Source organism: Cervus canadensis, chromosome 31, assembly GCF_019320065.1.
Source record: "Cervus canadensis isolate Bull #8, Minnesota chromosome 31, ASM1932006v1, whole genome shotgun sequence".
NCBI lineage: Eukaryota > Metazoa > Chordata > Mammalia > Artiodactyla > Cervidae > Cervus > Cervus canadensis.
This window is the reverse complement of record NC_057416.1, coordinates 31,543,493-31,831,850: the sequence shown is the minus strand read 5'-3', so window position 1 is coordinate 31,831,850 and position 288,358 is coordinate 31,543,493. Positions and strand designations below refer to the sequence as shown.

Here is a 288,358-nt window from a genome sequence, read left to right as displayed (position 1 = left end):
CCACACCCCCACACTGCCTACAGTTGTGTTTCTTTAGTGGCCAAGATGTATCAAGTGCTTTGTGAGAGGTACCATTTTGAGGGATTTTAGGGTCAAGTAATGAAAGTCTTATTGGATACAAACACACACATGTAAAAACACAAGCTGTTATATATCCATTATATCTACATTAAATATATATATATTATATACATATATTATTTATTTGTATGTATTATAGAGAGATAACAGACATATAACAGCATATTCATAAAAAAAAAACAGTAAATGTTTCCAGTGTACAACATGATTCGATATTTGTGTATACCGCAAATGATCACTGTCTAGGCAACACTCACCATGCTACATAGTTAGAATTTGTTTTCTTGTGATAAGATGATAACTTTTAAGATCAACTCTTTTAGCAACTTTCAAATACAGTACCCTTAACCATAGTCACCATGCTATACACTCCACCCCCAGGACTTATTTATTTTATACCTGGAGGTTTGTACCACTCAACTCCCTCCACCCATTTTGGTCACCCCCAACCCTCCACCTCTGATAACCACCAATCTATTATTTGTGCTTTTTAAAAAATCTTTTGGCTGAGCCATATGGCATGTGGGACCTTAGTTTCCCAACCAGGATCAAACTGATGCCCCCTGCATTGGTGGTGCAGAGTCTTAACCACTGGACCACAGGGAAGTCCCTGTCTTTGTGTTTTGAGATGCGCTATTTCATCCAATCTTCACCACCATTCAAGGAGGCAATAAGACTTTCCCCACTGGGGAAACCTGGGCTCAAAGAGGTTCTGTGACTGGTCCATGGCACCGAAGTAAGTAAACAGCAGTCAGGATTTGAACCCAGGTCTGATTCCAGAGTCTACACTCTTAATTACTCCACCACCAGGTGCCTCTCCTAAGGGACCCAAATCTCTCATTTCCAAAGCCTTTCTCCATCCACATAGCAACCACATCCGCTTCACCAAATCCCTGCTCTCAGGAGGGGGCCAGATGAGAAAGAGGAGAAAGGGAAGGAGAGCGTGGACCACTTGAAGGTGCTTCAAACTGAGGGTGAGGTTTGTAAGAGGGATCTGACTTCTGCAAGGAAGAAGGCTAGAAGTAGCTGGTGCTTAGCCACAAGCCTCCAAGTGGCCGAAATGATTTCCAGGGTGAAAAGACTGCCTGGTGTATCCAGTCTCTGGGGGAACATACAGGAGCAGGAGATCCACCTCCTTCCCCATAAAAGAACACTAAAAGCAAAACTATAGAGTCAGATGCTGAAGTGTGTGTTACATGCCGAGAGTTAAATGATTCCAAGAAAGGACTAACCGCAGGCGGACATCCCTGGCGGTCCAGCGGTTAAGACTGCGCTTCCACTGCAGGGCATAATGGATTCCATAATGGATTCCATCCAGGAACTAAGAACCCACATGCCGAGCGGCATGGCCAAAATTTTTTTTTTTTTTTTAATGGAAGAAAGAAAAGATAGGACTGATCACAGGCGGGGCTGGCTTCAGGAATCAGCACCTCGAAGGAAATGGCAGACGCATGGCCAGTGACAGGGGCATGTGGGCAAAAGAGAAGCAAGAGATTAAAGACCCCCAGGGGAGGGGACAGCTATGGTGGCGGGGGGGGGCAGTCAGACAGACTTAGGGCCTGATCCTGACTCCACTGGGAAATGGTATTATGGGAATATGGTAAATGGGAATATGTTTAAAACTTCATGAGCCTTTGCACTCCAGCTGTACAATGGAAATCAGAAGCCCGTCTCTATCAAGCCTATCACCATAAAGATCAGTTATAAGTTATAGGTGGCATCTGGTGCAAAAAGAAGGTCACACAGTGCTCACCTGAAATGCATGTCATTAGCTATTGCAGTCCCTTTCTGAGTATCTGAGAAGAGATGGCACTTCCTTCTGGCTACAGTGGTTTAACCTTTCAAACCATTCATGCACGTACATACATCATGTAATCAACTGCTGGGGAGAAAAAGGCAAAACCAGGAGGAAATCCCCACCCTTTCTGCATCCATTTCTCAGGCTGCATGAAGCCTTTCGTGCTTAGCTGCTTCAGTCGTGTCCAACTCTTTGCAACCCCATGGATTGTAGCCCACCAGGCTCCTCTGTCCATGGGATTCTCCAGGCAAGTATACTGGAGTGGGTTGCCATTTCCTTCTCCTACGAAGCCTTTAAATTAAATTTAATTCAACAAACATTAACTGACTACCCAGATGCTCAGAACCCCCCTGACTGGGCTGGGGAGCAGTCTAGTCTCACAGGCCTGGAACCTGCAGTGTCTGGGAGCTTCCTTCCCTGGGTATCTGCCTGTCTCTCAGTTCAGTCTGACTTCTGGTCAGCGGCTCATGTGAAGTGTGAAGCTCTCTTAGGACCGAATCTTATCTGGGTTCTCTAAGCCACCCCAGCCCACCCGTTGACCCGCACAGGCCTCCAGGGTCGGGAACAGGTCCCATCTCTCCTCCACCCATGGTCTCCTCCAGAGCCACGCTTCTGGAACTTCCATCTGTAACTGCTCTCACAAATGATAATCTATCGGTGGGAACTTTCCTTATCTTCTAAACTCTGCAACTGTGTGCAAGGCTCACGACAGTCCCCACTTCCTTGGGCCACAGAGCACCTCGCTTTCATGCAAGACCCTCCCACGCCTTCACATGAGAACAGTCAGCCTGACGTCATCAGTTCCCCTGGTGACACTGGCTCTGCACGCACAGTCCGGGGAGGGACATACGGCAAACTGCCCCTGCAGACTGCAGACGGAGGGCCGAGTGAGGACCGCCAGGTGCCCAGATGCCCCTGGGTCTCTAAAGCTTGGCTCCAAGGGCATCGGTATGGGTGTCGGATATGGGAGAGCCGTTGAATGGGCCCCAGGTCCCAAATTCATCCTGCCCTCCATGGCCCTGGAAAGGTAACCATTTCCTGGTGGAAAGAGGAACATCTTAAAAAACACTTCTTCTTCCTGCCCGACAGCATTGCCGTGAATCAGGCCTGTGTTATGAAGACATCAGGGGACCTCCCTGGTGTTTCAGTGGTAAAGAATCCACCTGCCAAGGCAGGAGACGACCCCCGATCTGGAAAGATCCCACATGCCGCAGAGCAACTAAGCCCGTGCACCCTAACGATTGAGCCTGTGCTCTGGAGCCCAGGAACCAGAACTACTGAGCCCACGAGCCTAATTACTGAAGCCTGCATGTGCTAGAGCCTGTGCTCCACAAGAACAAAAGCCTCCAGGATGAAAAGCCTATGTGTGCACCACAACTACAGCGTAGCCCATGCTGGCCACAACTAGAGAAAAGCCCACACAGCAATAAAGACCCAGCATGGCCAAAAATAAACATTTTTTTTTTAAAAGAAGGTATCAGGAACTTTGTCAAATGGAAGAGAAGAGAAAACGCAAAACAAGCTGAGGTCAGAGGCATTGGCACCAACAGGGCTCTGAGCAGATGTGCTGAAAAGTGAGTGACTAAGGATAAAGTTACACCACCCCCCCACCCCTGCTCTCTGAGGGTCAGTCCTCCTGGGCAATGAGCATCCGACACCTGAGAAGGACCTCTCTCTCCTCTGGTCCATATTCTTTCTTTTCCTCCATGAGGACAGTGTTACATAGGCTCATCTGAGGAGTGACAGTAAAGGGCTGGGAAGCAGGCAGGTTGGTCCAGCACACCATCTTGCCACTGTGACCACTTGGATGGAGACAGGCAGCCACAGATGTGAGGGAGACAAGGGCCTCCTGCTCTTAAAGGAAGGCTCTGGAACAGAGCCTCAGACAGGAAGTAATGGGACAGCGAAGATGGCACACTGGGTTCTGACCAGAGAAGGAGCAGAGACAATTACCCAGACTTGACCAGACACTCGTGGGTCTTGAGAACATCCTTGAGGAATATGGTACGAAGTGGTTCTCGGTCCTAGGGGAGGAAACGGGGAGACAGAGTGAATGAGGCTGTCTGCCCAAGGCCACTACTGGGACCAGCCAGCCATTATCATCAGACATGACTGGCTGAAACCCGGTCGCAAACAAGACAAGGTCTCGAAAAAAATTGAGAGGAGAAAAACAAAAAAATCTAAGAAGATGCTCTGCGGTTCTCAGCACACACAGGGGGGGAGTCCGTTAAGGACACTTTAATATCATGGTGAAGCTGCCCACACCAGTTGGACAGAGCTAAGATGCCGCACACTCCCAGCACACAGATGAGTCTGTGCCCACATCTCTGCTCACACGCATGCGCGCGTGCACACACACACACACACACACGTCTCTTGAGGGCCCCAGAGCCACGACAAACCTGCTCACACTTGAAGTAGCAGATGGTAAAGTCATCCAGCGCAAAGAAGCGCCGCTTCCAGCTCTTGCGCTGTAAAAGGGTAGAGAGCAGAATGTTAGAAGAGGTCCCCAGGGGTGCATTCTGGTCCTAAGCTCCTGGGGACCCCGCCCCGCAAAGGCCAGGGTCCCATCTTGGAGGACCGCGGTGAGGAGCCCAGGATTTCTTCCTCTGTGGAAACACCTGGGAGCACCTCCGCCTGCAGGGCGCAAGCTTCCTTTGCGCCCCTCCCAGAATCAACCGGTGTGGGCGTGGCTAGCTCCACCCTCCTCCCAGCAATCTGCCCTCCCCTCGGGATCGCCCACACCCACTGGCTCCGGGGGTCCCCAGAAACCCCTTCAGCTCCCCTCGCGGACACTCACCACGTTCCCCTGCTTCACACAGTAGCCGCTCTTGATGAGGGGCGGCCCGGTGGGACCCCGGCAGCCGGTCGTGGGGATGTAACTCTGAGACCTCCGAAGGATGGCGTGGGAGCCCGGCTCACCCACTTCCTGCCCATCCCCACCATTCTACATGGAAAGGGGGCGGCAGGGTTAGCGCATCCCTGCTCCTGACACGGCCCCACCTGCCTTCCCCACCCTCCCTGGCCCGTCCCCTCTTCCTCTTGGCCCACGAGGGCAGTCAAATGAGAAATAAACCAGAAAGTAAACTTTCGCCTTGGGCAGGCACTCTTAAGGGTGCTTTCACAAAGCAAGGCTGGGGAGGGCCAGGAGACCCAGGAGAAAGGGAAGGGCTGCGAAAGCAAGCCAGACAAGGCAGAGGCTCAGTGAGCTTGTTCCCAGCCACCCTCGGCCCCGCTTCCCCGCTTGCTTCACAAGCGCCAGTCCCGGTGGGTGATGCAGAGCCGTCCTGGCCGCAAAGCTTCCGATGCAGCGGCCTCAGTCTCTGCACTGTCTGTATTCTCCATCACCCCACGTGCACGGGCTCTCCCACCCCCGCCCTTTCCTCGGTCCTGCCCTCCTGTGATGTCACGGACACACCATGGACACCCCCGCACCCCTTGCCCCAGCCTGGCAGCCCCAGGCCCCAGCACCTGGTTGATGGGCGTGTGTACCACCACCCCTCCAATGATCTCTGTCTTGTAGGCCACCTGTGGCTTCTTCTCTAAGGCCAGAGGAGTTGCTAGGCTCTTGAGAACTTCGGTCGTCAGGGGCAGGTTCCCAGCTTTGGGTACCTGGGAAGAAGGACAGCGTGGTTAACCAGGAACAGAAAGCCCTGAAAAAGCAGGGAGGTGACCAAGGAGCGGCGGAGAGGAAGAAGAAAGTTAATGTGCCGAGTTATAGTAAGATACCCCTCCCCCCCATGTCCTTCCATCCATCCAAACCAGGATAGGAGGAATTCAGCAAACCACGCCCACCACACACACACACAGAGGCACACACTCAGCAAATGCGCTGAGCACCGACTCTGAGTGAGCCAGCCCCTGCCTGGCTAGAGACCAAAGATACACCAGCAAACACACACACGTGTCCTGCCCTCCCTCCACGCCCACGCTGATCAGGCAGACTGATCACAAACATACAGCAAGACTGACAATCAGAAAATTACAAATCGTGGCGAGTGCCTTGAAGACAATAAAACAGGAGCTGAGAATGACATCAGGCCATCTACTCCAGTGGACTGGTTGGCATTATGGGCGTGGTTGGTGTAAGTCTCCAGGGGAAAGAGATGCTGAAACAGTGACCTGGAGGATGAAAAGGAGCCGGGAACATAAAGATGGGAGAAAGGATGCTCGGCAGTAGGTAAGACGCCTGTGGCATATGGTACAGGCCTTGGGGGGCATGTCCCAGGGCTTGGGGTGTAACCCCTGACCTGTCACTAAATGAGTGACACAGTCATAGAGTTGTCATGGTCATCAAACTGGTAAGAGAATATAAATTCAAACACTTAAATACGAATAAAAATACAAAAATATTTTAATTAAGATATTCTAAGTAAACTTTTTAAAAATTAATTAATTTATATTTTTTTAGCCGTGCTGAGTCTTGCACAGGCTTTCTCTAGCTGCAGTGAGCCAGGCCTATGCTTCCTTATGGTGCTTGGGCTTCTTACTGCGGTGGCTTCTCTTGTTGCAAAGCTTGGGATCTAGGTGAGTGAGCTTCAGTATTTGCAACATGCGGGTTCAATAGCTGTAGCGCTTGGGCTCAGTAGTTGTGACGCACTGGCTTAGCTGCCCTGTGGCATGTGGGATCTTCCAGGACCAGGGATCAAACCTGTATCTCCTGCATTGGCAGGTGGACTCTTAACCACTGGACCACAGGGGAGTCCCTCTAAATAACTTTTGATTAATGTAATTTACTAGCACTTACAAAATATCACCTTTCTGCAAAATGATTTATCTTTGATCCTCTCCAGCTGATCAAAGAATCACAGAATTTTTAGGGCATGTTTGAGACCACAGGTTGCAAACTGGTGGTCCAAAGGCAGACTTGCCCCAACTATGTCTCGTCTGTCCTATCCAGTATGTTTTTCAACCTGCAATTGAAATCTGAAATATTTCACACAAAACAATCCTGTTTTCCAGCAAAGCAGCAGTTCAATCTTTGGATGGGGAACAGATTCTTCTGTTTGTCCCAGTCCTGACCATCCTCCCAACCCAAGGTCATCTATCCTCATTCATGTTGCCGCTTTTCTTCCACCTTGTCCATTTCTCATTTATACTGGAAAATCTTTCATCATCAGAGAGGCCCAGAGCAGTCCAATCATTTGCCCAAAGCCATGATTAATATTAACACCTAAGCAGAGACCAAGTCCCTGAACTCTGCTGGTTCAGTCCCCACCACATCACAAAGCCTGTCCTTCATGAGGACCCAAGACCCCATGTGAGTCTGCCAGGAAAGTAACTGCAGACCCCAAAAGAAAACCTAACATCCTATTTCACTTCTTCTACAGCCTTGGAAGCTAGAAAGACCTAAGAATCCAGATCTTTCAAGAGCTCACAGCTCAAGGATATATTGTCCAACATGGGAAATATAGCCAATATTTTGTAATCATTTAAATGGAAAGTAACCTTTAAAAACTGTAAAAGAAAAAAAAAGTTTAAAAAAGAAAAACAAAACACTATTGCAAGACTTCCCTAGTGCTCCAGTGGCTAAGATTCCACACTCCCAATGCAGGGGGCCTGGGTTCAATCCCTGGTCAGAAAACTAGATCCCACATGCTGCAACTAAGATCTCAGTCAGTTCAGTCAGTACGATTCTTTGCAATACCATGGACGGCAGCACGCCAGGCCTCCCTGTCCATCACCAACTCCCAGAGTTTACTAAAATTCATGTCCATTGAGTCGGTGATGCCATCCAACCATCTCATCCTCTGCAGTCCCCTTCTTCTCCTGCCTTTGATCTTTCCCAGCACCAGGGTCTTCTCCAATGAATCAGTTCTTCACATCAGGTGGCCAAAGTATTGGAGTTTCAGCTTCAGCATCAGTCCTTCCAATGAATATTCAGGACTGATTTCCTTTAGGATGGACTGGTTGGATCTCTTTGCTATCCAAGGGACCCTCAAGAGTCTTCTCCAACACCACAGTTCAAAAGCATCAATTCTTCAGCACTCAGCTTTCTTTATAGTCCAACTCTCACATCCATACATGACCTAGAGCAGCCTAATTAACTTTAAAAAGCTACTGTAAGCCAGGAAGTGGGGTGGGGGAAGTTCACAGCTCAGGGCCATAGGAGAACTAACTCTGCCTGCCAAGGATGGGAATGAAGGACCACACCCCTATGCATCTAATTTAAAGGAGTAAGACCATTGTGATCAACACTGGAGCCCCAGAAAGAAGACAGGACCCTTCTTCCTGGCCTGTGCACTCAGCTTAGATAGTCAAGGGCGACCTCTGCCCACCACCTCTGCAGATGAGGTCAGAAATCCCGCCTCTCCTTTCCTTCTGAGAGACAACAGTTGTTTTGGGTCTCTGCTCAGTGCCAGGCGACGGAAGTACTCCTCTCTTCCTGCATTACTACTCATCTCAGGCCTCTTTACTAGGTAGGCATCCATTTCTCTATTTCATAGATGAGGTAAAGAAAAGCTCGTTAAAATGAAGTCATGGCCACTGCTAAACACCACTACCTACCACCTTCTGGGACCACCCTTGCCAGTTCCTCTGCGTTTTGCTCTGGTGAGTGGAATCCTTCTGGGATGTGGGTTAGTGCTGGGGTGTCCAGTGATATGTCCATTGTTGAACAGCACACCTGCCCCCTAGTGATCCAAATGAATTCCTGAAACCCAGCAAAGGAGGAGGGGAGTAGCCTTTCCGAGTTCACGACAGCCGGAAAAGGACCCCTGGCGGCTTGGGTGTCGTGTTGCCTCTCGACCCATCAGCCCACCCAGAGAACAGCTGGTCATCACTGCTCACGCCCCTGCATTATCGGCTCCCTCTGACCAACCGCCTGGCTCTCCAAAGCTGCTTACACTTCCTGAGACGGTGAATCAGACTGCGGAGGACAAACTCACCAATAACCATGCGCCAGGTCTTAAAAACAAGGGCATCCTCTTGGCTTGTCCATCTCCCAAGATCCCAGTGAAACAGGGCCCCTTCCCACCACCCTGTCCCCTCCCCGGTGAAGGGTCCCCTGATGCAGGAGATCCATGGGGTTCCATTTGCATCATGAAATGAAATTTGCAAGGACTCTCTTCCCACAAACAGGGCAAGACTATGAGGAATAGTCCAACTGTGGTAGGGGAAGGTGTGCTATAATTTCACTGTCCAATTTTTAATCCTTTCGAAAAAATGTAGTGAGTTGAATGATGTCTCCCCAAGATGTCCACGCATAACCTTAGACATGACTTTATTTGGAAATAGGGTCCTTGCTGCTGCTGCTGCTGCTAAGTCGCTTCAGTCGTGTCCGACTCTGTGCGACCCCATAGACGGCAGCCCACCAGGCTCCCCCGTCCCTGGGATTCTCCAGGCAAGATCACTGGAGTGGGTTGCCATTTCCTTCTCCACTGCATGAAAGTGAAGTCACTCAGTCATGTCTGACTCTTAGCGACCCCATGAACTGCAGCCTACCAGGCTCCTCTGTCCATGGGATTTTCCAGGCAAAAGTACTGGAGTGGGTTGCCACTGCCTTCTCCTAGGGTCCTTGCAGAGGTAATTAAATGAAGATGAAGCCATGCTGGTTTAGACTACAAGGAAATCCAACCAGTCCATCCTAAAGGAGATCAGTCCTGAGTGTTCATTGGAAGGACGGGTGTTGAGGCTGAAACTCCAATACTTTCGGCCACCTGATGTGAAGAACTAACTCATTTGAAAAGCCCCTGATGCTGGGAAAGATTGAAGGCAGGAGGAGAAGGGGACGACAGAGGATGAGATGGTTGGATGGCATCACCAACTCAATGGACATGAGTTTGAGTAAACTCTGGGAGTTGGTGATGGACAGGGAGGCCTGGCATGCTGCAGTTCATGGGGTCGCAAAGAGTCAGACACGACTAAACAACTGAACTGAACTGATGCTGGTTTAGGGTGGGCCCTAAGTGCAGTGACTCACATCTTCCTAAGAGGAGGGGGTCACACAGACACATAGGCCATACTATGACAGAGGCAGAAGTGGAGGGAGGCAGTGACAAGCCAGGGAAGACTCTGAGGGCTAGAACGAGCAAGGAAGTATTCTCCCCTTGAGCCTTCAATGGGTACATGGAGGGCCTTGCCGACACCCTGATGTCAGACTTCTCAGGACTGTGGGAGAATACATTTCTGTTACTCTAAACCATCCACCATTTGCAACAGCCCTTAGGAAACTAACACAGGAATACTACTCCGAGCAAACCCAATTCTTTATTTTTTAAAAAATGTTTATTGGGGTACATAGTTGCTTTAAGTGTTGTATTTGTTTCTGCTGTAGGGCACAGTGAGTCAGCTGTCTGTACACAGATAATCTGCTCTCTATTGGATTCCCTTCCCGTTGAGGTCACCGCAGGGCACTGAACAGAACTCCCTGTGCTACACAGGAGGTTCTCATTAGTTACCTGTTTAATACATGGTGGTGTACATACGTCAACCCCAATCTCCCAATTCACCCCACCCCCTTCCCCCTCGGCGTCTGCAGTTTTGGCTGAATACCATATGTTGACCATTATCTTCAATCACAAGGACTCAGTGACCTAGCACTCAATGACCAGTGATCTGTGGTTACTGGCTCCTGAACCTGGGTGGGTCACTCTGATCCCCAGGCACTTCCACTGCGTCATTTATAAACCAGATGATCATTCCTGCCCTCCCTACTTGAGGTTTTCATGAGGCTAGCAAGAAGCCATGAATGTAAAAGTGGTATGTCAACTAACTTTTACATCTGCTGCTTGCTTTTCATATTTTTATAAACCCTTCCAGGTCTCGGAAGTCAGAAGGTTGAATGACGGGCTTGAATACCAGCTCTGTCATTTAGCAAACTCCAGACTTAGGGCAAGACTCTTATTTCTGTTTCCCTCATCATAAAAATGGCAGTAAAAGCACCTGCCTCACAGGAGTGATGTGAACGGTGAGCAATGTGGCCGGTGAGAAAGCCCGGCTGGATACACGGTCTGTATCTTTCATCTCTGCATCCCCTGCCCCCAAGATGCTTCACTTTGCATACAAGGTGTGCTGAGAGAAATTTGCCTGTAATGAGGAAGTCGGGTACCCCTCCTCTTCCTTCTGTCCCACAGGATCTTTGGCAGGAGGAGTGAAGAGAGGTATAAATGGAGCAGAGGAAAGTCAGGGGGACCCTAGAGGTTATGGAGTCCCTGCGGAGGCTGGGACATCTCAGCAGGCCAGAAAAGAGGACATGGAACTAGCTGCTGGGAGCAACTCTACGCTCAAGGCATAAAAGCAGGACAAAGAGGCCCCTGCGGCCTCACAGTCTCTGTAGACCAGTTCACCAGGCAGGTCCAAGAGAGGACACCCTGGGGTCTTCCCTGGTGGTCCAGTGCTTAAGACTTCACCTTCCAATGCAGGGGGTTCGACTGGATCTTAGCTTGGGAAGCTAAGATCCCACATGCCTTGCAGCCAAACAACCAAAACATAAAACAGGAGCAATACTGTAACAAATTCAAAAAAGACTTTTAAAAATCGTCCACGTCAAAAAAAAAAAAATTTTTTTTTTAAAAAAAGAGATAATGCTCAATGAGAAGAAAGTATTAGACACTGAAAGAAACTCCCCACAGTGTGGAGGACGCAGAAGGGTGAAGACTCCAACAGGAACGAAGAAAACCTTTATAAAGCCAGCATTCTGCAGACACACACCCAAGTGTGTGTCTTAGCAGCTACCCCCCTTCCCAGACCCCCACCATTTCCCTCTCTTTTCACTACCTTACCAAGGTTTATCAGAATAACCAGCCAACAAGCAAAACCACATCGATGACCGAATTGTCCTCTGCTCAGAGGCAGCATCACAAGTGCTGGATAAGTGTACAGGTTTCTTCTTCTGTGAAATTATTCACGGGAACCCTGACGTATTGGGGAGAGTAATCTGCCCCAGCACATACTGGGTTTTACTGGAAGTCACCAGAATGCTGGCACTTCTGAAGATATGATACAGAAAATCAGCTTTTCAGCAAAGTGTGGCTTACATGCCAGAAGTCGGTCTATATTATTGGTTAAAGGTCTAGTTTTTTCCCTTAAACAGTTTTCCCCTCTCCTTATTCCTACCCATCTCCCTTTCTTTTTCTGTACTTCTAAGGAGGAAGAAAGGAGTTCTTCGTTAGCCAAGTCAAGGAAAGCAGGAGTCCTCATAGAACAACCAGCAAGCTGGTGCTTATAAATGTTAGGCTTTCCCAGGACAGGTCAGTGGACAGCCTGGACTGGTCTCCAGGTGGCCTCTTAAAGTCAGAAGAGTCTCCCCCCAAGCCAGGAAAAAGTTCCGACTTCCCCCCTCATGTGAGTTTCCTCTGCTCCGTTTCTCAGAGTCAGCACTCCATTTTCCAATCCCACCACATTCTGAATCAGCATCCCAGAATGACCCAAACCACGACCGCCTGGGAGCCCTCCCAGGAAGCACAGCGGGGACACTCCATAAACTTCCCCTCGAACCTGATTCAGACTCAGACTCAGTTCAACTTGCGGCTAGTCGGCCAAGGTGTGAGAAGAGGTGGGGCAACCGGTCTGGAACGGGTCCTGGGAAAGTCCCCGTCGCCACTGGGCCACTCCCCACCCGAAATGGGCCGACTGCAGAAAGACTCTCACCAGAAAGGAGAAGGATCATACGTACTGTGATTTTGCTGGCTTGGTTCAAGGCCTCCACCCAGTCCTTCAGATCTTTCTGGTCGTTGGCTTGAAGAAAATACCTCTGTGAGAGGGCGTTGATGACTGCAAAAGGTACAGGATGAAGAGAGAAGAATCCAGGTCAGAACACACACACCAAAACTAAGGTGTTTGATGTCGCAGGGTACAGGAGTCCCGCCAAGGAGACCAAGATGTTCCCCATGGTACAAAGTCACCTGGGAATATCTGGGAAGCAGAGCGCTCTCAATCTTAAGAAAAATGTGGATTATTATTCCATTGGCCACAAGACAACACTAGTGGCCTTCATGTGCTGCTGTGCAGAAAGGCGGCTCATTCACCATACACCAGACACACGCCTGGACAGCTTTTCAGAGGCGCCAAACGCTGGACGGTCATGATGATACACATGTAAGTTTGGTCCCATGCTCCTGGTTTCCACTAGCAGAACTGACCCGGGTTAGGGGTCTTGTCTGTGGTTGAGACATGGAACTAAGGTTGCCTGGGTTCAAGTCTGTGACCTTGTGAGACCCCATTTTCAACCTGGCCCTTCCTCAACACTCCATGAGGTCAACAATTTACTTCTGGGTTTTTTTTTTTCCTTTTTTCCTTTTTTAGATCTGCTGACCACAAAATCTGAGAGTCAGATTTTTGAGCTTGGCAATGATATTTGAAGGAAGTGGGAGAAAGAGTGCAAAAGAATTTTGAACCAACCTGAAGTGGGAAAAGAGGACAGCTTAAAGGACCACTTTACTCTCCTGGCAAAAATAAGCTAGAACTGGAGGAGGTGAGCATCGTGGGGTAGACAAAGAACCCCTTAGTTCATTCACTCATTCCTTCAGCAAATATTTACTGAACAATCACTTTGTGCCAGGAAGCACATGCTACGTGCTGGGGGTACAGCAATGACAAAGCCGGGGAGCATCCATGCCTTCGTGGAGCTTACACCCCAGACATAAAACAGAAGCTATTTGTTAGCATCTGCTCATAGCACTTAGTACAGCACCGAGAAGGCAGTAGAAGCCAGTTAAATACTGATGCTTCAGTGACCTGCATCCACTGAGCGGCTCTGCTTCCTGGGTCACCCCCAGCCATCATTCATTGGCAGGAAGACTTTCAGAAGAATATTCCCTAGTTCCCTCAAGTCTCTATACCATTCCTCTGCTCTGACTTAAAGTTTCCTTAAGACTTCCGGTAGATACCTGCCCTGCGGAGCCAGGAGAACTGAGACATCACGGGCGCCTGTGCCTCTGTCTTAGGTTATTAACAATCTTCGCAGGGAGACCAGGGAAAGGAAGTCATGTGAGACCCAGGGATATGGCTGGGACAGCGGTCACTCACACACACCGGGTACAAGCCACATGTGATCGATCACAGGACCGTCTCCACGCAAAAGAGGAAGCTGCTATAGGAGTATTCAGAAAACCCACCCTCTGCTCAGGACTCACCGAAGCAAAACGGAGTTTTGGGTTTCTGCTTTGGGGTGGCAATGCTCACCTAAATCAGATGAAAAAAGAAAAGAAACGTGAGTGTGTTTCCAACAGTGTTGTAAAGTTGTGTTGTTTTTTTCTTCAAAACTTTTTACATTAGGAGACTTGATACAAAACGAGGAGTATACAAAACAGATGAGAACATTTTGAAACTAATGATCGAGTGGAAACCTTGCACTCATCATCCAGATTAAGAAATCACCCACTATCGATCCTATTTCTTAGAAGCCCTCTGCGCCCCTCCCTGGTAGATAGAATCCCGGCCCCACCCCTCAGACATAACCGCTATCTTGATGTCTGTGTTGAATCTGCAAAAAACGCTCACAAGCCACTGAGTCCTGAGAAAATTCTCCTTGGACCACAAATATATGTACCTTTCACATTAGCGAGACCCTACTCCTCTCCCAAGCACCAACCTCCTCCCCTAAACCGTTCTGTGAATTAGAGGTGGAATTATCACAAATACACAGATTTCAAACAGGGTGCACAGAAAGGTGAGTCACTCACTGCACTGAGACACACAGATCAATTTCCCTTACCTTTCCCTGACTGCTTCACCATGAAAATAAGCACTTCCCACCTGCCCAGAGAGCAGCTGACGGGATCAGGGCACATCCCATATTGAAGGCAAGGGCCTAAGAAAGCAGGCTTTTTCTACCTCCTGCCGTGTCATCCTGCCTTTTCAAGCCTGCTCCCCAATGTACGTTCTGATTCTGTGCCTGCTGTGAGCCCGTCTCGTTTGAGTTCAAATACACTGAGCAAGGAAAAGAAAGCATATTCCATCATATGGAATTAGATGATTGCCCTTGATGAAGGCTGAACCTCCCTGGAGCAGGCCTCCACCACTGGACCTGGGATTTCTAAGGGGGCAGCCCCTTCCCCCAGGACCAAGGTTGGGAAACACTATTCACACGTGGCTATCATCCACTCATGCACACCATTCCCGCATTTCTGGTGAGGGGCATTGTCCAACTTGCTCTCGCCCAGGGGCTCCTGGAGTGGTTCTAGCTTTAACAGGAGGCTCATTAGAAGCCAAGAGCTAAAGGAAACATTGGGGTCAAAATTAAGGCTTCAGGACTTCCCTGGTGATCCAGTAGCTAAGACCCTGCACTCCTAACGCAGGGGACCCACATTCCATCCCTGGTCAGGGAACTAGATCCCAAATGCCACAGCTAAGAGTTCCTATGTGTGCCCAGTCGTGTCCGACTCTTTCTGACCCCTTGGATTGTAGCCCGCCAGGCTCCTCTGTCCATGAGATTTCCCAGACAAGAATACTGGAGTGGGTTGCCATTTCCTCTTCCAGGGGATCTTCCCAACCCAGGGATCGATCCCATGACTCCTGCGTCCCCTGCATGGGCAGGTGGATTCTTGACTACTGAGCCACCTGGAAAAAATCCTGCCCTGCCTCAACTAAAGGACCTGAGTGCAGGCAAATAAAATAAAATAAAAACAAGAGGGAAAGATCCACCATTAAAAAAAATGAAGGTCTTGTCATGGCTCACAGTGGCTCAGGATCTGATCATGACGGACACACCAAGCTGACACACCAGGGTGACTGGATTCTCCCTCTGGGCTCTAAGTTCTTTCTACAGACCTGGCCCAGATTTCTCAACAAGCCAAATTAATACTGCCCAGAACACTCCGGATGGGAACCGAGGCAGCAGCCTGTAAAAGATCAAAGGAAGGACAGGCGGTACAGCCTGGGCTTTGGTGCCAGAGGGCCAGGGCCCCCGTCCCAGGTGTCCCAGCTGTCTCACCATTTCCTGGTCCATCAAACAGTAATAATAAATCATGCTCTCACAGGGCCACGGTGAGGATTAAATGTGACAGTGCAAGTGAAGCACTTAACCTGCCTTATCATGCAGATGCTGCTCAACCAAGGAGGGGCTGTTTACACCCACTCCACGTACCAATACAAGCCATGCTATGCTGGGCACAAGGGGCTTCCCCAGTAGCTCAGATGGTAAAGAGTCCGCCTGCAATGCAAGAGACCCGGGTATGATCCCTAGGTCGGGAAGATCCCCTGGAGAAGGAAATGGCAACCCACTCTAGTACTCTTGCCTGGAGAATTCCATGGACGGAGGAGCCTGGTGGGCTACAGTCCATGGGATCACAGAGAGTCGGACACAACTGTGTGACTAACTTTCACTTTTCATGCTTGGCATGACAGATAAAATGCTAAGGGCCTTGTGAGCTTCTCCGGGGTCCCAAAACATGTATGAGACCTGGTTTCCAACACACAAAATGAATATGGCACACTCAACAGTAATAACTATTCAACTGAATGTCTATATGACGTTACAACAACCTCATCAACAAGTATTTAACTAAATGCCTACAAGATGTTGCATTAAGCCAACTTCATTCACAAAAACTTCATTCCAATTAAACATTCACAAAAACTTAATGCCAACTTCATTGGCATTAAGCCAACTTCATTCACAAAAACTTCATTCAAATTAAACATTCACAAAAACTGCACAACATTCAAAAATAATTAGCAGCTTTGATTTTCTTGGTTCACGAGAATCACTGGATGTGCAAGACGATAGCTGGGAAATTAGAGCCAATCATAAATTGAGTTACTCACAGTCAAATCATTTCAAAAAGGAAAATGATGAAAAATGATGAAAATCCTTTCAAATCTTTCACAGCCAGACAATTACAGTCAATGAGGGAAGTGGGGCCATTCTGATATGTTTACCACGATGTGAGGTGTACGCTAGAGGGCCTAAGAAAGTCTTTAAATAATCCCCCAGACGATAAATATTTAAACAAACATGAGCCCGCATATCTGCCTTCAAAGTGGATGAAAAGCCCATGGCCTCTTTAGCATCTGTGCGCTGGAGCCCTGCGAACAAGCCCAGGCCCCTACGCCATCTTGTACTGCTGGGATTCAGACCCCAGAATTCAACCTGAGCCACACTGGGTGCCTTCCTCCTGTTTGCATCTGACGTTCTGATCTGTTGGTGACTCATGGGCTTCCTCCCTCAGCACCCACGTTCCTGCAGGTCCTCAAGCTCACAGCTCCTGTGCGCCCCACCCTTGGTTCCTGTATGACTCTGACCATCACAGAACTACCTCGGCCATCCAGGCCTTCCGGACACTTCCACCCTGGCTGGGTGACACACGGTCCACTCTGACCACAACTCATTACCAGCCTATCCGAGGGAAAACATGCTTATGACCAGAAGTCAAAGCTTTCAAAGATATCGCCTGGCTTTCCATTTGCTTCTCCATGTTTATCCAGTGTTCAGTTGGGAGTACGTGTGATTACACGCCTGCACACCTGTAATCTGCCTTGTGGTGATCACAGAAGGCTTACCCGGCCAAGCAGCTCTTGCTGAATTAACAGGACGCCAGTTCTAGGTCAACCCTAATGGGTGGTTTAGCAAAGGTAAGACCCTCAACATCTCTGATCAGCCCCCAGATTGGCAAAGCCAGAGGGGAAACAACTACACCCCTTCTTACAGTCCTGGAATGATGAAGAAAATAAAGGGACTTCCCTGGTGGTCCAGTGGTTAAGACTCCAGGCTTCCAATACAGGGGGCATGGGTTTGATCCCTGGTTGGGGAACTAAGATCCCACATGCCTTGGTGTGGCCAAAAAAAAAAAAAACAAAGCAAGTCCCATCTATTGGCTGCTATGCCCTCAAAAAGATAGGCCAAGGTGGGAGCAAAGGGGAGCGTCTCACTCACTCCGGAGGAGTGTAGCTCTGGCCTTCCCCCAGATCCCAGTGATGGGGGGCAGGACCCCCACCTCCTGGGAGGGATAGCACCACTGCCCCCACCACACCTCCTGCTGGTGACCAGGCCAGCCCCTGCAGCTCCTTCACACGTGGTGAAGGCGCAGAGAGGCTCTTGAAGAAGCGGCGTGGTGGATGGGCTGACTCTGGCCACAAGTAAGTCGCTGCACAGCAGTCGTTGACCGGTGGGTCCTGGGTGAGGAGGCGGGGGGGCGGGTGAGGCAGGGACCAGGTACAGGTCACCCGCAGAGCGATGCAGGCGAGGCCGCTCCCCCACCCCCCGGCCCGACAGACTCTCAGGAACTCGCTCTTATCAGATCGCACAGAGACCACAGGAGCAGCAAAGCCGTGGGGCACCGGGGCACTGCGAGCCCGCCCCACCCTGGCTCCCCGGGGCCGGAAGTGGAGCTGGGGCCCCTCCGGCGGCGGCGGCAGCAGCAGCCCAAGGCCTTGGAGCCTCGGTGCCGCCCAGGGAGACCCTGCCTCACGAGGCCGCACCAGGAGCCGCAGAAGAGCCAGTCACCCACCCAGAGTCATGGCAGGCTCGAAGCCGGAGCCTCTGAACCAGCTTCCAGGGGTCAATGAGCCCTGGAGGCACAGGCGAAATCAGGGTGTGTGCACGCACACGTGATTTACCTGGGACAGGAATCCACACTTCTCATCAGACTTTTCTTAAGGATCCATGACCGCACCCCCCACCCGCCCATGCCCGCCAAAAACCAGGAGTGAGCCCTGTTCCAAGAAGGTCTTTGTTGCAGTTAACAGCGAGCCAGGCCACAAGCTGGAAGTGTAAGTGAGCAGGACCCTATGGGGCCTTCCGCAGACAAAGCCTTCCCCCATATCCTCTGCTTGAGCTCCTCTCTGAGGTACCCAGATAATAGTATCTGATGCAAATTTCCTGAGTTGTTTTGCAGATGTGAACCCCACCCCCCAACAACCAGCAGCAAACGGAGGAAGGACTAGATGACCTTGAGTACGTGGTCCCACGTCTCCTGAAGCCCGAGGGCAGCTAACGTGAACTCCCGGGATACTGCCCAGCTGCCTCACCATCAGCCCATCAGAGAAATGTGCACCCTGAGACCCTCAACCCCCTCATCTGCCCTTAAAAACGCTTTGCTGAAACTCTTCGGGGAGCTTGAGACTTCTGAGGGCTGTGAGCCACCTCATCTCCTTGCATGGCCTGGCAGTAAACCTTTCTCTGCTCCTGACTCTGATGTTTCAGTTTGGTTGGCCTCATGGGTCAGGCCAGGACTCCCGTTAACAGAGGTGGGGCTGGCTGCGGGGAAGAGAAGAACCCACAAACAAAGCGGGGAGGTGGGTGGAGTCAAAGGCCAGCATCCATCTTTTTCTAGTTGGCCTGAGAACTGGCCCTGCTGCTGCGACAACATCAATTTCAGAACCTTCCTCTGTGTTAGCCTCTCAGAAGATGGATGTTCCCAACACCAGCCCACAAGGACGAGCACCCTTAGCGGAGGCCACACGCACCACGGCCGGGCTACTGCTGCTGGCCCAACACATTCCTTGGAGGGGACACCTAGGGGTTAACAAGAAATAACCTGGAATGCTGAATTTGATACCAGCACAGGCTAAATGTTTTTTTTCTGGGAAAACCCCTGCTTTCTGGCACTGGGTCAGGCAGCAAGCAGTTCAAGGCTCTCCTCTCCGTGAAACCTGACCCACTGGCAGCTGTGGGTTTTGCAAAACCCATCCCCGCCTGCCTCTCCCCTCCACGGAGGGTAAAAAGGCAGGTCCCTCCTGCTAAAGGAAGCAGCCCTCCGAAGCCAAGAATTCGAGAAACCCTTGTCCGAGCTGCATTTATATATCACGATTCTGCAGGAGATTTTAGTCCCTCTTCCCCCATCAGGAAGGAGGAAAAAAAAACCCTCTCAAACAGGAGATGGTTTGGAGTTTCATTAATCTTAAGGTTCTCTGCTCCTCGCTCTCTGAATTCTCTCTCTTCCAACCTCCTAATGAAATGACCTAATGAGCTCACAGCAAGACAGGACTCCGGCCTCTGGCCACCGGGAGGCAGCCACATTCTGACCACAAAGCATGCAAATTGCCTGCTTTCCTAGGCCCTTCCCCTCTCCCGGTCCTTCCCTCCTCGCTCTAAGGCGCCCAAACACTGCCCTGCACCCAGTCACCTCTGCTGGACTCCCACCTGCAACCCCTGCAGCTGCCTTCCCCTCTGGCCCAGCTGAAATGGGAGGGCTTCCCAAGGACCCCCAAAGCTTGTTATGAGAGGAGCCAGGAGCCACTCAGATCAGAGCCCCATCCCCCGAGGAGGGGAGAATGTGGACAAGGAAGCTGAGGTCCCCAAGAGGCCTGAGTGAGGGCCTTCCAGAACCTCGGTGCTGGCTGGGGGCCACCTGGCTCTCCTCGCTGGACGAACAGTTCCTCTTTCTAGCAAGGCTCTAAATCCCCCAGCCTTCTTATTTTTATCACTGCTGCATCACAGGTCAGCACCAGTGCCTGCTCCAGGGAGGGGCAGCTACACAAAGCTGAATTCAGCAGCTCCGTGTGGACACCATCCACGTGGAGCCCCCCAGCCCCCACCCAGGTCTCAGCCCAGAAGAGAGGTTGCTCTCGCCTCTTCTGTGCAGACTGGACCAGGAATGGACTGTCAGCTGGCCTGCCAGACCCTCCAGCTCTCTGACTGCTGAGTGGATTCCTGGCACATCTGGGTACCTCCTTGGGGCCCTCCCAGGCTCCCCTCCACAGTGATCCGGTCCAGCCCATGGATAAACTTTCAGGGCCACCCCAACGCTTTCTGAGCCATTCCAGTCGAACCATACGCTTTGGGAGAATCCTTTACAGTCACTGGGTTTTTTTTGCTATTGTGTTTGTGTTCCTTTCGGTCCCAATTACAAAAAAAAAGATCATGTCCCAGTCTTTGCCCACCCACCTCCCATCCCTCCTTTGCAAGAGCTGGCAGCATCACTGACTAATGGGTCCCAGGAGTGAGAGGCTGCAAGATCACCCTCCAAGAAACTGCTGACCACAGGCCACCTGGCCCCAGTCAGTTATAGGCTTCCATGGGCATACAGGGAGCACATCACAGCCCAGCAAGACCCCCAGGAGCTGATGGCCGAGGTGTATGCTTCCTCTAGTTTAGATACTAAACCTACTTACAGATCATGAATTCCCAAAGCTCCAGGCCAACATTACCTTCGAGATGTAGGTCAGCTGCAGAGATCCGACAGCTCCTGCCCCAATTGCCAGGTTCTGAAAGACATAAGTTTTGCGTTTGAAGAAGGATGCTATGCGAGGCAGTGGATACAGGACTAAGGAAGGCTGAGAGTCTGGTTCTGTCGATGCCACTTTCTGGCTTTGCAATCTTGACTAGTCACTTCTTTTTTTTTTAACTTTTGATTTTATTTTGGAGTACAGCTGATGAACAATGTTGTATTAGTTTCAGGTGTACAACAAAGTGATTCAATTATACATGTGTGCGTGCTGTCACTTCAGTCGTGTCCAACTCCTTGGAACCCCAAGGGCTGTAGCCTGCCAGGCTCCTCTGTCCATGGGATTCTCTAGACAGGAACACTGGAGTGGGTTGCCATTTCCTACTCCAGGGAATCTTCTCGACCCAGAGATCAAACATCTCTTACCGTCTCCTGCATTGGTAGGTGGGTTCTTTACCACTAGGATCACCTGGGAAGCCCTAAGCCCTTCAATTGTACGTACACATGTGTCTATTATTTTTTAAATTCTTTCAAATTCTTTTCCCAGTGAAGCTGTTACAGAATATTGAGCAGAATTTCCTGTGCTATACAGTAGGTCCTTGTTGGTTATCCATTTTAAATACAGCAGTGTGTACATGTCCATCCCAAACTCCCTAACTATTCCTCTCCCACCATCTCTCCATAAGTTTGTTCTCTAGTCACTTACCTTCTTCACCTCACCACAGTATAATTCCTGCCACAGTCTGTGGACTTAACGTTTCCCTGAGCCTCATTTATTTTAGAGAGGTATTCTAGTACAGTGGTTAAAAGTGGGGGCTCCACCACTTTGTGAATAAGTTCCTTCATCTCTAAGCCTCAGTTTTCCCTTCTGTAAAAACAGGGATCATAATAGTACCTACCTCACCAGACAGTTCTAAGGATGAGTTAATAGACTTACGACCACTTGCGGGAACTACCCTGGTGGCTAAGACTCCATGCTCCCAATGCAAGGGTCGTTCCAGCCCTGGTCAGGGAACCGATCCCACATGCCACAACTAAAGAAGAAAAAGAGCCTGGGTGCCACAACTAAAGATCTCTCATGCCACAACTAAGACCTGGCACAGCCAAATAAATAAAATAAGTAAATATTAAAAAAATAAACCACTTGGAATTGTCCCTGTTTAGAGTTATATATGCTGGGAGTGGTTGAGGGCAGGAGGAGAAGGGGATGACAGAAGATGAGATGGCTGGATGGCATCACCGACTCGATGGACATGAGTTTCAGTAAACTCCGGGAGTTCATGATGGACAGGGAAGCCTGGCGTGCTGCAATTCATGCAGTCACAGAGTCAGACACGACTGAGCGACTGAACTAAACTGAGAGTTATATAGTCATCTATATGACTCTGAACAAGTGTTACCTAGTTTATATGTATATATATAATATATGTATATGTAATAAAACATATATTGTCCTGACTGCTCTGATATCCCTGTTGGCTTTATCTTATTTGATGACACTTCAAATTCTTTTCTTAATAAATATGGTACAGAGTCACACAATCTAGGAGGAAATAAAGGAAAGAAAAACTTAGTTCTTCAGTCTATTTCAAAGGGCAGTTACGAGTACTAAATGGAATGATATCTGTACAGTATAAAAAAAAATAAATGCATTATTAAAACATCAAGAAACTCACAGGCACCTTGTCTGGCAATGTTCTACCCTGACACAGTCTCTTGGCTCTCTAACTTCTCCACTGTCAGAAATGAAGGGATGAAAACACAGGGGTGCTAGATGCCCATCAGCAGACAAATGGATAAGAAAGCTGTGGTACATATACACAATGGAATATTACTCAGTCATTAAAAAGAATACATTTGAATCAGTTCTAATGAGATGGATAAAACTGGAGCCCATTATACAGAGTGAAGTAAGCCAGAAAGATAAACACCAACCAATCCAGTATACTAACGCATATATATGGAATTTAGAAAGATGGTAATGATAGCCCTATATGCAAGACAGAAAAAGAGACACAGAGGTATAGAACAGAATTTTGGACTCTATGGGAGAAGGCGAGGGTGGGATGATCTGAGAGAACAGCATCAAAACATGTATATTATCAAGGGTGAAACAGATCACCAGTCCATGTTGGATGCATGAGACAAGTGCTTGGGGCTGGTGCACTGGGAAGACCCAGAGGGATGGGATGGGGAGGGAGGTAGGAGGGGGGTTCAGGATGGGGAACACATGTAAATCCATGGCTGATTCATGTCAGTGTATGGCAAAAACCACTACAATACTGTGAAGTAATTAGCCTCCAACTAATAAAAATAATTGGGAGAAAAAAAAAAGAAAACACGGGGGTGGTAGCGTACCAAAGAAATGGCCATCATTAGAAATCACAGCTGTGGAGTTTCTCATATATAACTTGGCAAATCCACTCCCTGCTGACCTCTTAAACTATTGCTGTAAGCCTCAAAACAATAACCCGGGAGCCCCTATTTTGAAGACCTGGGGTCATCTCAAAGCAATAAACAGAGGCAAATCTAGGATAATGGTTGCAGATCACTGTTCAGTCGCTCAGTCATGTCCGACTCTTTGCAACCCCATGGACAGCAGCACGCCAGGCTTCCCGGTCCTTCACTATCTAGTAAATTTCCTAAAGGGTCAACAGTGGGATGACTTGTCATTCCAGGAGACTGCCCTTAAGAAATACCTTAGATAGCAGGAAAGAGTCCTTCCAGGTCCAACAACCTAAATTCACAGGCATCACTTGAAGTAAGGCAGTGTGTGAAGCTTCCTATACATAAGAAAATGGATAGAGATAAAACTGCGATAAAAGGATTCTCAGAACCCCAGAAATTTAGCGAAAGCGATCCAGAAAGGACATCTCCTCTCTTTTGCAAATGAGGCCATAAATATAAAAGCTGCCCTTGAGTATCTGAATCAGCATTTTGAATATGGACGACTGGATTTACACATTTTTTTAACGACATAATGACTGCACTGGTTTGTTTTTTCAAAGAAAACTCTCTATTGGATAACAACAGATAGTCCTAGTAGCCTTAAGTGTTAGTTGCTCAGTCGTGTCTGACTCTTTGCAACACCATGGACTGTAGCCTCTCCAGATTCCTCTGTCCATGGGATTCTCCGGGCAAGAATACTAGAGTGGATAGCCGTGCCCTCCTCCAGGGGATCTTCCCCACCCAGGGACTGAACCCAGATCTCCCACACTGTAGGCAGATTCTTTACCGTCTGAGCCACCAGGGAAATCTATACCCCCTAAATCCGATTCCAAACACAGCACTCCAAGAGGCCAGTGAGCAGCGGACAGTGCCTCCGAGGAGGCCGTGAACCACCCGAGGCAGACAGCTCTGCAGAGAGAGGCTGCCCACAGCTGGCTGCATTGGCACAATCCCGGGGACACACCGCCACCGGCCACCGTGGCCAGCGGGCGCCTGGCCCACCCCCAGCCCCCGCTGTGCACTTGAGGGAAGTGAGTCGTGTGTTGAGGGGATCTGCCCGAGGCCACACACCCGGCTCGGGTTCTCCTGACTTCCACCCCGAAGCCCTAGAAGCAGCACACTGCCATGTCTAACTTAAGCGGCTGGAAATCTAGCTGAGACATCACTGTCCTAGGCCTGCAGGCAAGTTCCCCTACCTAGAAGACGGGGCTCATCAGCCCTGTTTCCTGGGCTGGTTGTGAGAGTTACATAAGGGTAAACAGCGGAGCCCGGCCCAGGGCAGCTTCCATCCCCGACCAGTGGCGCTAATTACGAGACGCAGACGCCAAGTCTCGGAGCCGTTCTTGCCCAACTCAGTCTCCTCACCCCAGACCACAGCCAGAGGCCTCCAGAGCCCTAGCTGGAATTACGAGCGATCAAGTGGGATTTGAGGAGACACTCAAGACACAAACCCACACGTCCTGCCAGATATGAACCCATCCCACTGCAACGACTTCATCTCCCTTCCGCTCTCCGGAGGGAGGGCGGTCCACCCTCAGCCCTGGCTGCCCTCAGCTCTCTGGCTTTGGAGAGGACACAGTCGTTCTCCCAGCACAGCGAGCCCAGGGTGGAGGTGTCCCCAGCCCCTCACCACGGTCCTCCCTCTGCCTGCCTGCTCCTAGGATCACAGGCACCTCCCTGCACCACTGGAGGCCAGGAAAATCTGACGCGTGTCTGAAAATGCAGTTCCCCCCGCCCCGCCCCCAACTGTGCTCCTCACCCAGGGGGAAGTGAGTGACGGGGGGGAAAACAGGATCACCGAGGCTTGATCCAGACTGATGGCGCGGTGTCTGCTCCGATCGCTGGACCTCAGAGATGAATGGTGACAGCTCACTGCCAGAGTGGCAGCTCCAGGCCGGACACTTCCAGGTCCAGGAGGACTGTGCCAGCTGCCTGAGCTGAGAAGCCAGATGTCAGGGCAGGAACGCTGGGAGCCTGCACCTGGGGAGGGCCGGGTGTCAGAGCCCACCTAGGGACACACCGTCTCCTCCAGGGGACGGACGGGAGGCCCCACCTTCACAAAGCCACATCTCAGCGCATCCCAGCATCCTCTGACAGCAGCCTGCCTGCCCCCTCCCTGAACTGCCTCCCTGAAATGCACATCAGCCTCTCCTAGGGCGCTTGTTTTAAAAGACCCACCCGAAAAACACTGAATCAGAATCAACTGGAAGGCAGTCAGAACATGCTGGAGTTGTTTGCCACATGGCTTGTTAGATTTTGGTTCCCCAACCAGGAACTGAACCCCGGGCCCTCAGCAGTGACAGCCCACTAGACCACCAAGGGAATTCCCAGAACATGCACATTTTTTAAATGTGCCCGAGTGATCCCTCAATGGGCCCAAGTTTGAGAACAACTGGTTTACAGGACAAAATCTAGCCCTGGATTTTTTTTTTTTTTTTGGCCATGCCTGGTGGCTTGAGGGATCTTAGTTCCTCAATCAGAGATCGAACCCTTGCCCCTGGCAGTGGACGCCCTGAATTAACCACTGGACCACCAGGGAATCCCCCAGCCCTGAGTTTTATACTGGAGGGTATTTTACTATGCCTTTAAGTCTCTTCTCGCTAGATTTTAAGCACATTGAGGACACGAATAGAATCTTTCTCTACCCAGGAGACTCTTCGATTTTTAAATTAAAACACAATTTGCATGGCAGATAGGTTCCCAAACCAGCCCTTAAGTTGGGAAGATCCCCTGGAGGAGGAACTGGCAACCCACTCCCATATTCCTGTCTGGGGAATCCCACGGACAAAGGAGCCTGGCAGGCTACAGTCCATGGGGTCGCAAAGAGTCAGACACGACCGAGCACCTGAGCATGCACGCGCATACACTCATGTGACACTCGACGACCAGGACAGCTCCTCTCCACTGGGAAACACTGTGTCCTTGGGAAGACACGTTCAAGTTCGAACTTGGGCGTCACTTGAGTCTGCAGTTCCCCTGGCCTGGGGCCGGAGGGGGGCAGTTCCTGTGGATAGGAACTGGGTGCAGGGGGAGACAGCCCCAAGTAAAAGGGGGTCAAGGACCGGGAAGGAGCTGAGGAAGGAACTAGGGAGCGGACCGGGGGCCTCTGAGCAAACAGGAGTGAAGACAGAGGCTGATGGGGAGGCTGCCTGTGTAGATCAGCTTCCTGCTAGATTTGTCCACAAGTAATGCCCACGCTTGTGGCTCAGCTGGCAAAGAATCCGCCTGCCGTGCGGGAGACCTGGGTTCGATCCCTGGGTTGGGAAGATCTCCTGGAGAAGGGTAAGGCTACCCACTTCGGTATTCAGGCCTAGAGAATCCCATGGACTGTGTAGTCCAGGGGGTCACAAAGAGTCGGACATGACTGAGCAGCTTTCTCTTCAATGCCTGCGCTTCCTCCCAGGGTTTTAACATAAAGGGTAGGGGCGCCCGCAGCGACAGGTTTCTAAGCTCGCGGGAGATTCCACCGCACGGCCAGGTCTGAGGCCCCCCACCCCTCCCCACCCCCACTGCAGACGCCACCCAGCCTGCTGACTCTGCGCTGGAGCCCAGGCAGCTGGGGAGAGAGGCCACACCCAGCTGCGGCCCAGAGAGTCAGCCGGTGGCTGCAGCAGCACCAACAGGGAAGAGGAAGAAGCCGGCCGCAGGCAGAGTGGGGGGCGGGGGGATCCCAGGGCCCCGCTGGGTGTCTGGGAGTCAGGAGCAGCCTGTACATTTCTGGGGCTTCTGAATTTTCTGGAACAATGTAGGGCACAGGGCACATTCCTGTTGAAGCTGGATGGTTTTATGAAGACGCCGCCAACCCTTGGTCTCTGCTCAAGGGTTCTCCTGCCACCAAGGTCCCAAAGGGAGTGCCCACTTCCGAGAGTGGGAAGCGGGGGGCTAAGCACCAAGGAAAGAGTGGAGATGCCCACAGAGATGGGGTATATCTCCCCGGGGAGCCTTTATTTCTAGAAGCAACGTTGTTTCTTCTCAAAAGAGAAAAATGTCCCCATCCTCTAGTGAGAGTAACGGGAACACAGAAATGACCAGAAGACCCATCTCCAGATTCCAAAATTCAGGGAACGTCAGCGCTAGAAGTTTCTGCAGCTGCCTGGTCATTCACCAGGAGCCCTCCAAGCCTCACCTTGGGGAAACAACTTCCCCAAGAAGTCAAGTGAAGACAGACAGACAGAGCCCCTTACTCCTTACTCGGTCAAGTACAGCCCGAGAAAGGAAGGTGAAACTGACAAATGTTTCAAGTCTGTTATGCACCAGGCTTGCTGCGCAAGGTCACTTCACTTCACCCTGACAACCCCATTTCACAGATGAGGAAACTCAGGATGGAGCAGGTGAAGCAAGTTGCTAACCAGGTCACACAAGTACTGCGTAGTCTCATGAGGATTTGAACCCAACCCTGCCTGGTTCTCAAATCCCATGCACCATCCTTTATACCAGGTCACCTCCCATGAGACAGTTCTTCACATTGACCAGGACCTGCTCAGCATCTGCAAGTTGATTATCACCGAAAGGTAAACACAAGAGCAGGACCAGCAGGGTTACACCAAGAGGCCCTAAACAGTTGCCCAAACTGGGCAGGGCAGGAACTAGTCAGACTGGCTCTTGGATGCCAAACTCCAAAAGACCAGGATCCAGAGAGTGAGCAGGGGGAAAGAGAGATGCTGGCCCTTCTCGCCTTCTCTTCCGTGCTTCCCGGGTGCCTGGCAGACAGGACCAGCTGGCCCAAGGTTAACTAGTGGGAGGAGGAAGGGGTGGACATGGAATTCCAGAGCCGGGGCATGAGCCACCGAGGCCGCCCACGGACTGAAACCACAACTTGAACCACCAGCAGCCAAGGCCAGACACAGCCACTCGAAAAAGCAAGACTTGCTAAGTAAGCAGGGCGGTGTGATAGGAATGGAGGGAGGGGAGACCCTGATGTCTTCTGTCCACATCCCAGCCTTGGCCTGGCATGAGAATGACCCAAAGGCAAGTAAGCGAGATACTCCCAAGTATCTTTACTTGCTTTACCGGATGTTCTGAGACAAACACATGTCTTTCCCTCGCTCGGGAGTTCCAGCTGCTGGTACCAATTTGACTTAGATACTCAGTTGTGTCCGACTCTTTGCAACCCCATGGACTGTAGTCCACCAGGCTCCTCTGTCCATGGGATTCTCCAGGCAAGAATACTGGAGTGGGTCGCCATGCCCTCCTCCAGGGGATCTTCCCAACCCAGGGATCGAACCTGCATCTCCTGCATTGAAGGCGGATTCTTTACCGTCTGAGTCACCAGGGAAGCCCAAACGAGAATGCTGTGAGGAAAGGTGAAAAGCCCATGGCTACTCTCTCCATTCTCCAGGTCAAATATGCATTCAATCTTTCCCTTCAAGAAAAGTCAATCCTGGGACTTCCCCGGTAGTCCAGTGGCTAAGATTGTGAGCTCCCAATGCAGGGAGCTGGGGTTCGATCCCTGGTCAGGGAGCTAGATCCCACATGCCATAGCTAAGACCTGGTGCAACCAAATAAGCATTTTTTTAAAAGTCAATCCTATAGGGAGGGGACATATGCACACCTATGACTGATTCATGTTGATATATGACAGAAACCAACACAATATTGTAAAGCAACTATCCTCCATTTAAAAATAAGTAAATTTAAATTTTAAAAAATAGTAAAAATAAAATAAAAAGTCAATCATGTGTCGTAAATGGCTGCACTGGGGTAAGGCTTGCATGCTCTTATCCGGCTGTCTCTTTCCAGTGGACACACGCCAGCCCCAGTTCAGCCAGGATGGACGTCATGAAGTGTCAGTCTCTTGGCCACCACAACCCCCAGCTCCTCACTTCCCTCTTCCAAGGCTGGTGATAGTGACCTCAGACTTGGTCGAAGGCCTGGGCTCTATTTAATCCCCTGGACACGTTCAAGCTCCAAGACGCCAACTGATGGCCACGGACATGGTGCCAAAACCTTCAACTCAACAAGCCGTCTCATTGTCCCTTTCCTCAACTCAGCCTCCAGCCCATTTGCCTCAAGCTCCATCATCACATCCCCTCCCCCATCTAAACAGTTCTCTTCCCAACTTCCTCACATCCATCAGCCACTCGACATTCTCCCCCAGTCAACCGGGCAACACACCGCTGACTGTTCTACTTCACCCTTGGGTCAGTCACCAAGCCTGCTACCTACTTCCTTCAGACAGCCTTCAGATCTGACCCCTCCTCTCTGTTCCCCCCACACCACCCACTGCAGACACCGCGGGAAGGTCTAGGACAAATTCCTCACTGTTATCTTCAATTCCAGGCCTTCTCACTTCCCTGTCCATCCTGACGTCACTGGAAGAACAAACTTGAACAAGTAGCATCTCTAAAATAGTGCTTGAGAGTTTGTCAGAGCACTCTCCTATTCATTTATCTTCACAGCAACAATGTCAGAGCTAGAGGTAACACAGGCTCAGAAAAGGGGATTTTTTTCCTAACACACAGCTTAATGAGTTCATCAAGTTGTCCTGTGCTCCACTGATATAACTAACACGATGGATTCTGAAGCAGAATCTGATACACAGGACTTCTCGCAAATGCGAAATCACCTGCTTTGTGTTAGAGGCACTTTTTAAAATAGTAAAAAATATATTTGTTTGTATATAAACATACTATACAAAACAACTATAAAAAACAACTATATAAAAAGATGTATACAACAGATACACTAAACAAACGCTGAAGGTTCCAATCTAAAGCAAAACCTGACAACAATATAACCAAAAACAAATTTTAAGAAAACTAAGAACAGTCATCACCACGGTTCTACATTAGTAAAACCTCTGTTAAGCTTCATAGCGTCTGTCTCTTCAGTTGCTTGGACTTTAATAATCAGTAATACAAACTACTTTGCTAGCGTGTGAGATGAGTGCAATTGTGCAGTAGTTTGAACATTCTTTGGAACCAGAGATCAAACTGCCAACATCCATTGGATCATCAAAAATGCAAGAGAGTTCCAGGAAAACATCAACTTCTGCTTTATTGGCCACGCCAAAGCCTTTGACTGTGTGGATCACAACAAACTGTGGAAAATTCTTAAAGAGATGGGAATACCAGACCACCTGACCTGCCTCCTGAGAAATCTGTATTCAGGTCAAGAAACAACAGTTAGAACTGGACATGGAACAACAGACTGGTTCTAAATAGGGAAAGGAATATATTGGCTGTATGTTGCCACCCTGCTTATTTAACTTATATGCAGAGTATATCATGCAAAATGCTGGGCTAGACGAAGCACAAGCTGGAATCAAGATTGCTGGGAGAAATATCAATAACCTCAGATACATAGATGACACCACCCTTATGGCTGAAAGCAAAGAAGAACTAAAGAGCCTCTTGATGAAAGTGAAAGAAGAGAGTGAAAAAGTTGACTTAAAACTCCACATTCAGAAAACTAAGATCATGGCGTCCGGTCCCATCACTTCATGGCAAATAAATGCCATGGAAACCATGGAAACAGTGACAGACGTTATTTTGGGGGGCTCCAAAATCACTGCAAATGGTGACTGCAGCCATGAAATTAAAAGACGTTGCTCCTTGGAAGAAAAGCTATGACCAACCTAGACAGCATATTAAAAAGCAGAGACATTACTTTGCCAACAAAGGTCCATCTAGTCAAACCTGTGGTTTTTCCAGTAGTCATGTATGGACACTAAAGTTGGATTATAAAGAAAGCTGAGCACTGAAGAATTGATGCTTTTCCACTGTGGTGTTGGAGAAGACTTTTGAGAGTCCCTTGGACAGCAAGGAGATCCAACCAGTCCATCCTAAAGGAAATCAGTCCTGAATATTCATTGGAAGGACTGATGCTGAAGCTGAAACTCCAATACTTTGCCCACCTGACGCAAAGAGCTGACTCATTTGAAAAGACCCTGATGCTGAGAAAGATTGAAGGCAGGAGGAGAAGGGGATGACAGAGGATGAGATGGTTGGATGGCATCACTGACTTGATGGGCATGAGTTTTAGCAAGCTTTGGGAACTGGTGATGGACAGGGAAGCCTGGCGTGCCGCAGTCCATGGGGTTACAAAGAGTCGAACACAACTGAGCGAATGAACTGAATTGAATGCAAACGACTAACATGATTGTCCCAAAGTACTTCTTAGTTTTTACTTCTTTTTAATTTAAACAAAGCACATCTTGTTATAAAAACAAGAAGTTTTCTAAATGACTAACATTACCAAAGAAAGCATATAGAGCACTTACAGTATTTTATGCTAACTCTCAAAAAGTCCCTACACTATTTTAATTCTTAAAACATCAACTTAATAATTTACCCTAAGCAGAATTTGCATTTTGGTGGGGGGAAAAAAAAAAGCGAGATCTGTTGCTTGAAATCTTCTTTGGGGAATTTTTTTTCCCAAAGGAATTCAGAATTCTTACTCTAACCCAGAATGGACAAAAGCATGCCAGAAATTCCACTTAACCCTTGAAATCATGTGTTTACATGGATAGTTAATATACCGATTACATAAAATCCATGCATTAAAAACACTCTGTCCCCCAAATTTCTGCGGATGTGAAAGATACACCACGAAAGTTATATGCTGAGAATATTTCTGGACAGATAACACACAAGAACGTGGAAACACTGGACGCCTCTGGTTAGGGAGACACGTGACTAGGGGCCAGGGGTGGGAGGCAAAAACTGGTCACTAAATCAGGTCTCCCAGATTTTGAATTATATACCACGTGTGTGTACTGGCCATTTTTAAAAGCAAGTTATCGTACACTGGGAAGACCCAGAGGAATCGAGTGGAGAGGGAGGTGGGAGGGGGGATCGGGATGGGGAATGAGTGTAAATCTATGGCTGATTCATGTCAATGTATGACAAAACCCACTGAAATGTTGTGAAGTAATTAGCCTCCAACTAATAAAAAAATTTAAAAAAAAATAAATAAAAGCAAGTTATCTTCCTGGTTCTTGGCATTTTCACAGGTTCAGCATATCATGCAAAAGTCTTTGGCCAAGCCACGTAAAATCCCTGGAGGGACCCTAGTTCCCCTACCAGGGATCAAACCTGGGCCCACGGCAGGGAAAGCACTGAGTCCTAACCACTGGACAGCCAGGGAATTTCCCCAAAACCTTTTAAACATTGTTAGGAACTTGTCTGAAATCAGCAATGGCTGACTTCTGAAATCAGGAGAATGGCTGTTCTCATCTACCTTTCCTGGACTTGAACTGCAACGTTCCCCAGCCTCCGGCCACCCCCGCCTGCTTCAGACTGGCCCCCTCAATCCAAACTGGCATTAGCCAATCTGTCCTGTTACTGCTCGTCCTGAATCCAGTGGGTTTTGTACACTGACAGACTCCCACGGTTTGCGTCAAGTCTGAAGTCAAGGGGAGAGTCTGTTAGCAACCAAGGACCTCTGCGCAATGTTAAACACATCGCAACCTTAAACCTGTTGCTCCATCTCACCTTCATTTCAAAAATCTGAACATAAGGCGAGTACGTACTTGAACTCTCGGTAAAGAAATTAAATGTTAATAAAATAGTATACTCCCCCCAAATCTTTTGAATATTGTTGGATTTCAGGGAAATTTTGCTCAAGGAGGATTCCAATACAGAAAGCACAAGTTTTTAAACGTGGCAATTTTTGCCGAGCCTTTAAGGCAAAATTATTGTCCATGCCATAGCATATGTTAATATCATTTTCTACCACTCTTCTGTATTCTTTCTACTAAAATGCTGCCAAATATCCATCTTTATGTCAATACAGCTAAAGCTCTCCGTCCCTTTCAAAGGAAAGAACTGCTTTCAGCTTCAAAAAAAAAAGCAAAAGGCTTTTATCAGGGTCCAAGAGTTACCAGGAGAGATGTCATCTTTTTGGATACTATGGTGATGATTTCACATCATGGCCTTTGGAAAATAAGAGCATCTGCCTATTTTTTGGCAAAAGAGAGAAAACACAATCTATGGAGTAAATCTGACAAGAACAACTGTCGAAGTGCAATAATACTGTTTTCATGCTTCGATTTATCCTTTGTTTGGGGCCATATGATTTAGTCTCACAATTACTTATCCAGATGGGCATCACAAGAGTAAAATGTAAGTGTTGTCATGCAACTGAAACAGAGTTGGTTATTCAGTTGGTAAAAGAATAGAGCAGCCCAGTGAAGGAATTTCTCCTTTTCTGTCATGATAAGGACCAACGTTAAAGTAAAACACACCTGCCATGACATCACTGTAATGTTTGACAGGAAATCCAGCCAATGCCTGTCCCTATTCAGGCATTATCTGTGTCCTTGATGTTGTCAGCAGATTGATTTTTAAATGCATGAACCAAGTCAGAGGCCATAATCAATAACATTGAAACTTTCCATTTATAGGGTCCTTTAGAGCTAATGGGTTTCATCCTCTACCTGTTTGGTGCCACCTCTGTCTGGCGTCAAAAGCAACTTCATTGCATACTTCAGCACAGAGATTCTAGACTCTTTATCAGGCACTCAAGGCTGTACCTGGCCTGGCACACACACCCGCCGAACACACACCCACGACCAACCCTCCCCAGCAGACGCGGCGATGGCCTCCTATCTCTGTTTTCCATCTGAGGGCTGTCCTCAGCTACTGAATCCATTCCACCCACCTGCGCAGGACCGGAACCCTGACGGTCCACCCTGGGGCGTGTGGAAGCCAGCCCCCTTGGGACAACTTCAAGTGCCCCAGAGCAAAAGGCTAAGCCCATCGTTTGCCAACTTCTGCCGGAGCGCTGACCCGCGTCTGCTCCCTCCCCTTCCCTGTCCTGTAGCCAGCTCTGTTAATAAAGAGCTTGCCACGAATCCTAGCTTCAGTGAGTCCTGGTCTTCTGGGGAACTCAGAATCCTGAACGCCCTTGAAGCAGGCAAGCTGGCCTTTCCTTCTGGGTGCCACCCCTGCGCTATAGCGGCGCTGTTTCCTTGTCCCCCCTTCAGCTCTGCTCCGGACAGGCTGCATAACAATCAGAGAGATTGTTGCTGTTCAGTCGCTAAATCGTGTCTGACTCTTTGAGACCCCGTGGACTGCAGCACTCCTGGCTACTGTTAAGTGAAAACACTTCAACCTGCAAAGTGCACAACAAATGTGAATCACCTGTAGCAATAACAGCTCTAACCTCACTCATCCTTGCTGACCTGGATCTAAGCCGCCCCTCCATGAAGGGGGGCCCAGCAGTTTTCTCCCTGCCTCAGTTTTATCTAACCCTCTATCTCCTTACCTACAGAGCAAGCCGCACAAAAGGCCCAGACTCTGTCTTAGGCGCTGTTGCAGCGTCAGCATCCAGGCTGGTGCCTGGCATATGGGGCATATTTAGCAAACATGTGATAAATAATGATGCTGAATTTTGAAGATACCGCTCTAATCCCAGTCCCTTAGAAAATGGAAGGGTTAAGAATCACCCAAAGGGCCCACAGTGACTCGCCTAACATACAAAACACCTCAGGGCCAGAGTCAGAACCTGATCCTTGATCTCTCATCTCCAGGCCGGGGAACATTCCATCCGAGACTCCACCTCCTGGCCCTCCATCTTCCCTGGACCAGCAGCACAGAGGAAAACTGCAACTCCTTCTCTTGCATCCAAACTAGTGACATCTGGGCTGTTCACTTTAATGATGTGTGTGTGTGTGTGTGTGTGTGTGTGTGTGTTAGTAACTCAGTCGTGTCTGACTCTTTGCGACTCCATGGACTATATATATAGCTCGCCAGGCTCCTCTGTCCATGGAATTCTCCAGCTAAGAATACTAGAGTGGGTTGCCATTCCCTTCTCCAGGGGATCTTCCTAACCCAGGGATGGAACCCAGGTCTCCTTCACTGCAGGCAGATTGTCCGAGCCTCCAGGGAAGTCCAGTGACATGCTACCTTGTTGTAAAGATGGATTGACATTTTTACCGCTGTAGTTTTCTGTGTGCTGTTTTCATTTTGCCAACTAAATTTGAAGTTTTCTGGTGGCAAAGACCTCTCTGAATTCCCCTCCCCGTCATCTCCTCCACATCAGCATAGGGTTGAGCACATGTATCAGGAGGAAAGAGGCAGACAAAGGTGAAGAATACAGGGCCCAGTGGTGGTTCTTGGTGGTCCAGTGGTTAAAACTCTGAGCTCCCAACGCGATGCCACAACTCAGAGCCTGCATGCCGCAACTGAAAGATCTCATGCAGCCAAATTAATATTGTTTAAAAAAGGTGAAGAGGGTAGACATAGGAGTGAGACAGACCTGGCTCTGTGCTTACCACCTGCATGGCCTTGAACAAAGCTGCTGACCATCTCTGTACCTTGAAGAGGAAATGCTGGATTTCCCAGGTCTCAGGATTACTGAGAGGACCTTAACAAGATAACATGCAAAGCATTTTGCACAGTGGCTGGTATCCCAGACCCACTCACTGGATATAACTGCAGCTAGTGATACTGGTAGTAGTGGTAGTAAAAACAGGCTCCCAAACAGCGACTTCCAAGGGGTTTAAACAGGCATAGGTCAGAGACTTGGGTTCAGAAAAAAACCCAGCTTATTAAATCCCAAAACTATTAGAGTAGGTGTCTCCTTTTCCCTATAAACTTAAGGCGTTCAGCGATGACACACAGTCCCCAGTGTCCTTCTCCATAGGGAAAGACCGACCTTACCCAGGTTTGCTCTTGGGGATCACCTTCCACCCCTCTCTTTCTGACCCCCTGCTTTCTGCTTCACCTCACTCTGCAGAGCCTTCGCTTGGTACAGGCTCTTGTCCCCAGTTCCAGGAGAGCAGTGTTGGACACTATCCATTTCACAAAGGCATCTCTTTAACAGCCTCTTTCATTCATTCATTCATTCAGTGAGCTCACATATATCAAATACTGGACACCAGGGATCAAAAGTCAGACAAGCACATGCCCTCGAGGACCTCCCAGCCCTGAGAGTGCCCCAGCTTCTCTTTCTTAATCAGAGACTCACCTTTGCAAGCTCTCCTTCCTCCCAAGCAACACTAAGGCAACTGCCTCATTCTCAGCCATAACAGCAGGGGAGCTGGTGTCAGACAGCCAGGGTTAGGATCCTGGCTCAACCACTTTCTTATGACATAACCACGGGCAAACTTCCTCCGCTCTCTGCCTCACCCACCCCACCTTTAGAATGAGGACAGTGATGCCTGCCAACTAGACCTGTCAGAATGAGATGAAAACCTAATGAGCCTGTAGGGAAGAAGAATCTTAAAAAAGAGTGGATACATGTATATATATATAAAACTGACTCGCTTTGCTATACACCTGAAACTAACACAACATTATAAATCAACTATACGCCAATAAAAGTTAAATACAAAATAAAAGTATAAGTCTGAGAGTGAGGCAAAGACAATAAAAACATTTTTCTAAATGTTACTGTTGGAAAAGGTCCTACAGTACTTGTATCCAAAACTCCTACAGACTATTATGCAATAAAATCATGTATTTATGTGTTAGTTGCTCAGTTGTGTCTGACCCTTTGCAACTCCATGGACTACATGTAGCCCACCAGGCTCCTCTGTCCATGGAATTTCCCAGGCAAGAATACTAGAGTGGGTAGCCATTCCCTTCTCCAGGGCATCTTCTCAACCCAGGGATCGAATCCAGGTCTCCTGTATTGCAGGTGGATTCTTTACGTCTGAGCCACCAGGGAAGCCCAAAATCATGCATATACTAAAAAAAAAAAAACAAAAACCCAAAGAACTCTTTAGAATGGTGCCTGGCACATAGTAATAAATGCTCACTCTACCATTTTACAGCTTACAAAAAGATCTAGCTTTTAGAGGGAACAGCTGTCTGGCCATTAACACAATGAAGGGCTAAAGCTAACAACTGAAGTACGATGTTCTGAACTATTGCTATGTCACAGCAAGTCTCTCCTTTTTTAGGCGTCTGCCAGCCAGCTGAAACCTCTGCTTCCAGGGAAAATGTAAAGAATCTTGAGCAGGGACCACAAGCTCTATCTGTAATCCAGGCTCGAAGAAGGCTCTAGCACAGTGCAGGGGGTCAGAGAGGCTCAGGAGGCTGGCCTGGGCAGGGTGGGAAGAGCCTCAGAGGTGGACCCCAGAGACCCCGGCAAGGAGGCCTGAGGCACAGCATCCCAGGGAACTGCAGGTTCTGGAACCACAGACAGCCGATCAGAGGGCAGCACAGAGCCAGGGAACTCCTGAGCACTGGCAACAGTCCAGATCTGAGACAGTGACCTGGTGGTCCTGGGGGATCCATCCACTCTCAGGGGAAGAGAGCTCGGCAGGATTCCCCCAGCACCTGAATTTTTTTTTTCCTTATTTGTTTTTAATTGGAGGATAATTGCTTTACAATGGTGTGTTGGTTTCCACTAAACAACAACATGAATCAGCTATAAGTATACATATAGCCCCTCCCTCTTGAGCCTCCCTCCCACCCCGCCCAAGCACATGAATTTGGGTTGAGAACAGTCCTAGTAGAAAGCAAGAGCTAACCCCCTGAGCTAATAAGACAGGTGAGCAGGAGAAGATACACAAAGAGAGAAAAGGGGAAGGGTAAGACCCAGAGACCCCCAGCCCAGGGCTCAGCCCTGGCTTCTCAGAAGCCAAATCTACTGGCAACCAATATTTGATTCCAATCCCTCTCATGGTGGGGAGGCAGCACCTTAAATGCTACTTCCTTTCCCAGCGGACGAGTTGCCCCAGTCGTGGGCACCCGTGCAGAGCAATGCCAGGAAAATGATGCAGCAGAGCCCACAGGCAAACCCAAGACCAACATGTCCTAGGAGGCCAGCATTCCCAGTCCGTCCAGAATGGAAGAGACTGTGTGTGGGTTTCACTTCGCACGCTCAGCACTTTAAATGAACGACGCCCACAGAAGGGCTACCAGGGATGTGGGTGAACCACGGGGCTTCTATTTAGGGTTAAGTCTCCCTGAAAGGGGGTTCCCAGGTGCCTTATCGGTTAAGAATCTGCCTGCCAAGGCCAGAAGACACAGGTTTGATGCCTGGGTCAGGAAGATCCTCTGGAGGAGGAAATGGCAACCCACTGCAGTATTCTTGCCTGGGAAGCCCCATGGACAGAGGAGCCTGGCAGGTTAGAGTCCATGGGGCTGCAAAAGAGTCGGACACAGCTGAGTGAGCAACAACAATAACTTTCCCGGAGAAGGCAGCTGGTGGCAGTGACCGGAGTAGGTTGTCCGTACCTAGAGCGTTTTCTCCCAGCCATCAGATCCACAAGACACATGCCAAAGGCCTCTAGCGGGTGAGCCCCCAGATTTTTTGTACTTTCACATCTTACGGCACAGAGCCCTCCCCTAACACTCAGCCTCTCCTCTTCCCAAGTCTCTGAACGAGAGCCAGCTCTCAGCCACACGCCCACCCCCGACTCCCACGTGGCCGTGACCCACGACCAGGTCCGGAGGCCATGCCAGGCTCTGGGGCCCCATCCCATCCAGGGCAGCAGGAAGGAAAGAGCCAAGAGCACTCACAGGGCCAGAAAAAAAAGACCTGAGATCCCCAGTCAGGAGCAGGGCAACTTTTTCCCAGACTAGTGATGACTCGAGGGATTTCAGGCACAGCGCTAAAGAGCCTCAGGCGCCGTCTCGGTGCCTGACCCCACGGAACCCTGAGCCAGGCACCCAGTTCCGCTGCCTGCTTGCCAAAGGCAGTGCCAGTGTGAGCCTCCGTTTCCCATCTGTGGCAAACTGGGTGGCCCCCAAAGTCACCTCCCACCCAGGATCCAAACAGGTCCAACCTTTGTCCAGTTCAGGGAACTAGGTCACACTCTCTGCCGGGGCGGGGCCCCAGACTGGAAGAGCAGGAGTGGCCACGAGACTCACTCCTGCCGAGAGGGAACAGGAAGCACTGTCCAGAGTCGGCCTCCAGCCCTGCCAGCCTCTGCTGGACTTCTGCAAGGGTTAAACTCCTGCATCCTTTCTCTTTTTTAACTGTAATTTAACTTAATTTAATAAAATTGTTTTTAATCTTTTGGCTGTACTGCACAGCATGCTAGATCTTAGTTCCCTGACCCGGGATCGAACCTGCACACCCCCTGGCATTGGTAGTTCGGAGTTTTAACCACTGGACCACAACTCAATGCTCTGTGGTGACCTAAATGGGAAGGAAATCCAAGAAAGAGGGGACATGTGCGTGTGTGGCTGATTCACTTTGCAGTACAAGAGAAGCCGAGAAAACACTGTAAAGCAGCTACGCTCTAACAGAAATTAACTTTTAAAAAAGAGCACATACACTCTCCGAAGCTCAACCTTCTCATCTGTAAAACAGGTGACAACAACACCTACTTCACTGTTGTGACAGACTCAGTTCACACTGGCTCACCGGAGTCAACTGTTACATTTCTGGAAATCTGCAAGCCAGCTGCAATGACAGCCATCATTAAAAACTAAACTATATAGAGTTATAAGTAAATAAAATACATTGAAATTTTTTAAAGTTACCAATGGTGAGAAAAGACACCAGATCCCCAAGGGGTAGGAGAGATGAGCTTCCTTTTCTACAATGTGGGGTGGCTTCTTGTACATGTATGTGCGTGTTGTGTGTGTGGATATTGTGTGTATGTGTGCTGTCTGTGTTGTGGGTGTTGTATGTGTATGTTGTGTGTGTTGCATGTGTATGTTGCATGTGTTGTGTGTGTTGTGTTATATGTGTATGTTGTGTGTGTTTATGTGTGTGGTGTGTGTATTACATGTGTATGTTGTGTGTTGTGTGTATTGAGTGTGTTGTATGTGTGTTTGTGTTGTGTGTTGTTTATTGTGTGTGTTGTGTTTGTATGTTGTGTGTGTTGTGTGTTGTGTGTGTTGTGTGTATTGTGTGTGTTGTGTTTCTGTGTTGTATGTGTTGTGTGTATGGTGTGTGTATTGTGTTGTGTGTTGTGTTATATGTGTTGTATGTGTGTTGTGTGTATTGTGTGTTATGTGTGTTGTGTGTGTGTTGTGTGTTGTGTGTATTGTGTGTGTTATGTGTATGTGTTGTGTGTGTTGTGTGTTATGTGTATGGTGTGTGTTATATGTGTATGTTGTGTGTTGTGTGTTATGTTGTGTGTGTTGTGTTATGTTGTGTGTTATGTTGTATGTGTATTGTGTGTGTTATATGTGTATGTTGTGTGTATTGTGTGCTGTGTGTTGTGTGTGTTGTGTTTGTGTGTTGTATGTGTTGTGTGTGTATTGTGTGTGTTGTGGTGTGTGTGTGTTGTGTGTTATATGTGTGGTGTGTGTGTTGTGTGTTACATGTGTGTTGTGTGTGTTGTGTGTATGTTGTGTGTGTTGTGGTGTGTGTGTTATATGTGTTGTTGTGTGTGTGTGTGTGTGTGTGTGTGTTGTGGGATCTTTCCCCTCCCTTCCGACCAGTAGGTTGTACTGCCCGAGAGAGAGGACCCCCTGTAAGTGAGACCGGGCAGCTGCCTGTGCCCTCCCAGCCACCGCTCACCTGGGGGTTGTCCATGTACCAGAGCAGGTAGTTGGCCTGCGTGTCCAGAATAAAGTACCTCCGCAGAAACTTGCCGCTGTTCTCATTCTCCTCGATGTCCAGAAACCCACAGATTCGGTTCTGCCGATCCACATAAGGCATTCCTGGGCTCTGCTCACATCACCCTGCGTGGCGGGAGGGAGGGAGGGAGGGAGAGGCCGTGAGAAGGAGGGCGAAGCGGTGCCTCGCTCTGGCTGACTCACCTCTGCCAGCAGGGAGGCCAGCACCCCCTCCCACAGGCATCCTTCCCCAGGGCCCCGGACATCCCACCCCAACCAGACCCCGGAAATGTCCATCAACTCCGTTCCACAGATGGTCACCAAAATCCACTAACGTGTATTCAACTAACTTCCCTGAGGCTCCACTATGTGCCAGGCAGGGTGCGAAGCATCTTCACACTCCCGGAGAATGTAAGCCCAGACTCTGGGTCAGGGGCCTGGGTTCTATTCCCAGTTCTGGCCCCTTCCTGACTGTGTGGCCACAAACTGTTTTAACCTTTCCAGGCCTCACTTTCTGCCTCTGTAAAACAGGGATAATAATGGTACCTACACCTCCTAAGATTTTGGTGAGAATTAAATGCTTGGCCAAAGAATTGATGCTTTTGGACTGTGGTGTTGGAGAAGACTCTTGAGAGTCCCTTGGACTGCAAGGAGATCCAACCAGCCCATCCTAAAGGAAATCAGTCCTGAATATTCATTGGAAGGACTGATGCTGAAGCTGAAACTCCAATACTTTGCCCACCTGACACAAAGAGCTGACTCATTTGAAAAGACCCTGATGCTGAGAAAGATTGAAGGCAGGAGGAGAAGGGGATGACAGAGGATGAGATGGTTGGATGGCATCACCGACTTGATGGGCATGAGTTTTAGCAAGCTTCGGGAATTGGTGATGGACAGGGAAGCCTGGCATGCCACAGCCCGTGGGGTCGCAAAGAGTCGGACACAACTAAGTGACTGAACTGAACTGAAATGCTTGGCAGACATGAAGCATCGATAAACACTAGGCATTATTATCACTTTTCAGAAAAGCCTTGTAAAGTAGGTCATAACCCAATTTTATATGTAAAGAAAATATCACAGAAAGGACTCAATCCTCAGTCTCTTCAGTCCAACTCTTTCCAACCCTGTGAACTGTAGCCCGCCAGGCTGCTCTGTCCGTGGGATTCTCCAAGCAAGAAAACTGGAGTGGGTTGCCATGCCCTTCTCCAGGGGATCTTCCCAACCCAGGGATCAAACCCATGTCTCCGGCATCTCCTGCAATGCAGATGGATTCTTTACCGCGGCGCCACCAGCGAAGTCCAGAAAGGACTTAAGCTCCAGTACAAATACTTGGATAAACTCTGCTGGGAATTCAGGTGCAAAGAGCAGCCCCCAGAGCCCTCAGCCCCAGCCTCAATTCCTTCACTTCACTATTTCCCAGAAGCCACTTGCCATCAGAAGGGTGAGGGAGCAGAAGACACCCATCTGCAGAGACCGCCCCTGATTGCAGAACAGGCTCCAGCGATTTGAGACAAGCCGCATCCTGGGCCTCCCCAATCCTGGCTTCCTCCTGTCTGATTAGCTGAAGTAAAAGCCCCATTCTCTTCCCCAAGAGGATAAGAGCCCTCCAACAGGCAGGCACATCCCACCTGGGTGCACAACACACTGCAGAGGTGGGATTTGAAGCCCAGGGATTAGAAAACCCCACGAGACAGTCAGACTCTCGGGGACAGACACCACCCACCCCGGGTCCCGCCTGAATAGACCCAGAGAACAGACGTGGACACAGTAGGGGAAGGAGAGGGTGGGATGAATTGAGAAAATGGCATTGGCTCCAACAAAGCGAAATTCACCGCGACCCAAGCCCGCCATGGCCCCGAGCCTCTGACGAAGCTCGGCGGAGAGGCAGCTGGCTTCGGGCCGTGCCCTGCTGACCCTGGGTCAGCCTGTGAGCCGAGATGCCACACCCACAGGCCTCCGGGCCAAGAGGAAAGTCTCACAGGCAAAGACACGCATTCCCACAAGGTGAGGCGGATTCTAAGGATGTTGACGATAGCGTGATGGACTCTCTAAGGGGCCTTGTGGAGCTGAGAGGCTGCTCCAAGGAAAAAAATACTCCGCTCACACACCAAGATGCCAGGGGAGAGCGAATCCCGGATTCTAGGTAAGGTCAGGCAGAAATTGGGACGTGGGGCAGGCGATTCAGGCAGGAGGCAGACAGGTCAGGGATCTGGTGGTAACTCATTAAGTAATGATGGGGGGCAAAAAATGTAGTGGGCAGGGAAACGGGACAGAGATGAAACAGCACAGCTAGAAAAAGAGAGTAAAAGAAGAGGTAAAAAAGGGAGAGAAAAGTGGAAAAAGGAGGTCTTCCAAGATGGCACAGGAGCAGAGGGACACCAAGCGTGGGGGCGGGGGAGATACCCCCCTTCCCCGCACACAGTGCATCATGTGGTCTGAGGTCCCTGTGGGCAGCTTCCCAAACTAAGCCTCCACCCCAGCTTTAGTCTCACAACCGGCCCAGCAGTGAGTTCAGGAAAGAGAGATGAGATGGGCTTTTTAAGCCAAGGGTTAGGAACGAACGCCACGGGAGCGATTTCAAGTCTTGCAGACACCAGGTCAAAGACAAGGGGGAGAGAGGTCAGAGGCTGGTTGGGGAGGAAGTGGATGGATCCTTGAGAAAGGATGGAGCTTCCCCCAGGGAATCAGGGGAACTCAGGAGTCCCAGGCAGAAAGGCTAGGTCAGCCCTGCAGTGAGGGTACACCCATCCCCCAGGAAAGCTCAGCAAACTCCCATGATGCCAGCCCGGCCACAGCGACAGACGTTCCGGGGGCTCCTGGGCTGTCCCAGTCCTGGGACATCTCTAAGAGGAAGGGTATAAACTGCAGCGGATAACACAGTCGACCATTTCTGGGTGCAGCCATTAAGCTGGTAATACTGGCATCTGTCTTCACGCTTCCTTTCCAATATCCCCTCTTTAGCTAAGGGGATTAATCAGTGTCTTTTACCCAAGTCAGAGGCCAGAGAAGGCACTCTTTCCACCATCAACATTTGTGAACAGGGGGCTGCCCATTTGCATGGATCCAAGGGTGGGCTTTCCCGGTGGCTCAGTTGGCAAAGAATCTGCCCGCAATGCAGAAGACCCAGGTTCTATCCTTAGGTCGTGAAGATTCTCTGAAGAAGGGCATGGCAACCCACTCCAGTATTCTTGCCTGGAAAATCCCCATGGATAGAGGAGCCTGGCAGGCTACAGTCCATGGGGTCACAGAGTCCAGCATCACTGAGCGACTAACTTTCACTTTTTTCAAGGGAGGAAGAGGACTCACAGGGACCAAAAGGCAAGTTAATAAAAGGAAGAATTTTGGTTACATATCTCCTGAGTGTGGTTCTAGCCTGGTGCGGGGGGGTTGGGGGGAAGCTGCTCAGATGTCCTGAGAAGCAGCTGAGTCACACAGCTCATCATCCTGTGGGAGGTGGGAGGGGTGGGAGCACGCAGAATGAGCGGCAGGAGAACCAAGCATCACACAGAAATGTGGTTAGATCGACCCACGCAGAAGCGACACGCAAACCTGAGGTCCTGAGCCTGGTCCTCTGACAGCGCATCTTCGTCCCAGCAGCTGCTAAGATTTGGTACAGGGTGCCGGCCGCCCCCGGCTCCAAATCCCCTCTCCCTACCTCTTCAGCCTGCCTCCATCATCAACCAAGACTCCGGGGGCTGCTCCCCTTTTTCCCACAGAGGCCCCTCAAAGACAATTCACTCTGCCCCCAGCCCCCCACACCCCAACCATCTGGCCTGGAGGGGAGAAAGAGCCCCCAGCCCATAAAGGGGGCAGGACTTGATGAAACATGCACATACTGTCACCCCTTCGAAACATCCTTTCCAGCTCTCATGATACTCCTCAGGGGTAACAGTCTAGCCTGTCCTGTAAACTCTTTGTTTTAACCAAGTTCCCTTAAGTAAAAATACAGGGTAAACCGTGACCCTGGGGGCTGAGTCCCAGTAATTGCCCCTGGTCCCATCTCTTGGGACAACATGGCAAGTGTTCTTGTTGTAGGGTCAGACCACCAGAGAGCATTCTCTCAGGCCAGCCCCTCCACCTTCAATACCAAGACCACCTAGCAAGGAGTTCAACACACAGAGGACAAACTTTGCAAGAAGGGACCTCGGTCCACCCCATTCAGTACCCTCTCTTTCCAAAGCATGCCAACCTCCCTAGCGTTTTTTCATTTTTAGTGCAAAACTCACAATATAACAATGCTGGCATTAAAAAAAAAAAAATCACTCCAGCCAATCATTTACAGTTTTGCATGCTTTTTCATGCCCCTGTCCACATAATCAACCTTCTTAAAACTTTCAATTATATCATAAACATGTTCCATGTTCCTGCCCAGTCTTTATAATCAGTGTTTTTAATGGTTGCATAACATCACTGGACTGGACTTACTATAATTTACTTAAACCATGTCTCCATGATTAGACAGTTAGATGATATCCAATTTTTCTAATGCTAAAATTCATGTTTTTATACTTTGTTTCTTCTTTTGCATACGGATACCACATAAATTCCAAGTCATAATAAGACTAGATCATAGGTTATGATCTTTTATAACTCTTGAGACCCATTACAAAATTGCTTTCTAAAATTATTTCATCTGTTTACACTGCAGCCAGCAACATATTGTTACATTGCTATAATCCTACATACACTGAATGTTCTTATTATTTTCAACTGTGGCTAGTTTAAATATATAATGACGCCCAGGGAGGCAGCACATTTTCTCATGTTAGCTTCCTGCTTCATCTTCCTTCCTAGACTTTGCTTAATGCAAATCAAAATTATGTGTGCACACAATCAATTTCTCTTCCTCTATCTCCCTTCCACATAGACACACACACACACGTCAAACAAAACCAAAACATGGCTTCACATAATCCAAGTAAGAAAATAGTGGTTCATAATGAAAAGTAAAAGAGGCAAGTTTTACATGATCTAGATGTCTTGTAAGTTCCCAAGTATATGCTGTAGATGAAAATATGTTAAATATTTAATTCATGATAAAAGTGTAACTTTTAGAAAGAAAGGGACTTTGCATGGAGTTTGCCTACTGATCAGCAGCAGAAAATGAGTTAAATGCCAACCTGGCCAAACCCGAGATTTCTGGCCAACACCTGCCCACTGATGAGATAAAGATCAGGAGAAGCAGTCAACAGCTGCCCACCTTCCAATGAGATGAGGGCATCAGGCGATACCCCTGTCCCAAATATCACTTCACTGCTCCTTCCAGGACATTGGGCTCCTTCACAGGAGGAGATTCAAGCCAATAAAATCGTCCCCTAGGAATTGAGGCAACTGACATCTTTATCAGGCTCATTAATACATAACAGATAACCTGGGACTTCTCTGGTGGCCCAGACTCCGCACTCCCAATGCAGGAGTCCTGGGTTTGATCCCTGATCAGGAAACCAGAGGACAGGTGCTACAACTAACACCTGGCACGGCCAAATAAATATATATACTTTTTAATTAAAAAATACTTACACATATAATAGATCTATATATATTATATCACTGGGACCAAGACCCCAAGAAAGTAAACCATGTCCCAGCAGAAGACTGATGCACCAGCGGGGAAGAAAAGTAAGACGGCTGCAGCCTGAAACACATGACATCTACTTGAAGACACTGCCTAGAATTTTTACACGCCCGGGACAGGAGTGGCAACCTTTCTGGAAAGTAACTTGGCAACACGGAACAAGACAGCTAAAAATGTGCAGTTTATACCCTCTGACCCCAATAATTCCACTTCCAGCATTCCATCCAAGTAAATAAACAAAGATGCAAATACAGATTAAAATAAAAAGATAGCAACTGCAACTGAATTTATAATGACAAAAAGTTGGAAATACCCTGAGCATTCCAATGATTAAGGAATAAGAAGTGACAGGATATTCACATAAAGGATATGCTGCACATAAGGAAATGCTGCACAATCTTTTAAAAAACTATGTTTTCACATAATTTTAAATAAATTAGGAAAAACTCACCATAAGTTTTAAGATACAATAACACAATTTAGAATATGAACCCAAGGCCTCTAAATATTGTTTTTATATTTCTGCATTTGGATAGAAAAAGACTGACATCCAGACACTAAAATATGAGCAGCTATTATTCATAGGTCATGGGCAAACTTTATCTACATCTGTATATTTTTCATATTTTCCAAATTTTTCTACAGGAAATGCATGTTACTTTATTTAGCAGGGAGGAAAGCTATTTAACTCCACACACACCCCCATCCCCAGGGTAGAAGTTTTGAAGCTGAGAAAAAATTTCTCAATTCTCCAGAGTCCATAAAGTAGCAAAACCGTGCTTAAATTATAGCTCTCTTGGGACTTCTTGGTGTTTCAAAGTCTTAAATCTAATAAAGCCCGATTCCACCCATCACTACTACTCAAAACCTTGGTACCTACCCAGAGGGCTTTGGCGCCCTCCAACCTAGTTGGGGTTCTCACTTCCTATTGCAACCTCCTTGAAGAGAGGCTCTTTCTTTCCCTTCTGGGTTTGGTTCTTTGCTCTCTGGTCTTCATAAAAGGAGCCCCTGTCCCGGGGGTCAGCTGAAGATTCACAGCCAAGCGGGTGCCTCGCTCCTGCTGCAGCTTCACCCTCTGCGACGCAGCCCGCCAAGTGCCCTGGGGAAGGGAAGCAGGGACCCCCAACAAAGACCCCACCACCACCACCACCCCCCCACCCCCGGCAGTGGAATTTTCCTTCTTGAAATCTGGGAGACGGGACTGACGCGTTTAAATTAAACGTCAAGACGAATGAAAAGATGGATAAACAGTTTTTTAAAGAAAAGCTAAAGAGCTATTAATTCATAAAAGCTCTGGCTGACTGTATTGGATGTCTTATTTTTAAGATCACGAATGTGGGTTTGAAGATACAGAAAAAAAAAAATAGAGGGAAATAAGGGAAACTCATCTGCCTGATTGTTCTGATACTTCAAACGACAGAAGTGATAACAGATAAAGCCTTAAATGGTACTGGTTCCAGGATGAAATAATCCACTATAATCTCCTACAGTTCAGAACTGAAAAAAAAAAAAAATACATTTATCCATTTGTACACTTGGAGATTCTTCTTTCACGCGATTTGGTGTTAGCAGGACAGGGAATTCCAAGGATTCTGCTTCAGAAAAAAAGTCAGGAAGGTGTTTCTTGACATGGAGGGGTAGGGCACGCAGTGAATATATGTGCCATCTTGTCACCCTCCAGGGTGGAAGCTGGGGACAGCAGCATCGGTGGTGAACGAGAGGGACACCGCAGGAAATTGCTAAACTTCTACAGGAGAAAGTGAATCGGGAAATGACATCAGAGGTCTCAGCAAGGGCTGTAATGAGCAGACAGGAACTGGGGTGTGGAGTTAGAAAACGCTGGGCCAGGCGATCAGAGAGGTCGCCTGTGCTTCAATCCTCCAGCCTATGTCAGGGTGCATTGTGGAGGGCCCAGCAATGCTCAGGGGCTCAGTAAAAACACAACGGCAATAAGAACAACAATACAGGCATCGTCTATTTGGCAACCCAGCCCTGAGACTCGGCCAAAGATTCCAACTTTGAAAGTGTGGGAACATCTATTTCCTATGGTTATAATATCACTGCATTCTGAAACTGTCATAAGAGCACATTCCAAATAGTCTGAGGCTGGAGAATAATGTGCAAGAGAAGGGAATGTCCTGAGAACACGTTCCCAGCGGAAGAGCAGGCTGAGGAATGCAGACATCCACAGGAATGGGGAGGGGAGGAAAAGGTACCCAGTCCCCAGCGGGCCCAAGAACCCTGAATGGAGGCAAGAAACACCAGAGGAAAGTTTTCAGGGGGCAAAAATTGCTGGGGAAAACGCAGGAATGACTGAATACTGATACTGAAAATGACAAATATTTTACATACTCACGATCTCTCTGAACAACAGCCTCATCGCTGTTCAGAGAAAATGTGGTTGCTGGATGGAGCTGGCAGGAAGCAAAGGTCTGCCTTTGACTCAAGGTTCCTGACCCCAGGGAATTCACAGCACTGGAAGCAGCCATGGTGTGTGTGTGGGGGGGGGGGGGGGGGGGCAATAAATAACCTATAAAAACTGAGATCTCCCACTTTCAGAATGTGAAAGTCCCCAGTTAGAAGATTCAACAGTTCAGTTTCTCTGTAGGGATTCCTAATGGGAGCAGCAAAGAGAGCATCCTTATTTCTCCTAAGCACTAGCCTTTTGCAAGGTGCTGGGAGAGTATAAACAGTCTAAGCCTGCTAGTCTAAATGCCCTGGGCTCTGTCCCTGGAAGCAGGGAAGGAGGAGGGGCTGGGTGTGGCCCAGAGGATGTGCGGAGGACAGCGATCAGTCGGTTAGAGTGCATCTGATGAAACTCTGGCAAGAAGAGGGCGTGCTGACTTCACCTACGTGCTGGGGTAAAGGGAAAGACCATGGGTTTCAGAGCCAGACAGACTCGACTAAACTTTCCGGAGCCTATTTCCTCATGTGCAAAATGGAGAGAACTGCTGTGCCTACTTCAAAGGCTGCCGTGTGGATTAAACGAAATGTGTGAAAAGTGCTTAACAGGAGGTCTGGTAAAGACGAAGCACTGGGTAAATGTGTGTTGGGGGGGAGGTGGGGGTGGGTAGGGCTGGGGTGCCTAACAAGTAGTATATGACTTCCATCACTCGTTTAAACAGGACGGACAGCTGCCAGACTGTCTCCACCCCTCCAATATCAGTAAGCAAATCCCACTGGGAAAGCAGTGACACTGGAATCTCTCACAAGGATTCAAATGAGCTGTCGTAACTCACCCATCTCCTCAGAGAACCATCATATTTCTCACCTTAAATTTCTCAAAGAAGTTATTGAAAAAAGTGCAAGAGATCCATGGGATCCATATGGGCCAGGCCACCCAGCAGGTTCACAGAACCAGGCCTGCAATCAGGTGCCAGGAAAGGGACTCTGGAGCCACCTCCTGCTCAGCCCAGGGCGGGGATCAGAGATGCTCTCTGCAAGTGGACGGCCAAACGGGGTCCGCACTGATGGGAGAGCGAGCCCTCACCTTTGCCCTTTAACCATCGTGTGTCTCAAGGAGAAGGGGACCTCACTTCCCACCCTCTTTATCTCAGCTGGCCAGCCTCTAAGGGCACAAAGGTCCAGACCTGAAAGCCTCCTGCTGCCCTGGGCAGTGTTGGAAGCTCCAGTCCCAGCAGGCATGGATCTTTCCCCCAGGGGAGAGAACCTAATTCAGTCTTTAATCTTCTGCAAGTCAATTCAATCAGTGGGGGTCAAGGGTAAAGAAAAGGCTTCCAGGAGAGAGAGAAGTTATAAAGCCCAAAAGGGTGGATGGTTTTACCAGCAGGGACCAGGGGAGGGGAGAGCAGAGCAACCCAAGTAATCAGAGTCTTCCAATTACTGTTCAACCACACCAACCACCAGCCTACATAGACCCATCCCTCCTATCCCATCGCCCCGCCCTGGCCAATTCCCTGGCTCAGTGATGGGCTTGTATCAGACAGAGCTAGCAGTCTTCTCTTGCTGTCACATGACAATATTTGCTCTGCTCTCTTCCTTTCCAAAGCCTAACGGACTGGACCACTGGAGTCCTCTCCAGCTCACCAAGATGCACGGAAAACTGAAAGTAAGGCAGCCCCAAGTGCTCACTCAGGCTGATGCTGAAGCTCCAACACTGTGGTCACCTGATGCAAAGAGCCGACTCATTGGTAAAGACCCTGATGCCGGAAAAGACTAAAGGCAGGAGGTGGAGGGGATGACAGAGGATGAGATGGTTGGATGACATCACTGATGCAATGAACATGAGTTTGAGAAAACTCTGGGAGACAGTGAAGGACAGGGAAGCCTGGTGTGCTGCAGTCCATGGGGTTGCAAAGAGTCAGACACGACTGAGCAACAACAGCTGCTCGTGGTGGAGGAGGGAAGAAGCAGGGAAAAGCATCGCTCCAGCACCCAGACCATCTTTTCCAAACTCCAGGACTATGTCAGCCAGAATAAGCAGTGCCACAGTTTCAGGGAAGCCGAAGAGATATTTACTGCACTGGGGCCACAGTAACATCCAATTTGAGGGGCATCACCCACCGGTCCACCTGTCCCACGAAGAAGATGGGAGATTCAGAAAGCGCCAGCTGAATGCACATCCGAAAACCATGGCCCTGCTGATCTGGGCTCCTTAGTGACCCAGCACTTACAGCAAATACCAGGCAAGCCAGCAGGCAGGCTGCTCAGAGGGGCTTGGGTGATATTGCTGAGGCTTCGCCCTTCTCGTTTTTTGCAGAATCTCTCCATAAGCAGGTACCAACCAAAAGCAGCATATCTCCAGTATTTATTTTAACCTCGGGGGGAAATACTGAGCTGAGAACAGTTCAGCACACTATGATGACATGACGGGATTTGCAGGCCCCACTTCCTTATACAGAAGAGAGAAGCAAGCACCAATGGCAAAAGAAAAGAAGGGTTGCAGACTCTCCACCAAAGGGCAGGTGGTTTTTCAATCCACACCCAGGTGATCACCCACCCACCTGTGAAGTGTGCGAGTCACATCAGTAGGAGTGCCACACACACTTGTCAAAAGCGGGGCTGAGAACTTTTCCTGGTGGTCCAGAGGTTAAGAATCCACCTGTCAATGCAAGGGACACGGGTTCAATCCCTGGGCCGGAAAGATCCCACAGGCTGTGGGCCAACCGCGCGCCACAACTACTGAGCCTGTGCGCTAGATGCTCCGCAAGAAGGGAAGTCACCGCAATGAGAAGCCCATGCACCACACCCAGCAATGAAGACCCAGTGCAGCCAAAAATAAATAAAATATTTTAAAAATAAATAAAGTATCAGCTATATGCTGTCCATATGAGACTTAATTGAAAAAAAAAAAAAACAGCAGGGCTTACAAAGAGGGCAAAGGGCACTTAGGTCCAAAGGCAACATCCGAGATAAATCCTTACAAACCCGCCTGAACCAGTCCGAGGCACTTTCACACTGCGCTCTCCTCTAACATTTGGATCGGGCAAACAATTCCTGTGCTTGCAGTCAGTCACTCATTCATTCAACAAACATTTACTTAGCACCTAGCAGATGTCATACACCAGGCTGGCACAGAGTCTAGACTACAAGCTACGGCCAAAGTCACTTGCATTCAAGTGGCACACAACACATAATGCTAATATCTGAAAAAGGATGAAGATTTTTTTTAAAAGCCTCTGGCTTCTTGGGTTTCCCTGGTAGCTCAGTAATAAAGATTCTGCCTGCCAATACAGGAGACATGGGTTCGATCCCAGGTCGGGGAAGATCCCACATGCCACGGAGCAAGTAAGACCCTGTACCACAACCGCTGAGCCTCTGCTCTAGAGCCTGGTAACTGCAACTACTGAAGCCCCTGCACCCTAGAGCCAGGACTCCCCAACAAGAGGGGCCACCGAAATGGGAAGCCCACTAGAAGAGTAGTCCCTCCCCCCCAACCTCCCCCATTGCAACCAGAGGCAAGCCCTGGAAGCCAGGAAGACCCAGCACAGCCAAACATTAATTCCAAAAGTTAATTAATTAGAAAAAATTTTTAAAAAGCCTCTGGCTTCTCAAAGCATGCTGGATCTCTATTTTCACAATCGGCACTCTGTTCTAAGTACCAGTGGACGTCCTCTGGCCTCTTCAGGTGGTAAGCCCCCTGAAGACAGAGGCTATCTTTTGTTCAGCACTGTCTTTGGTGCCTTAATTACCAAAAAAATACCCATTGAATGTAACTGAAATAGAAAACACTTCTACTCTTCCCAGATCTTTGGCCTTACTATTTCGGAAGATTCTGCCCCCCAAGACAGAGAAATGATGAAGCTTCAGAAAGGAGGAAAGGCGGGGCCGGGCGGGGGGGTGGTGGGGGTGGGGGGGAGGTGACTTACTTAGATATATTGAACACAACCGGAGTACAACGCTGAAACTTCAGCCCAAGCGCACCCAGCCCTCGGCGGCCCGCGGCGCCCCTCCCCCTCCCCCTTCCTCCTGGAGCCACAGCTGGCGTCCCGGTAGAAGGCCCCGTCCCCTCCCCCTGCTCCGCTGTTTGCTCTCCTCCGAAAATCCCCATTTGGAGTCCTAAAGAAAGACAGGGGGGTGGGAGGGGTACGAGAGGAGTTAGAAGGGGAAGATGCGCCGAGTAGGAAGGAAACCTCCCCGCGAGGGGCTGGGGGCAGGGCTGGCCTGGGGAGGGGATGTGACCGCCTCAAGCGAGCTGGCCCGGCCGCGCCTCCTCTCTGGACGTGTCTGCACACTTTTCGTTCCTACACTGCCTCTCTTCTCCCTTTCCTTTTTTTTTTTTTTTTTAATTCGATGCATTAACAGTCTTTAGAACTGGAGCAGAAGAGGGAAGCGTGTAAGGTGGAGGGGAAGAAGTTGATGAGACAGCCAGCCAGATCCCCTTGCGTGCTTTCCCCAATCTGGCACCCCACCTGCATTTTAGGGCAGTTTCCTTCAAGTCACCCCAGTGCCCGCAGTTCCAGAGGCCCGAGGGGGCTCGAACTGGGACCACTGGGCAGAGGGGGATCTCCCTGGGGAGCGTTCTAGGCCTGCCACGGAATAAGGCTAACAGGGGAAGAGAAAGATGCGTCTCCGAGGCCCCATCCGTGCCCCGGGGGACTTGCCTGGACGCCGTCCGCTCGCCTCCCCTACCCGCAGCCCCGGCAGTCGTTGCAGGGCGGCCACCCCAGCGCCAGAACCCGCCGAGAAGTTTCGCCGCTGCAAACGTGAGAAATCGCAGCTCGGCAGAACACCCGCCCCCACCCAGTCGGCGGCCCCACCCCCGCAGCCCGACCCCTGGCGGCGGCGACCTTGACCACCCCGGACGCTCCAGAGGGCCGAAGCGGGGGGGGGGGGGGGCTGCCCTGCGGGCTCCCCGGGGGCCATCGGAGGCGGCCAGCGGCGGTGGCGACCCGCCCAGGGGTCCCGGGTCTGCAGGCGGGCAGCCCCCCACCCGCCGCCCGGCCTCCCTGCCGGCCCCGGCGGCGCCCGCCCCGGCCCGCGCTGGCGCCCCACTTACCCCGCCGCGCAGGGCCGGGGCTCGGGCAGGGTGCGCGCGTTACATCCGGCTGGAAGCGCCTCTCCCGCCCGCCGGGCCGTCGCTCTCGGGGGGACGGAGGGGACGAGGGGTGGTCTCTGTCGCCGCCAAACTCTCGGGGGCCTCTGGCTCCTCCTGCTCTTCTCCCCCCGAGCCCTCACCCACTCCTTCTCTCTCGTCTCTCGGCTCTTTTTTCCGGGTTAATTACGTTTCGCATTAAAGCAAAACCCAGCCCCGGATGTGAGTACAAAGCTCCGCCGAGCCCGCCGGCGGAGGAGAGGGGTGCCGGGGCGGCCGGGGGGCGCGGCCGGGGGCGCGGACCTCGCGGGGGCGGGGAGCCCGGGGGCGGCCCCCAAGGCTGGGTGCGGGGAGCACCTCCCCACCCCGCCCTCGGCGGCGGGGGGCGGCCGCGCAGGTGGGACGCGGGCTGGGAAGCCCTCCTGGCGGAGGGAGGCCCTGCCTCGCACTCCGGGCCCTGGCAGCAGGTGTCCGAGTGGGAAGGGGGCCCGGGGATGAGAGCATCCTTGGGGGAGGGAGGTGAGCCGGCGCGCGGGCTCACTCGACTCCATTTCTTCTTCCCCAACCCCTTCCTCCAGAGACTTCAGCCGGTCCTCCCTCGGACCCCGAGTCTTTAGCCATCTGGGACCGCGGGGCTGAGGTTTAGGGTTAGGGTCGAAGCAAGTTAGCTCTCCCGGGTTGTCACGAATGAGCCCCAGGGCCCGCTGGGGTCGCAGGTTCTAAGGGTGCATAGGGAATTTTTTCCGAGCGTGGCGCCTAGACGCCCTCCCAGCCCTCGGAGCTGGAGTTTGCTCTGGAGGGGGTCGGGAGCGGGGGAATGGGAAACCCGCAAGCAGGTGTGAAGTCCTATTGCCGAGAGGGACCGAAGAGAACCTAAGGGCGCCGGCGCAGCCTCTGCCTCATCTCGTTCGATCCACGCGGCCACCCTATGGGTATCAATCCCCTCCACGATGAGGAAACCGAGAGTCAGAGACGTTAAGTAACTTGCCCCGGGTCCCACGGCTACCAATGGCAGGTCTGTCAGGTTCTGACGCCAGCCTCGCACCAAGAAGACAGATAATTGAAATGTACGCGTGGTCAGACGCCTAACATTCGAAACCCAGAAATGCGGTGGATTCACCTCGGGATGGAGGACCTGGAGCTGCGATTTCTGGGGATTCGGATGCAGTTGCAGTTGATGAGGTCAGAGTCCTAATTGCAAGGCTTTGACTGAGGGGAGGGCCTAAGAAGACGTCGAGGCTCAAAGGCTGGCTGGGCGGGATTGCAGGAAAGGCTGGTCCCTGACCCAGAGATGCAGGGGAAAGACAGACTGTTAAAAAGTCTCCGGGACCTGGGGCAGCAAAGCTTGGAGAAAGGGGGGCCCCAGCCAGATGAACCAGGAGGCAGACAGGACCAGGCAGAGTACACGCCCCGAAAACACCGGTGATGAAACCACACAAGTTTCCTCTTCCATTTTGATTGCCAAAGCAAAAATGAGCCTCCTCGCTCTCTCAGGTGTGAAAAAAGACTGTTTGCTTTAGACCATTTGCTCTGAATGAGGAAGGAAAGAGGGACACAAGAGAAAGAGCATTTCCTTTGAAATAAATACATCAACATAATTTTTTTTCTGCTCATGAAGATTTTTGCTACTCACATACATTTCAGGCAGAGGGTTTACTCCACAACCAGATGGCTTGGGTTTGAATCCCAGCTCTGGAGCTTATTAGCTTTGATCTCAGAGCAAAGTGACAACCTTTCCTGGTCTTATTTTCTACATCTGGATGCTTGCAAAGAATAAATGAATTAACATTTGTAGAATGTTTGGATTACTGAGGAACGTAAGGTAGGTGCTATGAAAATATTTTTTTAATCTAAAAATTAGATTATGATTTTCAGCGTGAAAAGGAACAAAATTCCTTCCAACTCCCAGCAAATCCGACTGGAACGGACAGTTTCCAGTGGGAGCAATGAGGGAAAAGTCTCAGGTTCCATGTTATGGTTCATATTAAAACCCATAACACTCTAGTCCCCCAGGGAGCTTGCCTGAGTCACTCATTCACAGAGCCGCAAATATTTCCTGAGCACTACTGTATTGGATGCCTGGGAGGCAAAGTTCACTGAGAGGATGCAAGTGTCACTCAGAGGCTGAGGCAGCCTTGTATCCTTCCTGGAAGGGCCATGAAAATGGCACACGGTGAGAAAGTACCACCGCAGGTGCTGGTTCATTTGCGAGGGGGTCCTTGGAAGGAGGTGGATTTTGAAATAGGCCTGAGAAGACCGGTGCCGTTCGACTCGTGTTGGACTGGGAGAAGGGTCACTGGTACACTTCCAATGATGCGTATCCTTCACTGGGAAGCCCCGTTTACTGCCAGACTTGTCCCTGGCCAGGACCTGGCCCCAGTTAGACTACAGTTTCTTCTCTGACTTCTGTATTTCCGGTGCTTCCTCAGAAGACCCCCATCCCCTTCTGCCATAGAGGTGAAGACGGTCAATTGACTCTGAGCCCCGCTGTGGTCCATTGACCATCTCTTCTCTGACACATTTTGAAAATATTTCCATTGACTGATTTTATGCTTTTTTTTTTTTTTAAGTGCAATAAACAGCCCAGACATCTGAAAATGTGACTGCCTGTGGGGAAAGGAATGTCAAAAAGGGCCTTTCACAGCAGCTATTTCACTCCCCTGTTGTGTCAGCGCAAATGAGGTTCAACAATTTGCTCAAGGTTTTGCAGCTGGTTAGTGGCAGAGATGTTTCTGGAACCCAGGGTGGAGAATCTTAGTATTGATACAGGAAACTTCCCATGACAATGGAGACTCCTGGTCCAGAACCTAAGAGTTTATCTTTTTTTTTTTTTTTTTTATTTTGTTAAACCTAAGAGTTTAAATGGAGTCTTATGCTCCAGCCATTTATGCACTTTCTATTCATTTTCAGTGTTCACGGCTGGGTTACCAGGTGCCCCAACAACCTTCAGTCCTGAGCCAGGCCACCCTCCAGGGAAGTGCATTGTTCTCTGTCCTTAAAGACACGTTATATAAGGTACCAGGCTGCAGCTGGGGCCAGTGAGTTCTGTTGGGGAAGGTGTGGGACTGAAGAGGCCAAGGTCAGTGGTTGATCCTGGTTCAGACTGGTTCATTTTGCACAAAGATAAATTGCTCCAAGGCCATTGCACTTCTAACGCTAGCTGTTCATTTTGTAGAGTTGCTGTTGCTTTCAGTAGCCAAGTACCATCCATTTCTTGAAAGATTACTCAAACTACTATTGTTCTATTCAGTCCTGTTCATTTAGCAAACAATTATCTGAACCTATTAACCATTGTTTCCTCCCATATATCATGTGCTCAGTCACGTCTGACTCCTTGCGACCCTTTAGGCTTGTAGCTCCCCAGGGTGCGCTGTCCATGGGATTTCCCAGGCAAGAATACTGGAGTAGGTTGCCATTTCCTCCTCCAGGGGATCTTCCCGACCCAGGGATCAAATCCAGTGTCTCCTGCACCTCCTGCATTGCAGGCAGGGTCTTTACCCAATGAACCATCAGGGAAGCCTCCCATGTATTTTGCACTTACTTATTTTCCAGGTACTTACTAAATGCTAATTGCTTTACACGTATTGTCTTATTTAAGTCTTACAACACAAGGAGTTAGGTACAACTATTTCCCCATTTTATAGATGACATGACTAAAACATAGGGACCAAGCCCAGTCACAAACCTGTCCAGTCGGATGCCAGAGCCAGCCCTCTTAACCACTGAGTTTGTGAAGGATACATACAGGAAGACATAAAACAAGACATTTTCCCTACACATATTTGATAATTATCATCATTTAGAATATCCATTCCATTTCAGCAAGCAATTTCATGTCCAGAAGATTTGTCCTACAGAAAGTCATCTGTAGATATAGATAACATATATGGAATGTATGTTTATGTGTATATATGGAGTATGTGCTCAGTCGAGGCCGACTCTTTGCGACCCCGTGGACTGTAGCCCACCAGGCTTCTCTGTCCGTGGGATTTTCCAGGCAAGAACACTGGAGTGAGTTGCCATTTCCTTCTCCAGGGGATCTTCCCGACCCAGGGATTGAACCCAAGTCTCCTGTGTCTCCTGCATTGCAGGCAGATTCTTCACCACTGTGCCACCTGGGAAGCCAAGGAGAGATGTAGATCTCCCTCCCTTGGGTTGTCCACCAACTCCCGTCACAGTGTCGTCCACAGATGGAGAGGGGGCCGGCTGGCAGAGTCAGAACAGAGCAGGCAGCTCCAGGGTCCACAGGAAATTCAGTTTTACCTACCACAGCAAGGGTGACCCAAGGCTCCGCTGGGGTAATGAGAATGGATCAAGTGGGACCCTTCGCCAGGCAGGCACTCAGGCCTCATCAGTTCGGTGTGTGAGCTCTCTCATCCAGCTTATTCACAATGAACTGGGGCTGTACAGGGTTGCCTCTCCGGCGTCCCCCAGTAGGACGCTGAGGACATTCTTGCTTCCAGTGCCCTCCTTTATGACAAAAAGCACATTGGTTCAGGCCCAGGCAGCTTCTTGATGGTCTGTCCAGCTTTCTCAGTCTTTCAAGGTCCCCTCGAAGTGGTGGGTGAATCAGAACAGCCAAGAGTATATATGTCGAATAATACATTCGCTGCAGCATTGCTCATAATAGTGAAATTTGGAAATCACTGTCATATTCCTCAACGAGGGACTGAACAGGTAAATACTGTTACAGCCACATAATTTTATACTAGGTTGTTGTTCAGTCGCTAAGTCATGTCTGACTCTTTGTGACCCCATAAACTGCAGCACGCCAGGCTTCTCTGTCGTTCACTATCTCCTGGAGTTAGCTCAAACTCATGCTCACTGAGTCAGTGAAACCATCCAACCATCTCATCCTCTGTTGCCCCCATCTTCCACTGCCCTCAGTCTTCCCCAGCATCAGGGTCTTTTCCTATGAGTTGGCTCTTTGCATCAGGTGGCCAAAGTATTGGAGCTTCAGCTTCCGCACCAGTCCTTCCAATGAATATTCAGGGTTGATTTCCTTTAGTATCAACTAAGTGGCTATTAAAAAAAATGAGATACCTCTCTGTATGAAAAATATTAATTAAGTGGGAGGGAGGTACAAAGTTGCCTATATAGTAGAATCCCATTTGTGTAAATAAAAATTGTATGTTTATTACGTGAAAAAAAAGTTGAAAAGACTACATTGCAAACTATTAACCACAGTTCTCTTTGGGCAGAAGAGGTGGGGTTCTAAAGATGGATCTCACTTTTTAAGAGATGTATTTCTGTAATTTTTATTTTTTCCAATAAATCTGTATACATTTGGTTACCAAAAAAAGAGCACTAATGATTTAAAATTTTAATGAAAAGTGTTAAAGAGCTCTGAGACAGCACACTGCAGCCCTCAAGGATCCCATCATTTAGTTGGGAGGGAATATAGCATACAGAAAGAAATATCATAAAAGCCAGAAGCTCATATTAATACATGCAGAGGAGAGAAAATTATGTGGGAAAAGAAAAAACAGCCAACCAGGGTTGAGAGGTGCAGGAGAAAATGTAGGAAGGAGACCACATTTTGGAGGGACCTTGCAGATATAGATAGTGTAACATATAGAAGGTGGAGACAGGTGTTAGAATAGGTGGATTCAGATAAAGTGACTGGTCCATTTCGGCTGGAGTACAGGGGGGCCAGGAAGGATGAAGGAAGGATTTTCATGGGGAGCAAAACAGGAAAGAAATGTTGCCGGAGGGTGTTTATTGTTAAGCAAATGAGTTGTACGTATTACTTTAGGCTTTAAGAGCCACTGGAGGGATTTCTCTGGCGGGCCAGTGGTTAAGATTTTGCTTTCCAATGCAGGGGGTGTGTGTTCCATGCCTGGTCAGGGAGCTAAGATCTGACATGCCTCTAGGTCAAAAAAACATAAAACAGAAGCAACACTGTAACAAATTCAATACAGACTTTAAAAAATGGTCCACACACACACACAAAAAAGAGCTATTAGAGGTTTTTGAGCAAGGTGGTCACACAATTAGACATGAATAAGCAGCAATTTCATAGTTCGTGGCTTCATGGTAACTGGTCTCTGACACCAAGCTATCACCAAGGATGTGACTTCTGACTCTCTCCCAAATGAGCTGTGTAGTCATGCACCAGATACCCTACTTTTCTGTGTTTCTATAAAATAGAGAAGGTGGTGATAACCCATAAACTATCTCATATGACTGTTGTTGAGATTCAGTGAGTTAATGTTCTTAGGGCACATGGTAACTGCTGAGAATGTCTGTTAAATTTTAACAGTTTCATACCTTTGGATTAAAATCTTTGCATTTCATTTTGAAACTTTTACTAAAAAGAGCTCATATTACACGACAAATTATTACCTGTTCTTTCTTCACACTTTCACAGGACTATAGATTATCAATTCTGCTTTACACAGATGAAAGAATTTAGGTTTTTAAGGAGAGAGATACACTCTCGGAATCACAGAGCCAGACATGAATTCTGAGTCTTGTTTCAGTGGTCCCCGCCCAATCCCCAGCGTTATTACTTAGCTCCAATCCTCACCTTTGAGGACAGAAAAAGATAGAAGAACACGGGTAATTTCTGTTTATAGGATAAAGGAAAGAGTGGTAAGGGACGGTAATAAAGTAAAATCAAAAGAGAGAAAACTTCCATGAAACGCCTGGAAGTGAGTATGAAAATCAGATTTTATATACACAAGTATATACATACTGATATGTGTACATTATATGGTGAATTACGCTGCCTCTCAAAATAAAACATGTATGTCGAAGACCTAACTCACAATCTGACTGCGTTTAGAGATAGAGCCTTTGAAGAAGTAGTTAAGGTTAAATGAGATCATAAGGGTGAGGTCCTAATCCAACAGAACTGATAGCCATATAAGAAGAGGACGCGATCTCGCCCTGTCTCCAGGGCACACAGAAAGGCCGCGTGAACACACAAGGGGGCAGCCATCTGCAATCCTAGAAGAGCGCTCTCGCCAGAGCCCAACCTAGCTGGCAACCCCCTCCCGGACTCCAGCCTCCAGAACGCTCAGAAAAGAAATTTCTGTTGTTTAAGCCACCCACTCTATAGTACTTTTTATACACATATGTATAGAGAGAGACATTACATACGGCTCATGCCAGAATTACTTCCCAGTGACAAAGTTTGGAAAACATTGCCATACTGTTAAATCTGACGCTAATATAAACTTCAAAACGAAGCGCCCATCCAGTCCCCAGAAATAACAGTCTCCTGGCCAAATGCACCATTCCTATTGATTCACGCGATGGCATTGTTTTTCCGTCAGTTTGAATAAGGGCCGTGCATGGCTGGGATTCCTGCATTCCCTGTGATTACAGGGAAAGAACTGGGTCTGTGGAATCAGAGAGAGAGAATGAATGGACAGACATTAATACTTTAGGTTTGGATCCATGACCATGCTTTGGTACTATAGTTAACATATTTTTGCTTAGACTAGGTTCATAATTCATTTCCTCAGCACCAAGCTTACATGAGGGCTACAATTAGAAAATACTGGGCTGAAGGTAGTCAAAGTTGGTAGCTGGATTAAACTCTGTTGGGTTTATTCCAAGAGATGCCTGTGGTGGTCAGTGAACCGGATTGGCCATTACCTCAGTGATTCTCAACACAAGCTGGTGATTACAAAACAAAGAAAATCAAACAGGATATTTGGACAGATGGATTTATGTCCCTCCATTATTTTGTTATTAGGAAATACATGTACACAGTACAAAGTTCAAAAGGTACAAAAGAGGAAGAATGAACAAATATTTTATTTTTAAAGTCTTTTCTATTTCTGAACTTTCCAAGTATTCTTCCATAAGCGTGTATTATTTTATGATTATGGGGGGAAATGTTACTTTTATAGGCAAATAGCTTTTAATTTAAAAATATCACGGACATGTTATAGTTGTTTTGTGACTGAAAAAAAAAAATAGAACTAACTGTATCTTCAACTTAAAAATACTTGTGAGTCCATGGATATATTTTTCAAGAAATTTTAGCCAATTTTGTACCCATTCACATTAAAACTCCTGCCACTGGAAAAGATGCATGAGACCTGGCTGTCAGTTTGAACCTTGAGACCTGTGAAGTTCAGTGTGAGTCACCGGAGACAGGTAATTTACTAAGGAATCTTCTTTCATATTTCATCATAATTTGTACAATGACTCCACATGTCTGTCAAACTTTGTTAAAATGAAGTGTACCACTAGGCTGGAAAATTAAACCCAGTTCAGCTTCATTCCTTCATTTAGTAATTAAACAATAACAAGCTAAATTTATCCTTACACCTAATACATAATGATGGTTTGGATGTTCTAATTGGATAAGTGGCCAAATGCTCCCTCCAGCATCTGATGTCAGAAGATGTCACAGTGCTGGCTGGCTGCCAGACATATCAGGAACATGGTCTTGACCTGGAGGTCACTTTCTGGCAACTTCAGTCTCTGGAAGAGGACTCTGAACCGGAAGATAAGACAGAAAGAGCCTCTGAGTAGCCAAGCCCCTGTGTCTTCACGGAGATGCTTTTTTTAGGCTTGCTTATTGATTCTGGCTGAAGATCTAATTTCAAAAGGTCCAGTTATGTGGTTTCCCAGTCCTCAGTGGATTAGAAACAAAAAAAAAAAAAAAATAGAAAAGCTTTTGGAGATGGAGGGGGTGGGGGGAGGGGAAAATGACTTTATTCAGTTCATTCCTCTCTCTGTAAATGGATTAGTTGACAACAACAAAGGAGAGAAAGAAAATAAGCATTCCGAGAGGTTATATGTGCCCAAGACAATCTTCATCACTTTCAATGATGACTTTGGGGTAGGAAAAGGTGGTTAAACTGTGATAGGCGCCTTGATTTTAGGTGAGAAGTTTCATACAGTTTTGCTAGCAAGAGTGGTGAACTCAAGGAGATAGTAGAGGAGACAGAAATCATTCAAGCTCTTGTATATTTTTAAAATATTTTATCATGTGCATTATGTTTCTTTTGCTTAGTAATATATTTTTTCAAATTATTTAATGCCCCTACAAAAGACTTTAAAAGTTCCTGAAAAGAAAATTGTACAAATTAAAATATGGAAGACCTGGAACCATAAAACTCTAGAAGAAAACATCATGGGTAAGCTCCTTGACATTGGTCTTGGCAATTATTCTTGTTGGATTTGACACCAAAAGCAACAAAAGGCAACAGAAGCAAAAACAAGCAAACGGCGCTACACCAAACTAAAAATCTTCTGCCCAGGAAGAAAGCAAAGAAAACCATCAACATGATGAAAAGAACCCCTAGGGAATGGGAGAAAATGTTACAAACCATTTATCTGATAAGGGGTTAATATCCAAAATATATAAAGAATTCATGTAACTCAACAACAAGGAAAAAAACCAACAATCTGATTTTTTAAATACGCAGAAGAGCTGAACAGACATTTTTCCAAAGAAGATATACAAATAGCTGACAGGTACATGAAGGGATGCTAGGCATCATTCACCAGTAGGGAAGTGCAAGTCACAACCACTATGAGTATCACTTCACATGAAGAAGGATGGCTTTTATCAAAAAGACAGCGAAGGACAAGTCAGCAAGGATGTGGAGAAAAGGGAACCCTTGGGCCCTGTCGGAATGCAAAGTGGTGTAGCCACTATGGAAAACAGTTGGGAGGTTCCTCAAAAAATTAAAAATAGAACTACCATATGATCCAGCAGTTCCACTTCTGTGTATATATCAGAAAGAAACAAAATCACTATCCCAAAAAAGATACCTGCCCTCCCACGTTCACTGCAGCATTATTCACCATAGCCAAGACATCAACCGAGGTGCCCACTGAAAGATGAACAGATAAGGAAAACGTGACATATATTTAATGAGATACTGTTCAGCCATAAAGAAGAAGGAAATTCTGCCATTTGCAACAACATGGGTGGGCCTGGAAGGCATTATGCTAAGTGAAGTAAGACCGAGGAAAAACAAATTCTGTATGATCTCCCTTATATGTGGAGTCTAAAAACACCTGAACTTACAGAAGCAGAACAGATCGGTGGTCGCCAGAGGCGAGTGGTGGGAGCTAGGGGTGGGGGTCGGTGTGGGGGCAGAGAAGGTGGTCAAAAGGTGCAAACTGTCAGTTATAAGATAAGTTCTGGGGATGCATTGTACAGCATGGTAACTATAGCTAACTGTACTACATTGTATATTTGAAATAAAAGAGCAGATCTCAATGTGCACATCACAGAAAGAACTATCATTTACTTTTCTGTTCTGATGTGAAGAACAGTGCTTCTCAAGTTTCAAACTATCACAACATTGTTAAATGACTATGCTGTTGTTCAGTCTCTAAGTCATGTCCGACTCTTTGCAATCCCATGGACTGTGACTCCTCTGTCCTCCACTATTCCCCAGAGTTTGCTCAAACTCGTGTCCATTGAGTTGGTGATGACATCCAACCATCTCATCCTCTGTCGTCCCCTTCTCCTCCTGCCTTCAATCTTTCCCAGCGTCAGGGTCTTTTCCAGTGAGTCAGCTCTTCGCATCAGGTGGCCAAAGTACTGGGGCTTTAGCTTCAGCAACAGCTCTTGCAGTGAATATTCAGGGTAGATTTGCTTTAGGATTGACTGGTTTGATCTTGCAGTCCAAGGGACTCAGGAGTCTTCTCTAGCACCACAATTCGAAAGCATCAATTCTTTGTTGCCCAGCCTTCTTTATGGTCCAACTCTCACATCTGTACATGACTACTGAAGAAACCATAGCTTTGACTAGATGGACCTTTGTCAGCAAAGTGGTGTCTCTGCTTTTTAATACACTGTCTAGGTTTGTCATAGCTTTTCTTCCAAGGAGCAAGCGTCTTTTAATTTCATGGCTGCAGTCACCATCCACGGTGATTTTGGAGCCCAAGAAGTAACTTCTTCAACGTTTTCCTTTTTATTTGCCATGAAATGATGGAACCAGATGTCATGATCTTAGTTTTTTAGCATTGAGTTTCAAGCCAACTTTTTCACTCTCCTCTTCACCCTTATCAGGAGGCTCTTTAGTTCCTCTTTTCTCCCCAACTTCAACTGCTACAGTCCCTGTGACCGAGCTTCCGCCATGTGGATTTCCTCTGCCATATGGGCATATGGTTGCTTCCATTCTTTTTTTTTTTTTTTTTTCCGCTTTCCTTAAAAAGAAAGTCCGCCAGAACCTCGGCTGCTATTCAAGAAAGCCACTCTCCTATGAGGGGTTCACATCAGGGTCTGTTAGATGATTTCAATTAGTTACTGTCCAGGACTGCGGTGGCTCCCCTATACTCAGGAGGTGACAAGCAGGCATTAGAGTAGAAGTCTGTTAGAATGCAGCTTTGTAATTACATGTCACAACACCATGAGTCAAACCATGGTCAATGAAAAGTAACTGCATGTTCTTGAAATAGGTCCGTGGTGAGCTCCAGGGGCTGGTTTATTTTTGTTTTCTCCAATTTAAGCCCTTGTATCATGACCCTGCAATTACCACCCAGTCCAGAGTAGAAGGGCAGCATGATGGGGTACCAAGAACTTGGGAACCAGGAATCCTCTGAAATCTTAGTAAAATGATGCTGACATGTTTTATTGTTCAAAGTTATAAAGGGTCTAGAAATGTAAGTATTATGAGCAGAAATGGCAGGGAGACAATGATATAAAACAGTGATCTTCAAACTTCTTCACCAACACCCCCGAAAAACTGCTGGAGGACTTCCCTCGTGGGCCAGTGGTTACGAATCCACCTGCCATTGCAGGAGACACAGGTTCGATCTCTGGTCCAGGAGGATGCCACATGTCAAGGGGCAGCTGGGCCAGGACTCCGCAACTACTGACCCCATGTGCCCCGAGCCTGCGCTCCACAACAACAGAAGCCACTGCAGTGAGAAGCCTTCACACCGCAACCGGAGAGTAGCCCCTTTTCGCTGCAACTAGAGAAAAATCCGCTTACAGCAAAAAAGACCCAGCACAGCCAAAAATAAAATAAATAAGTTAACATTAATTTTTTAAAGGCTGGAAAACTATGTATCTCTGCACTCGTTTTTAAGTTGACATCTGTAACTTTTAATCACAAGTTTGAGTGATTGCAAAACATGTGTTCTGCCAATTGTTAACATGGGATATTTTTAAATAAAACTGTCACATCACTCTTTTTAAATGCATCCAATAGAAATCATGTATCATAGTAACTTGACACTGCCATTCCTTTTTAGAAATGAACAAGTAGTTCTTCAACAGTCAGGCATGTTAAATTTTTCCCTTTCCTCAAACTCTATTTTCATTCCACTTCTAGAGAAGTTTATTCAAATGTCATATATTTTTGATATCTTTTATTACTTGAACATCTCTTACGGATTACCCCATCCCATTTTCTGAAACAAAAATGCCTCTGTAAATTGGTTTTACAATTTAGAAATTAAAAACTATCCTGTGACCTTCAGGCTCCAAGTGTTGTGACATTTTTTTGGAGACTAACTCATCATTGCCATAATTTGTAACAAGATAAATATACATTGTGAAATAGTGATCTATTTCATTGATCACTATACATGAAGCAATAAAATGTTATTGGAAATTATTCTCTTAATGAGATGGATGAGGATGGATGATGGATGAGGATTTTAAAATATATTTTTATATATTTACATATATATGTAATTAGTTCAAATATCCATCAATTAATATTATTTAGCCCAAGAATGAGCAGGTATAGCACCAATACGATTCCTATTTCTTATTTTCATGGACTGAGGAACCTTATTGACCTGAATAAATAGATGGGGCTGTATGAAGTTTTGTTACAGCAGGGTTTAGGGTTGATCAGAAGAAGGGCTTCAGAGCAGGGTCTGATATGACTGAGTGAACACAAACCCTGTGCAAAGATTTCTAGCCCGTTCATCTTTGCTAGGGAACTTAGAATCTGTTTTTCATGTTCATCACAGCACTGTTCACAATAGCCAAGACATGGAAGCAACCTAAATGTCCATCAACAGAGGAGGGATAAAGAAGATGTAGTACATCATACAATGGAATTGTACTGTATGTGTGTACTCAGCCATTGAAAGTAATGAAATAATGCCATATGCGACAATATGGATGACAATAGAGATTGTCATAGAGGGTGAAACAAGTCAGAGAAGGAGAAATATTGTATGACATCCTTTATATGTGGAATCTAAAAAGACCTGATAAAAACCAGAAACAGACTCACAGGCTTAAGAGAACGAACTTATGCGAATGGTGGGGGAAAGGAGAGTTAGGGAGCTTAGAATCGACATGGGCACATTGCTATATTTAAAATGGATAACCAACAAGGACCTACTGTGTAGCACAGAGAACTCTGCTCGATGTTATGTGGCAGCCTAGATGGGAGGGGAGTTTGCAGGGGAATGGATACATGTATGTGTATGGCTGAGTCCCTCTGCTGTCCCCCTGAAACTATCACAACGCTGTTAATAGGCTATACTCTAATATAAAATTAAAAGTTTATATAAAAAAATAAAACAAAAAGAAATCTACTTTTCAGCAGAGCTGAATTTGGCAGTGTTGCTCAATTTTTGGAACTCCTTCGAACTGTAGGTCAGCCATCACTTCAAAAATTACTCTGTGGGGGAGGTTGGGGGGAGCATATGGGAACATTCTGTACTGTCTGCTCAGTTCTCTTGCAAACCTGAAACTGCTCTCAAAAATAAAGTCTTCTTTTTTTAAAATTACTATAATAATCTATCAGTGGTCAGCTCAGTTAGGTTTTTTCCTTCCAAGTTTTACAGAAGATCATACATTGGAAGCCACCTGCCTTGCAAAGTGACTTGCACCTCAGTTACAAAAGGCTTTTGCTTTCTCAACACAAACACAGATGTTTATTTATTTTGACCAAGGAGAGCAGCATGCGGGATCTTAGTTTCCCAACCAGGGGTGGAACCCATGTCCCTGGAGTGGAAATGGGAGGTCTTACCCACTAGATCACCAGTGAATCCCTCGCCTTATTTTTATTTTAATTTTTTTTCAAAAGTAATTCATTTGTTTATTGGTTATCTATTTTAAATACAGCAATGCAAACAGAGATATTTCTATCCACCCCCTGTCTCCGCCCTGGAGGTTTTTACAACAAAGGGCAATGCCTTTGTTTCCTTTTTTAGAATAGAGAGAAGGCTGGTGTGAAAGGGCAGGTGGGAGCGGGCAGATGGGCAGGCGGACATGAGACCCAGCTGTCTGTCTGTCCGTCTCCGGGAGATGGAGAAACTGATTCTCCTAAGACTGAGAGACCTATAGGGGCCCATCCTTTAAACATCACCCAGGGGAGGTGACTTAAGTGTGTTGTTGCTCAGGCGTGTCTGACTCTTTGTGACCCCATGGACTGTCAACCACCAGGCTTCTCCATCCATGGGATTTTCCAGGCAAGAATACTGGAGTGGGTGGCCATTTCCTTCTCCAGGGGATCTTCCCTATCCAGGGATCGAACCCTGGTCTCCCACATTGCAGGCAGACTCTTTACCGTCTGAACCACATAGGTGACTTAAGAACTACCTCAAATACACAGAATTATAACATCAAGACTTTAGTAACGTATTCTGTTTGTCTGAAATTCAAATTGAACTGCATGCCTAGTACCTACGGTCTACCTGGCAACCCTTCCTCATCATAGTCATTCATTTTTCAGAGATGAGAGAAACTGAGACCTGGAAAGAACAAAGTACCAAGGATCTTTTATTGCTCCTTCCACCGAATTGCCAAATATAGTTGTTGTTTTCTCGCCTCTCATCACAGGGCTCATGTTTATCTGTCCCTCCTACAGTGTTCCCATCCTCCTTATCCAGAGCGACAACAATAACAAAACAAGATATGATATGCATGAAAGGACGGAAACTGTCAGGGGAAATTGAGACCAGGAATTGTCTTAAGAGAAACAGAGACAGCATGTGGGTACAGTGTGGGCAAAACATCTCTACCCCGTCACCTCAAAAACAGTGGCTAAAAAAAGGAGAGGGCTTATAAAAAGCCTCTGCTTTCAGGGCAGACACCAAAGTTACATGAAATTTGTAAATATTCCCCATCACAGGCTAACCCGTGGATACATAACAGAAAACATCATTCAAGTCCAGCCTCGAATCAGATCACCTTTGCCACACATCATCCTGAGCTGCTTCTTAGGAAAGACACCGATCAAGCCTTTCATTTTTTTCTTTCCCCTTCTGTTCTGTTTACTATCACTGCCCTCTCTCACTCCCCTCCCATCTCCCAAGCACCAAAAATAATTTGAATTTCAAACCTTTTTTTGGCCTTCCTGTGGGTGTGGGAGGACCTCCCTTGAGAATTGGTCTGAATCTAGGTGGTGGCATCCAGAATTTAGCAAAATCTCTGTCTATACCCCACTCCCGCCTCCTGTTCTCAAGACTCGGGGCATTCGGGTGCCTCCATCCCCCCAGACCTTCTCTATCTCATCATTAGTGAGAAGAACCCCTCAGGAGTCCCCGGCCTCCACTTACCTGTCCTGGTTTGGGAAGAACAAGCCTCTTTGCACAAGAAAGCCAGCTTCTCATCAACTGTAGGAGGCCACCTCCACGTGGCCAAGAACAAGGAGATAGCGATAAGGAGGAAGGCCAGACCTGAGCCCCTCGGCTCAGGAGACCCAAGCAATTTCCTGTTTCAGAGACAGTTTTAAAAATGGAAAAACTGATTAAATTCATAGAGGAGGGGGTGTGTGTGTTTCCCTCTCCCCCAGTCACCCCCGTGACCCCTTGATCTTTCTCTGGGGGACAGCTGATCTGCTTTTCTAAAGAATCTCTCTAGGGATTCCCTGGTGGCTGAGTAGTTCAGACTCTGGCTTCCACTGCAGGGAGCACAGGTTCGATCCCTGAATGGGGAACTAAGATTCCACACACTGTGCGGCGTGGTCAAAAAAATAAAAATAAAAAAAATCTCTCTAGATCTAGCCCCAGTCCCTCCCTGGCCCTCTGTCCTCATAGCGGTTCCTTAGCCAGTGTCTTAAAAACCCTGGTACATTTTTGTTACAAGAATAGGGAAAGGAGGGAAAAAATGAGAAAGAGAAGAAGGAATGAGGTTTTTTTTTTGCGGTTTGGGACGATTTTCGGTCAATGTTTTCACGACTTGTTTCTTCTCCCCTGTTTCTTTCCAAGCCAAAGACAGCGCTCAAAAATACTGCTAGTTACCTGCGGGATGTTCTTTTCTTTCTCTGGTCCAACCTGAGATGCTCTTCCTAGATTTGGAGTTGGGAGGGAGGAGATGACAGGGGTGATGTGCAGCAATGAAGAGCCAGTTTCAGGCACCAACCAGAGCCCCTGCTTTCGATTCTGCAGAAAGCAGAGACTCAGTGGACTCTGAGACTGTGGACGCTGAGCCCAGGATGGTGGGCACTCGGGTGCCTGGCCAAGGAGGAGGGAGGGCTCACCTCTCCCCTAGAGAGAGATGAGAGAGAAGGAGGAAGCGGGGAGATTGAGGAAGGAGGAGAGAAAGAAAAGGGAAAAAAATAAGGAAGAAAGAAAGGAGGAAGAGACAGATGGAGGGCAAACTTGAATATTCCTCTATTTTGACATCTTCCTTATATTAAAATGGGTATAATAATGCCCCCCCCGCAGTGTTACTGTAAGGAATAAATAAAATGAAAGTATAGTAGTACAGTGCCTGACATACAGTAGATGTTTAATTAATTTCGTTGAGCATAAAGGACATTTACACTGATGTTGTATTTTCTTAGCTGTTTGTCTTCCCTCCCTGGACTCTCAATGTCTTACTCATTTCCTCTATCTATGACAGGCTTCTCAGGTGGCTCAGAGGTGAAGAATCTGCCTGCCAATGCAGGTGATGCAGGTTCCCTGGGTTGGGAAGATCCCCTGGAGTAGGAAATGGCAACCCACTCCAGTATTCTTGCCTGGAGAATTCCATGGGCGGAGGAGCCTGGTGGGTTATAGTCCATGGGGTCGAAAAGAGTCAGACACGACTGAGTGAGCAAGCACACACTCAATCTACCTATGACAGTGCCTGGAATATAGTAGACAATATATATCTTTAAATTAATTCATCAACTAATTAATACCCAGCCCCATCCTCACCTGGCCCTGTTTGCCCGGCGGTCAAGAATATACTCTTCGCCCTCTCTCCCTCTGCTCCCTGGACCACCATTCTGGAACTTAAACCCTGAACAAAGGTTGTCAGACCTGTAGTGGATGAAATGCCAGTACTCCACTTCCTAAAAATACCAGAGAGTTTTCTCAGCAAGCACAGGAAGGCAAGAGGTTCAGAAGCGCAGACTGTGGGTTGTCGGTATTTCTAAATCCACTGCAGAACCATGATGTGTTCAAATTAAAGCCAGAGTCCAAGGTACTGTTTATATTCAAAGTATTATATTTTAAAGAGCAGAGGACATCAGCCTTCCCAACACATCCAAAGAGGAAGGAACAGCATTCTAAGAGAGAGAGAGAGAGGAAGGAATGAGGAAGAAAGAAAAAGGATGGAAGGAAGGGAGGGAAAGATAGAAAGCTGGAACAGTGGATTCTCAAACAGGCACATAGAAATCCCAGTTAAGCATGGTCTACTGGACACGTAATTTTATCTCTGCTGTCTCTTAAGTCTCCACTAAAATGTTAGCAAAGGAGGAAAGGAACATACATCCTCAAGAACAAAGAATGTGAAAACAGCAATAACCAACAAAAAATGTTAAACCTTTTAAAAAACACGACAGCTGTGGTCAGTGGAAACTAACCTACTATATCAGAAAAACCTAGACCTGTGAAGATTGGAAGCATCAAGAAACCAGCCACTCAGCATCTCCAAGCCCCAGACAGGCTCAAGAATTCAAGGAGCAGGAGCCTCTGAACTGGGTGGTGGAGAAGGTGTGGTTAGGGTGGGGCTGGAAACAGGAAGATGGGTTGAAAGCTTGCGTGAGGAGGAAGAAGATTGAACAAGGAAGCCTTGGGGCTTAGGATCTAGGCTCCACCAAGGACAGAAATGAGACAGCGGAATGACAGCGTGTGAGGAGAAAGAAGATTGAACAAGGAAGCCTCAGGGCTTAGGATCTAGGCTCCACCAAGGACAGAAATGAGACAGTGGAAAGACAGTCAGGGGTGGAGTCATTGAAAGCCCATGTACTGAACAGAGTGCCACCATTTGCTCTGGCCTCCATCTATATTTGGCTGGAAAACATGCTGAAGAAAGCTTAAATTTCCACACTGTCCAACCCTAACCCCTAGCAGGAATGTGGAGGAGTAATCTCACTGGGAAACAGTCCAGCTCAAGAGAAAAAATGCTACAAAATCAAGTATTTGTCTCCCTGTGCAATGGCTTTGACACAGCCCACCTGTCTTCAAACCCACAGTTATGCTCAACAGTTTCAAGCAGATTTTAGTGCCTCACTGGTGACTGTGAACCACCATCAAGGACCATAGAGGAGGGAACTCCCTGGTGATCCAGTGGCTAAGGCTCTGCCACCCTAACCCAGGCGGCCAGGTTCAATCCCTGGTCAGGGAACTGGATCCCACAGCTAGGGGTTTGCATGCCACAGTTAAAAGATCCTGCAAGCTTCAGCTGAATAAATAAGTGAGGACCACCAAATAGGGAACTCCCTGGCGGTCCAGTGGTAAGGACTCCAGGCTCTCACTACCAAGGGTTTGATCCCTGATCAGGAAACTAAAATCCCAGAAGTCACACAGTGCCGCAAAAGAAAAAAAAAAATTAAATATTTGAGGGAATCCTCCAATGTAAAATGTAGACTAAAACAAATGGAGGGAAAAAGGGAGCATTTTGAAGAAACAAAGGCAATGCAGGGAGAGAAAAAATACTATTAATATAACATTGAGGTTAAAAAAAAACTTACTGTGTTCATTTTTAAAATGATAGTAATTTTTTAAAAATATCAGGATGCCCTTTAACGAGAGAGAGAGTGTATGGAAAACAACAAAGACGTCATGGAGGTTACAAATGTGATAGAAAAAAAAAAATTCTTCCAGAGGGTTGAAAGGTAAAGTTGAGGGAATAAAAGCGAAATAAAAAGATAAAAAGTTGGAAAGTAAGAAAGATGAAAAAAAAACTGATATGAATTCAGGAGGCTCAATATCTGCTAAACGAGAGTTATGAAAAGAGAAAACAGAGAAACTAAATGAAGATAGAGTCCCAGAACTGAAGTATGTCAATTTGAGGGATGGGGTGGGGAGGGAGAGTGGGAGGGGTCCCAGAGGAAAGTGGACACACATGTGCCTATGGCTGATTCATGTGGATGTATGGCAAAAACCATCACAGTACTGTAAAGTAATTATCCTCCAACTAAAATAAATAATTTTTAAAAAATGGCCAATGAGTGCCCAGCACAAAGAGTGAAAGCAGACCCACACCAAGACACCTTTCACGTCACTGTGAGCCTTCAGAACTTCAGGGATAAAGAGAAGACCCTAAAACTTCCAGAAAGAAGTATATCACACTCAGAGAAGTCAAGAAGTCAGGATGGCTTCAGACTTCTGAACAGCAGGACAAAGGGATCAAGGCCTTCCGAAGGCACTGAAAGGAGAAAATGATTTATAACCTAGACTTCTATACCCAACCAAAGTGTAAAGCAATCATGAAAACAGAATAAAGATATTTTTCAGGCATTCGTTGTCTCAAAAATTCACTTGCCATTCCCCTGTTCTCAAAAAGCTACTGGAAGATGTACTCCTCCCTACCAAAGGAAGAGACAAATCAAGATCCTTGAAAAATAGGCCAAAGACAGGAGAGAGGTGGAAAGAATTCCCAGAATGAAGATGAAGGAAAGTTTCCAAATCATAGCTGTGAGGCAAACCTAGGGAAAAAGCAGCCCATATCTGCTTTCTGGAGGACAGAGAAAGCCAAGATTGCTGAATCTCGGAGACATTCAAAGGAAAAAATAAGAGACTGACACGTTTGACTGTATTAGGAAGAATAGTTCTTGTTAGTTACAGAATTATGTTCTTATTTATAATATTAAGAGTTTTTTTAATATTAAGAATTTTATAATGCTTAAGTTATAATTTTATAATTTATAGTTAGAAGATAAATTAAAGACACATAGAAAACCAAGTAAACAATAGTAACAACAACAAAGTGGCAATTATTAATTCCAGGAAAAACAAAAAGTTACATGGGAAAGAAAAGAGTAATCACCATGTGCTATGTGGCACTTCTCTGAACGATGTTTGCATTGTCAATGTAAACATTACATTATTACATTACTGACGTAAACACAGAATATTGATTTGATAAAAATTGTTACATAACTGGGAGAGAGAGTAATAAGGAAGCTAGAATCTCATATTCTGGAGTAAGATATCCATAGAAGGAAAAGTCAAGAACTAGCAGCATAATCATGACATATACTAGGAAAGCAAACGGCATCGGATATAGCTGAGTTGAAAGTGACTGCCTTTCAGGTAAGGATGACAGCTGAGGCAAGGGGCTATTTTTGGTGATGAGCCTTGTAACGCTATTTCATGTTTTAAAAACCGAGTGCCTCTGTTGCTTCCATATGATCGCTTGAAAGTTGACAAACCAGGCAGTCTGAGTTCTGGTCCTCTTCTTCCCGCCCCGGATACAGGATTTGAGTTTCTCGTAAGTCAGGTGAGCTGATGATGTCAGAAGGTGGGTGTTAACCACAGCCCTGGAGAGCAGTCTCCCCAAACACTCTTCTCATCCTCTGAGATCCCGGGACATGGAATCTACCCCTTTCCCGTAATAATTAGGTTTATTCCACCTCTAGAGTACACCGGAGAGGTCTGGGGGCATCTTTATGGAGGTTGGAGGAAGTTTTTATTCCATTTTCTTTTACATGAGATAAAGACAAGAGGCAGAGCTAGGGCAGTATTGGGAACCTGGTCTCCACGTGTGTTTGATGACATCACATCCCGATCTCCTCAACCCAATCAAATATTTTTGCCCTCTCTCCCCAAACTGGTTGAAAACTTTCTCATGGTTAGGGACCATCACTAATGTGTGTTTTGTTTGTTTGGTTGAGGGTTTTGGTTTGGGGTGTTTTTTTGTTTTTTCCCATTCCCCACCGATCACGACAGTGGCTTGATTACTATTTGCCCGTCCTGCCTTGGTGAGAATCCTGCAGTGCACGTGTCCATAAAGCGGGACAGGTTTATTTTAAAAGAGAATAAGAAAAACATGATGGCGGTGGGGGATTTTAGTCACAGGACCGGAGGAACTGCTTGAGTGGTTCTCTGAACCACCTTCTGTTTCTATTTTTGGCTGGTCATTTTGTCCAGTTCGCGGCACCATCACTGTGCTAGGTACCAGAAAGCACCAAGACCTCAGCTGTCCTGCGCCCCTGCTGTCCTGAGCGACCTTGAGAAATTCAGATATACTAGTTTAGCTTCATTTTTCTCCCCGGGAAGATAAATCATTGGATCGGCTGATTGCTACAGGCCCGTCTCCTGCTAAGACTGCACAAGTCTTGACTATTTACGAGGAAGCAGACACATGGCCAGGGCTGCTGGGGCCTGTGCCCCCCCCACCCACCATGGTGGGGGGGAAGGATGGGGCTGTTCAATATGGAAGGAAGAGGGGAAAAATAGTCATACCAGGTGGCAGAGGGCTGAGCCAGGCAACAGATGTGAAAAGGGAAGTAAAATAAAGCGTGAGTCAACTGCAGGTGGAATAATTCATGAGGAAAAGAGCACCCCCACCCACATCGCTTCAGGTGACTTTGGCAAGAGTGGCCTGTGCCAAGCTGGGTCATCCCAGAAAACAGTAACAATATGGTTTCCATCGGCATCATTGATTCAGAAGAGGACCGCTGCTAACTATGTGGGACCAAAAGCCAGTGAGCGTTTAGGGTGAGGGCTGGGAAGGCTAGCGGTGGGAAGGGAGGAAGAGGTGGAAAGCAGCTTATAATTACCAGTCAGGCGGAACTGGCCCCAGTGTCTACTTGCCCAGTGTACTTGCCCACACGTCTCAGCTTTGAGGAAGCCCCCCTCCCCTCCCCACACCTCGGATTGCCTGAAAAATGCCTTTCTCCAGCCCCAACTTCTCTGATTCCTAGCAAGGAGTCTCCATGTTCTTCCTCAGGTACCAATGGATCCCTGCTTTAATTTGAACCCGTCCCCTATCCCACCTTGGTTGTTGTTCAGTCGCTCAGTCGTGTGTGACTCTTTGTGACTCCACGGACTGGACTGCAGCATGCCAGGCTCCTCTGTCCCTCACCATCTCCTGGATTTTGCTCAGACTCGTGTCCCACCTACGTGGCTCAGTTGATTGGTCCATGGATGAGCCTGTGACCCATGTCTGGCCCATTCGCCAACTTATTGGGATGTTTCAAATCAGAGCTGAATTCGCTTTTTTTCTCCAGCTATGACAGCAACAGAGATGATTTCTCATACACGTGTTACACTCAGCCACAGCTGAGACCAGAACTAGTCCAGATGGCCACAGGTCCAGGGCAAAGGCCAGAAGGGGCCATTTTGATACGAGCAAGGTGGGTCTCTCAGAGGTGGTCGAGGCCATCGGAATGGCCCCAGATGTTCCAGATTCACTGAGACAAGTTCTAGACAGTAGGCATGCAGTCCAGAAATTGGTACCATCGTCCCTAGAAACAAGGCTTCCCTTGTTTCTGCTCCCGTGGCTGCCATAGGTCTACAAGTTCACTTGGACTTCTGCCTTTTCTGTCTTCTTTTGCACTTCAGCCTGTGTATTTGCTTCTTTCTCCACTTGGCTCTCATAGCGTGGAGGTTTCTCAGAAGATGGTGCTAAGGCCAAGAGAGTCTAGTGTTAGTCACCGGGTTGTGTCTGACTCTTTGCGACCCCGTGGACTGTAGCCTGCCAGGCTCCTCTGTCCATGGAATTCTCCAGGGAAGAATACTGGAGTGGGTAGCCACTCCCTTCTCCAGGGGATCTTCCACACTCAGGGATTGAACCTGGGTCTCCCACATTTCAGGCAGATTCTTTACCATCTGAGCCAAAGGCTAGAGCTGAATTTAAAAATCCAGGTCCTCTTGTGCGTGTCAAATTTGGGTGTGAGATTGATTACCAATGGCTGGTAAAGAAAGTTGCTCTGAGAAAAATGAAGTCCCCAAGTTAGAAAAAACCAAAATATTAAGAGTTGTAGGGGCTACTGAACAGCTGGGCCCCTCAATCCTTAGGAAGTAAAAACCCCATGTGAAATTCTAAGAAGGTACTCATCAAATCCGTCCTTTTCCTTAAGCTATATTGGGTTGTTTCTGCTACTTGTCACCAAAAGTCTCATGTAATGCTCAAAATCTAATCGGCTTCTTTTAAAATCCAGATTTTCCCATTTACTGGATAACTGAAAATTTTAATCTCAAGTTGAGTTCCTAGAACTGGCAGGAATCCATGAGTTGAAAAACAATTGCTACTGATTTTGGAGCCAATCAAATACATTTTGCTTAAAAATAAATTGATGTTTAAGACTTCTGGAACATTCGATTTAGACTATTGAGCAGGGAATCTCTCAGCAGCGAGGCAGCCAGGCAGGCAAACGTGTGGAACGTGAAACAGAGGGATTCTCTTGCCGTTAGACATACAGAGTCACGTTTTTCAAGGTCATTATTCAAAATGAATTTCACTCACAGTGCTCTTGATCTGGCCACTTCTTTGGCTAAGCTGACCAGATTACCTTTATGGGACATGCATGCTCTTTTTTCCCTCCTGGGTCCACGATCAGCACTCGTTAACTGACCGCAGTGTTCCCGTGGCCTAAGTCAAAGTCTCTGAGTCTCAATACAGCTTTCCAAGCAGCTGAAACCAGAGCCGGTCCATGAATGAAACCTACTTGCCCCTCCTGAACTAGGCAGCTTCTAATACTATCTTGCATTAAGCTCCTCGATGGGATTCATTCATGAACTTATTGATGTGTTAAGAAAACATGTATGATGTCTGGAGTGCCTTCTTTGGGGCAGGCCCTGTTCTGGGTGCTAAGGAAAACAGTCCCTAGCTCATGGAGTTCATGGAGCAAGGAAACCTACAAGTAAGTGACAGAAGTGTTCGAAGGACAGAGGAAGCGAAATAGGAGGAGCAGAGGGCAATGGGGATCCGAGGTGGTGAGGGAAGGTGGAGCGCAGGCCCGCCAGAGGTGACGGAGGGAGCCACGAAAGCATGGGGGTGCTGCAGGCGAACGGAACGCAGGTCGGAGGCCCTTGCGGCCCCGAGATCCGCTTGTTCAAGCAACAGCGGCGGGCCCTTATTTCTGGAGCGAGTGTACAAGGGGGACTGTAGGAGATGCAGGTGTGGGGGCCACATATCCTGGGGACCTGGTAGCTTCGCCTCTAACACAGTGAGCCGGCCAAGCCTGGGACAACCCAGTGACTGAACAGTTTGGGTCAAAAGACAGTTTTCGGTTTTCTTTTTGTGACTGAATTTAAAGGTATCCTTGGGTCTCATGGTGATGTCACCATTCACACGGGTCACCTCTCCCACCTGTGCCCCCAGCCGCCCATTGCCCTCCCTACAGTTATCGTTGACAGATACGCATGTGTCTTTCCAGAGATGTTTTGTGCATCGGTAAGAACATCCTAATACATTTTTAGCCTCCTGTTTTACACACATGTTAACATATTATATGCAGTGTTCTCTACTTGATAAGGACTTTTAGAAAGGGGCATTCAGTGTTCATCAGGAATTTATGGCAGAACAAAGCATCTCGATCCAACCTGCTCAGAAATGTCAGTAATTGGAAATACTGTACTACCGAGTTTAAAATACGGCCTTAGTCCATGCTTTGTTCAAAAGCTTTGTGAAATCTAAATTCAACCGGCAGTTGATATTTATTAATATAAACCTGTGAGGCTACTTCTTCATGGTTGATGACATTCTTATTTAAGAGTGGTGGCAAGGGCAAAAAATTGAGGAAACTGGGGTTCATATTCTTCTGGTTAGTCACTAACTTTTTGTGTGACCTTCGGCAAGCTGAAAGAAGAGAGGGAGGAAGGTAGGCAAGAAGGAAGGAAAGAAAGATCAATGTGGGCTTAGTCTTTCCTGAAAGTGGAAGACTATGTGTGTGTGTGTGTGTGTGTGTGTGTGTGTGTGCGCGCGCACACGCATGTGCACACACAAACCATAATGAACAAATGTGTCTTTATGACATTTACTTCCTAGAGGAGGAAAAAGAAAACAAACAACAAAAATAATTAAAATATACATAATAAATAATGGGGGATTCCCTCATAGCTCAGTCGCTAAAGAACCTGCCTGCAATACAGGAGACCTGGGTTCAGTTCCTGGGTGGGGAAGATCCCCTAGAGGAGGGCATGGCAACCCACTCCAGTATTCTTGCCTGGGAAATCCCATGGACAGAGGAGCCTGGCGGGCTACAGTTCATGGGGTCACAAGAGTTGGACACGAGTTAGCGACTAAACCACCACCACACTAAACAACAACAAATGCTAAGAAGGAAAAATGAAACATGGAAGAAAGACTTGGAAATAAAGAGGAAGTGAAGTTTGTATGTACACCCAAATGTGTCGTTGAGAAGATGACACTGGAATGAAAGTGTGAAGCCAGTGAGGCAGCAGCCAGGGGAAATCCAGGGAGGAGAGGCAGAGGGCTCAGGGCAAAGGCCTGAAAGCCACGTGGTGAAGATGGGGAAGGTAGGAGGCAGAAACTCAGACGGGCCAGCCCCCTCGGTGCTGCCTTGAAGCCACTGCACAAATTATAAACGGCTTCCACGCTGCCCTGTAAGTCCCAGAACAAACCCCTGTCAAATCACTGGAGGTGAGTTTCTATTAGACACAACTGAACAGAATCCTTCATTGATTCATCCACTTTTTATAAAAATATTTTTTAAAGTAAACTGTGACAGTACTGATTGTCACATTCTTTTGGGAAAGCAATTTTCAAAAGCCTTAAAGTTTTTTGGTTTTTTTTTTTACTTTTTTTACCTAGGGATCTGTGCTCTAGGAATCAGTCCAGAGGAAATAATCTGAAATGCAGGTGAGAAAAAGTTATACCCAATGTGCTCTAAGCTGCATTGTGTCCCTGGACCCCCATCCCACAAACCCCCACACTGAAGTCCTAATACCCTCAGAAGGTGGCTACGTTTGGACATGAGCTCTTTAAAGATCTAGGTTAAAATGAGGCCCTTAGCGTGGGCCTTAATCCAATCTGACCGACGTCCTTGTAAGAAAAGGAGATTAGGACACACACGCAGACAGGGAAAACTCCGGGAGGGCACAGCAAGGAGGGGATCATTTGTAAGGCGAGCAGAGAGCCCTCGGGAGAGACCAGTCCTGCCCACACCTGAATCTCAGAACTCCAGCCTCCAGCACTGTGAGAAAATAAATTTCTGAGACTTCCCTGGTCGTCTAGTGGCTAAGATTCTGCCCTCCCATTGCATGGGGCCCAGGTTTGATCCTCAGTCAGGGAACTAGATCCCATATATCACGGTTGAAGATTCTCACATCACAACTGAAAAAGATCCTTCCTGCCACAGCTAAAGACCCAGCACAGCCAAATAAATAAGTCAATATTTTAAAAAATTCCTGTTCGTTAAGCCAGTTTATGGTACTAGGCTATGGCCACTTGAGCTAACTAGCAAACAAGTTTTAAAACCATTATATATTTGAAATAGAGAAAAATGAGAAATCTACCAGCTCATATCTGCTTATCATGGGCTGGAGCCTGAATGACGATGAACTGAAGGACAGTCAGAAAGCAGCTCAGCCAAGGGCTCCCCACGGTTTCGAAGTGCTTGCCAGAGTACTGAGAAATGCATCCCCCCTCAGCAGCTGCATCTCAGGAGGGGAGGAAAACCCGACCCTGGAGGAGCTCGGAGGCGGCCAGGCGGCTGAGTCCTGGGGAACAGACAATGGGACAAAGGACCTGTGCTGTTCGTGGGCGCTGCTAACCAGGGTCAGGAGAACCGTGGTCCATGGATAACTTTTCTATGAGCTCTCACTGAAAAAAACGTCTTGATGGGAAAATATGCTAAAGGCATGATATGCTCTAAAGGCAAATATGCTCCTCGTGGGGAAGACCAGCGGTCGTAAATCCTCCCGCTCCCCAAACAGCTGCAGCTGCAGCGATTCACCCAGAGGCTTTGCCAAGAACACATCACTGTCTGCACAGACGCACACGGAGCCGGGCTGAGCAGAGGGCGGCTGGCCGGAGCTCAGATGAGAGGTAACCATTACCGACTCCCGAAGAAAGACTTGAAAACTTTAAATCAAACTACAAATTATGATGGCTCATTCCTTCCATAAAGCCTCAGTGTGGTGACTTCACTTGGAATCAAGCAGCAAGCCATGTGTTGCTCCTCGTGAAGTTTAAGTCCATGTAGCTCCTCATTTAATGGTACAAAAGTTCAGTTGACTCTGTTTTAGCTTTCTGTACATTTATTTCTTGACTCACCCATCTGTGTGATGTATGACACAGTGTTTTCAGAGCAGGGGCCCGTGCAGTTCATTGCACATGATTAACACTCTCTAAATATCTGCTGCTTGCCTAATATATTTAGACCGCAGCAAGACATTTCATGTTGATTCAATATCACCTAATAGAGTCCACATTCAACTAGCTCCAAGGGCACACAAAATTCTTCATGAGAGCAGTCCCCAACCTTTTTTGGCACGGACCAATTTTTCCATGGACCGGAAGGGAAAGGGATAGTTTCAGGGTGATTCAAGTGCATTACATGTATGGCGCACTGTATTTCTATTATTACATCAACCATTAGATCCCAGAGGTTGAGAATCCCTGTTTTAGAGCTATTGTTGGCTAGCTTTTAATCTCTGAACCTCTTAAGACATTTTCTTGTATTCCCAGTTGCTTGGTCACAGTCTCTCTGTGACCTGTACTTTCCTGCAGAAGTAGAACCTGTGTCCTTAAAGGCAAAGGAGAAATTGAATTCCCTGGCTCTTCTCTGTGGACCAGAACTTGCATAGTGCATCAGATCTGTTGTGCACCCAACGCAACATCCCGTCTCCAACATAGATTCCAAGGGAGGCGTGGGAAGGGCAGGCTGTGTTCCAGACCTTTCCTCTGAGCATCAGCTGTAAACACAAATTCACTCTGGAACTTGGTTTTCAAAGGAAAACAAAGCTATGAATAGCATTTGATATTCATAATGTGTGACCATGTCCCGGTTAGCTAATTTGTTTTTTGATTAGCTGCTCACATCACGCGAAGTAATTCGGGCCTTTGCCTTCTGACCACGGAAGCTTGGTGGTGGTCTGTCTTTAGGTAAGTCACCCCAAGTCACTTTCATTTCAAAGTGACCAAACAACTCAGTCATTGAAGACAGACCTGCCAGGTCCAAAAATTATGTGCCCCAAATCTAGCCTTTGTTAGCGGACATGTCCCCACTCCCCTTCCATATTTAACATTTTTTGAGCGTGCGTGTGCCAGATGATTCATCCAAGCTGCTCGGGAAGCTGTCTCCACTGGTGACGGTGCAGCTGATCCACCCTCTGCCCTCCCCTCGCCCGGTGAAAATGCAGAATATCAGTTCCACGGCACTGTCTCCAGCGCCCTGTTGCTTCCTTTATTTAGGTACCGTGCTCTCAGGCAACTTGCTCCCACATGGAGCTTTTCATCCCTCGATTACGTTTCTCCACCATTTCTATCTGCCTGTACCTCCCAGAGTGTGAACCCTGAAGAGGGCAAGGACCCCAGGATCCCGAGGGTGCCCAGAACCCACAGAGCAGACCCTCCGGCAGTGACCACCTTGCTCCGCGGCCCTTGCTGATCCAAGGAGACTGCGTGGTAAGCTCTTTCCCCGCGGTATCAGCCCAGGAACCCGGCTGTTTCTTCCTGCTTTGAGATTCTCTCCTGGCAAAGGTGCCAAAAATTCACTTCCTTTGAACTTTTCAGCAATTCTGATGCTATTACCAGAGATTCTGAAATTTCCAACGGCACCAGCTCTCGAGTTTCTTTTTCCAACTCCAGGGGACAGAACCGTGTTCTGAGGTTCAGGCTAACCCCCCTAAAAAAATGAGTACATGGATTTTCACATTCTGGAGGAAAGCCAGGCTTCTCTCTCTCTCTCTCTTTTTTTTTTTTTTTGCTGTTTTTATAGTTGATTTCCAAGCTGGCTCCAGTAGGCGTCCAGCTCTCCCTCCCGCCTTGGTCTTTCCCCTCCTGGCTCCTGTTCAATGACTAACGCTCTCCAGAAGTATTTATGGACCCAGCTATCTACCATGACCTTGTGATCATACTAATCCCTGGCGTGAGGCTGCTGCAATGGGCCAGTCACAAGGGCGAGGCGACGGGAGAGGGGTGGACAGCGCCTCATCCTGGAGCAGCCCATTTATTTACAGAACTGGGCTTTTCCTCTCCTTCCTAGAGTTGGCTGTTAGGGCAGCGGATTGCCTTATCCTCAATACCCACTCTGGGAGATAGACAACAGCACTGGGGAGAACCAGAGATCCAAGGGCAAAGGCCAGAGTTCTCAGGGTCAGGGCACCAAAGGACTGCTCTTGCCACCTCTGTGGGACAGACTCAAGGAGGCCTGAGCTCCCAGGGCTGGCTGAACACCGAGCATTATTACAGCGTGCACACTCACAGCCCCAAAGGAGCGGCCAGTGCTCCTGCCTGGGGCCCTGGGGCTCAAGGGCTTCGGAGAGTGTGAGTCAAGCTCCTGGGAAACTCTGGTAGCATCTGGGGTCTGCTTGACCTGACAATTCCTTTGGGGTCTGGAAAAGTCTATGAGAAAACTGCTATTAGAAGAGAGAAGAAAGATGGAAGGAGGCCTGACTTTGCAGGTGGTGGAAAATGGAATTTTCAGTATCTGGATTAAGAAAAAAAGAGAGGGAAAACAAACAAACAAACAACAATCCAGGCAGGACTTCGGGGAAGGAGTGAGAACAGAGGCCACGTGACCAAGATTGGAGGAGGACTCAAGTCGACAAGGCTTGTCGTAGTCTCATCACAGTTTAGCAAGGGATTATCCAATGCCTCCGGTGACCGAGACAGATTCCTGTGTTCAAGTGCCGCGCCATCTCCACAGTAAATCACCTGAGGGCAGCAACCTTAGGGCACAGTGTGAATCCCGTGAGGTCTCATATGTGGATTACAAGTGACCATCATTGGCTTTAAAAAAGGTTTTTCACAGGTGATGATGTTGTTGATGGTGATGGCTGGATAGTCTGGAAGGCAGGAACCCTGTGCATTTTTACTTATTTTTTTTTTAATTTTATTTTTTACTTATTTATTTTTGTCCTTTGGCCTCACCACACAACATGCAGGATCCTAGTTCCCTGACCCGGGATCAAACCCATGCTCCCCTCCCCCCCACCACATTGGCAGTTCAGAGTCTTAACCACTGGACCACCAGCAAAGTCTTCCTTCTTTTTAAATCTTTATCCTCCCTCTGCCCAGTGAGTACTGTGCACATAGTCGGCTTTCAAAATCATTTACTAGATTCATATTAAATAAATGATGATTATTATAGTTCCATGTCTGCCACATGGACTTTTGTCCTGCTTAGCAGACGCTTTTCTCTCTCTCTCTCTCTCTTAAACAGCAACAACCGAAAGAGACTCTTCTGAGGCTGGTGTTCAGTTTTCCCTTGGAGTCCCTCTCCTGTGTGAGACCACAGGGCGGTGGTCCTCAAACTTTAGCCTTGTGTTGGAGCCCCCGGGGAGGGGGCGGTGCTTGTGTTTTTGATGAGTAGGTATGGGGTGAGGCTCAAAAACGTGCTTTTCTAGGGTTCTCATAGTGACTGCTGCTGGTCTGGGGACCACACTTTGAGAACCACTGTCATAAGGGTGTGTTAGGAATGTCTCAGATTCTCTTCCCTGAAACTTGAGGACTGAAGAAAAATCCTAGGAAATTGTCCACAGCTGCATGTGGGGAGAGACCTCTGCAGAATGTTTCGCCGGGAATCACTGCCCATCTCTGCACAAGGGTCAGTTTCTTGAGGACTTAGAACGTGCCAAAGTGGGACAAAGGTGGCCGAGAACCCACGTGGGGATCCCAGTCTGCTTTGACTGCAGGCTCACCTCGCCAAGAGGGGCTTCCCCGGCGGTAAAGCGTCTGCCTACAATGCAGGAAACCGGGGTTCGATCCCTGGGTTGGGAAGATCTCCTGGAGAAGGAAAGGGCAACCCACTCCAGTATTCTTGCCTGGAAAATCCCATGGACGGAGGAACCGGGTAGACCACAGTCCATGGGGTTGCAAACAGTCGGACACGACTGAGCGACTTCACTTTCACTTTCACCTCTCCACGAATCAATTCTCCTCACTCCAGCCAATGTGATTGTCCAAATCAGAAATCCGGTTGCCTCTGTCTCCTGCTTAAAAACCTCCAATGGCTTGCAAATAAGATCACCTGCAACATTTGTTTAGATTCCACATATATGTGTTAATGTATGATACTTGTTTTTCTCTTTCTGACTTCACTCTGTGTGTCTCTAGGTCCGTCTAGCAGAAATAGTGACACAGACGTAAAGAACAAACATGAATACCATGGAGGAAAGGGGTGTGTGTGTGTGAATGAATTGAGAGATTGGAATCGACATATATACATTACTAGGTATAAAATAGGTAACTAATGAGAACCTACTGTATAGCACAGGGAACTTGGCTCAATGCTCTGCGGTGACCTAGTGAAATCTGCCCAGTCGTGTCCGACTCTTTGTGACCCCACGGACGCTAGAGTCCATGGAATTCTCCAGGCGAGAATACTGGAGTGGGTAGCCTTTCCCTTTTCCAGGGGATCTTCCCAACCCAGGGATTGAACCCAGGTCTCCCGCATGGCAGATGGACTCTTTACCAACTCAGCCGCAAGGAAAGCCCTAAATGGGAAGGAAATCCAGAAAAGAGATATGTGTGTACTCATGGCTGATTTCCTTTGATGTGCAGTAGAAACTAACACAGCACTACAAAGCAACTACACTCCAGTAAAAATCAATGAAAAAAAAAGTGAAAGAAAAACAAAAAAACCTCCGATGGCTCCCCACTTCCTCCAGCGTAAAGCCCAGACTGCAGCTTGGAGGGCCAACTCCTCACAATTTGACCCTTGTCTGTGCCTTCAACTTGGATGTGCCTGATTGCCATGGTCCCCAGAAATGATCTCTTTCACCCCATTCCTCTGCACAAGCTGGGTTCAGAGTGAACTTTCTTTTATTATTATTTTTTTTAAATTGAAGTACAGTTGATTTACAATGTGGTATTAATTACTGCTGTATAGCAAACTAATTCAGTGATACATCCATCCTGTTTTTTCCATTATGGCGTAACACAGAATATTGAATATAGTTCCCTGTGCTTCACCATACGACCTTGTTGCTTATCCATTCCCTATTTAAGAGCTTATGTCTGCTAGCCCCATCCTTCCCCAGAGTGAACTTTCTGGTCCCTCTCCCCAGCATCCTACCTGCTGGGCTGTCCCCTGCTAGCCTTCCCAGCAAAGCTAGCCTCCTGTGTAGCCCCCTCCCCTGGGCATGGGTCCTTTGTTACAAGATGTCCTTAATACTTTACTCTCTGACTCACCCCGCCTGGCTATGGAGGGACCAGGACTGGATTATTTTGTGGTGTTTTTTTTTTTTGATGTGGGTCATTTTTAAAGTCTTTACTGTAAGTGCTATGATATTGCTTCTCTTTTAGGTGTCAGTTTTTTGGCCATGAAGCATGTGGGATCTTATCTCGCTGACCAGGGATCGAACAGACGCCCCCTGCCCTGGAAGGTGAAGTCTTAACCACTGGGCTACCAAGTAAGTCCCCAGGAGTGGCCTTTGAGTCCCTAACACTTAGCACACCACCTGAATCACAAAAGCCCCTTGGTGAAGATTTGTTGAGTGAATGGAAGTTGCTGCGGCCTCAGGGTAGAAGATCACACACAGACTTCAGTAATTACCTTGGAGACTTTTTGATACAAAACAGGGGAGGGGAAAAACTCCAACAAAACAAGGAGCAAGTCAGGGAGGGAAGTGCATTTGCAGGTAAAGATGAGCGGAGACCCAGAGAGAGGGAGATAGGAGGACTTATCAGTGTTCCCTTTAAGTCCCTGCAGTAAAATTAATTCCTCCAGCCATTGTGGCTCAGGCAACAAAGCATTGCCTGCAATGCAGGAGACCTGGGTTCGATCCCTGGGTCGGGAAGATCCCCTGGAGAAGAGAATGGCTACGGCCTCCAGTATTCTTGCCTGGAGAATTCCATGGACAAAGTAGCCTGGTGGGCTACAGTCCATGGGGTCACACAGATTCAGACACGACTGAGCAACTTTCACTTGCTTACCTAAAGCACAGCGACAAGCCAGGTGGGGGTTTAGAAGCAAACAAATGAAGCTTTAGGCCCTGGCCTTAGAAGGGGAGGAAGTCAGAGGTTTTGCAGAAGGGGAAGTCGGAGCCTCCTGAAATTACTGCACCGGTAAGAAGGCCTCCCCAGGCCCTTAGATCACACCTTTCAGCTGTCAGGCTCCCCTTCTCTCAGGCTGGGTGACAGCATCTTCCTGATCCCTTTTTGATGTGATGACCTTAGACTGTGACAAGTTGCTTCCAGGTCTGGATTCTGTGCAGTGTCTGGGGACATCAGGTGTTTCTTTCTGCACTTAGTACATGAAGCAACTTCATTCTGGGAGCTACTTTTATGTTTGCAACCCATGGGGTCACAAAGAGTCGGACACGACTGTGTGATTGAACTGAACTTTGTATTTCTAAGGCTGACTTCTAGGCGTAGGATGAAGCTTATAAAATAGAACTAGCCTAGGGACTCCTTTGTGGTCCCTGGTTAAGAATCTGCCTTCCAAAGCACGGGTTCTCTGTGGTGTGCCCTGTTGCTTCAACTGTATCTGATTCTTTGTGACCCCGTAGACTGTAGCCCGCCAGGCTCCTCTGTCCACGGGAGTCTCCAGGCAAGAATACTGGAGTGGGTTGCCATGCCCTCCTCCAGGGGATCTTCCCAATCCAGGGATCCAACCCACATCTCTTATGTCTCCTGCATTGGCAGGTGGGTTCTTTACCACTAACGCCACCTGGGAAGCCCCCAAAGCAGGGGACACAAGTTCAATTCCTGGTCTGGGAACTCAGGTCTCATGCACAACTAAGCCTGCAGGCCACAACTAGAGAAACCCTTGAGCTGCAGTGAAAACCCAGTGCAGCCAAATAATAATAATAATAATAAAAGAAAAATGAACAAGACCAGGAGGCCTGGTTCCCCTCTCTCCTCTGGTGCTCAGCTAGCTGCCTGCATCGGGGCAGCTGTAGTTTGAACTTCCATCCCAGCTCAGGCCGCACCTATGAAGAGTGCCCACTCTGCTTTCCGTAAGGCTCTTTCACACTGACCCCACGGCTGTTCTCCATTCCTAAGACTGTGCCTTTGCAAACTTGGATCTACTTGGCGAGTTCTCTCTCTGATATCACTCTCCGTGAACTCCAATGGCCAGGAAAGTATGATAAACAAAAGAAGCCCCGGGGGAAGTTTCTCAAGCTCCAAACGTTTGATCTCAAAATCTGGCTGAATTTATTGGCTGAAACTACCATCAACAGGATGTCTCCGGTTGACCTCTCTGCCTTCTGCACCAGCCATTCTGTTCTGAACATGGAGCTTTTCAGGCCTCCTCTCCGCATCTGCAGAGATACCTCCCAGGAGACAGGAGCCTCTGTTCTTCCTGGAACCAATGTAAACCCAGAGGATCCTTAAAAAAAAAAACATTTAATAGTTGGAGAGGCTCCCCCCTCCTTTTAACTTCTGAGCTCATTCCCTCTGGGAACAAGTGACATTTCGATTCTGGTGTGTAAGTTGTTTCTTCTTTAGATTAGTTTTTGTGTAAACATTCCGCGGCAAATTATTTTCACATTTGGAGCTTCTTTCAAGCGGCCAGTCAGACTGATTCCTCTTCTGTTCCCTTTGCTACCCGCAGTTCAACTCTCTCTCACGCGCCCACTTCCCCATTTCTCAAACTCAAACTAATTCTACTGTTGGTGAAAATATTTCCCCCACTTTCTGGAATTTCCATGTCTCAGGGTTATCTCCCCTGGGCCCACAGCCAAAGCTGCACCCACTAGGAGCAGTGAAGCCAGCCCAAGTCAGGAAGGAGAGGGAGGATTGTTGTTCACGCAGATACAGTCTGCAGAGGCCAGAGCTGCCCTCAGAAGGGGCCTTGGGACCCACGGGACAGGCTTAGCGTGAGAGGGAGGACAAGCCCCAGGACCACACAAACGGGGAGCAGCTTTCTAATTTTGAGACTGACCGGAGGCTGGCAGTCACAACCAGAAAAGCAGGCAAATCACATCCTCTTCTTCAGCCACCAACACCATTGCTCTTCGTACAGGCCCACAAGGGCAATGTCTCCTTCAGTCTTGTTTTCCAACATCACCTTTGAAAGTTGGGCCTAATTTGGTGAAATTTCCGCTTTACAGACTCCAACTCTCAGTGTCTGTTCAGTTCAGTCGCTCAGTCGTGTCCGATTCTACAACCCCATGGACTCCAGCACGCCAGGCCTCCCTGTCCATCACCAACTCCCGGAGTTTACTCACACTCATGTCCATTGAGTGGGTGAGGCCTCTCAGTTTACATATATATATATGAATATGAAGGCTTCCCTAGTGGCTCAGACAGTAGAAAATCTGCCTGCAATGCAGAAGACCTGGGTTTGATCCCTGAGTTGGGAAGATCCCCTGGAGGAGGGCATGGTCACCCACTCCAGTATTCTTGCTTGGAGAATCCCATGGACAGAAAAGCCTGGTGGGATCTCAAAGAGTCAGACATGACTGAACGACTAACACTCACACACACAGAGCTATACGGGATCCCATTCAAGGCACGCGGGATCTTCAATTTTCTTTGCGCCATTCAAGGTCTTTATAGTTGTGGCACTTGGGATCTAGTTCCCTGACTAAGGCTCAAACCCAAGCACCCTGCATTAGGAGCAGAGTTTCAGCCACTGGAGCAGCAGGGAAGCCCCATCTACCTCTCAGGGACTGGTCACAACTCCAGAGGGTGCTATTCACACAGACTACAATATAATTATAAAATGGCAAGCCACTTCTCCTCAAATAACACAGTATTGTAAACCAACTATATTTCAGTTATACGAACAACCAACAAAACCCAAGCAACTTCTCTTTAAAACTTAGAGACATCATCTCTCCTTTTTCTTCTATACATTAGGTAAACTGGTGAGTGGAAAGAATACCAATCATTGCCAACAGCCTGTCATAGTCACAGAGTCACCACGCACCTTCGACAGGTCCCCTGGTTGCCCACATCACACACCTGCCAAACAGGGAAAAGGGACTGGGTCATCGCCAAGCGCTCTGCCCTCTGGCAATGATGTCTTCTGATCAGCAGAAAGTGAGATGTCTTTGATCAATAAGTTCCATGATGGGCAATTTTTGCTTAGTCATTTTCTTCCAATGTTACACTGGCATCTTAAGTTGTTCAGTCTGGTTCCAAATTCAGCAGTCTCCTTGCAAGACTGTGGATTTTGAGGTCCAGTAAATCCAGATTCTCCAGGCTAGTTTTCTTCCTTGATTTTCTGAGCTTGGATCTTTTCTGTGCCATTAAAACCAGAGGGACTAATTTGAGGAGTTAACTGAGGTGGTCCTTTGACATTCAATAGCAGCAGTGGCCCCTTCCAGTCTCACTTTTGCAAACAAAAGGGGCGAGAAAATTAACCAGATAACTTTGAAGGTTTAGGAAACAAAGCGTTCCATTCTAAGCTTGGGGCAGTGAAGGCTGAATCAGGGTTCCTCATGGGTTTTGTTCTCTATCAAATCATAACTTGACCAACATTTTCCACCAGGGGTCAGAAGCCAATACGGTGAGGACAGAGGAGAGACACTTACTGCCAATTCCAGGACTGCTCTGTGATACCAAGCTTCAGGAAGGAGGCTCAGGAGACAAGTCTCTTTAGCTGACTGCATCCAACCAGCATTTGTCAGGAGGTCGGGGTGTGAGGAGACAACTTGTAAACAATACTCCTGAACCTCGAGAATGATTATAATCTAACACATGTGCTGAATTAGAAAATAAAAACAGTGCTTCTGCAGCAGGGGTGGGAGGTGGGGGCATAATATTCTAAGTCAGTTCAGTTCAGTTCAGTCGCTCAATCATGTCTGACTCTTTGCGACCCCATGGACTGCAGCACACCAGGCCTCTCTGTCCATCACCAACTCCCAGAGCTTGCTCAAACTCATGTCCATTGAGTTGGTGATGCCATCCAACCATCTCATCCTCTGTCGTCCCCTTCTCCTCCCACCTTCAATCTTTCCCAGCATCAGGGTCTTTCCAATGAGTCTGTTCTCCACGTCAGGTGGCCAAAGTATTGGAGTTTCAGCTTCAACATCAGTCTTTCCAATGAATATTTAGGGCTGATTTGCTTTAGGATGGACTGGTTGGATCCCCTCGCAGTCCAAGGGACCCTCAAGAGTCTTCTCCAACACCACAGTTCAAAAGCATCAGTACTTTGGCGCTCAGCTTTCGTTTTGGCCCAACTCTCACATCTATACATGACTACTGGAAAAACCGTAGCTTTGACTAGACAGACCTTTGTTGGCAAAGTAATGTCTCTGCTTTTTAATATGCTGTCTAGGTTGGTTATAACTTTTCTTCCAAGGAGCAAGCGTCTTTTAATTCCATGGCTGCAGTCACCATCTGCAGTGATTTTGGAGCCCCCCAAAATAAAGCCTGTCACTGTTTCCACTGACTACCCATCAATTTGCCATGAAGTGATGGGACCAGATGCCATGATCTTAGTTTTCTGAATGTTGAGCTTTAAACCACCTTGTTCACTCTCTTCTTTCACTTTCATCAAGAGGCCCTTTAGTTCTTCATTTTCTGCCATAAGGGTGGTGTCATCTGCATATCTGAGGTTATTGATATTTCTCCCAGCAATCTTGATTTCAACTTGTGCTTCCCCCAGCCGGGCGTTTTTCATGATGTACTCTGCATATAAGTTAAATAAGCAGGGTGACAATATACAGCCTTGACGTACTCCATTCCCTATTTGGAACCAGTCTGTTGTTCCATGTCTAGTTCTAACTGTTGCTTCGTGACCTGCATACAGATTTCTCAAGAGGCAGATCAGGTAGTCTGGTATTCCCATCTCTTGAAGAATTTTCCACAGTTTGCTGTGATCCACACAGTCAAAGGCTTTGGCGTAGTCAATAAACCAGAAATGGATGTTTTTCTGGAACTCTCTTGCTTTTTCAATGATCCAGCGGATGTTGGCAATTTGGTCTCTGGTTCCTCTGCCTTTTCTAAATCCAGCTTGAATATATGGAAATTCACGGTTCACGGGCTGTTGAAGCCTGGCTTGGAGAATTTTGAGAACTACTTTGCTAGCATGTGAGATGAGTGCAATTGTGCAATAGTTTGAGCATTCTTTGGCATTGCCTTTCTTTGCGCTTGGAATGAAAACTGACCTTTTCCAGTCCTAAGGCCACTGCTGAGTTTTCCAAATTTGCTGGCATATTGCGTGTAGCACTTTCATAGCATTATCTTTTAAGATTTGAAATATCTCAGCTGGAATTCCATCACTTCCACTAGCTTTGTTCGCAGTGATGCTTCCTAAGGCCCACTTGACTTTGCATTCCAGGATGTCTGACTCTAGGTGAGTGATCACACCATCGTGATTATCTGGGTTGTGAAGATCTTTTTTGTATAGTTCTGTGTATTCTTGCTACCTCTTCTTAATGTCTTGTGCTTCTGTTATGTCCATACCATTTCTGTCCTTTATCGATCCCATCTTTTCATGAAACTGTGCAGTAGTTTGAGCATTCCTTGGCATTGCCTTTTCCTGGGATTGGAATGAAAACTGACCTTTTCCAAGTAATTTCTTCCTAATGAATACTAAGAACACTAAACTTCGTAAGGGTTTTGAAAATACAGATTAGAGATTTGAGGTCATCTTTCAAAATAGAGATTTTTTCAAAAAGTCCTTTGCAGGAATCCTTCTGAAGGAGGGAATTGTTTTTGTTTAGGAAAATACCTTGAAGAGACATTTAGGTTTTAAAAGATGGGACAGAGCCTGAAAAGACAGATCCAATGGAGGAATTATCAAATCACTGTGCATAACAAAGAGGAAGAAATGTGATCGTTTTGTTTGTTATTGTTGTTGGAAATGGTAGAGCAAGAGGTGGAATGATGGTGTGTGGTCTGTGCTAATGGCTGTAAGTAGGGATTCCAGAGTTGGGTCACTGAGCCTCCTGTTTATGAAACTCACCGTGATGCGTTTAGTAATAAAGCAACTTTAGATGTAAGAGAATTGGTACTTGGCTTCCATGTTCAACCAGGATTGGGCTAAGATACTTTCTTTTTAATTGTGGCAAAATATACGTAACATGGCTTCCCTGGTGGCTCAGAGGTTAAAGGGTCTGCCTGCAATGCGAGAGACCTGGGTTCGATCCCTGGGTCGGGAAGATCCCCTGGAGAAGGAAATGGCAACCCACTCCAGTATTCTTGCCTGGAGAATCCCATGGACAGAGGAGCCTGGTGGGCTATATTAGTCCTTGGGGTCGCAAAGAGTCGGACACGACTGAGCGACTTCACTCACTCACTTCACTCATATGTAACATAGCATTTACTATTTTAACCATCTTTTAAAAGATTTTTTTTTTTGATGGAACTATTTTTAAAATCTTTATTGAATTTGTTACAGCTTTACTTCTGTTTTGTGTTTTGGTTTTTAGGCCACAAGGCATGTGGGATTTTAGCTCCCCAACCAGGCATTCACACCCCTTCCTTGGAAGGCAAAGTCTTAACTACTGGACCACCTGGGAAGTCCTTATTGTAATCATTTTAAAGTGGGCAGTTCACTAGTGTTGAGTACTTCCACGTTGGGCTGGGCTCAGAATCTTATTTTCTCGGAGGGAAGGTTTGACACAATCTCAGAAGACAGAAGGACGCTTTCATCTCCTGTGTTCTTCCTACCCGTCTCCCTGCTACCATCTAACTAGAAGGTTCCTGAAGTTGCTGCTTCCATCCTGGAGAACGAGCTAACCCCAGGATGGGCGATTGACCCCATCCACAGGTAAGCCAGGGTGATCAGTCGCCACTGAGTGGATGGTACCAAGTCATAGGATGAAATCAGAGGACACAACTTGACATTGGGAACCATGGCCAACGGGTGGGACAAGCTCACCCCAGTCATTTCATTGGTTAATGTATTTAGATGTAAGAGAATGGTACTGGCTTCATCCTCTGCCCAACTCCCATTCTCAACCAGGCTTGGGATAAGGTTCTTTTTTATAAATTGGGGTACAAGATATGTAACATAACAAGATATGTAACATAACGTTTACTATTTAAACCATTTTTTAAAAGATTTTTTTGATGGGACCATTTTAAGAGTCTTTATTGAATTTGTTACAGCCTTGCTTCTGTATTCCTGCATCCTGTCTCCAAATCCTGCATTTGAGGGACTGAAAATTTTGGATTCTGTGTATCTTCTATAGAGGGGTTTACTGTGTATATAAATGCATGTGTATGTCTAGCACGTAAGCACTCGGTAGGTACCAGGCATGTCTAACATTCGTATTTAATGTGGTGACCCAAGAACAAAAGAGCAGATAAAATCAAGGAGGGTCTTGGAATGCAGGAACGTAGAAACCAGACCCTTACCACCCTTCCCTCCCCCAAGCTGTAACTATTAAGGGGTTTCAGGTCCTCCTGAGCAGTATAATCTGTCTCCCCTCCTACCCCATAGGGAGAAGGTATTTGCCTTACTCTTCACTCCAGCCAATATATGTGCCTCATCTAATCAGCAAATGACCCGCAAGACCGCTATCCCATCCTTGTACCCTGGGTATAAAAGTGGACCAAGGACCCCTATTCAACATCGGTTCTCCCTTGAGCAGGTCCGCTGTTCTAACAGTGTCTCCCACTCTAATAAACTTTATTTCCCTCTCATTCTGTCTCATGTCTGGAAATTCTTTTCCAACCCACGCACAGACCACGACATTTAAGTTATTTCATTCTTGTGATGTTAACTTGTTCTACATCCACAGGATTTCTATGTCATTATTATTGTATCACTACTACTACTTTGGTGAAGATTTCTTTAAAAATATTTTTAAAGAGGACTTCCCTGGTGGTCCAGTGGTTAAGACTCTGTGCTTCCACTGCAGGGTTCATGGGTTCAGTCCCTGGTTGGGGAATTAAGATCCTACATGCTGTGAAGTGTGGGACCCTCTCCAAAAAAAGATGCTAAGGTACGTATTTGAGTCAATGCAACTATAGAGACATAGAAACAGTCATTAGATTCACTGGAGGAGGGACTGGTGGTTGCCAAGGAGCAGGGGGAAGGCGGAGGGATGGAGTGGGAAGTTGGTGTTTGCAGCTATAAGCTGTTATATATAGAATAGATAAATAATGAGGTCCTACTGTACAGCACAGGAAACTATATGCAATACTCTATGATAAGCCACAACCAAAAAGAATATAAAAAAAGAATGCATATGTACGAAAAACTGAATCACTTTGCTATACAGCAGTAATTGCCGGAGAAGGCAATGGCACCCCACTCCAGTGCTCTTGCCTGGAAAATCCCATGGACGGAGGAGCCTGGTGGGCTGCAGTCCGCGGGGTCGCGAAGAGTCGGACACAACTGAGTGACTTTGCTTTCACTTTTCACTTTCATGCATTGGAGAAGGAAATGGCAACCCACGCCAGTGTTCTTGCCTGGAGAATCCCAGGGACGGGGGAGCCTGGTGGGCTGCCATCTATGGGGTCGCACAGAGTCAGCCACGACTGAAGCAAGTTAGCAGCAGCAGCAGCAGCAGTAATTAACACAGCATTGTAAATCAACTGGACTTCAATTAAAACAAAGTAAAGAATTCCCTGGAGGAAGGAAGATGGCTCCAAGCTCCATAAGATCCCTTCCATAAGGATCCCTTCCATAAGAAGGGAAACTGCTGTAGAGTTCTTGGTGGTCTGGCGAGGACACTGGATTTTCTATCCGCCAGGGATTGGAGATTGAAGTCCATCTTGCCCATAGCATCGTCCATTGTCAGGGAGACTCCCTAGGTGATAACCAAGTCAGACATCAAGTTGTGTCTCCAGTGGGAGAGAAGGAAGTGCTCTGTGGGGGCTGTGCAAATCCCAGGTGATCTGCCTGCGGGAGCAGGCGGTGTAGACCAGCATCGCTCTCCACAGGCGTGGAGCTCACACGCTGCCCCAGCCCATCTGGGTTCCGCCCCTGACCCTGCCACAGGCCGGCGTGGATCGTCGGGCAGGATGACTTTCTCTAGATTCCTCATCTATGAAACAGGGATGATAATAATCCATCAAGTCTGGAAGTGTATGGCTGTCCTCAAGGACATCTTCAATCTATAAAAAATATATTTTTATGGGCACATGGTAGTACTGACTTTTTAAAAAATATTTGTTAATTTGACCGTGCCGGGTCTTCAATCTCCGTGGAGGCACGTGGGATCTTTCATTGTAGCGTGTGGGGGTCTACTGCGCTGACGAGGGATCGAATCTGGGCCCTCGCATTGGGAGGACAGAGTCTCAGCCACTGGACCACCAGGGGAGTCCCTTGTCATACTGACCCCTGTCAGAAAAAGATTGTGAAAGAATAAACGGGTAAAAGCAGATTCGTAAGTGCTCAGATCAACTCCCCAGCTCTGTTCTCTCCGCCTTTCACCCTCCAGTTCCTTTCAACTCTGTAAATAAAGCCTGTTGGAAACTGAACTAATAAAAGTGATCCCGTCCATAGACCCGTGTCCGTGTCATGCAGTTGACTATTGCCTTGTGGCTACACCTGTTTTGCAACTATTCCTAAGTTTAGTTCAGAATTCCTTATTCTCTCTATACGTCTAGGCTCTTTGGGCTCTCCTTTGAACCTTCTGTGACAATTTTACTGTTTCCCTAATTAATTCATGAGTTGAATAAAATCTTTGGAATGTGTTCATTTTATATATCCATATGACAGTCATGGTTAGCCAAGAAAAGTATCGGTCATAAGACTAGTTTACGTCCATGCTTACTAAATGATTAGCTTCGGTTCTGGAAACTACCGAAATCACAGTTCTCGGATCCTTATATCAGAACAAGAAGAGCAAGAAGGTTTTTGAATCCTTGTTATCTGTATTTTGACTAAGGATCACACAGTGGATTTCAGAAAGCTTTATTTAGACCATATTTGTAGTTGTGTGTGTGTGCACTCAGTCACGTCCAACGTTTTTGCGACCTCATGGACTGTAGCCTACTAGGCTCCTCTGCCCGTGGAATTTTTCAGGCAAGAATACTCAAGCAGGTGGCCATTTCCTACTCCACAGGATGGTCCCGACACAGGAATCGAACCCAAATCTCTCTGTCTCCTGCATTGACATGCAAATTCTCTACCACTGTGCCACCTGGGAAGCCAAGTATGTACTTAATAAATGTTAATAAAATGCACTGGTTTTTAATCTGTTAAAAAGTAACAGGGGGATGTCTCTGGTGGTCCAGTGGTTAAGATTCCGCACTCCCAATACAGGGGGCCTGCGTTCGATCCCTGGTCAGGGAACTAGATCCCACATGTCACAACTAAGACTGGGCACATCCAAACAATTATTTTTTTTAATTAAAAAAAAAAAACACAAAGCCACTTCTTGGGGGAGTTTTCTAAAAATCCTTTTCACACTTCACAGGGTTATTGTGGAGTTGGAAGTGGGTTAATGCATACATGATCCTTAGTAGCGCTTGGCACATGGGAAGCACCGTGCATTAGTGATCTCTGTAATTATCTAGACCACAGGGCTCAGTACCCTATGATATAATTGTTAACGTCCATCTCCCTCTACAATGTAAGGTCCTTTGGGATAGGAACTGCCGCACAGAGAACAATAAAAACAAAAGCCAAGAAAGAACCTGGTAGACAGCCAACAGATTAGTTGAATAGTGTCACAGAGGTTGGCAAATTTTTTTTATAAAGGACCAGACAGTAACACAGACTTTGCTGGTCACGAGGTCTCTGTCCAACAACTTAAATCTGCTGTGTGGGTGGGGAAGCCACACAGACGTTACATAAATAAATGTGGGCGGCTGTTACAGTAAAACTTTATGGATGCTGAAATTTGAATTTAATATAATTTTACACAACATGAAATATTATTCATCTTCTGATTTTTTCCCGAACATTTAAACATGTAAAAGCCACTCTCAGCTTGAGGGCTGTATAAAAACAGGCAGTAGGCCCGACTTGGCCATCAGCCATGGTTTGTTGAGCCCTGAATTAGATGTTGGGTCCATCAAAGCCAAGAGTTTTGTCTTCTTTATATAGCCTTTCATCCAGTCCTTCTAGTGGAATAGATGTTCAGATATTTGTGGGATTAGGCAACACATGGACAAAGGCAAAAGGGAGACATTTTAGGAGAGTAACTAACTGAATCATTTCAGAAAGGTTCAACCTGTAGTTTGACAGGAGGATGCAAGCTTGGCCGGGGCCTGGCCGCGGGTGGGTAGAAGGGACTGGTCCCACGCGCATCAGCCAAGTCTCTGTCATCATCACGCTTAACTGAAACCTTCAGTGACACTGATGTTTTTACAGACTGCCCATCAGCTGCCTCGAAGCCTTTTCAGAACAAAATGGAATTATAAATAATTCTGAAGAGTCTAGGCTGGACAGAAAACGTGACCTGAATCACATTACAAGATCCCTTCTCCAGACAAGCTAGAAAACCTGTTGGACTTATTCTGTCGACCCCGGTCAGTTTCATAGACCTGAATTGGGAATTTTCTAGAATTAGGAAACTGGCATCTTAGTGACCAAACACACAGAGGCCCATGAGTGTGATCCACCTACGAGACTGAAGAGGCTCCGGCAGGAGCTCCGGAGGCCGCAGGCTCCACCTCTGGGTGACCCTGCCTCTCGCCCCCTCGCTCTCCGACTCCCTCCACGGTGTTGTCTCCTGGACCAGCAGAAGCATTTGCCTCCAGCCTGGTGAACCGTCTCCTCCCTGAAGATCATAGCCCCTGCACACCATCGCTGAAGTCACTGCCACAAACGTACGGCTGTATTTTCGCTTTGTGTTGTTGTGTTAGTTGCTCAGTAGTGTCCGACTCTTTGCGATCCCATGGGCTGTAGCCCGCCAGACTCCTCTCTCCATGGGATTCTCCAGGCAAGAATACTGGAGTGGGTTGCTATGCCCTTCTCCAGGGGATCTTTCCGACCCAGGGGTCAAACTCAGTCTCCCACATCTCAGGCAGATTCTTTTCCGTCTGAGCCACTGTAATTCCATTTCATTTTTTGTGCCTCCAATTTCATTTAGGGCTCAGGCAAAGGTTATTGTGGAGGGTGAACTTCCAAACAGGAATCCCATAAAAAGCAATATTTCTTAAGGCAGACCTATGACCAGATCAATTAGAACATCTCTGTCCAGAGAAACTCTCTGGAATATGAAGGAAAACAGGACAGAAACTGGAAAAGAGCTCAAGTTGTAAAGACACATTTATTTTTAAGATAATTAATTTTAAAAATGTTTAATTATGAAATAAATTAAAAAATATTAAAAATTGAAATGTTGATTTGTAATGTTTCAGGTGTACATCAAAGCGATTCAGTTATATATGTGTGTGTGTTTCTATTTAAAGCCATGGTTTTTCCAGTAGTCATGTACGGATGTAAGAGTTGGACTATAAAGAAGGCTGGGTGCCAAAGAATTAATGCTTTCAATTTGTGATGCTGGAGAAGACTCTTGAGAGTCCCTTGGACTGCAAGGGGATCAAACCAGTCAATCCTACTAGAGGAAATCAACCCTGAATGTTCGTTGAAAAGACTGATGCTGAAGTTGAAGCTGCAATACTTTGGCCACCTGATGCAAAGAGTCAACTCATTGGAAAAGACCCTGATGCTGGGAAAGATTGAAGGCAAAAGGAGAATGGGGTGGTGGAGGTGGAGAAGGTTAGATCGAATCATTGACTCAATGGACAAGAGTTTGAGCAAACTCCAGCAGATAGTGATGGACAGGGAAGCCTGGCATGCTGCAGTCCTTGGGGTCTCACAACTTAGCAATTGAACAACAACAACATATTCTTTTTCAGATTCTTTTCCATTATAGGTGATTACAAGATATTGAATATAGTTCCCTGGGCTATTCAGGGAACTGAATAAGTAGGTCCTTATATATCTACTCGCTATAAAGTAGTATATATGTGTTAATTTATATGTGTTAATTTATCTACTCACTATAAAGTAGTATATATGTGTTAATCCAAAACTCCTAACTTATCCCTCCTCCTTTTCCCTTTTGGTAACCATAAGTTTGTCTGTGAGTCTCTTTCTGCTTTGTAAATAAATTAATTCATATCATTTTCTGGAGGTTCCACACACGAGTACAATCATGCTTATAAAAGGCGGGCAGCCCCAGCTTGCCACTTTCTGCATTTCTTGCCACATACATCTGCAATTATTGCAAAATAAATTTAAAACATTTAGGGAAACCTGCAGTTATTTCAACAAATATTCCAACCGACCAATTATTTTCCCAAACCTCTGGAATTCTCCAATTTCTACCTGCTTGACATTGGGGTGAACCTTCCTGCTTTTATCTTACATTTTTATGTCTTCAGTTCAAACGCTCAGATTCAACTTCAAACTTTATCACCCTTCTGCAAATATATGGGCCCCTCGGGACGTAGTCACTCACCTCACACACGTGGATTAACGGCTTGTGGTTACCAGGCTGAGGGATGACTTATGGGGTCATAGAAAATCACCCCCATCTTGTGAAGACTTATATCAGATCTCGGTAGCTGCAGCTACAAATGTTCATCATTTGGAACTAAACTGTAAAAAGAGAGTTAAGTACAGACGAGGAGAATTCTTGCTTATAACAGAGGAAGTGTGTGCTTCGTTGCTAAATTGTGTTTGAGTCTTAGCGACCCCGTGGACTATAGACCACCAGGCACCTCTGTCCACGGGACTTTCCAGGCAAGAATACTGGAGTGGGTAGCCATTCCCTTCTCCAGGAGATCTTCCCCACCCAGGGAATGAATCCAGGTCTCCTGCATTGCAGGCGGATTCCTTACCATCTGAGCCACCAAGGAAGCCCCTATAACAGAGGAGGTTTCAGATGTGGGTTGGGTTCATTTTTTTAAAGCTATTATCGCAAAACAGAAGTGGGGCTTCTAAACCCGAGTAACTCGCCCTCCGCTGCCAGAGAAGGGGAGGAGGGGTTTGGGGAAGGAAAAAAGACTTAATGCTATTATTTATTTTTTAACACACTTTATTTTTTAGAGCAGTTTTAGGTTCAGAGGATTTTATTCTTCATATGCTTGCCTGTTAGCTTCCTGTTTCCTTCTTTAGAACCTTCTCAGCTATCTTTTATTTTTCTTGCCTCATTGCTTTATAGTGATAAATAGAAATGATAAAAATGAACATCTGTACCCTATTCCTATGCCATATTTTACCATTAAGCATAATAATAGCTATAAGTTTTTCATAGATAACTTTTTAAAAATTTAAATACATATACAAATTTTTTGTACAATGCTGCGTTGGTTTCTGCCATGTAATACGCAAATAAGCATTAGAAAGAAATGGTTATCATGTCCTCTTTCCTGAATGCAGTTTCATGTGCTAAAGTTTTGATTTCTTTAAGTTACTATAAACTGTGTGGTTGCTGGTTACTAAGTGGTTGAACTCTGTAGTTTACTTTTAAAAGATGGATAATGTGAACGGAAGTTATTTTTTCCTCCCATAAATCCCTGACTGAGTCCACAGCCCCTTTTGCCCCAATAACCTAAAGTTAGTGGCTTTCAAACTTTTCCTTTTTTGGCCTTTTTAGGCCCCCAAGCTAAGACATTAAAAATTGCAAGCCAGTACACACGTATGCATGTTTAACTGAAATAAAAGTCTCACAAAACAAGGTTTGCCTTCACTGTTTCCTCTTACAAAAGCAGTTTTCTGCAATTTTCTATCCCATATCCTCTTAAGTGGGTTTTGACCTGCCGGTATAAAAACCACGGTCCGAGAGGCTGACTGTAAGCTGTGGGACTGGGGCCCCCAAGTGACCATTCTCACACATTTGCATTAGAAAATGATGCAGCAAATAAAATCATGTTTTTATTATTTCCTTTTTTTCTTCCTTCCTTCCTCCCTACATCCCTCCTTCTTTTGTTTCTTTCTTGCCTCACTGTGAAGCTTGTGGAATCTTAGTTCCCCAACCAGGGATTGAACCTGGGCCCTCGGTAGTGACAGCGTGGAGTCCTAACCACTGGACCACCAAGGAATTTCCCAATGTATTTTTGCCTAAAAACCAATGTTACAAAGATCAGTTGAAAGGGAGAAAGGAAAATAATATCAGGGGGGAAAAATCAGGATTTCATAAGAGACACATTTTCAGGGCCAGTTTTCCAGTGAAGTAGAAGGCACATTATGGTATGTCACCGTGAGGTCTGGATCAGTCTGTCCAGGGATGCAGAGACTTTAGTAAAATACTGCGATATGCCTGACTGCACCAAATTCGCTCATTGCGCTGTTAGTTTTGGTATCTAGCACCAAAATGCCTTTTTGAATCTACACAGTGTCTTGTGGTTGACTATTTGTGATTATGAGCTTGCATATCTTAAGCCCTGGACACATTTAGTCAACTTATTCTCAGAAATGCAGACAAGACGGGCTGGCCTCCTTCACTGGGCGTGCACCTGAGCTGCTGGGTCTGTGGGCATGTTCGCGGGGGAACGTTGGGTGGTGGGTCCAGCAGCTGTAGTTCAGGCAGGTGGACAAGACCACAGTCATTCTGGAAAAGGACCAGGGAACGGCATGGGGTAAAACAGGCTTTGGAAATTAAAAACAAAGATTCTGAGGCCTGAGTCCAGAGGGGGGAAAAAAAAACAGGCTTTAAGGAATAAAAGATTCACTTTATCTCTGGTACACTCACCAGTATACCTAGTTGCCACAAGGCAAGAAGCTCCACTATTAATTTTAAAGTTCTCTCTGTTCTGGTGCTTTATTGCAGAATATGCTCATGTATTTCTTTTCCCTCACAGAAGCCTTTCCTGTTCCTGACAGCCACCAAAGAGACACTTGAAGTTGATCAAAGAAGTATGATGATTTCTAGACATTATCAGTGATCATAAGGCAAACCTCCCTTTTTGAAGCCTGGTGGCTCAGACAGTCAAGAACCTTCCTGCAACGCAGGAGATGCAGGTTTGATGCCTGGGTCAGGAAGATCCCCTGGAGGAAGGCATAGCAACCCACTCCAGTGTTCTTGCCTGGAGAATCCCATGGACAGAGGAGCCTGGTGGGCTACAGTCCATGAGGTCGCAGAGTCGGACACGACTGAGCGATAACACTTTCACTTTCGCTCCTTCTACTCCAGGAGCTGGCACTTTTTTTCCACCTTCACCCTTGGGCACAAACTGTCTCTTAGTAAAAAGCACAGCTGTCTAATTAAAAGCTTTTCTTGTCTGAGTCTTGGGGAAGCGACATTTCTACGGTAATGCTGTAAGAGGATCCGGAAAGGGCCCAGCAACCTGACACTTTCACTCTTGGGGGAGGCCTCAGAGGATAGAACCGAGCCTGTCCATTCTGCGGACAAAGCTGAGCCAAGGAACTGTAGTGGCCGGAGAACGCGAGGGCATGGGCTTGGCTGTTCACCTGGGACTTGGGTCCAGGCCTCTTCCCTTCCTGGGGGATGTGGGCTGGCGCTTACCTCTCTAAACACTGTAGCCACAGGGAACACGGCAAAAAGTCCGGTGGATCCACTGTCTTATGACAAGTCCACTACTCTCAGGGCATCTCACAACAGGCGTTTTCAGAATGATTTTCAAAGAAAAACTGGGGGACTGTGGCCTTATAGTTAGCACTTGAGGCAGACTTGTAAAGTCATAGATCACAGGAAAGGGCCTGCTAGCATCCTTAGTCCAAAGGAGGGGGTTAAGGGGCCTAGTCAAGGCAGCTGACCAAAACCAGGACTAGAAAGCACATCTCAGCCTTCACGCTAAAGCTCTTTCTGCAAACAAGGAGGGCAGAAAGGAGAACTGGAGCTCTGATTTCCCTCCCGGTGCCTTTCCAAGACAACAATGAACTATGCATCTTTAGGTTTTGTGTTCTTATTAAACTTTGGTGACATGATTATGCAATGGCTTCTCCGACATTCACTGAAATACTCTCACTTGAGATGAGAAACAGCAAGAAAATTCACTTGGTGAGGACAGAGTTGCTCCTGAGTCCTGGTGAGGAACATTTTCCAGTGTGCCCGACACGAACACGTAGTGGCCTGAATAAAAGTGGGATTCGAGATCAAAGAGACCTGGGTTCACACGCCAGCCACATTCCTGGCTGATTGATGTGAAGGGTTTTTTAGTTTCTGGGAAAGAATAGCTTCCATTAGCATACTGTTTATAGTGAAGTTTCAGGGAAACTTCAAAACATTTCTCTTTAGGTGACTAGCCTCAGAGATTTTATTTTTCTCTATTTAATTTTTATGAAGGTGAAAGTCGCTCAGTTGTGTCCGACCCTGTGACCCCATGGACTATACAGTCCATGGAATTCTCCAGGCTAGAATAGTGGCGTGGGTAGTCTTTCCCTTCCCCGGGGGATCTCCCCAACCCAGGGATCAAACCCAGGTCTCCCACATTGCAGGTGGATTCTTTACCAGCTGAGCCACAAGGGAAGCCCAAGAATACTGGAGTGGGTAGCCTTTCCCTTCCCCAGGGGGGTCTTCCTGACCCAGGAATCGAGCTGGGGTCTCCTGCATTGCAGGTGGATTCTTTACCAGCTGAGCTATCAGGGAAGCCAACCTTAATTTTTTTTTTTTAAATAGGAACTTCATTAACTTAGAGTGTGTTGCTTCTTTTATGTGGGCAGATTCATTGACATCTACACACACCAGGGCTTCCCTTGTGGCTCAGATGCTAAAGAATCTACCTGCAATGCGGGAGACCTGGGTTCGATCCCTGGGTTGGGAAGATCCCCTGGAGAAGGGCATGGCAACCCACTCCAGTGTTCTTGCCTGGAGAATCCCACGGACAGAGGAGCCTGGTGGCTATGGTTCATGGGGTCGCAGAGAAGTTTTTGGAGCTTATGTTCTAGTACAGTTTATTGAAGCATGCTGACTAGCATTCCTTTTACTCTAAAGCACATTTGCTTGTGAACTATTTATATATGTGTGTATAGGTTTCTCTCACCTCCTAATTTCTATTTTTTCCCCACTTTTTCCCATTGATAAGCATGTTTGTTTTCTCTCTCTCTTTTGAAATGCAGTTCATTTTGTTGAGTTTCCGACTCCACCACTAAGAGACATCACATGATGTCTTTCTATGTCTTATTTAGTATGATGATATGTGGGTCCATTCGCGTTGCCGGGGCGGACATTACTTCACTCCTCTTCATGGCTCAGTCGGAGTCCGTTTTCTCTCTGCACCACTTTTTGCTTACGCTCTCATCTTTCCATGGACATTTTCATCGCATCTGTGACTTGGTTATTTTAAGTAGAGTGCTGTGGTGCCCACATCTTTTCAAATTCAGGCTTTCTCCTGCAACCCACTCCAGTATTCTTGCCTGGGAAATCCCATGGACAGAGGAGCCTGGTGGGCTACAGTCCATAGAGCAAGAGTCGGACACAACTGAAGAACTAAACCAGCCCTACAGCCCACATACCCAGGCATAGAATTGCCTGATCATCTGATAGCTTGACTTTTGGTGTCTTAAAGGAGCTCCCTAGTGTTCTGCATGCAACTCTATACCCTTCTCATTTTCTCGGACAGTATAGGAGGTCATCCTTTCCCAGGACCTTCTCCAGCACTTATACGTAGATGTTTAAATGATAACCACTTTGACTGGTGGGAAATGATACCCTGTTACAAGATTCAATCGCTTCTCTTTAATCTTTTTAATTGATTTTATTTTTAATTGAAAGATAACTGCTTTGTAATATTGCGTTGGTTTCTGCCATACTTCAACATAAATCACCCACAGGTATACATATGTCGCCCTCCCTCTTGAACCTTCCTCCCACCTCCCACCCCTTCCCACCTCTCCAGGTTGTTACAGAACCCCGGTCTGAGTACCCCTGATGCATACAGCAAATTCCCATTTAGCCTCAGAGATTTTTGCCTGTTTCACTTTAACTCTGCAAATGCAGTATATGGTAAATGAATGAAGGTAGAAAAAAAAGGTCTTTGGTTTTTGATTGGTCCTTAAATGCCTCAACTTAGAAACTGACATACATATACCACCATCCAAACCTGGGAGCACTCGGAGGCAGAGAACTAAGAGGCAGAACAAAGGCCTAAGAGGGCAGCAAATTCTGTTGCCTGCTTTGAGAGCACGGATGCTCTGAAGTCCCAGCCACTGCACTGCTCCCTCTGGGACTCGGGGTCTGTCACAGTAAAGTGATTCTGTTGACTAGATCAAGTTTTTCATACTTGACCACCAGCCCAGCAAGAAATTCTGTTTTTCCTTTTTTTTTTTTTGGCCGTACCACGTGAGTGCCAAGTGGAATTTCCTTGGCCAGGGATTGAACCTGCGCCCCTACAGTGGAAGGATGGAGTCTTAACTCCTGCACCACCAGGGAAGTCCCAAGGAAATAATTTTTCATCATGACCTAGCACACATTTGCTTATATCTGAAACTCCATGAATACTCATCCTTCTTTTGTGTAACACACTCTACTTCCTACTGTACTTTCTCTTATATTTATTATGTATGTATTAATTTATTAAGTGCCATGCCACCTCGTTTGGTAATTTCTTTAAAAAAAAAAATGTATTTATTTGGTTGCGCCAGGTCTTAGTTGAGGCATGTGGGACCTAGTTCCCTGAAAGTGCAGAGTCCCAGACACTGGAAAGTCCTTCCTTTGGTCATTTTACAGGATTCCCTCTGGGCAGCTGAGGGGGCTCGTGAGAAATATTCTTTTTAAGACCTTCAGAGGCTGCCACATCTAAGAGAGTGACAGTGCTCTGGTTTTCCTTAGGATCCCCACCTAAGTTGTAGATGAAGCCTTAACTGGACTCTTAATTTATCTTTTCCTGTAAAAAAACCCATGACATTTCCTAACCAGTTCTCCCCCTCCTTGAAGTGGAGAGTTGGTCTGGTTAATACTGAAAAAAATTTTTCCTGATATTAACCTAGAAAAAAAACATAAAACCTCATCTCTTTTCTGTGGGCTGTGCTGCAATGTTTACACGGTTCGGGCTGACCCTGTGTCCTTCAAGAGCGGGAAAGCTTGGGGTGACTTAGGATTTTACAGCTTGACATATGCCAGGCAAACAGGCAGTCTGTAAGCAAAAGCAAGGAGTACCCAGTCAAATACTTTGCACACATGCAAATGCATGGAAATTTATATGGCAAGGTCTGAATTCCAAAATTTGTTTTTTAATTAACACAGTCAACCAAATGCATAAAACCTCACAAAATGAGTGTAGTGGAAATGTCTTCTCTTCTATTTTTAGACTGAAATATGAAGCCCATAAAAGCGAGGCTGTCATGAATCTTCATGTTTGGGGATAAAGTGACTTATAACCAGGGGTGGGTGGGGGAAGAAGTCTCCACACAAGCCACATCTAACAGTGGTAAACAGTTTTTATTCAGGCAATGAAACATGGAAAAAATATATTAGTAATCATTATAATAATTTCATTTGTGTGAGTATAACTTTTACAAATATTTACCTGACATATAAAAGGGAAATCACTTGTGCATATAAAATTTATGTTGACGATTATTCCACACAACACAATCCTGACAGCAGTAGTCAATGCAGCGTTAGATTCCTCCGGACGAGGCTCCTCACACACTTCATGGCACCCATGGGAACACAGTGGAAGCAGATGTGCAATTAATTAACATTACTTGTTGGCACATTAGTAAGTACACAGGGGTGTCTATTGGCAAATACACACTTGGCTACAAGCGACACTGAAAAGTTTGCAACCTCTGAGATTTGAAAGAAATGCCTGGATCCTGTCTCACTGGGTGGAGGACCAAGCGCGAGGCTGAGGGTATAAAACCTGCAGACCACCCTGCATTGGCGGGGGGTGTGGGGAAGGTTGGGGGGTGGTTTCAGAGCTCACATTTTTATATGTCCCCTTGAAAATTATCCAGAGAGCATCACTTAACAGCAGGACAGGGAGATACTTTGTGGAGCACATTTCAGATGCCACTAAAAGGCAGAGGGGGAGAAAAGTGGCGTTCTTATGATTCTAAAGTGACGATGGGTACTGGGAAGGTTCAGGCCACACCTCAGCGCCACGCCTGGCCTTCGCCGCCTCAGTCAGAGGGCTGGATGGACGACTGCCATGGCCAGCATCGCTCGCCCCATCTCCATGGTACAACTATAACCAGAGGGTGTGTACAGATATGTGTGTGTGTGTGTGTGTATATAGTAGCTGTAACCATATTATAGTTAATAAAGTCATTCCTTAGGAATCTTGTTAGTCCAAATCTAACTGCATGCTAAGAGGCACAGAAATGGGATTGCATTTGGACGAAAAAAATCATGAAAAGTGCAATCTTTAGTCTCCAGAATGCTAGCTCTGGGCACTAGGGAGGGAGTCTTCCCCGGAAAGTGTCATTCATACGACCTTCCAGAGGAGATCCTTAGAGAGAGGGCTCTAATACGTCTATTCCTTTGCTTTTTCTACATGGGAGACTCAAGGTTTGAGAGACAGACTGCTTTTTTCAAGTCACTGGGATCTGGAGGCCAGTCAAACCTTTTTGGACAGAAGTCTCCTTGAAATACTTCTTCATGAAAAGCTTTGAAGAAGATGACCCTACAGACCTTTGGCTTGACATTCTGGGATTCCCAGACTGTTATTTGTTCTTTAATAAGGAAATAATAATCTGCCATCTTTTCAATTGTTCAGAATATATACATCTTTACTTTAAAATGCTTTGCCTGAATCATTGAATCCTTCCAACCTCTAGTTTCTCTCTTCCCAACAAGAGGATAAAGTAAGAAACCACCCGAGTCCAAGAGCAAACTTGCACGGTTAACAAAACTACAAAGACCACCAGTCGTGGACGATTCACGAGACAGCTACGAACTGCAGCAAAAGACCAAAAGGGAAAAAAGAAAAAGGGAGCTTTAGGGACTTTACTCCACTGAAAAAGGACATGCTGGATCATTTCCAGTTAGTGCACTCAGACTCGCCAAACGAGTTCTTACAACTCCGTTTTGAGCTTCAGAGTCATCGAGTCTGTTACCTGTCGGTACCATGACTGCTTCCCTATGGCTGCGTTGAGTCAGCCCAGGGATATCTGGGGCACTTCACTCTCCCAGCTTATAACCAGTCAGGATGAATCCGGGACCCAGCTAAAAAGTGTCCAGGTATTTGTGTGAGACTTGCAGAAAGCATGGGATGGGAAGAAAGAGTAACTGGCTGGTGAGAAAATCTGACTTGAGCCGTCCTCCAAAACCCAGTGTGAACCTTTCCTTGGACTCCATGTCACCTGGGAAGGCTGCCAGGTCCTCGGCGTTTCTCACGGTCATGTGCTTCCACACTTCCTAATCTTGGCTGGGTCTGAGGACACTAGAAGCCATAAGCAAAGTGGGCTTCTCACTGTTTGCAGGAGCATCTCCAAACAAAGGAAATGTCACGAGGTCTGTCAATGGCTTAGCCAACCAAGTGACGGACTGAGGAGTCTGGTTACATCAGATCCTCCCATTAAAACACTTCTCGGTAAAGACCAGCTGCACTTTGGCAAACTCAGAAATTAAAAAACAAAAACAAAAAACGGCTCTGGATCCACAGCCTCAAGCAGACCACTCACGCTCCCAAACCACTGTCCAGGCCAGCGGCTTTTTCTCATTTCCCTGTCATGTTTGTCACGGGGTGAATTACTGCCCAATTCACAAGTAATTTGGCCCACTGGGTTTTGGAGGAAAACTCTAGGCTATATTCTTATTCCCCAGAGTAGGTCTCTTTCTCTTTTTTAAATAAACATCCTTCGTTCTGCTCAGTATACTCTCTTGATGTGACAGTTGTACCTGCTACATTTTTCTTCCTGCAGGAGACTATCCATCCACTAAATCAGAAGGAAGACCATTTCCTTGTAATGGCCATGGCAGAGTGGCCAGTGGCAAACGTTACTTAATGTGGGCCTTTTTGCTTTCCTCATGCAGTGACTTTCCTCAGTAGGGTCTAGTTTCTCAGGGGTCTCTTTCCACTAGCGTGCTCAGGAAGGATTGTCATCACCTCTGTTTCAAGACACAGCTACTATTTTCTCTTTCAACACAAGCAAGAAGCCTAAAAAAAGAGGACTGTGGGATTCTAATGGAGACCATGATAATAAGCCTTTCATGCTTATTATGAAATAATAAGAGCAATATGAAACAAGTAAACACAGATACGTCACCAAAACACAGCAGCAAAGAGGTTTAGCAACGTTTCTTTCTGCAAAACTGCGAAGTGAGTTTCTCTAGTCGTGAAGCGTTGGAAGAGGGTATGGTCACACCGCCTGAGACACCTGCTCCTCCAGGGCAAAGGCTACAGTAGGGCACTCACTTCAAACCACGGGGACTGCTTCCAGGGCCTGAATGATTGTCACATCACTTCTCCAAACACAGATCATTTCTGCTTTTCTGGTTTGTTGTTGCTTTTTTTTTTTTAAGTACAAAATGTTAAAGACAGTAGGCTTTAAAATACAGCCTAAGCACCAATTATGGGAAATGCATATCAGTAAAATGGGACTTCTGGCTTGAAAAGACATTACTGACCTCCGTGGGGCTAAAGATTGCACCCGTGTGAACAGTACAACGCTAAAGAAAAGGTCACCTTGAGAAAGCAAGGGAGGGTCTCCACGAGGCACAATTCATTGCTGACGTTGTATCATGCAGTAGTTTTACAGGAAGAGGACCACAACTCACGTGTACTGGAGATAACACATGTCACCACGAAGACGCTCCGGGTGTTCAGGTTAAGACAAACGAGCGCTTTAAGATGCCTGCGTGGATTTGGTTTTGCCTATTGAATGGGAGGGGTTTCACACGGGAAATTTCCATTTGGGGGTTAAGGTTCCCCGCCACTCTGAATGGAGTCCAGGAACAGCTTGAGGAATTTGGTTTTGTGAGTAGGGGTCTGCTCCCTCTGCCAGTAGTCAAACAGCTGTGGTTTAAAAATACTCAAAATGCACTGATTTGGGGAGTGACTCATGTGATTTTCCTGCCCGTTTGGTTGAAAATTGTTAATTATACTATCTTTCAGCTTGAAAGGATTTTTTTTTTTTTTGAAAGGATTTTTTTTGGGGGGGGGGTGCTTTAGGGGAAAAAAAATTTGAAGACTAATTCATCACACTTGCAAAAATCCATCTGCTGCTTTACCTTACAGTTGCTAATGGGGTTCATTAAAGGAGGTCATCTAAACCTTTTACAAGCAGATTTCCTTTGCATATTGCAAACAGAAAGAAAATAGAGAGCAAAACGTCACTCTGGGGCAACAAATGGAAGTAGAGGGGACTGATGGCTCCAGGACGGACTTGCCAAACCCCAGTTGTGAGGGAACAAAGCAGATCCCCTGGGTCTGAGGACTAACCCCAGAGGGGCGGCGGCACCCAGGCTGAGGGCCGTCCAGACAGGGGGGGACAGGATGCCGTGGCCAAGGGTCCCCCCCATGTGACACCTGAGCCTGAGGTTAGGAGCCATGCCACACATGGAGTCTGCGGGTTTCACCTCTTCAACCCCCCAAATTCTGCAATTGGCATTTTGAGCCACAACTCTGTTTTCAGATAGGGTTTTAAGTTTATGGAAATATGCCTTTCTGTAGAGAAGTTCTTATTTGACTATGCTTCTGGGGGGCGGGGGGAACAAACCAGCATCACGTATAAATATGCGCATATGTGTGTAAGACAGTGAACGTGTCCATAAATAGGTACTCAACTGGAAGTAACAATAGGCCAGATCATCTCCTCAAATAAAACCACTAATATTGAAAATTAAATGTAAAAGATGTAATAAATAAACTTAAAAAAATCAGGTGGACAGGATATGGTCCCAAGTAATAGCCATCAAATCATAAACTGAACACACCTGGGCAAAGTAAAGAAGACTTTAAAACGAACCAAAGATAGAGAATCCTGCCCAGAGCCCATCGATGGGATGGTCGGGCCACTCTCTCCGCGTCTGCGTGATGAATCCTCCAGCGTTTTCTCGGGGCGGGCGTGTCGGCAGCAAAGCGGGACAGGCAGCAGTAGGCATGTGCTTTCATAAAGTTTTTTTTTTTTTTCTCTGCAAAGGGGCAATTATTCCTGGATAAGGCAAGATAATCGTGGTCACAAGAGAAGCAGCCGAATGCAGATCTGCTGAGCTTACAGGGGAAACTCAGTCCGTCTTTCCCAGCTTGGCAATCAGCTCGTCGCAGATTTTCGTCAGTTCTTCGATTTCTTGGTTCTGAAAAACAAACAATGGGATGATGCACTGTATGTTCCAAGATGAAAGGATTACGGTGAAATGGTCCTTAGACTGCCCATACCCTCTCTAGGCACCTGACTCAGTGGTTCTTCACTGTTCTGCATCAGAAACCCTTTTAAAGAAAGTTTTTTGTTAGTCGCCTCAGTCGTGTCCAACTCTTTGTGACCCCATGGACTGTAGCCTGTCAAGCTCCTCTGTCCATGGAATTCTCCAGGCAAGAATACTGGACTGGGTTGCCATTCCCTTCTTCAGGGGATCTTCCTGACCCAGGGATGAAATCCCAGTCTCCTGCATTGCAGGCAGTTTCTTTACTGTCTGAGCCATCTGGGAAGCCCTTTAAAGAAAGGAAGGCTCTATACCTTCTCCCCTAGGAAATGATCATATGTTCGCCAAGTTCTGCTTAGACTGAGTAAGGGGAGAGTGTAATGACTGGCCCTCTGAAGTTTGCTTCTCAAATGTCCTCGCTGTCATGGCAATCACTTGGGGGTATTTGTTAGAAATGCCGGATATCTGGGCCTCACTTGCTCCATCAGCGTCTCCAGAGACCTGGGATTCTGGAGGCTAAGATACCAAGGGCCACCATCTCTGGGGTTATCAGACCCACCCAATAAAGCCCCTGCCCTGGTGGAACAGATGCCACAGTCCTGAAAACACGTTTGGAAACACAGTAACAAAAACAGAAGAGGCACAAAGAATGAAGTCTAAGAATCACTGAGCAGCGATGGTTTTTGCTTATGTAGCAGTGTCTAGACCATGGCACCGCTGACATCGGGGCGGGGCGGGTCTTGATTGTGGGGTGTCCTGTGCACCTTGGGGTGTTTGGCAGCATCTCTTGCCTCTACCCACGAGATGCCCACAGCATCTCCCAGTCAAGACAACCACATACACCTCCAGATTTTGCCTAATGGCTCCTGGAGGGCAAAACTGCAATGAAGCGGGACAATAGCTTCATGTGTTACAGAAAAAAAAAGAAAAGAGAAAAAAGGCAACGTCGGAGCCTACGCCTTTGGTCCACTGAGCTTCCGTGAACGCGACCTTCCCTCTGCCCTGCCTGTGGGCAGGTCCCACTCACGCTCCCCTCCTCTGTCTCCACTCCAGTAAGTGGACTGAAGCGTCTGAGCAAAGAGGCGAGGTTCCTTCACCCAGACCCAAGAGGAGGGAGCCGCGGCTGAGAGGCAACACCGAAGGCCTCCCGGGCATGACACCCCACCCCTCGTACCTTCTGCTGGAGGGCCCTCTCCAGGGACTCCACCTTCATCTGCTCCTTGCGGAGCCCCGCGTGCAGCGCCGCGCTCTCGGCCTTGGCTCTCGTTCGAACCTGAGCGATCTCCTCGTTGGCTCTGTCGTGGGAGGAGGGGCAGAACACACGGCCTGTCACCGTCACGGCGCAAGAGCCAGGGGGCCGACACTTGTGGCACAGGACGAGTCGGCTGACTCACCACAGAGGGGAGACAGCAACCAGTGAGCTACAGGACTCAATTCTAATTTATAAAAATTTAATTACACATATCCGCTAAGGAGATCTCCCTGGTGCAAACTACTGGCAGAATTCATCTCAAGGCACACGGTGCCCTTCAAATTCACATGCCACCCAAGAATGGAAGCACAGGCCAGTTTCTACAAAAATCTTAGATTTTTAAAAAAAAATCCAGTACAACAGTAAGTAAGCAGGATCTTTGTGGATTAACACAGCTAACAAGTCAGGAATACTAACTGTTGGCATCTATGAAACACAGACCTACAGGCAACTTTATTAAAGAGATGCAAAAGGAAAATTTAAAAACCACAGATGTCATTTGATAAACAGTTGATTGATGAAAAGATGCTAAAAACTCACTGTAATCAGAGGCGTGCAAATTAAAACGATAAACTTTTAAAATGTATCAGCTTGGCAAAAATTAGCCAGGATGATCTTGGCCTGTGTTGGCCAAGATGCAAGGTAAACTGGCTCGGGTGCTGACGGGGAAAGAAAACCCACAGAGCCCTCTCTGTGGACGCGGTCCAGCAGGAACACCTCCGCCCAGCGAGTCCATCCTGGTCACCTCCCCCGAGGAGCAGGCGCCCCAGCACCACGCTGATGGCACAATGTGTTCACTGCCGCACTGCTCGCAACAGGAAAAGGGTGAAATGCCCGTCCACTAAAGGGATGAGATAGTCTACAAACTAATAATTAGATTGAACAACGTTCTGACATGAAAAAAAAGGGCCATAATATACGATTATGTGAAAACAAAAACCTGTGTAATACTGTATTATTTTTTTCAAAAAGTCCAAAGCCATTGGGTAGTATTTGTAAAGGCTCATAGAAAAGATTAGAAAGACGCAAAATAAACCTTTAATACAAATGCCTCTGGGGGTGGGGAGGGAAAAGGGGAACTTACAAGGCTTTACAAACAGGAAGGTGGCAGAATGTACAAGGATGTATTACTCTTTAGTTAAAAAATAAAGTTGGGTACATCCTTCATAGATCCTTTATTCCCCAGGATACATTCAAAATGCATCAGATTTAAGAATAAAAAAAATTAAGCCTTATTTAATAACCTATAATGGAAAAGAATCTGAAAAAGAATATACATATGTATAACCGAATCACTTACTTGAAACTAACACAACATTGTAAATCAACTATACTTCAACTAAAGTCAAAACAAAACAAATTTTAAAAGACAAAAAGAAAACTAAGCCATTAAAAGTACTGGAAGGCAGGGACTGCCTTGGTGGCCCAGTGGCTGAGACGCCACACTCCCGATGCGGGGGACCTTGGTTCAACCCCTGGTTGGGGAACTAGATCCCACATGCTGCAACTAAGACCCAGCACAGCCAAATAAATCAATAAAATTAAATATTAAAAACATGTTTAAAATAAATAAATAAATAAAAGTACTGGAAGGCAAACATGGGAAAATGTTTTACACTGAGCATGATGAAGATCTTTGTTATTATGACAGACGATCCTAAAGCTACAAAAGAAATGATTGAGAAATTACACTATATAAAAGTAAATTTTTGCATATCAAAAAAACACTATGGGTGGAGCCAAAAGGAAACAAACTAGAAAAATTATTCACAACTCATATCACAAAGGGCTGTCATCTGTAATATATTTATATTTAAAATACATAAGCTGACACTAGAAAACTAGGCAAAAAAGTCATTCATGGAAAAGCAAATATATATACAGATGGCTGCTAAAATATGTTCAATTTCACTCATAAAATACATATGAATCAAAACTACATTGAATAAAAGAAATGCTCTATTGCTTGCCAAAATAAAAGAAGAAACTCAACTAAACTGAAATAACCATCTTTTGCTGGTTAGATGTAGTGAAAATCTGAATCCTGATCTGTTGGTGAAGCTGCATGGGAAAAGAGCTGCTTTCACACACTGCAGGGTTGTAAGGTAATAAAAGTCTAACGAGGGCAACTGGACAATATGATCACAGTTGTAAATCCATAAATCCCTTTGCCCGGCAGTTCACGTACAGGGATCTCACCCGCCTCCCAGACGGTAATATCTGAGGTTACTTCACTGCAGCACTGTTTGCAGTAGAAGGTGCTGAGTAACCTAAGTGTCCAACAGGTGGGACTGGTTAGGTAAAGGATACATTCCCACAACGGGACACCAGGTTTAAAAAATAAATAAAGAGGCTCTTCATGGGTTGACACAGAAAGATTTCCGAAACAAACAGTGATTCTTTTTTTTCCTTTCCTCTGTTGGTCTTCCCACAACAACATGAAAAATGAAATTCTTCCGCACAGGCTCTTACTTGTCTAGTTTTTCCTCGGCGTGGATCTTCAGGGCCTGATACCGTTGCTCTTCTTGTTTAACTCTGGCTAAGTAATCTTGAGCACATTTTTTCAAGGCTTCTTCATTCTGTTACCAAGTGACAATTTAAAAGGGAAAAAACAGGTCATTTTGCTTCTCTTCTACTAGTAACCTGCCATGCGTCAAAAGCTTTCCTTTTTTAAAACATGAGAAAACCTAATTACATTCAGATGCCTTCAAATAAGACTCCATGGTACTTTGAAAAAGGCACAAATAATTCCCACTGAGGAAACTGTAGATAACATCATGTATTAACTTTCAAATCAGACACTGAGCTACACTGACACGCCTGCTTCAGGAAGTGTGCACGCAGGAGTGTGAAGTCGCTTCAGTCACGTCTGACTGTGTGCAATCCTGTGTCTGTGGCCCCCCGGGCTCCTCTGTCCATGGCATTCCCCAGGCAAGAATACTAGAGTGGGTTGCCGTGCCCTTTCTCCAGGGAAGCTTCCCCACCCAGGGATCGAACCTTCGTCTCTTATGTCTCCTGCGCAGGAGGGCAGGTTCTTTTCCAGTAGCACCACCTGGCTTTGGGAAGGCCAAAGTTATTCAAAACTGAAGGGCAGGACTTCCCTGGTGGTGCAGGGGACATGGGTTCGATTCCAGGTCTGGGAAGATTCCGCATGCCGGGGAGCAACTGAGCCCGTGGGCCACAGCCTCTGAGTCCGAGTGCAGCAACTGCCGGAGCCCACACGCCTACAGCCCGAGCTCCACAGGAAGGGAAGCCGGAGCCAAGAGGGCCTTGCTGCAATCAGAGAAGGCTTGAGCAAAGCAACAAAGACTCGGTGCAGCCAAAAGCAGACAAAAAAACTGAAGGGCAATCTGATTCCTGTTTTGGACACCCTGGACAGTCATTTTTATTTTAATATGAAAAAAAGAATACTCACTGCTATAAATGTGTCTTTAGTGATGGTGGGTGACCAAATTAAGTCAATATGCCCACTTACACCTAAATTGGAAACTTTACACTTTCTTCTTTGATACTTTCAGCTTAAATTTTTCTGTGCTATGGCTTGACTCCCTTTTACTTTTGAAAAACTGGTGAATGACCAAGAAGAACGTTTCTAGAACTCTTCCAAGGTCTGAGGGCCCCAGCTTCTTACACGCTGTGCCACACTCTGGTCGTGCCCAGGGCTTGTTGCCCTGACTGAGGAGAGGAAGGATTCAGACATGCCACCCCGGGTCCCCAATTCCCTGCTTCCAGGCCACCCACACCTTGGGCACATGGGTTTGATGACCCATCACCAAGAAGACACACCACCGAGGAGACGGAAGGCAAAGGACAGGTACCTTCTTGAACCCTTCCAGGACGCCCTTCAGGTTCTCGTATCTCCTGAACAGGTCGGACAGGGACCTTTCCACCGAGTTGAGGTCGGCCAGGGCCTGCTCCTTCTCCATGGTCAGCTGCTGGAAGCTCTTCTGAGAGCTCATGCTTGTCCTCTGTTCATCTTCTGTGAGTCACGATCAGAGAACACGCATTCACCCAACAGGCAGTTCACAGCTGCCCTCCTGAGCTGCGAGGCAGCACTCTGGGGGGGTGGAGGGGGGAACCCAGCAAGGAAGGTGACAGGTTTCCACCCTCAAGGTCTGGCACTCTGGTGGGGGAGACAGGCCACAGGTGGTTGGAAAAGAATAAAGCAGGACAGGAGGGTGGGGTGCCTTTTACACCAAACTGCCAATCAGAGGAGAGATGTGAGCAGAGACCCAGAGGGCAGGAGCCATCGGGGGCATGGATGGCATAAGTTATCATCTCAGCACTTCGGTTAACATAGAGAGACCTGAAGTGACTTAGGGAGTCAGTCCTTATGACAGCGGCTACAAGAGGTTCTAAATTCAATGCAGGAGGATGAAGCACTGTCCTTTCTGAAGGCCCTGATGGGTCTGCCGCAGGGAAAGCGGGACCTGCAGTGGAGTGAGGCCCAGAGACGTCCCACTGGAGGGGGCGGGGAGCGGGGTGGGAGGAAGGATGTGGAGAGGCCGCCCACCCTGGTGCTGGAAGTGTTCATCCTCTACAAGGAATCTAATCTTAATGGTCCTCAATATTTGCAGATTCTGTATTTGTGAATTCGCCTGCTCGCTGGAATTCCTGTGTCGCCTCCAAGTCAAGACGTGCGGTGGGTTCCCGGCTGTTTGGGGGCACGTGTGGGGCGGCAGAGAACTGGGGTCACCCGCCAAGCACGTTCTCACCTAAGGCTGGACCAGGAGGTGCTCTGCCATGTTGCACACTGCCAACAAGGGCCCTATTTAGTCTATTTTGGGCCTTATTTTTGCACTTTTGTGCTTCCTGTTGGGAAATTTTAAATGGGCCCCAAGCCTGGGGCTGTGGAACTGTCTTGTATCCTAAAAGCTACAAGGCTGGAGGTGTCTCGGGGGAAAACACACGTGAGATGAGCTTCGTCTGGGTACGAGCTCAGTATTAATGAAACAACAATACACCCTGGATAAGGTTAGGTATTGACAAAATTGTTGCGACCTCAGGCTCACAGGCATCTGCTTTGCCTTCCTGAGGATCAGTGGGTTAGAATTGCCTAATTCAGTGTTTGTGGCAATTTTATAAAAACAACAACTGCATATAGTGAGAATCAACCGTATCTCAGGGATGGACAAACTGAGATTTATATTCTGATTTGAAAATCAACTTTGGATCCTGAGGTTCATATTCTAGAGAAAAATTTCCTTACCAATCATTTGGGCAATGGTCTTCTCATACTCAGCCACAATTTTCCTTAAACAGATAAAAAGTCTTATCAGAAGAGAATATCCAGACAAGGGAAGTTGGACAAATGCTGCCCTAAACAATTAAACACAGTAACATGTACTGACAAACTTACATAACCCAGCTACCTGCTTTGGGGTGCCCCCCTGCTTTTTTTACATTTGATGTAAGATTTGTTAATGCTCAGAAAGGCTTTTCTCAAGGTTCTGTTTAACAAGGCTTACATTTTATTTGGGCTTCCCTAATAGCTCAGTTGGTAAAGAATCCGAGGAAACAACTGCCTTCATTTTTCTTTGCACCTGTGTGAACGACCCCAAGGCAGTCTATGAATTCTCCCTAGAGAAGTAACTCTTTTACAAAATGAGTTAATGATATCCTGGGGGCTCCTCCTAAGAGGCCTGATCCGAATTCAGGCTTTCCTGGCCCCAATCCACTCTTACAGGCAGTGGGTCCCCTGTGATTCAGATCCAGGTTTTATTTTATTGTCCTAATTCCAGAAGCATTTTAGTTATTCAAAGTTATTTAAAGATTACCCTGTCCTGTTCATGAAGGAAAAGTGCAATCTTTTCCTGACCCTCCAGTGACGGGTGCCCCTTCCTGAGACCCCTGGTGAGAAGAACCACTCCCTTGGTCCTCACTCTGATCAGGCATCCAAGTTCTCATGAAGGCGGCTAAAAGCTCCCCGAGATCAGGGACTGTGCCTTCCTCCCCAACAAGCCAGCACAGGGACCAGCAAGCACTCAAAACACCAAATAATACAAGAGCCACACACTAGAGTGGACCCATTTAAAATGTTTCAATCAAGTGCCCGCTGAACGGTTTGTAAATTATTTATGTCCCCCACTCTTTGATGCCATTTTTAGTTATTTCGCAGCTCTTAAATGTACGAGTGAATAGTAAAAATAAAAAGATTCCAAGTTACAGTCAGTCAGCTTTGTTTCCTGTTAAAATGCTTTTTATACTCTATCTTGTGGCTATGAAATCTGAAGCTACCATGTATAATTCGTTTTAGAAAAGGATTATGGATTGTAATGCCTCCATAATTGAAGATGTCAATAAATCTTATTATTCTATATTTCAAATGGGTATTTTTGCACAAATTTGTCTTTTCAAAAGACAAGGATTCTGTGGGTTCTGCTTACTTGTCATGTTCTGAACAACCCAAAATAAGCTACCACATTTGAATACAGAAACTGGTCAGTAATCCTCAGGAAATGACCTTACCCATCACAAATTAAGGTACAAATAGCAAAGCCCTCAAGTTCTCAAGAGCTGGTTCTATGTAAGCAAGTACTGTGCTCACTTCCTTTCCACTAAATCTAATAATACATAAAGGTACCCACCCCTCTCCCAAACCTCCAGCCTAACCTCATCTCCAAGACTTCTTGCCGGGTTTCTTCGTATTTTTTCTTCCATTCATTCGCTTCGATCTCTTTAGTGATTATCTAGATTATAATGCAGACAAAGCTTAGTTTTACCGACTCAGTCTCTTTACAGTTTGAATTCAAGACTAGAGCCTGAAAACAACACACAGCCAATGTTCATCCCAAGATATTCATTCTACATTAGGAATAAAAAACTTCAACTTCTGTGTGTAATGCTCATAGACACTGGGGAAATGTTGTCAGCCACATAAGGATGCTGAAACGTGGTCACCAGGGTGAAGGGGAGCAAGAACCTCTCCCAGGAAAGCCCCAGGTGGGAATTACCATCTCTATAAACTCCAGGTTGGTCCAGGGTCTGGCTCTTGGCCTAGAACCCTGCTGGGTCAGGACGCCAACAGCTGAGCCACTGGTCTAGCAGACTCCTCTTAAAGGTAAGACGCCAGAGCCCCACTTTATTAGTAATTAGGCTGAGACATGAAACCGTCACAGGATCAGAGCCGGGGGAGCTGGCCTGGCCAGGCAGTCTCTTTCTGCAGAGATTTCGGACTGAGTCAGAACAGGGCTCAGAAGGTCAGTGCCTCCGGGCAGAGGCACCCAACTCAAGGTGGGCAAGATCCTGCTTGTTAGACCAAGACCCATATCCTACATTTGGGAGGCCCATGCTAGCTGGAAAGGAACACTCTAAATTTACGGTCTCAGGCGCCTCTTCCCCTGAACAAGGCTCAGATGGGTACCTGTCGTTCTCCTGCGATTATACTTCCCTGTGCTTCTTTCTGATTGGTACAATCTTTATTTTGGTGCCATGAAGCAGGATTTCAAGAACCAGAAGCCAGCCTCTCTGCTTCAGGGAGGAAGTAGGAACACCTTTGTGTTTTTTTGGTCACTCTTTACAGCATACAGGATCTTTTCTTAGTTCCCCCTGTAGGGGTGAAAGTCTTAACCACTGGACCACCAGGGAAGTCCTAGCACATCTTTGCTTTGATACATCTGGTCAGTGGTTATCTCATAATTTTAACTCTCAGAAGAAAGAAGACACTTTTCTCATTTACAAGACTTTGTGGAGCCTCCTGACCACAGCGTTTTGACAACAGGACTAGCTGACACCACTAATTACCAAAGTTATTGCTCTGTTTTAAAGGTTTGAAAGACCTAGGTCAGAAGTACCTAATTAACCATTTTCATCACATTATAAAAATAAAATCACTATACCAAGGGAATTACCTTCTTTTAAAAAAGTGGAACAAATCCAAGAAACATATAAACCAAACACATCAAACACAGCACAGAGGTGTAAGGGGAGGGTGGAAAGGAACTAATGGTACCTAACAAGTATCTTTCCTATTTTCCAGATCACCCAGGAAAGGCCTGGCAGTGATCTATTTCAAACAGAAGACGTTCAATAAACATGACAGAGGAACTTGAGAGTTAATTAAAGAATGGATGAAGGTAGGAAGCAATTTTATATTCCTACAAGTCTAGAATTGAGGAACTCTTAGGCATGAGTCTATATCCTCTGTAAAACGAATGTGCTGACTTAGTTACATATGTGGGTAAAGTTGGAAAAATTCGGTACTTAAAACTTGAAGGATAAGTGATAAAGAAGTGTGCTGAAAAGTTCTCAAGGACACTTCCAAGCATCAGCTTTGCCCCTTGGACACCAGAAGGCCAGGACTGCAGCTCCAAAGGGCCGTTTTACAGGGAGCCCTTTATATGAGCTCTCCAGCCAGGGAGGAAGAACTCAAGCCAGCGGAGATGGAACCTCCCCACTGACACACGGGCTTGACAAAGAAATGAGCAACAGCGGACGTGGCACGGAAGCCTTCACCTCTTCCCTTATCAGGGTGAGCACGGCGGTCTTATCTGATTCGCTGAGGCAGATGCCGTCCAGGGGGCTCTCCACTCCGCAGCCCACGGACACGGGGCTCTTCTCCACCGGGGACTCCAGCAGTGCCTGTGGGGGGAGCAGGTGCAGGTAAGACGTATGGGCCTCGGCTGCTTAACCCCAAGTACCCTTCCACGACTTCCTCCTGATGAGAATGACCACATCCTTTAAAAACAGGTTGGAAGGGCAGGGGATGGGGGGAGCCAGAGGGGGGCAGGGGAGGGGGGAAGGAACCAGCAGGGGGAAAGCTTTAAATCAAAAACAAAAAATTAAAGAATGACCTTACGATTGTGAGTGGGGGGAGGGGGAAGGACAGGGGAAAGGGATGGTTAGGGAGTTGGGGAGGCACAGGTACACACTGCTGTATTTAAAAATGGATGACCAACAAGAAGGACCTGCTGAATACAGCTCAGGGAACTCCGCTCAGTGTTCTGTTGCAGCCTGGATGGGAAAGGGGTTTCGGGGAGAATGTGTGTGTCAGTCGCTCAGTCATATTGGACTCTTTGCAACCCCGTGGACTGTATCCTGCCAGGCTCCTCTGTCTGTGGGATTCTCCAGGCAAGAATACTGGAGTTGCCACGCCCTCCTTTAGGGTATCTTCCTGACCCAGGGATCGAACCCGAGTCTCCTTCGTCTCCTGCACTGGCAGACGGATTCTTTTACTTCTGAGCCACCAGGGAAGCCCTTGGGGGAGAATGAATACATGTACATGTAGGACTGAGTCCTTTCGCTGTTCACCTAAACTATCACCTTTTTAACTGGCTATGCCCCAATACAAAAATAAAAGTAAAAATTTTTTTAAAAAAGGAAAAAACATTCTAATGAGTATCAGGCAGGTCTGAGATTCTCTTTTAACAGGTGACTTAAGAGAAGTTTTCTTCTCATTCAAAAAGGAGAGAGTGCAATTATCTCAGAGGTCAGTCACCAGACAGTCATGTGCAGAAGAGAGAAAAACACCTGCTGTTAATATCCTGTGAACCTGGGGATCTCTGGGGATGACGTGGTCCATGGAAATAAATTTCAAAACGCGTGTCAACCTTTTTACATGCTGCCTCCTGTGTACTACACTTTGGCCACTTTGGATGGAAATGTTTCTAAAATGACTCTCAGGCCTAAGCAGGCAGAAATGGCGAAGATAAGTGAACGCCGACCCCACCCCGGGACGACCTGGGGTCGTTGGGAACGGGAGAGGCCCCGAGGACTGGCGCGCAGACCCAGCAGTGCCGTCGGGGCACAGGCGTCAGGGTCTGGGCTGCAGTTCCTCATTCCAGACCTTCCTGCCGGAGTTTTTAGCTCCCTTCTGCTAACATGTCACCTTCTGAGGTGCCAGCCTGATTTTTTACCATAAACATGCGTTCCCGGAGCCATGGGCGGTTAGGATTTTGTTTTTCACAGGGATGTGGACTCTGTACCACATTTCTTCCTAAAAAGCATTTTTGAGGGCTATTTCCTCCCACCTACGTTAACTTTTTGCATAAGTGGAGAAAAATCTGATCCATTAACAACCAAAATGCCAGCCAAAGTGACCTGGGAATCTTTTTTTCTTTAATTATTAGAATTAGGGTTAAGATTCTGGAATAATCTTAATCATCTAAAATGTCAGCATGACTGACCAATTAGTTTACTGATTATAATCGATCTGGTTCTCTGGTGTCTTGTTTGAATCAAATTTGAATAGGAAATCCAAGGTCAACTTAGACCAGGGGTTTGTAAACTTTTCAAGGTCATTATGGACCGACCCTCACTTTAGAAAACACTCAAGACACACTCACCCTCCCTCTAGCAAGGACTCAGACACACACACAGTTTCTGCAAACAGCTTCACAGCCCTCAGCTGAGGGCCCAACACAGAAACCCTGGGCTGAGGCCACAGATACGGGAAACACACAAGCCACAGGCTGGCAGTGCCCTTCCCAACAGCGTTTGGGGGAGGGCGGCCCACCACCTGATAGAAGCCCAAGGCCCCCAGAAACACTCTTATCTTGGGAAAGACCCGTCACCAGAGCCAGAAGGCAGTCTCTAATAAGACGGCCCCAGTGACCCCAGCTCCTGCATGAGTTCTGCAGCCTCCCACCACCCCGAGTTAGTCTGGACCCAGCGACGCTCGTCTAGGAACAGAAGATAGTAAACATCACCGGGTGTCACTGGTTTACAAACAGGCTTCAGGCTGTGAGAAGCTCTGGAGAAGCCATGTGGGGAGGTCTCGCTGTGTGAGAGGGCCTGAAGTGGATCCACCCCAATGGAGCCGGGAGGTGACCGCAGCCGGTGACAGACCCCGAGTCAGGGGCACCCAGCCAAGCCGCTCTGGGACTCCTGACCCCAAAATTAGGAGACCGAGAGCGTGTGCTGTCGGTCACTTGATCACCAGCACACTGGACATCTGAGTCACCCCCTTACCTCTTGTGCCACGAACTCCTCATCAAGAAACCTCCCTCTGGGGACTTCCCTGGTAGGTCCAGTGGTTAAGCATCTACCTGGCAATGCTGGGGACTCAGGCCTGATCCCTGGTCAGGGAACTAAGATCCCACATGCCACGGATCAACTAAGCCTTCAGGCGGCAACTACTGAGCACTTGAACCACAGCTAGAGTCCGAGCACCGAAATGAAAGATCCCACAGGACGCAACGAAGACCCAACGCAGAAAAAAACAAACAAAAAAACCCAAGCAAAGAAGAAACCTCCCCGCAGCAGTCATGCTTCCCCTGTGTAACTCGCCTACTAGGTACTGCCCACACTTTTTTTTAATTTGTTTTTCCATTTATTTTTATTAGTTGTAGGCTAATTACTTTACAATATTGTAGTGGTTTTTGCCATACATTGACATAAATCAGCCATGGATTTACATGTGTTCCCCATCCCAATCCCCTCTCCCCACACTTTTGGTTCATCTTGTTATACTGATGATTTTAAATGAATACATTTTATATCAGTCTTTTGAATAAGTCAGAATCCCTGGGAAACTGGCCCCCTGTGCCTTCCATGACCCTCACGTTAGAAAGAATTTGGGAAATAAGCCAAGTTTTCTTGGTAGGGAAAATATCTGTCTCTTCTGGAGTTCTGCATCTCAGGCATCTGCGAGGGGATAAATGAATTCGGCCTGCCTGCCTGTTTAACGACTTCGCTCTAACAGACGAGGTATCTGGAAGGGGCAGCGTTCTGCGCTGGAAGATCAGACAGACCTTAGACAGAAGTGAACATACCCAGAGGCCTGGGCTCTCCCTGGCCACTCCCGCTGCCTGGCCATATGCCACAAGCCTAGTGCTCAAAACGCAACAGCTCTTATGAGGAATTTATAGCTGTGGCCTATTTTAGCTGCCTTTCCTGGTCCTCTAGGATTTATTTAGCTTTCTTACATTCCTCAGTCCTTCATGATGTTTCTCAAACAACACAGAAAGCCTACAGAATCTACCATCATCAGAAACTGGCCTGGCCATCTCTTCCAGGGCTGGGCAACCTAGTATGTGTTTAATAAAGATGTTAAACCAATCAGATCACTTATCACTTACATTCTTCCAAAAGGATCCTGCTTCACATCTCCTAGTCCTTATCCCTGTCCCACAAAGCATCTACCCTTGGGGACCCATGAAGACCTGTCTACAGACAGTGGGGCCCAGGGATGTCTTGGCTGCAAGTTGACAGTGAGCACAAATGCCACAAAGTAATTCTCTGCACTTGTCCTGGTGATGGGAGAATCTGGGTTCCTCATCTGTCAGGCTCATCCCATTTGTTCTTGAACCTGTCAGAGCAGGGCCCCCTCCCCCCACCACTTCTAACAGAGACACATTGTGAACTCAACGTTTGAGAAGTTTAAGGTTTCTCTGAAAAAAATAATAAACTCAATCCTAAGTTGAGAGATGCTGCAGACCAGCTGCTGAGAAGTGAGACGACTGTCCGCTGGCCTTAGTCATTTCACCCTGGCCATTCCCCCGAGCTGGATGGAGGATGCAATAGGAACACCCTTCGAAGTGACACTCAGAGGCTCACAAATGCAAAAGCTAGATTGAACAGATTTCTCTCCTTTTTAATTAATTGATCTTTTTGCTGCCCTGGGTCTTTGTTGCTGTGTGCAGGCTTTCTCAAGCTGCAGTGAGTGGGGACTACTCTTCGTTGCAGAGCATGGGCTTCTCACTGCGGTGACTTCTCTTGTTGCGGAGCATGGGCTCTAGGTGTGGGGGCCCAGTAGTGTGGCACACGGGCTTAGTTGCTCCCGGGTGGATTCTCTTTTTTTTTTTTTTTTTTAGTGTATGTGCTGCCGAAGAGAGCACCCAGGTGGATTCTTAACCACTGGACTGCCAGGGAAGCCCTGAACAGATTTCTTACGCGGTGTTTTGAATATCGCAAGTTCTTTATGCAGGGTTTATTCAACATTCTAAAGAAGTAGAAATTAATTTCAGCCAGTTCAACTGGGATTACCATTCAAAGATCATGACCCAGGACGTGCTCTTTGCAAGGGGCACTGCAGAGAAACCCCCTCAAATCCCAGAGGAGTGCTTCTGTCGAGAAACAACTGTCCTTTGTGATGTCCCTGACCCCTATGTGCATGTCCTCCTCCTGCCTGGTGTCCACAGGTCCCTCCCCCGCCCCACATCACTCACTCTGCGCCCTCCAAGGAAACACGTGGGTCATGGCCCAACAGTGAGTCATGAAAACAGTTCCTGGAGCAAACAATGTGCATTAAAAAGCTGTAACGGAATAGGAAAAAACCAGAATGAACCACTGGAAGAAACGTGGAACTGTCTTGTGCAATTTGTTTTATAAAAATACAAACGCACGTGTGGAGAGAGTTTCCTATGTATCTATTAGTTAAGATGCAAAACGTAGGCATTCCCGGTGGTCCAGTGGTGAGAGTGGTGCTCTCACTGCTGGGGACCCAGGTTCAAGCACTGGTCAGGGAACTAAGATCCTGCAAGCCTACTGGAGTGGCCAAAAAAAGATGTAAAAATGTATTTTTACTGTGGATCAAGGTAAAGAATGTTTCCATGGCAAATTCACCTACTCCTTCAGCTTCAACCATCCTAAGGCCCCTCAGATCTATTAAAGCCAAGCCACACTTTTCCTGAGCTTGGGCTGTGTACTTCTCACTGCCTACAGGACATGTGAACCGAGAAGCTGGCCACACAGACGTCTCAAGGCCACACGTCTAACACTGAACTTGCACGATTCCGCTCTCTCTGTATTCCTAGTATACTGGCTCCTGTGTTCAGCAGTGTTCACTGTGGTCAAGGCTGGGATACAGCAGTGAGCACAGTCATAGCTCCACCTCGTGGAGGAAGCCAGGGAGAAAAGACAGTGACCCCAAGGGGCAGGTCCACAGAACTGAATGAAACCCCGTCTGCTTGGGCACGTATGTGACGTGGGAAGGAGGCAGGGTTCGTGCAGAAAACCAAGTCAGCAGCAGTCGAGTCTGAGCTGAGCCTAGAAACAAGGAAAGCCAATGAAACAGTTTAAGCAAAAAGGAACAACTCCAGCTTATGGAAAAGGAGGACAGAATAATCCCCGGAAGAGGGAAGTTTGTTAGGAAACTGCCACCATATTTAAAAAGGCTGGTGGTGGCCACAGGTTTGACAAAAGTGGAAGGATTTACAACACTTAATCAAAGTTAATTCCACTAATAACAGGACACATGGACACACTGACACCCACAAGGTCACTTCTGACGTACTCGAGACAAAAATGCACAAACTGAATTTCCTGAGGAAACACTAGATAAGCCCAAATCGAAAGAAAGTTGACAAAACAACTGACCAGTACTCTTCAAAAGAGTCAAGGTCGGGGAGGACAGAGACAGATTAGGAGCTATCACAGATTAAAGGAGACTGAGAACACGGGAACCAAATGCCTTGTGGGGTCCTGCCCTGGATCCTGTGCCAGAACATTACTGGGGCAGCTGATAAAACCTGAATACGGTTTACAGACTGGGCAGCAATACTGTACCAGTATTAATGAATTCTGATAACTGTATTGTGATCACAGAAAAGGTTAGTGTTTGAGGAGCGTGCATGGGTACAGGAGGTACAGGAATTCTCTGTACTATTTTCGTAAGCCTAAAAGTTACAAAAAACCCTGTTTTTAGCTCAGCTCAAATCCAGCCTTCCTGACACCTGCCGTACAGTGGGTCAGCCCTGGGGACGCAGCCTGTGCAACACTCACCACATGGGAACCGTTTCCACCTTGCATCTGTGGCCAGGGAAATAACGGAAGCCGTGTCTAAGTTAAAAATTCTCAGAAGCCGCGTTTACAGAGTGAAAAGAAATAGGTGAAATCAATTTTAATAATATAGTTTCGTTAAAACAGCAGATCCAAAATGTCAACATGTCATCAACATAAAAAGCTACAGGCATTTCATTTTCCTTTCTTTTTGGTATGGCGGCTTCAAATGCTGGCTGTACTTTACACCTGGGGGACATCTGGGGACATTCAGCTACCGTCTGAGCACTGGTGGTCTCACTCAAGACACCTCAGACATGCGCTGAGCTTCCCAGGTGAAGGAACTGAGCTTTATTTCTATTTCGTGCCCATCACCAAACACTGATGAGAATTTAATTACTGAGTTAACATGGGTTTCAAAACAAAAACTGAAAGCTCCCATGCCCACCCTGCACCCCCATGGGCCTGGGAACTCACGGACACAGTGGATCCATCCTTCTCCATCTTCTGACACAGATCCTTCTCGGTGCCTAAAACACAGAGGGTCATTTTTATAGTCATCCCGAGAGGTGGGTGCCCTTCCTTCCCACTGAGAGACTCCGGGAAACCCCAGTGTGGGCCTGGAAGGACATCTATGGACCCCTGAACCCCAGTATCTCAAGACCCTCAAAGGCACACTGCATTCTGTTGACCGCTGTGCTGTGTTCAAAGTCCAGAACGCCCAGAGGAAAGAGGCGCCAGTCGGCCACAGGCAGAATCGTGTCAAGTGGAGAGAACGGCAAGACTGCCCCCTTGTGTCCATGAAGAGTTTTGCAAATGAGCTGTACTAACCACAGGATCATTTCACAAAAAGCAAACTGTAACACTGGAAAGTATTTTATTACCAAATTGAGGAGAGAATCTAAATTCCAGCCCTGAAGAGTACCCTCAATGGAATTAATGTAGCAGATCAAAAAAAAAGGCTCTAAATTTCGATGCCTGGAAACTCAATGTCCTCTCCACACCCTTCAAGCTGGTTTCCTCATTCCCACTGACTCCCACCACGGGAGTCAACATTGACAAAAAACCAACACTATGATTTTTCTAATTAAAGGTATACGCATCTGCTGAAGAAAAATTTTAAATATGGAAAAACACACAAAACGCTAAAGCTACAATCCTCCACCTACAATCACAAATTATTATTTTAGGGCACTGTCTAGAGTGAATTATTCATAACACAAATGTGACCATTGGTATTCCACTTAGAAACCCTATACTCAAAAGCCCGAATTCCTCAGGACAACCTTGCCTCGAGTTCCCACTGGCCCAGGACTCACAGGGAACTGCTGGGAATTTCAGCTGTGCGGCAGGCTCCTTCCCATCCCCGTGAGAGATTCCCTGGGGCACCTCTGTGTCTGTATCCATCAGGACCCAGTCCAAGGGTGACCCCCGGGAACAGCTCAAACACTGTACACTCACACCCTCCCACCCCATGCTCCCAGGCCTCTGCTCACTACTCAGTCATCAACAGGGCTAATAGGAGTCGCTGTTCTGTTAGCAGAACCCCAGCTCTGTAAGCTTCTGCCAAAGGAATCTCCTCCTAGTGAGGAAGGGAGTAATTCAACAGACATGGACAAGGCCCCTGCAGCAGGGGAAATTTGAAGATGAATCACTCACAGTCCTTAAACCTCAAGGAGTTATCAAAGATGACCTTCTGTAACTACTACACAGAACAGGAACAGAAGAAGAAATGCAGTGGGAACCAAGTGACTTTTCTGAGACAGACCTACAAGGAGGGGCAAAATTTCTACAGGGTGAGGGTACAGAGAGTATTTCATACACAAGAACTAAGTGTAGGCATGAGTCCTTGGGGTGAGCCTGAGTAACAGGTAAAGGGGTACAGGGGGAAAAGGCAAAAGGGGTCTTTGGGGAAAATGTCAAAGCAGGAAGAGGCCTGGGAAGAAATCTGGAACAGTCCCCGGAGTGTTTATTTTACAGACAGGAAACTGAGACCTGGATGGGGGCGGGGTGGTGGTGGTGGCTGGGGAGATAACTCTTGTAAAGTGCAGATTTCCACCTGCTTCTCTGATTTGATAGATCATGACCTTTTAAAATCTAAATATAAAAGCCCATTAAATTATGTTGCTGAAGATATTGAGTTTCCAGTAATGGTTAATGAAGTCAGGAACAGGGTGCCAAGCCCTTCACAAGTCAAGGTTAAGGCCACAGATACAATCTGGGACCTGGCAAAGGGCTTTGGATCTAGAATGTTCTAAGGTGGAAAACAGCGAGAAGCTTCAGCACAGGGAACTACCTGTGCTCCCTGATATAAATGCTGCCTGATATAAAACAGATAAACAATAAGGACCTACTGTATGGCATAGTGAACTATATTCAGTGTCTTGTAATAACCTATATTGGAAAAGAATCTGAAAAATACATACACACACACACATACATTACATATATATATATAATTGAATCACTTTGTTGTATATCTGGAGGTAAAACAACATTGTAAATCAACTGCAATTAAAAAAAAAAAGAACACTGTCTAGTGAGGAGACATGACTTACTATGCATAAAGCACTCTTAACCTGTGCCTACATGTGGAAGTAACTATATCTGTTAGTTACTACCATTTCTATACATGAAACGAGAACTAAAAAATCACAACATGGTTGCAGATCACTACACAGGAAGCTGTGGCCAGACTGAAATAAATTATTGAAAGATATCAAGCAGTCCCACACACGGGTGTCTCCGTACACTCTGTCACACTTATCCACATGTTGCCTGGCATTCCACGGATACCCCTTGGTGTCTCCTCTCCAGGCAAAGAAGCAAAGCACAGACCAGCAGCCTAACCTATCCTTCAGGGGGCCCGGTTCTCCAATCGCTCTAAGCTGCCTCCTTGCCCTAGGCTTCCAGGCATTTTTATGCGTATGTACGTAAGAAAGATGAAGATTTGCTTGCGTACCTGCTTCTGAGGATGAAAACGCATGATTTATGGCAGACACAGGAACATTGGAACATTCAAAGTACTCCAGGTCGTCCTCTGGCTCACCTTTCCCCTCGGCCCCAGTGGGTTTCTGACCCGATGACGTGGACGCCAGCTTCTCCTCATCGGTAGCATGACCGTCCCTGTTAGAAATGTCTGAGATCTGGGAGATCACTGCTCCTTCATCCTGGGAAAGGCAACAGAGGCGATGCTACCATTTAGGAGGGGAAACTAACATGTCAGGAACGGCAAAGCAGCCGCCATTCCATACAATGCTCCCCACGGACCTGGGTACCAACCAAGGAAGAAGCTGCAGCCTCTGAACCATGGAAGGTTGTATTTTCTAGGGCTTACCCTCTGTGATTCAACTCCAGGGTTTGAAAAATTAGGCTTTTCTAGCCTAAATTATAAGAAAGAAGCTTAAGTGGCCCAAGGCAGTAGTTTTCATATTTTTACCTCTAATAGTTAATAAATTATGTACTCCATTGTATTTTCAGGTGACATCTAAAACCTTTCAGTATGAGTTTAAACAGTCACAAAGGACATAATATCTGCTACGTATTATTTATTTGCTCATTTATCTTTCCATCCAGTTTTATTCAGATGTAATTGACATACAGTACTATATAACTTGAAGCTGTATAGCATAATGACCTTACACACGTTATGAAATTATTACAGTAAGTTCAGAGAACATCTATCCTCTCATATAGATACAAAATAAAGGAAAAAAATTTTGTTCTATTTTAAATACTGATTTTGCTTATTAATTCAATTTAGTTACTCTAGTGATCCAATACTTTATCATCTATTGAAAACTGAACATGAATATGCTCTTAATGGTCAGAAATTTACATCATTCCTTTTCCTCTCTAAATTTGTATTTCCTCTTTACTTCCATTGAGAAATTATCCCAAAGAAATATATTTGCATGCCTGAAAGTCTTTTAAAGTTCTACTATTACATTTATTAAAAAAATCTTTTTTCTACAAGCCTAAGTCTTTAAGTCAGACTTTACTTCTTTGGGCTCCAAAATCACTGCAGATGGTGACTGCAGCCATGAAATTAAAAGACGCTTACTCTTTGGAAGGAAAGTTATGACCAACCTAGATAGCATATTAAAAAGCAGAGACATTACTTCGCCAACAAAGTTCTGTCTAGTCAAGGCTATGGTTTTTCCAGTGGTCATGTATGGATGTGAGAGCTGGACTGTGAAGAAAGCTGAGCGCCAAAGAATTGATGCTTTTGAACTGTGGTGTTGGAGAAGACTCTTGGGAGTTCCTTGGACTGCAAGGAGATCCAACCAGTCCATCCTAAAAGAGATCAGTCCTGGGTGTTTACTGGAAGGACTGATGCTGAAGCTGAAACTCCAATACTTTGGCCACCTCATGCGAAGAGTTGACTCACTGGAAAAGACCCTGATGCTGGGAGGGATGGGGGGCAGGAGGAGAAGGGGATGACAGAGGATGAGATGGTTGGATGGCATCACCGACTCAATGGACATGAGTTTGAGTAAACTCCGGGAGTTTGTGATGGACAGGGAGGCCTGGCGTTGCGATTCATGGGGTCACAAAGAGTCGGACACGACTGAGCGACTGAACTGAACTGACTGAACTGAAGTCTTTAAGTGTCAACATTTTTTTTCTTCTGGAGCATTATTTCATTTACAAATGCACAATTTATTCTAAAAATACTAGTGTTTGGTAAGTACAGTCAAACACAACAGTAAATTTTTAAAAAATGGCAATTATAACATTTTGTTGCACCAATTTTAAAAACTTTTACAAAGTAATAAGTGTTATTTTTCTGAAGCAAGTCCAAGGTAAATTTTTCATGTGGGTAGTTTTCAAATTATCCTACTATAGCACAGGGAACTCTGCTCAATGTTATGTGGCAGCCTGGATGGGAGGGGAGTTTGGGGAAGAATGGATACATGTAATATGGATGGCTGAGTTCCTTTGCTGTCTACCTGAAACTATCACAACATTGTCAACTGGCTTTATTCTAATATAAAATAAAAAGTTTAAAAACAAAGGCAAACAAACAAACAAAAAAGGTAAATTTCTCATGGTTCTTTTTGCCTGCTCTTTAGCAGCATTTGAAAGTGGACAGTTCATACATTTGTAATAGATGAAAAATCAAATTGCAAATCTTTTTTTCTTTAATCTTAAACTATGTACCAAGTTTTGATCCTAACCATGTAAGTTCAACTTAAAATGCATTATATTAATCAATGAATGTACTTCTGTAATGGTTATACTGAAATAAAATTTTAAAAAGGAAAAAAAAGTAATTCACTGCAATCAAATGGGCCTGGGTTTGGGGGGAGGGGTTTATTTGTGTTTCCCAATTAATTCATATAGTCAAGGATAAATATTTATTGCTAGAATGAAACAAAGGTCAGCATCAATTTTATTCCTGCTTTCCATTTTTATAATCAATTAGAAGCCAGAAGACTTACTAAAAATAAATAAGTGAAATAGAAAAAAGTTTGATAACAGAAACATCTCAGTTCTTTGAACCCCTTTCCAAGTTATGTACCAAAAAATTCTATCATCAATAATTTTCTTTTTAATGGAGATGTAAGTGACATATATCACTGTGTCAAAAGTTATTTTTAATCCTCAGCTGACAGTTCAGGCTCTCCTATCTGGTGGAAAGCAATGAACTGGAAAACCATCGGACTTTAAAAATATATTATCCAGTCATTGCAGTTAATCACCTTAAAACTTACACCAACATTTCAAAGCCCTCTTTAGTGCTCAGAGATTCCATATCCAATAGTACAGCAATAAGACGGAGAATGAGAAGGAACTTTCCCCTCCAAAAAGTGAGAACAAAGTAACTGTGAAGGAACAGGCTTCCTTTGTCTTAAAGGGCCCTTTCTCAGATCCACTTAGGAAGTCAAGGGCCTGGGAATCGGCTTCCTTAAAGCGGAGTACTCAGATCCCACTGGAAAAATCTTCGTTAGCCACCACCCTCAGGGGGAACACTGGTCTAAGAGATAAGCTGACGACAGGGACAGACTTACCTGAGAACACCCATCCAAAGCAAGAGACTGGGCTTCATATTTCTTCACCTTACAGCCACTCCTGGGGAAAAACAAACAGAACACCAGGCTGGTTTGGCATCACATGGAAAAGCTCCAGGCCGTGAGATGGAGCAGACAGCGGTGTGGGCAGAAACCAGCCAAAGCGCACAGCCCCACACGAGTCACACCACCACGCGTCAGAGACGGGAACACCTTCCCGCCTCTGAATCCTCTCCTGAGAGACAGGACAAGCGAAAACTGTAATTCAGTGACCCCCTCGCTTGTTTCTGCGGGATGCTAAACACCGGCTCTCAGGCCCCTATGGTTTTTAACTATAACAGCGTTCCCAAGAGCAGCCCCAGCATCTGGAGACGGCGGGTCACGTGATCCGCGCTCACCTGGCTTTGACAGTCACCAGAAAAATTACCACGCCGGACCACATTCTTTAAAAATTCTTTATTGTGCTAAAAGCCACAGAAGTCTGGTAAGACAGCTCCAGACCTGTGTGCTCACAGAGGGCTGTGGGCAACAGAAAGTATGAAGATAAAATATCTGAGCAATCTGTTACCGCTCCTATTCAGTAGTAAGATAGAAAATGAACGTCATGGCCGGAACTGGGGACGCTCACACCGCCCACTATGTTTAAACTTGCATGTAATTTGTGATCTGAAGACTAGTCCAGATTCCGTTCTGTTTTAATGAACCTAAAACTTCCAATACCACCACTCTGACCCACTCAACCCCATCACCAAATTGCAAGTTCTTCTTGTTTCGTGGGACAAAAACAAAGACCAGCATATACGGTACCAGAATATGGACCCCCACCTTGTCAGTGACTGATTTTCTTTCCTAATGCCTGAGTGTCACCCTGCTACCAAACTCAAGCTGAGCTGACTCAGTAAAATGTATCCCCTGTGCTCCAAGGCGGCAGCCTTATCCTATCAAAAAAGTCAACTGTTCCTGCCGCGAAACAGCACAGCAGTTCCTCAAACCACCGCGGGGATGACCAGGCGGCCAAGCCAGCACGCAGCATCACAGCGCCACACGGGGCGTGCCAAGCCAGGGACGCAAGCTCTCGCACCTAAGGTGGGAGGGCCTGTCTCCAAGCCTTTGCGTACAGATGGCAAGGCTAAGCTGACTCATGAAGTGGCAAATGAAATGCGAAAAGTCATCAGAAGATTCAACTCAGAAAGGGAGGCCAACATGCTGTGGAGGAGATGGTCCAGGGAGGGTAAGGGAGGAACTGCCAAGGGTCCCGGGGGAGCCGGAAACAGCAGGAGTACTTACAACAGAAAACAGAGAAATTTCACTTGTTCAGTAGTCCTGATGCACCAACAAAATTAGAGACGGGAAAGAGACAGACAGATGGAGAAAAAAATCATGTAAAGCCTGGAATATTTATCTCTAGTCTGGCAGATGTAAAGGCTGCAAAGTTCTATGAGATGAGACAAATTATAAATGTTAGATTCGTCAATATGACCACTAGTGAGTGAATGACTCTCAGGAGTAAGAGTGGTGGACACTCAGAAATGCCATGCGGTCAAATTTAAGGATGAAAAGTAAACTATCAAATAGTTGTAAATGTAAAAAAAAAATAACATTACTTCTGAGTATGTTTACTCTTAAATGTCGTCATCCAGATTAAAGACAATCAATGCATGAATAAAATATAATTGAAAATATATCTGCTTATACCTACTGTCAGTGTATATCACTAAGAAACTCAAAATGACTTTACGTAATTTATCTTATTTGCCCGACAAAATCCCAATCATAGGATGATCTATTTTATTTCATTTTTATTATACAACAGTGACTATATTTCCCTGTGCTATACATTAGGTCTTTGCTGTTTATTTTATATATAGTAGGGTGTATCTGTTAATCCCAAACTTCTAATATATCCCTGTCCCCTCACCTTTCCTCTGTGGTAACTGTAAAATTGTTTTCTATGTCTGTCGGTCTATATCTGTTCTGTAAATACATTCATTTGTATCATTTTTTCAGATTTCACAAACTGAGTGATGTCATATGACATTTGTCTTCCTCTAACTGCAAAGTCAGTGAGATTTTGATAGATTTGGCCAAGAAGATTTAAATATCATTTGAAATAAAAAAAATTTTTAAGTTAAAAAAAAGATTAGTAAAGAAAGTTTAGCATGCATTAAGCTGTCTTTATACTGGATGTCTCTATGTTACAGGAGAAGAATCTGAGACGCCAGTTCTACCATCTTTTAAGAAGTCACACAAGGACCCTGTGAACTCTCTGCTAGGTGCTACCTACTTCTACCTGTTTACTTCCACTCTTTTCTACAATAACAGAATTTGCTAAATAAAACCCCAGAGTTACACAAGGGGTTGAGCATCTTTCTCCTGTGGAAAGAAGGAGACAAGAGTCTTGGTTGCATAAGAGTTTTTTTAAAAAAATATACATAAGCTATTTTAGACCAAGACGTTCATTCATCAAAAACAGACTGGGAGGAAAATGCTAGCAAGTGAGGGAAGTATGTCTGGGAGAGGGTACTCCTTGCTACCGAAAACAAGATGTAGGATAAACTTTCCTCCCTTTGGATTTAATTTTATGCCACATGAATGCACGGGCTACACACCTTCAATAAGCGACTGAAAGAGAGGCTCCCAATGAGCCCTTATCAACCCTGAGAGGTAGGGTCACTGATATTTAGAGGACCCCATATTAGGAAGCACTTAGGCAAAGACCTGGCCATCGCATCCCCCAGGTCACAGGTAACTAGATACAGGTAACTAACCTGAGCCACAGAAGAGCACCCTGAGGACACCTGATCAATATTTTTTGGCAACTGTTTAACTGCCCGTCTGGCTCGGCAACCGCTTAACAATCGAAGAACAGAGCAAGAACCACAGATGACCTTTCATTCCCTTCAGACTTGGTGGGGATATTCTGAGGTTGCTGAAGATATGAGTTAGATTCAGGCAACTGGTTAAAAGATTCTTGATTCTTTTCCTTACTAATAAAAGCCAGAAGTTTGACCAGGAGACGTAAGAATTCACAGTAGCTCTGAGTGGTAGGCTTGTTTTCAATAGGAATCACAGCTTTCTGTTCAAGTGGAAAGACTTCCATACGCCCCTTCCCCCATGTTACTGACACTACACGGGTAACCTGCTGCCCTGGGAGCTTTGCTCCATCCAGAGAAGCTGCAGACGGTGGCTGGCACTGATCCTTGAGTTCTGCCTATGACACCCTACAGCTCAGACAGGATTTCTGAAAACCATCAGATCTCTACCTGCTTAGCTCATGACTTTTTTTTTTTTTAAAAAAGCAGGAAAAAACGTATCCAAGGTTAGAGGGGAAAGAACTCAGCGGAATAAGCTGAGAATTCAGAAGCAAGGCAGACATCTAAAAAGGAGACCCTCTGGCATCTCTGATTCCACAGCAGAGTCAGGCACAACAGTGAAGGCTGTGTCAGAGGCTACAAGCTGTGTGCCTGCCCTGGGGGCCTCCCCCCAAACCAAAAGCAGTGGCCAGACTCTCAGAGAGGACACAGAACACAACGCCCACGCCCGGCCCCACTCACGTTATTAAACGCGACTTGGCCTTCTTGGGTGATTCTAAGATTTCATTAACATGATTACCGGCGGGAGAACCAAAGTCACCGCTGGTGAAAGTCATACTGGGTTTAAAGGGATCCTCGGACTCGTCAAAGTGGTCCGGGTCAAAGCAGTAGGAGCCCTGAGCGGAGAGCGGGGGCGAGTGCTGCCGCGCCAGGGGGCCCCCGCGGGGCCGCAGGGTGGGGCTCGCCCCGGGGCCCGGCTCCGATGGCACCCCGGCGCCGTGAACCTGTGGCATGACTCTGCTGCCCAGTTTCCGGCCGGGCTTCCTCGGGAGGGCTCTCCTGGACTCCGTGGTCTCCGCATCTTCGGCGAAATCGAACTCGCATTTCAGCGGGCAGCTCCTCGCCTCCTCCGGCTGCTCGGCCCCCGAGTCGTGGGCATCTCCGCCTGGCGTTTCCATCATCTCAGGGGCACACTTCTGGCTCCCGGCCTTCCCATCCTCCCCATCGGGACGCACACCCTCCGGGGCAGAGGCCGCTTCCAAGAGCTCGCCACCCAGCGCCTTCTTCCGCAGGGGCACGGGCCGGGGCTTCCGCAGGCGGCTCCGGCCGGCCCCGGGCTCTGGACGCGGGCTGCCCGCCCCGGGGTCGGCTTCCCGGGCGGCGCCCGCGGTCATGGCCTCGTCTTCTTGCGCGCGCGCGGCCGGGCCGAGGAGCGCGGCCGTGCCGGGCACCCCGGGGAAGTCCCCACAGTTCCTGGATTCTATGGAAAACGGCCTCACGACGGAGATCTTGCTCGCATCATGTTCGGGTTCTTCTCTGAAATCCTTGACTGCGCGAGACCCGCTAGCGGGCGGCGCTGCCTCCTGTCCTGCGGATCTAGAAGCAGCCGCAGGTGAACAGTTTTCAACCACTTCTGCTACCAGCTCTTCGTCCACTTCTTGTGAGTCTGAAACAAAACAGAAAAGCCATCGGTTAACAAATGACCTTTTCAGCATTAGTGAATCTTCACTACTAGCTGAACCCACAGGGACAGATGGCAGGTTCTCCCCATTTTGCTTTTACAAGCATCCCTAAGGTTCTGTAGCCATGGTGGTGTGGCCTGAAAGGGGAGACTGGTGGTACCTCTGAAGGGTGCCTGTGTATTACCCAAGTCATGATAATAATTTACTTGGGCTTCCTTGGTGGTTCGGTGGCTAAGACTGCACACTTCCACTGCAGGGCACATGGTTCAGTCCCTGGAACTAAAGATACCCCATGCTACCCACTTCAGCCAAAAAAAGTTATACAAATAACGATTATACCGAACAGAGCTATTTAAGAAAAGGCGAAGTAGATCATGGGCCTCCTGCAAAGCCTATTAAAATGATGCTGAAATTCCATAGGTTAAAACAACTGGTTTGGAAGAAGCTTTGGACCCTGACAGCTCACAAACAGGGATCTCATCTGGCACGGACACCGTTCCCAAGCGCTGCCTGAGAGGTTCAGGGTCCAGATTTTTATGCAGCAACTGGATTTTAATCTCTGGATGTTAAAAATAAGAATTCCTTCTTCTCCAGGATAGAATTTAAATAACTGGACTGTTTTAAAATTAAATGAAACACTCATCATGGTTTGCTCAGAATAACTTGTCTGTACATGTAAAAACTGAAAGCAGCAAATAAAAAAACTAATTAGAAAAAGCAGATATAGCAAAGTGGTTTCAGGAACAAACATTCCTTATTTTACTAAGACACAAATCATAAAATAAAAGTTTTACTTTTAGAAGCTTTGTCTCCAGCTGGCCTGAATTCTCTCAAATCATTTGTGAAAATGAAAGATCCTTTTTAATCGGGGTCTAATAAGTAGAAACACTGCTACCAGGAAGTTGTGTAAATGAGGGTATTTCTTAAAAGCACAAATGAAGATAGTGCTTTCTTGACTCAGGTATCTGAAGTGACAGCAGAGTAGCAACTAAAATAAGTAAACTGGTTATTATCATACTGTCTCATGATTTAACAAAGACTCAGAAATGACCATCGAGTCATACTTCCTAACTGTAATCCAGGATCAAAGAGCTGAGTGTCACTAGGAGAGGTTTTGAAAGCACTCACACATCTTTTTACACGATTCCTTTATGGCTGGAACTCGGCAGTGCATTTACAAACTACTCTGCACAGATGCTTCAGATACTCTACTAATGTTCAGTATGTCTTGTTCTTAAAGATATATTTAACTGTTATTAATGCTAGAATTTAAAAAAAATATTTATTTTATTGGCTGAATCGGGTGTTAGTTGTGACATGCAAAGTCTTAGTTGCAGCATGTGGGATCGAGTTCCTTGAGCAGGGATTGAACATGGGACCCCTGCACTGGGAGTGCACAGTCTTAGCCACTGGACCACCAGGAAAAGTCCCCAGTGCTGGAATTTTTTAAAAAGCTCTCAGTACATGGTATCTGGGATTGAACATACTTCAAAAGGATTTTCTTTTAAAAGACAAAGCCAAAAAAAATAAAAAATAAAAGACAAAGCCGCTGTGGCAAAATCTTGGTAACTGTTGAATCCAGGGCTGGGTATATTGGAGTTTTCATTGTACTATTTCCTCTATTGTATATGCTTGAAATCTTGCAAAATAAAAAAATTTAAAACTCAACTGCCTTACACAGAATTTTAACGAAAACATTTTAAAGTGTACTGACTATTTAACTTGAGTGCCTACAGATTCTCTATTCTCCCTCTACATATTCTCTACATATTTGAGCTGTGATGAGGGTGTTATTGTTTCTCTGTGCTGATGGGAGGTAACAGTGAAAACATGCCATCAAAAACCCGGGGCTGCAAAAATCTACATGTGACAGTCTTGGTTAGAAGCCAGGCTGGGTTTGGGCATGCCTACTCACACCCTAGCATCAGTCGATTGAAAAAAATAAAAAATCTTTATTATCTCGAAGTACAGAAAATAACTACTTATTTTACATGAGCCACAGAGAATGTTTAAGCAGATTTACTTATAAATCAGATTTATGTTCTCAACAGCTCTAGCTGAAATGCAGGGAAGGGTTGGAAGAAGGTCAAAAAAGGAACAAACAGAACCGCTAGTGTGTTATTCTGGGGCTTCGACTAGGGCGGTGCTAATGGAAGGGAAGAGACGTGCACAGCAACTGAGAAAATGAGGTGACGGAGAAGGCTTGTGAGGCGCTGGATGCAGAGCTGCAGAAGGAGGCGTCAAAGTCGGCATGCACGTTTTCAGCTCGTGAAACGAGGGGAGGGTGCTACTACTCAGACTCGGGGGTACCAGCCAAGGAGCTTGGGGCTGTCAGACTGGGGCTCGAGGTCTGCCCTGGACACAGAGCTGTCTGGGACCCTGAAGCAGAGAAACTGAGTAGGAAGTGAGTAAGTAAACGCAGAGAGATCTAAGCTGCGATGAGGACGGGACATAACTGAAGCGATGACGTTCATGTCATTACCTTCAAAGTCAATTTCATTCTACATTTTTAAGGTACAAGCTGATTATCTTTTTCTCTAAAAAGTTTACCTAAAAAAAGATTAATTTAAATAAAAACTTAAAGTGTATCTTTTGTAAATTAAAAGTAATACTATTAATAATGATATCTGTACCTTTATTAATTATGATACAATGTCAGCTATGTAGGAACATATCCACACATCTTACTTAAGATGCTTACTGAAACATCTGTGACATGCTATCTGGTATTTGTTTTAAAAATAACTGAAGTAATAAAACAGAAGAGAGAGGATGAGGGGATGATGGAACCAAGTCTGAGAAAATCTGGACAATGATTTAACCCGGGAGGTAGGAACACAGAGGCTCCACTTTTCCATATGACATTGGGAGCTGAGGACAATCAAAGAAAAACTGTCTTTTGTTACGTAACTTCTCTCCCAATCTCTCCTTGCCATTGAGACATTCTAAACGTTTACGGTCAGTCTCTCTCACGGGAGCCCTGTCCTCTGTGTTCTTCCCCTACAGGCTGGAAGATCAGTTGAAGCGAAAGGGTGAGGCTGAGACAGGAGAGGACAGTGTCTCCAGCCCAGTGGCCCCGTCCCTTCTGGCAACATTTGGTCATTTCCTGATCCCTTCACCATCAATCCCACACCTCCCAAAGATGGAGAGAAGACCTCTGGAGTCGCCCTTCCCTGAGTCTCTCCTAGCTTTCTACTTCTGCCCTAGTCTCCCCTATCAGCAAAGGCAGGGCCTTCCTACTTCCCATCCCCCTCCACTTGGATCCACTCCTCCAGACCCCAACCTTCCCCATGACCACCGGCCATGAGGGATGAGGGATGAGGATGGATAAGACTCGGCAACCTGGGGACACCTGCGGGGCTGCTGCATCCTAGAGCACACCACCCAGCAAGGGGGAGGGGAAGACAGACAACACCCCTCGCCTGAATTCAGCCCCCGGTCTGAGCAGAAGACCCCCACCCAGCATTTCTTGTCCAACTCTAGGCAGGTGCCCAGTGGGCAAACCTGCCCATCCTAAGTGCACTCCCCGCAGGCCCCAGCCTGGTCCAGCACCGTCAGTCACCAGGACAGAGCACTGCCAGGCGGGGAGGGGAGAGGACAACTCACTGATTTAAGCCAGGTTGGAGAGTTTGTGAAAATGTAAAAGCAAAAACCAAGCTTCTCACCTAACTTGAAATGATATGTCTGAGTAAGGTTTTATTTGCATTTACACTCTCCGTCAGCAAGCGTCCCGGTGCCAGCTGACCCCGCCTACCTGGGGCTGCCCCAAAACAGGACCTAAAGGGCAAGCGCCGCACCGCTAGTAACTGAAGAAGTAAAACCGCCCAAGTGTCCTCAGGCTCTGGGTAGGTCTCCCACTGCTTAGCATGAGTTCTAACCTCGGTCTTCGGTCCTGGCTTTCATCTCAGAGCCCGTTATATAACTAACCTCTATTCATCCTTCCATTTTTACACAAACCCTGCTCTCCTTCAGAACCTTCCTCCCAGGGGCGCCGATAAGCTATCTCCCTGGAACGAGTCTCATGCGTTTGGATTCTGACAAGCACAGCACTGCCTGGCGGCATGGTGAACAGACAGAGATGAGATCAGTGGATGATTTCAAAGCAAACACTGAGGAAATCCAAAAATAGACCGACATTCCCACTTCTGCCACGTCTGTTGCTGTTAATCAAACTCTTCCTTTCAAACAGCACCCTCCCCTAGATCTAAAATGTGCGATGCACCCATGGGTGCCCTAACACAGATGCCTTTTATGCTTATTCAGGATGTAGGCTAGTCTCTTGTAAAAAGGGATCTTCCCTCCCCCCGCCTTTATATTTTTAAAAGAAAAGGCACAGAATGCCAAAATTCAAAAGGCTGAGGTAACAGCTTGACTTTCTGCTTTGCGCTCTGGTACGATGAAAATATGGGCTTCCCTTGTTGCTCAGTGGTAAAGATCTGCTTGCAATGCAGCAGACACAGGTTCAATCCCTGGGTTGGGAAGATCTCCTAGAAGAGGGCATGGCAACCCATCCAGTATTTTTGCCTGGAAAATCCCACGAACAGAAGAGCCTTGCAGATTGCAATCCACAGGACTGCAAAGAGTCGGACACGACTGAAGCGACTAAGCAGCAGTTGCAGCATGTTGAAAATATACTGGGTTCAAATACAAGTGCATGAAAAACCTTGAAAACCTCAGAAGAGGGGGAAATGCCATGCACAGAAAATATTTTTGAAACTCAGAAATGTATTCAGCTAGCATATACTTAGAACCTGCTCAGCTGGCTGCTTCCACATGGATAACCTCATTTAATAGGAGGTGAACCGCAACCACTCAGAAAACACTGTATATTAACACTGCAGATTTGGCATTTTTCTCAAATATGCTTGACTCTTCCACCTCAGATTTTAACTTTCGGGTGAAATGCTGTCAGCAAGCTCCATTTGGATCTGCCCATCACTTCCTCTGCTTCAGCTATAAGAGGTCTCTTTCATGGCTTTTTCTTTTTTGTGTGTGAACCATTTTTAAAGTATTGAATTTGTTATAGGATTGCTTCTGTTTTAGTATTTTTGGTCCTGAGGCATGTCAGATCAGTTCCCTGACCAGGAATGGAACCTGCACCCCCACACTGGAAGGTGACATCTTAATCACTGGCCTACCAGGGAAGTCCTCTCTCTTATGGGTTTCTAAGTACTGGACATGTGGGACTCCCCTGGTGGTCGAGTAGTTCAGACTCTGCGCTTCCACTGCAGGCGCCCAGGTTCCATCCGTGGTTAGGGAACTAAGACCCGACAAGCTTTGCAGCAGGGCCAAAAATCAAAACAAATACTGGACATGTAAACTGATAAATCCACCAAAATTTGAACAGGCCTCCTGTGTCAACACACACGCCGGCCTCCTTCTAACCTCAAAATTAACCAGCACATCACATCCAAGTCTAGGATGCAAGGTCCGACTCTGAGGCTAAAACAAAATCTCTTAACCAATACATGAAAATGAATGTCTGTGCAATAATTCAGGAAGAAAGGGTCTCAGATAAATGTTCAGAGGGTCCATGAAGCCCCAGAAACTCAGTGAAAAATTACATCAGAGCCTTCTCCAGGGAAGAAAATCCATAGCCTTCTCCAAAGCCTAGCCTCAGAAGCCAAGGAGCAGAAGCTTGTATTTCAGCACCATGTTTAGGGCAGCTCAAAGGGCTCCTCTCTTTACTTGAGAGTTACAACTTCAACTGCCTCCCCACCCCCCATCCACCCTGCAATCACCACACCGAGCTTTAAAGGACCCTTGGCTACTGGGGAAAATATCCTAACATCAAAGAACAAAGCTCACCACCTCTCAGAACATTCCAAGGGAATGCTGCAAGTGCTGTTTTAAGTAGTTTTAAGTGTGGAATAAACGTCTGAGAGGGTACACTCACCAAAACACACATTTCAATAGTCTGTTTAAACAGGACTTAGTCACTGGCTCTGCATATGTTGACATTAAGATGGGAATGATGGGTGGGTGGCCAGGCCCGAAGGGGCACTGAACGTGTGGTGAGAGCTGGTGGGGATGGTCCTGGCAGGGCACTGGTGTGGAAGGAAGGGGCGCTGGGACAGACTACCCCATGGGGAGTCAGGCCTCTGAGGAACAGACCTGGGTGAATACTTTCCTTCTTTGGAGGGTGGTTTGGAATTGGAGGGCAGAGTAAGGGCAGGAGGCAGCCAAAACCTGGCCTAAGTCCGCAGAGCTTTCTCCACGCTCTGCCTAAAGGAGCCCCTCACCTTCTCTAACTGCCAGTGCCCGAGGAGCCTACCCTCGAGGGGCCGCCGCACTGCCAGGCTGCAGGGGCCCGGGGCCTGCACTGGCCCCGCAGAAGCCCAGTGTCTGAGGCCCCAGGGAGACAGGCGTGCACACCCGACGGGCAGGGGACACAGGGGTCGTGGCCGGACATCAGGGGACTGCGTCCAGCACGACTGGTACCGAGCAAGGCACAAGGTGGGGAAGAGGAGGGAGCCAGGCAGGGACCGCTGGGCTTGCTTGGGGACGGGCGAGTTTACAAATAAGGCTCATGTGATCACAAGGGAAGTTAAGGGGAACACACAGATGGTGTGGGAATGGAGGAGACAGGTTAATATACTAACACAGACCAAAAAGACGTTAATTCTACCAAATGCAATATGTGACTCAGTTTGGGTCCAATGTTAAAGACATTCTAAGGAGAACTGGGGAAGCCTGACTGAATATGGCCTGGGTTAGATGGTATTAATTAGGTTAACTTTACTGATATGATAGTCTTATGGTTAACAGGAAAAGCATCTTTACGTTTTAGAGATACACACTTAAATATTTAGAGAAAATGTCTCATCTTATAAATCCTTCAAAAAAAAAGAAGCAAGCATGGTAAAATGGGGTGATAAGTACATGGAGATTCATTATACTTTTCTATTATTACATGCTTACACTTTTCATAAGGTTAAAAAAATAAGAATATCTAGAAAACACTTTGGAAGGATGTATTTTTAAATAGTTCATCCCTTAAATTGGGACAAGGGCTTATTTTTTTTCTCTTATCTATTTTCTGCTTTGTGTCTGCAATGAATCGCACGTAGATAATTTTCCACAGCTACATACAACAATACATATTTCCGCAGAGTTCAAGACAACAAGTTCCCTCTCTTCCCAGGCGCCCTCTGCCTCCCACCCCCAGCACAACGCCGAGGAACAGAAGCCCAGATCCCTATGATCCGACACCCCCCCCCCGGCCCCAGTGCCTGGATGCACTTGACCACTTTCCAAACCTGGTTTCAGAAAACGACCTCCAGACACAGCCTGTCACAGAAGGACGAGAAGCAACTTACATACACTGTCGGTGCACCATGCGACCAGACAAAACATTTCTCCAAGAACTGAAGCAGGAGGGTAATCACAGTCTGGCTGTATCAGCAAGTGTAAAATTGGCAAGCAAATGGCAGGCGGTTTCAGGCAGAAATGGAACAGCACAGGCTGTGGGAAGGAGCCAGAGGTGAGCCAGCTGTGCAACGGTGGAGGACGCGGGAGTGCCCGACGGGCAGACAGATGGAAGGACAGTCCCAAGGCGGAACAGATGCATCCAGTGCAGTTGTCTGCAAAGGCTCTCAGAGCGGCGAGAGGGCACCTGCCCTCCCCTCTCCTGTTCCTCCTCCCCGCCCCGCCCCCACCCTCTATCCTAAAACAGACACTCACCTGTTCAACGAACGACAGCAATACTGAGGTCACACTACACGCCAGGTAACTTTGCTTTTTTAACATTTATTCATTTATTTTTTATTTATTTGGCTGTGCTGCGTCTTAGTTGAGGCACGTGACCTCTTAGATGTGGGATCTAGCTCCCTGACCAGGGATTGAACACAGGCCCCCTGAATTGGGAGCAGAGTCTTAACCACTGGACCACCAGGGAAGTTCCATGTCAGGCAATTTTTGAGGGTCTCCAAATTCCTTTGTTGTTCTAATCACTGCTGTGATGAATAGTTTTCTGTACGTATCTTCATACTAGAAGAGGTAGTATAATAACAACGGCCTCTGTCCAAGGTTCCTGGCAAAGAGCTCCTAAAACCCTCGGAAGTTTCCTGGATGACTGGAGTGTCATGCGACTGATAACAAGCCCCCTTTGATCACACCTGAGTTTAATGAGGCGTCTCAGGGTGGAGGCCCCCGAGGGTGTCCAGATGGGGCTGGTCACCGGGAAGACCAGACTCGTGATGAGAAGGTGGGAACTTTCGGGAGCTGGCGACTGATCGGGTTATAAGAAGCCTTCGACGGTGAGAGTCACAGGGCCCCCAGGCAGGTGGACCCACAGAGGTGCTGGCGAGGTGCCTGCCCCCACCTGGCCCCTGCAGCTCTGCCATTCGCCTGATCCTGAGTCAAACCCTTTACAGTGAACCAGTAAGCGGATCTTCCTGAATTTTTTTTGAGTCCCTGTAGTGAATTATAGGGAGAAGGCAATGGCACCCCACTCCAGTACTCTTGCCTGGAAAATCCCATGGACGGAGGAGCCTGCTAGGCTGCAGTCTATGGGGTCGCTACAAGTCGGACACGACTGAGTGACTTCACTTTCCCTTTTCACTTTCACACATTGGAGAAGGAAATGGCAACCCACTCCAGTATTCTTGCCTGGAGAATCCAGGGACGGGGGAGCCTGCCGTCTATGGGGTCGCACAGAGTCGGACACGACTGAAGTGACTTAGCAGCAGTGAATTATAGGAGCTGAGAGGGGGTTGTGGGAGCCCCCTCAAAGCTGCAGCCAAGCAGAAGGGAAGTGTGGGCAGCCTGGGGACCTGGGAAGCACCTGACAACTCAGGGGAGGGTAGCCTTGGGGGACTGAACCCTGAAATCTCCGGCGTCTGATGCTAACTCTGGGCATTAGTGCCAGACCAGGACTGGACTGAGGACACCCAGTCCGTGGGTCCACCCCTCATGGAATTGGTGTTTGAAAAGACACCACATATTTGCTGTCAAAAAGAAAACCCCTCTCAACTACAAGTGCTATTTACATTTATTCACATATTTACGTATGCTAATAACCTACAGGTTGACCACAGGCAGTAGAGAAATATAGTCTTATCTAGTAGCAAGATGAAGGTTCTGTCTCCATGTGATGGAAAATGCAGCTTGAATTCACGGTTACCCAGGGCTGAAGAACTTCACAAGGGAAACTAGGCAGACGCTGCAAAACGTCCAGCAGTGATAACCATCCCTGCATCCCCCAGGAAAAAGAACAGAGGGAAAATCTCCCCACAGCACTGTTTACCCTTATCGCTACTAGCTGTCTGATTCCAGGTCAATGATTAAAACAAAACAACATATTGTGGTGCAACGTTAAAAACTGTGTTTGAAGCAGCTAATGACATGGAAAGATGCTGGCTGTATCTTGTTAGAGAAACCAGTTTCTAGACAACACTGGGACCAGAGCCTTGGCTTCACTTTCAGAATGACTTATCCACAGACTGCTTTTTGTGTAACAATTTTCAGGCGATAAACCTTAGAGAAGCACTAAATTATCCCCCAGTGTTTCAGATGTATAAACAAATGACTAATATTAAGCCAATCCTCCCATTTCCAGGCCCAGAATCCTTCTTATTAAGCACAAAAATCGCTTCTTTCTCAAACCTAATCCGCTTCTACCCTTTCTCCTCTGTCTTCATCTCAACACAGGACTCTTGTTCCAAGCCCACCCAGCCCCACCCCGCCTTCTTTTCCCAAGACAGAAGGGTGGGATTTATTATTGTTAAGGGCTATTTTTGAAGGATCTCCCTCCTGACAAAATTCTTCATAGTTACACTACTATTGTAACTGTGCTGCGAGTTCCAGCACTTTATTTCACACTCACAACACCCCTACGAGGTGTTCCTTAACCCCATCTTACAGGTGACGAGCCCACAGCTCAGAAAGGTTAGAACCGAAAGCAAGGGAGCAGGAGAGAGGAGAGGTGTGGAGCCAGGTCTAGGGTACAGGCGGGCCACGGCTCACCCATGCTATGCAGCCTCTGAATTAATTCTAGAGCTGTCTTCAATCACTCAATTTCTCTTCACTCCTGGGATGACTCTTAGAAAACCCTAACAGGGCCACAAGCCCAAGAAGAAAGGTTTTGAGGTGGAGGTTCAATGCTACAATAGGACACAGTCAAGTATATCGCTCTGCGGGGTTACGTCTATGAAGGGGGCGGGCACCCGAGTCAGGATGGAAGCAGGGGCTGTCGGTGTCTAGGAACAAACCATCCAGGCCGTGCTTCTGAGCGCTCACAGGTCAGGGACAGAACCTCATGACCAAGTTGGGCTAGACATTCAAACAGGGGGGACTGGGGGCTTCCTTGGCAATCCAGTGGTTAGGACTCTGGTACTCTCACAGCCCTGGACCTGGGTTCAATCCCTGGTCGGGGAACTAAGATCCCACAGGCCACGTGGAACAGGCACAACGAAAACAAAAAGGTGGGACTATTCCTCCCTCACTGCAGGGAGGTGATCTCACGGTTTCACACAACCCCCTGGGTGCAATGTGTCTCATAACAGGCAAAGCTCAATCTGACAGCTGCGAGAACAGGCCCCTGGTTATCAAGGCCCTGGGCCTGGACTTCTGAACTCTAGCCCACAGGGTGGGTCTCTGCAATTCGGGTCCAAAGAGAGGATATACACAGAAGTAACACAAACTTGGAGGGCCTGGCGATGACAGAAGTTTGACAATTGTATTACTGACTGTGAGCCAAGCTGACTGTGAGTCACAACACTAAGAAATCCTACATAAAGATCCAAACCAGATGTTCAGTGTCAGCACTCCCTAATTAGCTTAAACCCTTAGGTGCATCAGGACCTGAAGCCTTAAAATCAAATCATAAAATAATGTCTAAGATAATCATCTACCCAACCAACCACAGCCCCTGTGAGCCTGTGGCACGCGCTGCGCCCGGCATGAAGTGACCACAGAATAGGCACGTGGGGCTTATAATCCCGTTAAGGAGACGAGAGCCACGCTCCAAGCCCCTTCAGAGAACAGTCAGGGGTTGAGCTTAAGGAAGTTCCTACCACCTCCTCACATGACCTCCCCTGTTCCTATGGAGAAGATACCACCACTGCTCCACCTCTGGACTTGTCTTCCCGTTCTAAGAGGGTTATTTCCCCTATGAATCTGCCTCCGTATTTAGCAAGAGGACTTTCCAGACTAAAGTAATTCTTCATTTTTGAAAACCAACTAAGTTGTATTTTATTTTTTTATTTTTATATTTTTGGCTGTGCGGTTTATAGAATTCTTAGTTCAATCCCGAGTATATAGGATTCTTAGTTCAATCCCAAGTATATAGGATTCTTAGTTCAATCCTGACTAGGGATTGAACCCGAGCCCTCCACAATGAAAGCACAGAGTCTTTACCTCTGGACCTCTAGGAAGTCGCTAGGTTGTATTATAAAAGGACTTTTATTGCTGACAGAGCAGTAAGCTGGGAGAAGGTGAGATGAATGAATGCAGTGCCTCTAAGGTACAGGTTACAGGAGAGAGGAGGACATCTGGGGCTGAACCAAGCTCAACGCTTGTCCTCAGGCCTCAAGAAACAGCAGTTCTCGGGGCTGGGCAGGAGCTGAGCTCCTAATGCGGCACTGATGCCCTCCAACCCTGAAAGTTTATAAGCTATGTTCTGCTACCCCTCAAGAAGCAGGTAGACAGGCCCCGAAACCACTTTAATTCCCCTCCAGCCCAATCTTAGCTTATATTCCTTTGGTAACAAGGTCGACAATCTCACCCATGAAATGCAACTCACAAAGGGGGAACGTAGTAGAAACGTGAAGTTGCATTAACTGTGGACAGTGGTGCCCTGGAACTAAAAATTTATAACAAATACACTACTTCACAGTCATATGGTCTTCAAGGCACTTCCATACATAACTGCTTAACCTGATCCTCAAATCAACCCTGTGAAACAGGCACAGCAGGGCTTATTAATTAATTCTGTTTGAAAACAAGAAAATGACACTATGAATAACTGTATGTTAACAAATTTAATAAGTTAGATATGAGAGACAAAACCTAAAAAGACACAAATGACTGAAACTGACTCAAGAGGAAATAGAGAAATCTGAATAGATCTAAGATAAATAAAAGAGACTGAATTAGTAAATTAGTAAATTAAAAGCTCACCATCACATACACAAAAAGATCTGAACCAGATTGGTGAATTTTACCAATCATTTAAAGAATAATTAACATCAATTGCTCACAAACATCCAAAGACTACATAGGAACAGGAAACACTTCCCAATTCATTCCATCAGGCCAACATCACCCTGATGCCAAAACCAAAGATATCACTGAAAGTACAAAACCAAAACAACTAGAGACTAATATTTCTTATTGAAAATCAGCACAAAAGTCCTCAAAACGCCAGCAAACCAAGTCCACCAACACACGAAAAGGCATGATTCACTCCAGGAACGCCAAGGGTGGTTTAACATCTGAAAATCATTTAGTGTAACGTATCACAGCAATAGAATGGAAGACAAAACCCATATAATCATCTCAATATAAATGGAAAAAGAATCTAACAAAATCCAATGTCTTTTCATAATTAAAAAAAAAACTCAACAAATAAGGAATAAAAGGGAACTTCCTCTGACTTCCCTGGTGACCCAGTGATTGAGACTATGTGCTTCCGCTTCAGGGAGCATGGCTTCGAGCCCTGGCTGGGGAAATTCCACATATTGCACAGTGTGGCCAAAAAAAAAAGGACTCCTCCAACTTGATAAAGGACATCTATGAAATGTCCACAGCTAATATCATATTTAATAGTAAAAGCTGAATGCTTTTACCCTAAGATCAAGAACGAAGTAAGAGTAAGACCGTCAGCTCTCACCCCTTCTATTCAAAATTGTACTCAAAGATTTAGCCAGGTCAATTAGGCAAGTGAAAGAAAAAAATGCATCCAGATTGGAAAGGAAAAGTAAAACCATCTGTACTTTCAGATGACACCACTTTTTATACACAAAGTTCTGAGGCATCCACCAAAAATTATTATAACTAATAAATGAATTCATCAAGGTTTCAGGAAGGATCAATATGCAAATATCAACTGAATCTCTATACACCTGCAATGAAAAATCCAAACTCATAATTATGAAAACAATTCCATTTACAGCAGTATCAAAAAGAATACAATACTTTGAAATAAATTTAACAAAGGAAGTGCAAGATGTGTTTTATAAAAATTACAAAATACTTTGAAGAAATCAGAGAAGATCTAAATAAATGGAAAGGCATTCCATGTATATTTAATATTTTTAGGGTGACAATCTGCCCCAAACTTGACTATAGTTTGAACACAGTCTCTATCAAAATTCCAGCTGACTTCTTTGCAAAATTAACAAGCTGATCCTAAAATTCATGTGGAAATGTAATAGACCTGGAATAGTTATAACAAGTTTGAAGAAAATATAACAAAGTTGGAAGACTGACACTGATTTCAAAACTTACGATATATCTACCATAATCAAGACAGTGTGTTTAAGGAGACATACAGATCAATAAAACAGAATCAAAAGTTCAACTCTTACATCTCTTGTCAACTGATTTTTGTCAAGGGTGCAAAATTAAATAAAAAGGGGGAAAAAGTCTTTTCAACATAGTGCTGGAGCACTGGATGTCCACAAGCAAAATAATGAAGCTGTTCCACTTCTTCACAACATGAATAAAAACTAGCTCAAGACTGATCAAAGATCTAAATGTAAGTGTTCAAACTATTACAAGTTTTAGGAGGAAACACTGTAGTAAATCTCTATGACTGTGGTAGGGCAAAGCCTTTTTAAATATGACACCAAAAGCAGGGGAAAAAGTGACAAAAAAGAAGTACATAAACTGAACTACATCAACACTAAAAACTTTTACACTTCAAACGCTATCAAAGAAAGAGTGAAAAGACAACCCACAGAATGGGAACAAAATATTTACAATCAGATATCTTATAGGGGACTTGTATTTAGACTACATAAGGTACTCTTTACAACTCTCTAAGATAAGTAACCTAATTAAAAAATAGGCAAGGAATCTGGATAAACATTTGCTAAAGAAGATACACAAACAGCCAAAAAGTATGTGGAAAGTTGCCCAACATCGTTAGTCATTAGGGAAACACAAATCAAAACCACCACGAGACATCACTTCACATTTATGAAGGTGGATACAGTCAAACAGATAACAAGTGCTGACTAGGATGTGGAGAGACTGAAAACCCCCATATACTCTTGGTAGGGATGTAAAAGGGTGCAGACACTTTGGAAAACAGTTTGACAGCTCCTCAAAATTAGAAATATTTACCTTATGACCTAGCAATTGCACTACTAGGTATACAGCTGGAGAAATGAAAACCTTACACCCACATAAAAACTTGAACATGAATGTTCACAGCAGTATTATTCATAACAGCAAAAAAGTGAAAACAACTCAAATGTCCATCAACTGATGAATGGGTAAATAAAATATGGTTTATCCAGAGAATGAAGTATTAATCAAGAAGTAAAAAAAAAACAATGAACTACCAATATATATGCTACAACATGGATGAACTTTGAAAAACATTACGGTAAGTGAATAGAATCAATCAGAAAAGACTACTACATATTGTATAATTTCAATTACATGAAATGTCCGGAATAAATAAATATACTGAGACATAATACAGTAGATTATCAGTTGCCTAGGACTGGGGGTGGCAGAAAAATGGGGGCATGACTGCTAATGGGTACAGTATTTCTTTGGGGTAGGTGATAAAATATTCTTAAAATTAGGTTGATGTGGTAGTTGTACAACTCTATTCATATATTATAAACCCTTTAAATGGTGAACTGCATGCAAGTGAGTTATATCTCAATAAAACTGCTTACAAAAGAGAGAGAACAGAGATTCAGAGGGTAACAGGGTAGATAGCATGTCCTGCAATTCCTACATGTTCTACTACACCACAGACTTACACTTCAGAAAATGCTTTAGATAGTCTGTTATGCGTGTCCCATACTTGAGAGAGCTGGTAGGTCTCAGCATCACATCAATTTGGGATTTCAAATTTTTCTCAAGGAAGCCTACCATGTGCTAGATAAACTCTATTTACAGAAAGAGGTGAAAAAAGTGACATCACCCTTCTTTCCTCTAACAGATGCAGCCGAGTGTAGGAAGCATCTTAGAGACATCTCAGCTGGCACGCTCAAAAGGCTTTTGGTTTGTTTTGGGGGTGGGGGGGTTGTTTTTCTTAAAAAAATTCTTCCATTTATTTCTTGCTAACATTTGCCTTCTCAGACCTCCCTCACACATTCCCTTGCTAAAACTACCTACTGGCTGCAAAAACGTCTGGGAAAGCCAAGGAGGCCAAGGGGCCTGGGGAACGGAAGGCAGCCGGCTCCCTCCAGACTGAGGCCGGCAGGGATCTTACCCCGATTCCCTGTGTCCCCGAAGCAGAAACTGAGCGCCCAAGACAGAGCTGATGCGCAGGGTCACTGCTGAGCAGACGTCTGATACATACAGGACCCCCTGCCACAGAACAATGTATACAGAGTAAGCGGCGCTACAGCCGCTCAGCGCTCCTACCCACAGGAGGAACACCTGTTCTTCACTTGACACTTTCCCTGTGAAGACCCCTCCTCCTTTCAGGGTCTTTCCTCCCAGTCCTGCTCTCCCAAGTTTGAACCAAGGTGGGGCTTCAGAAGGGAAACAAGGGGTCTGCTCTGAGAAGGCTGTTAATAAGGTACACATTCACATTAGGCAAGTGTCCAAGATGTTACCTTTTTCTCAGTTTAATGTCTCTGAGTTCCCAGTCCCTCAAATTCCCCCAAAGTTGAAATATACTTCATATATGCATGCTCTTAGCCACTCAGTCCAGGACATCAGCCTTAAAATGGAGTAGGAGTGGACACAGTATACTGTCCACAGACAGGATAACAGGACACGAAGGCCTCTTCCAGGACTGCTGGGTAGACCCCAATGGTGTGGGCTGCAGGACTCACGTTCCCGACAGCCACGGTGCCCCAGGTCACCCAGAGAGCCTGGGCGTGGCGAGAGGGGTCCAAGCGGATGAGTCAGGGCAGGAAAAAGAAGAACCGCTTCTGAGGTACGCTGCAATGTTAAGACGTCACTACTAAACAGCAGAAAAACACCACCAACACACACAGACACCCATGCCCGAATCCAGACAACATACTGTCTAAATCTCCTCCTCCCCGCAAAACCAAACAAAAATATCACCCAGGAGCTGGGGGAGGGGTGGGGGGAAATAACTAATTTATTTGCTTTTTATAACAGTCAGAGCCAGGCGCTGGAAGCTTCTAACTCCTGAGAGAGGCAAGACTAACATGCAAGACTCCACAGGTAAAGAACCACCTGGAAAGTCATTTGATAAACTGGAAAAGCTTTGTGCTAAGGATGAAGAAAGTGCCTCAAATTTCCAAATGAGTGCTCTGTGCTGTTTTATTTAGAAAGAGAGCCAAACCTTCCCCTCTGAAGGCCAAAGTTACCATAAGATAAGAGGGTGGGGCCCACAACCAGGAGGAGTCCGCCCTCCCCACCCTGAACCCAAGGTTCCCTGGAAGCTAAGCCAATGACAGGTGTGCCTTCTCTTCGCACTCAGGAGGTGCCCTGGGGTTTTGGAGCCACCTGGATTTGCTTAAGGCTGCATTCCCAATAAAGCTGAGACCCCCTCCCCCAAATGGGCAGAAGCCCCAGAAGGCCCCCCAGAGTCATCTGCTCCCTGTCCCCAGCAGGCAGCAGCAGGAGCAGAGGAGAAAGGGCGCGTGCTAATAGACAGCTCCTCCTCGCAGAGACCTGAACTTCACTGCAGCCAAACCACAATACGCAGCTCTTCAGAAATCATTAGGAGAGCGTTCACAACACCAACTGCCTCTCTCACAAAGTAGCAACCGCCCACACTGAGCCGGGAAGCTGACGCAGGATAGAGAGAAAGAGGGAGAATGTTTGACAGGAGAGGAGGCTCCAGACAGAGCGACCAAACGCCTCTGCGGCAGGACGGGAACCCTGGCCGGAAACCACGTCGCTGCTCCTGTCCTTCTGTTCCTGCACGTAAGAAAGGCGGCAGGGGCATCCCTGGTGGTCCAGTGGGTGAGAGACTTTGCCTTCCATCTCGGGGGGTGCCGGTTTGATCCCTGGTCAGAGAGCTAAGATCCCACATGCCCAACGGCCAGAAAACCAAAACATAAAACAGAAGCACTATTGTAAAAACTCCATAAAGACTTAAAATAGCCCACATCAAAAAATCTTTTTAAAAAAAGAGGGGCAGAAGGAGGACCAGAGAGGCAGAGCAAACAAGAGATTGATGGCAGGCAGCCTCCAAGGCGGCCCCCAGAAGTCCCACCTCCTGGGAGTCACACCCTTGGGCTCGGGTAACCAAAAGGATATTGTAGAAATAACAGTATGGCTTCTGAGGCTGTCATCAGACACCGCAGCTGCCATACTGGAAGAACGCTCAGGCAACCCCACAGACAGAGCCCCACCGCACAGTAAAAAACTGAGATCTTCCACCCACAACCAGCACCAACGTGCCTGGCATGGCTGAGGAGGCGTCCTCCAGCCCTGGTCAAGCCTTCAGATGACTAGGGTCCCAGCCAATGCCAGGACTGCATTCTCACCAGGAATCCCAAGCCAGAACACCCAGCTGGGCTGCTCCCAAGTTCCAGACCTCTGAAAACAAAGTGAGATAATAAACATCCAGTGGCTTGAGCTACTACCCAGTTTCAGAGTTATCTGCTATGCAGCCTTCAGTTCAGTTCAGTTGCTCAGTCATGTCCGGCTCTTGGTGGCCCCATGAACCGCAGCACACCAGGCCTTCCTGTCCACCACCAACTCCTGGAGTTTACTCAAACTCATGTCCATTGAGTCGGTGATGCCATCCAACCATCTCATCCTCTGTCGTCCCCTGTTCCACCTGCCCTCAATCTTTTCCAGCATCAGGGTCTTTTCCAATGAGTCAACTCTTCACATCAGGTGGCCAGATTATTGGAGTTTCAGCTTCACCATCAGTCCTTCCAATGAACATTCAGGACTGATCTCCTTTAGGATGGACTGGTTGGACCTCCTTGCAGTCCAAGGGACTCTCAAGCGTCTTCTCCAACACCACAGTTCAAACGCATCAATTCTTTGGTGCTCAGCTTTCTTTATAGTCCAACTCTCACATCCATACATGACCACTGGAAAAACCATAGCCTTGACTAGATGGACTTTGTTGGCAAAGTAATGTCTCTGCTTTTTAATATGCTATCTAGGTTGGTCATAACTTTCCTTCCAAGGAGTAAGCTATGCAGCAATACAGCCTCTTAAGAAGCTCCTCCTTCTACGCCAAAATGGGCGCAAAGTCCCAGGAGGCTGCACACGCCCCCACACACCTGCCTCTCCTCACCCACACACGACTCACGGGTGGAGAGGGAAGCAAAATGAAGGCAAATGTTCCAGGTGCCTTTTTATTTCTCACGGACAAGCAGACACTGAGCACAAAGGAAGCAAATGTTTTTAATCCAACACTACTGCTTACCCAGTGATGCTTTTACTTTTCCCCCTTCTGACTCGATGTCTAAATTGTACTGTAGGCTTCTGATGTTCAAAATACATTTTACCCTTCATACATCATATATGCTAAGTTAACATGTGTGAAAGATGTAATCTCTTGATGATTTTTCTTCAAATTACATCATCTTACAAGATACTAAAGAACAGGCTTTCCCCCATTACATACTCTGTCCTGGCAACATTTTAAGAACTTTTCATTTCCTCTGATAAGTCATTTCCTAAGTCAGTGAAGACAGAGAGATTCATACATTCCCTGCAGAGAGAAGCTGGGTGTGTGATCTTCAAAGCTGAATCTACAGGACTTCCCTGGGGGTCCAGTGGCTGAGACTCCACCCTCCCAACGCAGAGCTGGATCTTGGTCAGGGAACTGGATCCCACAGGCCGCAACTAAAGATCCCGCAGTCAAATAAACAAACCTTCCTTTTGAAAGTTGAATTTATGACCCCACTGTACTACGAGCAGTATAGGCTCCGACTGTTTCCCAATTTCTAGACTGGAAACCACGAGTGGTCTATTTCGGAGCATCATTGTTATGAAGCCAAATAAGATGCTGAAAAAAAAATGCATTCAATACATACGATAAATGCAGCTAGAACAGAAAGTTGGTGGTCTGTTAGGTTGGAATTCTGCAGGGGGAAAGCTGGAGATCAATAATTTGCTGTCGTGATTTCCAGCAATGACAGAGGGAACAGGGACTGGCCAGGACAGTATCCGGATCTGCCAACAGAACTGCCAGATCACATTTTTCCACTTGTGAATTAATGAGATATTCCATTTGGTTACTATTCTCTTGCCAAGTCTGGCCATCATCAGTCTAGGCCCTGGGGATCTGATTATATTTGTGCAAGCCCATGAAATGAGGTTCATGTACGTGTGAAGGTGAGGGTGAGACCTTGAACTTACAAGCTGCAGTCCCTTCCTGGGTCCAAGGTTAAACCGTTCCTGGACACTTCAGTGACCCCTAGTTATCAAATCCCTACAGAGATGGCTATTTTGGGTGGATAAACCATGGTCTCCCTGTCACTCACTGGAGTTCAGAAGACTGTGACAAAATGGTATATTCTGTGAGGGCTTCCTATGAACAATATTATTACTAGTCACTTGAAAAAGAAACTATGACTGCTCTTTAAATGTGTTAAATGGCATCAGACCACATCCATTCTGTAGGTGGAGCACTGCTGTTGTTGTTTAGTTGCTAAATTGTGTCCGACCCTTTACGACCCCATGGACTACATGTAGCCCACCAGACTCTTCTGTCCTTGGGATTCTCCAGGCAAGAATACTGGAGAGGGTTGCCACTTCCTTCTCCTGGGGATCTTCCTGACCAAGGGACAGAACCCAAGTCTCGTGTTTCCTGCATTGGCAAGCAGGTTCTCTACCACTGTGCTACCTGGGAATTAAGCAGTAGCAATGCAATTTAGCAGGGCTGCCCCTTCAGTACACCAGAGAAAACACCTCCACCGTCGGAAGCTCTCAAAGGAAGCTATACTGTTTTATCTGGGGCTCAAGTGAGCCCTAAATTGGGAAATGCAGGTCTGAGGCGAATATAATCATCACAATATTTAAGAAGGTCTTGAATTCGCTATTCACATTAAAAGAATAATAACTACTTTGACACTGACTAAAATAAAATCTTCATTTCCAGCAGGCAGACTCTGCCCCTGCCCCCAAGATTTTTATTTAATACTCTCTGAGTCTCTGCGGGGGGAGCACCACACAGAGGTAGCGGTGCTCCTTACACGGCTCCTTTGTTGTTGCTGTTGTTTACTCACTAAGTCGTGTCCAGCTCTTTGTGACTCCATGGACTGAAGCCCGCCAGGTCCCTGTGTCCATGGGATTCTCCAGGCAAGAATACTGGAGTGGGTTGCCATTTCCTTCTCAAGAGGATCTTTTCAACCCAGGGACTGAGCCTGTGTCTCCATGTTTCCTGCACTGACAGGCAGATTCTTCACTGAGTCACCAAGAATGCCCACATGGCCCCTTTACGTTGTTATAAAATAAAGCAACAAAGCCGCACGGCCGCATCCCATTTACTAACTAGTGGGAATTTCCAAGCAGAGAGCTACAAACATTACACAGGGCTGGGGGTGGGGGATGGAACTATATCATGCTGCCGAGGTTTTTAAGCGCATTTCAGAATAATATGAAATAGAGTAATATAGAAACTTAAACTGTGAAAGAGCCAATACAATAAGAGCATTAACCTGGAATGCTGCTGAAGGAGCCACTGGGGTGGACTGTCAGGTAACATGAAGGGTCCTCATTGGTCGCACTGTGTGTGTTATGTCACTCAGTCGGGTCTGACTCTTTGCAACCCCATGCCAAGCTCCTCTGTTCATGGATTTGTCCAGGCAAGAACACTGGAGTGGGAAGCCATTCCCTTCTCCAGGGGATCTTCCTGACCCAGCAATTGAACCCAGGTCTCCTGTATTGCAGGCAGATTCGTTACCATCTGAGCCACCAGGGAGGCCCGTTAGTCCCATTACCTCTAAGACATTCTAACAAAGCAATCCCTGCAGCAGGAGCCTGGACAGGGCGTCAAACTAAGTCCCTAGGAGAACCACACTCAGATGCGACTGGAACACTTCAATGTTTGCATATTTGCTTATACAAGTAGCCCAAAGCCTTAGGATCAAACATCTAAGACTCAGAGTTTAATAAGATTTCCCTTCTAAGTCTTACATAGGTACAATCTAAACCAATCAACCATACAACTTATACCAAAAACACACCACAGCAACAGTCAAATTACAAATTCTCAAACACCCAAAGTTACATTAGAAACAAAAGTGAAAAGTCTCTGAGTTTGTACTTGTATTAAATGATTGCCAAATTCTCCCCACTCTTCCCTAATTTCCTTTTTTCTCATATCTTTTATTTTAGTCAATTGAAAATTAAGTATGAACCAGACTGAAACGTCACTTTGCGAGGGAGACAAATAGCCAGCCCAAACCAGTCTTTCCCTGGAACAGCACCCAGAACCCACAGTTCATTTGCTAATTAATCAGCTACAGCCTTGTAGCTTTTTTAAAACTAAAGTTCAATTATAAAGGTCAGATTATACAGTACTTAAACTTTATCATTTTACCAAAATCATCGCAAGCGTGAATCAAGGTCGGCAAACTTCCTGTAAAGAGCCAGATTGTAAATATTTCAGGCATTTGCCTCTGTTCTGAGTATTCAATCTGCTGTCTTACTGCAAAAGCAGCCAGACTACACCTAAATGCACGGCTGCATTCCAAAATGAAACTTTACTTATGGGCCCTGAAATTTGATCTTCGTATACTTTGCACACAAAATATTGTTTTCCGCCATTTAAAAATGTAGAAACAGTTCTCAGCTCTCCAACAGAACAGTAATAGGCAACAGCAGGCCTATGAGCTATTCTTGGCTGATGCCTTATTTACACTGACCCAAACTATGTCAACAAACAAGTCGGCAGTCCCCACAGGCCTCCGGCAGTAAACACCTATTGACTGACCCTGTTTATCTCTCTCCTGTTCTGGAGGACTATCTTATGTGTTTGGTGTATCTACTCATCTAATCAACACATCAAACAGGGTAACTGTTCCAAGGGCATAGAGAGCTTCAATGTGAATTAAAATTCCCTCTCTCAAAGAAAGGTAACAATTTGTAAACAAAGGCCTGTGTGTTTGTGTGTGCAGGCTGGGGGAGGCTTCCATTAACAGAGGACAGCAGAGAACAGCCACTGCAGCTTTCACTTTTATAATCTAAAACACGGGACAAAACCACAGTCCATCAGCACTGGAAACAACAACAAAAAACAATGAACTTGGGACCGTACCTCTCAAGTGAAGTCTCTTGAGTGATGTCTCCTTACTGATACATCTCCCAGCAAAGAGAAAGAACAGTAATATCAGCAACTTAAACACCCTTTGCAAAGCTTATAGATCATCCTGCCAGAAGACAGAGTCTTACATGATCTACAAGTGCTGTTCCCCTGCATCAAAGACTAACCATCTTTTTAGGGGGTTTCCCACGTGGTGCAGTGGTAAAGAATCTGCCAGTCAAGGCAGGAGATGAGGGTCTGATCCCCGGATGGGGAAGATGCCCTGGAGGAGGAAATGATAACCTGCACCTGTATTATTCTTGCCTGGAGAATCCCAAGGACAGAGGAGCCTGGTGGGCTGCAGTCCACAGGATCGAAAGAATCGGACACAACTGAGCAAAACTGAGAATGCACACCACCTTATCAGGAGTCAAATAATCAACAATTTTTAGAAAGAGAACCTTCCAGGCCGAGAAATTAAGACTTCAACATTTAGACTCCAGGAATTTTTGCCCACTGATATCTTCCCTGGTCAGACCTGTGCTCTGGCTGTATTTTTACACTCACTGTGTACGCATGACAAGGCCATCCACAGAACTCTGGACAAGGACTGGTGTTGGGGGAAGAAGCCCCAGAGGGCAGGATACTGCCAGGCCGATGGGGAATCATCCTGTTATTTAAAGACACTAAATGGCAAGACTTCATCATATGTACTGCTTGCTTCCCAGTTTGCTCCGCCTGCCACTTTCACGGTCCACAATCCTGAGCTACTTCACTGAGCTTTCTTGATCCACGCTCAGCTGCATCTGACTCTTTGTGACCCCATGGACTGTAGCCCCCAGGCTCCTCTGTCCATGGGATTTCCCAGGCTAGAATACTTGAGTGACTTGCCATTTCCTCCTCCAGGGGATCCTCCCGACCCAGAGACCGAACCCACATCTCCCACGTCTCCTGCGTTGCAGGCGGATTCTTTACCGCTGAGCCATCTGGAAAGCCCTTTCTTGGTCCGTGACTCTCTAAAAAGAAAAATTCTAAAGAGACCGAGGAAAGAGAGTTTGAGCCATAAGTGACCAAAACTTGTAAAAATGAGTCAGTGGTACAGGAAGGACCAAACAATTGGGTCTGTGTGGTTCTGGGGGCCTGGGCCATACTGGCCTCCATTCAATTAGTGAAGAATCTGTCAGGATGAATCAGACCACCAGCTGACAGGATGGTGAGGAAGCAGGCGGCCCAGGCTGAGCAATTCAAAGAGGCTTTCAAACTGTCTTGTGAGCTTTATTTAAATTTGAGGGGAAGGCCACAGAAAAGCTCTCTCAGGCTTTCAAATCTCCCTTCAGATCTGCCAATCTTGAGAGAAGAAAGGGGAAGCTATGAAGCAGCATCTTCTGTCATGGAGACTGCTACCCAGCCAAGTGGCACACACAAGTCCTCCAACACGCAAAGCTGCCTGTTCCCATGCGGTCTCTGCCTGAACTCATGGTAAAAAAGCGACCCAGGGCCAGCTAAGTGAATTTTCAGTGTCTGTTCCCATGCGGTCTCTGCCTGAACTCATGGTAAAAAAGCGACCCAGGGCCAGCTAAGTGAATTTTCAGCAGGGCAGCACAATATGGAGCTCACCATTTATTGATTTATTAAAAAAATTTTTTTAGCCACACCACGTGGCGTGTAGGATCTTAGTTCCCTGACCAGGGATCAAACCTGCGTCTCCCTGCATTGGAAGCGTGGAGTCTTAACCACTGGACTGCCAGGAAAGTCCCTGGAGCTCACCACTGAAAGCAAAACCAAATCACAAAAAGCTGGTTTCATTTCCCCACTAAGTCCAGCTCCATCACGAAATCCAGCACAGACTTCCTGTGAGCTCCCCGGGCGACCTATGAGGAAGTTGCTAAGCAAGGAAATATAATAACCGTTGGGAGAATAAATTCACGACCTGATCAAAAATTAGGTAACATGGTAACTGAAAGCTGGCTCTATTTCGTCACTGCAGGTGACAATGCCACTCACCGGAATAGAGGAAACACAGGAAAAGGACATCCATCCCAGAGTCCCTTCTCCAGACAGCAGCCAGCTATCCTTTGAAAAAGGAAGTGACAGCACTGTCCCTCTGTTCAAAGCCCTGCTGTGGGTTGGACTATACTCCCTCCAAAAGATAAGCTCAAGTCCTAACTCCCCACACCTGGGAATGTGGTTTTATCTGGACAGTTGAGCCCTGAACAATGTGGGGGTGAGGGGTGTCTATCCCCAACCACTTAGTACAGGTGAAAACCCTCCATATCCACATTTCTCTATCCTTGGATTCAACCAATTGTGGACCGTGTAGTACTCTAGGACAGTGGTCCCCAACTTTTTTGGCACCAAGGACCCATTTCACGGAAGATAATTTTTCCACGGATGGGGGTAGGGAATGGGGAATGGTTTCAGGATAACCCAGTTGCATTACATTTACTGTGTACTTTATTTCTATTATTATTACATTAGATCCACCTCAGAAAATCAGGTATTAGATCCTGGAGGTTGGGGACCCCTGCTCTAGAACATACTTAGTGAAAAAAAATCTGTGTCAAGTGGACTAGCACAGTTCAAACCCATGTCGCTCAAGGCTCAACTGTAGTATCTCTGTAGATGTAACTAAGTTAAGAAGAGGTCGACTTGGATTGGAGTGCTCGCTAAATCCAATGACTGGTGTCCTCTCAGAAAGCCACATGAAGAGACAGAGATACACAGGGAGAAGCTGACCAGGTAAGATGGGAGCTTTGCTGCCACGGGCTAAGGAACACCAGGAATCACTGGCAACCACCAGAAACTAGAAGAAACTAGGGAAGAAGCTAAGGAAGAATTCACCCCTAGAACCTTTGGAAAGGGCCAGGCCCTGACAACACCTTGATTTCAGACTTCTAGCCTTCAGAACAGAAAGGGAACCAATTTCCATTGTTTTAAGCTGTCTGGTTTGAGGCACTTTTTAAAGGCAGTCCTTCCAATCTCACTCAGAAGGAAAATGAATGCCTTGTGACAACAAGACCCAGACCGTCCCCTACCTGGCTGACTCCGGCTCCCTGCCTAGTCACTGCTGCAGCCACCCGGGCCTCTTCCCTGACTTCCAACATGCTGCCCCCCTGGGCACTTCCCTCCCCACCCCTCCGCCTCAGGCTGGTGCTGTCACAGACCTTCCCAGGAGCCATGCTCTCTGCTAGAAGAGTTCTCCTCAGGAAACTGCACATATGCCCCCTCAATTCTCCTCCAGGACTCTGTTCAAGTCCGCTGATCAGTCAAGTTCCCCACCCCATCAGCCTTCAGCACCTCCTACCAGCCCTCCCCCAGCTCTGTTCCCCCTTCCCCAGCTTCATTTTTCTCTGTTCTACTTAGGACCAAGCTGACAGGTGTGTGCGTGCGTGCTAAGTCACTTCAGTGGTGTCTGACTCTTTGTGAACCCAGGACTATAGCCCGCCAGACTCCTCTGTCCATTGGATTCTCCAGGCAAGAATACTGGAGTGGGCTCCTCCAGGGGATCTTTCCAACCCAGGGATCAAACCTGCGTCTCCTGCACTGCAGAAGGGTTCTTTACCGCTGAGCCACCAGGGACGCCAAGCTGACAGGTAGGTACATTCTGCTTGCCCTCTGAAAGGCCTGTCACCCTCCATGATGCTGGCCTGCAGAGATGACTGTTTTCACTGCTGAATCACAGCCACTCTAAACAGCTAACTGCCTGCCATCAGGCCAGGTGAGATTTTACTCAGAACTGGCTGAGGGACAAAAACGGTTTCTGCTAATTGAGAGGAACAGCAGCAGCCTCTGCAGCTAAAACGCAGGCTCAAGGTTGGGCTCTGAGCGCAGAAGGGCATCTCCATGCCAGGCTTTCTTGGGTGGACTGGGGCTCACCACCATCCCTGGTGGAAGCAGGGGCGGTGAAGAACTTTGACATCTTATCTCTTGACAAGATTCCTGCTTGTCTAAAAAAATTCAGCTCCTACCTCTAACTCTTGTCTCCAGCCACACCCTGAAGAAAATGCGCAGGCCTGAGAAATGTGTGAAGCCAAATCTAAACACACCTCCATCCCGACATCACCACCCACATTTTTTGTTTTTCAGGGCCCAGCAGGAATGTTCTGATAATGATAATTTCTTACTGCAAAATGTACAACCTACTTAGAGAAGAAAGCTTCTGGCTTCCACACTCGGAAAAATACAAACAAACAAACCATTTCAAATATGCCAGGAGCTTTCAAACAGCTCCTGCTCAGTAAGGAGACAACCCCCTACCTTTTAAAATGGCCCTGAATTAACACTTTCCCTTCCCTTATTTACATTTTCAAAACTTTAAACAACAGCAGCAAAAAAAGGCAGAACAAGGGAAGTCTTTCCTTACCTTGGGTCTTGGCCCCGGAGCCTGCCAGTCCGAGGTTTGACTCACAGGATTCCTTGAGAGGGGATCGGATGGGCGTTTCAGTTTCAGGGGTCTCAAAATTACCTTCAGAATCCGAGCTGCCAAGGGGGAAAAATGAGGAATTACCACTTTCAACGGTATTTCCGACACCCCTTTACAGGCTACATCTCCACAAGGTCCAGTATTTCTTGCTAACTTTGCACCCCGCGCAGGGGTCCTCAGTGTGGACTGGCCCCGGGGTGGGGGGTGGGGGGGAGGCTGCAGTGCTGTAGCAGCGCCCTCCTCGGGCTTCCGTCTCCCTGAAATCTCCTCCATCCTCCGGGGCCTTTCTCCAGCAACGTTTATTTCTGAGGTCATCCTTCCCTCTGACAGCCCCCAAAAAGCCCCTTCAACAGACTCCTTTTCTCACAAGAGCCCTTTGCCAGAGGCTTAAAAATTCAGATCGCCCCTCAGCCTAAAATCACGAAGCCAGTTTTCGCCACGATGCCCTTTTTCTGGAGTTAGGCCTCTCTCTACCTGTGTGCAAGGCACCCGGCCAGAGGCCGAGGACGCTGTCACCTGCCTCCCGCAATCACACGGGTTGACAGCTTAGGAGAGACGACCATTTCTCCTCCAGCGGCCAGGGGGCCCGGCATCTCGCGACCTTCTTCACCAAGGCTGCATTTTCGGGGACACAGAGGAGTCCCAGGAGGGCCTTGGAGCGACTTCTTCCCCGTAGGGATGGCCCCAGGTGCCAGCGGGTGTGATCCAGGACTGTGTGTGTGTCCTGCGGGTGTGATCCACGACAGTGCGTGTGTTTGTGCAAGGGCGGGGGCTGGGGGCTCGAAGCTTAGAGAAAGGGACCGAGGCACACGGGGATGCGGAGAGATTGCAGATTCTGGTTTAGGTTCAGAAAGCTCACACTGAAACGAGGGGAGGGAAACACCCGGCGGGAGGGCACAACGTCCTTAACTTTCGACTGCACAGCGGGGACCTGGTTACGGGCAGGGACGGCAGCACTGCCATGAACACGGTTAACGCGGGTGGCGAGAACACACACACACACACACAGACACGCACACGCGCGCGCACACATAATGAGCCGCGGATGGATGGATGGATGGCAGCGCGTCCGCATCTCGGCAGCAACGCGTGTACTTGCCTGAAACTCAAGGATTTGGTCTCGGCTTGCGAGTCCTCGTCCTCGGGGTCGCCCTCGGGCCCTCCGGCCTCGTCCTCTCCGGCGCCCCCGCCGCGCACCGCGGACCACGTCCATCTCGCCCACTGCACGGGCGACAGGATCTGCCAGGGGCTGAACGCCATGCGCGCGGCTCCTGCGGCCCCGGCTCCTGGGAGGAGGGGAGCGGGGACCGGAGACCGCTTTTTTCTCCCTTTCAAGATGGAGGGACCCGGTGACAGGGGCCCGGACGCGCTTCCAGCGGAGGCGCGGATGTGGTTTCACGGGCGCCGTCGGGGGCGCGGGCGCAGCGCTTCCTCTCAGCCAGCCAGCCGGCCGGTTGCGCGCCGCTCCCTTCTCGTCCTCCTTCCCGAACGCGCGGCCGCGGCGCCGAAGCCCCTCCTGGGGCCTCCTCGGGGCGGGGTGAGCGGAGCCCGGGTCGGCGGCTCGGCCTCGGCGGCCCGGCGTCTGCGTTCCGAGGGGCCCGGCTCCCGGCTCCCGCCTCCCGGCCGGCCGGCCGCGCCTCAGCTGCCGCGGAGCCGCGCCCCGGGAGCCGCCCCCCTCGGGCCGTACCACCTGCGCTCGCCGCGAGGGGCGCCGACGGAGGCGGGGCCTCGGAAGCGCGCGGCTCAGCGGCCGGGCCCCCCCTGCCTTCGCGCCGCGGTGGTCGCGCCCGCGCTGCGGGGGAAGGGGCTTGGAGGCTGCTACTCTGGAGGCGGCGACTGGCCGAGGACCTGGGCGCCGTCAACGGTTCTGCCGGCTTCCCGTTTTTCCGAGTCGGCGCACGCTGGGTGTCCCTCCTTCCCTGTTTATTTTTTCATCTTGCTACTGCGACTTAATGGCGTTGGTGATACAGGCTCGCAGAGTTCAGCCTCTTATTGTAAAAAAAAAAAACACAGAAAACCAACTTTTGAGGCCGCTGTTAACGGCGTTTTCCCCTTTCTGATAGAACGGCGTGGAAAATGTCAGCCTTTTCACCCTCACCCGTCAGATCCCTCAGTGGTGGTACAAGAGTAGCCAAGGGCTGGAATTTTTAGATGTTTTTTTCGCTCCCCAGTCCGCACTGGTGGACGCGCCGTGGCCAGGTCTTGAGTAAAGGGTGCTAAATGACACTGAAATTATAGCCTGATCCGTCTCCCATTCTCTGTCTCTCTCTCTTTTTTTTTTTTTTTTTGAGGCTTTCTTTTCATAACTTCGGTTTCTGACACTGTTTGCTGCTTCGAAAGTCGGTCAACAGGCCTGGTGATTTCAGCCTTCAAAGGGGAAAAAAAAAAAAAACACCCCAACTCTATGTTTGAAGGGAGAGGGAAGTAAGTAGCAGAGCTGTCCTCGGATTTTCTTCATTTTCATTCCGGGAATTCAGCTTAGGGACGGCGGAATAAATTGCCTCAACCGACTGGGCTTCACGATCTCCGTGCCTGGATAAAGGCGTTTCTTATCCTACTCTTAATTTTCAGAGTTGCAGGTTCCCACAGAAAGAGCAGCTCCAGAATTAAGAACAGAGGCTGACACTGCCAGATAGACGTCTTCCCCTGAAAGTGGTTGGCATAGCATACTGTTGATGAATCATGACTGCCTTACACATTTTGATAACAAGAACAAAAGCAAAAATGATGCAAGATAAGGCCTGGCGGGTGGGTCTTAACCATAACAGAAGGGCAGGGGTTTGCCTGAAGTCTAGACGGGCTGGGGTGTCTGGATACTTTACAATTCATCCAGCTCCCAGAGATAAACACAACAGTTTTGATCGTTCTGGAGACTACAAAATAAGCAGGAGTTGTTTTTTTAGGTCTACGTGAAATATGCCACAACACTCTCCCACTGTTTGTATTTTTAGGTTTATGGCTCACCACACAACCCTTCAGATTATAAGGTTCCCCAGGTTCCTGGATCTGACACAAGTGTTTTGTTGCTTGGAAATGATATTGTCCATATACATCAGTGGGCTTCCCTGGTAAAGAATCTGCCTCCAATGCAAGAGACATAGGAGACGTGAGTTCGATCCCTGGGTCAGGAAGATCCCCTGGCAGAGGAAATGGCAACCCACTCCAGTATTCTTGCCTGAAAAATCCCATGGACAGAGGAGCCTAGGGGGCTACAGTCTAGAGAGTCAAAAAGAGTCGGACAGAACTGAGCAACTAAACGCACACACACACACATACATCAGTAATTGTCATATACTAGGTCCTGTTCATTTTACTCCTGAATGTTCTCAAATCCTTTCATTTCTCTGCAATTCCATTATGATTCCTGCAATCCCCATTTTTCATAGATCCTCTGTAAATGTCTCCCAACCGGTTCTACCTCGGAGAGTTTTTCCAGCCCAGGTCACCTTTGCCTGGCTGATCTGTGACTCCTACTCTAGCCTTGCTGTTCCTCTGCTCCAGCCCTTTAAAGTTGTAGCCATAATCCCTACAGAATTGGTTCTGAACCTTTCCCATGTCCAAGAATCATCTGTGACCCTTCTTTAAAAATCCAAATCCAGGGGAGGTCCTCAGTGGTCCACCAGCTATGACTCCAAGCTCTAGGTGCAGGGGGGCTGAGGTTCGATCTCTGCTCATGGAACTAGATCCCACATGCCTCGACTGAGACCCAGTGCAGACAAATAAACATTAAAAAAAAAAAAAAGACAAGCACTTAGACTGGGAAAAAAAAAATTTTTTTTAATCCAAATCCAAATTGCCCCAGCAGGTTCTAGAAATTTGTATTGTGACTAAGTGTCCCAGGGAATTTATTCCACAGGATAAATTTAGGAATGATGACTAGCTTGAGTTGACTAAATGTTGCTTCTGGAACAATTTCCCTTTTGCCTGCACACTCTTCCCCCTACCCCCCACCCTGACCTCAAGCCCTCAGACCTTGAAGGTCCAAAGATACCAGCGCAGGTGTCTCCTCTGGGAATTCTCCCTGCTTTCTACCATCTCTATACCCTGAACATTCACAGTGACTCTCAGTGTGGCTCAGTGCTAAAGCATCTGCCTGCTATTGCAGGAGACATGGGTTCAATTCCTGGGTTGGTAAGATCCCCCAGAGGAGGGCATGGTAATCCACTCAAGTATTCTTGCCTAGAGAATCCCACAGACAGAGAAGCCTGGTGGGCTACAGTCCATGGGGTTGCAGAAGAGTCGGGCACTACTGAGCGACTAAACAACTATTAATAGTTATCACCAGAACAATAGGCATACATCAGGATGTCCCAGGACATAAGGTCACCCTACACACTATACATAATATGTTTGTTTACATGTCTTTCCCAAGTCTGAACCATAAGCTTCTAAACAGTAGGGGCCACATCATAGTTACGACTTATTTTCCTTTGCCCAGAGATCATTACTGGACTATACTGTCAGTAGGGTGTTGAATTAATGTGCAGATAGTTTACAAACAGACCTAAGTTTGGCTAGCGTGCCAGAAATTCCTAAAGCCTGACTCTTCCTGGCAAAATCAAGATTTTGAACCAGCCTACAACGGAAACCAGAGAAGTGATGGCCCCAGCAAGACAAAAGCTTATCCAGAAATTTCTTGAAATTGGAGAAACAAAAGCCCAGGTTTCTGAAAATCTCTGCAGATTCCTGGACTTAATGGGAACAGCAATAAAGTAAGTATTCAATAGCTTGAATTAATTTTATTGTCTAGAAGAACAAATAATGAGGCTGATACATCAATTTTCCTATAACTCTGGAAAGAACGGGCAGTGTTTGACCAAGAAGGTAAATCAAATCACTTTGCTGCTGCCCTTAGCTTCAAGGACTAGAATGTCTGCAAATGGAATGTCTTTGTTTTGGAAATGACCGGAAGCACAGGAAGGGCCCATCTGTTCTCTTCCTTCCTCTGCTTCTTGCCCTTCACAGAAGCTCTGGGTCAATACTCCACGAAAATCTTTTTTATTTTATTTTTTTATTTTTTTTCCACGAAAATCTAAAATGAAACTCCTTGAAACATCCACAGTGGTGGCCGGGGCAGACACACACACCTTACCACTAATGAATTCCCCAGAGGAATCTGCGAAATGGGTCTCTTTGGTAAAAAATAGAATAATATAGTAAGCCAACTCCACACAGGCAAACAACTAGTCATTTGTATGGCACAGCTACTGTGAGAATGTCGGGGTTGGAGGGGGTTGTGGCAGGAGGGGAGGGCAGGGGTAGGGCGGGGCCTGACCAGGAACAATTCCTAAACCTAATTAAGGTGGCGGTGGTGGTTTAGTTGCTCAGGCAGGTTGCCCACCAGGCTCCTCTGTCCATGGGATTCTCGGCAAGAATACTGGAGTGGGTTGCCATGCCCTCCTCCAGGGGATCTTCCTGACCCAGGGATCGAACCCAGGTCTCTTGCATTGCAGGTGATTCTTTACTGACTAAATCACCAGGGAAGCCCATTAAGCACTAGATCTTAACTCATACTGAACTTGATCGTGCAGTAGGGCGAGCAAACACAACACCCTTCCTGGATAATGTGTCGGACATGACTTAGCAACTAAACAATAACGACAAATCTCTCACTCGAGAAGTATTGGAGCTGCAAGCACTCCACGCACAATGGGAACCCTTTTACAACAGAAGGAAGAAAAAACAGCTACTGTGAACAAAACCTTTTCCGACGGCCAGTGAAACGAGAAGGCCGTGTGTATGAGACGATGTTCCCAGAGAGGACGAGGGTGGTTCCAGGGTGGCAACGGGGAAATCACAGAGTTGAGGTCACCACCGAGAAAAAGCTCAGGCAGGCAGGCAGGCAAACGCATCAACTTATCTGTATTTCCTAACAATTTACAAATTCGGTGAGCAAAAGATACACCTAACTTCAATTAAGATGAAATGCCAAATTGAGGGATTCCAGGTGGCGGTATGGAGAAGGCAATGGCACCCCACTCCAGTACTCTTGCCTGGAAAATCCCATGGGCGGAGGAGCCTGGTAGGCTACAGTCCATGGGGTCGCTAAGAGTCGGACACGACTGAGCGACTTCACTTTCCCTTTCCACTTTCATGCATTGGAGGAGGAAATGGCAACCCACTCCAGTGTTCTTGCCTGGAGAATCCCACGGACGGGGAGCCCGGTGGGCTACGGTCTATGGGGTCACACAGAGTCAGACACGACTGAAGTGACTTAGCAGCAGCAGCAGCAGCAGGTGGCGCTAGAGGTAAAGAACCTGCCTGCCGATGCAGGAGATGCAGGAGACACCAGTTCGATCCCTGGGTCGGGAAGATCCCCTGGAAGAGGGCATGGCAACCCACTCCAACCCACTCCAGTATTCTTGCTTGGAGAATTCCATGGACAGAGGAGCCTGGCGGGCTACAGTCCATGGGGTCACACAGAGTTGGACACGACTGAGCACACGCATGCCAGATTGATAAATGTCATCAAACCGGAGGAGTGGCTCTAAAGGGCTGAGAAAAGGCACCGGCCCATATGACTTGAAACAGCTGATGGCAACTAAGTATGGATGACTCAGTAGAACCTTGACAGACCATCTCCCCTCCCCATCCTGCTTTTGAGAGTCACCTTGTTCACGGAGCACACGACACAGTGGGGCGTTCCTGGTGCATGCTCACTCCATCAGGCCCGCCACTGGATGGTCTCGTCTCACCCCACTCACTGAGCTAAACCCCCTCAACCCTTCACTTTTGTCTTCTCGAATATAGGAGAGCAGAAGGTCTCTAAGATGCAATGATAACAGTACCTTACATAATCAAGTTTCCTCCGATCCCTACAACACTCTCCGGGAGTGGGGCGGGTTTTCCTATCCTCAGTTTGCTGATGAGGTAACTGAAGCAGAAAAGGCAGTCACCGGCCTAAAACCGTGACACGGGGCTGACTCTGGAGCCTGGTCTCATACCTTTCAGTACTCTTCTTGAAGAACGCAGAAATCACTCGAAGCCACTTGGTGGCCTGAGATTCCGTCAGTGGGACACGCTACTGAGTTTCTTGCTGCTGCTGCAGTGGTGGCTTCCTGCTTACCTGGCCAGGGCTCCGAAGTCCCAACTAGGAGTACCTCGCTCCACCCACGAAGAAATGCCATTGCCAACAATGGCATCTGAGGTATTCAGGTTAAGTTCAACATTACAGCCTTAAACCTTGCAAGATCCAATGTTATCCTTTACCTGCAGGCTACAGAATCTCAAACTTCCCTCCAACATGTCCAAACCAGGGGACTTATATTAATACTATGCGTTTATACCAAAAATTACATCCTAAAGAGAACCCTCTTCCTCATTTTTTTAAAAAACAGAAAACCTGGATTTATGCCCATGGCTAAGAGGCTTGAAGAGCTCCAGAAAGATGAAAAGGGATCCAGATTGCATCCATTAAAGACTTGGCCAAGCATCCCACCTAGAGGACCTGCTCAAAGACCCTTGCCCAGGCTCTGCTCTGGTGAATGACTCTCGTCAGGTCCACTTTCTCATTTATTTTGTTCTCTATCACAAAAGCAAAATTTGACTTCCCCAGAAAGTATGTCATTGCACCCAGATTACAATCAGACCTAGAGGAGAACATGACAGCTTTCGGAGAAGTGGGAAAAGGAACAGATATATGTTATCATGTTTACACGCAACTAGTGTCATGGAGGGGCTTCCCAGATGGCGCTAATGGTAAAGAACCTGCCTGCCAATGCAGGAGACACAAGAGACGCGGGATCAGTCCTTAGGTCAGGAAGATCCCCTGGAGGAGGGCATGGCAACCCACTCCAGTATACTTGCCTGGAGAATCCCATGGGCAGAGGAGCCTGGTGGGCTACAGTCCACGGGGTCGCAAAGAGTCAGACACGACTAAAGCGACTTAGCATGCAATGTCATGGAAGAACCCATTCTGTGAGGTTTTTTGCTCATCCCTAGCAGATGTCATGACTACATGTTTACTAACTTTATAAGAAAGTTCACTTTCACTGGAATGTAAGAGTACTAGAAAAACAGCTGTTGAGTACAAAAGATATAAACAGACTTAGGTCAACCAGTCCGTTCTATGTGAGAAAAATAACCCAAGCATTGTCACTGATCCTTCACCAACTACCACAAATCTACAGTTGAAAACAAACACAAAAGACCCACTGAGAGTGGTGAACTATCTTTAAATTCAGAAACACCTAATCCTAATAGATAAAGGTTTTTCCTGCTAAACAACATCACTGCAATTGCAGAGCCTGTTCAACAGGTATATCAGAATTACTGATTTAGCACATTCTGTTTTCTTCTGTGGAACTTACATTCTTTTTAGAAGATGAAACATTAGAAAAGGTCAGAGAGCTCCAAGACAGAGAGTTTCATGCACAAGTAACCCATCTGAAACCCTAAGTTGTTTATGAGTTTAAGTTTCTAATAATACACATTGCTCCAAATCTGAGAGATCTACTTTACTTCATGAACCTGTGAGGGGAGACTAGAATTGAAACTGTCTGGAGTGAAGGAGGCTGAAGGGAATTTGGGAAACCTGGGGAACCTAGGAAATTAAAATAAAATACCATTCCTTCTTCTGTTTTGATTCCCTTTCTTCTACCTACCTCCAAAACAGAATAAACCTCCCCCAATAAACCTCTCCATGTATTAGACTAGAAGGTCATTGATCAGATGGCCTAGATTTTCCGAGATCATCCTGATGTCAAATATTCCATCCACCATCCTCATAAATACATGTCCCCATTTTCATTTATGAAACGTTGTCACTAAGAAGTTAGAAGGTATGGGGACTTCCCTGGTGGTCCAGTGGCTAAGACTCTGCTCTCCCAATGCAGGGGGCCTGTGTTCGATTCCCACCCAGGGAACTAGACTCTGCACGCTGCAACTAAGATGGAACCTCCCACGTGCCACTACTAAGACTAAGACTTGGCGCTGCCAAATAAATAAATACTGAAAAAAGAAGAAGAAGAAGAAAAGAAATTAGAGGGTACAGACTGGGAGGGCACTTAGAAAGGGCAGCAGAGATTCATTGTAGGAAGATGGGAGAACGGTATGTACTCAGAAGAAAGAATAAAACCACATAAAGGTTTCCAGAGTAATTGGGAAACCCACTCCACTGAAGGGCTCACTCTGGACATGTGTGGGGATTTCATCACAGGACCTCATGTGTTCGTGGCTGAAAATCTCATGTTTCTCAAAGACAAAGATAGGAAGCTAAGAAGCAAATTCCATGACATGGTATGCAACCTCCTGTTACTTCTGGCTTTTATCCTTTTACAGTAAAAGTTTCACTGCCATAAGTTGGCTCAGAAACTACATGTGTGTGGAAATTCAAGGAAACTATGTCCTTTTATATCTCTGTTACAGTACAAAGCAGGGAGAAGGGAAGTCTGTCCTTTCTGTGGGTGTTAAAATTTGTGAAAGTGCCAAATATTAACACATTGCTCATTTTCCTCACTAATAAACACAAGCTAAGTGACTAGCTGAAAGTCAAGAAGGGGATTAGTTCTGCAAACATTTAGAAACATTTATGCAGAAACAGGCATATCCTTGTTCTGTGAAACAGAACAAAAAGCCCAGAAAGGTAAAATATCTTACCTTGTCTTACAGGTAAGATACAGGAATTTGTTATATGATAGAGGAGAGGTTACAATACAGTGGGGAAGGAAAGATGACTTAATACTTGGTTGAAGGATTAATTGGTTGGCAATGGGAAAAAGATCACATTCAACCCTTACCTCAGAGCATATACCAAGATAAATTCCAGATGGATTAGATGGCTAAATAGTACAAATCAAACCACGGGGGAGAAAACCATCCAGAAGCAACAGTATCTGCCAGAGCTCTGTCAGAAGGCTGACTGTCCAAACTTCGGAGTAATTAACAAAATAACACACAAAATAATGATCGGAGATTTGGCTCCATAAGAAGAGGAAAACTCCTCATGTCTGCCTTCAAATTAAAAGGCAAATCAAGAGACATCCCTGGTGGTTGAGTGGTTAAGAATCGGCCGTGCGATGCTGCGGATGCAGGTTCAGTCCCTAATTGGGGAACTAAGATCCCATAGCCATGGGGCAACTAAGCCCACACACCACTAGAAAATCCACGAGCAACACAACTAAGACCCGATGCAGCCGAATAAATAAATACATATTTAAAAGGTAAATTGACAGGCTGAGGAAAATAGTGGCAACCCAAAGCTGGCACTGTTATTATCTAAGGAACTCAGTAAGAGCTCCCCTTTCTCCTCCTCTGAGCACTCTCTTCTTTCTAGCAATCCTCTGTCTGAATGTCTTTCTACTCTGAAGAGGCCACAACACCATAAACAAAAATCCACCAAGTTTGCGGGCTTACAGACACCCCCATATCTACTCAAAGGAAGGTGCCCCCTTATGGGCCCTTCCCAGCATTGGTTCTTGACCTCTGGACCACCAGGGATGTCTCTTGAATTGGTGAGTTCTTTAATGAGAAACCTGGCTAAATTCTGGTAGATCACTGGCTCCTGTTGCAGAGCCCGGCTCTAGGGCGCAGGGGCTCAGTAGTTGGGCCCAGACTTGGGTGCCCCGTGGAATCTCCCCAGACCACGGAGAGAACTCGTGTCCCCTGCATTGCAGGTGGTTCTTAACCACTGGGCCACCAGGGAAGTCCAAAAATAAAATACCTTCTGTGTGTGCTCTCTTTGAAGGTACCTCTTAAATCCAAGTGGTTGTTCAGTACTGTCAGAAATATTTACTGTTTGTTCCAGCTGACAGCTACAAAGTATCTCTGTGGTCAGAAACTGGCCACCATGCAGAGCCTGATAGAAAAACTTTTAGGCCTGCTTCCCTAAAATAAAACTATGTACTCAGAGGGAAAGAAAAACCTTCTAAAGCCCTTGTAAAAGGATTTATAGGTGAATCGACCTATGATATCATTTAAATTGCAGCCCAATTCCTCAGGAATTAAAAGCAACTGTCCTTCTCTCACATATCTTTGAAAAACCAGAAATTCTGCTCCAGCAACTCTTATTTAGGTCATCTCTTTAAAATACCAACTTCAAGGAGGGGATTCTTATCAGGAGGAAAACAGAAGGGATAAAAGGTATTTTGAAACTTAGGCAACTGAAAAATCCTAAAGGTCTTCTCCATAAATATTAATAAAATGCTTTAGCCATCTGAACAGGTCACCTTAGGTTACTGCAGCTGTCAGAAATATAATTTGGATCCAATCTCTTTTATACTACCTGATTCATGGCTAAATCTTTCAACAAAAGCTATAAGGTCTCTGTTGGCATCTGTCTCTGTGTGTGTATGTCTATGTGTTGTATGGTATTATCCACCTTCGGATGGCATTGCTAAAATTAATTTGTAGAAGAGCTCTATTTAATTGGCTTGAAGAGAATAAAGCACTTGTATGTATGAAGGATACCTACAACTTTCAGAAATACGATAGAAACTAACTTAAATATTTCTCAAGTTTACTTGATCTGAGAAAATCTTTGGTAAATAAAGTCTAGTTTAAATTTGTTGAATAGGTATGTCTTCAGAATTATCAGCATTAAAATAATGACAAAGCACATTATCCTAGTTGGGTTCATTGGTTTAAAAAGTTCATGTTATCTCTGTTATGAAATTTGTCAGCAAGAAAAATAGCTTGGGATGATGGCTGATTTTGTCAAAACATCTTATGAAAATTTTGAGTTTAGTCTAAACATAATTATTGAGAACAGGAGAAATAAATAAGACACTGCAGAATAAAATTTTTATGTGAACTTTTGAAATAATCTCCCCAAATCTTTTTGGTAACCTGAAACCTTAAAGTTTCGCCAAGTTCAATTAAATGGTGGATAGTTATCAAATATCTAAATCATTTACAAATAAAGCAAAATAATTATTGAACACAGATTTGTCCATTTGGGGATTTCTTCTACAAAGGAACTAAAGATATTTGGGTTTATTAGTAAACATGTTTTGTGCCCCATTGAAAAATTTACTATGAGAACACATTTCTACAGATTATAGAAAGCATTTATACACAAACACATACACAGAGTATTTACAAATTCACCAAGCCACAGAATGCTAATATAAAAGAAGGTTCACAATTGTTTATCACTTTATTTTCACTAAAAATTAAGGTTTTCAGCAGCCATGAAATTAAAAGATGCTTGCTCCTTGGAAGGAAAGCTATGACAAACCTAGACAGCATATTAAAAAGTTGGGACATTACTTTGCTGACAAAGGTCCGTGTAATCAAAGTTATGGTTTTTCCAGTAGTCATATACAAATGTGAGAGTTGGACCACAAAGAAGGCTGAGAGATGAAAAATTGATGCTTTTGAACTGTGGTGCTGGAGGAGACTCTTGAGAGTCCCTTGGACTGCAAGGAGATCAAAATAGTCAATCCTAAAGGAAATCAACCCTGAATATTCACTGGAAAGACTTATGCTGAAGCTGAAGTTCCAACACTTTGGCCACCTATTATGAAGAGTTGACTCACTGGAAAAGACCCTGATACTGGGAAAGACTGAGGGCAGAAGGAAAGGGGGGTGACAGTGGATGAGACAGTTGGATGGCATCACCGACTCAATGGACATGAGTTTGAACAAACTCTGGGAGATAGTGAAGGACAGGGATGCGGCAGTTCATGGGGTCACAAAGAGTTGGACACAACTTATCGACTGAACAACAAAGAAAATCACTGCCTAACAGGCTCAAGAACCCCAAGATATTGAAAAGAGAGGAATTCAAACTATAGGTATTATAAACTCTCACTCCTTCAGTGGAGTCCTTCTTTGACTTACTTTATTTTGATTGGTTTGTATCATAGGGATACATGCACTCCAAAATGCACTCCAAACATTAGGAAATTTTCCTGTTTGTAATAATCATAGTAGCCTCCCCGTCATGCTGTATTTTCTCAAAAGATTTAAATGTATGTTCGTAGCCACTAACCACCAAGCAAACGATCTCCCTGAGACTGGAAGGCCAGGAAAGGAATGAAGAAAATGACCAGCTGAAAAAATGTGAGCCTGAAGTTACAACCTGTAAATACCACATGGAGAATCAACAAAAACTGAGAACTTGAGAAGAGTAGCTGAGAGTGGCACTAACACCTTACATTTTTACCACATTTCTCAGTGACAAATGGGCTTCCGTGGTGGCTCAGACAGTAAAGAATCTGCATGCAATGCAGAAGACCTGGGCTTGATCCCTGGCCCGGAAAACCCCCTGGAGAAGGGAATGGCTACCAACTCCAGTATCTTGCCTGGAGAATTCCATGGACAGAGGAGCCTGGTGGGCTACGGTCCATGGGGTCGCAAAGAGTCAGACAGGACTGAGTGACTTTCACTGAGTCTGATCAAAAGGGGGAACTGTTCAAAAAAAGACAATAGGCCCAAATGGGGTCACTTGTGCTAAGCCTACTATGCCAAATGGAGACTTAATACCTAACCTGATCGCAGTTTCAGCCTCTCGCAGGAATATGATCTTAACCAGACAGTCTGGAATTCCCTGGTCAGCACTAGGGAGGTAAATGCCTCATAGCCCCCCTACTGCTAGCCCCCAACAGGGAAGTGATCTTGCCTGAAAATGACCCACCCTTGTTAGTTTCTCTCTCCTGTCCCTTCTGTCCATAAAAGCCTTTCATTTCATGCAGCTCCAGGGAACTCCCTCCTATTAGCTCCATAGGATGCTGCTTGATTCTTGGCTCACAGAATAAAGCCAATTTGATCTTTCAATTGACTTGGTTGAACTGTTTTCTAACATTCCCTTTAGGTTGGTTTCTTCCAGGAAACCATAGGATGCTGCTTGATTCTTGGCTCACAGAATAAAGCCAATTTGATCTTTCAATTGACTTGGTTGAACTGTTTTCTAACATTCCCTTTAGGTTGGTTTCTTCCAGGAAACCATGTTGATGAGGCAGATGGCACTCTTGGGAGCCTTTCTTCCCATCTGGGAAAAAGCGGGAACATAGTGGGGCTCTGTGGAGGAAGGTGGCAATGAAGCAGGCTGCCAAAGCCCCATTTTGTGAAGCAGGAAGCTTAGGAACTTGGGGGGGCGGTGCTCTTTTGAAAAAAATTACAAAAGAACCTTACAGAATGCCAAAGCCGCTCTGGAGATCAAGGAGGGGCAGCCCAGCTGAGGAGTCTTGAAGTTCAAGCTTCATTAGCTTCATGGTAAATTCAAATTGGTAAGTGGAAATATTGATACACTGAGGGAAAGGAAGGTTGGATAGTGGACAAGGATATTATCTTGTTTGGGGAGATTTCCTTGAAAATAATGGTTTTTATAAATCCAGAAATACTATATAGTAAATATGAGAGTCTTATCCCAATTCAAAGACTAATAACTGGCTTCCCCGGTGGTTCAGTGGTAAAGAATCCTCCCGCAATGTAGGAGCCACAGGAGATGTGGGTTCAATCCCTGGGTCAGGAAGATCCCCTCGGGAAGGAAATGCGACCTACTCCAGTGTTCTTGCCTGGAGAATTCCATGGACAGAGGAGCCTGGCAGGTTACAGTCCATGGGGTCCCAAAGAGTCGGACACAACTGAGCGACTCAACAACAACAACAACAACAAAATAACTGGCGGATACTCTGTAAATGAATTAATCATTGTTATCCTTTGTCTGTAACACTAACTGGTATTAGTGATGATTTTCAGCATGTGCGTGCTCAGTCACTCACTCACGTTGGACTCTTTGCAACCACATGGACTATAGCCCCCCAGGCTCCTCCATCCGTGGGACTCCCCAGGCAGGAATACTGGAGTGGGTTGCCATTTACTCCTCCAGGGGATCTTCCTGACCTAGGGATAGTACTGGTGTCTCCAGCATCTCCTGCATTGATTGGCAGGCGTAGTCTTTTACCACTGAGCCACCTGGAAAGCCTGACGATTTTCAGCACTCACCCAACAAAGGACTTCCTGAGTATTTTCTTTTTTTTTTTTTTTAAATTTTAACTTTTTGACTAAGCCATGTGGCATGTGGGATCTTAACTCCCTGACTAGGGATCAAACTCTCACCCCCTGCATTAGAAGCACAGAGACTTAACCATTGTACCGCCAGGGCAGTACCTAGAAACTATTTTCTTATGGACTCATAATTAGTAAAAAAAAAAAAATATATATATATATACACACACACACATATATGTATATATATATATTTGACTATGCTCCATGGCTTACAGGATCTTAGTTCCCTGACCAGGGACTGAACCTGGGACCTCGGCAGTGAAACTGCAGAGTCATAACCACTGGACTTCCAAGGAATTCCCAGGATATTTTGTTAAAATTATCTTACAAAACTAGTGTAAGCAAGGTTACCCTTACTGCTCTTTTCGGCACCTCACCACATATGATATAGTAAGATCATATGTATTTTCTATTTCCTTTGGTCAAGGCATAGCTGGCTACTGAGTAGGTTCCTGAACTAACAAGTCCCTGACATCCAGCCTAAGCATCCACCCCAGATCTCGCAGAACCACAGGAAGTTTTAGCTGGAAAGGTCCTTTGCCAAAGATCACTGGGCCCAGTATCCTGGTTTCCGGACAGGCAGGTGAGTCCTCGGCGTTAAGGATTTCCTGAGGAATACCAGGCACCGAAGTCTGCATGGCTGGGACTCAGACATCGTGGGGAGGACATCTGAATTCCAAGCTTTCTCCCCAACCCTGAAGGATATTACAGGGAAGCAAAATTCACTACCCCAAAATGTCTCTTTGGCGTGTGGATTATTTCACACACCAAGATGAAAATAATCAAGGCCCCAAAACTCAGGAAGAAATTCTGACTTTCCCCCAACTGATTAAAACCATTCAGATAGGGAGTTCCCTGGTGGTCCAGTAGTAAAGAATCTGACTGCCAATGAAGATGACACAGGTTTGATCCCTGGTCGGGAAAGATCCCACAGGCCAGGGAGCAACTAAGCCCATTCACCACAATTACTGAGCCAGCACTCTGGAGACCCAGAGCCACAACTACTGAGCCTGCGCGCCCCAGAGCCCATGTTCCGCAACACGAGAAGCCTGTGCACCGCAACTAGAGAGTGGCCCCCACTTGCTGCAACTAGAGAAAGCCTGCAAGCAGCAAGGAAGACCCAGTGCAGCCAAAAATAAATAAATTTAAAAAATTATTTTTTTTAAATTATCAAATCGAGGTCCTCTTCCCAGGATAGAGCTGTCACCAGGGTCATCTGCAGAGTGGGCTCAGCGTGGCAGGGGCATAAAGACCAGGGTCCTCTCTGGGCCCCAGTATCTCTGCAGGCCCAACACACAGTTGCTTACCAAACATTTGCTTTTCCATCTTGATGTGAATTCCCTTCCATCCCTCCAAAGTCCCAAAACATTACCTCCAACATCCGCTCTCATCTTCAGCTGAAGGTGGTATACAAGGTGAGGGTTTCTGCCGCTTTGGTGAGTGACTCAGTTTTCCTGGGTCTCTCCCATGGATGTATGTTATTGAACTTTTGTTTGACTTTCTCCTGTTAATCTGTCTTGCTGGTGGTTTAGTTGCCCAGTCGTGTCTGACGCTTTTTGACCCCACGGACTGTAGTCCGCCAGACTCCTCTGTCCATGGGATTTTCCAGGCAGGAATACTGGAGTGGGTTGCCATTTCCTTCTCCAGGGGATCTTCCCCACCCAGGGATTGAACCTGGGTCTCCTGCATTGCAGGCAGATTCTTTACCAACTGAGCTACCAGGGAAGCCCTTATGTCCATTTAATTCCTAGACCAGCTAGAAGAACCTTGACAAGCAGAGGAAAATATCTTCCTCCCCAACAATGTACACAGTTGACCTGAGCAACAGAGATACAACATCCCCCCAAATTCACCTCGTTTGAAAAGGCAACACGAACTGTTTAAAAAAGAAAAGGAAGGGACTTCCCTAGTGGTCCAGTGGCCAAGAACCTTCCTTCCAATGCAGGGGATGTGGGTTGGATCCCTGGCCGGGGAACTAAGATCCTACATGTTGTGGAGCAACTACCGAGCCCGTGCCACAACGAGAGAACACACTCACCGCAACTAAGACCTGATGCAGCCAGAGAAATAATTTTTTTTTAAGTACACTTAAAAAAAAAGGAAGAAGGAACTTCTCTGGCTGTCCAGTGGCTGGGACTCCATGCTGTCAGTGCATGGGGCCTGGGTTCTATCCCTGATCAGGGAACTAGCTCACACACGACATATCTAAGATGGAAGGTCTTGTGTGCCACAACTAAGATGCAGCATGGCCAAATAAATACTGAAAAAAACAAAAAAAAAACCTAAACACTGTCATGGCTGAGCAGAATCTCTGGAGGAGTGGTCTCAGGACATGAGTCCACCTTCTCCCTGCAACTGCCAATTTGTCTGATGAAAGCACCTTTCCTTTCTATTGACACTTGCCTCTTGAATTATTGGCTTTTGAGTGGCATGAGCCGAACATGAGTTTGTAAGAATTCCTTCATTCAGTCATCCCGCACACTTTACAAACGACCAGGCAGACCCAATTCTTGCCCTCACGGAGCCTGCACAGTGGTGAGTTCAGTAAGCAAAGAAAATGTGTAACTTATTAGCTGTCATGGGTGATGTATAAGGAAAGTGCAGGACCTCCCAGAGAGGCGCAGGAGGCTGGGGAGGGAGGACGAGTGGGGATGAATCAGGGAGTCAGGGAGGCTGCTCTGAGGACCAGCTGAGGGAGGAGCCTGAGGACTGTGTGGTCAGCAGCCCCAGCTCGGCAGCAAGTGGGACTTAAGCCAAGTGAGTGAGGGGAGGATCCTCAAGCATCAAGGAGCATAGTCTTTGAAACGGTGGATTTTGGATGGCCCAGAAAAATACCAGGAAGAAAGGAAAACTTACCCAGAGTTCTGTTTTTGGCTATAAAGAGCCAACTGTTAAAATGATGGTGAGCAACACCCCCGTTTTTATCTTTTTCTTAAAGCAACTTTTATACTTGGAATGAAGTTATTTCTATTTTTCCACTTACTGTCTTTCCCAACCAGAAGTGTGTTCTGTGAACACAAAGCGTCTTGTCTACCTTGTTTTGCTCTGTAATATGTGGCGACTGGATGAACAGACAGAAACCTCCCAAATCAACCTGATTCCTACACCAAGCATGTACTATGAGCAGGATGGACAGACAGATAAGCAGACAAGACAGATGAGCAGTTAAACAGACAACAGACAGACAGATAGGTACTTTTAAACAAATGAAATTTAAATATACATATTGAGGGGATATATTTATACGTATGGGCTTCCCCTGTGGCTCCGCGATAAAGAAACCTCCTGCAATGCAGGAGACGCAGGAGACTCAGGTTCGATCCCTGGGTCGGGAAGATCCCCTGGAAGAGGGCATGACAACCCACTTCAGTATTCTTGCCTGGAGAATCCCATGGACAGAGGAGTCTGGCGGGCTACAGTCCATGGGGTCACAAAGAGTTGGACACGACTGAAGTGACCGAGCACACATGTTTACTTACAGCTGATTCACACTGTTGTACAACAGAAACTAACACATTTAGTCGCTCAGTCGTGTCCGACTCTTTGCGACCCCATGGACTGTAGCCCGCCAGACTCCTCTGTCCATGGGATTCTCCAGGCAAGAATACTGGAGTGGGTTGCCAGGCCCTCCTCCAGGGGATGTTTCTGATGCAGAGATTGAACCTGCACCTCTTACATCTCCTAAGATAAACCATAATGGACAAGAATATTTTTTTTTTTAATTTTTTTATTAGTTGGAGGCTAATTACTTCACAACATTTCAGTGGGTTTTGTCATACATTGATATGAATCAGCCATAGATTTACACTTATTCCCCATCCCGATCCCCCCTCCCACCTCCCTCTCCACCCGATTCCTCTGGGTCTTCCCAGTGTACCAGGCCCGAGCACTTGTCTCATGCATCCCACCTGGGCTGGTGATCTGTTTCACCATAGATAGTATACATGCTGTTCTTTTGAAACATCCCACCCTCACCTTCTCCCACAGAGTTCAAAAGTCTGTTCTGTATTTCTGTGTCTCTTTTTCTGTTTTGCATATAGGGTTATCGTTACCATCTTTCTAAATTCCATATATATGTGTTAGTATGCTGTAATGTTCTTTATCTTTCTGGCTTACTTCACTCTGTATAAGGGGCTCCAGTTTCATCCATCTCATTAGGACTGGTTCAAATGAATTCTTTTTGACGGCTGAGTAATATTCCATGGTGTATATGTACCACAGCTTCCTTATCCATTCATCTGCTGATGGGCATCTAGGTTGCTTCCATGTCCTGGCTATTACATGGACAGGAATATTTTTAAAATGTATTAAAAAATAAATGTACTGTTCTCAGTTAGACGTAAGGGTTTATTCCCAGCATCTCCTGTTTTCATCACGAGCTCTGCTCCCAAAGGGAGGAAGTGGAATTCAGACAGTGGGGCCAAGACCCTTCCTGACCCCCCAGAGCCCACGCTCTCATCTCCTCTCAGCCGCATAACAAGCCTCGGCGTGTCCACGTGATTTACAAAACTTGCTCCCCGTGGAGGGATGTTTAGGCGCTTCACTGTTCCTCCTTACAAAGGAAACCGGGATGAATAACACATCTTCTCCCGTGTATAGGATCACTTCCTAGAGTTAAAACTCTAGATCGCATTTTGTACCTGGAGACACAGAGCCAGACTGCCTGCCAGCAAGGCTGTACTGACTCACAGCTTTAAACAGCAGAGTAGGGGACAGCCCCTTCCCTAAATCCTCACCTAGGCTGCATTAGTCCGTCTTCTAAAACGCTGGCAACTGGGGAGGAATGCGATGCCATTGCTGGCTTTATCTGAACACGTCTGATTATCAGTGAAGTCCGAACATCTTGTCCTGTATTGACTGAAACGCTGGTGGACTTCCTTCCTTTTCTTCTTTATTTCTCTTTTTGGTAAGTGGAGTGTTTCAATCCTTTGCCTGAAATTAGTAAAATGGGGGGGCGGGGGGTGGGGGAGGTGTCCCTGACCAGGCAGCATCAGCATCACCCGGGAATTAGAAATGCAAACTCCCGCGCCCCATGCTGGACTTGTCGAACCAGAAACTCTGGGCGTGGGTCATCCAGCGGATGACCACTCTGGATAGACTTAATGCCTTAATCTGGATAGATTTAATGCCTTAAATCGTTGGGATTTCACTCACACTAGACTCTCATTCTCTGTACAAGAAACATGTCCCTAACTTCTAAACTGGAGATACAAAGCTTTTTGATCAACAGCAAGCTCAACACTTCCTCCCTAAATCAGCATTTAAGGACCTTTAGTCCAGAAGATTCTGTAGATAATTAATTAAGACCCTGGTGGCTCAGCAGTAACGAATCCACCAGCAATGCGAGAGACCCGGGTTCCATCCCTGGGTTGGGAAGATCCCCTGGAGAAGGGAATGGCAACCCACTCCAGTATTCTTGCCTGGAGAATTCCATGGACAGGGAGTCTGATCGGCTACAGTCCATGGGGTTGCAAAAAGCTCAACACGACTTAGCAACTAAACCACCACCACCACCGTATAACACAGGAAACTCTTTTCAATACTCTATAATGACCTATACAGGGTCAAAATCTAAAACAGAGCAGATATACGTACATGTAAGTCTGATTCACTTGGCTGTACATCTGAAACTAACACAACATTGTAAATCAACCACACTCCAATAAAAACTTTTTCAAAAAGAGAGAGACTGTGAATTACCACAACAAAACTCACCTAACTCACAACAGCCAAATCAACGCTGAGAAGGGACTCCCTGTTCTCATCTGCCCAGCATCGGACCCCTTTTTGAGCCACAATCTGTATTGTCTCTGACCCTCCACTGTTGGGACCTGCAGTCTGGCTCTGGTACAGGGGTGGGCAAGCGACTCGGCCTGACTCAGCACCACTCCCCCCACTGTCCCCAGACCTCCCACCCCGACAGCTCAGCTCCCCCAAGGACCTGGGACCCGAGCCCGTCGAAGGTTTCTGTCCTGGACAACCTCTCTCAACTCTTCCATCACTATGCCTCCTACTTCCTGCAGCAAATCCAGGCCCTTCTGCAGGATTCCCAAGGGAGAGAGGGTGTGCTGACCACTGCCCAGAGGGGCCACTTGCGTCCCGGGGGACAGGCTGAGCTCACTTCAGCCATATCCGGGACCGGACGTGCAGAAACGTGACTCTGTGCTGGGATCAGCCACCAGGATGGGCATTTCCATTAGTCACTAGCCTCCTGGGCCCATAATCCCTTTATTTGAGACGCTTCGTAAGCCTTCGGCAGCGACAGCTGGCAGACACATTTCCCAGGCTGCCGGGTGCCGGGGTGGATACGTGGAGACCGCGTGGCAACATTCCTCAGCCTCACTCCAGGGCTCCCGGTACGTCTGTCGGGGAAAGCTTGGCCTCGGACGTTCCCAGAACTGCCCCCCTCGTCAACACCATCAAGGGCCAAATGCTCAGGACTTCCCCAACTCAGAGCCATCAACCTGCCCGTGTGCTGGGACCTTTACTTTTTCCCTCTGATGCTGATTTTTGTTGTTGTTGTTCTTGTTCTCAAATAAGCTATTCAGGATGTCTTTATCTCTGTATCCACACTTGATGAAACTGACTTGTTCCAGAACGTCTATGGAGCGGACCCAGGGCCCCGCGGATACTCTCTGAACTCCGGACACATAAAGCAGACACGTTACAGACCACACAGCGCGAGGAGCTGATGTGTTCCACACACCAGTGATGCAAGTGCGGAAGGCTCCAGGCTGCCCAAAAAAGGAAGCGGCACGGCTCAGCTTCCTTAGAGGGCTTGCGGCCGCGAGAGGGCCGCTGTGTGCGGGCAGGCGAGAGGAGGGGCCCCGCGGGGAGACGCGGGACCGAGAGCGTTTCAGGCCGGAGAACAAGGACGTCAGAAGCCGCCCTCCGCGCTCCGTAGAGAGAGGCAGAACTCAGGGTGTGACGGGTCAGTGGGTGTTCACGCTCCGCCCAGACTCACCCCAGGCGGTCAGCCCGGCGGGCAGCCAGGGCCTCCTGACACCTGTGTGTGCAAGGGTCACCGCTGCGTCAGCAAGGCAGGGCTGGCAGCACGGGGAGTCCACACACACACACACACACACACATATCTGTACACACCCTCACACAATCACACACCTACACAAACCACAAACACACCCCCACACATATCTGTACACACCCACACCCCACACATATCTGTACACACCCACACACACACACCCACATATCTGTACACACCCACAATCACACACCTACACAAATCACAAACACACCCCCGCACAGACACACACACACACACCCACACATATCTGTACACACCCTCACACAATCACACACCTACACAAATCACAGACACACCCCCACACATATCTGTACAACCCTCACACCCCCCACACACATATCTGTACACACCCACACCCCACACTATCTGTACACACCCACACCCCACACTATCTGTAACACCAAAACCACAATCACACACCTACACAAATCACAAACACACCCCCCACACACACACACCTTCACAACATTCACATATGTCCACTCACACACCACATACACCTACATATATATAACACCCACACACAGTCACACACACACACAACACACACATCACACCACATCAACATATATACATTCACCCACACACAGTCACACACACACCTTCACAACACACACATACACCTCACATATATATATTCACCCACACACAGTCACACACACACCTTCACAACACACACATACACCTCACATATATATATTCACCCACACACAGTCACACACACACCTTCACAACACACACATACACCTCACATATATATATTCACCCACACACAGTCACACACACACCACACATATATGTAACCACCCACACACCCTCACAACATCCCACATATACTCACACATACACCCTCACACAGTCACATACACCCCACACATATATATACACATACTTCCCACACATAGTCATACACACACACACTACACATACACTCACCTCCTACACACTACAGTCACACACACACCCCACATATACGTACACACCTACGCACAATCACACACAAACACACACCACCACACAGACGCACACACACACCTTCACAACACACACAGACACCTCACATATTCAGCCACACATAGTCACACACACACACCCCACTCAAGCATTTCAGTCCCAAACACAAAACCCTCCCCAGTCGCACTGATCATCCAAACAGGGGTATGGAATCAACCAAACAAAACAGACAATTGTCACGGATTAAAAACTTTTCCTTAAAAGAGAAAGGCCCTGAACTGGGCAAAGATTGCCGAATGGGAAACACAAGAGGAATTTGAAAGTGTAAAGCAAAAAAAGTGAGAAAAAGGCACGTTGGAAGAGCCAGTCAAGTCCTAGAACTGTCTGGGCTTTAGTCTCTGAAGAATATTCCTCCAAGCTGGGATGACCGGGGCCTGTTGAAGGGGATGCCCTGACCTGTGGTGTGGGGGGGTCTCCCCCTTTCTGAGGATGAAACCGTACTCCACAATAGCCACCAGGGGGCGCCAGAAAACTCTGTTACACATTCGATCAGCAAATTTTTTTGAAGGGCATTTCTTTCAGTTTGTTTCTATCCATCAAAAGGTCACAGTGAGCCCCGTTTCTGAGTCCTGGGCGTTTATACTGCAGTTCAACCAGTGGACAGTGGGAAGGAGGGGGAAGACTTCCACAAAAATATGCTCTGAACCACGCAATTTGGAGGAGTGATGAGAAATAACACACCCAGGAGAGGTGGATCCCAGACAGCAGGAGGAAATGGAAATATCAAAACCCTCAGCTTCATCCTCCCCCGCTCCCTAGTCTGTTTCCTTTTCCCTTACACGTACATGTAAGCTAGCATCCTTAGACTCTCTGGTTTTTATCCCACCCGGCCCAGGAGCCGGCTAAAGACCGGCCTGGTCACCGCTGGCCAACCAAGGCCAGAAACTAAGCACGTGGTGGCTGGTGCCCCCTGGTGGGAGAACTAGAGAACAGCACCCTCTACCGGGCCAGAGGCCGGTGGACCACAGGTGAAACACAGGTGAAGTCCATTGAGGACCTCTGTCTCCTCCTCCCCGCCAGCCACTCCTGAAATGTGGGCACATCTCTCAGTTCTAATCTTGTCAACAGAACCTGCCAAGCCCCAGGTATCAGCTGTAAAGGTGGCCCATGTTATTCACAACTTGTTTCCCCAAATATCCATCAGCAGACATTTCACAGGAATCATGGCTTCACCCGTGGTGGAACCAGAGAATCACGGATCGAAAAAGGCAAAGGAGGCAACTGGGAAAGGGACAGAGACAAGACACCACTGGACCCAGAGAAATGCCAAGAAGGTGACATCTGGCAGGTACAACGTCAGTCCTCTTCCCACCATTATGTCCGGTCCAAGCCTTCCGAGTTTTGTTTTCTCAAGCTCCTACTTAAGAACAATTTTGAGGTCGCCATGGAAACATAACATTTTGCAGTTGTTAGGAAAGCAAGACTCACAGATGAAAATAATTCAGCAAAGAAACCCCAGGGAGGTGTTCTAGCCGCCCTGTGTAAATGCAGCACAGTGTTCGGGTATTTGTCTACAGAATGGGTTGTATTTTTCAAACATTTACTGTCCTCAAATATTTATTTCCCTGAAATTGTGCTATCAGTAGGGAGGGACCCATAAAGACTTATTTTCTAGCATATAAACAGAAGCCTGAGCTGGTTAATAATTTGCTCCACGGTAGACCCACTCTGGAAATGACCGGTAATCGTTTCCTTTCAGCTAGGTTCACTTGAATTCTGCCAGCTCTGCAGCCTTAGTTTCTCAACTTTTCCAGGCCTCAGTTTACCCATCTGTAAAACGGAGGCAACAGATCTACTTCACAGGGTCCCTGAAAGGATGAAATGAGCTAATGCCTAGGCTCAGGACCTCTGACTCTCGTAACATTTCTGTACTGTTCGGTGGTGGTGTTCAGTCGCTCCGTTGTGTCCGACTCTTTTGCAACCCCATGGACTGTAGCCTGCCAGGCTCCTCTGCACATGGGATTTCCCAGGCAAGACTACTGGAGTGTGTTGCTAGCCAGCCACTCCTCTTTCAGGGGATCTTCCTGACCCAGGGACCAAGCCCACGTCTCCTGCATTGGCAGGCAGATTCTTTACCACTGAGTTACCAGGGCTGCCTTGTCTGTACTGTGTGGATGTGTATTTTTGTTTGGAAAAAGTCTATAAAAGTTTCATATTATCACGGGATCTCTGACTCAATGAAGTTTTCAGAGCTATTGCTCTAAAGTGAAGCATCTTTGTCAGGTTCCTGAGAACGCTCATCCAGACCAGTGACTTCTCAAGCTGTCAGGCTTTTATGGGGACAAGCGGTACAAGATAGATGTACGGGTTATATTGGAAACAGAACTATCCTGCCTTCAGAAAATAGATACGATTCTAAAGTTTCTACATTCTACCCCCTAAATATAAGTAAGCCAAATATGATTCCTTGTTTAAAGCCAGACATAATTTCTTTTGCTTAAAATTTCTATTAATAACATTCACAGCAGACACACCATCAGATTGGCTAAAGGTGAAATTGTACCAGGTACAGCAAAAAAAAGTAAAATAAAGATACCCAAAGTATCCTTAACAGTAAGAATCCAGAGAATGAAGAAATGTCAAAGTGAAGGATTCTCGCACTTTCCAAGGTTCCCAAGTCTCCAGAGGTAGAAGACGTGTACAATCAGGAGAAGGGACAGAGTGGTTTATCATCTGTCATTCCTGATATAAATCTGCTAGGACGTTGTATCATGTTACTGCAGAAACTAAAGTGTAGACTGTACATGAAAAATGTGAGCCTGCCAAAGCATGCGGGTGTCCTGAGAGCATTTGAGGGTACCACTGTTTCTGCACAGGATGCTAAATTGTTTGAAATGAAACCTTCAGATGTACTGCAGAGTGACCCAGGGCGGTGTAAGACCTACAAGAAAAGTTCAGTCATTAAATGTCCTTTTGCCCCAAACTCCTTTTCCAAGTTACCTCCCCTTGTCCTACTCTCTGGCAAATGTCCTGCCCCTCATACTATTATCGATGAATATTCAGATTTTATACATTTAGAAATGCTTTCCTCGGCCCCTGTCAATTTCCACGTAAATAATAAACAACAGTCACAGTGCCTGAACATAAGAAAGTGGTCTACTCAAATCTGTTGAATGAGTGAGAATACAGAAAAAGCCATCAAGGGTTAAACAGAAGGAAAGGATTTTTTAAATGGTGTTACAGCACGGGGAATTGCCGGCGGTCCAGTGGCTAGGACTGGGTGCTCTCGTCTGGGTTCAAGTCCTGGTCGGGGAACTAAGATGCCACAAGCAGCACCACATGGCCAAAAAAAAAAAAAAAAAAAGGTATTACAAATCGGTGGGGAGAACAAGGATTATTTAAAAATATTAGTACTGGAGTAACTGATTATCTATTTTGAAAAAATATATATATTAGAGCCTTATCTTACACTAATAATTCTAAAAATTTCAGATGGAGTAAATGGTTTCTTATAAAGAGAAGGACTTCATGAAACAGCTAGAAGAAAAGAGTTATCTCATTTGAGGACAGGGAAGAGCTTACTATAGGCATAAAACAGAGGGGGGAAAACCCAAAGCAAAGCATGATAGGTTGTTTTATATTAAAAAGTAACGTGACTACTAAATGTAATATGCTCTGGAACAGAAAAAAAAATCAGGTTAAAAACTAAGGAAATCTAAAGAAAATATGGACTTTAGTTAATAACAATGTATCAGTAATGGTTTCAATAACTATAACAAAAGTACCATAGCAATATAAGTTAATAATAAGGAAAACTGCTTTTGAAATCTATGGGGACTCTTGGCACATCTGCTGAAATTTTCTGTAAATCCAAAACTGTTCTAAAATAAAAAGCTAATGAACAAAATACCTTCCCTTCAAAACAAAACAAAACAAAAACAGAGGACAGTGGTTAACAGGTTTGTTTAAGACAATGGCCAGGCATGTAGGTCTCTGGATTCAGGCTGCCTAGGCTTGAATCTCAATTCTGTCACTCCAGATGTGATAGCCAGCTGCTGCTAAGTCACTTCAGTCGTGTCTGACTCTGTGCGACCCCATAGACAGCAGCCCACCAGGCTCCCCCGTCCCTGGGATTCTCCAGGCAAGAGTACTGGAGTGGGGCGCCATTGCCTTCTCTAGTATGTGACACCCTAGACAAGTTAATTAACCTCTCTGTATCTATTTCCTTGGGCTTCCCAGCTGGCACTAGTGGTGAAGAACCCTCCTACCAATGCAAGAGACATAAGACACAAGAGTTTGGTCCCTGGCACTGGGTTATTTGGCACTGGGACTTCCTTGATATCTCAGTTGGTAAAGAATCCACCTGCAATGTGGGAGACCTGGGTTTGATCCTTGGGTTGGGAAGATCCCCAGGAGAAGGGAAAGGCTCCCCACTCCAGTATTCTGGCCTAGAGAATTCCCTGGACTGAATAGGCCATGGGGTCGCAAAGAGTTGGACATGACTGAGCGACACTTTCACTGGGTTATTTTAAGAGGTTTGACAGAAAACAACAAAATTCTGTAAATCAATTATCCTTCAATTAAAAAATAAATTAATTTAACAAATCATATTAGTGAATGTACATGCGAGACTAACATTTTCCAAAAACATAATAAGTGCTCAGTAAATGTTAGTTGGCTTCATAGTATAAAGAATTCTCACAAAAAATATAGAAAAATTAGTGCGTGCGTGCATACTAAGTCACTCTAGTCATATCCAACTCTGTATAACGCCATGGACTGTAGCCCACCAGGCTCCTCTGTCCATGGGATTGTCCAGGCGAGAATACTGGAGTGGGTTGCCGTGCCCTCCTCCAGGGGATCTTCCCAAGCCAGGGATTGAACTCAGGTCTCTTCCTGCATTGCATGCAGATTCTTTACCGTCTGAGCCACCAGGGAAGTCCTGAAAAATAAGTACCTCAGTACAAAACTGGCAAAGAGAAATTAAGACATTAAGAAATTACAAATGGCTGATAAGGAATGACTCGGTGGTCCAGTGGTTAAGAGTCTTCCTTCCAATGCAGGGGATGAGGTTTCAACTCCTGGTCAGGGAACTAAGACGCCACATGTCTCTGGGCAACTGAGCCCGTGTTCCACAACTACTGAGCCCATGAGCTCTGGAGCTTGTGTTCCAGAACAAAAGAAGCCCACACGCTACAACTAGACAGAAGCCCCTAACCCTTTAAACTAGAGAAAGCCTGTGTGCTGCAGTGAAGACCCAGGACAGCCAAAAACAAATGGCTAATAAACATATAGGGGGAGAGTTCACGCTCACTGATAAAGAATTTAAAAAGTCAAACCAAGATTATAATTTTTTCCTCTTGCCAAACTGGCAAAGATGGAAAATGATAGTGCCTAGCATAGGAAAGGATGCTATTATACTGCCAAAGTGACAGTGGAAGAAAAGCTATGACCAACCTAGACAGCATATTAAAAAGCAGAGACATTATTCTGCCAACAAGGTCTGTCTAGTCAAAGCTATGGTTTTTCCAGTAGTCATGTATGGATGTGAGAGTTGGGCTATAAAGAAAGCTGAGCACCAAAAAACTGATGCTCTTGAACTGTGGTGTTGGAGAAGACTCTTGAGAGTCCCTTGGACTGCAAGGAGATCCAACCAGTCCATCCTAAAGGAGATCAGTTCTGAATATTCAGTGGAAGGACTGATGATGAAGCTGAAACTCCAATACCACCTGATGCGAAGAACTGACTCCTTGGAAAAGACCCTGATGCTGGGAAAGATTGAAGGCAGGAGGAGAAGGGGATGACAGAGGATGAGATGGTTGGATGGCATCACCAACTCAGTGGACATGAGTTTGAGTAAATTCCAGGAGTTGGTGATGGACAGGGAGGCGTGGTGTGCTGCAGTCCACGGGGTTGGAAAGAGTTGGACGCGACTGAGCAACTGAACTGAACTGAAAGTGGCAGTGCTGGGGGATGGGGGTATAATTTGGGATGACTTTTGGGGGAGTAATTTGACAATATACAGTAATACATAACTAAATATAGCCTTTAGAATATTTGCATTTTCACTCTATAATTAAACTTCTAGGAATGTGTTCTAAATTATTGATCAGAGATGCACAAATAATTATAAGAATATTTACTAACTGTGTTACTTAGATGAGCAAAAATGGCAAGCCTCACGCATAACTGGCAGGAATGTAAAATGGTAAAGTCCTTTGGAAAACGATTTGCTGGTTCTCTAAAAGTAAAACATAGAGTTACTACATGTGTGTGTGCTCAATCGTGTCCGGCTCTTTGTGACCCATGGACTGTAGCCCACCAGGCCCCTCTGTCCATGGGACTCTCCAGGCAAGGATACTGGAGTAGGTTGCCATTTTCTACTCCAGGGGATCTTTCTGACCCAGGTATCAAACCCGTGTCTCTTGTGTCTCCTGCATTCGCCAGCAGATTCTTCACCACCGCACCACCTGGGAAGCCCCAGAGTTATCAGGTGACCCAGCAATGCTACTCCTCAGCAAACACCCAAAAAGAACTGAAATCAGGTACTCAATCAGATACTTGCACATCAGTGTGCGTATCGGCACCATTTACAACTGCCAAAAGCTGGAAGCAACCCAAGTGTCCATCAAGAGATGAACAGATAAACAGAATGTGGTCTCTACATACACAGGAATATTACTGAGCCAGGCAAAGGAATGAAACTCTGAAACAGGCTACAACATGAGTGAACCTTCAGGACATGATTCTAAGTTAACGAAGCCAGCCATAAAAGGACAAATATTCGATGATTCCACTTATATGAGGAACAGGTAAATAGAGACATAAAGTAGAATAGAGGTCACTGGCGGCTGGGGGACGGAAGTAAGGGGGGTGATTGTTTACTGGATGCAGAGCTTCTCTTTGGGATGATGACGAAGTGTGAACGGATGCTTGTGACGGTGATGCAACATGGTGAATGGACTTAATTGAACACAAAAAGGATTAAAACGGTGAATTTTGTCTTACATATACTTTACCACAATAGAAAATTGCAAAAAAAAAAAAAAAAGCATCCTATAGGACTCAGAGGGAGTTTCAGAACATGGACCTCCATGGCATGTTCCACGGCCATTCAGGATGCTACCGATTCATCTCCTGACCTGGGGTTAACAAATTCACACAGCCTGCAGCACACCCTGGCTACCAGCCAACAAAGATATTAAATAACCCGCTTCGCTAGCCCAGGACACCAGCAGCTGTGCCCATCCCCCGCCTTCTCTTGATTTTTGACACGAAATATGAATCAGCCGGGAGAAGCTGTGGAGTGGAAGTAAGGGTGGGGAACCGCTGACGCTAAAAGAGAGAAGCAATTGAGCAAAACCAGACCAGAACCTCTTTGGAGTCTCAATCCTTGAGAGAGTATCTCTCTTACCTTTTAATGATTTGCAAAAAGGGATTTTTCTTCCCTTAGTAACTCTTGTTTAGTATATCAGCTACCCTCACTGTCTAGAAGTTGTGCTATCTAAACTCAACATACACACACAAATAATTTCCATGTCCTGAAATGCAAACCATTTCCTGGGGGGGTTGACTTCACCAGAGAGACAGGCAGCCAACATCCTTTAAAAATTATATATTTCCACCATGTCACCAGTCCCTCCTTCAAGCTAAGTACCTCTTTTAACATTTATTCATAGAGCAGGTTTTTCTGGGTCTTTTCCACAAACTTGCTCTAAGTCTCTCTCTTAACTGTACAGTAAAACAGTTTAGATGGATGTTTGAAAATTTTCTACAGCAATCGGGGACCTAAATGTTTTCAATGAAAGTAAAAATTATGGGGTGAACAACACTGAATTTGAAAGCCGCGGGTTTCAAGTACGTTGCTTCCTAAGATTACTTGTTTTGAATCCTGTTTGCTTGTGTCTAAAACTTCAAAGCCAGCACCTCTTCATGTCAGGACTTGTGTTCATCAAAAGGCTCTATCTTTTGTTCTTGCTATCTCTGTTGTTGTTGCTATCTCTGCAGTTCATGAGACCTTTATAGAACCTGCATGTAATTCACGTGATCAGAAAACCCCAAGGCAAAAACACTCCAGTTCTCAGAAACTCCTGACTTTGCCAATGATCTAATCCATTAGAACATATTCCAAATGCAAACTAAGATTGGCCTAGAAATTTAACTGAAAGCGTTGACAAGTGCATTATGGTTCATTCCTCATGGACAAACTCAACAAGCCCTAGATGAGTTAGTTATACACCATAGTCCTAAAGGAAAAATAGGTTCTGCTTTATGTCATTGCCAAACCTCGCCACAAATTATTTACTGCTGTTAGAAAACCCATCTTGGCCCCATTGCCAAAAATAGTTCAACTCAGGAGTCAGTGTTTTCAAACATTTCACCAAACTACCACATCCCCAAACACAGGGCCATTCTCAGGACAGAGCTTCTTTCTGCAAAATGGAAATTAATTGAGGAAAAAGTTAACTCAAAAGAGCCAGTTTTGGTTCTTCAAGAGGCCTCGCTGAATGAGCATGCAAGTCAACCTTCCCTTTAGAAGAGTCGTGTGTGTGTCATTTCAGTTGTGTCCAACTCTGCAACCCTACAAACTGTAGCCCTCCAGGCTCCTCTGTCCAGGGGATTCTCCAGGCAAGAATACTGGAGTGGGCTGCCATGCCCTCCTCCAGGGGATCTTCTTGTCCCAAAAGTCAAACCCACATCTCTGGCATTGGCAGGCAGTTTTTTACCACTAGAGCCACCTAGAAGGGCCCCAGCACAGACTCAGCCTTACTCAAAATACACATCCCACAGAAGCGAGCGTAGCGCCTGGTTTATAGGTACATACACATGGGAATGTATTAATAACTCAGGTAAGCAAGCACACCTGGGTACCAACCCTGCACTAATAATACACACTAGTTCATAAGGTAGGTATGATTACTATTGCCATTTTAAAGATGCGGACATCTGCCCAACTGAAGAGTTAAGTGATTCCTTTCCAAAGCTTCCTGAACTAAGCTACTGCTGGACTTCCAGCCCAGGTCTGCCTGATCCACAGCTTCTGCTCTTAATCACTACCTGTGCAGCCTCCTTGAATAACTGAAATGACATCTCCCTGTAGCTTTTACCAAAGCCGACTCACTTGCTTCCTCCGGTTTGGGGAAGGTAGACCTTCCTGCAAGCCTATAAGCTATAATCTTCCATAATAATCAGTTTTATCTTAAAATCAGAACTTTCTCTTCATACATGTCCCTACTTGTTTACATTTCTTTTCAAAAGTAATTTTATTTATTGACTGCACCTCATGGCATGCGGGATCTTAGTTCATCGACCAGGGATTGAACCCTTGCCCCCTACACTGGCAGTGTGGAGTTTTAACCACTGGACCACCAGGGAAGTCCCCCATATGTGTTGATATTTCACAGTAGAACTCTGTTAAGACAGATTTATCTGGTTAAATTTCATACTTGATTAAATTTTTCTGCAATATAAATTGTGAGCATTCTGAAACATACTTTTCTCCCTCAAAAGACAAATGCCAGTGTTCATGCATCACTTGTGAGATTTTCATGTATTTTTATGTTTTTTTAAAAAGGAACAATAGATTTTAAAAATGCAACGGCCCGAGTAGGGGAACTTCCTTGAGGTCAGTATTATCCATAGCTGCCATGTGTCCGGCAGGAAATCTGTAGCCAGTGACATTAACAATGACCGTGGAGACACTTGTGGCTGTACATCCGAATGAGGCAGGATAAAAAGCATGCGTTTCGCTTTTCATGTATATCACAGGCATCAGAGCTCGTATTTCTCACCTTTCACCTGGTCTGTGCCAAGTGGTTTATAGGGCTGACTCATTAAGCCTGCACACTCTGATGAGGCCGAAACTCTCAACACAGCCCACATGTGTTTATGTCCTTCTTAATGCCCTCACTGCAGCAGGGTAGGGCATTCCTGGGTGGTATTCCTAGGTTTAGACCAAGGATGGCTTTAATGATTATTTTTAGGCAAGCTTTGGTAAATATATAAGGCATGTGCAGAATCTCCTTGGAGAAAGAGACCTTCTGTCTATTGCAAAAGTGCAGGATAATCTGACAATCAAAAATCAAATCCTCACCCTGACAGCTGAATCCAGGACCAAAAGCCCTGAGTTCATTTCTCCAGCATCCTATCAGAGAACGATTCAAATATTTACTTTCGAGTTACACCAGCCACATGCTCACCAAGATTAAATAGTCAACCGTCATCCTTGGCTAAAACAACTTACCGCTCAGAGATAAAACCTATTAGCTTGCTTTTCATATAAATACACGATCTTACGTCATCCTCAGAGCAGCCTGTGAACTGGACGTTGTCTTCATTCCCATTTTACGTACAAGGAAGCAGACTCAGAGAGGTTAAGGACCAGATAAAAGCGCTCCAGATACTAAGGAGCAGAGCCTAGAATTCAACCCCGGGCAATCTGCCTCTAAAACTGTGAACATCATCTCTGTATTACACTGCCTCTTCTGTTTGCTTGTTTATTGAATATTTATTTATTTGGCTGCACTGGGTCTTCGTTGTGGCACAGGGATTCAGTAGCGGAGGTTCAGTAGGTACACTGCAGGGGCTTGGCTGCCCCATAACCCACCATACCCCCTGCAAACTGCTCCTGCCACGGGAAAGCTTAGTTCCCAAACCAGGGATTGAACCCTCATCCCCTGCACTGGAAGAAGAAGTCTTAACCACTGGACCACCAGAGGCGTCCCTAACGTTTGCTTTTTATAAAGTTAAATCAACTTCGGCAATTTTTTTCTCATTAGGTATAAGCATTGCTAATTCAGATTTCTCCCTCATTTGGGAGGAATTAAAGGAAAAAGTGGGGTGTGTTCTGCCTGCTGAGATAAAAGTTCGTTTCCTAAAATCAATCCCAACACTCCCGTGGGAAACGGCTGCAGCAGGACCTCTGGAGTCAGAATCTGGGTCCCCCACCTTGTAGCTCTGTGACCTTGAGCAAGTCACTTCTCTTTGTATTGATATTTCAGCTTCCTCACCAATAAAATGAGGGCCACAAGAGAAACAAATTCAGTGTTCTTGGGGACTAACACGCAGAGTATTTAGAACAGGGTTTGGTACATTTTTAATCTACTCCATAATTCTCATCTATTCTTATGATTAATAAGATGCCTGGACTAAGTTTAGATTCGTGATCATATGTAAACCATCAGGAGGAACAACTAACATGTCTATCATCTGGATATTCTGGAAGTTACTTTATCTTGAAAAGAGAATCCAAAGAGGCCCCTCCCATGGCCCAGGCTGTCTGTATGTGATGGCTAAGTGTATCTTTCTCCAACTAAACAGCTTTGGCATTGGCTGAATTAAAATAGAGTATGGATTCTTTGACATTACCTCCAAAACACACACACACACACACTTTAACATTTTTCATTAAACGCTTAAAGATGGTTTGGGTTCTCAGATAAATAGTTATCATCAACGTATCCTCTCTGCGATAAGGCAGCAAGGCCATCTTTCAAACCCCAGCAACTTGCTCTAAATCACGTTCCTAAAAACGTCCCTTCGAAACTTGCATTTCAGTACTCGGTGTCCCCAGTTGTTGCTGTCCCAGAACAAAAGCCTAATTGCTGCCGCTACAATACAGTCCTTTCTCTGAGATCATCATGAAGCCCTCGGAGCAAACAAGAGGGAGTTCTTGCGAACAACGAGCACGGCGTCAAGTTCCTGGACCCTGAAGGCCAACACGAGCCGAGTTATCTTTGCGACTCGAGTCCCTTTCTAATCTCTTCCCCTGCAGCAACTGGCTCCGTCTCCGGGGTGTTTCTGAGCCCTTGAGGACACGTGTGTGTTCCTGCTTGGACGAGTCTGGAAAACTTCGGGGTCCTCTCATCCCCGCCCCCTCCCCTCTCCGGGCGCAGCAAGGACGGGCGCGGGTCAGCAACCCGCCTGGAGGCGATACTGTCCCCGTGGGGTCGTGGTCGTGCGTCCCCCGGGCCCCGCAAGGTGAGGCTCGGGGAGGGATGTCCCACCAGGCCCACCCCTGAGCCCCGCAGGCGCGCGCGGGAGTCCCCACTTTCCCAGCCCGGGTGGGACGGGCGCCGTGCGCTCCCATCCCGGGCCGGCAGGCAAAGCCCCGAACAGCGGCCCCGGGGGTCTGGGGGGCGGGAGTGGGGGTGCTGGGACTCACGCGGTCTCTCGGGGTCTCGGGGACCTCTCCGCGGTCGGCTCCCGGCCCCTCGGGCCCTGAGAGTGGGCGCCTCCCATGGCTCAGAGCGCGGGGCCCCGGCTGCGCCCGCCGGTGGTTGCTCCGCGGCGCGCCGGCCCGGCCCGGACCCCGCCGGGAGGAGGAGGCGGGCGCCGGAGGAAGGGTGGGGCCGCGGGGTGGGCGGGGGTGCCGGGGACAGGGTCCCGGCCGCCGGGAGCGCCGGCGAAAGGGCGTTGCTGGAGACGCTGCGACTTCTCCGCCAATCGCAGGGCTCGGCCCGCCCGGCGGCCCAGGGACCCCCGCCCGGAGATCCCGCCCGGGCGAGGCTGAACGCGCGGGTCAAGCAGCCAGGGAGCCACCCCCCCCGGGCGGCGGAGGGCGACAGGTGGACTGGGGCGGGAGGGCCCGGCGGCCGTCGCGCTCGCAGTTCGCCCCGGCCGCGGGCCGGCCCCCGGGGAGCCCCCGCGCGCGGCTGCCAGTGGCGCAGCTGGGAGGGGGCCCCGCGGGGCGGCCGTGCGGAGAAGCCCCGGGAGGGGGCGGTGTGCGCCCGCACCCCAGACCCGGGCCGCCTTCCCCGCCGGGCGGCCTCCCCCAGACACTCGTCCGGCACAGAGGCCTGCGCAGAGTCGTGTAGAAAACGACCTGTTCGTGCCCCCCAAAACTCGGGACAAGTTACTGCGCCCTCCCCGAGTCTTGCTTTCTTTTCTTTTGTAAAATAAGAGGGCTATGATCATTCTTGACCTCTTAATGTCCCTTCCGGTTCTGACAACCAATGAATGAATTCTCTTCCGAACTCTTGTGTTGGAAATAAGATCCTGTCCCTCCCATCACCCCTGTCTTGTACCTACTCATACTCCTTACAGGGCTTCCCTGGTGGCTCAGATGGTTAAAGAACCTACGTGCAATGCAGGAGACCCAGGTTCAATCCCTGGGTTGGGTAGACCCCCTGGAGGAGCGAATGGCAACCCACTCCAGTATTCTTGCCTGGAGAATCCTATGGACAGAGGAGCCTGATGAGTTACAGTCCTTGGGGTCACAAAAAGTCGGATTCGACCGAGAGACTAACATACACACCATACTCCTTATAACTTACTTTCAAAATATTTCAGGCTCTTCTTCATCCGTTCCCTTCCCACCTCCCAATTCGCTCCCCTCCAGCTATCTCTCCTCCATCTCAGGATTTTTTTAGTTTAAAATATAGAATGCCCTCTTTTCCTAACACCTGTTTATCCTTCCAGCCCCAACTCAGATTGCCTTCCACACCACTATCCTGTTTTCTGATCTTACAGCTTTTTATTATTGCCTGTTTCCTTCACTAGAAGGTAAACTCCGCGACGAAGGGGAGTTTGTTTTCACTGTCCTCCCAATACTGCCGGGCACATGCCTAGTAGATACCCATCATTGCTGATAAATGCATCCATCCTACATATGTTATCACCCTGCTCCCATATCACTTGTTAATTCCTCCAGCATAGCACCTACCGATCTTATTTTGCAACTATCTCTTCATTTATTTGTCTTTCTGTTCTTTAAGGGCAAGAAAACTTCCTTATCTCCGTATCCAAGCTTACTGCCTGGCACAACGCCTGTATCCTGGCTTATGTACAACAAATATTTGCCAAATGAATGAATGAACCTGTGGTTAAGCGCACAGACTGGTGCTGAATGTTAACTTCCTCCTTGAGTGGAAGCTACAGGCAGGAAAGATGTATGCAGCTATTTTCACATTTCCACAAAGGATGGGAAACCCCTCCTATATTTACAATGACTCTTTTTTTTTTTTAATGTCAAATGTTGACTTCCTGTTTATACATTATCTTTACCCTCCTATAGCCAGAGAGTCCCCAGCATTCAGGATGCTGCTGCATTGTAGATAGACATAAACAAGCAAAATATTGGGGGCTGGGAAAAGAAAGATTAATTAGTACACCAGTAGAGTGAGACTGGGGCAATGAGGTTTTGTGGGGGAGGATTTCATAGAGCTGAAGAAAAGTTGACTCTTGGCAGATGATTTTTTTTTTTTGAAGTTCGAATTCTCCCCGCATTCTGTCTGGAATACTAAGGCAATGTGATCATCGAAGTGTCATTGAGAAGGCAAACAACCCTGTCAGAGCTGTGGCCCCTTCCCCAGGAACTGTTCAGCCCCTCCCAGGGAGAAAGGTGGGTCATTCCAAGGGGGAAATGGAAGGGGAAGCCAGGAGAGAAGGAAAAGGGGGATGGGAAAGTTTTCTCCCCCTCCCCCACCCCCAGTAGACAAGATGGGCTGTTGGGAGGAGTTTTCTTACTGTTTCCGCAGAAAAGCGGAGGGTAGCATCACTAAAATGGTTGAAAGGAAAAGAAAGGAAGCCTATATCCTACTGCGGTGCAGAGAAATAGAATGAAGGAGAAAAGGAGTCTGCTCAAGAATGTGAAAGGTGGTCCCACAGGGGTGCAAAGGGCATCTCTACTGAGATGCTTGCGTTTACTGCTCTTACTGCCCTGGCTTATCCAGAGACGGTCATCAGTGAAGTCAGTGAAGGGAATTCTTTCTTTTTTTTTAACTTTTTATTTTATATTGGAATATAGCTGATTAACAATGTTGTGAGGATTTCAGGTGCACGGCCGAGGAGATCAGCCGTACGTATCCATGTATCCATTCCCCCCCAACCTCCCCTCCCATCCCGGCTGCCTCATCACGCTGAGCAGAGTTCCCTCTGCTGTACCGTAGGTCCTTGTTGGGTATCCATTTTAAATATAGTCGTGTGTACATGTCAATTCCAAACATCCATAACTTTCCTTCCCCTCATCCTTCTCCTGGGCAACCATAAGTTTATTCTCTAAGTCTGTGAGTCTGTTAGTGAAGGGAATTAGTGTTTGGGGGAAATAAACAGAATGAGGGCTTTTCAGAGAAAAGGCCTGATGGGGACCAGGAGGGGTAGTGTCTGATACCCAGTGTTAGGGTTTCCCTTTGTGCTTTGTAATTCTGTTAGTAAGGCATTTTTTAAACATTGAAAAAAGAGTAAAAAAAGACGATTTAACAAACTGAAATTCAAGATTTCCCCCGAGATGGCAAAAGACATCCTTCAGTTATCAAATCCTACCCCCAGAAGGTGACTTTTGCTCAGAGGAGGGATGGGAGCTAATGCTCTTTGGGTACCAGAATACTCTGTGCTTGGTGGTTGACAAAAGTAACCAGTTAGTCCTCAGAGTACTGGGGAAGGATCACAGTAGGTAATATCTGTTGAACACTTTATGTGCCAGATTCTGTTCTCAGTGCATTAGATTTATTAACTCATTTAGTACATCGGGACATTTTGGGTAGGTACTTTTAGTATGCTCAATTTACAAAGAGTAAAGTGAAGCACAGAAGGATTAAATACACTTAAGGCCACTCCGTAAGAAATAGCAGGACTTTCCTGGTGGTCCAGTGGTTAAGAATCCACCTCGCAATGTAGAGGACATAAGTTTGATCCCTGGTCTGGGACGATCTCACATCCCACGAAGCGACTAAGCGTGTGCACCACAACTACTGAGCCAAATGCTGCAAAGACTGAGGCCCACACGCCTCAGAGCCTCTGCTCTGCGACAAGAGAAGCCATCACCAATGAGAAGGCCTCGCACCGCAACTAGAGAAAGCCGTCTCACAGCAATGAGAATCCGGCACAGCAATAAGTAAGTGAATGAATAATCGCAGAGCCCAGGTTCTAACCCAGGTAGGCTAGGTCCGGAGCTATCACACAGAGCTTAGCTTCTGTTTCCTTAAATTTGACACTGTCCACCCCACTTCAAGCTGAAGAAACTGACAAGTAGAGAGGTAAGTCCAATATTTAAATATTCAATATTTAAATGCCCAATTTCAATGGGCATTAAATATTAAATACTAAAATATTGGACTATTGGATATTCACTATATCCAATAATAAAATATCCAATATTTAAACCCAGTTCTGTCTTGATTACAAAGCTTTTGTTTCACATGTATGCCCCCCCACCCCAGTAATCATGCCAAATGAATACCTTTCAAAGTAGATAAGTTGGGAAGCTACATGCTTATCTTAGAGATGTACCATCCTTCCTATTTTGGAAATTATTTAAATACCAATTTATAAGCCACAGGATAAACTGGATTTATTGCTTACAAGTCACACACTGTTCTTGAAACCAGGTTAATGTCAGTGCTCCAACACTGTTCTCAATTTTCAGAATAGTTTTGACTACTCTAGGTCCTGTGTCTTACTGTATAAATTTTGAAATAAAATTATACATTTCTTTTTATTTATTTATTTATTTTTTAAAATTTCTTTTTAAAAAACCTGTTTGGTTTTTTACAAAAAACAGGGATTCTATTGACTAATTCAAACGGGGATTCCCTGTTTAACAGTTTTGAGACTTCTGATCCATGGACATGATATAGCTCTCTATTCATGTAGATTTTCTTGAATTTCCCATAGTTTTATAGTTTTCAGCCAACAGGTCTTACATATCTCTTGCTAAATTTATTCCTTAGTGTATTTATACTACTGTAAATGGAATTGTTTTATAACTTACTTTCTAAATGTTAGTTGCTAGTAAATAGAAATATAGTTGACTTTTGTATATTGTATCCTGCAACCTTGCTAAACTCACTTATTACTTAATAGCTTTTTTGTGGGTTCCTTGGGTTTTTCTATACAATATCATTTGCACATATAGTGTTACTCCTTCTTTATAATCTGTATGCTTTTTTCCTCTTGCTTTGCTCCACTGACTAGGCACTTCTGCTGCTGCTGCTGCTAAGTCACTTCAGTCGTGTCCGACTCTGTGCGACCTCATAGATGGGGGCCCACCAGGTTCCCCTGTCCCTGGGATCCTCCAGGCAAGAACACTGGAGTGGGTTGCTATGTCCTTCTCCAATGCATGAAAGTGAAAAGGAAAGTGAAGTCGCTCAGTTGTATCTGACTCTTAGCGACCCCATGGACTGCAGCCTACCAGGCTCCTCTGTCCATGGGAGTTTCCAGGCAAGAGTACTGGAGTGGGTTGCCATTACCTTCTCCGAGGCACTTCTATACATTGTTAAATAAAACTGGTAATCCTTGCCTTGTTCCTTATCTTAGGTAGAAAGCATAAAATTCTTCGCATTGTAGTATATTAGCTGTCAGATTTTGTAGATGCAGTTGAGAAGATTTTTTTTAATTTATAATTTACTAAAACATTTCTATGGTAAAAGGATGTTGAATTTTGACAAATGCTATCTCTGCACTTATTAAAATGATCATATTGTTTTCCCCCATATTCTATTAATTTGTTGAATTACAGATTTTTTTTGGATGTTAGATTAGTCTTGTATGGCCCCTTGATCATGGTGTATAGTTTTCTTATATGCTGCTAATATTTGGATGACTCATATTTTGTTGAGGAATATTGTATCTATATTCATGAGGGTTATTGGTCTGTAGTTTCTTTCTTAAGATGTCTTCATCTGGCTTTGGAATCAAGATAATAGTGGCATCATACAACGAGTTGGAAAGTGTTTCTTCCCCCTTTATTTTTTGAGAGTTTTTAGGATTGGTATTAACATCATTTCTTCTTTAAATGTTTGATAGAATTCACCAGTGAAACCATCTGAGCCTGGAGTTTTCTTTGTCAGAAGGCTTTTCAACTCCAAATTCTGTAATTGATATAGTGTTGTTCAAGCATTCTATTTTTTCTTGGGTCAGCTTCATAATTTACATCTTCCCCAGAAAGTGTCTGTTTCACCTAAGCAGTCATTTTTTTTTTTTTAAGCAACCACCTTTCTTATCTTCCTTTTCTTAATACTGATTGATTGATTGATTGATTGTATCAGGTCTTGGTTGCTACATGAGGGATTTTCCTTGCAGCGTGAGGGCTCTTCATTCCAGTACAGGCTCTCTAGTTGTGGCACACAGGCTCCAGAGTGCATGGACTCTGTAATTGTGGCGTGTAGGCTTAGTTGGCCTGTGGGATTTTAGTTTCACAACCTGGGACTGAATCCACATCCCCTTAGGTTTTTCTATACGATATCTGCATTGACAAGCAGATTCTTAACCACTGGACTGCTGGGGAAGTCCTTAGGTATCACATTTAAAGGCATAAAGTTGTTCATACTACTAATAATGGATTGTTGTTTGGATCAGTTTTAATGTCTGAAGGATCTGTAGCAACATATTCTTTCATTACTGATATTGGCAATTTCTTTTCTTCTTGTTTGTCAGCCAGGCTTGAAATTTATCAATCCTATTAACTTTTTCAAATGACTGGCCTTTGGTTTTACTGGTTTTCTTTTTTCTGTTCTCTATTTCATTGATTTCTGTCTTATCTTTATAATTTCCTTCCTTCTGATTGCTTTGGGTTTAATTTGCTCTGCTCTTTTTCTAGTTTTAAAGGTGGAAACTTAGATCAGTGATTTGAGACCCTTCTTTTTTCCTCTCAAAGGCATTCAAAGCTATAAATTATTTCCTAAGTGCTATGTTAGCTACATCCCACAGATTTTGAAATGTGTTTTTGTTACCCTTCAGTACAAAATATTTTCTGTCTCTTGTGATTTCTTCTTCACACCAGTCAATATTAAGAGGGTGTTGTTTCATTTCCAAATACTTGGGATTTTCCTAGCTCTCTTATTGTTCTTAGTTTCTAATTTAATTGTGCTGTGGTCTGAGAACAAACTTTCAAAATTTACTGAGACTTGTTTATGGTCCAGAATATAATCTATCCTGATAAATCCATTGTGTGCACTTGCGTATACACTTTGCGGTTGTTGGGTGAAGTGTTTCTCTAAATACCAATTAGGTCATGGTGGCTAATACGGTTGTTAAGATTTTCTGTCTTTGCTCACTTTTGTTTGTTTATTCAATTTCTGAGAGACATTAAAATCTCCAGTTATGATGGCCTATTTCTACCTTTAATTATGTCCATTTTTGCTGCATGTATGTTGAAGCTGTTCCTGAGCACAGACAAATTTGTGATCTTTATGGCGTCATGAGTAACTAACACTCATCATTCTGTTATCTTTAGTAATAAATTCTTTTTGGAATTTATTTTTGTTTGATAATAATTTTTGTTTGATACTAATATAGCCTCTCTAGCCTTCTTGTGCTTAATATTGATATATCTTTTACTATCCATCTGAAAGAGGAGAGTGAAAAAGTTGGCTTAAAGCTTAACATTCAGAAAACTAAGATCATGGCATCCGGTCCCATCACTTCATGGAAAATAGATGGAGAAACAGTGGAAACAGTGGCAGACTTCATTTTCTTGGGCTCCAAAATCACTGTAGATGGTAACTGCAGCCATGAAATTAAAAAGACACTTACTTCCTTGGAAGAAAAGTTATACCAACCTAGACAGCATATTAAAAAGCAGAGATATTACTTTGCCAACAAAGGTCCATCTAGTCAAAGCTATGGTTTTTCCAGTAGTTATGTATGGATGTGAGAGTTGGGCTATAAAGAAAGCTGAGTGCCGAAGAATTAATTGCTTTTGAACTGTAGTGTTGGGAAGGACTCTTGAGAGTCCCTTGGACTGCAAGGAGATCCAACCAATCCATCCTAAAGGAAATCAGTTCTGAATGTTCACTGGAAGGACTGATGCTGAAGCTGAAACTCTAATACTTTGGCCACCTGATGCGAAGAACTGACTCACTGGAAAAGACCCTGATACTGGGAAAGATTGAAGGCAGGAGGAGAAGGGGACAACAGAGGATGAGATGGCTGGGTGGCATCACTGACTCAATGGACATGAGTTTGAGTAAACTCTGGGAGTTGGTGATGGACAGGGAAGCCTGGCATGCTGCGGTTCATGGTGTTGCAAAGAGTAGGACACGACTGAGTGACTGAACTAACTAACTAGTTTTCATCTATCTTTGCATTTAAACTATTTATTTGTTTTTTTCTTTAACTGGAATTTATTTTTCAGAGAAGTTTTAGGTGCAGAGTTAAAATGAGCAGAAAGCACAGAGAGTTTATATATACCCCCTGCCCTCAAACTCACACAGCCTCCCCACTACCAACCCCCTCCCTCCAGAGTGATACATATGTCACAACCAATGAACCTGCACTGACATGTCATTGTCACCCAAAGTTGATAGTTTACATCAGGGTTCACTCTTGGTATGTATCCTACAAGTTTTGGCAAATATGTAATGACGTGTCTCCACCACTGCTGTGTCATACGGAATAGTTTCACTGCCCTTAAACATCCTCTGTTCTCTGCCTGTTCATCCTTCCCCTTCCCTCTCCCCTGGCAACCAGTGATATTATATTTTTATTGTCTCCATAGTTTTGCCTGTTGCAGAATGTCATGTAGTTAGAATCACACAATATGTAGCCTTTGAAGACTGACTTCTTTCACTTAGGACGTGCATTAATTTCTGTATGTCTTTTTTGTGGTTTAACAGCTCTTCATGAAAAGTGAAACTGAAAGTGTTAGTCACTCAGTCGTGTCCGACTCTGCGATCACACGGACTGTAGCCCACCAGGCTCCTCTGTCCGTGGAATTCTCCAGGCAAGAATACTGGAGTGGGTAGCCATTCTTTTCTCCAGGGGATCTTCCCAACCCAGGGATCGAACCCAGGTCTCCTGCATCGCAGGCGGATCCTTGACCATCTGAGCCACCAGGGAAGCCCCATAGTTCTTCATGTGTTAGACTGTATCATGGACATCATGAATATGAAGTTGTGCCGATTTCAGACTCCACTACTTTTCACTGGTGAGAGTTGTTTTCCTTTCATCTCAGCAGATCATTTTCTCGCGGGGCTTGAACTTCGCCCCCTGCTTCTTGGGTGGCAGCTCCAGTCTGAGTGCAGACTCCTGTGTAGCTGGGCTGCTCTGAGTATTTTCTGCACACGTGTTTCAATGGTTTGGCGATCTCCACTTAGGACTCTTTCCTTTCTGGGTTCCCCCACTTTTTTCAGCATTCATCATTTCCTGACTTCACTTCTTTCATCCCTTAGGAGAGCAGGCAGAACTTGAGAGTTTCCCCTATATGCCTCTTTATCACACAAGCCACTGGGTGGACTACACTTAGCCCTGTGCAAAAAGCATTGGCCGCAGGGACTTCCCTGGTGGTCCAGCGGGTAAGTCTCCAGGCTTCCAGCGAAGGGCGAGTGGGTTCAATCCCTGGTCGGGAAACTAAGATCCCACATGCCCCGAGGTGCAGGTGCAGCCAAAAAAAAAAAAAAAAGCTGTGGCACAGAGTCCACTTGTCTGACTCCTCATCTCCTCTTCTCCAAGCAACATGTAGCACCAGAGTCCAACTATTTCTCTTTCTTCAGTGCCCTTACGTAATTGCATTATGTATTCTATCCAAGTTCTAGAGTTTCTTTCCTTTTTTTATATATTAATTAATTTATTTTTGGCTGCTTCAGGTCTTAGTTGCAGCACCCAGGATCTTTCCTCGTGGCATGTGGAATCATCATCGTGGTGGGTGTGATTCTCTCTACCTGCAGCTCACGGACTCAGTTGCCCCAAGGGACATAGGCTCTTAGTCCCCTGACCAGGTATTGAACCCATGTCTCCTATATCAGAAGGCAGATTCTTAACCACTGGACCACCAGGGAAGTCCTCAGAGTTACCTTCCGTAGGAATGGTCCTAATGCCCAGTAGAGCCTATAATGTCCAGGAGTAAAAGCCCATATCTCATTCTTATGAAATGGTAATTCTCAGCTTTATCACACATCTTACTCATCACAGTTTTCCTGAGTGACTCTGGCCTGCTTTCAAAAATCAAAGTCACCTCCACAGGATATAGATTCGTTTATTCGTTTGGAATACTAAAAATAATTTGCTATGGGCCCTGCAGTTGTTTTAAGAGATAAGTACCAAAGTAGTTCATTGCATAACTGTAATAAGTCTGTAATCTCTCAAGGTGACAGAGACTAATATTCTCTAATACCTGTTTTCCCCCTCTCTCTTAAAACAAGCAAAAACAATGCTGGTTTTTAGATATTGTGAACAAAAGCTATGTTTCCCAGTCTCTATTGCACTTAGATGTGACCAAGTACCTAAATTTTGGTCAATGGAATGGCAACAGAATTGTCAAGTTCAACTTCTGAGAAGTATTGTTCATGGCCAGTGGGGAGGGTACTATGGCCTGAATGTTCGTGTCCCTCTAAAATTCATGTTAAAATCCGAACATGCAAAGGTGATGGTATTAGAAGAGGGAGCCTTTGGGAGACACTGAAATCATGGTGGTGAAGCCCTCATGAGTGGGATCAGTGCCCTTATAAAAGAGCTCCAGAGAGATTCTTTGTCCCATCCACCTCGAGAGGACACAGTTAGAAGGCACCGCTATGAACTGAGAAGAGGCCCTCATTGGAAAGCAGCCGTGCTGGGACCACAATCTCAGACATCCAGCCTCCAAAATTATGAGAAATAAATTTTTGTTGTTTATAAAGGACCCAGTCTGTGGTATTTTGTAATAGCAGTCCAGATGGACTAAGACAGGAGGTGATCCCCCACCCCCAACTTTTTTCTTTTTTTTTGGTTCTTTCTTTTCCCTGCTGGCTGGAATGCTGTTGAGATAGCTGAGTTCATACAGCCATACATAAACTTGAGGTGGAAGGACTCTAATCCATAACACCACGGAACCTCTAAGCCTGCCCTGACTTGCCTACCAACTGATTTCTTTTATGTATATGAAAAATAAACTTACATGCAGTTTAGCCACTATCAGTTTGGATTTCTCTAAGACTAAGCCAAGGCAAATACAAATCAATGTTCTGGTCATTAAACTGAGGAGAAGAAGGGCCCCATTGTCTTGAAGTTAAATCTCCTGTAGCTGTAAGAATTATCATACTTAGCAGCCTACCAGTAATCACCCCATTTTGTTCTATTTATAAAGTGTGCTAAGTAAACTAGTCTTAACCTTCATGTTTCCCAGGCCTGAAGTTCAGCTTTGGCTGAACCTCTCTATAAAACGTCTTCCCAGGCATCACTGCTAAGCAAATCTATTTGTTGTTATTTGTCATTTAGTCCCTAAGTCATGTCCAGTACTTTTGCGACCCCATGACTGTAGCCCGCCAGGCTCCTCTGTCAGTGGGATTTCCCAGGCAAGAATACTGGAATAGGTTGCAACTTCCTTCTCCAGGGGATCTTCCTGACTGAGGGGTTGAACCTGTGTCTCCTGCATTGGAGGCAGATTCTTTACCATCTGAGCCACCTGGGAAGCCCAAGCAAATCTATGCCCTATTCCATATAAACTTCCTCCAATGACATGCTAAAGCATATTAAAAAGCAGAGACATTACTTTGCCAACAAAGGTCCGTCTGGTCAAGGCTATGGTTTTTCCAGTGGTCATGTATGGATGTGAGAGTTGGACTATAAAGAAAGCTGAGTGCAGAAGAATTGATGCTTTTGAACTGTGGTATTGGAGAAGACTCTTGAGAGTCCCTTGGACTGCAAGGAGATCCAACCAGTCCATCCTAAAGGAGATCAGTCCTGGGTGTTCTTTGGAAGGACTGATGTTGAAGCTGAAACTCCAATACTTTGGCTACCTGATTCGAAGAGCTGACTCATTTGAAAAACCCTGATGCTGGGAAAGATTGAAGGCAAGAGGAGAAGGGGACGACAGAGGATGAGATGGTTGGATGGTACCACCGACTCAATGGACGTGAGTTTGAGCAAGCTCCAGGAGTTGGTGATGGACAGGGAGGCCTGGCGTGCTGCAGTCCATGAAGTCACAAAGAGTCAGACATGACTGAGCCACTGAATGGAATGGAATGCTTCCATTCCCTTCTCCCTCAGTGCTATCCTGACTGATTGATTGATTCACTCATTCATCTGACAAGTATATATAAACGCCTGCCTTGAAGCCTGTCTTAATCTCAGTTCATCTTTGCAAACATACTGGATGAGGTGAGAGTCGACTGAAGCCTGCTACAAGCCTCAAGATGACCGACCCTCTTGCAAGAAAGACAAATATCATAAGGTATTACTAGTATGTGGAATCTAAAAGTGGTACAAATGAATTTATTAGACTCACAGATGTAGAAAACAAACTTATGGTTACCAAGAGGGAAAAAGGTAGGGTGAGAGATAAATTGGGAGATTGGGATTGATATATATACACATACACACACTGCTACATGTGAAACAGATAACTAATAATGACCTTCTGAACAGCACAGGGAACTCAATGCGCTGTAAAGACCTACGTGGGAAAAGAATCTAAAAATGAGTGGATATATGTATATACACCACTCATTTGTATATATATGATATATATATGTATATATACCACCCACATATATATATATACACACACAACAGTGTAACTGATTGACTTTGTTGTGCAGCAGAAATTAATACAACATTGTAAATCAACTATATTCATTAAAAAATAATTTTTTTAAATAAAAAAATTTAAAAGATGACCTTCTTGCAAATCTACATCCTAATTCCACCTTGCATCATTGCTTTAGCCTAAACAGAGCAAAAAATTAAAAACTAAGAGGCTGATTCCTGGAACAGAGCTGGAAAGGCTTTTAGAGGCCATCTAGTTCCACCTTCTTTTTTTTTAATTTAAGTCAACCAAGGCCCTGGTGTGCCAGCGACTTGCCCAAGGTGAAGAGACACAGCCAAGGTTGGAACCCGGAGGCAGATTTGCCCATCCCTGCACAGTCCTGCTCCTTCTTCAATCCCGATCTCCTTCATTCACACCTAATCTAAATACAAAGATCATACGCCTGTTATTTTGATTAGAAATAAAACATTTTACTTTAGGAGCCCTCCTGTATATCCTCAGTGTCAAAGGGAGAAGTTACCTTTGTTGATTGTCTTTGAAATGATTCCCAGCTGACTCTGAAGAATGAACACGCCCGCAGCCCAGACCAGGACCTTTTTTCCTCTGACTTGGAACCCTTGGGACTGAAGAAAATTAAGTCAGGTGGAAGTCACATGCTGACTTACAAGGTAACTTTTTAGTGCAAGTTTCCAGCCAAATGCCCTTTGCCCAAGGCGACTTCTCAGCAATTCCTCTGTAATTCCAACAGCCACTTGCTGTGACTGTTCTCCAACTCGCTGTGCTAGCAAAAAAAAAGTGGGAGGGGGAAAGAAAGTGTTCCCCTATTTCAAGGTGAGGCAACTGTCATCTACCATAAGCAGGAAGTTTCCAGAAGAGAGCTAGTGCTTCAGACCTGTGACCTTGGTCTCCTGCGGAAGCAGCTGCCAAGTTTACGATTTCAATCTGTATTCTCAGGGAGAGGAATGAATGCACTTAAAAACCTTCTTCTTCTTTTTTTAAAATTTCATTTAGTTGCCATTTCTAGTCCTACATAATGCTTCAGGGACACTGCAAGCTTTGTGGGCTTTTTATTGATTTACTTTTTAAGCACAGTATTTTTTTGCGCTCTGGCATTGTGTTCAGAGACAGAACCTGCCTCTAATTCAAACATCCTGGATTCAGTAACCACAAGTATCTTCTTGGAATATTAACTCTTAGTACTTTTCTGGGTCTCATGTGATTTTGGGGTAGTGACCTGGAACAGCCATTGGGTATTTAAACATGGATTCCCACTCCATTGGTCTTCCCTGCTGGCTCAATGGTAAAGAATCCACCTGCCAAGCAGGAGACGCAGGTTTGATCCTTGGGTCGGGAAGATCCCCTGGAGAAGGGAATGGCAACCCACTCCAGTATTCTTGCCTGGGAATCCCATGGACAGAGGAGCCTGGTGGGCTACAGTCCATGGGGTCGAAAAAGAGTTGAACATGACTGAGTGACTAAACCACCACCTACCACCTCCCACCCCACTTTGTGGTCCTGGGAGCGGAAGGTCAGAAGAGCTCATCCACCAATACTTTATTTCCACCCCCTGACCCAGCAGGTTTTTGACTTTAGTTATTCCACCAAAAAACGACAAAGCAGACACTAAAATGAGAAGGCTGGCAAAAGTCCTGAGGGTCTGGGTTCAAGGAAGCACTTTCACATGTGAGCCTTTGGAATTAAAATCAGTATGCATGGTTCACTGTATAAAAATAGCAGAATGAATATAAGAAAAAAAAAATCTACTATTCTCTGGCTGGGCAAAACAAACAGGGTCTATGGAATCTGAAAATACTTCAAAGCAGAAACAAACATTAAAAGGAAATCTTTAAAGAGAGACAAAGTAAATATTAAAAGTCTTTTTGGCTCAGAAGCTAAGGCTGTCCTAAGAGGTTATGTACAGACCTCGCTTGTTTATCTTAGGACATTTGTGAGCCAGGCAGACCTGCCAAGTTGCAAGAATAAAACAGGCTTTTAACCTTTTAAATAAGTTAAATAAAAGAAAAAGTAACACAGGTAGAACAAAGCATCAGAGCCACACTTTCTTCGGGAAGTTTTCCACTTTGCTGCAGTTGAAAGACCAGAGTTGCACTGCAGTGATTCCACATCTGCAGATTAAAATCCAGGGGCACCCATAGGAGTTAGGATGGAAGAAAATAAAAGTATCCTGCCTTGCCAGGTGTGGTGTATGCACAGATCAGAAGGAAGTGCTGTTGTTCTGCAATTTTTCATGTTCAAGGCACAGGACATTTCCAAACAGGATTTGGCCTGTGTAGTCTTAGCTTTGAATTTTTCAACTTTTTCTTCCTGGTACTCACAGCGTTTTATCTACACTCCACGTTGCTATTGATACTGTAATCTACCCCCCCCCCCCTTTTTTTGAGCATCTGGAGTCTAAGAAGGTGTGGGCAATAGAGTGGGAGTCATAGTTTCCATCCCCCATGAATATGCTTGGTCCCTGATCTTATCTCTAGGACAGAGCAGGGCATAAGCTAGCGAGTGTAAGAAGAGAGGGGCTTGAGCAAGGTGGAATGAATATGAGAAATGGAATCCTTGAGTCTTCAGGATCAAGGCAGCTCGTCGTGGGGCCCAAGACCTGAAAGAGGCCAGTGGGATCACCTCTGCTCAAGATTCCTGAAATGGTTAGCCAACTTCTCCTTGGAAACTTCAGAGGTCTTTCTGGCAGACACAGAGTTGGAGCACTTAGACTCTTGTCAAAAATGGATTTAGCAGCCCAGCATCAAGGAATGTGGGCTTCCCGGGTGGCACAGTGGTAAAGAACCCGCCTGCTAACGTAAGAGAGGCAAGCGACGCGGGTTCGATCCCTGGATTGGAAAGATCCCCTGGGGGAGGAAATGGCAACCCGTTCCAATATTCTTGCCTAGAAAATTCCGCAGACAGAGGAGCCTGGTGGGCTACAGTTCACAACTGAGCAACTGAGCACACAGCATATTAAGAAATATGGTTAGCGGCTAATGTCCAGCTGTTATTGCTTTCAGAGTCTGCCCAGGATTTTTCTTTTCTTTATATACAATCTGGCTAAACAAAACATTTATTATTTTAACTTTAAAAAAAAAAAGCCTTTTATATTGGAGTATAGCTGATTAACAATGTTGTGATAGATTTAGGTGCACGGCAGAGTGACTCAGCCATACACATACATGCCTCCACTCTCCCCCAGACTCCCCTCCCATCCAGGCTGCCACGTGACGTTGAGCAGACTTCCCTGGGTGCTACAGTAGGTCCTTGTTGGTTATCCATTTTACATAGAGCAGTGTGTACATGTCCGTCCCCAGCTCCCTAACCATCCCATCCCCCATCATAACCCCCCTGGTAACCACACGTGCGTTCTCTAAGTCTGTAAGTCTGTTTCTGTTTTGTAGATAAGTTCGTTTATATCATTTCTTTTTAGATTCCACATTTAAGGGATATCATACGATATTTCTCTTTCTCTGTCTGACTTACTTCACTCAGTATGACACTCAGGTCCATTCATGTTGCTGCAAATGCCTGGGCTTCTGAGCTATCAGCCTTCTCTGGCAGCCCCCAGTCAGTGGCTGAGCAAGGTGGTGGTACAAAATCCTGGCCACTCCAGCCCAATGTGGGAAGTCTCTCTCTGCCAATCTTGACTTTAGAGCTTCACGTTAGCTCAGCAGAGACTTAGTCCGACGTGTAGCATCACTGTCTGAAGGCTGTCCTATTCAATCTTGGCAACAGAAAGTGGACATTAGGCAAAAACTAATGAAATCTAAATGGTGTATGGACTTTAGTTAATAATAATGATGTATCCATATTGGTTCATGGCAGTCCAGTTGTTAAGACTTCACCTTCCAATGCAGGGGGTACAGGTTCAATCCCCAGTTGGGGAACTAAGATCCCACGTGTCTCATGGCCCAAAAACCAAAACATAAAAACAGAAGAAATGTTACAACAAATTCAATAAAGACGTTTAAAAAATGGTTGACACAAAAAAATTTTTTAAAAAGTTGTTACATATGCACCATGTGCGTACATGCTAAGTCACTTTAGTTGTGTCCAACTCTGTAACCCTACGGACGGTAGTCCTCCAGGCTCCTCTGTCCATGGGATTTTCCAGACAAGAATACTGGAATGGGTTGCCACGCCCTCCTCCAGAGGATTTTCCTGTCACAGGGATCAAACCTGCGTCTCGTCCATCTCCTGCATTGGCAGGCGTGTTCTTTACCACTAGTACCACCTGGGAAGTCCATGTATGCCTCACACAACTGTTAGATGATAACATTAGGGGATTTTGGAGGTGGGTTATATTGAAACACTCTGTACTCCCTTCAACAATTTTTCTGTAAACCTGAAACTGTTGTAAAAGACAAAAAAATTAATTTTTTAAAAAATCACCCACTTATATTGTTTAAATTAACTTTCCTATATTTAGTTAACATCTGCCTGTCAATCATTTTATTCAATGCCATTCAGTCTTAAAGAGTAGCTCCAGATCTGAACTCTACCAATAGATAAACTCTGGACAGAGGGACTACTGTCTTCTCTGATGTATTCCTCTGTCAGTATGACCTATTTGTGGGGAGTGGTTTGCTTAATCAGCAGTGAAGTGATGCCCTTCCAGTTGTCCTCTGGCCAGAGATCATCACACTGGTGTGTGATGAGATACAGAACCTGTAGCAGAATGTGTACCGACTACATCATTAATGCATTGTTTAGTCCGGCTGACTTGTTTCCATAGCAAGGCTTTCTCAATGAAGGAAGCTGTGTGTTGCCTCCCCTCTGCCTCAGCCTGCTCGTCTCGTGCTGACCGGGTCACTGATCCGCCACAACCTTCAGCACCGTTTCCTCCTTCCACGTATAAACACACTTGACGTCCAGTGCGTTCCTGCTGCCCACCAGCTTCTAGTAAGTGGGACTAACTGGGATAGAAATCCTACAAAGAGTATGCAAAGACTGCTCAGAAGGAGGGCACTGGTGAGAAGGTGTGACGGTGTGGAAGTGGCAAAGCCCTCACACTGAGTCCTAAGACTTCCAGTCTTCTCCTGGATCCAGAGAATATCCAGCCACTGACCGGCTGTGAGTAAGGACCTTCCCCTGCCCAGACCTCATTTCCCTCATCTGTAAAACAAGGTGGTGGACTCCAGTAATTTCCGAGGGTATTCAGATTTTCATTTTGTTTTTGTCTACTGGCCATGCCATGTGCCATGTGGGATCTTAGTTCCCCAGCCAGAGGTTGAATCCACGCCCCTTGCATTGAAAGCACGGAGTCTTAACCACTGGACTGCCAGAGAAGTCCATGTTTTTTTTGGTTTTGCTTTTTGGGAACATTCTAGTTTTTGTGCTCCAGGATTCAATTATTTTCTTCAATCTTATAGAAGTGTAGCTGATTTACAGTGTTGTGTTAATTTCTACCATAGAGCAAAGGGACTCAGTGATGTATACACACACACACACACACACACACACACATTCTTTTTTATATTCTTTTCCATTATGGTTTATCACAGGGTATTGAATATAGTTCCCCGTGCTATACAGGAGGACCTTGTTGCTCACCCATTCTATATACAATAGTTTGCATCTGTTAATCCCCAACCCCCTGCTATAGGATTCAACTCTGGAGTCAAACGACTTCCGCATCCATACAGTCCCTTGGCTGGGCTCTTCCACAGTCTTGGTGTCCCCATCACACCTGCCACCATTTTGTCTCCTACAGCGTTTCATCTGGTGACAAATCTGCTGGCTTCAGCACGGGAATGTCACTGTGATGGCCAGCTGCCAGGCCCAAAGATAAGAGAACTAGAGAGTCGGGGGGGGGGGGAGGTGAAAGGCCTTCTCAGCAACATGTATCCCCCAATGACTGAATGATGCTTCCGTGAAGCATGTCAACACGTGTGGAGTTTTCCATTTCCGCATATAGAGAGCTTGGAGGTCACCACTCTGTCCTAACAACAAGTAAAAAGATAAACAGACTGAAAAGTCAGTAACTCCTCTGGGATTCATAAGAGGCGGGGAGGACAGAGTGCAAACCACTGCAGCCAGGACTGAAGAGACGTACCAGTGAAGGCAGGAAGTCGCCACTTAGCGGAGCAGAGATACACAATCAGAACCACAGCAGAAATCATGCTGGGGTGAACAGTCACTGACGAATTGCTGGGGGCTCAGTAAGGACAACTCTGAAGGTTTAAAACTCCAAGGGGACCCAGCACTGTGAGATTTACCTCCAGGAGCTCAACCAGATTCCCACAGAGAAAAATCCCCCGGGGCTTCCAGCAAAGGTAAGGGGCAGGAAACCATTTGAAACATTCCAGAGCATTCCATTCTTCTTTTTCAATTTTTACTTTACATTGGAGTATCATTGATTAACAATATTGTGTTAGTTTCAGGTGTATAGCAAAGTGATTCAGTTATACATACACATATATCTATTCTTTTTCAAATTTTTTTCCATTTAGGCTATTACAGAATGTGGAGCAGAGTTCCCTGTGCTATCCAGTAGGTCCTTGTTGGTTATCTATTTTAAATATAGTAGTGTGCATATTTCAATGTTTCAGTGATAGTGAAGTCATGTATGGGTGTGAGAGTTGGACCATAAAGAAAGCTGAGCGCCGAAGAATTGATGCTTTTGAACTGTGGTGTTGGAGAAGACTCTTGAGAGTCCCTTGGACTGCAAGGAGATCCAACCAGTCCATCCTAAAGGAAATCAGTCCTGAATATTCATTGGAAGGACTGATGCTAAAGCTGAAATTCCAATATTTTGTCCACCACCTGATGCGAAGAGTTGACTCTTTGAAAAGACCCTGATGCTGGGAAAGATTGAAGGCAGGAGGAGAAGGGGACGACAGAGGATGAAATGGTTGGATGGCATCACCGACTCGATGGACATGAGTTTGAGTAACCTCTGGGAGTTGGTGATGGACAGGGAGGCCTGGCATGCTGCAGTTCATGGGGTCCCAAAGAGCCAGACACAACTGAGCAACTGAACTGAACTGATACGTCAATCCCATACTTCTCCCCTGCCCCCATTTCCTGCTTGTCTTTGAATTCTGTCTTCAGTGAAAACTAGTTAACCAGAGTCTACCTTGCTGTGATCAGAGCCTAACTGACCTGGGAAGGGAAATACTCAACTCCAGCCCACCTGAACCATCCTCTCCTAAAGAGGCTGGAGTGAACACGGCCCTGATGATACCTTGATTTCTGCCCAGGGATGCTGAGGTTGGACTTCTGGCCTCCAGAACCTTGAGATATTAAATGCCTGTTTTTGTTTTGTATTGTAATTTTATTTATTTATTTTACTTTTGACTGTGCTGGGTCTTCACTGCTGCACAGGCTTTTTCTCTAGTTGTAGTGAGTGGGGGGCTGCTCTCTAGTTGCAATGCACGAGCCTCTATTGCAGTGGCTTCTCTTGTTGCCGACCATGGGCTCTAGAGCACAGGCTCAGTAGTTGTGGGGTGCGAGTTGAGTTGCTCTGTGGCATATGGGATCTTCCTGGACCAGGGATTGAACCTGTGTCTTCTGCATTGGCGGGCGGATTCTTATCCACTGAACCAGAAGGGAAGCCCACGCCTGTTGTTTTAAGCCTCCAAGTTCATGGTCATTTCTCACAGCTGCCTCAGGAAACAAACCCACCCTCTTGCTGAATTTCATCTTCCTTTCGTATAGACTTTTCTTTCTCTAGTACACAAAGCCTCTTTTATCTGCCAGGACGTGGCAGGGTAACACTCTCCAATTGGAGAGCTTAATAAAGGGACTGTTTACAAAGGCCTTGAGCAGTCAGGAGACAGGAGACAGTGCTATTCTGCAGGTGGGTGCAGTCAGGGAGACACCGCCGCCCTGGGCCCGTGGGGGTCGGAGGGACAGAGCTATGGGGAGAGGGCCATCGACAGGAGTGTCAGGGACACGGCCACCCCGGGCGACACAGCAGGAAGGGGAGTGAGGGGAATAAACACCTTCGTGTCCTCTCTCTTCCCTCTGACCTCCTGCCTGAGGCCTCGATTGGCTGAACCTAAACCAGGAGCCAGATGCAAAGGAGCCATTCAGGTCAGCCTCCTGGATGCAGAGGAGAGCGGAGATGCAGAGGTGGAGGGGACTTAGGGGCCCATGGAAACATCCAGACCAACTGCATCTAGACCGTCTGTCCAGCAGGCTGGTTTTGTGGGTCCAAGCTCTCCTCCGAAGGAAACTGTCTCCTCATCTGTAAAATGACTTTTTTTCTGTTTTTTTTTTTTTTTTAAAGCCATGCTGCAGGGCTTGTGGGATCTTCGTTCCCCAACCAGAGATGAACCCACACACCCTGCCTCGGAAGCTCGGAGTCCTAACCGCTGGACCACCACGGAAGTCCCCAAAATGAAGGGTTTGGACCAGGAAGCCTCTGAGAGCCCTTTCGGGGATCTGAGGCTCACGGTTCCGGAAGCAGACTGATCGCCCTCCCAGGCTAAGGCAGATCCGAACGTGCCTGAAGTCCCATAACTGTTTCTTTCCTCGCATCTCTTCTCCGGGACGCCCCTCAGATCTGGGCGGGCATCGCAGTGCACGCGGCCCAGAGCATCTCCCGGGAAAGGGGCCGGACGAGCTCCCTCAGGGATGCTGGAAAAGGAAGGCCGAGGTCCGAAGAACAAGAAGGTGCTCTGGACAACCAACGGGGAGAGGCCAGTCCCTCAGCCATCGGGGAGTCAGCGCTCGGGGGGCCCCGGCCCTCGGGCTGGCTGGCCAGGCACAGAGGAGGCTGCCAGCCCCGCGCAGCTGGTAATCATTAGCCAGAAAGCCAAACTGCGGGAAGTTCCAAGGGTCCTGACCAAGGAGCAGACACCAAACCTTCCCTGCCGCCCTGGGGCGTTCTGTTCTGTACTCGGGCTGCTTTTGCAACCACCCCTGTCTGCTCCTGTTTCACGGAAACTCCTTTTGAAGATAGAGGGTGAAGCCAGGAGACCCTCCAGGGCTGAAAGTGCAGAAAGTGTTACCTCCCCCCAACCCCCATTCCCATATCTTGGGTGGGCTGGGAGGTACAACAGATTCCTCTTTTGTCCCTAAACCCTGCGTCTCCTGCATTGCAGGTGGATTCTTTACCAACTGAGCTATCAGGGAAGCCAAGTAAAGGAGATTACCCTAAAAAAAAAACAAACCCTGCATCCGGAAGTTACCCCACCCCTGGTAGCCTGACACTGTCTGCTGGCTGGGATTGCAGCTGCGCTGGGTCTCTCCTGTCAGGCACCTTTGCATCCTCTGACCTCTGCTCTCCATGTGCCTAAGAGGGCTGTGAGTAACTGCTTCCTCCATCCTTTTCCAAAGACAGCCCTCCTCAGGCAGACAGAAAGGGCTAAAATCCAGGAGGATTCCATTTGCCATAAATGAATGTGAATCACAGTCAGTCAGTCGTGTTCGACTCTTGCGATGCTATGGACTGTGGCCCGCCAGGCTCTTCTGTCCATGGGGATTCTCCAGGAAAGAATACTGGAGTGGTTGCCATTCCCTTCTCCAGGGGATCTTTCCAACCCAGGGATGGAACCCAGGTCGCCCTCATTGCAGGCAGATTCTTTATGGTCTGAGCCACCAGGCAAGCAGAGTTAACCCCTCACACCCACACCCAGACATCCCGAGTTAGAACTCCCACCCAGCGCCTAGCAGCTGTGTGCTTCTGTGCACATTATTTCCTTCTCCAAGCCTCATTATCTTCATTTGTAAACTGGGGATAATTGTAGTACTGTTGACCCTTGAACACCACGGTGGGGGTTCAGAGGACCACCACCCTCCACAGAGTCAACCCTCCATATCCAACATTCCGGATCTGTGGATTCAACCAACCCCAGGTAGGGTAGTAACTGTATGTATTTACTGAAAAAATGGTGGCTCAGTTGGTAAAGAATCCACCTGCAGTGCAGGAGACCCCGGTTCGATTCCAGGGTCGGGAAGATCCCCTGGAGAAGGGAGAGGCTACCCACTCCAGTATTCTGGCCTGGAGAATCCCATGGACTACAGTCCATGGAGTTGCAAAGAGTCAGACACGATTGAGCAACTTTCACTTTCTAATAGGGACTCACGCAGCTCAAACCTGTGTTGCTTAAGGATCAACTGTACTCCCCTGATAGGGAAATGTAGGGATTAAACATGAGACGCTGTGTATGAAGCACTTAGCACAAAGCATGACTCGTAGTAAGTGCTCAATAGACGGCAGTCCCCCAGTTTATTTCCTGCCTACTTTAATTCCAGTAAGGGTAGGCAAACGGGTGCATGCTACTCTCAAAACCATTGCAAACTTGGTCTAGACTTAGGCGGCGCTCACAAATTTGTCCTCTGAGAAAGCCACAAAATTCTTTTGTAAGTCATGATCCCTTCCTGGGTTTGTTTTTTTTTCTTTTATCAGCTATATTTAGCTCTTAAATTTTATATCTCAGCTTGAAATCTTAAAGTCATCCTTCCAAAAGTACAAGTGGTTTAGCCAATGGCATTTACAAGCAAGTTGTTTTTTTGGTTCTTTTTTTTTTCCCCAGAAATAACAATAGGTCAGAGGTGAGACTGATTTCCATAACTCCAAAGATAAATAAGGTAAACTTCATTTAATCAAAGAATCCAATTTGGCAAGTCCAATTCTGAAGACTAGTTATTCCAGTTTTATTAAACTTCCAAGAGAACATTTAAGCTTTTTCTCGAAGGTTGTAAGCTGTCTCTCAGGGACCCTGGGTCTGGGTAAACACCCCACCCCCACCCCCAGCTCACAGTTGAAATTGTTGGTGTTTTTTCAATCTCAAATACTAGCTACTTCTTTTTTCCAGCCTGCCACCCAAACACCTAAGCTTAATCCAAACTCTTCTACACATAATAACATTTTTTTCTAAAGATTTTCTTGATGTGGACCATTTTTAACGTCTTTATTGAATCTGTTACAATATTGCTTCTGTTCATGTTTTGGTTTTTTGGCCATGAGGCATGAGGGGTCTTAGCTGCCTGACTAGGGATCAAACCCACATTGGAAGGCGAACTCTTAACCACTGATCCACCAGGGAAGTCTCCATAGTAACATATTTATTGAGTCCTTACTATGTGCCAGACACAATTTTAAATGCTTTATGTGGACTAAGTCATTCTCGTATAACGTTGTTATAATATAAGTACTATTATTATCATCTCTCTACACGAAATATTATTTTGGGAATTTGCATAAGAGGATCTAGCTGATATGGGGCAGAGCAGGGATTTGAGGCCATCGAGTCTGGCTACAGAGCTGGCTCTTGCCCACTGAACCCTATCCCCTCTCCTAAGAGAGGTGACGTTTCCCAGGGACACAGTTCGCACAAGAATCCCAACTCTCCGTGTTCACAGCAGCACCCTTCCTCCATAGAATGTTCTGTCCTAGCCCCGTTTCTCCCAGCCTATTCTCAGGGGGCATCCCTTACCAGAAACACGAAAGAAACACCCAACTAACAACAATGTCCTTCTTACCTCTGTCAAAGGGGGCTGCAAAAATATTCGAGGCAGGGTGGCTCAGACTTGGGGGAGGGGCTCCAAGTCCAACCTCAGCATTAGCTGGCTGGGCGCCCTTAGTCAAGTCATACCACATCTTCACCCTTACGTGCTCACCAGCAGAGCAGGGGACCAGGCAGAAACCACCTTCCAGGGCTTCTGTGGGGATTGCGTGAGCATATCTGTGCTCAGCACAGCGCCGGGTTCAATAAGGAAGCTGTCATCATTAAGGGAGATCAATAGCAGCTATTATGAGTATTGATCGTACAGTCCATCACTGTGAGTAGAACTGAGAAGGGCACATTCTGAGAAGACTCAGAGAGAGCCCAGGTTGTCATAGACGCTCTCTGGGGCCCTGTCCATTATCCACCCCTGACCCTGAGGACCAGCTGCCTGAGACGGAAGGGTCACCCCTGAGCCTGCCTGGCACACGACACCTGTGGGTTCTCCAGGGCGGGAAAGGGTCATTAAGTAGAAGGTGATGCGGAGAAGCAAATGAGAACCCAGACAGGACCAAGCTGGAAACCCCTCTGTAAATCAACCCTGTCCTGTAAGCAGTCATTTTCTCCCTAGACATGACATTACCTGTCCCAGGTTAGCAGTTCTGAATATTGATTTCAAAACTTGCTTTCCACTTGGCCCCTTAACACACAGTCAGGTGAAAACGGAGCTGCTTTGTCGGGAGAGGGAAGAGGAGGCTCCTGGAGCATCCACTTGTTGAACTCCTCCCCAAAGGGACCGGTGTCCCTTCGAAAGGGCACCAAAAGTCTTTAGACCACAGCTTGAGAAACATATTCCAAGAGAAACAAACGCATAGTCATCCCTTGGCTCCTTCCGCCCCCCGCCCCCAGGACCGGTTCCAAGATACTTCAGGGTACTAAAATCCACCCATGCTCAAGTCCTTTTCATAAAAGGGCATGTGTGCTCAGTCGCTTCAGTTGTGTCTGACTCTTTGCAACCCTATGGATTGTAGCCTACCAGGCTCTTCTGTCCATGGGATTCCCCAGACAAGAATACTGGAGTGGGTTGCCATGCTCTCCCCCAGGGGATCTTCCCTATCCAGGGATCGAACCCTTGTCTTTTATATCTCTGGCACTGGCAGGGAGGTTCTTTACCACTAGTGCCACCTAGGAAGCCCATAAAATGGAACAGTACTTGCATATAACCTACATACATCTCCCTTATACTTTAATTCATCTCTAAAACCTAATACAACAAGAATGTAAATACAATCTAAATGTAAATACAATCTCAATGCAAATAGGATTTAAATGCTATGCAAATAATCACTTGCGAATTCAAGTTTTACTTTGGGGAACTTTCTGGAATTTTTTTGGAGATGGCCTTCCGAGGTTGGTTGAATGCAGAACCTGTATACGATATGAACTTTGCTCTTAGTGAACTTAGAGTCTAGTGAGCTGGTGGCTACAGGTTTGCACTGGCTGGTAAGTGAACTCCAGGGTTCCTTGTTTAAAGTTCAAGTCCTAACAAGGCACTGTTGCTACCTTCTACAGAACCCTGAGGCTTTTCAGTTGCAAAAGTTTCCTTCATGTTTATACTGCACATGGTAGATAGGGGCTGGGTGAAGCATGCCTGCATCGTTCACCTGCTTCAGTAAAATAATTTATAAAATTAACTTATCTCTCACAACACTTCTGTCAGGTGGGGTTATTATTGTCTCATTTTGCAGATGAGGAAACTGAGGTTGAAGACATTTAACGTGTGTGAAGTCACCCAGCTAGACAATGCAGGAACCCAGAGTCAAACCCCATCTTGGTTTCAGAGGATGGCGGCCTGAACTCAGTATAGATTCCCTCTCTGCACTTACGAGTTGTTATCTCCAGCCTCAGTTTCCTCATCTGTAAAATGGGGATGATAATGATAACTGCCACCTTCAGAATGGTGCCTGGCACATAGCCAGTGCTCAACAAGTGTTAGTACCTGTCTGGGGATCACCAAATAATAGGTTATGACTCATTTGTCCAACTCACTCTCTCATTTATTTGGTTGGTTAGAATACTGGAGTGGGTAGCCTATCCCTTCCCCAGCAGATCTTCCTGACCCAGGGTTTCCTGCATTGCAGGCAGATTCTTTACCAACTGAGCTATCAAGGAAGCCCAGAAAACAGTGCAAGGCAGTACGTCGATAAGGAACCAAATGCATCCTGCAGAGAAATAAAGGCCATAGGAGTTCAGAGAAAGGACATTTGAAACGCTCCACTTACTATTGCTTCATAAAATTTTGAGCACTCTTCGTGCAGAAGCCCTGCTGAGCTCACTGCGTCAGGCCAATGTCAGCATGTGCTGCCAGGGCCAGCCTCTCGGCCACCAGCTGGGGCATGTCCTTAACAAGCCACATGCTGCCTTCCCGGTAGACCAGTTAGCTCTACCACAGACAGACATCCAAGTCTCCAGGGACAACTGGGTTCTGTCCATTAACACATGGCACTGGGGCCGTGTGCCATACCCCCATGCTGAGAAACAGCTCAAGGTGTGTGTCCTCAAGACAGCAGGTGGGCGAGGGGACGGGGTGGGTGGGAGGAGGGCATCAGGGGCCAGGAGGACCCAGGTCCTGGGAAACAGCCGGACCCCAGTTCATCAAGTAAAAAATGCCTTTTCCTTGTGCATACACGTGGTCCTTTCTCTCTGAATCTATTCAGAGGCGAAGGTCTTTATGAACCTTCCCTGATATTCCAGGACTCCCCTCCCCATGCCGCCTCTCTCCAAGAAAAGAAAGCAAAAGAGAAAAGAAATCAGGGAATCCCCAGAATTCTGCTCTAGCATTTGCCACACCAGGCAAACAACAGCGTGCTTCCAGAGACCCCAGAATTAAAGTTAAATTTGGAAAGAGAGGGAAAAGAAAGGCTGACCTCCCCTGGAGTCCACTCACCCACCGCTTATCCCCATCAACCAGAAAACGCCCCCAGCCCGAGGCTTAAAGGTCAAGCCCTCGCTTTGCTCAATAAATGCCAAGTGAGCCCAGGGCGCTCAGCCCCCGGTTCCTACCTCGTGGACAGTGGTCCCCGGTCGCCTCTCTCCCCCAGGCATCACCTGCTACTCCGGATCCAGCATCTCTGCTCGGGAAGCCGAGCGCCTCTCGTGTGGGAGAGGTTCCGCGGAAGGAAGGGGAGGGCAGGCTGAGATCACCGACGTGGGGAGGGGTGGGTCTCCCGAAGCAAGCACTTGGTTCCAGGGGAAAGGATGTTTTGTAAGTTTTGGCTTGAGTGTCCAGGGGCAGAACAGGAAGTGTGCACTAGGGCTGGGAGCCCAGGGTGCATCTCCGCAGCCTCCCTTTAGAGGGAGCTTCCTGGGGTCGCTCAACTGCGGCCGGGTTTGGAATGCAAAGCTCCCTCTGAATCCTGGAGCTTTCCCCGCCCTACGCTTTCCTCCAGCACTTTTTTTTTCTACTTAATGGACCGTCAGCTTCGTTCCTGACAAGCTGGAAAAATTTCCCTCGGCTTAAACTTGGCTCAGGAACACTCTCCCCTTGTGAAAAAACTTCTCCTGTTACACAGTTCAGATTGAAAAAAAAAGAGAGAGAGAGCTATTTGTTTGGCCAACTTTTGTACTAGGGACATTTTTGATGAATTTCCTCCCCTCTCTGAACCTCTGGATTCCAAGAAATATACACACCCACATCCCTCCTGACTTGTTTTTTCCCTACCCCTCTAATGAAAAATAACAAAAATAATAATTGGTGAAAGATGGCAGAGAAAATGTCCTTAGTTTGTGGGCTCCTGGGGTCCTTCCTGGGTCAGCCTCCTCCCACCCCCAAACACACCTTTGCCCACTGGCCACGTGTGTTGTGTGTCAAAGGAGAGGGGTAGGGATTGGCTTCCAAGCCCTCTCCTAGTTCTAGGTCTTTCTATGATGGAAGCCCAGGAATTGGCTATCTTTCCTTTTTTTTTTTTTTATTTTATTTGTTTATTTATTTTTTGGCTATCTTTCCTAAATGGAGTCCAGGTCCAATTACAAGCTCTACCTCCTCAGCGCAACCCCCGCCCCCCACCACAGATTGGGGTACTTCCTGCCAGCACTTGAGATGGAAGAGACCTGGGTTCGATCCCTGGGTGGGAAAGATCCCCTGGAGAAGGGGACAGCAACCCACTCCAGTATTCTTGCCTGGAGAATCCCCATGGGCAGAGGAGCCTGGTGGGCTACAGTTCATGGGGTCGCAAAGACTCAGACACGACTGGAGTGACTTAGCACGCACACACGCACGAACCTTTATGTGCAACGTGGATGAACCTTGAATACATCATGCTAAAGTGAAAGAAGCCAAACACAAAAGACAACATGCTATAGGATTCTATTTATCCTGCAAGGTCAAGAATGGACAAATCCCTAGAGACAGGAAGTAGATTAATGGTTGCCAAGGACTGGGGTGGTGATGAAACTGGGAGCTGGGGGAAGATAACAGGTTACAGAAGTACAGGGTTTTGGGGGGGATGATAAAAATGTTCTCAAGCTGATTGTGGCAATTAGCCCACTACTGTGTAAATATACTAAAAGTCACTGAATTGTACACTCTAAATAGGTGACTTTGTGGCATGTAAATTATATCTAAATAAAGCTATTGCAAAAATAATACACATACCTGAAAAGATAACTATTTCTGTTTATTTTGTAACCTAACCCCAACTTCTTAAGTGCCATAGTTTGTGTATAGTTTCTTGTTTCCTTGACTAACTCATCTGAAGGTTTCTCTTGAGAAATTCAAGACACTGTCTGAGAAAAGAAAAGAGGATGTAGGAAACTCAAGGAAAGAGTCATTCTTTTTATTATTATTATTATTTATTTTTGACTGCATCAGGCCTTAGTTGTGGCACACAGGATCTTCACTGCGGTGTGGGGGGCATCTGTCCAGTTGTATGTGGTGAATGGGCTCAGTAGCCCACGACATGTTGGATCTTAGTTCCCCGACCTGGGACTGAACCATATCCTCTGCATTGGAAGACAGATTCTTAACTACTGGACCACCACGGAGTTCCCAAGAATCATTTTCTTAGAGGAACACATTATTCTGTGTATTGCTATTCTTTAATAATCGTCCTTCTTTGGGGACACAAATATCCCCAAACTCTCTCTATCCTGCCCTCTACCAAACTGCATGTTAAAAAGGACTTTGAAAGTAAAACTCCCTGAGATTTAGGAGCCTGACAGCTCTGACTGTATGTGCATGTAGTTAATGAAAAAAAATCTTGGGTGTTTTAAGCTAATGAAATACACTCATTCTAATTTTTCATCTCTCAAAAGTGATCAAACTCCTACTACATTTCAGGTAGCCCGAAATGTACAGGAGTCATGAGGGAAAAAGCAAGCAAAGCAGTGTCGTGGGCAGTTCCGGGTGCCCTAATAGAAGATACAGGTAAGACAAGGGCCTGGCGAAAGCAGAGCGTGTATGTCGTGGGGAATGGCTGGAGCGGCAAGTGTGGTTTTAACCAGGCCTATGGAGTTGCTTCTGTAATCGATGGAAAGTCTGAAGCATGGGAGAGTCATGCTTTAGAAGAGATGCTCTGAGAAGTGCTGAGAGAATGGTGAAAGTGGTCCAGAATTTCTGGCAGTTGGGAAAAAGAAGTTTCATTCTTATTATCGTTCTTTTGTTTTGAAAGATGGACTACATAGAGGTAATTTACTAGCAGCTTCCTGGTCCCTGAAAGGGTTTGCAAGGTTACAGAGGGGAAGAAGATTCGGCTGCCCTTTACAGAGGTCACCACCACGCCAATCAACCTCGCTCTCCGTGTCCATCGGGGGCCATTCTCAGGTTTGTCCACTAGATGGCGGCATTGTTATTCCGGAAAGAAAACTCTGCAAACTTGGTCTCGGTATTGCTGGGGCAATCCTAAAGGAAATCAGTCCTGAATATTCAGTGGAAGGACTGATGCTGAAGCTGAAGCTCCAATACTTTGGCTGCCACCTGATGCAAAGAGCTGACTCATTGGGAAAGACACTGATGCTGGGAAAGATTGAAGGTGGGAGAAGGGGATGACAGAGGATGAGATAGATGGTTGAATGGCATCACCGACTCGATGGACATGAGTTTGAGTAAGCTCCGGGAGTTGATGATGGACAGGGAAGCCTGGCGTGCTGGAGTCCATGGGGTCGCAAAAAGTCAGACACGAATGAGCGACTGAACTGACTGCTGGGGCAGCTGAGGATCAGCAATGTCTGCCCTTTATCCCTTTTTGTATCAGGCAGAGGGGTCCAGAATGTGCCGTGGAAAGAGCATGGACTTTGGAGCTGGGCTAAGTCGTGTCTTCACCCAGATCCCGCCTCTCTAGGTAGAGTTTGACTCTGGGAACCTTAGTTGCCTCATCCAAAACGCAAGGATTTCAGAGATCCACACTCCCTTATCCGCATTCCAGACTCCGCACTTGGCAAACCAGAAGCGTTTCGTAACTCACTTGGCAGCAAGACCTGACCTAAAGTGACCTGAGGTTACGTGTTTTCCTACGTAGTGTGAATATTCTCACACTTCCTGGCAGAAAGGGTTTATGTTGTTTGATGGCAAGGTGCTCCCCGGGTCCACCGGGGGCTTGCTATCATAAAATGTATATTGTGCAGCGCTACCTTTCCATAATCTGAAATGAATCAGAATTCTGAAGCACACCTGGCTTTTGCGTAAGAGATTGTGGACTTGCAGTATGGACCGCAAGGGTGTCGTGAGGATAACAGTTGACGGCTTGTCTGAAGCATCTAACACACAAAACCCATGGGGCCCCTCTCTCTCCAGCCCCAGCTAATCAGATTTGGGTTCTGGCACACGATAGAAAGGGGCGGTGGGGGAACAAAGCAAGGAATCTCTACGGATGCTTTCACATCATTCGTTCATATGATGAAGATATAGTAGCGTACTGACATGCTAGGTACCTTGTGGTGAATTGGCTCCTGGTCTTCTGCTGAGCCTGTGCTTATCCTTGATATTCGCTCCGAAGTTTTCCACTGGTTAAGCATTCCAGCCTCCCCCCGCAGCCCCCCCCCCCCAGGAGGAGGCATTTCTTGACCCTGGAGCGAATAGCCTGAAGGCCTGGGAATCTCACCTGCTTCAGATCAACCCACCAGCAGCTTGGAGTGACAACCCCTGGCCCCGCCCACTCCTCCATCCGGTTCCCCGTGCCCCCGCCCCGCCTCCCGGCTCTGCCCTCGGTGCTCTGTGGTATCAAGTACAGGCAATTTTTCCCATGGGCAGGCTCTCCCTTCATTTTTTGCCTTTGCTCTCTCTGTTCCCTTTTCCTAAAACCGCCTTCAACACTTTTCCCTTCTCTCGTATTAAACTCGGAGAAGGAAATGGCAACCCACTCCAGTATTCTTGCCTGGAGAATTCCATTGACAGAGGAACCTGATGAGCTACAGTCCATGGGGTTGCAAATAGTTGGACACGACTGAGCAATTGATCGCGTGTTTAACTCCCAGTAGCCCCTGACTGGAGCCCAGGGCTCAGTGGCTGCAGGTGCGGTACCTACCCTTCTCTGCTGCCAGTCTGGGGCCATCCCCGGGGACCCTGGGCACGCTGCCACCACGGTTCCCAGCCGAACGCACTGCACTGGAATCTTCGATGTCGGTGTGTCCCCCGCCCCCACCCTCCCCATCACACACAGACGCGGGCAGCGCCTTGAGGACACGCTGTGTTCTCTTTTGTGTCCTTAGTACCGCTGAGCTTGCCACTCACAGAAATGTTCGATTGAATGGTCGCTTGAATGAATGGCAGTGGGGATGATGCTGCTATATTTATGAAAGAACTCTGAGCTCTTGGGATTTATGATAAGGTTCTACAGAGCTGAAAATGGCCTGAATGTGCTGTCACTGCAAGAAATCTGAGACCTATTTTGAAGTCAGGTCCTGGCCCTGCGCAGCCCCTTGCTTCACCCCAGAAAGAGAGACTCTACTTGTGGGAAGCAAGCTGGGCTGGAAGTCCCAGCTTCTGGGCTCAGGGCTTACGTCCCCACCAGCCGGCTGTGTGATCTTTTCGAAACACAGCAGTACTCTGTGGTCCTCGCCTCCCATGTCCTCTGCCTGCTTTTTGTCTATGGAAAAACTTTAGCTGAAGAATAAGTTTAATCAAAATGCTTACATACACCAAACAAGAGAAAGTAGCCGAAGGAGACCAAATAATGATAATATAGTCATTAGGCATAGTCAAGGACCTTTAGTTCCTTCCCAAGGGCTATAGATCTTATTCTGAACCATATCCTGTGAGCTGTCTCATAGATACTGAAACCCCACCAGGTGGAAACGTTAGCTACGTGATGACCAGACTATAGGCATGACATAAGCTGCTCCGTCTTGCACAATTCCAAGAACTGGCCTCAAAGAAAGGGAAACAAACCAACCCTGGAACTGAAGATTAACTGTACTTAAAACAATCAAAAGATGATGCTGGTCAGACCACCGATGACCCATTTCAAGAAGACCGTCAGAGCTGACTGCTGTTGCTCCATGGAGCCCCCTCCCTCTCTCTATAAAACCTCTTGCCCCACCCCGATTGTCAGGGGATGGAGTCAGCCTTTGGACAGGCATCTGCCCTCCCCCTGCCCCCACTTCAGTTGCTGGCATCCAAAATAAAGCCAACTGTCCACCAACGTGGCCCCTTTATTGGCTTTTGAGCCAGACCTCACTTTCAGTAACAGTACCATCCAGCATCAAGTGGCAGCTTAGCCCCACTTTCTTGATCAGGGCAACTAATAGAGCAGCCCTAAGGTTCCTCCTCATCCTCATGTTCTGTGGCTTTGTTTTGAGTGCATAGCGCTGTGGGCTCATAGAACACATGGTGAGATCTAATCTAGTCTTCTAGTTCTAACTATAGTACGTCTGCGTGAGTGTGCACCCCCTTTGGTGTAAAGTCTGCCACACACACATCTCCGCGTTTACAGACTGACTTGTCTTCTGTCTTCAAAAAGTCTCCTCTTCAAATTTAAATACTTTGAGGTCCTACCTTGTCACCTTAAAATAGTAGAATTTCAAAGTTGGGAAGGAGTTTAGTGGCTAATAGTTCAATAGTTCAGCCACTCAGTCGTGTCTGACTCTCTGCGACCCCATGGACTGTAGCCCACCAGGCTCCTCTGTCCATGGGGATTTTCCAGGCAAGAATACTGGAGTGGGTTGCCATGCCCTCCTCCAGGGGATCTTCCCAACCCAGGGATCAAACCCAAGTCTCCCACATTGCAGGTGAATTCTTTACTGTCTGAGTCACAGGGAAGCCCATGAATACTGGAGTGGATAGCCTATCTCTTCTCCAGCCTATCCCTCACAGGGGAGCCCATGAATACTGGAGTGGATAGCCTATCCCTTCTCCAGGGGATCTTCCCCACCCAGGAATCAAACTCGGGTCTCCTGCATTACAGGCGGATTCTTTACCAGCTGAGCTACCAGGGAAGCCCAATTGTTCAGTTATCCTGTTAAAATCTGGCAGGGATGGTCAGGCTCCAACTGGCACCTGGGTCACAAACCCCAGTGAAACCTGCAAGGCTGTTAATAGGAAGAGAAGTTAAACACTAAAATTGCCTCTAGCTTCTTGACTTCTCCTGTAGCATAAGCACTTCTACCTAAGAAGGACTTCTCTTCCAAACACAGTAAGTCTTCTACATGTGAACCAGTTCCATTCCATGAGTATATTGGTAAGTGAAATTTGTTCATAAGTTCAATGAAGTTAGCCTAGGCACCCAACTAACACAGTTGGCTTTATAGCACTGTTTTACAATATAATATAAATATTTACATTATAATATAAATATAATATAATATAAATATAATACTTTTAGCACAAATAATATATAAAGACAAACACAAAAAATAAACATTTTAAATCTAACATTACAGTACCTTAAAAAGTACAGCATACTTTTAAAAGTTAGTACAATACAGCAAAAAAAGTTAATAAAAGTACAATACAATAGCTGGCATCCAGGGGCTGGCACTGCGTGAATAGGCAAGAAGAGTTACTGACTGACTGGAGAAGGGAGGGGAGGTGGGAGATGGTGGAGCTGAGGACTGTCAACAATAGGAGTCAAAGGACAAGCTGCATGTCACTCATGCCTGACATTGATGGAACACACATTCAGATCTTTGAAAGCTCGAAACTTCAAGGTCTGTATGTAGGGGACTCACTGTACAAGGTCTTCTCCACGTTCTCATTCTGCTTTCTAGGTTCCCTCCACTATACACCAGTTGCTCAAACCAAAGCCCTAGAAATCATTCCCTCTTTCCCTACCCCAACATTCAATCCATCAGTAATTCTGTATTTGAATTCCTTCAAACGACCAGCTCATCACCTCCACTCCTGACACCCAAGTCAAAGGCACTTTTGCTAGGACTAATGCAGCAGCTTGACAGTCAGGTCTCTGCCTCTCATCTGGTTTCCCAGATATCAATCTCTGCACAGCAGCCAGAACCATCTTCTCCAGCCCAACACCCTCCCCTGGTTTCTCAGGATAAGGAGATCTAAACCTTCACCATGTCACAAGGCCCAGCCCACCCTTCCAACCTCAACTACCGAGGCTGGGCCGCACCAGTACACCAAACGCTTTGCTGTTTCAGGACCTTTGACTGTGTTACTGTCTTCTTCCCCACAGGCTCACCTCTAACATTCGAGGGGCTCAGGAAAAGACCACAAATGGAGGCCCACACACCACTAAAACTCTAACATAGGGTATGCTCTGGCCTCTTACCGTGACGAATGCCTTTCTAATGGCAAAATGGAAAAATATGCATAAACTTATGGTTTTTACGACTGTATGTTAGTAAAATGCAAAGCAAAATTAAATCTAATTATTATTGTGCATATTTGAGGGTTCTGTGGGTTGACGGGTGGCATTAGAAAGAGCGACAGAGACATACATTATTCATAACTTACATGTTTACTTCACAAAAATTCATTTTTTTTTTGCTCTTAAGTGAAATCACTAATAAAATCATCTTCAAATAATTTGTATCCTATTGAGATGAATGATATAAAAGACTTTAAATGTTATTGTCCTCAGAGGTACAAAATCTGAATATATTGTCATTAAAAATGTAACTGAAAGTTAAGTGTGCACAATGAAAAGTTGAAATGGTCTCACATATGCTCTCAAGAAGTTATTTTCCTCAAACATTCAAAATTATTTAAGATGACATAAATACATATTATAGTTGGCAGGTATGATCATTTTAACTTAGAATTATTTAAAAAAAGCTGAAGAACTTTGGAGGAACCTTTACCAAAGTTGTATTAGTTTTTAAAACCTGTTCATTTATTTTGGGGCTGTGCTGGGTCTTTTTGCTGTGAGGGCTTTTTGCCAGTTGCGGTGAGTCAGAGCTAATCTTTAAGGTGCACAAGCTTCTCTTGTTGTAGAACATGGGCTCTAGAGCATAGTCTCAGGAGCAGTGGTGCTTGGGCTTAGTAGCTCTGAAGTATATAGGATCTTCCTGGACCAGCGATTGAAATCATGTCTCCTGCATTGGCCGGTGGATTCTTTACCACTGAGCCCCCATGGAAGCCTTAAATATTCCTGTTTTTAAAAATTCTTCTTTGATGAGTTTTGCATGTCCGTGTCTTTGTCAAGGAAGATAATTGGTAGGCATCAGGCATCTAACCTTTAGACCAACCTACATACAACTTAAAGAGATATATGAATTATTAACGTTGCACCATGGGCCTCTCCGGAACACAAAGAAAAGTTTTTTTAAAAAATGTATGTTAGGAATTCCGGGAAACAATTCTTTAGGCAGTATTCTTTGCACTGATGCCATCTGAGAAGAGTTTAACCAACTGACTCATTAGTTCATTGTCCTTTCCCTCTCCTAGGTGGTCCCCACCATGCTAATCCTCTCCGTGTTACTTTGCCTCATGACAGCAGAGTGGAAAAGCATTTCCCTGGCGTCCACAGTGAAGTAGTGAGGATGCTCAGAGTCCTCTTCACGCAGGGCCCAGAGGCTGCCACGTCCCCTTGGTCCAAGGGTAGCTCTGTTCATAAGGTCACTTTCTTCTCTGTCCCTTTCTTAAGCACCTGGATTAACTGAAGCAGTGCCCACCTCCCAACCCCAGTCTTACTCTATGCCGTCTTCCTAAATGCATTTCCTCACAGCCATGCACACCAGCCGGTAGGACAGTTTTACCTTATTTGTTGATAGTTTATCATCCGTCTCCCCCAACCGTGGACTTGGTCATGTCTACTTTACATTCTCAGCTTTTTACAAGAGAGTGTGGTACGTGATAGGCCTTCAGTAACTACTGTTACTAACTGAGCATCTCTGACCTTATATGGTAAAGAATCTGCCTGCAATGCGGGAGACCCGAGTTCAATCTCTGGGTGGGAAAGACCCCCTGGAGAAGGGAATGGCCACCCACTCCTTTATTCTTGCCTGAAGATTTTCACGGATAGAGGAACCTGGCTGGCTAGGAACCTATGGGCTCACAAAGAGCACCTAACACTTTCACTTTTACTTTTTATGGGTTTCCCAGGTGGTGCTAGTGGTAAAGAACCTGCCTGTCAATGCAGGAGACATAAGAGACTTGGGTTCGATCCTAGGTCGGGAAGGTCCCCTGGAAAAGGGCATGGCAACCCACTCCAGTATTCTTGCCTGGAGAATCCCATGGACAGAAGACTCTGGTGGGCTACAGTCCATGGGGTCACGAAGAGTCGGACACAACTGAAGCGACTTAGCAGACACGCACGACCTTACAATCCTAGAGTTACCATAACAGTGTATGTTTATTTGTGTGCTATGTTCTTGCCTCCACAGTACCGGCTCATCCAAGCTTCTGTGAGATGCCTGGAACTGACTAGGTACAAAGGGGCTAAGAGAGGTTAGGAGGTTTGTCAGTTTGAGCAAGCGATAGAGCTTGAAACCAGTCTCCTAACCATAAAATTAGGGTTTGAGGGGCTTCCCTGGTGAGTCATTGATAAAGAATACGCCTGTCAATGCAGGAGACATGGGTTCGATCCCTGGTCCAGGAAGATCCCACAAGCACCAGTCCATCACAACTACTGAGCCTGTGCTCCGCTACTGAAGCCTCTATATCCTAGAGTCCACGCTCCACAGTAAGAGAGCCACCGCAATGAGAAGCCCGCAGACCTCAACGAAGAGTAGTCCCCACTCGCTGCAACTGGAGAAAAGCCCATGCAGCAGCGAAGTACGGGCAAAAATAAATAAATAATAAATTTTTTAAAAATTGGGGTTCTTTACCGGATGCCGTTGGGCTTCCCCGGTGGCTCAGTGGTAAAGAATCGGCCTGCAATGCAGGAGACATGGGAGACACAGCTTCCGTTCCTGGGTCGGGAAGGTCCCCTGGAGGAGGGCATAGCAACCCACTCCAGTATTCTTGCCTGGAGAATCCCCATGGACAGAGGAGCCCGGCGGTCTACAGTCCATGGGGTCGCAGAGTCAGACACAGCTGAAGCGACTTAGCAGGCATGCACGCACCCGATGCCATTAAAGTGAGTGAGGGGCTTCCTGAGATTTTAACCAGTTGCCTGGAAACCGTCCTCACAGCGGGCAGCTCCATGCATTTCTTCCCCTAGAGGGCAGTGGCGGTACACATATGGACCTCTGACCTATTTGGTCCATGGAAGGTGGCGATGGGTGCCCGTATCTTCACCTTGATTTTATTATTATTATTTTAAAATATTTATCCATTTGACTGTGCTTAAATGAAACTAAAACTGGTCTTAGTTGCAGCACACAAGGCTATTTGATCTTAGTTGTGGCATACGGGATCTTTACTTGCAGCAAGCAGGATCTAGTTCCCTGACCAGGGATGGAACCCGCCCCGTATTCACAACCCAACCGCTGCTACACGCGCGCGCGCACACACACACACACACACACACAGTTATGACAATTTAACACAGACACACACACACAAGAATTGTGACGATTGAAAACGTCTACAGGACATCAACAAATGACTCCCGGAAGGGTGGGGGCGGAATCACCCTCTCACCCGAGTCCGCCACACTGTAAAAACCAAGACCCCAACTGCCCTGGAGTCCAGCTGCAGAGGCCGCTGAGAAAGTCACACACGTTCTCAGCACAGGATCTGGCGATTTCCCTGTAAGTGTTTCTTCCAGCCACATTTACTTTTTTTTTTTTATCATCTCCAAATGGCAATCTTTTGCAAATTAAGTGGTGTTTATCCTTCTGGCTATGAACTCTAAAAGGAGTGCAGGGGATTTTTTTTTTTTTTTTCCCTCCTCTCTGCCTGCACAGTTCTCAGTCCCTGGGACTCATTTCTCTCTCTTTTATTGTTGTTTTTCTTCACTCAGCCTCCCCACCACCAGACAGGCTTAATGACTGCAATCATCACATCTCAGGGCAGAGTGGTAGGCAGCCACCCCCGCAACGGAGAATCAGACGGTTCCTCCGAGCCCGGGTTTCTTTTGTTTTCTCAGGCAGACTGCAGTTTTGTCTCTTGGCTCTCCCTGAATGAAGAGAATCTTAAAACATCGTGGGGCTGCAAACAGCTTGGGGAAGGAGCGGTAAACAGGAAGTCAACAGCAAAGGAGAAATAAAAGTGATCATTCAATTAGGCTGTTAGAACGACTTGCCTCCCGCCCCCCCAACCCCAGGCACCTCTGGGGAAAGCTGAACTGTATTAATCAGGCCAGGCATCCAGGCCTCGGAGCAGAGCTGCAGGGAGGCCTGCTGGGAGCCAGCCAGGGCCGAGAGCGCCAAAGATCTTCCCGGAGAGGCAGAACAATGTGGCCCACATGCCTGCCACGCAGATCATCAGAGCCAGGCTGCAGGACTTACAGGGCCATTTTTCATCCTTCCCTGGAGGGGGATAAAAGGCCACACTGTGAGCAGAGGGTAAAGTCCTCCTGGTGTTCCCGCCCCACTTCTGGCTGCTAGAATTTCCCATTCAGCAGGAGACAGCCCACCATGTTCTCCAGACAGGCAGGCCCTGGGATCCCCACGGTGCCCGGGAGTCTGCCACTTGGGACCCTGGCTGCCCTTTCTAGCTACCACCCAGCCCTGGTGCCCTGACCCCGAGGTGCTGCTCCAGAATCACGGCCACGCTGGTTTAGACCCTGATTCATCCAGCCGGGGAGCCTTTCCTAAAAACAGCATCGCAGAACTGGGGGGATAGTATAATGACTTCTTTGCTGTCAGTTGGATGCCTCCCGAATGTGAAAGAGAAAAAGAGAGACGGAGAGATACATGGTTCCTCGTAAATGAGACCCCAGGTTATGCAGACAGAGATTTTTCTAAAAAGGGATATCAGTTCCGTTCCGTTGCTAAGTCGTGTCCGACCTCTTGGGCTGCAGCACGCCAAGCTTCCCTGTCCTTCACCATCTCCCAGAGTTTGCTCAGACTCATGTCCATTGAATCGGTGATGCCATCCAACCATCTCCTCCTCTGTTGTCCCCTTCTCCTGCCTTCAATCTTTCCCAGCATCAAGGTCTTTTCCAATGAGACAGCTGTTTTCATCAGGTGGTCAAAGTATTGGAGCTTCAGCTTCAACATCAGTCCTTCCAGAGAATGTTCAGGACTGACTTCCTTTAGGATTGACTGATTTGATCTCCTTGCAGTTCAAGGGACTCTAAAGAATCTTTTCCAGCACCACAATTCAAAAGCATCAGTTCTTCGGTGCTCAGCCTTCTCTATGGTCCAACTCTCACATCCGTACATGCCTACGGCAAAACCCACAGCTTTGACTATACGGACCTTTGTCGGCAAAGTGATAGGGGCGGTATTAAACCACTTTGAGATCAGAAGGCCAAGAACCATATTCTGAGGCCAGTTTCTAAGGCTACCTGGAAGAGGCATGGTACCCAACGTTTAGAGAGCTCTGTGATGAAAAAGTAACTCCCTCTCCAGTCAAAATTCCTTTGATTCATTCATTTCCCCATAGTTCATTATACAAATCCAAACATGGAAGCAGCTTAGGCTGTGCCACCATACAAAGGTGCAACTGTGGATGGGGGGACAATTTTCAAGGAGGTCCCAAGAAGACTCGTATCAGGCAGGATGTCGAACAACAGGAGGATGGCAGAGTCCGACCCCAGGGCTCCTGAACTGGCGTCTTAAGCAAGTTGTTGTCCAAGAGTCGACACCTTAGTGACTACATGGAATTGTTAGCGATCCTGGCCTGGGAAGGTGATTGGTCTCCAGCTTCTGCTTAAGCAAAGCTTCTCATCTTCCTGGAAACACTGCTGCTGCCTGGACCCCGGGCTACAGGACCACTTACAGGAAGCAGTCATGCCCGCTGCCCTCCCCACCACTGCCAAAGGGAGGACCCCAAGGTGGAGGTCTCAGAACTTTCTGCCCACACTCAGACATCTCAATTTCATCAGCCCTTGAATGATTCCCCACCTTTCCTGTAAAAGTCCCGGCAGGAGCTGGGCAATCATGAGTACCTAACTTTGCAATAACTTGGAGGTTTATAGGGTAAAGATGGATACAGACTCTGCAGGAGTGGGGAGGGCCTCTTAGCATAACTCCCATTTCTCAGATGGGTAAAGTGCAGAGACTTGACCTGGCCAGTCATCACAAGCAATTAGTGGATCGATGACAAGAGCCTCTGCCGTGTGTCGGGGCCCATGTTCAGTCCTGTGGGTATTAAAGAAGACACGGTCGGGGCTTCTGTGAGGTTGCATCCTAGTTCGACTCACAGAACTAACAAACTGCAAGCCTGAGATGACATAAGGCCACCTGAACGTTCTGGCCCTCAGCTCCAGCCGGAACCTTTGGGTAGCAGAGCTTTGGCACTTTGTTAAATAATACCCCACATTGTTATTTAATCTGTCCTAAAGTACCCATTAGGTTATAAACTCCCCCAGGGTGGAAAGCACAGCTTACTCTTCTTAGGGGTTCATCACACACACACACACACACACACACACACACACACACACACACACACACATTAGGTGCTCATTATGCTGTTCCTGAATGCCCCAGTAAAGTATAATTGCGTGGAACAGAATATAATTGCATCAGAAGTAATCTGGGTAAGTAAGGGAGCAATCTGGGTGGCCCGGGGTAGTTGGAGGAGGGACGTTTCACTGGACATTCAGGGGGCAATTGACATACTGTGGTTCTCTTTTTTTCCTTTTGAAAGTAGTGATTAAAGGTAACATTAGGAAATACATACATATTAGGAAACATGTACATATTCATTATAGAAAATTTGTCAAACAAAATGAAGCAAATGCAAATCACAGGTAATTTGACTCATAAATTTGATTCATAAACATGCAGAATACTTAATTACAAACTGTAACAAGTGCTACCAAGGAAGAAGTAAATAAGAAAGTGAGTAACGGAGGACTTCATCTAGAACACAGGAGGCCCCTCCAGGGATGTGACATTTAAGCTGAGACCTGGGCGTGAGCAAGGTTTAGACAGGTGAAGAAAGGGAGGAACAGGATTACAGGATACATTTTTTTTTAAAGGTAAATTATGACTCTGTAGAATTATTCAATGTGTATCAAAGATTTTATTTAACTCATAAAGTAATGAGAGAACCAGTAAGATATTACAACTGGTCCAAAGGAGACTTCAAAGTACCACACTTATCCATCAGGAATGTTGAAATGAAATACAAATATTCAGATGCCAAACTGGGTACAAGAATATTAGCTGTCTCTCCCTTGGACAGCATCAGCAACTCAATGGACATTAACTTGAGCAAACTCTGGGAGACAGTGGAGGACAGGGAAACCTGTTGTGCTGTGGTCCATGGGGTCAGAAAGAATCAGACATGACTTAGCCATTGAACAATAACAAATCCTGGACAGAATTCATTGGCATATGGAAAACAATCATTTGCGTTATTCTCAGTTATCTACAACTTGTAGGCTTGTAAACTATCTCCAAGGAAAGGAAAGATATCGATAATCAGAGTGAGCAAACTAGTTAAGACACCCATGATTTCCCCCACCCCATCCACACCGTTTCAAAGTGTTTCCCAGTTTTTCCTGACATGTGCAAATGCCCTGGGGAAGGAAAAAACAACGGAACTGAAAGAAGAGGAATGTTACTAGAATGTAATGAGCAGCAGAGTGGGTTGAGACGGAGGTCATGGTGTACGATCCAGATTGTATCCTGTGTTTTTCACTTAACAACATAGGATAAACATTTCTCTGTTATCACTGAACATCCTTTTGAAGCATGGTTTTTAATGGCTACACTGTGTTACCCTGCAATGGACTCACTGCAATGTATTTACTAACCCCCACACCTCCTTTGTCCATTTAACTGGCTATCACTAAATATTCTTGTTCATGAATCTTTGTTTTCACACATCTTCAATAATTTCCTTAGGATACATATCTGGACACAGAATCTCCAGATCAAAGATGACTTTAAAAGTGTTGATTCATGAAAATTGCTTTCCAATGCGATGTTTTAGGAAAATACTGAGCCCTGGAGAGGTGGAGGGTCTGAAATTAGCTAGAGGACCAGTGTAAGGAGGAGGGGTGAGGTGGAAACGATCTGACCTAGGCAGAGCAGTGGGGTGGAGAGGTCTGACGTGGGGGTCACTGAGAGTTTGGATGTGTAGAGACTAAGGAGGCAGGAGCAGATGACTCCAAGTCTTTGGGGTTGCTTTAGCTGTAAACACAGGTTGGAGATGGGCATTTTGGAGGAGAGGCAAATTTGAAGGAAGAAGACACATTTATTTTTGGACACAAAAGGCATGGCCTGGGCTTCCCAGGTGTCTCAGTGGTAAAGAATCCACCTGCAATGCAAGCTGCAGGAGACGCCGGTTCAATCCCTGGGTCAGGAAGAGCCCTTGGAGGAGGGCATGGCAACCCACTCTAGTACTCTTGCCTGGAGAATCCCGAAGACAGAGGAGCCTGGTGGGCTACAGTCCATGGGGTTGCAAAGCATCAGACATGACTGAGCATAGGACTGTAGCCCACCAGGCTCCTCAGTCCATGAGGTTCTCCAGGCAAGAATACTGGAGTGGGTTGCCATTTCCAGGGGGTCTCCAGGCCATCTTCCTGACCCAGGGACTGAACCAGTGTCTCCTGTGGCTCCTGCATTGCAAGCGGATACTTTACCACTGCGCCACCTGGCTACAGTCAGTCCATGGGGTTGCAAAAATAATCAGACATGACTTAGCGACCAAACAACAGCAACAAGGGGGTGACGTAACCATAGAGCGTGGAGGATGGTGGGGCAAAGTCTGGGCTGGAGAGGTAAGTTTGGGAGCCCTGCAGAGACCATCTGGTTACAATCAGCAAAGAGGGGATGGGGAGGAGACCCTGCAAAATCCACACACGGGGGTGGGGGGTGGAGGGGGTGGTGGTGGAGACCCAGGACGCAGCAAATGAGCAGGTGGCAGGAGAGAGAGAGGGAGGAAGGTGAGGAGGCCTGCCTGGGAGGCAGGCCATTCACAATGTCCAGTATTGCCGGTGAGGTCAAAAAGGACAAGGGCCACGGGGGAGGAAACACACAGTGTTCCGCCAGCAGACAGTCTCAGTGACCTTGAGGACACGTTTCCATAGAATCACGGGGGCGGGAGTCAGTGGTTAGGGAAGAGGAGACGGAGCCTCGAGTGTGGCCACAGAAGTGGAGGACTTTGGCAGCAAAAGGAACAGGAAAGTCTGGAAATTAGCTCGAAAGGAGTTGTGTCCAGCATGATTTTGGGAGCCTGTGTCTTGTCCATATTCCAACCCAGCGTCTTCCGGCCACCGCTCCACAACCCCCGGCCACAGTTTCCTCCGCTTATTTTTCCATCCCCAGTATTTCTTCAACCACAGAGAACAGATGTGGCTTGGTATGATGAGCACTTAACACAGAGCTGGGGCACGTAGTAAGTGCTCAGTAAGTGTTGGCAATTCTTAATTATTGTTATTAATCATGAGCCCTTGGGAGAAAGATGGCAAACAAAAGAGAAGAAAAGAGCACCAGGGAGGGGTGGGAGCGGGGCTGTGGTTAAGGACGGGGCAACATCCTTCCATGGGGTCGCGAAGAGTCGGACACGACTGAGTGACTTCACTTTCGCGCATTGGAGAAGGAAATGACAACCCACTCCAGTGTTCTTGCCTGGAGAATCCCAGGGACAGGGGAGCCTGGTGGGCTGCTGTCTGTGGGGTCACAGAGACTCGGACATGACTGAAGCGACTTAGCAGCAGCAGCAGCAGCAACATCCTTTCCAGGGCATCTTTAGAAACATAATAGATCCTTTCTCTTTTTTCCAAGATTTTCTGTTGACTTAATCCTAGATACACTGTCTATATAAGATATCCTAAGGAGCCTGCATTTCCTCAGTTTGTGTGTAGCTTTGAGATCCTTCTCAAGGATCTCTTTCTGCATCGCATTCATAGCCTTGGGGCCCAATTGCATCTTAGGTCTGATCCTTCCCTTGAGAACCTTGGAAGAGAACAAGGGACTATTCCTCCTCAAGGGATGAGATTTGGGAAGAGAACCAGCAGAGCACAAATAACCGAATGCCCGATGTGTGAGAAACTTGCAAACACAAGCCAGGGAGAGAGGAGCCCAGGAGCCCAAACCTTCGGGCTGGACGGAGGGAAATCGCAGCTTGTCATCGACCAGGAGGACCTGAGGAGGGCCAAAGGCCCAGAGGGTTCTGTTTGCCTGGAGATGAAGGAACCGCGTGGGCCGAGGAGCAGGGGGCCAGGCCCTGCTTTTCCCATAGCAAGAGAGCAGGGTCGATCCACACCGCAGCAGGGCTGAGCAGAGAAAATGCGCTTTGTTTATTTTGTCTAGAACTCTGCTGGTCTTCCCTAAGCCCTCTTCACCCACCAATTAGAAGGGGAAAGTAACTAATGGTCCAACTTCATTTAAAGCTTCAGTAACTTAAAGAGTCCCTTTGGGTGGGGTCTGGTGTCTCATGGATAAAAATGGTCTTCCTCGTCCTTCTCACCCTAAGGTAGCCTCTGGGATGCAGAGGAAGAGATGCCTGTGGCTTACCCAAGGGAGGGCCTGAGATAACACTCTTAGCATCCCATGGAGGTCCAGTGAGCTTTCCTGTCTTTTGCTTGTTGCTCCTTGGCCTTCTCAGGTGAAGCAAGGGCTGTTTCACATGCAACCTGGCCTCTCTCAGCTTGACCGGAGCTCCGAGCACTTCCAGATTTGACCCACATTGATTCCCAAGTTGACCCGGCTCTCCTGTGTCTGCGTGCCTCTCAGAGGACCATCTGTGCCTGCCATGAAGTCCCAGTGCCTGGATTCCACCCTGCAGCCTGGCTACAGAGTCCCCCTTCCCGGTGATAATTCGAGACTCTCTCCCAGCAATCTCTTTTCAGTAGCCCAGCCGTTACAAAAGCTGACTGTCTCGTTGCTTGGTTTTATAACTGGGCTAAATGTCAGCCCAGGGCGAAAAAAAATCAGCTCTGAAGGCTACCCTTAATCACAAGAAATGAGGCCCTGAATTCCTCTGCATTGACTGGGGCTTTGGACCAAAGTGTTTGAACTGACCAGTTGTCCTGGCATCCAGTGGAGATGGCTTTTTTTTTCCTCCCCAATCCTGCAAACCTGCAAGGTCTTTTATTTCAAACCCTCTCAACTCTGCTCTCAATGAGGACGGAAAGTGTTGCATGTGGAAATTGCCTAGGTGACTGGGGGAAACATGCCAAAAGAGAAACTTTCCAGTTCTTAGCTTTCAAAGTGTGCACTCTGCCATAAGTCATGAGGTAATACGGATGTTCTGAATGGGGGCGCCACCGCCAATGAAAGCAGTGGCTTGACAGTCAGCAAATACAGTTCTAGTCACTAAGCAGAAGCAAAAGAATTGCCAAGAAAGAGCAAAAGAGCGGGCACCTTAGGCATCGAAGCAGCATAAGATGGAGGGAAGTCTGCCCTTAACTTCACTTTATTTAGGAGGAGAAAATGGTCTTGAAAGTGCTCCTGGAGCAGCAGTCTTCATATGAAGAGATGCCACCCCACCCCCCCAATCTGGAAATCAATAAAACTCAGATTTTGTTGTTACAGATTTGTACTGAAAACTGCTGCAGGCCAAGCAACTTCAAATCTCAGAAGTCTCCAACAGGGCAGTAAGCTTATAAACAATCATTTAGCAAGATCTGAGGTCAAAATGACAGACGAAGATGACTGTCTTTTCTGTGTGTACATCAAGAGATGAGGTCAGACGGGACCCAGTGCGTGGAGATGTGATCGTCTGGTGAAGTTTTTAGCAGTTTTTAACCTGTAGAGGCCAGCCTCAGGGACAAGCAAACTGGATCTTCTAGACTGTTTGTTCCCCTAAGAATCTAATGTCCTTGCCTTGACCCCCTCTTCCCTTCTCTGCCCCCAAGATCACAGTTCTTGGAGGGTGATGATTTAATGGATTTATTAGTCTTTTCCCTCAATCACTCTACCTTTTCTCCATGTTTTCATTTCATTTATTTATTTTTTTGGCTGTGCTGGGTCTTCCTTGTTGCTCATGGGCTTTCTCTACACGTGGCAAGCAGGGGTTTCTATGCAGTTGCGGTGTGCGGGCTTCTCATCGCGGTGCCTTCTCTCATTGCGGAGCATGGGCTCTGGAGTGTGGGCTCAGTAGTTGTGGCTCTCGGGGATTAGTCATCCCACAGCACATGGAATCTTCCCGGGCCAGAGATGGGACCCGTGTCCTGCCCTGGCAGGTGGCCTCCCATCCGCTGGACCGCCGGGGAAGTCCCCCATATTTGCATTTTAAGAAGGTCTTTTTTTTTTCATTTATTTTTATTAGTTGGAGGCTAATTACTTTACAATATTGTAGTGGTTTTTGCCATACATTGACATGAATCAGCCATGGATTTACATGTGTTCCCCATCCCGATCCCCCTTCCCGCCTCCCTCCCCATCCCATCCCTCTGGGTCTTCCCAGTGCACCAGCCCTGAGCACTTGTCTCATGCATCCAACCTGGGCTGGTGGTCTGTTTCACCCTTGATAGTATACTTGTTTCAATGCTATTCTCTCAGAACATCCCACCCTCGCCCTCTCCCCCAGAGTCCCAAAGTCTGTTCTGTACATCTGTGTCTCTTTTTCTGTTTTGCATATAGGGTTATCGTTACCATCTTTTTAAATTCCATATATATGTGTTAGTATATTGTATTGGTCTTTATCTTTCTGGCTTACTTCACTCTGTATAATGGGCTCCAGTTTCATCCATCTCATTAGAACTGATTCAAATGAATTCTTTTTAATGGCCGAGTAATATTCCATGGTGTATATGTACCATAGCTTCCTTATCCATTTGTCTGCTGATGGGCATCTAGGTTGCTTCCATGTCCTGACAATTATAAACAGTGCTGCAATGAACATTGGGGTACACGTGTCTCTTTCAGATCTAGTTTCCTCGGTGTGTACGGCCAGGAGTGGGATTGCTGGGTCATATGGCAGTTCTATTTCCAGTTTTTTAAGGAATCTCCACACTGTTCTCCATAGTGGCTGTACTAGTTTGCATTCCCACCAACAGTGTAAGAGGGTTCCCTTTTTAAGAAGGTCTTTTGGAGTTAATGATACTTCTAGGGGGACTCCCTGGTGGTCCAGCGGTTAGGACTTAGAGCTTCCAGAGCTTCTACTGCAGGGGGCACAGATTCAATCCCCGGTGCAGGAACTAAGACTCCATCTGCTGCGCAGTGCAGCCGCCTTCCCCCAAAACGAAAGCAAAACAAATAATACAACTAAGAGAGTTGTCTGAATTGTGGGAATTTAGGCAGTAACCTGGTGGGCTTAGGGTGAGTGGGGTGAACAGAGAGGGAAGCATTTTAAGAGTTGGTGAAAGTGAAAGTCGCTCAATCGTGTCCAACTCTTTGTGACCCCACGGACTACACAGTCCATGGAATTCTCCAGGCCAAAATACTGGAGTGGGTAGCCTACCCCTTCTCCAGGGGATATTCCCAACTGAGGGGTCAAACCGAGGTCTCCCGCATTGCAGGCAGATTCTTTACCAGAGGACCCACCAGGGAAGCCCAAGAATACTGGAGTGGGTAGCCTATCCCTTCTCCAGCAGATCTTCCCGACCCAGGAATCAAACCGGGGTCTCCTGCATTGCAGGCAGATTCTTTACCAACTGAGCTATCAGGGAAGCCCAAGAGAGTTGGTACATTTCTCATATCACAACTTCTCAGACAGTCATCGCCTGCCCAGGACCATCCTGGGTTGAGGCTGTCTGTCGCTTTCTTTGACTGAGCCTCTCATCTCGGTCCACATCCCAGCAGGTGTGGTCAGGGGTAGCTGTGAAAGTCTTGCTCTCTTGTACTGCTTGAAACTAGCCTATTTTGGTGGCCAAGAGCAATTAGTGCAGATTTCCCCGGGTAGCTGAGTGAAAAACAGGCCCCATGTATAATTCCCTGCCTGCGTGTGGCTCTTTGCCAGCAAATTTCCCAGGCCAAACATCTCAGCTTCTCCCAGCACCCCCGTGTCCGGCTTCTGTCTCTGGCCCTGCCCAGCTGGGTTTCAGCAAGGTCACAGCCCCATGGCCTCCCAGCTGCCCTTGGGTGTTTCCTCCTGCTCCTTGCTGGACTGTGGGGTCATTCCTGCACTAGGGCAGGTCACAGGCTTGTTATTAATAATCAGATGGAAAGCAAAGACAGGATGCACATTTTTCTAGAAAGACACCAGCATAGTATGATGTCAGTACCGTTTTCCACTTTTCTCGGTGATTATGGCTGCTACCCTTTCCTGCTTCCTGAGGATGACAGTCCGACCTGCTTTTCAGCACAGTTAGAATGAACTGTTTTAGGCAGAGCCGGTGTTGAGGGGGATGTGGGCCTTCCAGCCACCAGGCGCTGATTTTTTCATCGACTTCTCAAGGGGGGTGTTCATGCAAAACTGTAATTGGGAACACATAGAATTTCCTGGCTCTAGTTTTATTTGTGAAAGTGAAAGTCGCTCAGTCGTGTCCGACTCTTTGCGACCCCATGGACTGTACAGTCCATGGAATTCTCCAGGCCAGAATACTGGAGTGGGCTGCCTTTCCCTTCTCCAGGGGATCTTCCCAACCCAGGGATCGAACCCAGGTCTCCTGCACTGCAGGCAGATTATTTACCAGCTGAGCCACAAGGGAAGCCCAGGAAGTTTTATTTGTAGGCAAGTTCTATTTGCATGAAACTTCTTTAAGAACGTTTTTTTTTCTTTTTGGCTGCTCCAGATCTTTGTCTAAGGTATTGTGTAGTATGTGAGTTCTTTTAGTTGTGGCATGCAGGATCTTTATCTGTGGCATGCAAACTCTTAGTTGAGGCATTTGGGATCTAATTCCCTGACCAGGGATCAAACCTTGGCCCCCCTGTGTTGGGAGCATGGAGTCTTAGCCACTGGACCACTGAGGGATTCCTGCAAGATGCTTTATTGTTGGCAAGCAGTTTCACCTTGACGATCTCATTTGGGCCAAACCAGAATCATCATTTGAGCTATATAAGGTGAGGATCACTCTTCCCCTTGAATGAGTGAGATAGCTGAAGCTCAGAGAGCTCCCACAGGCAGTAGTGGAAAAGTAGGACAAATCCTAGGTTTCCAGATTCCTAGATCCTATTTCTATTGTACCAGCATCCCTTCCTCTGGGAATTACTCCGCCCCCAATTTACTTGGTTTGACTGTAGTAGAACCCACCACGTCCCTAACTAAAGAGATGCCCCTCAAGCCTGACCCTATGATTGGCTCAGGTATAAGCACGTGACCTAAGCTGGCCCATCACAGTCTTCTCTGGATCTTGTGTTAAAGCAACTGGAAGAGAAGTTCTCTCTTGCTCTGGATCCCTGCTGAGACAGAGTAAGAGAATGACTAGGAATAAAGGAAGGCAAGCAGAGGGAACCAGAGCTGAGAGGTGGAGAGAGCCCTGGAGTTATTATTTAAACCTTTCATCCAGCTGTGCCTGAAACTCTTCAGTGAGCCAATAAATTCCTTTTTTGCTTAAGCCAATTGGAGTTGCGTTTATGACACTTGCAAATGAAAGGAGTTATTGACTAATAAAACTGCCGTTTCTGTCTTTCCCAGAATTAGGAAATTACCTCTTTAAAATTGTTTATTTGTAGTATGCTTTATTCCTTCCCACACACACAAAAAAATTCCAGGGCAGCTTAATAAATATAAATAGGAAAAAATAGGCAATAAGCCAGAAAAAAAATCAAAGGGAAAGTTTAAGACATAAAATATATGTCATATGTCATACACATATGTACAGCACAATCTTTATATTAAGTTGACAAAATTATTTTTTAAATTATAATACCAAGTATTGTTCAGGGTGCCGGGAAATGGACACTGGTGATGGAAAAATTATAAATTGGTGCGAACTTTCTGGAGAGAAATTTGACAGCACTTATTCACATCCAAATAACAATAACCAATTGTTATTTGCTTGTTCATAACCAATAATTGGAATGCACAGGAAGGAAACAATTAAGTAAGAAAGAATGAACGCAAATATTTAGCTATAAGAATGATTGTTACAATCACCCCAAATTGGAAAACAGCCTGAATGTCCAATGACAAATTATGGATCAAAAATAATATGCCCAATTATTGGAATATCATGTATTTATTAAAATAACAGTGTAGACTTTATTTACTGACCTGGAATAATATTCATATATTGTAGTAGATCCCTGGGTTGGGAAGATCCCCTGGAGAAGGGATAGCTTTGGACTAGCACATCTAAATTCCCCCTAAGCCATAGCAAGTTTCAAATAAGTTGTTCACTCTTAACCCTATGTTTTAAAAATCAGAAACAAAAGACTATTTATTGGTTGTGGTCATTAAAAAGGGAGAAATATAGAAGTGGCAAAAATTGCCCTTCTAGTCTCATAGTTTGAGTATTCTTGCTTGAGTCAAATTCAGCTTTCCAGAGATGCCTGGTTAATTATCCCCTCTCGGACCATGTGTTATCTAAACACTCAACATTTTACAGACATTTGACTAGTATTGAGAGATTATTTATTGTCAGTGAGCTGGGTCTTGGGCATCATCTATTCCAGACCAAAGGTTACCAAAATGTATATAGGCTCAAAAAAAAAACCAAGCAATAAAACACTGAATGGCAAGAAGAACATTTTAGAATTTGTATTTATAGCTAAGCCCTTTTTATTTTCTATTTCTGATATGTTTTATAATATATTAGTAACTGGATAGGGCATAACAAGTAAGTATACTAAGATCGCTAAAATGTTTTTGATGATGGAAGTAGGCTCTGGTTATCTGTTACTGCAGCCGATGCAATGGCAACTTAGTGGTTTTAATTTTGTTCATAAACTTCTGGATTAGAAATTTGTGAATAAATTGCTCACCTGAGCAGTTCATCCCTCCCGCCCCCCAGCCCAGACAGCACCTCAACTTGATCTAGAAGATCCACTTCCAAGATGGCTTGCCCACTTAATTGGCAAGTTGGGAGCCCAACAGAGCTGTTGTCTGTAGGAGGAGGGACAGGTCCCCATTCTCTGCCATGTGGCTTCCCCACTGGGGTTCTTGGGCTTCCTCATGAAATGGAGGCTGGATTCTAAGAGGGAATGTTCCAAGAGACAGGAAGTAAAAGTCAGTCTTCTAAGTCCTGGAGCAAGAATATACCATCCTGCCATCACTGCCATCATATTTTATTGGTCAAAGGAGTCCAAGAGTCCACCCAAGATTCAAGGGGAGGAGACACAGACTTTCTCTCTCAGTGAGTGGTCTGGCAAAACATTTGTGTCCATCTTTAATCCATTATGTGGCATGGAATCACAAAAGTCTGAAAACCACTAATTTACATAAATAGAATATGTACCAGCAGCTCCACCCCCAGACTGGGGCTCAGCTCTCTTACATAAGAAATTCCTGGCCATCAGAACCTGGTCTGCTCCTTGTACACCTCCCCAAAACTGTTTCAGCAGACTTTTCTCTTAATGGCTTATTTACTCCAGAGGCATAGACAGAAAAATATAAGCACAATAATGTAGGGGAAAATAGAACTAACTCGTATTGGTACTACTGCTTTATCTTGCTTAGGTAAAAAAAAAAAAAAAAAGATTGACTTAACAGTAGAAATAAAACATTCATCTGGTCAGGTGTTGGTGACCTGTAAAAAAACTTTCTTTTACAACAGTATACATTAAACCAGGGAACTTTGGTGGCGGTCCAGTGGTTAAGACTCAGTGCTTCTAGAGCAGGGAGGCAGGTTTGAGCCTTGGTTGGGGAACTAAGATCTCACATGCCACACAGTGTGGCCAAAAAAGTATTTTTTAAAATACTGAGTATAAACCTAATATAGTCAGGATGACGTTATGACTTGAAAGGCTGTAATTGTAACAGTGTTCTACCAGAAATTCCCCAGTGCACAGGCTAACACCTGCTTTTCTTTTCTCGTTAATCAAGTAAAACAATCGCCAACAGAACTTTAAGACTTCTCCCATATAACATAATATACTCTTGAGGAAGATAAAGTGGCTTACTAAACAGAATAAACCCATTTTGTAAGAAAATGTGTGTGAGAGAGTCAAGAGTAAAATTTTTCATTATTTATGGTCCTAAATTCTGGCCCTAAGAAGAGCGGATCCCGAGAAGAAGCTGTTGTTTTCCTGAGCGGGCTGATGGGTGAATGTGCACATTAGAAAAAGTAAGGTAATAAAAAGGTGGTTTTTTTTCATGAGAAAAGGAAGAGATGTTGGAAGGCAGCAGAAGCAAAGAGGGTGGCTTGTTTAAAAGTGTGGGTGGAGGATAGTTGTCCTAGTGGGCTGCAGGGAATCTCTTCCAGGTTGCCCCAAAACCTTCAGTAAAATCTGTGCTATTTGGCAGTTCTTTTTTGAAATTTTCTTTTGTTGAGGTAGCATTGATGTACAATATTATATAAGCTTCATGAGTGCAGCGTGATATTTTGACTCCTGTATACACTATAGTGTGTTCACCACCATAATTAAGTTTCTATCACCATACAGTTGATCTCCTTCATCCATTTTACCCTCTCTGCCACCCTTTCCCCTCTATTCTGCCCCCTGTGTTGTTTTTATTTGGTTTGGTTTGCTCACTTTTGGTTTGTTAATTAGATTTTTTTCCACTCCATATATGAATGAGATGATACAGTATTTGTCTTTGTCTGACTCATTTCACTTCGCATAATACCCTCAATATTGTTACAAATGGAGGATTTCATCTTTTTAGTAATTGAGTAATATTCCTCTGTGTGTGTGTGTGAGTGTGTGTGTGTGTGTGTGTGTGTGTGTGTGTGGTGTGGGGGTCTATGGGGATGTGGGGGTGTGTGTGGTATGTGGGGGTGTGTATGTTGTGTGTGTGGGTGTGTGTGTGGGGTGTGTGTCTGGGGGGGTGGGGGTGTGTGTGTGGGGGGTGTATGTGGGGAGTGGGTGTGGTGTGTGTGGGTGTGTGTGTGTGGGGTGTGTTCCTTGGGGCGTGTGTGGGGTGGATGTGTGTCTGGGGGTGGGGGTGTGGGGGGTGTGTGTGTGGGTGTATGTAGGGGGTGTGTGTAGGGCTGTGTGGGGGTGTGTGTGGGGGTGTGTGTGGTGGGTGTGTGGAGGTGTGTGTGGAGGTATGTGTGGGGTATGGGGTGTGTGTGTGTGTGTGTAGATGTGTGTGTGTATGTAGGTGTGTGTGTGGGTGTAGGTGTGTGTGGGGGTGTGTGGGGGGGTGTGTGTCTCACATCTTCTTTATCCATTCATTCATTGATGGGCTCTTAGGTTGGTTCCATATCTGAGCTATTGTAAATAATGCTGCAATAAACATAAATTACACATATCTTTTCAAATTAGTGTTTTAATATTCTTTGGATAAATACCCAGAAGTGGGATAGTTGGCTCATATGATTGTTCTATTCTTAATTTTTTGAGAATCACCATACTGTATTCCATAGTGAGTGTATTACATTCCCACCAACAGTGTATGAGGGTTCCTTTTTCTCACATCCTTGTCAACTCCTGTTTCCTCTTTTTTGCCTTTTTGATAATAACCAGTCTAACAGGTGTAAAGTGATAGCTCATGTGATTTTGATTTGCATTTGCCCAATAGTTAATTATGTTGAACATTTTTTCATGTATCTGTTGGCCATCTGCATATCTTCTTTGGAAGAATGTCTATTCAGCTTCTTTGCCCATTTTAGTACAGAGACTAAAACAGTGATTGAAAGGCTCCCAGAAAACAAAAGTCCAGGATCAGATGGCTCTACAGGTGAATTTTACCAAAATTCTCCTTTTACTTTCTTCTTTTACTACAAGAAGATCTAATATCTATCCATCTAACTTTTCTTTGAAAAAAAAAAAAAAACAAAAAAGGAGGAGGGAATGCTTCTTAACTCATATTAGGAGGCCAACCTCACCCTAATGATAAAACCAGATGAAGATGCCAAAAAAAGAAGAAAGAAAAAGAAAATCACACGCCAATATCTCTGATGAACATAGCTACAGAAATTAGCAAACTGAATGCAACAATACATTGAAAGGATCGTACATCATGGTTAAGTAGGATTTATTCCAGGGATATAAGGATGGTTCAACATCTACAAATTAATCAACATGATATATACCACATGAACAAAAGTAAGGATAAAAACCATAAGATCATCTCAATATATGCACAAAAAGCATTTCACAAGATTCAACATTCATTTATCATAAAAACTCTCAATAAAGTAGATGTAGAATAAATGTACTTCAAGATAATGAAGGTCATATGTGACAAACCCATAGCTGATATCATACTCAATGGTGAAAAGTCAAGAGCTAGCCCTCTAAGATCAGAAAGAAGGATGCCCACTCCTGCCACTCTTATTCAACACAGTATCAGAAGTCCTTAACCGAACAATTAGGCAAGAAGAAAGGAATAAGAGTCATCCAAATGGAGAGGAAGAGTAAAAATGTCACTGTTTGCAGATGATATGATTTTATATGTCAAGAATCCCAAAGACTCCTTCAAAAATCCTATTAGAAATAATAAATGTAGAAAAGTTTCAGATTAAGGAATCAATATACAAAAAAATCTGTTGTGTTTATATATGCTAACAATGAGCTAGCAGGAAGAGGAATTAAGGTAGCAATTCCATTGACAGTTGCAACAAAAAGATCGAAACACCTAGGGAATAAATTTAACCAAGAAGATGAAAGACTTGTGCAGTGAAAACTACATAATACTGTTGAAAGAAATTGAAGAAGACACAAATAAATGGAAAGACATTCTGTGTTCATGGATTGGAAGAGTGAATATTGTTAAAATGTTTATATTACCTATAGAAATTCTTTTTGGGTGTTGGATTGTTTTCTTTGAGGGAAAATTTGGGGCAACGTTGACATGAACTGAAGGCAGATCCAAGCCAAGAACAAGACTAATCTAAGGAATTTCAAGTCACTTGTGAGTAACATCAGAGTAGGAAAAATCCAAGATACACATGCACCAAATTATGGCAGTTAATATCTCTGCATGGTGGATTACAAATGATATGTATTTTATTCCCTCTTCATTTTTGTATATAAATTTTTTTCTATGAGCTGTACTGTGTAAAGGAAGTTATTTTGAAACACACATGTGCTTTGCAATCATACAGGCTTAAGTTAGAACCCACCTCCACTACTTGAATTTGTGATTCTAGACAAGTTCCTTGAACTTTTAAAGCCCTCATTTAAAGTTTCCTCATTTATATAAAAAGGACAATAATCATACCTCATAGTTAATTGTGAGGATTGAATAAAATAATCTGTGTAAAGTTCTTCAAACAGTACTTTTGGACTGAGAAGCATACCATAAATCTTTACAAGTTATTATTGTTGATAAGTAAAGTTTGCTGATCGCTCTCAGAGCCTGAAAATAATCAGCCTTTTCTACTCTCTGCCAAGAAGTTAAGTGGCCCTGTGTCTTCATCCTCTAAAAAACCGGCAGAGGAAATTCAAGTTTTATCCCTACCATCTTAAGTCACACAACAAACATCATTATGAAGAAAAGCCTCTTTGAGCACCTACTGCGTGCAAGTAATATAAGTTCTCAGACATTAGACGGGGTCCCTGTGGCCTCCGACTTGTAGCCAGGTCAGTTCTGGCCACTAACCCTCAAGTGTCTCAATGCCTAATTAAAACCACGTCCAGGGTAGGCTATACTTAGGATGAACCCACATGGTCTTAATTCCCAATGAAGAATACACATTGCATTTCAGGACTTCCACACTAGCCCAGGCGTTCTGATGTGGGGTTTGAGTTCCCTGGCGTTGTCATCTGACAGGCTTTTTGATGTGGCGACGATTCCAGTAAGGTAACCTCTGGCATCTCAGAACTGGCGCAGCCTGCTTGGCTGCAGATGAATTCTGAGCCCAGACGCGGGCTGAATCTGCATGCCTGCGGGTGGACGGGACCGCTAACGACCATGGGGTTAATTCGCAGGGGGCTGTTTCAGGGCAGGTCCCACTCCTCAGGGTGTCCGAGTCGCTGCTGTGTAGCTTGGCTCTCTGAGGCCATGCGCCTCAAAGCATTTTTGCTTTCTGACCTCTTCGGTGGGAGGGAAAAAGAAACCCCTCTGGACCCTGCATGTCCCTGCTTGAGGTGACAGAGACAAGCTTACTGGGCTTCGAGAAACTTGTCATTGTTCTGGATGAGGTCTGCCCTGCGGTGGCTGCTGTTTATTCGTTACAGTAAGTAAATAAATAACTGGTGCTTGAAACAAAAGCAGAGGCCTTGCTAGACATTCCATGAGCACACCATCTGGGTCTCCTTACCTTCCAGGCATGTAGGAGACGGGACTGCCCAGCCTTCTGGGGCTGGTGGGGTCGCATGACCAGTTTAGACCAATGGGGGGTGAACTGGGGTGACTCCCGTCACTCCCCAGCATTAAAGAGCAGGTGAGACGTCCAGCCTCTCTCTTCCCTGGAGACCAAAGGAGTAACGTGTTCTAGATGTTACAGCTACAGAGGGTACAGCCTCCATCAGCCTGGATCCTTGAGTGACCGTGAAATGGGATTTTCCCCGCACACCTACCCAACACCCTTGACTTGGCAATGGACGTGAGACACATGCAAGAAATAAATCTTTTTTGTGTTCAACAATGGGATCTGGGGGTTCATTTGTTATCACAGAGCAACCTAACCTATTCTAACTAATACAATTCTCCCATAAACATTAGTGGCCCTTTCCTGGTGGCTCAGATGGTAAAGAATCTGCCTGCAAAGCAGGAGACCTGGGTTTGATCCCTGGTTTGGGAAAAAGTTCCCTGGAGAAGGGGATGGCGGCCCACTCCAGTATTCTTGCCTGGAGAATCCCATGGACAGGGGAGACTGGCAGGTTACAGTAAATGGGGCTGCAAAAGAGTCAGACATGACTGAGGGACTAACATGTCCACTTTCATTAACATTTGTAATACAGACAGTGGTCTGCCAGTCACCTGTAGGACCTGTCACTGGGAGTTGGCCAAGGCAGTCTGTAGTGAAAGGCTAGAGGAACATTTGCAGGGAGGAGCAGCAATTCCAATGGTCAAGTTCAAGGTGACTGCAGTCTACTCTGGGAGGCCAGGAGGAAGGCAGAGCTTCAGAGGACACTCAGGCTTTGGAGCTGCTCATCCAGACCCCAGACTCCAGACCAAGGTCAACCAGACTCCAAAGACAGAAGACATTCCAGTAGACTGCTTCTCTGACCTCCCTGCTTCGGAAGCTGTGTCAGTCAGCAGTATGTCTTTAGAAAGTGAAAGAAGATTCGTAGGTCGCTTTATTTTTTTTTTTAATATTTTTATTTATTTGGCTGCATCAGGTCTGAGTTGCACACGTGGGATCTTCAATCCAGCGCACAGACTCTCTAGTTGCATGCCAGGCTTAGTTGCTCTGCGGCCTGTGGGATCTTAGTTCCCCAGCCAGGGATCAAACCTGTGTCTCCTGCCCTGCAATGCAGATTCTTAACCCCCAGACTACCAGGGAAGTCCCCCTCGGTCACTTTAGATGCACAAGATATTCGACTATAATGAGAGTTTATTTACTGGACTGTATTGGTTTTCTTTGCACAGACCTCCAAGGGCTGACCATCCACATGGGGGTTAAGACATACTTACACAGCCCGCATCTGAGGCTCTAGGAAATACTCCCTGTGAATGATGAGCAACCCAGTGAAAGGCCGTGCTGCTCTGCTCATTTCTAAACCTGAAAGTATCCAGCGACCCTCTCAAAATCCAGGAACATTCCAGTCTCCGGATGGAGAGGCACCTGGAAGAGAATGAGGAGAAGCTGTGCTCTTGTCGTTGCCGACGACATGGTTTGTAGCATCTGAGACTCAATGTTACCATCCGTCTTCTGTCTGGCCGGCCTGGAATGAGGTGGTCTTTAGCCCACAGCAGCAGAAGGCTGCTTGTAACCACATTCATCATGGTGCCAAACTGCCTTCTTATTCAAGAAGAAAGGATGATGTCTCATCCTCTCGTGATTCCCTGGATTGGAACTGCTGTATAAAATTGTCTTTGCAGAAATCGACTTCTCCAAATTCATCGGGAATGCAGAGCTAGATGTCTGGCCACTTTGAGACGAAAGGGTTCATTGGGACCAAATCTGTTTTTGCTCCTTTGCTACTTACCAGAGCTTTAATGCTAGAACCTCTCAGGGTTTTTAATTTTTACAAGGTAGCTATTTTCAGAGTCAAAAAGGTGCAGTTTTCTTTACCGAAAACCTCGTGATGCAAGAGAAATGGGATCTTCTTATAAATCCCTCAGAATGCTCTGCTCCCTCTGTCTAAATCCATGATGCCGGAAGAGCAAAGACTACAGCTTCATTGCCAGGCATGCGGGGAAGACAGTAATCACATCGGATGTTAATGTGATGAGTCCACTTAAACAGAGATAAATTTCAAATGCAAATATATTTTTATTTTGAATATAATACACTTACAAAGAAATGCTTATGCTTTTAGAGGAGAAGGCAGATTTCTTTTTCAGAAAATATTTACTTGTTTGGCTGTCGGGTCCTAGTTGTGGCACGTGGGATCTTCCTGGAGCAGGGATCAAACTCGCATCCTCTGCATTGCAAGGCAGTTTCTTAACCACTGGACCACCAGGGAAATCCCTAGAAGGCAGATTTCTGACCCCCTCCTGAAACATTAACTAAAGGATTTGGAGAGAGCAAAGTCAGTTGAAAGTCTGTCAGTTGAAAACCCGTGGCAAGAACCTATTTAGCGGTTCCTTATCTTTTGATCCATGTTAACAGCATGAAACGTGTACTTTAATTATAATTTCCAAATCTCACCTTGATATTCTGTGCAATGAAAGAGTCCCACACAAATGTACCATGTGTGCATGCGTGCTAAGTCACTTCAGTCGTGTCTGACGTTTTATGACCCTATGGACTGTAGCCCTCCTGGCTCCTCCATCCTTGGGGTTCTCCAGGCATGAATACTGGAGTGGGTTGCCATGCCCTTCTCCAGGGGATCTTCCCGACCCAAGGATTGAACCTGTGTCTCTTACCATCTCCTGCCTTGGCAGGTGGGTTCTTTACCACTAGTGCCATCTACTTTTTATTTTTCAGGTGCTCTAAGAGCACTTTATTCCCAAAGGTTGCTGATATGAGGACTCTTGGGAAGCGGAAGTGGCAGGAAGAGCCATGTGCTCAGATCCCCAAGGCCTGAGCTAAACTGAAGCCAGATCTATCCACTAATGATGCCACAGGCCACAAGGAAGAAGGCCAAGGATGTGTGCTGGCTTGTGGAGCTGTAAGTTGCACCTCAAGGGTGGAAAGCATTCCCCTGACTTCAGGTTGGTCCTACGGCTGAGGTGTAGCACGATGGCCACAGCAAGTGGATATTGAGAGCAAAAGCTAGGAGGCATGTGCCCTCTCCACCAGGAACAATTAGAATTTTCATCACCTAAATTGAGCCCCTAAGTAAATGAATATCGCCTCCATGAGATTGAAGCTGCAGAGATAAACAATGGAAGGAAAGGAAGTGGCATGCAAGGGGTATCTTTCTGAAATGCCAGGTGAAGCTGATGTCGACTCAGAATCTTTGCTTCATGCTGGTCCAAGGCCGTTGTCAAACTAAGTTCTGTAAAGGAACACAAAAAGACTAAAGAAACAGACTCCTAACTCGCTCACATAACGAGCGGCTCGTCCTTGCTGCCTCCAGCACCATCCCTGATTGAAGGGCACTGTGAACTCTCTTCCCACCTCGCCAGCCTGGGGAGCTGAGATTGATGTGCAGCCTGGGAAACATGAACCCTGGGCTTCGGGAGCAGCTTGAGGTCAAGTCAGAATTTGTTTCTGTCCTGCCTTTCAAAGCTTTGTTTTCCTATGAACCATCCATACTAACCACTCAGCATTGCTGGGCCCCGGAGAACCGGGGGTGGGCAGCTTCCAGGAGATTCATTCAGGATGGACATTCATTAGCTCTGAAGACAGCTGGGGCTTTTCCTAAAAGGGCTGAGGACAGCTGGAAATTCCCAGATTAATCATTGACCAGACCAGGCTACTGCCACCCCACCAAATCCCACCCTACCCTGAGGGTTGCTCTAACCAAAATAAATCATAAATGTGTACAGTTCAACACTGATTCTATTCAGAGTTACTGCCACCCGCTTCTAAAGCCCAGGCCAACGTAAAGTAACCCAAGACTTCACTTCTCTTCAAGGGGCTGCTCCACGTCCTCAGAGGCAATTAAATCACGGAACCTGTGTAAATAAGACTTTGCTGGAATGCTATTTTGAGGCATGGTGAAAGCCTTTCCAGTGAATGGAGTCTTCATTCTGACCATCACAGATAAATGAAGGACGGTTCTTTAACATACTAACGATAACAACAACTAATTGATACGTTTCCTTTGCAAAGCATTTCGTTTCCGCCAGATAACGTCACATGAATCATCTTTTATTTTCAGACTCATATAGCAAGGCAGGACGTGTGCTATTATTGACATTAAGCAAATAAACTGAGACTTCTTGGCAGTTAACAGGCTTACCTTGGGTAACAGAACTGATGGGTGTTGGATATAAGATTAAGACAGACTCCAAGTCCAATACTTTTCCCAATCCATCCCACTGTGTCTACAAAAAATCTTACCCTCTCTTAAAAGCTTTGAATTTTATAAATTGTTTAAGTGCTTATTGTTTTATTTGATGGGAATGAAGTACAGCTAACACTTGTTGAGTCGTGACTAAGCTGAGTCATTGTACTATCAAGTGCTCAACATGAAGGTCCTCGTTTATTTATTTTTTTTGAAGGTCCTTATTTATGAGGTGGTCATTATTATCCCCATTGTGATAGCCAAAGAAACTGAACACAGAGAGGTTTCTGCAATTTGCCTAAACCACACAGCTAGTAAGTAGCAGGAATTTGAAAATTGCATGCTCTAGAGCCTCCCACCTGCATCCTTCTGTTGAGATAGGCAGGTGTATAACTTCTCATGTTGTTTTTTGAAGAACCATAGGTCCAGTTGCCGGAGACAGAACCACCCACATTGCCAAGATGTTTGGCGTCGTTTGGGTCCGTGGGGATTCTTTCGTCTATGAGGCCAATCTAGAACCAATAGAAATAACCGATAAACAAAAGAAATAAACCAAACACCCTGATATGAGATGGGGCTCCTTCTTTCTTTCTCTTCAGGCTGTACTACTTGGCACGTGGGACTGTGGTCTCCCAGTCAGTGATTGAACCTGTGACCCCCGCAGTGGAAGTGCAGAGTCTTAACCACTGGACCACCAGGGAAGTCCCTCAGGGCTTTCTTCACAATAGGCACCACTATTGCTACTATTTCCAATACTAAAAACCACAAAGTTCCTTCTCCCTTGTGTCCCTTATCCAGTCAATTATCAGGGATTCCTATTTCTTGGTTGTGTGTGTATCTAGAACTTGCTTCTCCCTCTTCCCTCCTCTTCACATACACTGTCCAGTCAAGTCACTAGAAAGTGGCCCCTCCAGCTTCAGACACATCCCACAATATGGTCTATCTTGTCCCCAAGCATCCTGAAAGCATAGCATCTTCATCCCATCTCATCCCATGCTGTGTTCCTACACATGGCACCCCGCTGTCTATCACAAGCCCTCTGGTTGACATCTTCATGGTCTAGACCCTCCATTTTCCAGCCATTTTTTTGGCTTTTATTATCTATTTCTTTTTTACCTTTTGACTTCCCCGCATGGCATGTGGGATCCTAGTTTCCTGACCAGGGATTGAACTCACAACCGCTGCATTGAAGAGTGGAGTTTTAACCCCTGGGCCCCCAGGGAGGTCCTAGACAGCCATTTTCCTGCCAATGCTCTGTCTCTTTGTTCTCCTCTTGCCAGGCGGGGCTCCTCACAGCCCCCAGCCCACGTCCACACATCCAGCTTCCTGTCTTGTGACTTCACTATTATTCTCCTCCTCTTGTTACTGCTCTTCTCTCACGTTTATGTCCCAGTCTAGACGTCCCACCTGTCTATGATGTCTTCTCAGACTATTCCTCCTTCTTGGATTCCTATTGTTCCCACAGAAGATTCCACGAAGTTCAGTGTTTAATTTTGTTTTCTCATTGTCTCACTGTTTATCTCTTCCACTAGACTGTGAGTTTCTCAGGTCAAGGACTCTGCCCTACTTTTTTTTTGTGATCCTTACTGGGCATAATGTAGTACTGGACTCAGAGACGGTGCTCATCTGGTGGACTGATCTCGCTTGGTGGAGGGACCTGGCATCAGACCAGACAGCAAATGAACATGAGCTGATTTAGTGTCTCTGATGAGCGACCTAGTGGCCTTGCTCGACATGGGTTATTTCTCCAACGCTAGATGCCAACATCAAATTCATGGGAAGGTCAGAAAATTACAAGCTGGTCAATTCGTTTTCTGTAGTAGAGTTGTTGTTTGCCCAACTTGAGCAGCTGAGGAACCCATCTTTTCTAATTCCTTTCCCAGTGGGCTCTTCCCTAAAGAGGTACAATGACTGGGCGGGGGGCGGGGGGTAGGGAGGGTCAAATGAGTTGTCCAAGTGAAAGACCACAGCAAGTAGACTCTGATTTATAACCTCCAAAGTAATACATTAGAGAATGGAAAGTAGCTCAAGGCCAATGTTTTAGAATAAATCATGAGACAGTTTTTTACCAGCAGAGATGTCATTGGACGCTGTGCAGCCTTGTTCAGCATCAGCATGTTTAATGGCCATTCATCTAAGTTCAAGTTGCCTCAGGCAGATTTCAGAGGGGGCAGTACTTTGGAAATCTAATAGCAGAAAGAATCGAGTTAGTATATATGGACACATTTGGAAACTATGTCATACTTTCCAAACTGTGCTCTCAAGCTCCATCTTAAGAGTTGAATCCTTCTGAGTTGGAAAGAATGCCAAAGGTTATCTGGTTGGAAGAGGGATGACATGTCTGGAATACTACTAACACACTTTTCGCTTTTGTGTTTCGTGGGTTGATCCATCCCTTCACTTTCCCATTTTCTCAGAGACATAAGCCTACCTTCAGACTTCGAGAGCATGAATGCAAAAAAAAAAAAAAAAAGAATAGGTAATATGCTGGTTTTCCCGACCCCAAATAGGTTTTTTGGAGGCATAATAGCAGTAAAAACTAGGTTTTGTTGAGAGAGAAATAATATTTTCTAAATTGATTTAGCTCCCATTTAGCGTAATTGCTAAAGAGCCAAGCTTGTAAGTAGGACTCAGATCCTGGAACTGCTTCCATGCAGGTGAGAACTGGTTTTGCTAGTGACAACTAAGGCTTCCCAGGTGGCGCTAGTGGTAAAGAACCTGCTTGCCAAAGCAGGTGGCGCAAAAGACCCAGGTTCCATCCCTGGATTGGGAAGATCCCCTGGAGGAAGAAATGGCAAATCACTCCAGTATTCTTGCCTGGAAAGTTCCATGGACAGAAGAGCCTGGCCGGCTGCAGTCCACGGGACTGCAAAGACAACTAGACTAAGAGGTTTGAATTGTAGAGGCAGGAAGCCTGCCCATTTCTGGTCCCAAGGGACCATGAGAAGAAAGAAGACAGAGGCTATTGAGACATTGAGCTTGATTGTCTGTCTCTGGGCTGCCCTGAGCGGGAAGTGTGTTAGATGTTCGTTGTTGTTCAGTCGCTAAGTTGTGCCCAACTCTGCGACCCCATGGACTGCAGCATGCCAGGCATCCTTGGCCTACCCTATCTCTTGGAGACTGCCCAAACACATGTCCATGGAGTTGGTGAGGCCATCCAACCATCTCATCAACACAAAGCCTCTCCCTCGTTTCAGACTGCATGAAACACAGGCTCTCCACACCCATGTGGGAGTGGCCACATCAGAGTAAACTCAGCAGTACTCTGTGGTCAGACAGTGGAAGGGCTAGCATTTAGCTTTCCCGAGCTACCCCCAGTTCCTGTGTGGTGTGGAAAGAACTTGGAATCTCCTGGGTGACCCTGGAGGGGGGAGGCACAGATGCTGGGTGGAACCTGGTTAGAGCACATACCAGAGAGGAATGACCATGGTGGGGGCAAGATGGTGCTGTGGGCTAAGGGTCCTGACCTCACGATTACAGCCAGGGGCTCAGCACCAAGGGAGACCCAGGGGTCCACACTCCAGGGGCGACCCAGGGGCTCAAGGCACCAACAGAGACCCCCAGGTCAAACCAAGGGGAAAAGTGGGCAGGGCTCCAGATCAATCAAGACAGAAAACAAACCACCAGCTACCCAGCCCAGCAACAAACACTGGCCTGAAGCCAAGGAATGGGACAAGCGGAACTTCAGTGGTCAACAGTCCAGGGAGCAGCCCAGACCAGCCACCCTGTGGCAGACACGATGAGGATCCAGGAAACCCCGTGTGGACTCAAGCCTGCTCCCCTCTACCCCCGGGGAACACAGTGAGTCCCGCTCACACACTCAGGCAGAGACTGAATTATCTACAGAAAACTCCTCCTAACTGTGGAATTGGGCTGAGATTACAGGGCTGGCGTTAACCTGGTCTTCCACCTCACAGGGGGATAGGGGCTCATTGAAAAGCTCCCAGCATTTAGTCACATCTTCCATACTCGACTCAGAGGACAGTGGGCACTTTGATGACTTTGCTCCCCGACATGCGCTTCTCCATCGCGTGTAGGAAAAGGCTCACGGGAACCTTGGGACCAGGCAAAGTGTTTATTATAGTCTCCACTCTACATGTGCAGAATCCAAGGTCCGGGGATGAAATGTCTCATCCACGGTCAAGATACATAGGGTACAAAATTACAAGAGGGGGACTTCCCTGGTGGTTCAGTGGCTAAGACCCTGTGCTTCCAATGCAGGGGGCCTGGGTTCAATTCCTGGTCAGGGAACTTATTCCCACATGCTGCAACTAAAGATCCCACAGGCTGCAACGAAGACTGAGATCCTGCATGCCACAACCAAGACGCGGTGCTGCCAAATAAATAAATAAAAATAAATATTGAAACACACGCACACACACAGGAGTTAGACCTTTCGACCCCAGCTTCCGGCTCCTCTGGCAGGGCTATGAGCCCCTCCTAGGAATGGGAGGGGGGTGCCTATGCACTCGGGCCAGGGGAGCCCCTGGTGAAAGGTGTGTATGCTCAGAAACAGGCTTCAGTTTCCCGTTCTAGTCCTGGTCATACCTTCAGCCTTCATTCCGGGGGATCTTCTGGCTGGAGAAGTTCCTTTGGCATTTTTGCACCTGGTGGGGGCGTGGGGTTGGCCAAAGTCCACCCTCCGCTCATGATGCCAAATGTTCCGGTCGGCACCCAGCTAACAGGATAGTGACAGAACAAAGTGTTTCCGTCTCTCTCATTTCTCCCAAGTATCTCCTAAAATTGAAACTTCTGCATTGGCTGCAGTTTTCCTCCATCTGCAAAAACACATTAGGAAGAGAAAGAGGTTGGCAGCTGACTTCAGGCTTTTCCCCCCAGAGAGTTACTTACCTGACTTTAACCAGATGCTGTGTATCAGTCCGTCTCTCCCCTCCGCGCTCAGTGGGCAAAAGACAGAAGAAATACAAGGAATGCTTGTTACGCTCTGCACTCTCTCCCCCTCTCTTTCTCTTTCTCTCTTTCCCTTTTCTTTTTTTTTTTTTCCCCAGGACCGGATATACAAGTTCCAGAAGAGGAATATACATCCCTAGAGTCTGAAATCAAATCTGGAATTCATATCCTCTGTAAATGTACTTTATTAAAAGCAGGAATCAAGAAAGGTTTTGGAATTATTATATTGGAGAGCTTGATTGTGTAGAGAGGACTTGGAATTAGGGATAATTTTAGACATGTTTTGCAGGCAGCCTGCTCCTTGGATGAATGGAAACACTGGGTACTTTGGCATCAATCTTATCCCAGAGGTCTTAAAACCAGCCCAAAGACTGTGTTACCAACACGAGAAGGAAAACAGGAGACTGCAGTAAGACACGTTCGTCTATGATTACGCAATCGAGTGAACTGACAGTGTTGTAGGGACACAGAGTAGGTAACATTTTCAGACATCAGGCTGTCAGCTGGGAGGGAGTGTTTGTAAAATCCGCTTGCTGACACTTCATGGTGTTAGTGCAGCCCCAGACCATGGACATGGGTGGAAGGCATGAGTGTGTCTGTGTGTGTGGGCATGTATATGAAGAAGCTGTTGAGGTCCAGAATCAGAGCCAGTGGAGACTGTGAGGGGCGGAAGTGGGGCAACTCACATGAAATCCATCTCTGCCCCCACCCTCTGCCCCCAACCCCCGCCCCCAGACATGCTGGTGGCCTGTACCCCTGGTTCTTCCCTGGAAGGGGAACCAGGAACTTGTCTGTTGTTCCCAGAAGGCCCAGACCATTTTCTATCGGCTAACTGTCTCTGAACTATTTTTCTCCCGCGGTTTGGAATCACAACCTTCTGAATGTCATTGTAAGCTCACGGTATTTCTCTGATGAAAATCGCCATTTCACAGGGGTCAGCCAACTCAACGGCGGGAACACGGTGACTATGGGATTCACATTCTGGTAATAAAAGATGAGCCAAGCCCTCCAACCCGTCAGAGAAAGGTGGGAGCCCCTGGAGTCCCAGGAGGAGACTTTATACTCTCAGAGCGCCCTGGAAGTAGAGAGAGGAAGCCAGTGTTTCTGAGCTCTTTTGAAGGAGAGCTATTGCTCTGCTAGGGGGAAGGCTTCTCATGTGGTTCAGACGGTAAAGAATCTGCCTGCAATGCAGGAGACCCCGGTTCAATCCCTGGGTGGGGAAGATCTCCTGGAGAAGGGAATGGATACCCACTCCAGTATCTTTGCCTGGAGAATTCCATGGACAGAGGAACCCAGCAGGCTACAGTCCATGGGGGTCCCAAAGAGTTGGACAGGATTGAGTGACTAACACTTTGACTTTCAGAGGAAAAAGGTTGGAATGCTGAATGGATGCTTGGGGGCGGGGGGGGGGGGCGGGCGGGGCACAGGGGGTGCTGCTCTTCATTCACATCCAGGATGTCCCTTGTTCCTTTATATAGAAAGTCCCCTCTCTTGGAACAGGCGGGAAAGTACAGCGAACATTTGGATGGCGAAGGTCCTTAACTTTTCACGTTGGCTTCCCTTTCCAAGACTTTTGAGTTATTGTCTTAATTACAGCAGCCCTAAAGAGGAATTTGAAATCACCCCTGCAGCTCCCAGGAGAAACAGCAGTGGACGCCTCTTCCCTGGCTCTTGGACTGATTGGGGTTTCACTCACCTCTTTCTCTCTCCCTCCACGGGGTCCTGGCCTCCGGAGGCAGACAGCGTGGGCCCGGATCCTCTGTTCTCAGCATCTCTGCAGGAAGGGTGGCCGCTTAGATTCCACGCTTCCTGCCGGCCTCTGACACCCCCTCCGGGGAGGTGGTTTGTAATGTTTGTCCCGTAAACTCTTAGGTAACTGTTCTGTTCCTCCCGGGGAGGTCACATGGCTCAGAGAGAAAAGCTGTGTTTTTCTTGTGGATATCTAAGGACGCTGAGCCGCGGCCAGGCAGCAACGCCGCCAGAACCCCCAGTCTGAACAGAGAGCCCCGTTAGGGGAGCCAACGGGAAATGACACTCCCGGACAAGGGTCAAGTGCAAATCTGAGGGCTGCAGAAGCCCTGGGCCTGGGACATGCATCTGTCTTCCAAGACTTCCCCGCAGTAACGCCCCCTTTTCAAAGGGCGCAATGGGTGAGCTGATACCTGGTTCTGAAATTCTCAAGCCCCTCGGCCAGAGGGTGCTGGGGCCTTTGCTCTCCTTGTGTTCACTTCTGGCTGCGTTTCCCATCATTACTTCAGCCCTGGTTCGGAGTCTCTGCTCCCTGTAGTTCAGGCCCCCCGGTTGGTCTCCAAAAGCCAAAGGTGTGTGTATGTGCTCAGTCGTTTCAGTTGTGTCTGACTCTCTGTGACCCCGTGGGCTGTAGCCCACCAGGCTCCCCTGTCCACGGGGTTCTCCAGGCAAGAATATCGGAGTGGGTTGCCATTTCCTTCTCCAGGGGATCTTCCCCATGGAACCGGCGTCTCTTATGTCTCCTGCATTGGCAGACAGGTTTTTTACCCCTGGCACCACGTGGGAAGCCCTTGCTTTACTCCACATGCATTGAGACAGCGGGTTCTGAGCATCTGGGAAGAAGGGAGCTGCAGCCCAGGACACTCCGGGCCCAGACTGGGCTCTACCCAGAGGCTGAAGCCGCACTGCAGGCAGAAACAGGGCCAACTACTCTTCACTAAGATGTTTTATCTTCTTTTTTAAAAAATTTGAGGTATAATTGACACACCGTAAAATGCACATATATATGTATCAAAATATACCCTCATTCACCCTCTGCTCAGGTCAAATCTTAGACCTCCCCCAAGACCCCAGGAGCTCCTCTGATGCCCATCCTGCTGTTAAACGCTTGGAGTCATCACAGAGAAGCTTCTGGCCCCGCAGCTGGGTGAGGCAGCTGCTACAGATTCCAATGCCTCCTTTTGAAAACTCGAAACTCAGAGAGGTCAAGCGATCAGCTCCTGGCCACACGGCCAGTGAGAGATGTGTGGTGGCCAGAACCACACAGTTCTGGGCCCTTTCTCTTCTTCCTGGACTTCCAGAAGAGTGCAGAGCTGTCTTCTGAGACAGCTGAGAAGACCGTGAACAGACCAGGATGCAGATCACACAGACCAGAGGGGCAGAGGCCTGGAGTCCTCTCTGTCCAAGTGACACAGCGTCCAGGCTTCAGGATCCAGGCTGTCTCTCAGCTGGGGGCCACCCCTGACTGGCAAGCGTGTGATGTGTGTATCTCTCTTGATACCCATTCCTTCTCTACCTTGAATGTAGATAACCCATCCTCAGACTTTAGGATGCCCCAGAATCCTGGGTAGAGTGAGCTGTACGTGTTGATTCTCCAGCTTGGGGCAAGGCCCAAGAGTCTGCGCCTTCACGAGGCTTGTTCTTCTCCTACCCGCACCCCTGCACCTCCCCCCTCCCCGACACCCAGCCAGGGGATCTTTGACCAACATTGTGTAAGGGGACCGCTCTCTGTCTCCTCCACCCTGGAAGTGGCATCAGTCATAATTTCCAAGATTCCACCCCATCACACCCGACCTCTCCCTTCCGGGAGGACTTCCCCTTTCCTTAACTTCTTCCTTCTTTTATCTTTGCTATCTGCCTCGTCCTTGGATTATGGGGCTGCTCTTGACTGTGATTCTAATATTCAACTTGTTCATCTAACCTCCAATCCTCTCTTGAATTGTCCCTTAATCTCTAGAAAGCCTTAATGGCTACGGTGATTTGAGACAGTCCACACACACCAGATACACAGACAAACACTCCTTCTACTGAAAACCCTTCTACGGTGTAAAGTCCAGACTCCTTCAAGAAGCACTGAAGACTCTTCAGTTTCTACTGCTTGCCTTCCAGTTTCATCACACATCCTTCTTCTCTGAAACCTATCCTTCCTTCTCACGACGATTTCCAGCTACCGTCATACCCTCGTGCTTAGGCAAACTCTGCTCCATTTGCTTGGAAAAGCCCTCCTCCGGGGCCCCTTCCTATAAATACCTCCTCAGTTTTCAGGACCAAGGCTGAAGGAAGGTTCCATCCTTTGGGAAAATCCCCAGCCTCTCCCAACACCCCCAGGAATGGATTGCTCATTCTTTAGGGGCTATGTCTTTTCCCCCTGGTGAATCCAGGAGCCCTGTATCCTCAGGACCTGCGTGGGGTCTGGGCCCTCACCATGGGGACTGAGGGTGGAGGCTCAATCCAACACTTCCACGGTGGTCCAGCATTAAAATCAAGTAAAATATAAGTAAAAGTGTTTACAGTAAGTCCCCTACATGTGACCTTTCAAGCTATGAACTTTCACGATGCAAACATTCATGGCGTCAACATCAGGCGTGAGTGACCCTGAAGCTTGTCCTTCGTCTCCTACTGCTGGTGGCGATTCTTCAGCTCTGCCTCCTTCCACCTCTTGTTCGCTTGATGCCAGCCCCTGGATGCCAGCTGTTTGTACTACTACAACTTTCAAGGTGCTGTACCATAAGATTCTAAATGTTTATTTTGTGTGTGTTTGCTTTTATGTATTACTTGTGCAAAACACATTACAAGCCTATTACAGTACAGTGCTATATAGCCAATTATGTAAGGTACGTATGTTGGACTTACCAACAGATTGGACTTAAGGGACAGGCTTTCAGAACAGAATTCATTTGTATGACGGAGACTTAGTGTATTGTGTTTCCTATGTGCTGGGCACTGTTTTAAGTGCTTTCTTCATTTTAGGCTTATTTGTGTAAAATGTGTTTTTCTCTGATGCTGGTAATTAGAGTGATCTGATGTCTGTATAGTGTAGTGTCTTAGGTTTCAGAGGATGCAACTTAACTTTTAACTGTAGCATCTGTAAGAATCAATAAAGGCCATTGTCTTCCATTGATCTGAGTGTTCCACTTCTATACTGAGCTTCTCTGATTCATTCATCCTAGTGGGATATTTTTTTCAACTTGTTTTTTTTTGTAGGCTTAAAACAAAAGCTAGTTGAATAATTTGAAGGGCAATTTTATTTATCATGTCAACTCCATCTGCAATATATCTAAAAATTTGAGTGCTCGCCTCGGCAGCACATACACTAAAATTGGAACAATACAGAGAAGATTAGCATGGCCCCTGCGCAAGGATGACACGCAAATTCATGAAGCGCTCCATATTTTAAAAATAAATAAATAAATAAAAATTTGAATAAAAGTCAATGGGGGGGGGGAATGATTCAAAATATATAAATGATTCAACATACAGAGGTTTATTTTAAAAGCAACCTCTCCTGACCGTGTCGGTTCCTGTAAGACATTTGGGATGCCACGAGGAAGAGGACTATGTCTCTAGACGAGCTTCATCCTCCCCTCGATTTATGATGCAGGATAGAGCTGAAGTGGATAGAGCTCTGTGCAGAAAGGAGAAACCAGCAGCGGAACCCTCTAGACGCCTAGTGATCACTGGAATGTGTTGGCATTTCCCAGGGGGCAGTCAGTTTCAAGCCACCAAACTGCGCTTCTCGATTCATTAATCTCTTGGTCAGGGTGGGAGTGGAGACAGGGAAATCTACTCCAGATAAGCATGAAGTACAATATGACTTTGCCTTCTTATAAGGAGCCATCATTCACGTAAATTGCATCCTTCAACCTTTCAAGGGATTAAATGCTACACGATAGACAGCATCTGGTTCAAACAACAGCAAATCAAAGAGGGTAACAATACACCGCGTGGTGAATAACAGGCAGGCTCCTATATCCATAAGAGGCCAACAGCAGAGGGGGGAAAAGAGGCCTGTGAGAGGCACCGTAAGAAGGGTACACCTGTAGATGTGTCGGGGAAGATAGTGATGTCGGCCGGCATAATAACGCCATTCTTCTAACGTGACCCAAAGCGGCAGGCAGCCGCCCTCCTTCAGGGGCTGGAACACAGCTCTCGGTGACCCAGGGACCAGAAGAGAGAATAGGGTACAGAGACGCTCCTTGCTGAAAGTCACCAGCCCGGGACTTTAATTAACATGCAGACTCACGTTGGCTCCTTAGAGGGTCTCATTGGAAAGCAGAGGGAGAGGCCATTTGTCTGGAATTCGATAAAAAGGACTTGGAGTTTGACTTCTTTGTTTCGTCTCCCTTTTCTCACCCTCCCCCACCTCAAGTCTCCTCCTCCCCTGGTCTCCAACACGGGTTCTCATTACTCTCATGACCTCTGCCCTTTGACCCTTCCAAGGAAGGATCAGATGCATGCCATTCACACCTCCGTGTAAAGTTAATCCTCTGGCATTTCCCAGGTATTCTGTTTTAGCCATAATCCCCTATGAAAAGCTCTCCTCTGTTAAAGGAATTTCAGGTTGAGATGAGTGTGTTTGGGGTTGGGGGGAGGGCACTGATAAGAATCAAATTCTGGAAGGTTTGAGTGGCATCCGCCTTGAGCATCTCAGGCCATCCTTTTTTGGGACTCCCCCCCACACCCCGACCTCCATTGGGAGTATTAATATATTGAACGGTAGAGTGCTCAAAACTATCCTGTGTGCTTTATTTCTGTATTCATCTCTTTTAAAGTTAGTTTTAATTTCTATCAAAGCTGTACGCCCACCTTTTCTTTTCTTGAGTGGTGCTCAAAGGTGGCTGACATTTAGACTCCTCTGGGAAAATGTTTTAAAATCCTGAAGCCTAGATTTCCCTCCAGACCAGCTAAGGAAAGCCTGTTGGAGATATGGCCCAGATCTTAAGGGTTCTGAAGAGCCCGGGTGATGCAGCTAGTGGGTGCGCCTTGCCCATGGACTTGAGGGAGATAAACTTAAAAGGTATATTTAAAACCAGACCAACGTGCCTGCACGCTCAGTCGCTTCAGTCGTGTCCAACTCTTTGCGACCCCGTGAACCACAGCCAGCCAGGCTTCTCCTTCCATGGGATTCTCCCGGCAAGAATACTGGAGCGGGTTGATATGCCCAAACGGCAATATCCCCAAGACTTCCCGCTCCCCATACCCCATCCTCCAGAAACAACAAATTCAATGATCTGAGCTGATACATATAGTAGTTGCCCTCATACTTCTAAATCACATGATTATAATGCTGGTCCTAGACTTTTCAGCTTTAATCATCCATCAACTTCCCACCATGGAAAATATGAGTTAGTCCTCCTCCAACACCACTGCCGACCCCTCAAAAACTCGGCTTTCCGAACCCCACATCATCCCAGTACTGTTATCATTTGGTTGCATCGAAATTTGTATTGTGACTCTCTTCTCTGTTCCCTGAGTTTTCTCTGTCCTCATCATTAATCCAACCCCCAACTCTTCCCAAAGCGTTCTCCTCTCACTTGGTTGAAATCACTTGAGGAAGTCTCTCCCACTGCCTGGGGACCTCCCATCTGGGCCAGCCCCTTGTCGGGAGCTGCTGGGTGACCATCGGCCTGATGATGCCATCTTTTCTTGTGCTGGATACTTTGTCTTTTTTCTCCTACCTTCTTTTTTGTGGGTTTGATCCTCTAGGAGCTTCTGGGGAAAGAGTACATGAGAGTAAAGATTCTGAGACCTTGACTGTCTGAAAATTCACTCTTCTCTCCTGGAGTTTGGCTGAAGATAGAATTTTAGCTGGAGGGGTTTCCCTGGTGGCTCAGGGGTAAAGAATCCACCTGTCAGTGCAGGAGACATGGGTTCCATTCCTGGTCCAGGAGGATCCCGCATGCCGTGGAGAGGCTAAGCCCGTGCACCCTGACTATGAGTTGACATTCCGCAACTACTGAAGCCCAAGGGCCCAAGAGCCTGTGCTCCGCACCAAGAGAAATCACCACAATGAGAGGCCTTTTCACCACCGTGAAGAATAGCCCCCACCTGCCACAATTAGAGAAAGCCCGCAAAGACCCAGTGCAGCCAAATAGATAAATACACTATTTAAAAAATTTCCTCCTTTTCCTCACTCTGGTCTCCTTTTTTGAACTTCCTCTTGTTCGACTATTGAACTTCAAGGATTTGCCCTCTAAATTTCTTCTATTTTTCTCTACTCTTTTTCTAAAAAATTTTACTCAAGTATAGTTGGTTTACAAAGCTGTGTTTAATTTCTGTTGTACAGCAAAGTGATTCAGATGTACACATATATTCTTTTTCATATTCTTTTCCATTATGGTTTATCATAGGATATTGACTATACAGTAGGACTCTGCTGTTTATCTATCCTGTAAATGTTAGTTTGCATCGGTTAATCCCAAACTCCCCCATCTTTCCCTCTCCTATCCCTTCTCTACTGTTCTCTGACTCTTTGTCTTTTTGTTCTACTTTCTAGGTGACCTCTTCATTGCCCTCTTCCAACGTTTCTATTAAATTTTTTACCCTCTATTAAGTTTCTAAGGTCTCCTGTTTTCAGAATGTCTATTGTGTAGAGCATCCTGGTATTTCAGGAGTGCAATAGCTTACCCCATCAAGGACTTTGGAAATTACACAGTGAGGAATGACGTGCAGCTCTGCAGCCCAGATGTAAACTCATCTCTGGGACTCAACCCATTACATACCTGGGTAAAGTGACTAGGGGACCATCTCCAAGAGACAGAAGAGAAACTTCCCTAGCACAATATGCAAGCAAAATAGTACACAAACCCAGAAAGACACTGCCTCCTTCTAACTATACTTCCATTACATTTGGCCTTGAGGGTCAGAGAAGAAAGAGTAAATTCTTTTTTGATGGCTTTAGAATAATATAGAAATGTTTGTTCTAATTTATAATCCACTTGCTAAAGATAAAAACTACTAGTGAACCGTATGTGAATTATAATCCCCTTCCTCTATATGCAACTTTTTATTTTATCAGGAATGTTCACAACCATTGTCCTATTTGGTCCTCAGAAAGACTGAGAAGACAAACAGGATAATTCTCCCATTTAGCAAAGGAGGAAAGCTTGTTTCCTTTTCTTCCACACATGCTACCTCACTAAGACACCTTGTAATCAAATTTGCCACATACATCAATAGTGAAAAGGGGAAAACATTGGAGTGGGAATCAAGAGACCTGGATTTTAGTCTGGACTCTGCCACTAATTAAAGTTGAACTTGGGCAATTCAGTTCCATTCCACGAGCATTTTTTCTGTGCTTCCTATATACCAGGGATTGTGCTGGAAGTACCAAGTTGGATAAGACATGGTTACTGTCTTTAAATTGCTTACAGTTTGGCTGAGAAGACAGATACAAACCAGTTCTCTATCATCATATATGAAAGTCATACACAAACAGATGCCTTGAAAGACCATCAGAGGGCATAATTAATTCCATCTGGAGAGGAAAGGCAGGGACGTTTTCAAAGGAAAGTCGAAAAAAAAATCATCTTTTTTTAAATTTAATGATGACAGTAATAAAGCGTTTCAAGAAAGTTCAAACAAAATATGATTCATAGAAAGTGAAAAATCACCATAACTCCCTTCCCCTCAAGAGATGAGTGCTACTAATTTGATGTTTATTAGCAGGTGACATTTGATCCACGTTTTAAAAAGCCAGTGGAGGTTTGCCTGACGTGAAAGGTGGTAGAGTCTGGAAAGAGAGTTCAAGATTGAAGAAAAGGGGTGATCCAGTTGGTTAAGACTCTGTGCCCTCACTGCTGAGGGCCTGGGTTCAATCACTGGTCAGGGAACTAAGACCTGAAGAAAGACATGGCAGATTTGGGGGCACAAATGAGGGTAAATTGCAGAGAAATGGCAGGAAATAAGGTGGGAGAGCAAAGCATCTATTGGAATAGGAGGGGTCTTTACCACACTGAGGATTTTGGATTGTTCTGCCACAGCTGGGGGACCATGGAGGCAGTTTAAGTTGGGAGGTAGATGGAGTGAAGTCTGAGTTCAATATTCCAGTCAGTGGCATTGTGGCCAGTGCAGGAAGGATGGGATGAGGCCAGACCAGTCAGAGAGACCAGTAAGGAAATCCAGGTGAAAATGGCAAGCTTGAACCAAGGTGGAAGGGTGACGATAGAAAGGGAAGGGTGGGTTTGGTAGACTCTAGGGGGTGGTATTAAGCAGAAACAAATGAACTGGGAATAAAGATAAGGGAAAAGAGGAGGCTAGAATGGCTCTTTGATTTCTGGTTGAATAATTAACTGAGCGACCACTAATACTAGTAATGAAGAGAAAAAACTACAGGGGTAAGAGGCATGTATGAGGTAGGGGATTAAAAGGTCCAAACTATCATGTATAAAATAAACTACAAGGAGGGATTCCCTGGTGATCAAGTTGGTTAGGACTCTGTGCTCACTGCTGAGGGCCTGGGTTCAATCACTGGTCAGGGAACTAAGATCCCACAAGCTACTTGGTGCAGTCAAAATAAAAAAGATACAAGGATTTGTTGGACAGCACAGGGGATATAGCCCATATTTTGTAATGATTATAAATGGAGTGTAACCTTTAAAACTTATGAATCACTATATTGTATACCTGTAGCTTATACTAGGTTGTATTCTTGTAACATTATACAGCAACTATCCCTCAATTAAAAAATATATATATAGGACAAGAAAGAGAAAAACAAATATTATATATTAATGCATATATCTAGAATCTGAAAAAACTGGTATACACAATCTTATTTACAAAGCAGAAATAGAGACGCAGACGTAGAGAACAGATGTATGGATGCCAAGGAGGAAAGAAGGGTGGTTGGGATGAATTGGGCAGTGGAGGTTGACACATATATACTACTGATACTACATATAAAACAGGTAACTAAGGAGAACCTCTTGCATCGCACAGGGAACTCTACTCCACGCTCTGTGCTGACTTAAATGGGAAGTAGACCCAAAAAGAGGGGATATATGGATACACATGGCTGATTCACTTTATTGTACACTAGGAATTAACACAACATTGTAAAACGATGCTCCGACTAAAAAAAAAAAAAATACAGAATCAAGGAGCAGGTTTGGGGAGAGGGTGATGTCTGGAAGACGCCTTGGGGAAGCTTTCCAGAAAGCACTGGATGAAGCTGGCAATGTTCAGATTCCATTTGTCAGCCTGGGGTGACTCCCAGGACAAGTACTAGCCAAGGGAGGCTGAACTGGACCAGAAGATACGCTTACCTGGTGGAGCAGAAAGCAGTGCGTGGGCACTGTTAGTACCAGAGGAATAGTCTCCAATGTCTGATCCAAGCTGGGAATGTGAAACCACAATAAGAAATAAGTCCCGGGATCAGGAATTTAGAGGATGAAACAGCATCGGAGGCCGAGTGTACATCGTACAGACTGTGGGCTGCCAGGGAGACGAATAGGACAGGTCTTTTTATTTTTTATTTTTAAAATTTTAAGAAGTATTTATTTATTTATTCAGCTGTGTTGGGTCTTAGTTGCGGCAGGCGGAATCTTAGCTGTGGTATGCGGGATCTAGTTCTCTGACCAGGGATCGAAGTTGAGCCCCCTGCATTGGGAGCACTGGAGTCTTAGCCACTGGACCACTGGGGAAGTCCCAGGACAGGTTCTTTCAAAATTCTTGCTTCTGGAGCTTCCCTGGTGACTCAGTGGTAAAGACTGTGTCAATGCAGGAGACATGGGTTCGATCCCTGATCCGAGAAGATCCCACACGCAGCGGAACAACTAAACCCCTGCGCCCCAGCTACCGAGTCTGTGTTCTAGAGCCTGGTAGCCGCAACGAATGCGCTCACACGGCCTAGGGCCTGTGCTCCACAATAAGAGAAGTCGCTGCAATGGCGTGATGAGAAGCCTAGCACCACACCAGGGAGGAGCCCCATATAGCAACATGGACACAGCATGGCCAAAAATAAGTATAAAAAGAATCAACAAAAATAACAATACCGTATAAAAAAAATAGATAAAATTACTGGTTCTGACTTGGGAGCTGAGAGCCCATCTCCTGGCTGACAGTGTCCTTCCGGGATCAGGAATGCAGTGTTCTCCCCCGACAGCCTGCTCCGCTTTGCCCAGTGGAAACTCTAAGCCAGTCGGAGACAGGAGGGTCCTTTGAGACACCCTCTCTGGTTCTCTCCCTTCCCCTGCACTGAGGGCTCAAGCTGGCCTCAGTTCCAGCTTGCAAGATGAAATGAGTCTGGAAGCTAGACAGAAGGTGAAGGGATATGATTTCTGGTTCACTGGAAAACCTAAGAAACGGAACTGGGATTCGTATTAGGGTCTTACCCCACATATCCCGTTATCACAGGGTGGGTACCCTGGAGACGGTGTCTCCAAGCTTCAAGGACAACCATTGCTCACTTCCAAAGCCAAGTGGATTGCTTCTAAATTGCTTTTAAATCTTCACTGGAGGCTTCTTCTTCTTCTTCTTTTGTTTATTTTTCCCAGAAAAAATGGTCATATTTTCTATATGCTTGGTTGGGGGGGCCAGGATTGGGGCAGGTGTAAAAAATTCCTTAAAATAATCTTGCTGCAGACGTCCAGCCAAGTCTCATCCTTCTTAACCGGACTGTATTAATACTGCAAGTGTCACGAGAGGGCCCAGCCGATAGGCTTTCATGGGACCAGGTCCAGGAAGAATGAAATGTCAACACTCCGATCTCTAGGTCTCAGGGTGTAAAGAGATTTTACTCATTAGACCAAAGGACTTTGTTCAGAGTAACAGTGGCACTATGGGTAAAGAATCTGCCTGCCAAAGCAGGAGATTCAAGAGATGAGGTCTCAATCGCTGGGTCGGGAAGATCCTCTGGAGAAGAAAATGGCAACCCGCTCCAGTATTCTTGCCTGGGAAATCCCGTGGGCAGAAGAGCATGGGGAAGCTACAGTCCATGGAGTCACAAAAGAGTCAGACATAACTAGTGACTAAACAACAACAGTGTATAAACTAGAGAGGATTATTAAGCATTTGACTCTTTAAAATGCCCCAGGTGGATCAAAAATGCAGAATTCCTTCCCACCCACCCCCCGCCTCTGAAATATTTAATCAGTTTGGAAGATATCCAGAGAAATCTAAGCACCTGTAGGAAAACAAACTGGTCTGCAGCGCCATCTGCTTTTTGTAGCCTGACACCCTGGTTTTAGTGGGACGTCAGCACCCCACCCTCACCCTCAGCATCCAGAGCCCTACCAGCATCTCCTGCTGAGCTGGCTTGGACTCAGGCTGGATTGATAGCTGTGTTGGCCAAACCAAGGAGAGACACCATCTTCCCAGATGTCTGGAAGCCCACCTCCATGTAGGTCTGTGGTTGGGACACCCAGCATTCTTCTTCCTGTCATCCCACCCCCCCTCAATACAATTCATACCCCAAAGTGGAGACAGATAAGAAAAAAGAGAGAGAGGGAGGCAGAAAAAGAGGGAAGAAATGTGTTCATTACTTTAGAGGAAAGGGAAAGGAGTAAAGGAGCTCCTCCTGAAGTCTCCTGTTTCTTTGGGTGGATTAAAAGGACTGACAGGACTTCCCTGGTAGTCCAGTGGCTAAGACTGTGCTCCCATTGCAGGGGTCCAGGTTCAATCCCTGGTCAGGGAACTAGCTCCTGCATGCCACAACTGGTGCAACCAAATAAATAAATAGATAAATAATTTTTTTAAAAAAGAAAGACTGACATGATGAAATGCATTAAAGTCTCCAGGAAAGCAAACTGGAAATGGCAATGAGAATATCTAGTTGTGGGAGACGAGTGCAAGGAGCAAGGCAGTGATTCTAGGGGACCAAGGATAACCTATAAGAACAGGATGTGAATAAAGATGAGGTAATATGATGCAGCTGAAAAGCACATTCAGTGGGAGTGGAAAACTAGGTGGGAGGGAGGTATGGTGGGCTGAACAGTGCCATGTTCCAAAAAAATATATCCACAACCCAACCCCTAGAACCTGTGATCACTACCTTACACAGCTAAAAAAGAAAAAAGGAAAAGAAAAAAAAAAAAAAACTCTGCCAGTATGATTCAGTTAAGGATCTTGAGATGGAGAGATTAGCCAGTTTATCCAGGTGAACCCTCAACGCAATTAGAAGGGTCCTCACAAAAGAATGTCTGACACACAAGAGGAGAAGGCAAGACAAGAGATGCGGCCATGAGCCAAGGACCGCCTGCAGACAGCAGAAGCGGAAAGAGGCAAGAATTCTCCCCTAGAACTCCCTGAGGGATGGAGGTGAGGCCCTGCCAACACCCCAATTTCAGCTCAGTAATAGTGATTTTGGACTTCTGGCCTCTGGAACTATGAGAGAATAAATCCCCCCCCACCCCCGCAGCCACCAAGTTTGTGTTGATTTGTTACAGTAACCTCAGGAAGTTTATACAGGTGAGATACAGGTGAGATACATCAGGCTATTCAGATGAGATCACTGAGTCATACATCAGGAGAGGAGAGTGGTTTGGGGTGAGAATAAAATCTGACTTGTAGACACGTGGTTGCTAAAGAAGAGTGATGTGAAATTGAAACATCTTCATAAGCATTCACCCCATGCTAGGCATCTAAAGTGCAGTATCTCATTTAATTCTTATAACTACCTCTTAAGGTAGGTTTCTTTCTCTCTTTTTAAAAAAATATATGTTTATTTTATTTGCCTGTGCTGGGTCTTAGCTGCAGCATTCAGGATCTTTCTTCTTTCAGCTGAGGCATGCGGGCTTTTGGTCATGGCATGTGGGATCTAGTCCCCTGACCAGAGATCAAACTCCCCTGCCCTGGGAGCGTGAAGTCTTAGCCGCTGGGCCACCAGGCAAGAAATCCCTTAAGGTAGGTTTTTTATCCTATGTTTTTTTGAAGGTGAGGAGACTGAAGTGCAGAGCGATTAGGAATACATCGATCATGGAAATGGAACTTTAAGGTCCTATATATCCATCTTCAGAGTCGGGGTTCTATGCACAGCACCCAGTGAAGATGAAGCTCCTATGAACACTGTGTTCCCAGGACAGACATTGAGGGGATGACAGTAGTTGGAGATGAGACCAAGACTAAAACGTCTTGAATAAATATTCTACTCCTGCCCTGATTCTGAGATGTCAGTGTAGTTTGTAAGGGTGGGAGGGGAGTGTTGGGCCCTTTACTTGAGAGGGTTTCAGAGACAGTGGTATCATACAGCCCTGTTAGGAAAAGAAAGCAGAGAGGGCACCTTCTAGAAAAGGTTGAGGACAAAGGGAACTTCCTTGGCTGTGAAACTGTTAATTGCAGAGGGCTTCAGAAAGGGAATCTTAGAGACTCCCTCATCCAGTCAGTAGCCATAGGATAGCATAGAAATCCTCTCATACAGACACTGAGAAAATTCTTATATAATAAAACTCTTAAGATGCATGGCAACAACAACAGTAAAACAACCAAATTTAAAAACGGGCCAAGGACTTCAGTAGATATTTCTCCAAAGAAAATACACAGATGGCCAATAAGCACATGAAAAGATGCTCAACTAGTCATTAGAGAAATGGAAACCAAAACCGCAATGAGATACCACCTCACACGCATTAGGATGGCTGCTATAAACACAAAACAGAAAAATAGAAAATAGCAAGTGTTAGTGGGGATGTGGAGAAATTGGAACCCCTGTGCACTGTTGGTGGGAACGTAAAATGGTGCAGCTGCTATGGAAAATGATATGGCAGTTCCTCCAAAAATTAAAAATAGAACAACCATATGATCAGCAATTCCACTTCTGGGTACATGTCCAAAAGAATTGAAAGATATTTGCACACCCACATCCCTAGCAGCATTATTCGCAAGAGCCAAAAGGTGGAAGCAACCCAAGTCCATCCAGGGATGAACGGATGAACAAAATGCGCTGTACACATACAACAGAATATTACTCAGTCTTAAAAAGGAAGGAAATTCTAAAACATGCTACAATATAGAAGAACTTTGAAGACATTGTGCTTAGTCACTCAGTTGTATCTGACTCTTTGTGATCCCATGGACTGCAGCCCACCAGGCTCCTCTGTCCTTGGAGATTCTCCAAGCAAGAATACTGGAGTGGGTTGCCATGCCTTCCACCCCAGGATCTTCCCAACCCAGGCATTGAATCCAGGTCTCCCACATTGCAGGTGCATTCTTTACGGTCTGAGTCACCAGGGAAGCCCTTGATGACATTATGCTAAGTGAAATAAACCAGTCACAAAAGGACAAATTGTGTGGTTCCACTTATGGGAGGCAAATTGATGGAGAGAGAAAGTAGAATAGTGGGTACCAGAGGTTGGGGAAGGGGCAGATGAGGAGCTATATTGTCTTATGGATACAAAATGTCAGTTTTGTAAGATGAAAGGAGTTCTGTGGATGGATGGAGGTGAGAGTTGCACAACAGTGGGAACTAGTTAAGAGTGGTAAATTTTATGCTGTGTGCATTTTACCATGATTTTTAAAAATAAAAGTAAAAAAATAAAACATGGACAAACTTAATGGACAGAACAGGAAACTTTCAGATTTCCTGAAAGCTGGGAGAGCAGACTCTGGAACTAATACTGCAGTGGTCCTAGGGTGATGATCCCACACAGAAATGGCTGTGGACTTGGACTCTAACACCCATGCAGGGTCAGGAGATGAGGCCTCCAGTCTGGGTGAAATGAGGGGCTGGAATTGAGTCCCCTACATGAAACCCAGATGCTCCCAGAAAAGCCAAAAATCAACCCAGGAGGACATCAAGGAAGCTCAACTCTGCTCTGACTCTAAATGGGGAAGGACAGTCCCCTAAGAAAAATCACATCCCCAGTCATGTGCCTGGCACAAATTTAGAGCCCAAATAGCCACTACCTGCATCGAAGGAAAACCGCAAGCCAAGAAATTAACATAAAATTGGTATTCTGCAAGTGATACCCCTAGGATACCTGGCAGAAGCAAATGTAAAACCACTCTGAAATTAAACTCCAACACTCCAGGCCACAGAGAATTCCCACAGGAGAAATAAAGCTCTGCTTACAATAAAAAATTATAAAAACAGAAGGAAATAATCTACCACGTGTAAGAGTCAGCAGTCTAAAATAAACAGCAGGATTAAGCTCTTCAAAATTTTAGATGGTAGATAAACTACTAGATAGAGACAACAAAATTAGTGTTTTTAAATGATTTTATAAATCAAAGAAGGCTATTCCTAAGAATATTATAAGACATTACTTCTAAAAAATAGAAAGATCTGAAATGAACCAGAGGGAACTTTTAGAAGTGAAAAATCTGAAACTAAAGTGCAAGGGATGCTTACATAGCAGAATAGACACACAGAAGAGAGAATTAGAGAAATGGAGAGAGATCTGAGGATATATTTCAGAATGCTCCACAAGGAGACAAAGAAGTCAAATACATTAAAGAAAAACACCAGGTAAAAAACAGGATGGATGGAAAGAGCCAACATATGTCTCCCAGCAGTACCAGAAAATGGTAATAGAAAGAAGAAAAATATTCAAAATTTAATATCTAGATTCAAAAGCTGGTGCTGCCAATTACTGTCTTAGCTTGGGCAAATAATTTAACCTCTCTGTGACCCAATTTCCCTGATTGTAAAATGATTATGAGATTCTGTTATGGGAAATTAAATAGCACATGTAAAGCAGAGCACATGAGAAACAGATATGTGGCTATCATTATTTTTAATTTTTTGTTATTATTTTATTAATGAGAATGACTCCAGATTGGTAAAAGATTCAAACTACTGTTTAAAAAGTCATATGCTGCTGTAGGGCGCAGAGAACTATATTCAATGTCCCAGGATAAACCATAATGGAAAACAATTATGAAAAAGAATGTATACACATGTATCACTGAGTCACTCTGAGATATAGCTGAGATTAACACAACATTGTAAACCAACCATGCTTCAATGAAAAAAATCAATCTCAGACTTCAATTAAAAATTTTTTTAAAAGAATGACATGGAGGATAAAAATCAATCCATACCTAGATACGTTATATTAAGCTGCAGAACAGGGGGGCTTCCCTGGTGCTCCAGTGGTTAAGAATCCAACTTCCACTGCAGGGGATGAAGTTTCCTTTCTTGGTGGAGGAGCTAACATGCCACATGCCTCAGGGCTACTGAGCCTGAGGGCCAAAACAAAGACCCAGCTCAGACAAAAATAGAAATAAGCAAACAAACTGCCAAACATCAAAGACAAAGAAAAAAATCTTAAAGCAACCGAAAAGGAAAGATGTATTCCCTACAAAGGACTACAGACTTACAAGACTTTAAGTCTTATTCCTACAAGACTGACAGATAGGATCCTCCTCAATAGCAAGAAAAGATAAAGGAAAATGTCTTCATCTTACTCAGGGGAAACAGGAGTCAGCCTGATATTCAATATCAAGCTAAACTGCCATTTCCCACTGAGGATGAAATAAAGGTATTTTTCAAAGTAAAACTGGGTTGGTTTGTTTTTTTTAAACCACTCACAAACTCTAAGGACCACTAAAGAACGTCCTTCAAGAAGGAAATTGAGGGAGTTCCCCGGCAGTCCAGTGGTTAGGACTTTGCACTTTCACTGCTGTGGCCCTGGTTCAGTCTCTGGTCAGGGAACTGCAGTCACACAAGCCACGAAGGGCAGCCAAAGATAAAGGAGAGAGAGAAGGAAATCGATGACGTGGAAGAAGCGGTTGTGAAAAAGAGGAGGATCTCGCTGGGGTGGGGGTTGGGAGAGGATAAGGGCCACAGAGTCTGCAGGAGGGGGAAGGGGGTCAAAGGATCTGATGCTGTGACAACCGTCACACATCTCAGAGGAGGCTGCAATGAGGCTCGGAATCATGGAGGAGAGAGGAGGGTGAAGAGGACAGACTGTGTGGCACTGATTAGAATCTTGTCGAGGGGAGAGGCTCCCCTGGTGATCCGGTGGTTAAGACTTCGACTTCCAGTGCAGGGGGTATAGGTTCAATCCCTGGTAAGGAAGCTAAGATCCCACATGCCTCGAGGCCAACAAACTGAAACATAAAACAGATGCAATCTTGCACCAAATTCAGTAAAGACTTTAAAATGGTCCACGTTAAAAAAAAAAAAAAGGATCTTAGTGAGGGGACATAGGTCCACTCCCAGGAGTTTTGAAGGAGTCGAGTGGCTTTTTGGGCCTCAGTTTTCTCATCTGCAGTGCAGGGTTGGCATTAATGATCTGCAATGTCCCTCCCAGCTCTGACATTCCACACCGTTGGGTAGAGTGAGGGATGCAGGAGGCTTTCGAGAACAGTTGGACTAAGTGCGTGGAGGTTGTGAAAGCTGAGCTCAACTCATTTCTGAAAGCAAGGTGACAACCGATTGGACTAAAGTCCCAATGAAGAGGAAAAAGAGGTGCCTTGAGAGGACCAGAGCAGAGAACGGGCTGGGGCATAGCCCAGACGAAAAAGGAGGAGGTACAGCTGGGACAGGGCAAGTCCTAAAAAGCCACATCCTGGCTTCCAGAATGCCTTCCAAAATCTGTTTGACAGAAATCCAAACATGCCTTGTCTCAGGCACTTTCCCCTTTAATTTTCAAATTGATGTATATTTTGAGGGAAACTTAATCCCTGTGGCTCTGAATCATGTACAACAAACTCCTCTTACAGACTCTGGATGCTGGGAGCTCTTCCTGAGCTTGGAACAGCTCAGTACAAGATGCTCTTTTCAAACTGATTCCGTTTCCAGTTTCTCTCTATCCATCTACTCGAGGTCCAAGATTTTGGTCAGATGCTAGGAACCTGCTGGATCAGGACTCTGCACTTTTCTTCCTTGTCTTCCTTGGCGGTCAAAGGGAACGCATCCAGGCCGTGGGCGGCCGACGGGAGGCGGGGAGAAGGGGGCGTAGGGCTTGGCTGTGTCCAAGAAACAGTGATGCTCATATGAGCAGGGCCTGAACTGGCTTCTCCAGCACAGTGGCTGCATTTGAGGCAGGCCTGGCAAAGAGGACTCCAGTTTCCAAGCCGCGTTTCCTTAGGTTTCAGTAAGGGCTCCACCCAACCTTCTTTCACAGGGCAAACCCCCACAAGCTGGTGGTTGGCACTCCTGCTAACCGGAGCCTGGTCCCACAAGCCCCAGGAGAGCAGGGCATCTAACCAGGATGGGCAGCGCAATATTTTCTTTTAATGGTTCTCAAAATCCGCTGGCTCAGAGCCCGTGGTCCCAGCTGACCCCGAGGCGCAGCGGTCCCGTGGTGTACCTCACTTCCAGGAATCCTACCCAACCCCGGGACCGAGAGCCTCGTCACGTCTTTACCCACAGACTGGTCGGTTCCAAGATGTAGAATCAAACCACTGGAAAGAATCTCGTCTGTGACTTTGGGCCCCATAATTTCCACATTTCCTTTACAACTGGTAATGATATGGGTCTCCCTTTAAAGCACTTCTCTTATACTTTATGTTCTTACTCATTTAATTTTTTTGACTTTTTATTTTATATTAAAGTATAGCTGATTAACAATGTTGTGATCGTTGCAGGTGGACATCAAAGGGACCCAGCCGTGCATATACGTATATCCATTCTCCCCCAAACTCCCCTCGCATCTCGGCTGCTATATAACACTGTTTGAGTTCCCTGTGCTGTACAATAGATCCTTGTTGGTTATCCTTTATTTAAATTAAAAAAAAATACCTTTTTATTTTCTATTGGGGTATAGCCGATTGGCAAAGAATGTTGTGATAGTTTCAGATGAACAGCGGCGGGACTCAGCCATGCCATACATATATATGTGTCCACTCTCCCCCCATAAACTCTCCTCCCGACCATTCTGCCACATAACATTGAGCAGAGTTTCATGTACTACACAGTAGGTTCATGTTGGTTGTCCATTTTAAATATAGCCGCATGCACAGCTGATTTTGAGCTGGGCTGAAAAGAACAATCCAATGGAAGAGTCAAATCTTGCCACTTAAAAAGCATCATGGGAGCTGAAAACTCTCTCAGGGATGGTTTTCTACATTTTTTTCTTTTTTCCTGTTTGAGGTTGGAGTTACTGCTTGAGTGGCATCATCTTAAGGGTGACCTTTCTTCAGTAATATCCCCCTGTAACATCTGCTATTCCATGGTGAACTGTTACTAGCCAACCCGTCTGCGTCAAGATTGTTGGAGGAGAAAAAGAGGGGGAATTTGGAATCTGCTTGTAAAATGCATATACTCTTAGAAATGAAAGCACGCTGAGTCCAAAACAGCTTGACGTAAATGAGTTAATTAGAACAGGAAGCCCAGCGAGACAATGTGGTTTAGCAGAAAGAATGCTGGGCTTAGAGGCCAAAAAAAATAAGATTGAATTCTGGTTCTGCTGTCTTTCTCTGCCTTAATTTCCTCCTCTGTAAATGGGCAATAACCATCCCTGTCTTATTATAAAGGTGTGATCAAGATCTCCATGTGTGTGTATGTGTCCATGAACACACTCTGTGATAACTCTGCGAATGTCAGCACATCACCAGGGTGGGGAAAATGGGAAAGGGTGGAGGAAGGAGGATGGGGCTGCAGGATTTGCCAGGGACTGGGGCAGCGCAGGGGCCTAAGGAGCTCCCTGGGGGCTAGCCTCTGAGGGCCCCAGGCAGCTTACCCCTGGACCAGCCTGCCCCAGGGAGATGCTTGGGAACTGAAAAAGGAGATGCTTCCACTCCAGCTCACCCCAGAGCCTGTCCCTCGCAGCCGGTCGGCCCTGGTTCCCTCCCCGGCCGTGAGTGTGGGTCTGCCCTCTGCCCTGGCCTGGGGCGGAAGGCTTGGAGAGCGGGCTGGACCATTGGAAGTTCCCTGGCGGTGTTTTAATGAAGACTGTGGTACCTCGGGTGTAACTTTTACTGACTCCTGGGGAAACCCGCTCACCTCTGCTTGAGGCACATTTACTCCGGCTTCATAAAAATTTGTTTATAAGGTCAGGCTCAAATAAAGTTACAACAGTGCAGCACCGTGGTGGGGATGGGTTACGAAGGACTTCCAGCCTGTTACACAAGCAGATTACCCTGTAGCCCCTGGGTCTGGAGGCTGGTGGATGGTTCCCAGGAGTTCTTTTGCTGTTCATTTTGGCAGGTTTCCCACCCACCCCCCAAAGCGGGCCCCTGAAGCCGCCAGGCCAGGGAAATGGGGAGAAACGTGGAGCTGACATGTGAGCCCTAGCCATAGGGGCAGGGGACTTGTTTCACCTCCCGGCTTGGAAATGAAGCCTGACTTTTGGGTGGGAGCCGAATGGATTCTACCGGTGGCGGGGGCACTGCCGTGGAGAAGACCCCTGGAACCAGGGTACCAGTGCCGAAACCATACATGCTTCCTTTAATTAACAAGAGCACGAAGCCAACAGACACACCAGCATCTGGGAAGTGAGGGCAGCTAAACGGGAAGCCTCTTGACTGCCTCGGGGAGCGTGCTGCCTGCCAGGATTGTTCCCTGTTCCTGTTTCCTCACAAAAAAGCCCCTGTGCTTCTTGAGCGGCCGGCCCAGGTGCTGGCAGGCCCCCAGCCTGGCCACACTGCCCAGGCTTGTCCGCCTGCCTCTCTGGCGAGGATGCTTTCCTTGAGTAGCTGGATGGAAGCGTTTAGAAGCACCAGCGGATGTTCCCAGGGTTGTCCCGGCCTTAAATGGTCCTCTTCGGCCACCCTGATGCTCTCCTGTGGCATTTTAGGGCCTTGGTTATTTCTGTCAATCCCCTGCATCTCCTTCTCCCTCCAGACCTCCTGCAATCACCACCCTCCACCTCGCCCCCTGCAGGTTCTGACATAGTCTCCACGCCCAGGGAGCCCGTCCAGGCAACAGAGGTAACACTGCCCGTGGCTTTCCTTGCAGACAAGGTCAGGGCCTTTCATTTCCAGAGTAGTCTTTTCTATGCTCTGTGAGTCTCTTCTGATTATTGGGCATTGTAAGCAAGGTCGAGAGACAGCGA

General features: G+C 46.4%; 2 protein-coding genes, 2 long non-coding RNA genes and 2 other non-coding genes across 22 annotated transcripts in view; 2 read left to right on the top strand and 4 right to left on the bottom strand.

The window, feature by feature from the left end:
* The window catches only part of PLEKHA2 (pleckstrin homology domain containing A2), a 65,187-nt gene extending 11,100 nt beyond the window's left edge, over window positions 1-54,087 (bottom strand). Inside the window, exons 1-9 of one of the 3 annotated variants that reach the window (XM_043454223.1) lie at window positions 53,819-54,087; window positions 40,747-40,910; window positions 20,909-20,965; window positions 13,954-14,002; window positions 12,495-12,592; window positions 5,351-5,491; window positions 4,680-4,826; window positions 4,282-4,350; window positions 3,833-3,903 (exon numbers count right to left, since the gene is read on the bottom strand). In XM_043454223.1, coding sequence (XP_043310158.1) covers window positions 3,833-3,903; window positions 4,282-4,350; window positions 4,680-4,826; window positions 5,351-5,491; window positions 12,495-12,592; window positions 13,954-14,002; window positions 20,909-20,965; window positions 40,747-40,887 — 773 coding nt within the window. In that variant the 5' untranslated portion in view covers window positions 40,888-40,910; window positions 53,819-54,087. Of the gene's footprint in view, window positions 1-3,832; window positions 3,904-4,281; window positions 4,351-4,679; window positions 4,827-5,350; window positions 5,492-12,494; window positions 12,593-13,953; window positions 14,003-20,908; window positions 20,966-40,746; window positions 40,911-52,688; window positions 52,711-53,423; window positions 53,574-53,818 lie in introns of those variants that run through there. The other 2 variants (XM_043454224.1, XM_043454225.1) reach the window with 2 other exon arrangements.
* A 32,302-nt stretch (window positions 54,088-86,389) lies between these two features.
* On the top strand, window positions 86,390-94,620 carry LOC122432612. Its single transcript, XR_006266896.1, has 3 exons — window positions 86,390-86,449; window positions 93,553-93,708; window positions 94,050-94,620. It is a non-coding gene; the product is annotated as an uncharacterized LOC122432612 (long non-coding RNA).
* A 12,552-nt stretch (window positions 94,621-107,172) lies between these two features.
* TACC1 (transforming acidic coiled-coil containing protein 1) lies at window positions 107,173-227,276 on the bottom strand. 13 transcript variants are annotated; one of them, XM_043454650.1, is made up of 15 exons: window positions 227,037-227,276; window positions 213,098-213,200; window positions 165,170-165,285; window positions 137,539-138,463; window positions 135,272-135,307; window positions 133,985-134,045; window positions 130,933-131,140; window positions 128,448-128,500; window positions 121,767-121,892; window positions 119,925-120,001; window positions 118,522-118,565; window positions 117,131-117,291; window positions 115,785-115,891; window positions 113,235-113,355; window positions 107,173-111,994 (listed from the first exon to the last, which is right to left on the bottom strand). In XM_043454650.1, exons 4-15 carry the CDS (start codon window positions 138,189-138,191, stop codon window positions 111,926-111,928), a joined length of 1,716 nt encoding a protein of 571 aa, XP_043310585.1. In that variant the 5' UTR covers window positions 138,192-138,463; window positions 165,170-165,285; window positions 213,098-213,200; window positions 227,037-227,276; the 3' UTR covers window positions 107,173-111,925. The 13 variants fall into 13 exon arrangements, with proteins under 13 accessions (XP_043310585.1, XP_043310581.1, XP_043310577.1 ...); XM_043454646.1 differs by lacking the exon at window positions 165,170-165,285 and having other exon boundaries at window positions 227,037-227,190; XM_043454642.1 differs by lacking the exons at window positions 213,098-213,200; window positions 227,037-227,276 and adding an exon at window positions 200,344-200,525.
* Window positions 181,835-181,906, bottom strand: TRNAC-GCA. The gene has a single exon. It is a non-coding gene; the product is annotated as a tRNA-Cys (tRNA).
* A 32,015-nt stretch (window positions 227,277-259,291) lies between the features above and the next one.
* Window positions 259,292-265,716, bottom strand: LOC122432494. Of its 3 annotated transcripts, XR_006266843.1 has the most exons (5): window positions 265,671-265,716; window positions 265,368-265,597; window positions 262,889-263,005; window positions 261,179-261,331; window positions 259,292-259,865 (listed from the first exon to the last, which is right to left on the bottom strand). It is a non-coding gene; the product is annotated as an uncharacterized LOC122432494 (long non-coding RNA). The 3 variants fall into 3 exon arrangements; XR_006266841.1 differs by having other exon boundaries at window positions 259,292-261,331; XR_006266842.1 differs by lacking the exon at window positions 262,889-263,005 and having other exon boundaries at window positions 259,292-261,331.
* A 5,052-nt stretch (window positions 265,717-270,768) lies between these two features.
* LOC122432658 lies at window positions 270,769-270,875 on the top strand. Its single transcript, XR_006266922.1, has one exon. It is a non-coding gene; the product is annotated as a U6 spliceosomal RNA (small nuclear RNA).
* Window positions 270,876-288,358: the final 17,483 nt, after the last annotated feature.

Coding starts and splice junctions, on each gene's coding strand:
- TACC1 (XM_043454640.1), bottom strand. CDS start 166,489: ATGGCGTTCAGCCCCTGGCAGATCCTGTCGCCCGTGCAGTGGGCGAGA. Junction 120,002..121,766: donor TCACCCTGATAAGGGAAGAG/GTGAAGGCTTCC, acceptor ATTATAATCTAG/ATAATCACTAAAGAGATCGA. Junction 115,892..117,130: donor TCCTGGAAGGGTTCAAGAAG/GTACCTGTCCTT, acceptor ACTTGGTAACAG/AATGAAGAAGCCTTGAAAAA.